The 225,997-nt window shown below is 44.2% G+C and overlaps 1 protein-coding gene and 3 pseudogenes across 22 annotated transcripts, besides 15 other annotated features; 2 read left to right on the top strand and 2 right to left on the bottom strand.

Annotated features, from left to right (window-relative positions):
* RPS13P7 (ribosomal protein S13 pseudogene 7) lies at nt 13,990–14,493 on the top strand (annotated as a pseudogene).
* Nucleotides 15,710–16,285: an enhancer, noted in NCBI's record as "H3K27ac-H3K4me1 hESC enhancer chr15:57846311-57846886 (GRCh37/hg19 assembly coordinates)". NCBI's record gives its function as "activates a minimal SCP1, AML or CMV promoter by ChIP-STARR-seq in primed H9 embryonic stem cells {active_cell/tissue: H9 hESC(primed)}" and the evidence as "EXISTENCE:reporter gene assay evidence [ECO:0000049][PMID:30033119]".
* Nucleotides 18,393–18,687: an enhancer, noted in NCBI's record as "tiled region #1731; K562 Activating non-DNase unmatched - State 21:Repr". NCBI's record gives its function as "activates a minimal TATA promoter and a strong SV40 promoter by Sharpr-MPRA in K562 cells {active_cell/tissue: K562}" and the evidence as "EXISTENCE:reporter gene assay evidence [ECO:0000049][PMID:27701403]".
* Nucleotides 19,681–193,893, bottom strand: CGNL1 (cingulin like 1). 22 transcript variants are annotated; one of them, XM_047433191.1, is made up of 25 exons: nt 174,572–175,197; nt 173,292–173,474; nt 171,968–172,057; nt 168,360–168,384; nt 167,684–167,737; nt 164,334–164,432; nt 163,296–163,425; nt 130,797–132,413; nt 129,927–130,021; nt 127,920–128,025; nt 118,797–118,898; nt 118,109–118,257; nt 116,580–116,715; nt 108,506–108,718; nt 53,412–53,618; nt 51,901–52,005; nt 46,757–46,909; nt 45,647–45,817; nt 41,583–41,744; nt 38,619–38,708; nt 26,619–26,702; nt 25,801–25,925; nt 24,698–24,806; nt 24,159–24,322; nt 19,681–23,043 (listed from the first exon to the last, which is right to left on the bottom strand). In XM_047433191.1, the coding sequence occupies exons 8-25, from the start codon at nt 132,396–132,398 to the stop codon at nt 22,908–22,910; spliced, it is 3,909 nt and encodes a 1,302-aa protein (XP_047289147.1). In that variant the 5' UTR covers nt 132,399–132,413; nt 163,296–163,425; nt 164,334–164,432; nt 167,684–167,737; nt 168,360–168,384; nt 171,968–172,057; nt 173,292–173,474; nt 174,572–175,197; the 3' UTR covers nt 19,681–22,907. The 22 variants fall into 22 exon arrangements, with proteins under 22 accessions (XP_047289147.1, XP_047289141.1, XP_047289140.1 ...); XM_047433185.1 differs by lacking the exons at nt 168,360–168,384; nt 171,968–172,057; nt 173,292–173,474; nt 174,572–175,197 and adding exons at nt 149,148–149,262; nt 193,233–193,478; nt 193,831–193,893 and having other exon boundaries at nt 19,681–23,046; nt 163,296–164,432; XM_047433184.1 differs by lacking the exons at nt 168,360–168,384; nt 171,968–172,057; nt 173,292–173,474; nt 174,572–175,197 and adding exons at nt 149,148–149,262; nt 193,233–193,893 and having other exon boundaries at nt 19,681–23,046; nt 163,296–164,432.
* Nucleotides 23,830–24,458: an enhancer, noted in NCBI's record as "H3K4me1 hESC enhancer chr15:57838138-57838766 (GRCh37/hg19 assembly coordinates)". NCBI's record gives its function as "activates a minimal SCP1, AML or CMV promoter by ChIP-STARR-seq in naive H9 embryonic stem cells {active_cell/tissue: H9 hESC(naive)}" and the evidence as "EXISTENCE:reporter gene assay evidence [ECO:0000049][PMID:30033119]".
* Nucleotides 29,143–29,462: an enhancer, noted in NCBI's record as "active region_9463". NCBI's record gives its function as "activates an Ori minimal core promoter by ATAC-STARR-seq in GM12878 lymphoblastoid cells {active_cell/tissue: GM12878}" and the evidence as "EXISTENCE:reporter gene assay evidence [ECO:0000049][PMID:35858748]".
* Nucleotides 29,603–29,942: an enhancer, noted in NCBI's record as "active region_9462". NCBI's record gives its function as "activates an Ori minimal core promoter by ATAC-STARR-seq in GM12878 lymphoblastoid cells {active_cell/tissue: GM12878}" and the evidence as "EXISTENCE:reporter gene assay evidence [ECO:0000049][PMID:35858748]".
* Nucleotides 42,525–43,108: an enhancer, noted in NCBI's record as "OCT4-NANOG hESC enhancer chr15:57819488-57820071 (GRCh37/hg19 assembly coordinates)". NCBI's record gives its function as "activates a minimal SCP1, AML or CMV promoter by ChIP-STARR-seq in naive H9 embryonic stem cells {active_cell/tissue: H9 hESC(naive)}" and the evidence as "EXISTENCE:reporter gene assay evidence [ECO:0000049][PMID:30033119]".
* Nucleotides 72,972–73,814: an enhancer, noted in NCBI's record as "H3K4me1 hESC enhancer chr15:57788782-57789624 (GRCh37/hg19 assembly coordinates)". NCBI's record gives its function as "activates a minimal SCP1, AML or CMV promoter by ChIP-STARR-seq in naive H9 embryonic stem cells {active_cell/tissue: H9 hESC(naive)}" and the evidence as "EXISTENCE:reporter gene assay evidence [ECO:0000049][PMID:30033119]".
* RIDAP3 (RIDA pseudogene 3) lies at nt 74,846–82,086 on the bottom strand (annotated as a pseudogene).
* Nucleotides 83,747–84,946: an enhancer, noted in NCBI's record as "P300/CBP strongly-dependent group 1 enhancer chr15:57777650-57778849 (GRCh37/hg19 assembly coordinates)". NCBI's record gives its function as "activates an origin of replication core promoter dependent on BRD2, BRD4, P300/CBP, MED14 and CDK7 cofactors, with strong dependence on P300/CBP, by STARR-seq in HCT116 cells {active_cell/tissue: HCT116}" and the evidence as "EXISTENCE:reporter gene assay evidence [ECO:0000049][PMID:35650434]".
* Nucleotides 94,736–95,235: an enhancer, noted in NCBI's record as "H3K4me1 hESC enhancer chr15:57767361-57767860 (GRCh37/hg19 assembly coordinates)". NCBI's record gives its function as "activates a minimal SCP1, AML or CMV promoter by ChIP-STARR-seq in naive H9 embryonic stem cells {active_cell/tissue: H9 hESC(naive)}" and the evidence as "EXISTENCE:reporter gene assay evidence [ECO:0000049][PMID:30033119]".
* Nucleotides 136,708–137,208: an enhancer, noted in NCBI's record as "H3K27ac hESC enhancer chr15:57725388-57725888 (GRCh37/hg19 assembly coordinates)". NCBI's record gives its function as "activates a minimal SCP1, AML or CMV promoter by ChIP-STARR-seq in naive H9 embryonic stem cells {active_cell/tissue: H9 hESC(naive)}" and the evidence as "EXISTENCE:reporter gene assay evidence [ECO:0000049][PMID:30033119]".
* Nucleotides 141,788–142,288: an enhancer, noted in NCBI's record as "H3K27ac hESC enhancer chr15:57720308-57720808 (GRCh37/hg19 assembly coordinates)". NCBI's record gives its function as "activates a minimal SCP1, AML or CMV promoter by ChIP-STARR-seq in naive H9 embryonic stem cells {active_cell/tissue: H9 hESC(naive)}" and the evidence as "EXISTENCE:reporter gene assay evidence [ECO:0000049][PMID:30033119]".
* Nucleotides 142,380–142,956: an enhancer, noted in NCBI's record as "NANOG-H3K27ac hESC enhancer chr15:57719640-57720216 (GRCh37/hg19 assembly coordinates)". NCBI's record gives its function as "activates a minimal SCP1, AML or CMV promoter by ChIP-STARR-seq in naive H9 embryonic stem cells {active_cell/tissue: H9 hESC(naive)}" and the evidence as "EXISTENCE:reporter gene assay evidence [ECO:0000049][PMID:30033119]".
* On the top strand, nt 165,223–165,324 carry RNU6-844P (RNA, U6 small nuclear 844, pseudogene; annotated as a pseudogene).
* Nucleotides 182,240–182,824: an enhancer, noted in NCBI's record as "H3K27ac hESC enhancer chr15:57679772-57680356 (GRCh37/hg19 assembly coordinates)". NCBI's record gives its function as "activates a minimal SCP1, AML or CMV promoter by ChIP-STARR-seq in primed H9 embryonic stem cells {active_cell/tissue: H9 hESC(primed)}" and the evidence as "EXISTENCE:reporter gene assay evidence [ECO:0000049][PMID:30033119]".
* Nucleotides 198,462–198,962: an enhancer, noted in NCBI's record as "H3K4me1 hESC enhancer chr15:57663634-57664134 (GRCh37/hg19 assembly coordinates)". NCBI's record gives its function as "activates a minimal SCP1, AML or CMV promoter by ChIP-STARR-seq in naive H9 embryonic stem cells {active_cell/tissue: H9 hESC(naive)}" and the evidence as "EXISTENCE:reporter gene assay evidence [ECO:0000049][PMID:30033119]".
* Nucleotides 214,186–214,907: an enhancer, noted in NCBI's record as "H3K27ac-H3K4me1 hESC enhancer chr15:57647689-57648410 (GRCh37/hg19 assembly coordinates)". NCBI's record gives its function as "activates a minimal SCP1, AML or CMV promoter by ChIP-STARR-seq in primed H9 embryonic stem cells {active_cell/tissue: H9 hESC(primed)}" and the evidence as "EXISTENCE:reporter gene assay evidence [ECO:0000049][PMID:30033119]".

The raw sequence follows: 225,997 nt of genomic DNA, 5'->3' as shown, positions 1-225,997 counted from the left end.
TGTGGACCTTTTACATATCTATAGATTCACGTCTTTCAGAAATGGAGAAATTTCTTGAATTGCGTCCTTCTCCCTTCCATATTCTCTGTTCCTAGTCTATGGAACTCCTTGGACTGATCCTCTAATTTTATTATGTTTTCTCTCCTGTTTTTCACCTCATTTATGTTATTACTCAACTTTCTGGATAATTACTTCAATTAACCTCATTTTCTAACCATTAAATTTAGTTTTTCTTTCTGCTCTCAACTTTGAAGTTCCAAGGATCATTTTGGTTCTCTGCTATGCTAACCTCTTGTGCTTGTCTATGTAATCTCTGAAGATGAATCAATCACAGGACTTTGTTGTTGTTGCTATGGTACAGGTTTCTTGCTGCTGCCCAGATTGCTTGTTTCATCCCTAGTTCCTTGTTTTGTTTTGTTTGTTTTTGTTTTTGTTTTTGTCTATGTCTTTGATATTAAGGACTTCTCTCAAATGCCTGATGACCCTTGACTGTTCGCTCATATTTCAGAGTGAGGCACCCAATAGTTGATGGGGTGACATTCATCAACTATAGAATTCACCAGAGGGTAAACCACTGAGCAGTTTCACCAAGGTACTCCCAACCCTCAACATCTTTTAAATTCTATGCCTGAGCTGCCAGACATCTTCCCTAGAAAGGAATCCTCGAGGCTCCTGCTTGGAAGAGATCAACCTGGCTGCCAGTGCTCTTGGAGCTGGGCCTGGGGAGGAGGCCAGTGGTGTCACCACTCAGCACATATACTCACTCAATCCCCCATGTGGCATGGTACCCTGTCCTCAGCTATGCTGCTGCCCAAAGCTGGCAGCTCCAGAGAAGAAATATCTAGTCTTCTAGCAGCAGGAGGGAGAGGATCTAGGGACATTGAAATATTTAATATACAAACTTTCAACAAATCCTATTTTTAGCTCCACCTGTGCCCATTTTCAGAGGACTCTGCCTACTTCAAACTTCACCCCCAACCACATAGGCTGTGCCATTTTCTGGTCTGTTAAATTGACACTTTGCCCTCTCCTTCCGGCTTCCCAGATGCCATTGCTCTTGCTTACTCTCCTATTCTCTTTTATCATTCTTGTATTATCAAGTTAAAAAATCCCTTCAGTGTCATTTTCATGGGGTTTCAGGAAGGAACAGTACTACCCAAGCATGTCAACCTGCCCTGTTTAACCAAAAGTCTAACTATGCCATCTCGCTGAGCTAGTTCATGTCTCAAGGCCTTTTCTTCCTCATCTGGAAAAGGCTGAAAAAAAAATACATACGTTATAGGGCTGTTTTGAGAATAAAATAAAGTAATGCTTGTAAAGCACTATGTATGGTTTCTGGCACATAATATGTGCTCAATACATAATGGCTATTATTCTCAGTTACCAGATCCACTCTAGCATGCAGAGTGGAATTTTTTTTTTCTGCATTGCATGCAAAATGACAGACAATGCAGCAAAAAAAATTCAGATTATACTGAAGTAGAACTTCCAAAATTCATAAAAAATAGACAGTGGAAGTAATTCTTAGTCAAAGATGTCATCTTTCTATAGCCATAAAATTTTAAGACTCTAATGAACAGTCACAGTTTGGGTTAGTTTAGACATAGTCCTCCCTGGGACTAGATGAGATGACCTCTGAAATCACAAAGAAGCAATTCATCTCTGATGAATAAATATCACAGGGAAATGGAGCAATGGTAATAAGCCCATCATTCCCAGGTATTTGAATTGCTTTATTTTCCAGGCTGGTTGCTCATTGGAATATTAGAATTTCCTATGAGTGATATAACACAGCACAGGAAACAGGCAGGTGGACTGTACCAGAAAGTGGTGTCGTATAGTATTGCAAGGATATATTTGCACTGGAGCTGGGAAATTAATTTGAATTTAAACAAGAAATAACCAGCCCTTAGACCACAAGCCTTCATGAACCAGGATTCTGAGCTGCTCAGGCTTAGAAAACACACAGCTCTCCTGGGAGTTGAGTTTTGAAGGGGGTTCACGCACAGAATCTAGTTATCTTTTTTTTTTTTTCAGGGTGAGGTGACACACAATAAAATGTTAACACAGAGAATGCTTGGGAATTTATAAACTTTGGTGAGGAAGAGAGGTAGAAACATGGTTTCTCTAAGGAGCAGTCATGCTTGACATTTTCAGAGGAAACTGGCATACACATTGATGCTAATGTTGGGGGAAACAGTTGTGTGTGATTTATAGATGATGAAAAACATTTGACAAGAATCTTTTGCAAAGGCTATCCTTTTTAAGGAGTCATGGCTGTAAGGAATGTTCTCTCAGGCATAGAGAACGGGTTTACAGATAAGAAAGAACACTCATAAACAGCAACTGCCCTGTGGAAGAACTGTAACCCCAGGGCCTTCTAACTGCTGGGCCTACCATCAATTTTTCGCTTCTTTTAAAAACTTAGCGATTGCATGTTCACTATTTAGGAACACAAACTAGCAAAAAAAAAAAAAAAAAAGGAAAATTTCCTGAAAACCTGCCACCAATCTTAGCTTTTTCACAAACGATCTTTGTATAAGAAGAAAGATGTAGAAAAATCTTCTGGTTTGGACCGGGGGTGGTGGCTCACGCCTGTAATCGCAGCACTTCGGGAGGCTGAGGTGGGCGGATCACGAGGTCAGGAAATCAAGAACATCCTGGCTAACGCGGTGAAACCCTGTCTCTACTAAAAATACAAAAAAAAAACTAGCTGGGCGTGGTGGCAGACGCCTGTAGTCTCAGCTACTCGTGGGGCTGAGGCAGGAGAATGGCGTGAACCCGGGAGGCGGAGCTTGCAGTGAGCTGAGATCGCGCCACTGCACTCCAGCCTGGGCGACAGTGCGAGACTCCGTCTCAAAAAGAAAAGTCTTCTGGCTTGGACACCGTACTAAGTTCCTACAACGATGCCAAGCTTATGGCCTGCACACAGAGGGGGAGTCTTCTAAGACTAGCTTTGAGGGAGCCTCAAAAGCCATTTTGCTCTATCATAGCACCTGACATCTTCATCATTACTGATACATTTATACTAGGGAAATATTAGGACTCAGTGAGTCTCTTTAGGAAAAGCCAGCATCTTATTGGCCATTACACACCTTAGCAGCGGTTACATTGCTATACTAAGGCCAACACCTTGGAAAGCAGAGCATAAGGCTCTGGAGAAAAGGGAAGTAACACGGTGCTTTGCAAATTGCAAAGACCTGTACAAAGGGAATGTTGTTATTATTGGTCCAAAGCAATGGGATTCTGGGTAAAACTGTGATAGAGGCTCTGCACCAAAGACATCAGACTCATAGGTCAGCAATGCCAATAAAACTCGGATATCAGTACGAAAACTGTGGGTCACCAAACAGAGACAATTGTCTAAACAACATGTGCAGTCACGAGACATGCAGGCCTGGTATCCCTGCCAAGAGGGTGAGAGTTGTATGGAAAACTTCCTCTGCACTCTGGAATTGTGCCCTGTGGCTGTGACTGCCTGGCTTTTACAGACTTCATGGTAACTGCAATTAAAAATGCAACAAACCCTCATACATGACAGGTGGGATTGTAAAGTTATATAGTCACTTTGAAAGACAATTTGACAGTTCCTCAAAAGGTTAAACATCAAGGTACGTTATCACCCAGCAATTCCATGCCTGCAATGTACCTAAGAGTATTGAAAACATATGTTCAAACAAAAACTTGTACACAAATGATCACAGCGGCATTCTTCATAATAGCTAAGATGTGGAAACAACACAAATATCCATCAATTGATGGATGAAGAAACAAAATTTATATTTTGTTTGTGTTCTATTTATACAATGGAATACTATTCAGCCTTAAAAAATAATGAAGAGCTGATCCATGCTACAATATAGATGAACCTTGAAAACATTATGCTAAGTGAAAGAAGTCAGACATAAAATGCCACATATGATTCCATTTATATGAAATGTCCATAATAGGCAAATTCATAGAGATAGAAAGTAGATTAGTGGTGGCCAGGAGCTGGGGGATTTGGGTGGGGAGAATGAGAAGCTACAGTGGGTATGGGATTTCTCTTTGGGGTAATGAAAATGTTCTGAAATTAAACAGTGGTGATTGTTACACAACTCTGTGAACGTATTCAAAGCCCATGTATTCTACACTTTAAAAGAGTGAATAATATGGTATGTAAATTATGTTAATAAAGGTTTTTTATTGTTGTTGAGATGGAGTCTTGCTGTCACCAGCCTGGAGTGCAGTGGCATGATCTCAGCTCACTGCAACCTCTGCCTCCCGGGTTCAAACAATTCTCCTGCCTCAGCCTCCTGAGTAGCTGGGATTACAGGTGCGTGCCACCATGCCTGGCTAATTTTTGTATTTTTAGAAGAAACAGGGTTTTGCCATGTTGGTCAGGCTGGTCTCAAACTCTGCCCTCAAGTGATCCACATGCCTAGACCTCCTAAAGTGCTCGGATTACAGGCGTGAGCCACTGTGCCTTGCTGGAAGCTACTACTAAAAGAAAATACCTGAAAACTCAAAGACTTTTTATTCTTTCCTACCCACTGGCCAGAGATCTCTTAGCCTTCCCTCAGTATACTAAAAGTACATGAGTAAATAGTCTGCCAGAAAGGGTGGAATAACCTGGGGACTATTACACCGTACAGTAGCCAATTCCATTTTTCTTTAATAACTGGCAATGAACACTCCCAGGCGTTTTCATTGTTCGTGAAAACTCTGCTTAGAACACAGAACAGAATCAGAGGTACAGGACCAGCCACCGAAGTTACACCTCTGGTTTGGTTGTCTGATTCAGGAAGGAAGAAGGTCAACTCCACAAGCCCCACCCTGGCAGGTGTGCGGAGCACGAGGGGGCCTTCCTGAGAGAGCAAGGAAGTGGGGCGGGAGATATCCCTGCTGACGAAAGAGACAAAACCACATCCAGCCAGGGGCTGCTGTTGCAGTATGGAGTTCCCCTCCGCGATGTGAGCAAACAGAAGAGAGAAAACGCCATCTCATGCCAGGATCCTTTCAAATAGGTCTCTTTCCCAGCCAAGCCTACTTTCTGCAACAGTTTTTCCCTTACATACGAAGCTTCTAGCAAAACACCCAGCATAGAGTGGGAGCTCAGTGAATATTTGTTTCATGAATTAATAGCAACATTTCTTATGATGGCAAACAAAAAATAAATAACTAAAATGTTCTACAATGACCTACTGGGTCATGCACATTTATGGTATGCCCATAACTAGGCAAGTCATTTAATATTTCTATGCATAATTTTTTTTGCTAAAATAGAGTAATAGTACCTATCTCACAGGGTTATTGTGATGATTAAATGAGCTTAGGTATATAAAACAAATAGAATATTGCATAGCATATAAAAATTACAAAACAAATGTTAACTATTAGTATTATTATTCCATGGAATACAGTGCAATTATTAAAACTGTGTTGAAAAAATATATTCTTTTGAAAAAAATTTTTGAGAAAATATCTTTTTATAGCTGAAAAAATTCACAATAATTTAAAAAAATAAGCTATGTAATAGCATAAACAGTAAGATTCCACATTTTGTGAAATAAACATCCATGTAAAGAAAAAAGTGTACACAAATATACATAAAAATATTTATAGTAGTTATTTCTAAATAGTGAAAGCAAGGGGGACTTTCTTTATTATTAATTGCTTATCTATTTTTCAACAGTCAGTATAAATTATTTGAGTAAGTATAAAAATTAAAAATCCAATTGAATCAGAAAAGCATTCATATTATTTGACACACTAATTCCAATTTGAGGATACTATTCTTTAAAAAAAGTCCCAAGTACCAAAGAAAATATTGCCTATAAGAATTAGGTAAAGTGCCAGGCGCGGTGGCTCACGCCTGTAATCCCAGCACTTTGGGAGGCCGAGGCAGGCGGATCAGGAGGTCAAGAGATCGAGACCATCCTGGCTAACACGGTGAAACCCCGTCTCTACGAAAAATACAAAAAAATTAGCTGGGCGTGGTGGCGGGCACCTGTATTCCCAGATACTCGGGAGGCTGAGGCAGGAGAATGGCATGAACCCCGGAGGCGGAGCTTGCAGTGATCCGAGATCGCGCCATTGCACTCCAGCCTGGGTGACAGAGCGAGACTCTGTCTCAAAACAAACAAACAAACAAACAAGAATTAGGTAAAGTGTGATGATTTTTCTATAAATTATAGAATAATATATAATGAGTTTAAAAGATTGATGTTCAAAATAGGCGTCAAAAAGCATTAGAGTAACGCTTGAAAATATTAGAAAATGCTATCTATATTAAGTTAACTGGGATACAAATGACTAGTATCTGATCTCAAGCATATAACAAAAGTAATCATTGGCAGAAACAATAGCTGACTCTCTGCCCTTTGTTGAAGTTAACTATATTTGTCACCTTTTGACCAGAACAAGGTGGATTCTTTCTCAACAATTTACAAATTAGCCAGAAACCCCTAAACTTAATAGAACTTCAGTTCTTCCAGGTGGAGGGTTGTCCTGTGACATAAAACTAAAATCATTAAATCTATCCAGTCTAGGAAGAGAAAAGCCCAAGAGGAAATATGCTGTCCATGTATGAAATCATAAACGTTCAGGTAAATATAGCCCTGTTCATTTATCAAAATGTGAGACAAACAAAAGTTATTTTAATTCTATCAGTATTTGTCAGGCACCTGCTACAAACAAAGATGAATAATGAGACAGACTTTGTCCCGGAGAAGCTCACCACCTAATGATGTAGGAAAAAATAACTATAATCAGCTAACCACAGTCCGGAAGCGCTGCAAGAGAACAAAAGACCACAGGAGCCCAGGGAAGGGGGAAGTTTGGATTTGAAGCATCACCTGGGACGTAACCTTGATGCTAAACCTTTACACTAAAGCATGAACATGGTTTTGGTAACCGGCAGACTGAATGGTCAAATTCTAAGCAGGGATGCCGTCCTTCACTGAACCACTGATGGGCACTGGGGGTAGCTGATCACTCTTAGGGCTGTGTCCCTGTGCACTTGCAGAATGTGTCAGCATCTCAAGTTGACAACTTCTTGAGAAGTTGAGGGAATGATGTGGAAGAAGGAAAAGAGCTCAACAGCCCAAATCCAAGAAGCAGATCTTTAAGCGCAATGCAGTGTTTTAAAGCCTGCTATAGGAGTACATGAGAGGGGGACCACACTTAAGCACAGCCCATTTAAAATGCTTTAATTGCCTATCTGTGCAATAAGACTGAACCAAATGAATATTGACAAATCCGCTAACATAATCTAGTCTTGCCTTGCATTTATAAAGGTTAGGACCCAGAATTATAATGTTCTGTTTAATTTCAAATGCCTGCTGTCTGACAGGGGCTTTCTCCCGAGAGAGAAAGGCGTGGTTCTTTCCCTCAAGGGGCTCCCACCCTGGTGTGAAGAGACACACACATCACAATGTCAAAGCCTCGAGGGAGGCACGGGCCTGCCTGGGGATAGCCAGAAGGTCCTGCTCCCACCAGCACCTTCACTTTTAGAGCAAGGAGGGAGTGACCAGCATGGACTAGACAGAGGGGGAGAGGTCAGGAGTTAACTCACAACCAATGTTAAAAATGGACTTAAAGAAGAAAAGGATGTTAGCCTGGAGAAGAAAGAACTTAGAAGGGGCCTAAGAGCCTTTTTGACTATAGAGCCACAATGAGGAAAATGGGGAGAGTGGGTCAGTGCCACACATCCCCAGCAGCAGGCAGAGCAGAGATGATCACATCTAATATCACAATCACTTCTGAAATTCTACAAAAATCCACAAAAGAGAGTACAGGAAGAAACCACACACAGGGCCAACAAAGGATGGGATGAATTCAGGAAGATAGGAGAGTGGGGGATGAACTTCCACCGCTGGGTAATAAGGGAAGCAGGGACGTGAGGACAGACGTTCATGCCTTCCCACAGGAGGCCTTGGAGCTGCCGACAAGGCATCTCCCAGATGACGGAGCAGGCGTGGCAGGACGCCATCTCGCTCAGGGCAGCACCTGGTTAATGTCAGCACCGGGTCTGGTGAGGGCTGGTCTCTGCTGCGACATGGCAGGAAGTGTGCTGTGAGATCTGGTTAGAGGATGTCAAGAGGACCCCCTTGCCACAGCCTAACCAGTGTGTTCTGGACCCCACGTTTCCCTTTCCAAACTCTAATCCATCCTATCATTGCTCAGGGCTTTTTGATTCTGCTCCTTCCTCCCCTCCCCACACACATAGAACCTTTTATTCCAAAATCTAGCAGTACATCATTGGTTAGTAGAAAATAACTCTCAGAGCCGGGCGCGGTGGCTCACGCCTGTAATCCCAGCACTTTGGGAGGCCTAGGTGGGTGGATCACTTGAGATCAGGAGTTCGAGACCAGCCTGACCAACATGGAGAAACCCCGTCTCTACCAAAAAATATAAAATTAGCCAGGCATGGTGTCGCATGCCTCTAATCCCAGCTACTCAGGAGGCTGAGGCAGGAGTATCACTTGAACCTGGCAGGTGGAAGTTGTGGTGAGCCGACATCGCACCATTGCACTCCAGCCTGGGCAACAAGAGTGAAACTCCTTCTAAAAAAAAAAAAAAGGAAGAAAAAGAAAATAACTCTCATAACTTAAAAACAAAAATCAACAAACAAACCCCCCCCTCAAAAAAAAATCCTATAACATAAACTTCCCAACCATCTAAAAACCCAAACTCAAAACGTGTTTCTTTTGTCTTCCCTTCTTGAAGGAAGTAGGTCTGCACGGGCCTCCCCATCTCCTAGAGCTCGTACACAGCTATGAACCTGCTCTCAACAATGACTGGACACTTCCTCTTGGTTCATGGAAAAATTTGCTCGTAATTTTCCAGTCTGACTCAAGCTATCAGCTGGCGATACAGTTTTTTGCCAGCTTTACAGTCATTACATTACTCAAACAGAAACCCTTTTGCAGGTGACCTTGAAAGTTATTAAAAACTATTCTCTTTTTGAAGGAAGGACTTGTTGGGGGCGCCTGGTAGAGAGAGGATGTCTCGACTGGGTCTGGTGGTGACGACATCCTGGAAAAGGAACAAGATCCAAGTCACCAATCATTCTCTTATACAACGCATCCTTGAATTTTGAAGAGCCTGATATTGTGGATGGTTTGTATTGTCATTTGGCAGCAAAAATAACCTACATTGAATACACAGAAATAGTCCTCCACAGCCTCTGCCCGGGCTTTCCAGGTTTGACCACTGTGCAGTGCCTGTGATGCTCTCTGCTGCCACCCAGTGGATATACTGAGAAAGGTCAGGTAGGATGTTTAAACCCAGAGGTTCTCAGTGTGGTCCCCAGACCAGCAGCATTGGCATCAAATTCTTGGCTGCCCTAGAAACTCTGGGAGTGGGGCCAGCAGTCTATGTTTTCACAAGCCCTCAAGGTTATTCTGATGCACACTGAAGTTTGAGAAACACTAGTGTAGACTAGGTAGTAATTTGCACCCAGGGATGTGTGAAATGGATCATCAGATTTCTCCATTGGGAGAAGTCGATTGTCCTTATTGATGATCAAGGATCACATCTTTTATAGGAACTAATTTCACTGGCTATTTTAAAAAAATTACTCGTCTTCTCAGAAATGACAAGAAGGCATAAACCCCAACTCCTCTGTTTTTTATCCAGAATCTCCTGATTATAAGCAGCTACTGCTGCCTTGTTACTAAGAGTGGTATTCAAGGTTCTCCAAAAATATGGATCCAAACGTGTTTTCCAGTCTCACCTCCAGTAATTCTCCACTTCATTTACTCAAGATTTTAATGCAACTGGCTGATCCTCTGAGCCCAGCTTTCATCCCCGTGTTCCCTCTGTTTTTTCCACCAAAGATGCACCCTTCTAGGAGATTAAAATTTCATAATAAACAGTTCTAAATTTTCAAGCCCATTTTAAAGCCCTTTCGAATGCCATTTCCTCTATGAATTCTGCCCTGATTGCTCCATCCAATGACAGCCGTTCCCATCATGAACCTCCGCCACACTTCATCTATACCTCTTTTATAGTGCTTTAAATTCCATCCCTTGTTTTTTTAGTGCTCGGTGGACATTTCTGATCCCGTTGGGTCCAGAACTGAGCCTTACTCATCTCAGCATAAGCCAGTGCAGACTAGGTGCATAGTGACTGCCCTTTGAAAGGTATGCATGAATAACATAGGTCTCTCACAAAATAGCAGTTCACAATAAATGTTGGAATTCAATTTGTTGCAATGCGAATATTGCAACAGTTCACCTAAGAGTAACATAGGAACACCAGATCACCTGGGCAACACTGGGAAGGCAAAGCTTCGTTTTGTCCAAAGTCCTCTTTGGGACTTCACCACTGATGGGTGGGGCCCTGGATTACAGGAGCCACTAATCTACTCCTGTGCCACATTTGGGCCAGAAGCGTCCAACAGCTCCCCCTGCTGTCCACCTCGGCTATTACATCAGGACTGTGAAGGCTTCCATCATCACCCATCAGTCTCTTCTTTAAAGAGCCCACCTGAGATCCCAGAAAACCGCATTTCTGCAGCCACTACTAACACCTGGTTGAAAATGCTGTTCCCCCCATCCCCCCAACAGACCCAGAGCCTTTGGTCCAAATCTCCTGTTGCCATCTCAGGAAGATGAGATCTGGCAATATTTCCCTCCCAGGCCACATCCCCCACTGGCTCCCATCCTCACTACCTTCCCCAATAAGTGTTCATATGTTTAGAGTTTTGACCACTGTGGACCTGTTAGGGAAGAGAGATGCACTGAGCCTGACAATGCAGCTGGGGGTAGGGTGCCCTTTAAAGAGAACCAGAAAAGCAGTGGGAAGCCAGAGGGCGAGGGATCCAGGAGTCCCCGAGAAAAATGTACAAGAAGCAGAAGAAACAAAATAAACTAGAAACAGTGACTGCCTCTGAGTAGAGCCTGGAGAAATGAGCGCCAAGGATGGAAGACTCACTTTTCATTGTTTTACCCTCCTGTACTATCTGCATTTATTTTATGTGCTACTCAAAAACCACACTAGACAATAAATAAAAAATTAAAAAGACTCACAAAACGACAATTTCTAAAAGAAACTTCACTAACAATATAAAAAGACTGCCCTGATGAAAGAAAGATTAGTCTATTATTCGGGAAGAAATGTTAATAATCAAAGCTGAGGGGAGAGAGAAAGGGAGAAACTGCCACATTTGTAATTTCTTGGGTCTGTACAAACTAGTAAACCCTTCTGAAAAGCAACTTGGGAACTGTATTAGTCCGTTCTCACACTGCTACAAAGAACTACCTGAGACTGTGTAATTTATGAAGAAGGAGGTTTAACTGACTCACAGTTCTGCAGGCTGTACAGGAAGCATGACTGGGAAGCCTCAGAAAACTTGCAGTCATGGTGGAAGGCAAAGGTGAAGCAAGCACATCTTCACATGGCAACAGGAGAGAGAAAGAGGGGAGAAGTGCCACACACTTTTAAACCATCAGATCTCGTGAGAATGATCTATCACGAGAACAGCATGGAGGGAATCTGCCCTCATAATCCAGTCGCCTCCCACCAGGTGCCTCCCCCAACATTGAGAATTACAATTCAACATAAAGTTTGGATCACAGAGCCAAACCACATTAGGAACTTTTATAGAGACTTAAAGATGTTGTCTTTCCTCTTCTCTTTCTGGTCATCTAGCCAAAGCAAATTATTTGAAAGATGAAAAAGCTACAGATATAACAGTATTTGATGTAGGAAGGCAGAATTCCAAATCCTACACATTTGTTAATATACAAATAGTATTATAGTTAACTGATGACAGAATTCACTCAATGTGATGTGATTTTTAAGTGTATTTTTAAAAAGCATTTTTAAAAAGTGATCAAGATTATCTAATATCTATAATGTTAAGTGACAAAAAAAGCATATACAAATCATATAAACACTGCAGTTGTACCTATGCTTTAAAAACTGTGTAGGAAAAAAAGACTGGAAAGAAATGAGCCAAAATGCTAATAATGGTTGCATCAGTATGGTGGGGTTATTTTCCAAATTTGTAGTAATACAGTTACCTTATTCTATATAGAAAAATAAATATGTAAAGGAAGTAATGAATCTTTTCAATCTCACCCCCTGCCAAGCAGGAACACACGGGAGGCCTCTTGGCAAGTTGAGGTGTCATACCATTTCAGGACCATCCATCTAGGAAACGCGTACCTAAGAACACCCACCACCATGCATGCCTCTAGTTCCAAAGTGTTCGAAGAGCTACTCCCAGGATGTAAGGATTCCAGCTCCTGGGTTGAACTTAAAAGTTTGCTAAATGTAGTTCATACTCCAATCATAAAGGGTCCAAATGGGATATAGCAAAATGAACAAGGCAACTACCCCAGTTAGCCCAGGGATGTGCGAGCACCCCTCTCACCCATCCAACCATCCAAAGAGGACTGCGAGCACCATGACCCATAGCGACAGCAGCCAGGGAAGAACAATGGTCAATTCCACAACAGAGTTGGGCGTTTCAAGGGATGAATGAGTGTATTAATCAAGGATCCTCAAAGGATAGAACCAGTGGGTGTGTGTGTGTGGAGAGAGAGAGATTTATTATAGGAATCGGCTCATGCAGTTAGAGGCAGAGAAGTCTCATGATTTTCCACCTGCAAGCTGTAATTGAGTCCAAGCCCAAAGGCCTAAGAATGGGGGTGTGGGGGGGCGGGTAGCAGTGATTGCCTAAGTCCCATTCAGAGTCTGAAGGCTGGAGAGCAAGGAGCGCTGATGTCAGAGTGGGAGAAGACGGATGTCTCAGCTTAAGTAGAGAATGAATCCTCTATTCCCCCACCTTTTTGTTCAGTGAGGGCCCTCAGCAGATTGGACAGAGCCTGCTCACAGTGGGGAGGGCCATCTGCTTTACTCGTTCTGCCGATTCAGAGGCTAATCCCTTCTGGAAACACCCTCACAGACATACCCAGAATTCATGTTTTACCAGCTATCTGGGCATCCCTTAGCCCAGTCAAGTTGACATCTAAAATTCACCATCACACAGAAGATGCCACCACCATTCCACAGGGGACAGAGCTGGTGAGACCTTGGTCTTTGTGAGCCTGAAACTAGACATGTGGCCACCCAAGGAAAGCTGAAAATGCCACCCCCAAAACAGGCCAAGAATTCAGTGTTCTTTCCAATCAATATTCTTTAGTATTTATTCTCCATACTGGAAGGACAAGGGGAAACAGTGTTCTGGGGTGAAAATGGAGAACGAAGTCCTCCGGGGCAGTTTTTGGTGTTCCTCTTTTACTGTTTAGGCCTGGTCAGCTCTGGTCCCAAACTTGGACATCCCAGCTCAACCAAACCTCACCCTGACACTACCTGCCTGGGTCCTCTCCTTACAGTGCAGTTCAGTCACTGTGCCATTGATCAGGTCAGCCCTTGGGGTCTTACCACTCCCCGGTGTGGCTACTAAGGTACTGACTTCCTTTAGACTATTTTTTAAACAATGCACCCCTAATTACACTTGAGATATTTTAGAATCTTGGTAGAATTTGAGCACCCTACAATATAGCTCCCAGCCTGGCCTGCCCTGGCTCTGCTCCACAGTGTCCCCCTGCCAGCCTTCCCCGTACCCAAAGACTCTGCTGTCTGGATTCCACTACAGCGACCTTCAGTTTCTAACTGAAGGGGGTGATCTTTTGTTTTAAAAAACTGCAGGGCATTTGTGTGAGCAACCCTCTCACCCATCCGACCATCCAAGGAGGGCTGCGAGCACCATGACCCATAGCAACAGCAGCCAGGGAAGAACAATGGCCAATTCCACATCAGAGTGTCTTGGTTGTTCTTCCAGGTCTTCAAACAACTGCTTTTAAGAAATTTTTGCCCACCTTTTCTAGTTGTTCCCAGAGGAAGAGTTCAGTTTGATACCAGCTACCATGTCATGCCTGAAGCAGAACTCAACTCCTTTTGAAGCGGATGGCATATAAAGCAATCAGTATTTTAAAAACTCAACATTCAACACTTAATTTGCCAAAAAAAATGACCATAAAAAAATAAAAACAGCCTTTCACTGCCTGACTGCCGCCGTCACGGGTCACATTCATGTGCCCGGGAAGGGCCTGTCCCAGTCGGCTTTGCTCTATCACCACAGCGTCCCCACTTGGCTGAAGTTGACATCTGACAATGTGAAGGAGCAGATTTACAAACTGACCAAGAAGGGCCTGACTCCTCCACAAATCGGTGTGATCCTGAGAGACTGACATGGTGCTGCAAAAGTGCGTTTTGTGACAGGCATAAGAATTCTTAAGTCTAAGGGACTTGCTCCTGATCTCCCTGAAGATCTCTACCACTTAATTAAGAAAGCAGTCGCTGTTCAAAAGCATCTTGAGAGGAGCAGAAAAGACAAGGATGCTAAATTCCTTCTGATTCTGATAGAGAGCCGGATTCACCGTCTGGCTCGATATTATAAAACCAAGCGAGTCCTCCCTCCCAGCTGGAAATATGAACCATCTACAGCTTCGCCCTGGTTGCATAAATTTGTCTATGTACTCAAGCAATAAAGTGATTAAAAAGAAAAACAAATGACTAAATAATCTACATCAACATAGGCCTCAAAAAAATGTAATTTTGAATGTAAAAGTCAGAGTACTATATACAAGACGCTGAGATGTATATGACATTTTAAAACACACAAAACATACTACATGGTGTTCATGGATGCATACACGTAAAAATAAAATTGAATAGAATACCCAGCAGATTTGAGAATAGTGGTTGCCTTTGGCAGGGAGTGAGGGACAAAAAGAGAACTTCAATTTTATCTGTAATGTTTATTTAAAAATGTAAAGCAGACAGATATGAACAGCTGTTAACCACTGTTAATTCTTGGTGGTGGAAACATAAACAAACCAAATCCCTCCATTGGAAATGCCCAGAGATCAGATGTCAAGCCTTGTTATCTTGCCTATTTCTTCCTTCCTCTCATTTGCTCCTCCCTAAATGTCCATGTTGCTGTTGTTGGTAGCAGAGTCACTGTGACTAAGTCCACAGCTGGCTTAACATCTGCCCAGCAGGCTCTGGACACAGGCTGGCACTTCTTAGAAAGCACACGCTCCACATGATGACCAGCGCAGGGGTGGAGGAGCGCTATGCTTCCAGCCTGCACCCCTCTGACTCTCTCACAGGGAATAACCAACCCTGGTTATCTGGGGTGCATCTAACCTTTCCACAGGGCCTGGGAAGGCCACGGGACTTTAGTAAGCCCCAAAGCAACTTGCACCTTGATTTTAGAATCCAGCAGCCGTGAAAATACAGACAAAAGAAAAAATTTTGCCATGAAGGGGAGGAGGTAGTAGAGTGAGTTATTCATTCTCTGCTTCAGAAAATGAACTTAGTTTAGAAAACCATCCATGTGTAAGTCAGGAACAAGCACTGCTTAGGAAGGCCAGAGCTTTGGATCCTACCCAGGCTGGAGGAAGCGGCAGGTTGAAAGGAGGCCAGGTCTGTTTTCTAGTTCTTCATTATCTAAATACAAGCAGCAGCTTCCCCAGGAAGAACAGACAGAGACATGAGGGAGCCGGAGCCCCAGAGGGAGCTTGGGCACCCATTTTACAAATCCCTCGCTCTGCAGGGAGTCCTATGCCTGTCTCCAAAGAGCCTCATTATTCATGCCCAACGATAGGCAGGGACGGATGAAAGGCGAGGCAGCCCCAGCCACGGAGAGAAGCGAGCAAACCAAGGAGCTGGAATGGCAGCCTTCCCGGCCCTTTCCAAGGCAGCAGGGCCTTTCACTGGAGGCAGCTGGCTTATCTTAATCTCCAAACCCTTTCCTGGAAAACAAGCCCATCCTAGAAGGGCCAGAGGCCCAGAGGTAGCTGGAGTCAGTGAGTCAGGCTGGCAGCACGCAGCAGGTGGCAGGGGGTTTTGCAGAAAGGAGAGGCAGGCCATCTGCCTTCCCTTAGAGTGGGCCTCAGGCTGCAAGCACAGACTTGCAATCCAGAAGCCCAGCCTTTGTGCCCAGTGTCCTCAGCTAGGGAAGCCAGCAGTGACTATTTCAGAGGGGCAGCAGGGTGAGAATGTACAGGGTAAGGGTGAGAATGTACAGGGTGAGAATGTACAGGGTAAGGCCACTCTGGGTGGTTAGAGTGACAGACCTGGGACTTTAGCCACTTTAGCTACTAGTTGGGTGACCCTGGGCAAGTTACTGATCTTTACACACATTTCCTAACACATGAAAGCGGGTAATGCCACCTACCTCACAGGGTGCAGATTAAATCAGATAAAGTGCAAAAGATTCTTGGCCCGTAAGGTCTGCCCAATTATGGCTTCTGCCCTGTTAAGTGATCTTAGGCATTAGTAAAGAACCATTCCCGCTGCCCCAAAATACTACTGAGTCTGTTCCCATAGTAAAGTTTTACAGTCCCTGGGAGGGGTCCAGAGGAGATGCCCTGGATCTGTACGTGTGGCAGGGGCACTACCCACCACCTGCACACACAACCCTTCCCACCTCCAGCCCACCACACACTGCGCCAAAAGGCTGGTCCTACTTCCACAGCTGTAGCCCTGCTACTCATGGGAAAGGCTGGGGGCCCAGGCATCTGCCTCCTTCCAGATGAGCTCTGCACATGCCCGTAAGTCCCAAAGCTTGCTGTAACCCACAAGGTTTCTCCCTGTCTGGACACAGGTCAGCCTCCTGCCCACTCACAGGGAGGCAGAGCCCATTCCCACTGGGACCACTCCCCTGGCTTGGCAGAGACTATGCTGCCACCTCCAGGAAGACAGCTCACTGCTGCGAAGCCCAGGTTTCCAGCCTCCAGCCCAACACCCAGTACTCGGGCTAGAGGTCTGATTAGGACTTCAGTCGACAGTGTTCTGTTGGGGACAGTCTGCTGATTTCAGGTTGCAAGTGCAGTTTTGCATGTGAGACTAACACGTAATGTGCACCACACGACGATTATTATTATTATGGTACAGCGACAGGAGACTTTCGTCACAAAGCAGTCTGGGGGTTGGGAAGATAAATGTTCCCTGAAAACCACCCAAACTCGAAGACTTGCTGATGTTGCCCCAAAACCACTTTCCATACAGTGAGAGAGTGGGGAGGCCCAATGACCAAGCAGAGCAGCCACCCCACGCAGCTCAGACTCAGAGAAATCAGGGTGGCCTGGCAGCAAGGGAGCACTCAGGATAAAATGAGAGATCCAAAGATCACAGCAGTAAGTGGCACCAAAGCAGCCAGGCTAGAGGAACAGCTAAGATTTCCTGGCCAGCCACGTCCATGAGACCCGTGGCTTCCATGGCTCACTTCATCTCCACCTGCCTCTGACTGCTGTGCTCAGGATGGAGGCAGGCAGCAGGCTGTCGAGTTGCATGGAAACCGGCCATTGAAGGGGAGATCTGGATGACTGGGAGTCCGTAGGAGCCCCTAATACAGGGACCAAATTAAAGACCTATGTCCTCTAGGACGTGTAAGGCTGGGTGAGAGGCAGCAGAGTGTGAACTCCAGAGCCAGACCCAGAATCCAATTCCAGTTCCCCCACATCCTACCACATGCCCTTGGTTAGGTTAGTAACCTCTGCCTGGGTTGCCTCACTTGTCACAACAGGACCTACTCAGGGGATGATCGTGAGGATCAAGTGAGCCAATAGGCATAAAGGGCTTAGGCAATGCCTGGTACCTAGCAAGTGAGTGCAACACATTAGCTGTGGAATTATATATGGTCTCAGGGAAAACAGTGGGTATGGACTGCAGATAGAGAGCTAGCAAAGCACAAGGAAAAACAGACACGTTTGGCATCACATAAATATATGAAGGACTTAATATTGACAGGTCATTTCCACTTAGTTTCATAACGATTTTGTAGCCCTACTGTAAGCACCTAAAGGTCCTAGACCGTGGCCTAAACCTTGTTCACCGGCGGTTCCTGTCCCACACTGGCAGGTGCTAATTGTGGGCTGGCTACTTACTCTATGTGCGGCTGATGGCAAAATGCCCAACTTCCCTGAGACTTAGCTTCCTTACCTCCCAAAAAACCAGTTTCCACCTTTCTTCAAAAATTGTTTAATTGCATTTACCCTGCAAACCTCTGGAATCACATTTCCCATCCCCTGGGAGTTGTTGACAACTGTTGTGAGACCAAGTAAGATCCTGCGCAGTGGGAACCTTGCAACCTTCCCCCCACACTACCTTCAACTTACTGTTGAATGTCTCTCCGACTTGCACTTCTCTTAGCTTTCATAACCAGTGAGGGGCACACACTCCAGCCTTTCTTTATTGACGGAGATGGGCTGGGCCTTGGTCATGCCTGTGAAAGTCAGTGACAATCTTTAGCCCTGTGTATTCGGCAGGTCTGAGGGCAGGACCAAGGCATGTGGATCCCTCTGCAAAGCCTAGAACGTCTGAATTTGGGGCTGTTACACCCCTGAGAGGAACCTGTCAAGTCATTTCTCCCCAATCATTTGAAGATTTAGAACAGAAACATTTCCGGCTAATGACAGTCTTCCAACAAAGACAGGCTCCCCGTAACTATCCACAAGCTCAGAGGAGGAATGCTGAGAATGTGAAGGAAATGAACTGCCGGCCTGGGGGACGTTTTTCCTTTGGCTCTGGGCCTCCTGAGTCACATTCTTCCTGAGGGCGTGAGGGAAAGGTATCCGCTCAGAATCTCATTTCCACCAAGAGGACTTCAGCTGAGGGGCCAAATAAAGAGGCCTAAATACAAAAGCAAATAATGCTAAAAAGGGTGACTTTTACTACAAATTAGAAAATTATGTACCTCATCATACATGACTTTAAAAAAAAAAAAAAAGGAAACAATCTATACAAAGGCTTTGCATTTACTAAAATTAAAAAATCTCATTTACATTAGGTTACCCCTTCCAATTAGAACCAGGAGAATCAGTGCTGCTAGAGAGCTGGAGGGACAGGTCATCCACATTGACCTGGAGGCAGAGGCGGTTGTGGACAGAGCTCTGGACAGGACACAGCAGTGAACTGCGGCAGCTCAATGAAGGGCTGCTCTGGTGGGTGGGCAGTGTGGCAGGAACCCACCAAGGTAGGGACCCAGAGAGGAACAGCAAGAGAAAGCCATGACCCGCCCTTAGAACTGGAGGCTGAAGGAGAGATCACCCAAGTCCCAGGGGAGCCCACTTGAAAGTGCCACACAGAGCAGGGAGTGATGCAGACACATCCAGAATTCCACCTGCTCCCACTGGCTGAACCCAACCAGAGTGGCCATCAGGGAACCCATGGCCTGTATGGGTCAGCCTCCAGGGGACAGGGCAAAGAATAGACAGATCTGAGGACAATGATCATCATTGGTCCCCTTCCATGAGGAAGCTGCTTTGGTTTCTGTAAAATAGAGACTGTGGTGCCTGCTATGGGCCTGGTGTGAGATCAAGAGAGATTATGGGCCAACTAGGATTGCAGAAGACCTCGAATTTAGGAAAAGGGGTAAACAGGGGGCTCCTGCTTATTCTGTAATTAACATTGAACATGCTTCCTCTTTTGCCATGTTCTGGAACGGGCAGTTTGGATTTCTCAGAACATCACAAGAATCCAGAGCCATTAATTCCCTCAGCATTCACCACTGACCAGTCCCCACCCTTCTGTTTCAGAAACCGGTCCCAGGGCTGGAAGGCCTCCAAGTTCCACTTCCCTCAGTAGCTCCCAGCCACTCACCTTGGCAGTTTCTTAAAGGACACAGAGCCAAGCTCTGGAGAAAACAAAGAAGTCACAATCACAGGAGAGTCAAAATTCCCATTGGGTGACAGCGTTTATTGAAAGGAAATCTTGCTTTATCCAGGAATTCACTCACATGGAGGTAGCTGCAAGGAGAATGTCTCTTTCTCATGACAACCAAAGCGACCAAACCATACCCTAAAGCAGAGACGCAATGGAATAAGTCAACGGGCATTGTAGAACGACACTCAGAAGCAGGAAAAACCATAAAAGATACAGGATGATTGTCTCTTCAGTATTGCATTTGGCCATGTATGTGTTTTTACATAAAATATATGTTTTCTTTTTAAGCTAGCTAAAGAAAATACTCTTGATCGGGGTTAGTTCTTAAAGCAAAAAACAGAAGAAAAGTATGTATATATAATAAAATTAAAGAACGATAGCATGTTATACCTGGAAAGGACCGTGGGCACTAATCTGCACTTTGTTCCAGGTAATCCATGGCTCTGAGAGTGAGCACACTGTCAAAGTCACTGGGGTGAGATGAGCCGGGACTTGAAAACCCTTCTCTTAACTTTCAGTCTCAACTCTTCCCACTCCACTATACCGCATGCGTTGCCAACTCCCTCAGAGTGTAGGATAGCGCAATTGTCAAAACGCATAACAGCCTATTTTTAGGGTAATGATGCAAGTGTTTTGAAAAGTGACCTGTGTTCTCTTTGCATGGGCAGTTTTGCTTCTTGTAGCCAGCCCCATGGCTACTGGAAAGAACTGGCCAGAATGAGGGGCAGCTACTTTCTCACAAACCAAAACAGACACACACTCCCAAAGTTCTTGGGTGTGCTGACCTTCCCCAGCAGCGTCTCTAGGTATGAGTGGGCTGAGGCTTCTCTCAGCAGGCTTACTGGCAGATGTCTAACGATGGGAGAAGCAGCAGGGAAATTATGAACATATTGAGGGTCAAAGTGAGCTCTAGGGAACCAGGCTTGTTGCGTCCTCAGAAGGACAGACAGAGGGCTGAGTACAGAGGTGCTCAACCTCCATGTCGATTTGATTGTCATTTATCACCCCCTTTCCTGACACTGAGCTCCAGGAGGGGAGGAATTTTTGCCTGTTTAATTCACTGCTGTATTCTGTGTGCCAAGGACTGTGCCTGACACATCACCGATGCCCAATAAATATGTGCTAAATGAATGAATGACTAAAGGGAGGAATCGGCCACACCCCACATAAGCAGGCAGAGGTGAGAATCACCCCTGGCTGTGGTGAGGATGACAGTGACCCTGTAGATGTGGAAGGGGCTTGGCTGTCTGGCTCCAGACTCCCACCCTTAAACTGGGCTGACCACTCTGAAACCTGCCGGGTGGGCTCTGACCTGGCACAGGTGGGACTCCATGGCTACTGTCATGGAGTCCTCTGGCCCACAGGCCCCCACCCTATTGGGATGGTTGGGGACACTGCTGAAGCAGCTGAACACTACCATCTCTGCCACATATATGTCACCAACTCACAGGGTCCTCTCCCTGACCATGTCCTGTCCCATATTCTGACCTGTGGAAGCCCAGCTGTGACTGGGCCTGGCCTGTGGGCATGCCTGGGGACTGTCACATTGTGAAGTGACACAGGAAGGCCAGGAGGGAGTCCCTGGATATGTAGCATCCTCCCGATGCTATGCTCCCTGAAATTCCTCTCCAGCCATGTGGCCTGGCCCCCAGACCTCAACCACTCCCTGCCAGCCTGCTGCTGGCGATGTCGCTTTGTTCCAGGAAGTTGGAAGGAGTCCTCCAGTTTGCACAGACACGCCTCTGCCTGACTTCTGTTTCTTTCTTCCCTTCCTCGACATAACCCTGAGATCCTGCTCAATCCACCTCTTGCCCACACATCCCCCAGCTTTCAAGAACTTCTCTGTCTTCCTTCTCACACTGGGCCCCATACCCACATCTGCCTATCTCCTCTCTCATCTCCCTTCCCCCATGACCTTACCAGACACCTCCCACCTCATTCTCACACCTAAGTCTATGAACCTTTCCCCCATACCCTCTTATTCCCCCGATCCCAAAAGCTTGCTGTGGGACATGACCACACAGCCCTATCCTTCCAGAAACGGCCTCATTTGTTTAAGGCCTTACCTACAACTCTCCCTACCCAACCTGTGTAAAAGAAATTGCAATCAGTGACTGGGAACAGGTCTCAGAACAGTTCAGAAATTATAACAGAATTCCAGATAAACTAAGCAAACAAGGCCATAGCTGCAGTCACAGACACAAGCAACCTTCTGGCTTTCCCCTGTGCCAGTGACTTGTTTACCCAGACCATGTGAACTGCTATGCTCAGTCTTAGCTGTCCATGACCACTACAATTCTTCTTTTCCAACTTTGGTTTCCAAACTGGTCTTTGACTTTATTTGACTTTCTCTCTCTCTCTCTCTTCTCACCTCTGCTCCTCAACACTTAAAATCTAATAGCTTCATATTTTAAAAAAGAATACTCAATGGCTGGGCGTGGTGGCTCATGCCTGTAATCTCAGCACTTTGGGAGGCTGAGGCAGGTGGATCACCTGAGGTCAGGAGTTCAAGACCAGCCTGACCAACATGGTGAAACCCCGTCTCTACTAAATACAAAAAATTAGCCAGGAGTGGTGGTGGTCATCTGTAATCTCAGCTTCTTGGGAGGATGAGGCAGGAGAATCACTTGAACCAGGGAGGCAGAGGTTGCAGTGAGCCAAGGTTGCGCCATTGCACTCCAGCCTCGGCAACAAGAATGAAACTCCATCTCAAAAAAAAAAAAAAAGAATACTCAATATAGATGCATGAACTTTACAAACCAGCCACCCTACCAAGCCTCCATCACATTCCAAACCCAACAGCAGCAGTTCGTGAGAAGGTCTGGTTTAAAATATGTACAAGCTATACATGGTTTCCTCCCTGCACAGTGCTATTAAGTAAGTCCTAGCCTTCTGGACCCTTTGTCTTGGCAGGGGGAGTGATGAGGGGGCAGGGACAGCAATGCAAATAGTGGCTGTGGAACAGGGGCCTCAGCCTACCAAAGTGTATCTCTCACAACACCCCAGTGGGTGGTGGCTCCTGGTCCTCAGGCATCCCAACATTTTAAACTGCAAAAGCTCTCTGTCGAAGACCCACTGAGAGACCCTGGCGAGGAATGTAACACTGAGGAGCTGGCATGCTGTGCAAAGAGGCTGTGATTGGTCTCAGTGGCAGACAGATGCTCCCCTCCCTGCCTCCCACTTTGGGTGGCTGCAGCTCCTGCAGGAATGACAGGTACTTCCACAGCCCGGGAGAGCACTCAGATCTGGCTGGCGACGGTGCTGTCCTTGGAGAATGTGTAGCTCACAGGCGCCTCATAGAGGCTTCCCCCATCCGTGCTGAGGTCATCGTCGTCATCCATGTCATCCAGCACTTTACTCGGCAGCTTCTTCAGTCTGCTGAAATGACAAGGGGCATGTTTCCTGGCCCTGGGCCGGGGCCCATAGCTAATTTGGACTTAAAGGGAGGGTTTTGGGTTGCTGTCCCTGCACCCCACTGAGTGGCACAGAAAAGAAACACATGAATGTAACAGGTCTCCACCTGATGGCCCCTTCAGCCACAGGGAGTCCACCGCCCCCATTTCGGCACGGAAAGCCTGTGCTGGTGGGGTGGGCCAGGCTGGGATAGGATCAGTATTGTTGATTTCCCCAGGCTGTTATTATTGATCTTGTCTTAATTTAAAATTTTGGTATCTTGTTCACCATGGATTGCATGCATTATCTTTTAAATATTGCATTAAAATGTTATCTATCTTAATTATTGAGATTTTTGGTGCCCTCTTAAATGCTGCACCCTAATGCCAACCTTGGGGCCAGTGACCTGATAGGCCCTGTTTTACAGGACTCTCAATGGGCTGGAGCCTTCTGTCCATTGATGAGAACTACCCGGGCAGCCAGCAAAGAGCCCCACGTCACAGCCAGCCTCCAAGAAAGGCTCAGCTCTATGGATTACCATGAACCTAATCTCATGAACCTTACCTCATACCCCGGGGAGAGACCCTAGAGCAGAAAAAGCAACCCACAAAGTCCCCAACCCTGCATTCCACGTCCCCATCCTTAGGACCACGGCAGACAGCTTCAGAGAGCTGCTCTCTCCTGGAAACCAGGCTTGGGGAATCCTAGTCCTCTTGAGGATACAAACCAGAACTTCACCTTATTTCTCCCTAAGTCAGAAAAAAGCCCAGGATGGCCCAGGAACTGCCCCTCCATGATGGTGTGAGCTAGTCTTATCTGCCCTAAGCCTCTGTTTCCCCTTATGATCAACAGGGATGATATCTACCCAGCTCAGCTGGCATTGGGGCATTGGTATAAGAATGACATGCATGAGACCCTACTGCCCATGTAAGGTGACTAAAGTGGACACAGCCACCTTCATCTCTAAGATACGATAACCCCAAAAGCAACAATGAGGAGCTGGCTTGAGACAACAGGAGTGTGAATGCTCTGAAAGCAGAGCCTGTCTCAACTGTGGGGAGATTACCCGGCCCTCTGTGGCCTCCACACCTGCCCACCTTAAGTCCTTCTTCATGGAGTTGAGCTGCCCCTGCAGATGCTCATTCATGTCCATCTGCTCCTCCAGCTCCCTCTGCAGCTTCTTTTTAGAACTTTCCAGTCTGTCGATTTCCTCCTCAGCCTCCTCCACCTGCCGCTTCATGGCTTTCAAACGCAAGCTCAGCTGCACCGGGAGAGAATGTGGGCTGAGTGCCGGCTGATGGCCCAGCCCCAGCGCTCAGCTTACCCCAGGTCCAGCCACCATCTCCCCAGGCAACCAAGACATGGGCAATGGGGCAGCCAGTCTCTTGGGAAACATGGAGAGCAGGCACTAAGACAGGGTGACTCTTTAAAGCCAAACTCAGGGTGTAGAATTTGCTGATATCCCCTAATTACGTAGGCAAGAAGCCCCCATTTGATGATGTGACTGGGTGCGTGGAAAGGGAGGAATCAGCCCACTCACACTCCACTCCTGCTCAGGGAGGCCTTGCCTCCCTTGCTCCCTCAGCCTGAGACACGCAATCTCATCTAAGAGCAAATGCACGCAGAGGCTCCCCACCTGGTCCTTCTGATCAGTCAATGACAGGTGCTCATCATCCACCTGCATCACCAGCTCCTTCACTTTCCGCTCCAGCCGCCGGTTGCTGAGCTGAAGATTGGCCCGATCCCTGGAAGAGGGGAGACAGAACCAAGAACCCTCTCACTCCCATCCCTGCAGGGGGCCCAGCCTAGGCTGTGGAGGAGGGGAAGCTCCAGCCAGGGGTGCCTGGTCAGCTCAAGGCTTAGGGTCAGGGAAACACAACTTCACAGCAGAAAAAGCTGCTTGTGAGAGACGTGAGGAAATGGGGCTCTGAGAAGGGGAGTGACTGGCCCAAGGCTTCAGAGCCAGCAAGGGGCTGAGCCATGGCTCGACCTGCCCGGAGTTTCTGAGCTTTACTTTGTAAGGCAAGAAGTCACAAACTGCAGATGTCTTGGGTCTACTCCAGGCTGTTCTGGCCTGACTCCCCAAAAGTCCAACTAACACAATAGATAATGTAAAGTGTCAAATGCCGGCACACCACGCTCCTTCTAGGAAGGTGAGGGGCTGTGAGTCAGAACGACTGCTGGAAGGCTGCTCAAGTTGAACCTGGTGCTGGCCCTCGGGCTGCCATTAGAGAGTTAGCTGCAGAGAACTGAGTTGCTGGAAAGGAGTGTGCTCACTTGATCCCATGTCCCTCCCACACACTGCGGGAGGACCTGCCCCATCTCTGACTGGTGGCTAGTCAGCCTCTGCTTAAATACACCTGGCCGCCAGGGCAGAGTCAGCCTTCTGGCCTCTAACGTGGCTCAAACTCTGTAGCTTCCAAGGCAGCCTGTCCTATTTAGAGAACGGGAAAAGGGACAGCAAGTACAGTGGCACCACCATAGACTGAGAAGTGGGGGTCCTAAACTTTTACCCAGCTACACCAGTATCCAGCCAGGCTACCTTACTCAAGTCACTTATTTTGATGGGTCTCTGTTTTCCCACCTATAAAATGGAAATAATAAAAGTAAGGGTGTAGTTGCTCTGCCTTCCTCACAGGCTACGAGGATCAGGACAGATCCCAAATGTGACAACACATTGCGATGGGACTGTCACTGCCCACTGGGGCCTCCGCACTGCAGTGGGTGGGCCCGGCTCACCTCTCCTCACTCTCCAGGCGGTCCTCCAGCTCCGCGATCCTGGCCTCCATCTGCACAACCAGCCCCTCTTTGCTGGACCTGTAGGAACCTTCCAGGTGGATAATCCGGCTCTTTAAGTCCTTGTTCTGGAACAACACAGGGAGACTGTGAGGGGCTATGTGTCTGCCACGCTCTGTGCAGAGCAGCGAAGAATATGGGGCAGAACCTGGTGTTTGGTCGCTGCATGCGATGAGGCTGCTTTCCACACCAGGGCCTGTGGCCTGGAGACCTGGGGAACACAGAGATGTTTCCAAGGAAAACCCCTGAACTCAGCTGCAGGCCAGAAGAAGAAGTTCTATCACACTCCCTCATAAGCCTGAATGAAACCTTTGCCATGTCCTAAGACTCCCGGATGTCAAACGGGCTTTGCCTTGCCCTATAAACCTACAGGGGGACAGGAGAAATAGGCTCCTTTGCCAGTCCTGTGCAGTGAAGAACATGAACAGAAATCATGAAAAAGAAATAATGACCCGATGAAGTTTTCTGAGCCACTCATGTGTTTGATGACGTGGATTCTTTTTCATTCTCTTTACATTAGAATTTAGCCCTCTTCAGGATCTAGAAAATAACACATGCAATTCCTCCTCCCTCAGCTGCCAAGCTTCCATGCAGATTTCATATGACCGGGAAAAACAACTCTGGAAAAGGACTGTTACCCCCCAGAGTTCTTGGGATGCCAAGTAAAGGAGGGACCTCCAAGGGCTTCTAGTTCAAAGCAGTGAAGTGGGGGAGGGTTAGCGGATGGACGGGGGGGCAGCTCACAGGCTGGCTGCCCTCACCTGCCTCTCCAGGGAAATCTTGTCGCACTCCAAGTCTTGTCTCGCAGCTCTCTCCTGAAGTAGCTCATTCCTCAACTGCTCCATCTACAGCAAGCAGAACAAAAGCCCAGAGGTTAGAAGGACTGTTCCTGTATCTTTTGTACTGAAATGGTGGCAAGGAACTGAATGTCAACCTCCACTTTATGAAGGGGGTTGCCCTACCCAGCCCCTCGTGCCATCTGCTCTGGGGTACGGGATCTGTTTCTTAGTTCTTTCTTGGTTTCTTGATGATTGCAATACTGGTAATACAAATAACAGTAAGAGTCAAAGCTAGCCCTGCTGTTAGGGGTTGAACTGTGTCCCCTCAAAAAGATATGTTGACGCCCTAATCCCCAGTACCTCTGCCGTGACCTTATTTGGAGATGGGGACTTTAGAGAGGTAATCAAGTTAAAAATGAGATTATTAAGGTGGGCCCTAATCCAGTATGGCTGGTGTCCTTTAAAAGGGGGAAATTTGGATGCAGAGACAAACACGTACACAGGGAAGACGGCCACGTGAAGATGGACACAGGGAAGTGGAGATGGAGGATTGGGGTGATGGGTATACAAGCCAGTGATTACCAAAGATTGCCAGAAACCACCAGAAGCTAGGAGGAGGCAAGGAATCATTTCCCTACTGGTCTCAGAGGCAGCATGGCCCTGGTAACACTCTGATTTCAGATTTCTGGCCTCCAGAACCATGAGACAATAGATTTCTGTTGTTTTAAGGCACCCAGGTTGTGTTACTTTGTTACAGCAGCCCTAGAAAATTGGCACACCTGCTTAGACTCCACAGGTAGGATCCTATGACACTCACAAACAACCCTCAGAAGGAGCTAACAGTATCTCTCTGAGGATACTAAGGCTTCCAAAAGTCAATCAACTTGCAGGGTGACCCACTGTCTAAGTTTGCCTGGACTGAGGATGTTCTCAGGCTGTTTCCATGCTGAACTGGGACAGTCCCAGGTGAACCAGGATGAGTCAGTCACTCAACTTCCCCAAGAGGTACATAACGAGGAATGGGGGAGCTAGCATTCACCTGTGCTCCTGACTGCTGCATTATAAGCTCAAACTCCAGAAGCGGCTTCCCAGAGCCATGAGCATATCTCAGACACTGCTAGATTTCTCCTTTTTTATGCCAGAAACAAAAGTCAGTAAGAATGCTGAGCAACATCAGACGACCTGACAAAGGCTGAACACTCCTGAGGGTTTCCTCTATGCTCAGGAAAGGAGCCTCGCTGTGTAGCACCAGGGAAGAAATCCCATCGCCTGACCATCAGCATCTCTTCTCCCAATTCCCAGTGGCTTGTGCAAGAGTAAAATGAGTTATGAGGCGGAGGCTCCAGACCCTGTTGCCAGAACTGTCCAGCAGAGGGCAGCCTGAAGAAGCCAGAAGAATCAAGCTAAGCCAGTAAAATAAAACCACCTTTTCCTTCTTAAGGATGAAAACGAATTCCAGGATCCAACGTGGCTAAGAGGTACACACACAGCCCCAGACACCAGGGCCTGGAGAGCATCTGACACAGGCTTACTTGGCCTGGCCTCAAGTTGAATTTCGCCACCTGTACAAGCACCCCAGTGAGTAAAAGATAAGCTCACCCCTTCCTCACTGTCCCCCATGGAGAGCAAGAACTGGGGTCCCAGGAATGGCCAGAGGAGACATCCCACATTGGGCCAGGCTTGCATTTGCTCCCTGGCTCCCCTTGTCCTGACCGAGGTGTGTCACACAGCATGATGTCACTGGCCCAGAGTGGGCAACGGGGAAGGGGGCTAAATGATGCTGGTGGGACAGGCAGGGTTGGGACACAAAGGCCTCCAACACCACAGGGGGAAGCTGGGCCTCTGCCCCTAGGTGAGGGGGTACCAGGTGGTCCAAAGAAAATGCTCACATTTTAAAATTCCTAACTGGCAGGCATCTAAATCATGGAGGTTCAGAATGTTCAGCAGAGGAAACTGAGGCCTACGGCAGCGGTTATGCAAGTAACCTCAGGAGCAGGGCTAGAGACAGGCTGAGCCCCTGCACTGCCCATTACTTCATGGCTCTGTCTCTGGACCATCTAAGTGAAAAGGATTCCAATAGGCCTAGAGTTCAAATGCAGCTGTAGCATAAACATCCGGGCACAGAAGGGCAGTCCAGCCTCCTTAGGGCATCTTGCATAGAGAAGGGAAAAATGCCAGCAGTGGCCAGGACCAGCAGGCAGGGCACGTCCACCCAACTCAGGCCCGCTCCCACTCTGCTGGGCCCCAGGGCCCTCACGAATCACACACTGCAAAGAGGGCACCAGAACAATTGCTGTTACTGTTACCCCAGCACAAAGTGCAAGGGGAATGAATGCAGGCTCACGGCCCTGCTCCCAAGGTGGTTTCTGAACCAGCCACTGACACCTCACACATGGAGGTCAGCAGAACAGCTGGGCCACGGGACTGAGGACAGACGTGCCTCCCAGGGGCAGCCGTTCTGTTCATGTGCCCAGGGCAGGGCCCAGCACTTCACTGAGGACATGGTTAAATTTCCACTGCAATGGGAAACAATTACAGAGAAAAACAGCAGTGGCCTAACTTGTCCTGCTGGCTCTGTCTGTCCCTCACCTGTGACCTTGTTGATCTAACTTCTGGGATACAGGCTCCTAAGCAAGGAACTTGATTGAATGAGACACGCTGTAAGGGCCCCCGAGCTGGCCAATGATACAATAAAAGCACAACCTGGTGCCTCCTCTACCCTTCAGGGTACTGTGTGGCACCCTTCTGAGGAAGCCAGAGGCGCCTGCCTCCATCCTTAGGCAGAGCAGCCACCCCGTCTCTCAACCATTAGGAGTTTCCCCTGGGGAAAACCCACATTGTCATAATGAGAGCAAGCATGTGTCTGCGAGTGCACACGCTTGTGTGCTGGGCAAGGGTAGTCTCAGAACGATAGGATGGGTTTGTTCGCTGTTCAAACGACATGATGTGTCTTATGCAGGACATTGTGACAAAGAGACCCAGAAAGTGCCCGCTCTCCATATAGCCTAGTGGGGGACAAATGAACGAGCCCTGCATAAGAGGTCAGTGTCACTATGACAGGAAAGGACAGTGTGCTGGGGTGGGTGCACTGGGTGACTGCCCAGATTCAGAGGGCCAGCAAAAGCTTCCAGGACACAGACAGTAAGCTGAAACCTAAATGAGATCAGGGATAGACAGGGTAGAAAAAAGGGTAATATGGTTTGCCTGAGTCCCCACCCAAATCTCATCTTAAATTGTAGTTCCCACAATCCCCAGTGTCATGGGAGGGACCCAGTGGGAGGTAACTGAATCACGGGGGCGGGTCTTTCCCATGCTGTTCTTGTGACAGTGAATAATTCTCATGAGATCTGATGGCTTTATAAAGGGAAATTCCCCTGCACATGGTCTCTTTTGCCTGCCGCCATGTAAGACATGACTGTGCTTCTCATTCACCTTCAGCCATGATCATAAGGCCTCCCCAGCTATGCTGAACTGTGAGTCAACTAAACATTTATAAATTGCCCAGTCTCAGGTATGTCTTTATTAGCAGCATGAGAACAGGCTAATACAATGGGCAGGGTAGGGAATGCAGCTTTCAAAACCGGAAGGGGGCAGACCACCAGTAACACAGAGTAGGAGGTAAGAAAGAGAAGGGCAGTGTTGGAAGGAATTAGCCATATGAGGGAGGTGAGGGGGCAGGTTAAGCAATCGATGGATTGGGTGGAGAGGAAGACAGAGAGTAGTCACACAGGACCCAAAATCATACTGTGACAGCTGCTCACAGATTTATTGTGCTTAGGAAAGCAAGTCCTGCGGATTTGAATAGTATTATCTCATTTACTCCTGGCCACCACCAATGAGGTAGGCAGTGTTAACATCCCCATCTGTGCTTAGATTCCTCCTGGTGATGCATGTGGGGCCAACTGGGCGATGCCGGTGGAAGCCACAGAACAGGTGAGCCCACCAAGGAGCAATATATAAAGAATAAGGAGGATCTGCAGCTGTGCCCTGGGGATCCCCTCCAACCCCCCATGTCAGGGGAGGCAGGGAGAATCCAGGATCTATCCCAAAAGGCAAGAAGGGCAAGGACTGCCGGTAAAGCACACAGGCTGGACAAGAACCAAGTTTGCTTCTGGAAGGGTCTGCAGAGAGGTGAGCCTGACTGCAAAGCTCAGAGGAGGCGCTGGAGGTGAAGAGGTGGGAATAGACACCACACTTCTCCTCTGGAATCCAGCAGCGACTAAGACAGCAGCTATGACCCAGGGCTGGAGGGGGCACGAGGGTGTGCAAGAAATGCCCACACCTATTGTTAGGTGTCAATGAGAAGCCACAGAGGAGAGAAAAGTCACAACCAGTGGACATCGAGAAGGGAGTGTCACAGGAGAGCAGCCACCCAGCAAGTGGAGGGACAGGATCCAGCCCTGTCTTGGGGTCAGAATGTGGGTGGGGAGAGGAAGAGGATCCTCCAGGGCTTGGTGGAAGGCAGGAGCCTGTAGCTCAAAGGGAAGGTAGAGGCAAGAAAGGGACGGAAGGTAGATTATTTTCCGAAAAGTGAAGGGATAAAGAAAAACTGAAGGCTTGTAGAGAGACAAAGAAATCTAGTTGCTGTGGAGTGTGCGCCTGAAAAATACCAGAAGACAATAAACGGCCAGCAGAGCAGAGGCAGGCATCGCTCTGCAGCTGTGCTCCCGGCCAGGAGACCCAGAGGGGAAACACCAAGAATCAAGAGCCCCTCAAGCTGGGCGCTGGGCGGGAACTCTCCGAGGCAGATGTTATCACCCTGAGTTTCCAGGTGGGAGGTCCAGAAACAGCTTCTGAGTCAGAGTTAGGTGGAAGCAGCTTTGGGATTCCAACCTAGGTTTTCTGACAAAAACTCATACACTCTTTTTTCCCCTCCCCGTTGTGTCTTCGCAAACCTGTAGGACCTAGGACTCTCAATAAAGGAAGAAGACCCACAAGGAGAGTTTAGACCGGGACTGTGGAGCCCAGAAGGAGAACGTGTCTATGGTGGAGTGAGGCAGAGTGCAGAGAGCGCATGGAGGGATTCCAGGATGGCCAAGTGGTCACGCAGCCCTGGGCCCAGCCTGGGGGTTCAGGACAAATCCTGCCACATAAAGCAGCAGCCACTGGCCACAGTCTTGCACCCTCAGTGCCAATGTCTGAAAAATCTGGATCCCACCAGGAAACAGACTTCCCTGTGCAGAGCAGCACTTAGCATGGCAGCATCCCCAAGGGTCCCCACAGGTTCAAGACCTCCCTGGAGGGCCCCTGGAGAGCCCCAGGATAATGGTGACTCTCCAAAGGGGGGCAAAAAAAGGAATTATTTATCCCCCACCATAGCCCCTTAAAAGATGGCTATTAAAATGGAAATGTAAAATAAATCAGAGTGAAGAACAGGAAGGAATAAATGTGTAGCCATAAAACTTAACAGTTACTGTGACCTGAGCAGGCAGTCCATTTCCTTCAGTCTTTGCAAACCCAGGCTTTTGGCAAACATAATAGGCTTCCTTTTGTTCTTCAAAGGACAGCCTGACATGAAATTCTAAAGTAAATCCACCATGTGGAGCCTTATACAAGAAATACTATGTGGTATTATGGACAATGCCCCAAGAAGGATGGGTTTCAACATAAACCCAGAAGTATCCTATGTGTCCCTGCTGTTAGCTGTCCTCAGTGCAGTGATCCCAGGACTAGGCCCCTTGACTTGGGAATATCGTAAATCAAATTCTTACCCTGAGCCCACACTGGCACCTGCCCTGGGGCGGGGGGTGGCGGGGAGGAGGGAAAAACCTATGGCTTGGCTGAGCCAGCCTCCTGGACCAGAGAAGAGTAAACTCAAGGCTGGGAAAGTATTTCTTTATATAAGCTTAGTGCTTTCTATGTTGTTTACCCTTCAACTACATTAAATAGCACAAACAAAAACTTTCCAGTCAAATTAAAAACAGAACAGGAGCTGAAGGCAAAAGTATATCACAGCTGGATTGAAAGAATGCTAAGCCCTGAGCATTTTGATCAGAAATCACAGTATCAGATTCCAGTGGGTTTTATGTCAGAGATACCCATGACCTGAGCCAGCTCTCAGAATTGTAAGTAGCTGCCTTTTGGGTTAATGGAAAGCCAGAGCTATTTGTGATGGCCAATAACAATACTGAACCCCATCACCTGTGTTTATCATTGGGCTGTAAAGAGGTCGGCAAGCCCACACTCCTGGCTGGCATTAAAAATAATAACCACAAAAAAGGAAAATTGTTATTAATCAACTGTACACACTGGGTTTTTGAGCAGCTGATACAATAAAAGGCAGTTCTGAGATTAGGAGCATTTCAATTAAAAAAAAAAAGAAGAAGAAAACCCCCCTCTGATCTTTCACTCACAACTGCAAAGACGACGGTCCCATTTAGCAGGGGTGGCACCCCTGATGCTGACTGAGGAGCAGTTCCCGAAAGTGACTGTAGGAGCCCACAACTCTATCACTGGCATTTAATCCTGCAGTTGCCGAGGCAACAAGGCAGCCTTGCTCAGTCCCTGGAGAGACCATGAAGCCACCCAAAGCTCGAGTTGGTATTTTTCCTGCCTGCCAGCTGCCTGGGCTTGATGAGTCATCTCTCCACTGGGCTGGGTCATCATGGTCTCCATAGCCAAGAGAACGCCTTCCCATGTAGGCCCAGCTCTGCTGTGAAGCATTTGCAGCAGTGCTTATCGAGCCAGCACAACAGCCTATTGGCCTTTAATTTAAAGCATATGAAGCCGGACCTCTCTTTGGCTATTTGAATCCTGCACTCATAAAGAATCAGGAGAGGATCAGCTGAACTTAACTCCTCACCCATTTTAAGAAACACCACTTTTAACTTGGGAATGGAGACCCAAATGCATTTGAAGGAGTGGTCTTTAAGACCATGACATAGTCTCATTCAGGGACGATGGGAATAGGCAAGAGGCTTTGGAGTCAAACTGTGACTCCACCTCCTACAAACTGTGTGACCCTATGTAGTCACTTCACCTTGAAAGCCCTGAAAACAACAAGAAAGTGAGTGAGGCACCCAGCACAGTGCCTAGCACTTAGGGAATCATTGGTAAGGATGGCAATTGTCATAAATGGAAACATGGTTTTTGGAGGACGGAAAGGAAAAAGGATTACTCTGGATTTAAACAGACCAAACGCCAGCAACTTCAACTTCTTTCAACTTATAAGCCAATCAGAAACCTTTCTGTATATGATGGGACTATACTTGGGTGAGAAAACAGATACTCCTTACTTCTATTTCATAAAGAAGATATCATTTTATCAACTCCAAATCCATCCCTTCTCCTTCATAGCAGTCAGACTTGAAAACAAAGTCCAAACATCCAAGAGGTTTGAAAAACGTTTCTCTCTCAATTAGGATTTCCTGAATCCATCACTCTGAATAATATTGTCCTGAGCATGTAAAGGAAGCCCTTAGAAAGGCTGTGATATGGTTTGGCTGTGTCCTCACCCAAATCTCATCTTGAATTATAGCTCCCATAATCCCCACGTGTTGTGGGAGGGACCCAGTGGGAGGTAACTGAATCACGGGGGTAGGTTTTTCCTGTGCTGTTCTCATAATAGTGAATAAGTCTCATGAGATCTAATGGTTTTATAAAGGGCAGTTCCCCTACACACACTCTTTTGCCTGCCGCCATGTAAGACATGCCTTTGCTCCTCCTTTGCCTTCTGCCATGATTGTGAGGCCTCCCCAGCCATGCTGAACTGTGAGTCCATTAAACCTCTTTCCTCTATAAATTATCCAGTCTCAGGTATGTCCTTATAGCAGTGTGAGAACGAACTAATACAGGCTGGGAACTTATAAACAACATGGCCAGCATTTAGTGAGTGCCAAATGTATGCATAAGAGAAAGAAAGAATGGAGGCATGGAAAGGGTCAAATACACCATCTTACACAGCCTTCCTTGTCCTCTGCCCTGGTAACAGCACAGTTGAGGCCTCCTCTCAGTCGCCCCTTCTCCAGTCCTCACCCCCACCCCTGGCGCATGAGTCTTCTAGAACACAGTGTATGCTTCACTATTGTGCTCAATCGCCTTCGATGGCTGCCCACTGCCTTCACAATAGAGCCATTCAACACCCTCAGTCTGCCTCTTCAAACTTATCTCCTTTCATTTCCTATGGAAACTGGAAATCTGATTGACCCACACTCATCCATTCATCCATTCATTGCTCCTCAAAATGCTGTATAGGTCCCTACCTCCCAGTCTTTGTTCACACCATTCCTTCTATCTAGAATCCCATTCCCAATCCCCTTGGTTTATTCACGTCTTACCCTTTCTTTAGAGCTGACCCCAGGTCCCCACCCTCTTTCCAGTAATTCTTCCACACTCACTCTTGCAACAATGGTCTTTCCCTCATTAGCTGCTTGAATCTTTTACTTGGCATTTAGTATCCACTGTTTTCTATTGTTAGTTATCAATTTTTTAGGTCTGACCCATCTCCTCAAACAAACTGTAGCAACTCAAGGTCAGGGACCATTTCTGGTCCTCTTGGAGCTTTACTGCAATGCCATGCACACAGCAGGTATTCATCATATTTTGCAGGCACGGGTAGATAGAGCACTGCCTTGGAAATTGAGACCTAAGCCCAGCTCTGCAGTCAATTGCCTGCATGACTGTGGTCAAATCACCAGGTGACTCTGGGCCTCAAATCTCTCATCCATTACAGTGAAGTGGGGAGAGTTGGACTCTGAGGTCCTTGCCAGATCTAACAGTCTATGAGAGGGGTTGGCCATTCACTAATATTGCTGGAAAACCTTTTTTGTGGCTTATTCACTTAAGTCCCATCACTAAGACTAGTGGGAGATGTTTGGGGGAAGCAAAGATTCCGCAAAGGAGCTTGTGAGAATTCAGAGTTTAAGGAGAAAGCTGTTAAGTTTGAACCTTTTAATTTAAAGAGAACAAGATCACCAAACTAAAATATCCCATGCATTCTCTTTTCAGTGCCTAGTAGCAGTTTGCTAGGAAGGCAGGGCCGATGTTATTACTTGGGTTCAAGATAACAAGCACCCTTTCCTGTTTTTAGGAGATGTCCTTGTTAAGGAGATGTCATAAGGTCAGCATTTGATGGGGGAGAGGAAAAGCGGCCTTACGTTTTGAAGTTTCCCTTTTCTGGCTTTGATTTCAGCAGGAAAGCACAGGCACACGGCCCTAGAAGTTAATCTAAGTGGACCAGAAGAGCTCAGAATCAGGGCCCATCTGTCTATACCCAAGGCCCTCCCCAGAGAGCCTTCATTTCAAGAGGCAGGAAATAAGCCTTGGCTCAACCTCAACTTTGAATGAGAATGAGATGCTTTCCAGGGAGGCGGGTATTTGGCCCACCCATTTCTCTGCCCTCCCTCACAAGTCAGGAGGCAGCAAAGGCCAGAAGAGAAGCTCTCAGAACACAATCAGGAGACATCAGCGTTTCTGTTTCATTGGCTTACCAATTCCTACGTCCATGTGAATGTGCTCAATTTCTCCACTTATAACAAACACCAGGCTATACCCTCCCTATCTCAGATGATGCAGTGAGAAGAAAGAAAACAGAAGAGGGAAAGAGAGCTGGTAGGGAAAGAGGTTATAGACATTGGTGGAACTCATCTTTTTAGGCATGTAACTCAGATACAGGGAGAGAATTGGGGGAAAGTAAAGGGTGAGTCAGACGCTTCTGGATGTATGAAACCTTCTTGCAGCATTGCAATGTTAGAATTCAGAAGAGCCTTCAGAGATCACCTGGATCAATGACTTCCTTTTGATAGATTTTAGAGACTGAGCTCAGAGAGGCTGGGACTCTCCCAGAGGTAAATGAGGCTAATGCAGGAGCCAGGACTGGGACTGCCAGCCCACTGCTCTCCCCAGCAGACCAAGTGAGTTCCCTTAACTTCCTCCCTGGACTTACTTCAAGTCCTTGGTTCCCTTAACTTCCCCCCTAAACTGACATCAAGTTCTTGGCTTAGTGGAAATATTTTTAGCCTTGACCACATCATGGACAGCAGTTCTATTCCCCATGATCCAAGTGCTCAGTTGAAAGGAAAAAGAAGTGTCCAGAGCAATTCTGGGACCAGATCTCTGCATGATCAGTTCTGTCAGTGTTGGGCTGTCAGCTGAGCTAAGGGAAGCAGACACGTTCTGGTTCAATGTCTGTGTTTTGTTTCTGATATAAACATGGAACTGAAGGTCTGTTGTAACGGCCTCATTACTGATAGGATGACAGGCTTTCCCACTATTCCTCTTAGCATAAGCCACAAGAAGCGCTGGCAAAACAAATCCATGGTCACATCCTTTGTCATTGTGAATGTTTAGCGGATCCTGACATGTCTGGGGGGAACGTCGCTACTTAGCCAGGCTGGCAGGGGCTCATCACAAAACAGCTTTTATTCCAGTGAGAGAACTTAGAAAACAAAGTCTTCAGTAACAACCCTGGCGGGCAGTAGAGGAGATGTCAAGGTTGAGCTCTCTATCTGGGCCTCTGATTTTCAGGAAGGTCCCTCTCTAAACCTGTGCAGCTCTGGCCTGATAAGCTGTTGCAGCTCCAGATAAATCATAGCCTGGGAACACGCAGACAGAACCCACTCTCCATGAGGAGGGTGGAGGGAACACAGCTGGGTTGCAACTTTCTTCACTCTCAGGAGCAAAGGAGCATGAGTATCCCACTTGTTTGCAAAGAAATCTATCAACAGGGACCTAAAAGAATACGGAAAAGCAGCCAGGGATTCACGTTCTACTTTGAGCAGGGCTGCCTGCTCATAAGGTGCTATCCCCAAGCTCTGGAACTTCCAATTCTTGGTCACCCTGAACCGAGGAAAGGGAAGTCCATGTGAATAAGCAGAAGAGACCAGAGGAAAGTGCCCTTTGGAATAGGGAAGATTTGAAAAAGAAGACAAAAACATAAGGCAGAAAGTGGAAGTTTCCCAAGTGGTTATGAATAACAATCTATTGGCCATAGAGGGAAAAGTGCCTTTTAGGGCTGAGGCTCTAAGGGTCATTAGTTCAACAAGCAAGTGTGTGGAATGTGGTAGCCAGCACCATGTTAGGTGCAACAGAAAGTAGGCTCTACGATGCAGCCTTTTCCTTGACAAGTTAATTAGCAGTACACACACCTATGAAGCATTCACGTTCAATAACAGTACTTTCCAAGTGAATGCTTTTTGCAGTTTTGGAAGGAGTTTCACTTACATTTGATCCTTATGACAACACTGTGAGACAATCGGGGAGAGTTATGCTCGTGTTATAGATGACGGAACTAATTTCTCAAGCGAAGTGCAGATAATACATGCAGTATTATCCAAAGGCTTTTGACCTCTGTTTCCATTTTTTAATTAAGTGAAGGTTCAGAGGGGCTTTGAGATAGACTGGGAGTGGCAAGTGAGATCTGGGGAGAGCAGTGAGATCACGAGGAAACAGAGGTACTGTTAACTAGTTTCTGTGTCCCCAGTGCATGCCCAAACCACTTGACAGATAAAATATGGAAGCATTTTGGGAAGAGGATTCAGAACACTCAGCAGCAGTTTCAAAGATAATTAATTTGTATTCACTAGTCTCAGCCCTTCATTTACAAGACACCTGTGGATACATGTAGAAACTTCTAATGATAGAATGTGCTTTTAATGACAACTTACCCAGTTGTACGCCTAGAGCCTGGAAATGGTGCTAGACGAACTGTATATCAACATTTAGAAAGCCCTTCACTCTTTCTTGACTAGCATTGGCACTTTCTTAATGAAAAAGATGAAATCAAAACCTAAAAACCTTGAAATGATGCTAGGTATAGATCAGGAAATAATCTGACCAAGGAGTAAAATTTAAAATCTAAAATACAAGTAATCTGGTCAAAGTCTCTCCTAGAAGCTCACTATGGTGATGACTATTCAATCTTCCATCAATTTCTAGATGGCATGAATTTTTCTCTCCTGGACTTAACTGAAGCCCCAGGATTAACCCCTCATGTTCCTTTTTCACACAGGACAATCCACGCATCATTCACCTATAGAATAGTACCTGTTCCCTGCTCCTACTGATCCTCTCAGACAGCAAATCTGAGTTGTTTCTCTCTTCTTCCAGTTCCATCTCCAGTTGAGACACCTTGTCCTAAGAAGGAAATCACAAACACAGTTGACTTAACTTGCACTGACCGGGATTAACAGCAAAGGCTCCCCCACAGAGAAACAATCCTAAGGGCAAATGAGAGCTAACTACCATTAGAGTTTGGAAAAACAATATATCTATTTCTTACATTGCCCAAAGCAGATATTTCTTAAACTATGTGTTTCATGACTTGTAATGTAAAATGTGTAACATAAAATGTTTATGTAGAAAACACATAAAAGAAGAAAAAACATTATCCCAAACCCTAATGCAAACACTAAGGATATTTGAGCATGTTTCTGTCAAGTCTCTGTTTCTCCCTGTGAATCAATAACTTTAAACAGATCTACCCAAGCCAGTGCCTGTTAAAAGACAATGTGGAAAAAACACTTGACGCTCCGGACAATCTTTTGTCTGCAAGAGCCTTGCAGGAGTCAATCTACAGCAGCCTTCTAAGCCTTCTAAGGAACAGCATGCATTTGCACGATGCACTCCCAAACCTGCATTGGATTAACCAAAAGACAGTGCTAACCAATTCTGTTAAACTCATCATCACTTCAGAATAATAATTGGTGGTTTCTTTGTTGGCTCCTAATCTAACCTAATTGAGTGTTCAGAGAAAAACATTTCAAAGCAGCTTTGTGTATGAAGAAAAGAGGCTTCTAACACAAACCACCCCACTTACAACTGGGGGTTGTCAGCCTTGAGCACGTGTTTCTCCTGTCACCAGCCAATCTGTCATAGGTCTAAGTAAACTCAGAGCCACAAATGCTAAAAAGCAATTGGCATTCCAAGTTTTAAATGTGAACCTGCAGCATTTGTATATAAATATTGTCTCTGCAATTGCCAAAGTGGATTGACAAGCAATGGGCACCTCTATCCCTAAATATTATTCTATTTATCACAATAAAACACCCAGGATTCTTGTGAGTGAGTGACTGTCTGTGAACGGCCCCCAGGTAGTGATCAAAACCTATAGGGAAGTTAGAAAACCCTCACCCAGGAGCCAAGCATCTCTAAGGCCAACTTGGATTGGAGCTGGGCCCTGCACCGAAGCCTCCTGTTTATTCAGTGGTTCCTGATGCCTCCAAGACCAGTCTCACTATAGTCAGACATCACTCAGGATCCACAAGAGCTGCATTTACATACAACAGCCACCTGAGTTTACAGAAAATGTCCGTCGTTAGGAGAGCTCTTGAGTCTTGAAAATTAATTTAAGTGCTAGTGAAGGAGCAGGCAAGACGTAGTCACAGCAAGACGGTCCTGCTTGCCGCCTCTTAGGGGACGAAACACCCCTCAAGCGCATCTCATGGTAGCAGGGTCTTCAGAGCCATTCATTTTGTAATTAATGAGAAAATAGCTAAATATTGCAAAGGGGCAAATGAAGCTTAGCTATGCCACTCCTTCTAGACCTAAGTCGGCCAAAGGAAACGATCTCTTTAGTCAGGATATAGCAGTGGAAATGACCTAACAACCCAATCACCAGCTAAAAGCACCTCTTTATAAGACTGTCTTCTTGCCTAAAAGCCATACTGCACAGAACCCAGCAGGAGTGTTAAGGGTGCCGGCCAGGGCCATTACTCCAAAGGTTCTTCCTCCACTGCCTGAAGGGGCTTTAGCTTGTTTTGAGCCAGGTTGTTTAAGGCCCTAGAATAATCAGTTTCTAGTTAAGTGGGTTGACCTTAGCTTGCCTTAGAATTACCTCCCCTAAAGAGATCAGAGCCAGGACATTAGCAAAATGTACAGCAGTCCAACAAAAGAGCAATAAAACTGTAATCAGGTTATTCTAGTCTCTAAAAGAGGCCCATCTAATAAAATCTTCAATGACTTAAACAACACTCCCTAGATATAAACAGCTACTAAGTCCCCTGGACGTTTTGAAAATTATTTCTGTTTATTTGCAAAGTTGAATCAGGAATTCCATTGATTTTGAATTTAAGCCATCTCTCCATGGCCTTGAGCACTGTCTTTTATCAAAACTTTGACAATTTTAACTTCTCTGAAAAGACTGAGACTATTTTTTAGTGTCTCTCTCAATTCCATTTTTTCAGTGTCTCTCCCTCTCTCTAAATTCTACTGGGGCGTGTGTGTGTGTGTGTGTGTGTGTGTGTGTGTGTGTGTGTGTGTGTGTGTTTCTGGGGGTTAGTTTTGCTCCTAAGAATTATTCTTTTTTAAAAGTTCAGATGGAGTGATTCTAAGGTTCTTCTTGTCAACCTCAGTGAACTGTTCACACTTAGATTCTGTTACTTCATTTACATTTTTCTAATATGTGGTGTTTTCAGCTTGTGACTAGATCACCCCCATCTGGTGAGTGCATTCAGCACTTTCTGATATGCTGTCTTGGACTATGTACATACTATGTATACCACAGTAAATTGAGCCACAGTGTGCTGCGAGCTCTGGCAAAGCCCAATAACCTCTAAGGGAAAATGGGCCAGAAACAGGAAGCAAGAATGGAGAATGTGGTGTGGCAAATGAAGAATGATGATTCCTAGGAGGCTCCTCTCTGGACATGCAGCAGTCTGGTTCCTTCTAGTTAGCTGGAAGCACTGCCCCAAAGAACAAACAGAAAAGGAACTATCTGTGCCCTTAGGCAAAATCACCTAATGTCCCTGAGAATCTGTTCCATTTCCTCTCAAGACAATGAGAATGTTAGACTAATTTATATCCATCATTCCTTCTAGCTCTGATGTCCTGAGTCTATAAATGACTGGCCCCTTCCTTCAATCAAGAAATAACCTCACTACACCCAGCTGTGGGAGAGAATAAAAATCCAAGACTTCCCAAAGGCTGAGCTGAGAGCAAAGAGGCTGCTTCTCTCGTGGCCCAGCCTCGCTCTCTGCAGGTCCCCCAGCTCACACTGTACGGCCCACAGACCTCCATCTGCTTGACCAGCCTGCTGCGGTCATCTTTGAGGTGACTCTTGGCTTCCAGCTCATACTCCAGGTCCTTCAGCGTCTGCTCCAGAAGCTGCCTTTTTGTGAGTGCTTCATCCTGAGCTCTCTGGTAGTCCCGTAACTCTTCCTCCATCAGACGCATCTAGGAGGAGAGACAGCTGGGATGGTTTTCTGGGGTGCATCAAGAGCATAGAGACCTCCACAGACAGTGCACAGGCTGACCCCACCAAAAGGAAGATCAGCTGGACTCCCACAATATGGGAGATCAGAAGACCTTGAGCAAGTCCTACCTCCCTCTGGGCCTTACTTTCCTTTTTGTAAAAAGAGGAGGTTTTCCAGCTACAGGCAGCAACCTATTAGGTTACAAATTCTATTTGGTAGATATTGACCAGCATTTTTTAATTAAATAGAACAGAAAAAAATAGCAGAGTATTAGCAAATATTGATTTGCAAATCTTTTGTGCTAGACATTCATATATTTGTGCAGATGCGTGTATTCCTGGGTTGCAAGATATAGTTTTTTTTTGTCTTTTTTTTTTGAGATGGAGTCTTGCTTTGTTGCCCAGGCTGGTGTGCAGTGGTGCGATCTTGGCTAACTGCAGCCTCCATCTCCTGAGTTCAAACAATTCTCCTGCCTCAGCCTCCCAAGTAGCTGGGATTACAGGTGCATGCCACCACACTGAGCTAATTTTTGTATTTTTAGTACAGATGGAGCTTCACCATGGTGGCCAGGCTGGTCTCGAACTTCTCAACTCAGGTGATGCCCGCCTCAGTCTCCCAAAGTATTGGGATTGCAGGCATGAGCCACCGTGCTCAGCTGAATGCAAAATGTCGTTTTTACTAGGTCATGTTAAAACCTCTCGAGAGCCCCTTAACTAAATACATGTTTCCCAGGGGGTAATTTATTGTCTACCTGTATCACTGTCACCTCAAAAGAGGTTTCAACTCAGTGAAAAAGAACACACAACTGAATTAATGACCGCAAAGCAACCTACTGGCAAAAAACCTAACAACATACACAGGCACATTAGGGAAAGCCACTGCTTTGTAGAAGAACATGATTAGCTAGCTTAATTTATAATGTTGTTGTTTTTTCCATCCACAAGGTGGCACTCAACTAACAGCTTTGAAGAAAGCGCAACAGACAAAACAGCTTGATTCACAAGGGCCAGTCAGTGTCTTGAACTTCTCTAGAAGCTCCCTGGGGAGACCAGCCAGCTCAGGGCACAGTAGGTCTTCCTTAAACATCTGTGTGGGCTGATCTGGTGAAGCCGCAGGCTGTCTGCTTTGTTCTAAGTGTCCTACCCTCTTGGAGTTGGTACTAGTATTGAGTAGAGCTAGTCTCATGAATAGAATAATACACCAGGGGGTCTGTTTCCTTCAGAGTATATGAAAGTGAATGGCCATCTCCGCTACAGAATGCCACCCTTCTGCAGTGTCTGGCACAGAAGAGTTGGAAAGCCCCAGTAGTTGAGGACAGCTTTGGAGAACCCGTGGAAAAGCTTGAGGAAATGTGTTCTTCTCTGGGAGGCTGACAGGAGCACTGGGCATTTCTAAGAGAACAGCCTAGCCTTGAAGATGACATCTCCAGATGAAGACCCACATCTGGTTTTAGTGGTTACCATGACAGAAAGTACATGAAAGCACAGAATGAAAATCACCCCATGGAAAACAGTGATGGGACATTTTCTGGATACAGAGGATGTGCTATATTCCAGAGCGTTAAAAAAACAAAAAACAAAAACGCTCTATGACTCAGTTTCCTCATTCACAAAATTGGGATAATTATAAAATCAGCCTTCTAAAGCTATTATGAGAATCAAATGAGATGATACCCAGAAAGAACATGAGTGTGAGGGTCAGAAAGAATGACAGGCAAATGTGCAGCCTGCGTTTCCTTCCTGTCCCCCTTCCCAATGCCCAGCGTGCCCTCCTCCACTGCTCAGCACAGCCCCACCTTCCACACCCAGCAGGTCCCTCCTAACACCCGGTAAGGGCCCCATCATACTCAGAGTCCTTGACGAGGGCCGGCAGAAGAGATTAACTAGCATGGTGTCTGTGAACAATGTATCCTGAATCATAAGCAAGCAAACAACTTTTGAACTTCCTAGTGCTACCTTTAAGTAGTTAAAATCACCCTTTGCTAAAAGAGATGTAGAAAATAAACTGAACAATGGTAATCACTAAGTCTCGATTCTCTAAAGATCATGCTTATCAGAGGTAGAATGGGTGAAAAATGCCTATTTCTCTCAAAGCAAAGGCAGCCACTATTACAGCACTTAGAACGGACTCCTGTAGCTTTTGGGGTTTTTTTTTAACCAAGATCTTCAACCAGCTCAATCAAAACACAAGCAGAGGGGCAGTGAACAGAGTTGAGCCTGAGTTTTTTAAGGATCCAGAGAGACCTTGGCTTGTTAATTCACTTTTGTTTTAAACAACTCCATCACTCTACCAACTTAGTCAAGGGTGGTATCTCACTGCAGTTTCCCTGCAGAATGATGAGGTGTCCATGTCTGTTGCTCACATGGAAACAGTGTCTCACAGGGCTGCATCAGTGAGAAAAATCCAGGAAGGGCCATCTTTATTTTCCTTGCAAGGAATCCTTTTTTTTTTTTGTTTTGGAAGGACTGCTCTTTTATAAACAATACTGGTCTCCATCTGGCCTTAACTAGTCTCTCTGGACCTCAGTTTCCTTATCTAACTAGAGGATCTCTATGTTTCTTTCCAACCCAAGGATTCTATCATAAAAATCATTATATAAAACGCAACGGGAAGTACTTTTCAGGGGTCATTGTGACACTGTGATCTTCTGAAGTCAAATCAGACCAGGTGCTTGTTGGTGTTCTGGCAGATACCTGAATCCTTCTGCCTCTGTGCTGTAGTAATGAATGTGATTTTTTTTTTTTTAATACCAAAGAGAACTGTGATGTCAGTGCGCTAATTTCACTGCTTACTTGGAGTCCTGTATCACATAACCCTGAGCCAAAGGGGATCCATTATCAGGGGCCTTTCAAGAGTGTTCTAGAAGCCTGCAATAAATATCTATTGTTCTTTTACACAGTTTCAGCACTGACTCATGGGTGACTTTTCTTTGATCATCAAAGAAATTAAAGTTTGTTTTTTAAAGAAAAAAATGTTTTCCTGTGGAATCTTGGTGCTCTCGGCACTGTTCATGAAAAATAAGCCCCTAAAATTAAAGAAAAGGAAATTAATATTTATGAAGTGTCCGGGATGTACAGACTCGCTGCTACACAGTCTCACATATTAACTCATTTAATTAAGTCACTAATATTTGGTATATTTTTAAAGAGGTAGAAACATATGCTCAGAAAACTGGGGTTAAGTTGCTCAAGGTGACCCAGTTGGCAAGAGGTATAGCTAGAAATCAGCATAGGCTGTGCTTACATTTTGAAGCCTCCGGCTTTCCATTAAAACAATCAAAAACATCCCCTTTCTTTTTCTCAGTTCTTGAGAGGCCAAGCCTGAAGGGAGCTAGCATTTGGGTTTCTTTGCTCAATTATTCTTAAATATAAAACGAATGTTTTAATCATTTCAATACTCATAAATTCCTGAGGATTTCTTTTACTCGCCATTATTGTTGTTGTGAAACTCTTGTCCGCCACCCTCATGCCAATAAAAGTCTGTATTTTCAAAAATCAATGGCCAAAAAACAGTCAGTTACTGTAATCCCTATTCTAGGATTAAATTAAAACATGAAAGCATATAAATAAATCATCTGGACACAGCTGGGCACATCATGGCTGCTCCATAAATGGCAGCTAAACATTTTAGGCAAAAAATTATAGATTCATCAAGAAAATGGTCAGGTTAAAGCTGTGTCCATTTAGCCTCACAGTCCGCCGGTGGGTCCTTTGTGCTCCAGAATGCCATTTGCCCACGGAACCCATCCAGAAGGTGAAGAATGAAGAGTCAAGCACCAAAGCTGTCTCACGAATCTACCCCCAAGTCCCTCACAGAAGACTTTCAGGGCAAAGGATACTTTGAATAAGGGATAAAGGAAGAACTTATCTGGCCAGGCATTACCTCATCCTGCATTTTCATGGCTGTCAGTCGGGACTTTTCTGCCTCCAGCGTTTTCTCCTTCAACTGTCTTTGCATTTCTGCGAGCTCCCTGCGGTTTTTCTCCTTATACTCATCCAGCTGGTTCTGGAGCTCCAGGGTTGAGGTACGGGAGGCCTCAACAATGTCTGCCATCTAGAAGAAGTGACACGGGTGTGAGCCCACCCTGGGATGCTCTGAGACCAGGGTCTGGGTCCCATTTCAACACACAGCACATCTCCTCTTCTCCCTTTCTTCTATGGCCCCCTCAAAGATGGCCCAGCACCTGATCCTGAGTCAGCCAGGTGTGGGCACCTGTGACTTGGAAGCAGCATGGAGGAGTGAGCAGGCACGTCCTTTGGAGCCAGGCACACAGCCTCAGGGTCCTAGGGCTGCTGTGCCACTTACCAGTACATGACTGGGGCACGTCGTTAACCTCTCTGGGCCCTGGCCATGTCCACACTGGAAACACCGAAATCATATCTACCTTACAGGGTTGTTGTCAGAATTAGTATCCACAGATACAGATAAAATTTTATCAGCAGATACAGATAAAATTCTAGTTAGAAACAAAATAGTTAGTAAAGTGCCTGGTACATAATACATGTCAGAAAACAGCAGACACTCGTGTCAACTCCCAGAATACAGAAAGCCTGCCAGCTTTGTGCCTTTACCCCTTCTGGGTATGGTGGGGCAGACATAAAGAGAAAGAGCAGCAGCTACTGAGCTCTGAAGCTGCCTTTCACACTCCTGGACAAGCAATAGAGATGCAAAGGTAGAGACTCTGCACAGAGATGTCGATTCTGATTCACTCAACATTGGTTCCATCTGCACTGACACACAGCCTTCTTCTACTAACTGTTAAGAGGTGATTCTGGTGCCCAGAATCCAGAGGGTACTGGCATTAATGTTTTCTAGACCAGTGTCTATCTTTTCAACAAATCCAAAGAGCTGCCTCTTGGGATCTGCAAATCCCTGACACTTTTGTGCTTAGACCTACTGCAGGTTTCCCAGGCTTTCACCAGACCCTCAGAGGGGACTGGGTCCAACAAAGACATCTGGCCCTACTTCCTCTTTCCTCCTCCAGCCCCTCACCTCCTTCTGCAGTTTCTCAATGGTTTTGCCCAGGTGCCACCGCTCATTCTCCATCTCGTTCTTCAACCTTCTTAGCTGCTCCTTCTGCTCACTCTCCTCTTTGAGCTTCTCAGACAACTGCTTCTGCTCCTGGGTAGTCTGACTCAGATTTCCCTGCAAATGGCAGGGAAAGGACAGTGCTGTCACCTACTAACCAGGTAGCCACAGGAACGGGTGGCACAGGGAACTTCATAGTCACACTGCAAAGCAATCAGATCTGTTAAATCCGTGATGAGGAAGAAGATCAAAATAAAGCTGTCAGAGATAGAAGGGCATTGTTGGTTCTGAAATTCAAGGACCAAATAGGAAAGTTGACTTACCCAAAAACATCCACAGGAATGAAGGGGCAGACAAACAACGTGCTACAGAAATACATGGCCAAGGCTGCTGGTGGTGGGAATTCAGGATGGTGTCTGAAAACCTGAATGTTCATGCTTGAAATTCGAGGTCAAGTTATACATTACAACAATCTAAACCTACTTGGCAATTTATATCCTGTGACACACAGCATCACACCTAATGTTCCAGTATTTACTATGCTATGCAGATGGTTCTTACAGTTAGAATAACTAAAAATGAATCGCTAAGAGAACACTACCCCACAGAACAAAGGTCCATTTGGGTAAAGGCAGTTGTCATCAACAAAATCCATGAATTGGACTCAGACACAGGCAAAAAGGAATTTGGAAACACACAGGTTGGTGAACTTGATGAACAGAAGGTGTTAAATGGAAGAGACACTACTCAGATAAAATACTAGCCAGGTAGGTGGTTGTTGATTGAATCAGCACCAAATACTAGTGCCTACCATAAAATACAACTATCTTGAGTGCAATACTCCCCTTAGTTCCCCTGAGGCTCTCATCTCACAAAGTCACACAGACTTATGTTCTTTATGTAAACAACATGCAACTCCAGAATAAAATCCTAAAATATTATAGGAAAGTTATGGTGGCTTCTTTAAATGGCTAAGCATTAGGGCCATAGGTACAAGGATAATAAGAAGACGCACAACTCGGAACAGAGCAACCTGACTCAAACACAGACTGGATCATCTCGAAAACGTTGTCAGGCACCGAGGGCTGACTGGGCCACTACAGAAACAGCTCAGGGCCTACCCAGTCTTGTGTCCCTGCAGTGACTGCACAAGAACAATGGTTTATATTTGTACAGTGCTTAACAGTTTACAAGCTGCTGCCACAGGCAGTAACTCAGGATCTTGAAAACATTCCAAATCACTTCGGACTCTCCTGGTTTGCAGAGCATAGGAACAGATCTGCTCTGCCAACCATGTGATGTGGGGCTAAAACACGACCCATAGCGGCCTTCCGGTCCCTGGGCTCTGTTGGGCTGGCTGCACTTTGAGAAGCAGCCAACGTGGCCGACCTGCTGAAGTTAATTGCTGCAGAGAACCAAGGTTAACAAAAGCTGCTGGGGAAAAGATGGTGGCAAAAAGAAAGGTAATCAGAAGTTCAGTGTGGGGGGGAATTAGCAGTAGTGTGCTCCAGCACAGCTGCTGCTGGGCACCCACCAGAAGCAGGGTCAAACCTGGGGTTTCTGTTGATCGATGATTTAGCAGTGTTGGGGCAAAGGGTGAGGAGGAGTTATAGAACCAGTGAGGTATGGTATGGGACAAAACCCTCAAAACACATGTCCCAAAAAACGTCAATCTGTGAAAACAACAAATACAGAGGGCCCCCAATGGCTTCCTGTAGAACCTTCAGGATCCAACTCAACCCCCTCCCCAAAGGAATCCCCCAGCCTTTCTCCTCCTCTTAGACCCCAATCCCAAGGGCTCCAGGCAGCAGACAAGCCAACCCAGCTCTACTCAGCCTCCATGTGGTTCGTGCATGCATTTCTGCTCCACTCTTGGCTCAGGCAGGGCTGCCTGGCTCTTTCTCCTGAACCACAAAAGACACCACAGACTCACCACTCTGGGCCTAGGGCCTGCCAACACCTGCCACCCCAGCACACACACATTGCCTAGAAGAATAGATTTGCTACATTATTTTTAAATTATTTCTTATATGCTTGCCTCTTTTGCAAGGTAGTAAGCTCCGTAAAGGCAAGGGAGAGACTTTCTGTCTATCTGGGTATGTTCACTATTAGGCATATGATAAACACTTAGCTATTAAAAATGAATGCCTATCCCCAAAAGTGATCCCAAGGCTTCTTATGTTAGAATCACCAAGCAAGGATGGGGTGTCTGTACTTAAAATATAGATTCTAGCTTTTTCTGATGGAATCACAATTTTTCTTAGCATGGGGCCCATAATCATTTGCATTTGAAAGCTCCCCAGATAATTCTAACATGTACTAAGGTTTAGAAACACTGTTTAGAACAACGGTCTTCCTCCTCCATAATTCAAGACATATGTTCCAATAGGTCACTGCTGAGAAAACGTCCCAAATTCACATGAAAAAAAGCAAACATGGCAACTTTGCATTTTTCCGACCCTTCATGTGGACAGTATCAGGAGTGAAACGCTCTGTAGCTACAGAGACTCTATTTCCGAGGCCAGGAATACAAGCTCATCAATGAATAATGAGATGAAAATTTAGGGAAAATATATCAGGTTGGAGAATCTGAGGCGCAACACGGGTAGATGTAGGGTGAGTGTCCTTGAGCTCAGGGACCATTATCTGTCAACAGACGCAGATTTTACCCTATGATTGAGGTCCCAATTGGCTCATATTAATGACAAACAAGTTGCAGGTGAGCCTATGGGTGTCAAGGAATGGGCAGCTTAACCAGAAGGAAGTTGGTCTTCTTGGAGTCCCTGCCACTCAGTGTCTGTGGGCTGCAACAGTGCAAGCCTTGGGCCCTTTTTCCTTGGTTGTCTCAATACTCAAAAGTCCAATGGGGTGGGAGGGAAAGCCCTAGGAATAATGTATGCACTGTTATCCCCTCCTGAAGGAAAGAACTGTGGTTTCTCCAGCAAAGGCTTCTTTACTTCCCCATCTGCAGAAGGCACTTTAAAATAGAAACATAGATGCCTTGCCTTAAGTGCAGTTCCAGTAGCCCTAGACAGCAACACAGTCCTGAAGCAAGCGGTAGGGCATTGAGCTAACCAAGAACAGCATCTTTATGCCCCTCTGCTACTTTTTAACTGAGTCATGGTAAATCAGACATAAATTTACCAGCGTCTTCAGCTACTATGTAAAGAAATCTATTTATCATACGTGAAGATGCAATAGACCAATAGCACAAAGACTGAGAAAAACACCAGTTACTTTTTTCTTTCCTCAAGGACTAAGGTCCCTTTGAGTTGTCAGCTTCAAGGACGAGAGGTGCATAGAAAGAGTAACCAAACAAAAGGAGCTGACTATCTGGTTTCCAATTTTAAAGAAAACAAAGTATTTCAGAGCGATGGTGCTTTTTTCATGGCATTATTTTTAAGACCAGATAATTCAGGTAAAGAGAGTGAAACTGTCAGGCCCATTTTTAATTCTTGCCAGCTGCACTGCCAGTGGCTAACACGGCCACACACTGCATGAAGCACTCTCACCATCCCCACACCACTGGGAAAACAGGCCTCAACAAAAGTAACATGTCAGGGATAATTTCCAAGACAAGGCTAGAGATCCACAGATGGGGGTGGGTGGGGATTACATTAAGATCTTCAGGCCCCAAGGCCATCACCTGTTCTGTGCACTGAATTCACTATGAGCGCAGATACCCAGCAGGGGAACCACTTCCGTATGTGTGAAAAGTTCCTGTTTGACCAAAGGAAAGGTTCTGAGAGACCCATAGCTGCACCGGGGACTTGGTGTGGACATACCATGAAGGTAGAGATGTTTATCCCTATAGAGTACAAATATGTTTCCTTTCTTTCTGCCCCCCAACCAGCTCACAAATTTAAACCCCACACTCTGGCAGCCAGGTTGGGTAACAGTAACCAACCTAAGCTTTAAACAGCAGCACAGCAAAAGTGCCATCCACACAAAATCAACCCCACAAGATTTTGTAATGAAGATCTAGATTTAAAGAAATAAAAAAAATCCAAAGTGAAGGCAGTCAGACATTGAACTCAGGAAAAATTGGGACTTTACTATACGCAAACACGAGTTTTGTCCCAAGAGTAGGAGAAGGCACAGGCTTCTGATTTTGGGGGAGAGTCCCCAAGCTAGGCTGACCTGTGGGAATCCTTCCTCTCCTCTATACTCTAGGAGATGAAGCTGAACACCCTCCAGGAAAGCTGCAACAAGGCATTTACAAATCTGAACCTGACTCGGCTCTTAACACTTTTAATGCCCCCACTTCACCTATCCCTGACTACAAGTGGGTCCGGAATGGAAAACTTTAACAACCTTCCTCTTAGACAACTCTCAAAAACACTGGCTTCTACCTCCTCAGAAACTCACCTGAGATACTTAAGCAGCATCCCGAGAGCCAATAGGAGAAGGACACACCTGCATCACCCGGAGGTCACTGTGCAAAGTCAATCAGAACGGCAGTACAGGCCTTTCTTGAGAATGTACTTCAAATGGGAAAATCTAATTTTCTAAGAACCTACTGATTTTGAATAGCGATAGCTATCCAGTTTCAAGGAAATGACTTCCTCCTGCCTCTCTGAATAGCCATCCTGAAGGAATGTACTCTATAGAGTGCATTTGCCCACAGGAGAAAGGAAATTGGCTTCTGCCAGAAAGCAGACTCCACACCGCCTCGGAGGCCAGTCCTGCCGGCCTTCTCACACCACTCATATTTTATCTTTGGAAAGCTGTCAAGCTCTTTAACGTCTAAACGGAGGGCTCTCCGCCTTCGCATTACTGACATTTGGGGCCTGATCATTCTTTGCAGTGGGGGCTGTCCTGTGCTTCATAGGATGTTTAACAGCATCCCTATCCCTGTTTTCCACCCACGAGGCGCCAGTAGCATCTCTCCAGTTGTGACAACCAAAATTGTCTTCAGGCATTACCAAATCCCCCCCAGTTGAGAATCGCTGGTCTAGACGGATAGTTCAAATAACTGAGTGGTTATTATGGGTGAAAGGGAGCTACATGGAAAGAGAGGGCCAAGGACAATCTCCACACATCCCTCTGGTGTTGCGTCTCTATGCATTCTTCTTGAGGGAGTAATGACAACAGCCCTTGGTGTTTACCTGAGCAGCCTCCAGTTCATTCTCCAGGGCCCTTCTGGCTGACACAGCTTCTTTTTCTTCCTTTCTGGCGTGCACAAGGGCCTCCTCTAACTGTCGTATTTCTCCCTACAATGAAACACTGGGTCAGTGTGCACTTAGATGTGTGCTGTACCTATGAAACTGACTCAATGGAATTAAATGAACACCGAAGACACCCATAGATATGGCAGTGGCTATGGTCACAATGCACCTGTCACAGACCCAAGGTGGCACACAACAGCCGTGTTCTTGGATGCGTGTGTTTATCTGCAGTTCCAGTTCTCAGGCAGGTGTGAACATCCACATTATCTCGGGTGATTTTTTATTTTTTATTTTTTTAGAGACAGGGTCTCACTATATTGCTCTGGCTGGTCATGAACTCCTGGGCTCAAGTGATCCTCCCTCCCACCTCTCAGCCTCCCAAGTAGCTGGAATTACAGGCATGAGCCACCATGCCCAGCTGGGGTATTTTTTTTTTTTTTTAATAGAAATATCTGGCCTTATTCCTGGAGATCTGAAAACAGTAGGTATTGAATGGACCCCCACACACACAGTTTTATAAAAGGTATCCAGGTGGTCCTGATGGATGACTGCTATGCTTTGAATGTGTCCCCCAAAAAGCATGTGTTGAAAGTTTAATTGCCATTGTAATGATATGAAAAGGTGGGACCTTTAGGGGGTGATGAGGCCATGAGGGCTCTGCCCTTATGAATGGGCTCAAACTGTCATCACAGGAGTAGGTTCCTGGTCAATGGACAAGTGTGGCCCCCTCTGGCCAGTCAGTTCCCCACTCCACCTCTGCCCTTCTGCCATGTGATGCCATTCACACTTCAACACAGAAGGACGGCCCTCGCTAGAGGCTGGCACCTTAATATTAGACTTCTCAGCCTCCAGAACTGTGAGAAATACATTTCTATTTTTCCTTAATTACCCCAGGGTGGTATTCCATGATAGCAGCACAGGACAGACTAAGGCAGTGACCACGTGTGTCTCCTCTTTCATTGTCAGCTGCCCTTTCCTACTGCTGAGAGTGTGCCATCTCTCAGTCACAGCTTCCCACTGCTAGAGGTCTGGCCAACCAGATAATTGGCTTGTTAAAATCAGTGTCACTTCAAAAACATCAACAATGAGTTAAAAAAGAATAAATAGTCTTGAGTGAGAATCGGTCTAATGGTGGTGTTAAGACAGCCCTTTCAGGTGGATGCCTGTGTGAAGCCATGGAAGGCTGGGTATGTCTGGTATCTGGGTGTGTGGGGATTCCTGTGCCTAGACCTGTGTTCCCGCCTGACCTCACCGTCCCTGTTCCCTGGCCTCCCTGTCATGCCACTCCCAGGGGAACAAAGAAATGGCTTGCAGAGAGGATGTATTCACTATTGCCTTGACCTTTCCTACTACATCATGACAATAAATCCCTTCCCCACTTTTGAAATCACTTACACAGGAAAGAAGGAGCAGCAGCTGCCAAAGCTGGGCCTGGGCCCAGCGAGCCTCACCTCGTACTTCTTCAGCGTTTCCTTCGCCTTGGCTTCATCGCCTTTCAGGTCCTCGATCTGCCTTTGAAGCTGAGCAACTCTCCGCTCCAGCTCTTCGCTTCTTCCCTGCAGCTTCTCATTCTCCTCCTGCAGAAGCTTCACGCGCATTTCAGTCCCCGCCTGGTCTTGCTCTGAAGTGTTGCTCCTGCTCGCCAAGACCTCGACATTCTGTTAAAAACACAAAGCAAATGAACAAGGAGACTGATGTCAAGGAGCTGTCCCCAGGCTGGAAGAATGGCTGGCATTTATGAAAAACCCATTGTGCCCACTTAGCCAGGCCCTGTGCTGAGCCAGGGGTCGGCAAACGACAGCCTGCAGGCCAAACCCAGCCCCTCACCTGTTTTGAAAAGCGCAGTGTTATTGGAACATAGCCACGCCCTTCCATTTGCAGACTGTCTGTGGCTGCTTTCAAGCTACAACAGCAGGGCCGAGTGGTTGCAACAGAAACCCCAAAGCCTATGGTGTCACAAAGCCTAAAATGTTGACTCTCTGGCTCTTCATAGAAAAAGTTTGCCAACCCTTGCCTGTGTTAAGATCTTTACACGGGATTTCGACCTTTTAACAATTCCAGAAGGCGGGTGCTATTCTTATCGCCATCTTAAATATGAGGAAACTGACACTTGGATAGTTTAAGTAACTTGTCCAAGATCACTTAGGAGGAACTGCATTCGGGCAGGCTGAATCCAGAACCTGTCCTCATAACCCTCGCTTTCTGACATGTCCACTTCCCTGCCCCATTTGCATGGGCAGGGTCTCTTTTTCTTTCTTTTTTTTTTTTTTTTTTTTTTTGAGACAGAGTCTCGCTCTGTCCCCCAGGCTGGAGTGCAGTGGCGCGATGTCGGCTCACTGCAAGCTCCGCCTCCTGGGTTCACACCATTCTCCTGCTTCAGCCTCCCGAGTAGCTGGGACTACAGGCGCCCGCCACCACGCCTGGCTAATTTTTTTATATTTTTAGTAGAGACGGGGTTTCACCATGTTAGCCAGGATGGTCTCGATCTCCTGAGCTCATCATCTGTCTGCCTCGGCCTCCCAAAGTGCTGGGATTACAGGTGTGAGCCACCACACCCGGCCCAGGGTCTTTAATAGAAGCTCTTGAGGAAGGGCAGCTTCGGAGTACAGATTTTTTTCATGTCCAATATAAAACAGAAATTTAAATTAGCTTAAATTAGGATACAGTTCACAGTGTAAGCTCTAGGTATGCTGCACACAATCCACAACAGAAAGGAATGACAATCTCAGGGTGGTTATTGTTGATTCCAGAGGTCACAGGGGCTTTGTATTCTTCGGTTTAGCAATTTGAAGTGATGGGAAATGGTCCTGCCCCACATTCCACCTCTCCAGGCAGATCTCTTACCTGTCCTCCATTTCTCCACTACTACAAAGATGCCAATATCAGCAAATCTCATGCCTACAACACAATGCTACAGACGCCTGCGATAAAAGAAAGGCCCAGGGAGGACAAGGTTAGGCTTTTAAAGGCTGTATCACCGACCATGTGGGAGAAGTATCTGCTAGAACTGCTCACTTATATAGCCTGTTGGAAAGATCTTTACTTCTCTTAACAGTACAGTAAGCTTATTATCCTGAACCTAACCAGTTAGAGAATTTCAGGAACCAGAGCATCCTTTCATGGCCCAAAGGTTTAATTCTATACAACAGAGAAAGCCCATCGGAGCCAAGCAACTGAGTTAGAATGAAGTTAGCTGGCGTTGCTAGGAGAAAACTAAGGTGTCAGACAGCTGAGACTTCTCAGGTCTATCAGGATATCGTCTCCTAATGAAACCAGCAAGAGGACATGTCACAAAAATATACAGAGGAGAAATAAAGTGTGGTTGAAAACTTGAGGAAGGATCTAAAGAATCTAGTAACTGGTCAGACCAGGGAAAGAAAAAGTCTAGATTGCCCACTTCTGCCCTAACTCTCCTATTAACATGTGAGACAAAGTTACAGTTATCAAGACAGGGCAGTACTGGCATGAGGGAAGGCATATAAATCAATGAAACAGAATTGGGAGTTCAGACATAAACCCCTACATGTATAGCCAACTGCTTTTCAACAAGGGTGCCAAGACAATTCAATGGGGGAAAGAATAGCCTTCAACAAATGGTGCCACTACAACTGGATATCCACATGAAAAAGAAATGAAGTTAGACATCTTCCTCATACCATACACAAAAGTTAACTCAAAATGGATCATAGGCCCAAATGTAGGATCTAAAACTATAAAACTCTTAAAACACAGAAACAAGTATTTGTGACCTTGGGTTAGGCAAAGGCTACTTAGCTACAACACCAAAAGTACAAGTGACAAAAGAACGAACAGATAAATTAAGCTTCTTCAAAATTTAAAACTTTTGTGCTGCAAATGATGCCACCAAGAAAGTCAAAAGACAACGACCAGAATGAAAGGAAATAAAAGTCATATATCTAATGAAGGACTCATATCCAGAATATATAAATGATTCTTTAACTCAGTAACAAAAAGACTTAAAAATGGGGCCAGGTGCGGTGGGTTACGTCATAGTCTCTGCACTTTAAGAGGCCCAGGCAGGCGGATCACTTGTGGTCAGAAGTTCAAGACCAGCCTGGCCAACATGATAAAACCCCATCTCTACTAAAAATACAAAAATCAGCCAGGTGTGGTGGTGCACACCTGTAATCCCAGCTAATTGGGATGCTGAGGCGAGAGAATTGTTTGAACTCGGGAGGCAGAGATTGCAGTGAGCCGAGATGGGACCACTGCACTCCAACTTGGGTGACAGAGCAAGACTCCATCTCAAAAAATAAATAAATAAACAATGGGGAAAGGATCCGAACAGTATATAAAATCCAACATGCATATGAAAACATATTCAACATCATTAGTCATTAGGGAAATGCAAATTAAAACCATAATGAGATACCACTCCACATCCACTAGGATAGCTATAATAAAAAAGAAAGATAATAACAAGTATTGGGGAGAGTTTAGAGGAATTAGACCACTTATACATTGCTGGTAGGAATGTAAAATGGTGCAGCTACTTTGGAAAACAGTTTGCCAGTTCCTCAAAATGTTACACAGAGTTACGGTAGGACCTAGCAATTTCACTCCTTGCTATATAGCTAAGAGAAATAAAAACAAGGGACCGGGCACAGTGACTCAAGCCTGTAATCCCAGCACTTTGGGAGGCCGAGGCGGGCAGATCACCTGAGGTCAGGAGTTTGAGACCAGCCTGGCCAACATGGTGAAACCGCATCTTTACTAAAAATACAAAAAATTAGCCAGGCATGGTAGCAGGTGCCTGTAATCCCAGCTACTCAGGAGGCTGAGGCAGGAGAATCGCTTGAACCCAGGAGGCAGAGGTTGCAGTGAGCCAAGATCACACCATTGCACTCCAGGCTGGGCGACAAGAGTGAGACTCCATCTCAAAAAAAAGAAAAAACATATATTCACAGAAAAACTTGTACATGAATGTTTATAGCAGCATTATTCACAGTATCCAATAAGTGCAAGCAATCTACATGTCCATCAAACAGTGAATGGGTAAACAAAATGTGGCATATCCATAGAATGGAATATTATTTGGCCATTCAAAGGAATGAAATACTGACACACACCACAACATGGATGAACTTTGAACATATTATCCTAAAGAAGCCAATCACACAAACACACACACACACACACACACACACACACACACACACACACCCATATTGACATTTATATGAAAGTCTGGAATAGCAAATCTACGGAGACAGAAAATAGATTAGTGATTGCCCTGGGCTGCTACAGGGAGGTACAGGGAGGGATATGGGGAAGGGGCCAGGAGTGACTGCTAATGGCGATGGAATTTCTTTTTAGGGGTTAGGAAAATGTTCTAACATTGACTGTGGTGATGGTTGTACAACTGTGTGAATACTAAAACCACTGAACTGTACAATTTCAATAGTTGAATTATATGAATTATATGCTATATGAATTATATCTTAATACAGCTGTTTAAAAAAAAAAAGGGTAAACAAAAGTTACAGGAAACCTGGGGCTGGAGTAGGGATGGTGGAGAGAGATGATGCATTTACCCCCGTGGTCTGGAGGTTTGCTGAGGTGTTAGAGAGGGGAAGAAGAGGCTCAAGACCATCTGCCCAAAGCTTTCAGTAAAGCAAAGAACACTTAGATGTGTGGTCAGCACCCTTTCATTCACCCGGAAATCTCAGGAAGAATGAGGATACTGAAAACCAGACCTGATTTAACCTGGATTGGGGCCTAACTAGCACCCTAGCGTGTTAGATAAGGGAACCTGGACTGAATTGTGATGTTTAGAACTTGGCATGCAAGTTCTTCACTCAGCTTATGGCTGGCAGGGATTTATTCCAATCTTAACTTTCAGTGGCATGGGCTGAGTATGACTCTAGGAGACCTTGTGTGTATTGAGACACTTAGTCCTTTTTTGATTATTTGTAAAGCGATACTATGTTTTTCTCTATGTCTTCACATTATGCTTACAAATAATTTAACATGAGCCTATGTTAGCAAATCTTCCCAAAAGTCCTCTCCCATTTTCATGCCCCCACACCCCCACATGGCCAGCTCACCTTTTATATAAAGCCCATAGAACAAACTTTCCTTTCCTGAAACCATACCTAATTCACTTGCAGTAGTAATGGAATCAAAAATAAAAATAAAAATCCTAACCTTTTGTTCAAGGCAAGTACTACATGTAAGTTCTTCTCCATGACCTCCCAGTGAAGAAAAGAAACATGGCAGAGAGGACCTTCAAAGTTCTCCCAACTCTGAAGTGATCTGATGCTTGGATCTATGTATCATCTTTCCAGATGAGACTTTGTGTCTCATGGATGTGGCAAAGGCAGCAGAACTGCACCAAGACAGAGCTGGTAAAGAGCAACTCAAGTGGAAGTTCCCTGGGGACAAGTACTGCTAAAGTCATTGAAGTTGCTGGCATTATGTTTCTACGATTCTCTGATCCCAAGTCCTATATGTTATAACAATATTAGAGAGGAAGCACCATCATAAATAAAACCAAAAAGCACACAGTTTTTAATAATTCATTTGTCCGTATCTTACCACCTACGTGATGTCTTGTTTTAAAAGAATTACATGGATTTGCATTTCAATATTTTAGCTATTACTCACTTGTACAGGTAGTCGATTCCTCTGCCACTCCAAAAAGTTGAAAACACCGCACCAGATTCATCACCACAAAGGCAAAAGTAACAACTGTGCCATTTTCTATCATTTTTCAAGATTGGATCATCACTAAAAATTACACCAAGGTTATTTTTTCAGCTATGAGGCAGCCACATCAAAAGGTTTGATAACACAGTATGTGTAATGTGAGGAAACGTATTCTCATCGATTGCTGGTGGGGCTAGAAACTGGTACGAGGCTCCTGGATGGCAATTTGGTAGTATCCATCAAAATTACAATGTACATTTCTTTTGACCCAGAAACTTATCGTCTATCATTTTATCCCATATGTGTGCAAAATGACATATAAATGAGATTATTCACTGCAGTACCTTAATAGCAAAAGATTGCACACTACTAAAGGCCAATTAGGTACTAGTTAAATAAATTACATCAGGTCAATAGTATCTTGTGCATCTGGGAGAAAAAAAGAACAAGAAAGTGAGGAAGAAGCATGGGACAGATTAGTAGATATAGCATGCTTCTGTGTGTATAAAAAGAAGGTAAGAGGGATAAAGATGTTTTTAGTTGGCTACATGAGAAACTGGTAACAATGACTGACTATGAGGCAGGAAACTGGGGCTATGTGGAAAACAGCAGAAGGAAGTTTTCAATTGCAAACCCTCTGGCAATTTTTAAATTTTGAACCATGGAAATTCAACATGTATTACCATTTTTAAAAATAAATATACATTTTCTTTTAAAAGACTGACCATCAATGGTCACAGGAACTCAGAAAACAACCCACGTCCTCGGCCAAGTTCTCACCTCCTCCAGCCTCTGGAAACCCTTCCTTTGTCTTTTCATGGGTACCTCTGGGCCGTGAAAGATAGCGGAGCCGGAGCCCCAGGAGCAGCTGTACAAACAGAGCATAGCGCCAACTCTCCCACGCCAGTTTACATAGTTAAGCAATTCCTTTTCACCACATATAGCTGGGAGAGTGGAAAAGGCCCAGATGGCCCAGGACTTGCAACTACACGAGTGCTTCCCCAACTTTTCCACTCCAGAAACCCTAAGGCAGAGAAGTCCAGTGTGGGGTGATGAGAGACATCCAAGGGACTGCGAAGAACTGCTTTCAAGGCTTGGGTTTTTCCATTATAAATGAATGTAAATTTTTCATTCAACACCATAGCATGTTTCATTCTACTATGTCTCTTTTTATATTAAGGATACTGTGTTCTTGGTATTCCAGGAAGTGGTGTCACTTTTCCCCTGTGACTTTGCCAAGCACTCTCCTCCTTGCCCACCCGGCACACAGACACATGTCCCATCCTAACACAGACATAAATCACCTCCAGAATGGAATTCTCATTTATACTTCTAAAAATGCTTCTCTGTCTGTTTAGAGGAAACAGCAAAGGCTCTGAAGTCAGCCAGATCAGATCCAAACCCAGGCTGTGCCTCTTGCTGGGCCTTCCACTGGACCTGGCCTCACAGAGCCTTAGTTTCCTATCTGAAGAAGGGGGATGAAGTTGCCCACCTAGTACATTATTGTAAATATCTAGTTAAATGGGATTACAGCTCTCGTCATAGCCCTTGTTATTACTGTTAGGTCCACTAAACTCACATCTGCTTCCCAAAAGGGAAGGACTTCACACAGCTTACCGGCTGTGGTTCCAAATCGTCACACTTGGCTTCAGGCCACTACCTGCACATTTTTTACCAGCTAAAAAAATCAAGCCTAGACTTCTCAAAACAGAGAATTGAGATCTTCTAATAGTCCTTCCAGGGCGACTACACTGCACAAAGAAGATGACACCCATCTTATTTCAAGGGTAAGTCAGGTTTCTTGGTTGGCTAATTTATTAAAATCTTAGCCCCATTTCCCAGTCAAGGGTGGTGTGGTAAACCGATGGCATCTAAGAAAAACATTCTTCTAAAACAGCCAAACAGCATGCTTCAACATGCTGAACTGCAAAATTTCCATTACTTTAAAAATAGTTGACTTTTAGCCATATGCTCCAATTACCAATTTTAAAAGAAGGAAAAAAGAAATATAACAATTGTATCACACATATGCAAGAAAGTGAAATCCCACTCTTTGCCATCAAGCCATTCATTGCAAATAATCACCTGCCTGCAGGCTGGCACATTTTCCACATGTTCATGGGTTAACACCCACATTTAGAAGTGTTCACACTGGCCCCTGGAGAAACAAGAGATGAGTACCAAACCCCCCATGGCACCATAAATGGCCCCATTTGCATGTTCTGCCTGACTCAGGAAGCTGAGGAGCGCTCCTTGTAGGAACACGGACCCGACACCTTGGACAGGCTCGCTCCTGATGGACAACAAGTAACCACATAGGCCAAGAGCCTCCTGCTTGTCCTAGTGCCGACCCAGTACACAGACATATCAGGTTTTACTAATTAACACGGCCTCTGCCACAGCCGGCTTTTGTTTCCTTTCTGTCTCTCTTTTTTGCTGAATGAGTGAAAACAGCTGAGGCGTGGAGGCCGGGACATCCAGAGAATGGAATGTTGGTGTCAGTTCCATCTCGCTGGCCACCCCCACGCTCCAGTGTGTTGGGGCTGCAGGATCCCAGCTGAGAGGTACTAGAAGCATCCCCTAGGTCAGCTCATCTGCTGGGAAATTACTGTCTTCTCACCATCATGTCTGTGGACGTCTGCTTTCACTTGCACAATAGGGCCCGGGTCACAATAATGCGTCCCTTCCTCACTCTGAAGTGTTAGGAAAGCAAGTCCCCCATATTGTGTCTTCAGCTTCCCCCTCACCTGAGCAAAGGTCAACTATTCAGGTACAGAAACAGCATATATTTTAGTCTTAACTAGCACACTTCATCCCTTCTCCCAATCATTTGTTAATTTCCCTGGCATAAGGTCTCTAATCTTGGGCTTCTCAAATTTTAATGAATTACCTAGAGATCTCATTAAAACGCTCATTCTGACTCAGGAAGTCTGGAGTGGGACCCAGGACTCTGCATTTCTAACAAGCTCCCAGGTGATGCCAATGATGCAGGTCTGTGGATACCCCTTCGAGTAGTGAGGTCTAGGCTGATTGGACCCTTCTCAGCTCTCAGGGCCTTTCTGCAGAGATTTGAGCTGAGCTCCTAACTGGTCAAATCCTTTATGCTTCTTGGTAGGATTCTCAGTGCCTGGGATTTGGCGTTAGGCCGCTTGTGCGCTACTGCAGGCTTTGCAGCCAGCTCACATTGCAACCTTCCTTCTGCAAGCTCTTGCCCCCTCTGAGTTCAATTCACATCCTTAAAGAAGGTATAATCAGTAATACCTAAACAGATCAGAAAATCAAAAAAGAGATACAAATCTTTAAAAAGTTGAAATTATTTTAGTAATGTAAAGTGATGGGTTCCTTCCTTCCTCCTTTTTGATTTGCCTACTTACCATTTCTTGGGCAAGATGGGGTTGAGCCATTGCAAAATATTTTTAAATCCCATGCTCCAAGAAGAACATCAGAATTTCCAAATTTTCTCTCACTGTATTTACCAAAATTGCCAACACCAATCTCTCCCAACACATCTACAGTTCAGAACTCAGTTGGTTATACAGTGATAAGCTCTTTTTGTTTGTGTGTGTGTGGGGCGGGGGGAGGGTGGAGGGGCACAAATAAATAGTGCATGGGAGAGATGGAAATAAATGTGGCAAAGGAAGTGGCAAAGAAGTAGAGGGTATTCATCACCCAGGTACCAAATATTTCCAAGGAAGAGTTGATTCCAATGCCAAAAATCATACAGATCAATATTCAATTTCTTTTTGTTAAAAGATGTGAATTCTAGACCAGATCCCGCTAACAATTCATGTATGATGACGACAGACAAATCATTTAACTTCTATCTGCCTTCACTTTCTCCCCTCTGCAACACAAAAGGGTCAGTCTATCTTGTTTCAATGTCCTGGCCAGCTCTAACAGTCTGGGATTCTAGAATGAACTTGAAGAAGTCAGGCAGCATTAGGTAGTCCTGGAATTCAGTGAGCTAAGATGACTAGAGGTTCTACTCCTACTGCCTCATGTTTACATTTTATTTTCAAATGCTGCCATTTAAACCAGATCATCTGTAACAATGTCCCTGCCACAGCATCCAGAGGTGAGGGCCATTCTCTCCTTATGGTCATTAACCTGCCGTACTTGTAGAGTTTACATATACCTTGCTTAATGAAGATTTTATTTACATCCTGTATTTCTGTTGCCCTGGTGGCAATTTTCTTGCTTATAGAACCACCTAAAAGATACTCCCTTTTAATCATATTCAATTACCCAGTTTTTCCTATGGCAACTCAGTGATTACATAGGTTAAAAATGTCTCTGGTTTTCTTCATAATGTCCTTAGGAAATAAGTCAACATGCTTCCCTTTAAAAAAACTAGTTAAGATTCACTCTCAGAGTGGCCTGTAATTAAAATATAGGTCCAAGACAAAAGTTACGACAATAAAATCCTCATATTTGCTCACAGAATGCATTTGACACACAATAAACCTACAGAGATACTCAACAAGGAAATAAAAATCCTTCTGACCACAACACACTGCAACTAAATAGATGTAGAGCAGTTAAGTGATTTGATTTTTCCGAAACACAACATGCTCCATAGTTCAGGTCTTGACATATGGTATGATTCTGTTTATACAAAATGTCCAGAATAGGCAAATCCATACAGACAGAAAGTAGACTAGTGGTTGACAAAGGATGAGGGAAAGGGGGAATTCAGATGAAAGGGGCTTCATTTAGGGTGATGAAAATGTTCTAGAATTAGATAGCGATGGTGGCTACCCAAATTGTGAATATATAAAAAACCACTGAACTGCACACTGTAAAATGCTTAAAATGAATTTTGTGTTATATGAATGTTATCTTAATAAAAACAAAAGAAAACAAAAAGAGTGCAGGCCTTGGAGTCAGCAGACCTGAATTGGTCCTGCTTGTTCTTCTCGAAACTTCAGTTTTCTCATTATTCTAAAAATGAATTGAGACATTATGCAAAGCACCTAGCAATGTTTCAGACACATAGTAAGACCTCAGTCAATGACCACAATACATTAAGGTTGGGTAGACAACAGTCACACACCCAGGACTTGAACCCGGTTCTCTGACTCCTTGCTTGTGACCTCTGCTAGTTGCTACCAGTTTCTTCCAAGTGGGGGCAGCAGCTTGAGGGAAAATTCCCCAGAGCCAGCCAGGGAAGGGAAAAGGAGGCCCCGAACCTGCCAGCTGGGGGCTTCAGCTACATCCACACACTCACCAAGACTGCATTTCAGGGGCTTCTATGAAACACAGCCTTAGGCCTTCCATTGTGCCTTTGCTTTGTTTTTTTAACACCATTCCTTAGAAAAATTCTTACAAAATGTTCCCCAGTTTCCAGGAGATAAAAGGAGCCTCACATCATATTTATAAGACACCACTTCCCTCACCATGAGAGCCACAGTCTAAGCTAACCTTGTGACCAGCATGTAAAAGTTCTGTTTATAGAACCCAACATGCCCCTGCAGTGCCGTTCGCCTTCAAGGAGCTGCTGGCTGGCGGAAGGGACTCCACCCAGACAATGCCCTGCTTCCAGCGCTCTGCGTCACTAGGAAAATATTGGGGGGTGGGAACCGGGTAAATGCAAGCGTTAGACTCCCAGTTAGAGTCGCTGTCACAGACAGACCACATGGCTTTACAAATGATTACAAATCAGCTTGCTGTCAGCACACACATGTCCAACAGGTTCAACAGGATTTTTGAAGAAAGAAGATAAACAAGCAGCCAAAGGCTCAATCTGGAAGCTCACAGGCCTACTCCAGTCCACAGTTCTGCCCTGCACCCCTGCCCGGAAGTCTTGTTATTTGTGAAAACGGATCCTTCAACTTTCCCATTTTGCTACCATATATCCATAAATGCTGAAAGGGTCTCTCCTGAATTATAAAAATCATGCCATTTTCAGAACTTAAATACAAATGCTGAGGCCAAGAACTTTCAATCCAATGGATGCTTCTCATTAGTGCTTCCTTGCAGCCCCAAACAAGACCAAATTTCCGTATAGAAAGCTGTCAACTTTTCCGTTTGCCCCACACTTCCATGGCCACAGGAGCGATGCTAAGCAGGGACTGGAGAAAGAAAAGGACATGGTCTCGGTAGGCAAGAGCCTGGGCCAAGACTGCTACAAGCGTTTAGGCTGACTCTGGTACCCACAGGGTTAAGACACCTGACAAGAGTGACCTTTATTATTTCCTCCTTTAAAGTAGTAGGCTGTTCCCTGAGACAGAGCTGAGCAGACCAGGCTCCTACAAAGCCCAGAGTGCCCTGGTTCCTCCTTGCAAGGCCAGGCTACCTGGGTCAATAGCCAGCTCTAACTGACTGGCAAGGGGAATGGGGCCAGAATAGAAACGTCCTGATCCTGGTATAGTCACCTGACCACTGTGAGGTTTTGTGCAAGTAACAACTTCTCTAAATCACAGCTCAGCTTTCTTAAAAACAGGGTGGCGTTACGGATCCATTCACTGCACGGATCAAGAAAAATGAAAGATAATGGTGTGAAATGTCAAAGGATGAGTCGCTATATACACAGCAAACAGTGTCCAGGAAGGAATTACTGTGTACCACCCAGAAGTTACAGAGCATAAATCACAGATTTCCTTCTATACAGAGGCCTTGAAGGAGGTGTGGTGACTTTTTGGCCCCCGTCCTCTTAGAGCAATTGTTTCCCAGCCATGCTGTTGGCAAGACTCTCACTCGGTCCCTCCTTTTCTGATGGAGAATAAAATGCCACCCCCTCCCTCAAAAGAGCTGGGACAGACAGAGTGGGAGGGATGGAGTAACCAAGTCTAATCCAAGACCTTCCCCAGGACTGCTCTAGGGCCAGCCCTCATCTGTTTTAAAAAGGAACCATCTTGGGGTGCTGACCAAACAGGCCCCATGAATCACTGTGAGGGTCATTAGTGCTGTTCACCTAATATTTCCAGTTCTTCTCTCCTCCAGGCACATGCAATGTGCTTCCCTGCCCCCTTGAAGTCAGGAGTGGCCATGTGATTAGCTTTGGCCAAGGAAATGCAAGAAGTGGCAGGTGACATGTCCAGGTACAAGCTCCAAGAGCCCATTAATGATCTACCATATCCTCCTCCTACCCCACTGCAGAGATCACCAACACCTGGGTCCCCCGGGGACTCAGGAACAAAGCAACCAACTCCAACCCTGCCATGACTGGATGTGAAGCATGAGCAAGAAATAAGCTTTTCTTCGTTAAGCTACAGAGCTTTGGAGGCTGTTTATTACTGCAACATCATCTAGCCTATCACATCACGTAAAGACCTACTATTATACTTGCAGATCCAGCCCACCTGGCTCACATCCATTAAAAACAAAATCTGGAGTTCATCACAAGCTTCATTCCCAAGGACAAGTGGGGCTGTAACAAGGAAAGAGCCTGGGCTCCCAGAGTCAGATAGACTTGAGTTTAAATCCTGGCTCAGCCGCCCATCAACCATGCAACTCTGAGCCCGTCAACTACCTTTTACTGAGCTGTAATCTCCTCCACTTTGAAAGGGCAATGATAGTACCTGACATACAGGGTGGTGGTGAGGATGAAATGTAATGTGTGTAAAGTACATAGCATGTGGCCAGGCGTGCACTGTGCACTGAGTAGACAGGAGTGATTCTGCTAACCCTCATCATCATTATCATCATCATCACCCTGCTTTCATCAATGATCAGCAGTGAACCCGGAGGCTCTGTTTCCTGCTCTGTAAACTGGAAGAGCAATGCCATGCCACTCCCAGCGTACTCAGCACAATGCCACGCAGGGCACAGGGGGCAGCTGCTCAATAACCGTGAATACCCATACCACCCTGATATGATTTGGCTGTGTCCCCACCAAATCTCAATTTGAATTGTATCTCCCAGAATCCCCACGTGTTGTGGGAGGGACCCAGGGGAAGGTAATTGAATCATGGGGGCCAGTCTTTCCCATCCTAGTCTCATGATAGTGAACAAGTCTCACGAGATCTGATGGGTTTATTAGAGGTTTCCGCTTCTGTATCTTCCTCATTTTCTCTTGCTGCCGCCCCATGTAAAATGTGCCTTTTGCCTCCTGCCATAATTCTGAGGCCTCCCCAGCCATGTGGAACTCTAAGTCCAACTAAACCTCTTTTTCTTCCCAGCTTCAGGTATGTCTTAATCAGCAGCATGAAAATGGATTAATAACACACCCCTTCCACTCCAAGCCTTTAGCCAGCCTGCCCTGAGCGAGCCCTGGAACACCGCAGGCTGATGAAGCTGCAACACCTGCCCCACACACAAGGGGGCCCAGTCCTCAACTGGTCCACTCTGAGCTTCAGGTTGCCCTCCAGGACCTATCTGATGAGAGTCCCACTCCCTCCACCCCTAGCCAGGTCACCTGCTGTCATTTACTGGACCACAAGCACTGCATCTGGCAGGGTACTCTGACCTTGGGGACCCCAGCCTGACCCCTAAGATACCCACATCAACCCAGGTGACTCGTGATTTTGAGAAGCCCTCTTGGGTATGAGTCACAGAGACTTGGCCCATCCCTGGGGCCACCTCATCAGGAGTAGGAGGAAGGCCCCTGCCAAGGCTCCTACTGACCTAACTATTGAGGATCTGGAGAGCCTGGCAGCCCCCGCCTGGCCCTGGCTTTGACAATTAATGGTGTTACAGCGAGGCTCTGCAGAGTAATAGACTTCACATCTAGGAAAATCTGCCATGTGCCACAAAATCCCTAGTCACACGCTAAAAGCATCCCACATGGTGCGTCCTTAGGCGGTAGCTTAATGAAATGCTATGCCTGGTACTGACATATTCCAACTGCACTGGGACCTCTGAAAGTGGACTAAATAGAAGGAACACTGGAGGCTGAGCAGGAGTGGGTGTCTTGGTCCCAGGGCAGCCCCTGGGTCGGTCTGTGACCTGAGGCAGTCACAACTTCTCCGAGCCTCATTTCCATGACTATAAAATGTCAGAGAAGAGAATCCAATTAAGGATTGAAGTATCCACCATTGATTATCTACAGTCACTGAATATACAACTTGAACAAGGTACAGTGCCATTTTTAAAGAGTTTAAAGTCCCAGAGAAAGTTCAACATGTTCATAAGTGAAATCTAAATAATCACTGCCTGAAGACAGGCTCATGAGCACACTGGTCTGAGGTCTCTAAGGTCATAGCCATCTCTGCAATTATCTGCATGGCAGATAAAGGTTATTTCCTCTCTCTGACCTACCAAAGTTTCCATTTCTCCAGATAAATTAAAACAGGCCTGTATTTCATTCATCTTACCCATTCATAAAGTCACAGAACATCAGCATTATTTAAGACACCAACTTTCTCAGGTTGAAACCCTAATTTGAATTTCTAACACTTCCTTCCACCTTCCCCCATATCTGTGGAAGATAAGCAGCCATTCAGCCTCTGCCCCGGGAGCTGGAAACACACTGCCTCTCAAAACAAGCCTTTCCATTTTCCCACAGCTCTCAGGCATGGAAACTCCTCCTTCACACTGAGCTGATGTCTGCATTCCTACAATATCACTGAGACCAACTGAGGATGGTTTAGTGTGTCCTTCCTCCAAACGAGAGCCTTCCAAAAACTTAAAACCCACCCTCATACCATCCTGTCTTTCTTTTCCTCTTAGGCTAAACTGTCCAAGGTCCTTCCTCACTCACTGGCAGGTTGTACTAAGTCTTCTCTCAAAGCATGGGGGCCAAAATCAAAACAACGCTCCCTGCAAGTTGGGCCTATCAGCATCCTGATTACCAACTGCTCTAGGCTCCTGAACATTCTCCCAGAGAACAGAATAGTCAGACCCCACACAGAGGCTAGAGATAAAACCTGGGGCTTGAACTAAAGACTACCAACCAAAGGAAGTCCCCACCACCTCTAGACACACAGACACCCATGGGACCCTTCCCAGAACTTCCCCCCTGTGAGTGCCGCTGCAGGATCCACGGTGGCAGTCAGGGCACTGCTGCTGGGGTCCCACTGCTGCTTCCATCTCTTCCTTAGCTGCCAGTCCCTTTCCTCTTTCCTCCCCATCTAGGGGCCTCCAATAACCCTCTGGCTCCTGTGCAGCTCTCGGATGGCTCCTAGAGGTCACCTCTTGCCCCAACCCCATCCCTTTTGCTGGCAAATTGTACCTTGACTTCTGGGGGAAAATCAGACAACACCCTTTTCCCTTACCCTCCTCCTGCTCCCCACTTCTTCTCTCCCTCTATGGCCAACACCCCGTCTCCACCTCTCAGCCCATCCCATGCCAGGCTATGCCTGGGGAACTGGACAATAAGCCTAACTCCCCACATTGCCGCAGGTAAGTTGCTGGTTGCACCCCCTGAGGACAGGGCTCTCTGCCTAGGCAGGCATCACTAGATTTTCTGAGTGCTCAGTCTATGCCAGACACCAGCTATGTGCTTTCCATGAGTCATCTCACTGAATTCTCTTCGGCTTCCCGCTGAGGGAGGCACTGCTATTAACTGTTATAATCCTTTGCTTCTAAGTGAGGAAACTGAGGTACTGAGAGGTAAGTCACTTGCTTAGGGGCTCATAGGTATAAGCAGCAGAGCCAGGAGCCAACCCAGGCAGCCAGAGTTGAGAGCCCACAGGCTGAAAACCACACCAGGAGCCCTTCTGGGCAGGGCCTCCATCCCACTCTGTGCCCAGCCCAGCACCTGGTACATAGCACAATCACGATCCAAGGTTACTGAATTAATCAGCTTGATAGAGGTTTTTATGTGTCTAGGTATTTAATACCCTGTGATACTCCCCAAGCATACACACGCATTCTCCCACCACACATGTATTCTATACTTTATAGTTAATACACACTATTTTAGCAGTGTCATGGGCTAAATCAACTATTGTTAGCTGGCCTGAGAACCTAGCCTCAATTCATAACAATGTCTCTGTGAGAAAATTCCTTCAACTTCCAAACACCTCACATAAAAATAAAATGTTAGCGCCCTCTGTTCCTAAAATAAGCATTCAGTTAGCCGATTCATTCATTCATAGGATGCTGTCTACCTTTGCATTGCTAAAAAGTCTGTCCTGGCTAAAGTCGGCCTCACTTTGTTACATCTTTGCCTCAGAAAAGATGCCTGAATTTCAGAGGAATGGGTGAACTGAACGCTCCACGCTTTTTTTTCCCAAAGTCTTCATTCTCAATCCACATTTTTCACAAAACTGATAGTTCTCTGGGAGCACAGGCTCTTGCTGACCCTGATAAATGATTGCCCTAATTAACAATGTTCAGTTCCCCGAGATGGCTGGAATTCCAGCTCAGGAGGGGCCTGACGTTCGTTCTAGCCTCTCATTTTCCAGATGAGCAAACTGGGGCCTGGAGAGGTTAAGTGGCCTGTTCAAAGTCACACAGGGACATCTCAGCCGTGGCGGGAAGTTGATGGCCTTGATGCCAACTTAACCTCCTCCTCGGGCTTCATCTATTAACGTAAGTAATTCCTCTCCCACTCCCTGACAATGGCAGCACCATTCCCAACACACGGCCTCTCTGCCAGTGCTGCACAGGAACCCACGGGCCGCAAGGGTCTCCTTATGCTTATCTGGCCTCAGAAAAACACAGAAGAGCCTCTCTTGTTTTCAGCTGTTGACAGTGGCCACCCACCAAAGGAAAAGGGTATGAAGGAAAACATCTCACACTTCCTTCTCAACCCCAAAGATTCACTCCCCATTCCCACTCCCCACACCCAGGTTCTCATCCAGTCACTGCTAGAAAGCAAGGCTGCCCAACTCCAATACACACCTCACCACCCAACCCATTTACCAGGTATCTTCCAGAATGACCTAGCCAAGATGGTACTTCCACCATGACACAGCTCAGAGCCCAGAACGACTCCCAACACACAACAAAATGCATCCAAACTCCCCTCAGCCTGGCCTCCAAAACCTTCCTAAATTGAATTCAGTCTACCTATTCCATCTGATCTGCCCAAGGCTTCAATTCAAACCCTGTGTCAAACACATTCCTCTTTGTACTGGGTCAGGCCCATTCCCAATTACAGACCTTGGTATAATATCTACAACTATCTGTGGAAAGTACCCAAAAAAGAATCAATTATGTAATGCAGTATTTCCCCAGAAGTATGCTATGGAATGAAATATTGTGGAAGATTCTTTGAAAAAAGATTTGCGGCCCGGTCACACTGTGGAAAATTCTTGTGGTCGAGTCCTTTCTCAGAGAATCACAATTTACATTAACCCACATATTAAAGACTCTGAGAAGTTACATAATAAGAAAAGCCATGTAGGCCAGGTACGGTGGCTCACGCCTGTAATCCCAGCACTTTGGGAGGCCAAGACAGGCAGATCACTTGAGGTCAGGAGTTTCAGACCAGCTTGGCCAATATGGTGAAACCCCGCCTCTACTAAAAATACAAAAATTAGCCAGGTGTGGTGGCACAAGCATGTAATCCCAGCTACTCAAGGCAGGAGAATCACTTGAACCTGGAAGCCAGAGGTTGCAGTGAGCCAAGATCACACCACTGCATTACAGCCTGGGTGACACAGTGAGACTCCGTCTCCAAAAAAAAAAAAAAAAAAAAAAAAGCCATTAACTTTATTTCATGAGTTCCCAAGTTTATCTCAGTTCTTTCTTCCTTTCTCCACCTCTACCACTGCCATGCGACTCCAAGCTGCCAACGTTTCCTTCCTGGGCAACAGCAAGACCCTCCAAGCTGGTCTACCCACATCCCCTCTTCTGCCCTTTCCAATCCATCCCCACACACTGGGGCAGGAGAAATTATTTTGAATCCCAAATCAGATCATGTCACCCTCCACCAAATGCTTCAGTGGCCTTCTTGCGCTCTTAAGGATAAACGCAAAAATAAAAAACAAATCTCCTTAATTCAGTCCCCAATGTCTGTATCATCTACGTACCCTTCCAGCCCCATCTCACACCACACTCCTCCTCCTCACCCACCCCATCCTTCTACTGGCTTTTAAAAAAAAGTTCCTCCTGGACCATACTTCCTCCCACCCCAGGGCCTCTGCGTGTCTGCCTGAAGACTCTGCCTCCTCTCTACCAATCCTCACCTCCTCAAGGAAATGGTCCCTGACCACACAAATGAGGTCAAATCCTAGCCCCTCTCCTCCATAAGCCTTGTCATGGGTGCGATTTTTATTTACTTGTATGATTTTTTTCTTATGTTTTCTGTAAACGTTTTAGGATAGACAGCATGCATCCATTTTTGCTCATAGGCTTAATACAGTGTCTGGCCACAAGTAAATACTCAAAAAAAGAAAAAACAAACAAACAAAAAACAAATAAACAAACAAAAACAGGTTGGGCACAGGGGCTCATACCTGTAATCCCAGCACTTTGGGAGGCCAAGGTGGATGGATCACTTAAGCCCAGGGGTTTGAGACCAGCCTGGGCAACATGGCAAAACCTTGTCATTACAAAAGCTCCTTGAGAGGCTGAGGTGGGAGAATCGCTTGAGCCCGGGAGATTGAGGCTGCAGTGAGCCATGATCAAGCTACTGCACTCCAGCCTGGGCAACAGGGTGAGACCCTGGTCTCCAAAAAAAAAAAAAAAAAAAACTGTTTCCCCAATCAACCTAAGTATGAGCAACTGATGTGAAAAAACAAAGCACAACACAAGACTATATATTCTATAGTGGAGACAAGAACCCAATGCTATGAAGAGGAGGTGAGGGAGCCTTAACTCTATTTGGGTGAGACGGGTAAAGCTGCAGAGTGCTTGGTGCCACACACAGAGGGAAGGGAAAGGCAGTGCAGATGGAAAAAAAACAGCACATGCCACAGTGTGGTACCTGTGGACGGGCTGCTTTCTGCTCAATTCTGTTTTCCATCTAGACCATCCCCACCTCTGATCCTCAAGTGTACAGAGAATGTCTTTCACACTCTTCTCAGCGTGACACTGAGGGCACCAGGAAAATGGAAGTGCCCACTAATGTGAGAAAGAAATGCCTCCCTATACAACAGCTGGGCTTCTTCCCTGCAGGACTCCTACAGGCCGCCGCCCGTGTGTGCATGGGTGCAAGCCCGCATCTCTGCTGCACAGCATACATGCTCAGCTCCTGTGGCCTGAGCTGAAGCCACCATTTCCAGATTCCGCAGGGCCTGCCCCTCTGCCTGGCCCACCCACACCCTCCATTCCTGTGGAACTGCTGCATTTCTGGAAACTGTAGCCCTCTCTTTCACCTCATTCTGTGGTAAGCAGCTAGCTCCAATAATTTTCCTATTTATGTTAAATAAGAAGCAGAGAGTGAAGAGGTTCAGGCCACTCAAGACCCTTGTCTGCAGACTTTTACTTTGCAGGATCAAAGTTGAAGCATGAGAATGTGTCTTTATTCTTTTTCCCCTGCTGAGGCCAAGAGACACATGCCAGACGCTTCTCCTGGAGTGTGCTGTCACAACAGGAACCCTGCCACCACCCGCCCCACCCTGCTCCCCCTACCTGCCCCCAGTTCCCACTCCAATCTAACGAGGCCTGTTCTTTGTTCCACAAAACAAACAGTGAGTTCCGCCTGTCAGGGCAGACAAGGTGCACACACACAGGAGCAAACAAAGAGGCCCTCTTGCCAAAGGCCTTCTTTCCTGTTGGACCAACGCTGTCACTGGTGCCCTTTGTTTGAAGTCACCAGATGCACCAGGCACTTACAGAGACCTGCCAGAAGATCCCTGGGCCTGCACCAGCTGGGATATCAGTCCCCAGCCATCCCCATACCGCCAAACACAGCAGGATGTGGGGCCTCGGGGGCGTCAGACTCCCATTCCTGGGGTCTGCTGCTCTGTTTGGATTGCTGAAGTGCTGCTTCCACACAACGTGGATGCAACTGCCATCCTTCTCAGCATTGCCGGACTCAGCAACCACAGAGCTGTTGCTGTGCCTGGCCCCTGGCTCTTCTCCCCTCTCTGAGTCTATCAGCACCCATCTGTTGGTGGCCAGACACTGTGCTACCAAGTCTTGAATGTATGGGCTCATTTCACCCTCACTGTGCTCTGTGTGCTGGGCTCTGTAATTATCCTGATTTTATTGATTAGGAAACAGGGGCTCCAACCAGTGAGGTGTCCTGACTCAAGGCACACAGCCAGGATTCCATGTGAGTCTGACTCCAGGGCTCATGCTTTCATCCTCTACAATATACCACCTACCACCCCAACTACTAGCGAAAGGCCACCAACCTCTTTCTTGATCATTCCTTTACAAGACAGACTTGGAATGGAGTAAAGCAGCAGTCCCCAACCTTTTTGGCACCAGGGACCAGTTTCGGGGAAGACAATTTTTCCATGGATCGGCGGAGGTTGAGGGGAGGGATGGTTTCAGGACTAAACCATTCCATCTGAGATCATCAGGCATTAGTTACTACAGATTCTCATAACGAGAATGCAACCTAGATCCCTCGCATGCACAGTTAACAATAGGGTTTGTGTTCCTGGTCCCTAACAGGTCACAGACCTATACCAGTCCATGGCCTGAGGGCTGGGGACCCCTAGAGTAGAAGGCAGGGCTCAACCCAAATATCAGGTCAAGCACAACTCTTGATCTTCTCAATAGGTAATTCTGTTAAAAATTACCATGATTTTCTGAGAAACAGTCACGTTTTGGTTTTAAGGCCCTACAAGTAAGGAACTAAGGCTGTTTGGAGGGTTTTGTTTTGTTTTTAATGTATTTGTCGCCTTGGTAAGCCTGTCTAAGTGAGCTTTAGAATAACCCTGAGAACATTTTCCCAGGAAACACACACTTCCCTCCTCCTGTCTTTCACTCATTTATCTTATCTTGGAGTTCATGAGGCTCCATTCCACAGTCATTCCTGGTTATCAGTTTTGCTTTTACAAACAGCATTTATCTGGATTGCCAAGACATTCTTGGCCTTCTGGAAATATGCTTTCATTTTTTTTTGTCAATTAGTTGCTTTATGTGCTTCCAAAGTTATGTTTTCACATGAAAATAGATGTCTTCCCAATTCCCTTGGCCTTCACTTGGTATTAACAAAATTTACAATGGCACTGGGACCTAATGCTTTATTAAAGTCTATCTACATCAGGGAAAATAGGGCTGGTCACACTCCAAGTCATGTGAAACACCTCCCAAGACAATGTGGATTCATTTAACACCCTTACTTGGTGCTTATAAGTGCCTCCCCAAAATCATTCATCAGTGCTCTCATATGTAGAGCTTGAAAACAGTAGAGTGGCTATACCTTTGTATTTTCCTAGACGGAGAGTCCCTAGGGCTGATTATTTACTGTCATCCTTTCTTTCTCTCCTTAATGGTGTTCCTAGGTCAAAGGGGCAAACAAAGGCTGTTTTTGAATCATTGCAGGTATAAAACCAGAAATTCACATTTTACGAGACATTTGATTTTAAAGAAACAAGCTGGTAATAACCATGAGGAATACTTGACACAGAAGGGAGGCCTTCCCACAAGACAGCTCAATGCCACCTCGAGGTCTCAGAGCTGGCAGAGGTTCCAGAGTCACTGCATCTTACAATCCACCAAGATGCTGGTAATGAGACCAACACCAACTGGAAGGCATGGTGGTAAATGAGCTGACTGAGAAAGCAAAAAGGATACTGATGATACCATGCAAATGAGTTGCTGACAGCTGGTTTCTAAGTTACACGTGAAAACTATTTCAGAGATTTCACAGGAAATGCTTCCTGTAAAAGCTACAGGAAGCATCATGGTTTAAGGACCCACAGGGTATAGCCAAGTTATATGAACTGATCCTCTACCCTATAAAGCCCCCAGAAGGATGTAAAGAAAGATTTTTAAAAGACCTTCATTCAAGCCATTTCCAGTAGAGGTGATGAAAACAATCTTCACGGTTCCTGTCATACAAGGAATGAGTGATAAATCCCTAAGACAGGAGCAATGAGAAAGCTACTGCATGCAGAGAAGAGGAGCTACCTTCTGGCTTTACAGTTAGAATTATACATGAAGCACATGGAGACATTTAGAGGGATGGCAAACACGCCAGTGTCTGAGCTCATGCCTAGACACTCGAGTTTCCAGGGAACACCCTTGGCCAAAATCTGCTGGATGAGATGCCAGCTGAACACTGTGCACCATTGCAAGTGGCTAGAGTTCAGGAATGAACAGAAAGCCATAATCCAGTTGTTCTGGGATGGAAAATGTAATGCACACCAGTTTGCAATTAGTCTGAAATGAAGAATCGGGACCATTTAGCCCCAAACAGAAAGAACAGAAAGTTCATGGGATTGGGCCGATTCCCAAAACAAAATCCATCCCTCCTCCTGCTTTTACATTTTCTACTTCTATTTTTAATGGCTTAATCACATATGAGTAGTTTATTATAAGTTGCTCATAAATGAAGGGTGTTAAATGCTGAATCCAGGTGCAGAGGAGAAAAAAGGAACAAAGAAAAAGGGTGGTGGCAGAGGTGGACTCTTTCACAGCCTGGATTTCAACAGAACCACAGGAGGGTCCTAGAGACATGTAGAAGAGAACGAGAACTCCACCTCTGTACTTCCATCATAAACAAAGCTTCTTGGCCTCCATTTCAGAATACAGATCCTTCTCAACCCCTCCCCACTCACACACTATCCAGTTAGAAATATTCATTTGATGGCTATACCTTGAGAATAGTAAGTCACTAGTTGAACCTATAAATGTAAAACTTTTTAAATGGCAAGAACACAGGCATATAAAAATGACGGTCTTTGGAGCCTACATCCCTTGCTTTGCAGATTTATTTTTTAAGTGATTTTCAGGTTCATACCCCAATCAGTGTTTTCAAATCTCTCTCTTAGCACTTATTGTCCATCTCATTCTTCTAGGTACTGGGGGTTACACATGTGGTACATGAATCCATCCCTCATCTACACATATTTAGGAGAGATGCCTGGTTCTCTTGGGGATCTGGACTATGTCTTGCTTATCTTCTTAGCTCCAGTACCTGGACCAATGTCATATATACAATTGGAGCTCCATAACTACTTTTTATTTGTTGAAAACCTCTGATTGTGGAAAGTAACTATGCACCTATTATAACCATAGCAGATGGAAAGAACAGCATCGAATCTGAGAATATGCAATCTCACTAAATCCACTAAATGGTACTTCAAAGGTTTCTAAAACTTGATAGCATGTTTCCTTATACACATGAGTGTATCTGTGCTGCTGCCAGGGAGTGGAGCTTACGATCATCCAGAAGTCCTACTAACTCATGCGTCTTCATTCTATAGTTAATCCCCAAAACGGAAAGAAAAAGAAACAGCAGATATCATGTATCTCTTTTCAGTTTAATCAAGTTGATTTTTAATCCCTTGTTTCTGACCATTGAGATCATTGTGAATCTTGGTTCTGCCATATTGTACTTGGGCTGTCTCTGCCTGCTTTGGGTCACGTACAGTCTTGATAAGCATGCTTTCTGTGTCTTTATGTCATGAAAAACAAGTTAACATGACAGGACCAAGAGTCCTGTCATCCATCACTAGAAAGCTCCTTCCAAAATCTGTCTGTGGCCCAAATCTCCTTGCCTAGTAACCCTGTCAAAAGAAGAGAGCACAAGTGGAGTAATTCTGAATGACTGCAGACTTGTAAGGATCATCTTCTTCAGCTCTTACTTAAATTTTAATATCTTCAAAAGAAAGGCAAGAGGATCAATATGATTCAACTTTACCAGCATTAACTTCACTGCAAATTTGAAATCATAAACTCACTATCTAAAGTACTAATATTGGTCTAATGTATTTATTATGTTCTTTATCTTATTAACTCCTGGTATCAAACCAGACCTCAGAATCATACTCATACACTCACATTTAGCAGCTAGACTCGTCCCCTTATCCCACGTGCAGAAGGACAGATGTTATCTCATACTTCACAGTAAGGAAGTAAAATCTGGAAATAAAATGCCCATACCTGATGACGTATTCAAGACTCTGGGACAATTATTGTTTCTTCTTCAGTGATGTGTGGGCCTGAGGCATGTAGAGATGACAGTGTGCATGCCTGGATCTCAGCATCTACCTCCTCTCTCTGCTCATGGGTCCCCAGGTCCCCAGGCTAGCAAGGAAACTTGGGTATAACTTCCAGCATTATATGTCAAGAGAAGCTTTAATTCCCCTGAGGAAATGTTTTGGGTTTTTTTTTTCCTTATGGACAACAAAAGTCATGAAGTTGATCGTGTTTCCTTTTTCACTTTGCCAGAAGTCTCAGGACTACATCTCTAATTCACCTTCAAGATTATTGGACTACACAGCTGGGTTCTATTTGTCCTCACTATCCCCAGAATTGATTCTATTTACATTTATATTTCCTATGATCTTTTAGAAATATCTTTTTTATTTTACTCTATGTGCTTTTGTAAGTATTCTCAGATTCAACCTATGAAAAATGTCAATGTATAAACAAAGTTGCAAATCTATTGCTCACAAAGTTTCCTTGCAAATGAGAACCTAGCACTCCTTAATCTGTACACTGTTATTAGGTAGGATTGGAGTGTAATCCTGAAATGTGTGTGATGCCTCTGAGGAAATGAATCAAGTTAGGCCCACCTCATCTTTTGAATGTCAATTTCTAGGATCAATGAACTGATCAGATCCTCTAACCTCCCTTAAGATGTGCCTCCTATTGCCAGGTCTCCAGGTTCTGCCTTCACCAGAGTGAGAAACCTAAGGCTTTAGTTGATAAATCAAGTGTATGCCTCCAGATAAGTCATCATACCTGAGGATTTCAAAGACTAAAAGCCTTAAATGAAGTAATAAAGTCTCTGACTGGAAATATCTGGAAGTGAGCTTTCCTTAGTTTTTACCTAACGTCCTTTTCCAGCTCTTGATCCCATTCAGGATACCACATTACATTCAGTCATCATTGCTCCTCAGGCTCCTCTTGGCTGTGACAGCTCCTCAGACTTTCCCTGGTTTTGATGACCGTAACAGTTTCAGGAGTTACATATACTGGGCCAGGTATGTTTGCAGGAAGGAGGAGGAGGAGGGGAGTTGGTCCCAGTACTATTTGCATCTTTCTTGGGATGAACATATTTTTAAAGCACTTTTCTGACACATTCTCATTGCAAAACTTATGCTGTTCTCTAAAGTAGAGAGAGTAGGCATTTCTTTCTCTTCCTAAATTATTTGGAACTCTTCTATAACGGAGATTCATCTGTTCTTCCTACATCATGGGCATCATTATCCCGTTACTATTCTGCCTCTTAGCTACAATGTGAGCATCTTCGAGTACAGGGACTCAAAGCAAAAAGTGGTACATGTAGTGGATTCAGGAAACATATGTTCTAGGGCTCATTCTTTCATTGTATCAGCTAACAAACATGTGAGTGCGTCTTGTGTGCCAGAAGCTGTGCATAAAGATGAATGAAGAGCTCACAGCCTTGCAGGGCAGACAAGAGAGGAAGTTAACTGCAGTGCCAGTGGCAGAACAGAGATGCAACTGGTGCCACGGAGAAAGCAGTGGCACTGTGGGAAGGAGGCTGCTTGAGGATGACTTCACAGAAGAGGCACCAAACTGGGTGTTAGAATATTCCCCCAGGTAGGTTTTTCTAAACGAAAAATTATCTATAGAAAAGCTTTAGATTATAGAAAAACTGCTAAAATAATACAAAATTCCCTTTCATCCCACACTCGGCTTCCCCTGTTACTGCATCTTACACGAACATGGTACATGTGTCATAATGAATGAACTAATCCTGATCTATTATTATTAACCAAAGTCCATACTTTATTCAGCTTTCCTTAGTTTTTACCTAACATCCTTTTCTGACTCTTGATCCCACTCAGGATACTCCATCACATTCGGTCATCATAGCTCCTCAGGCTCCTCTTGGCTGTGACGGCTCCTCAGACTCCCTGGTTTTGATGACTGTAACAGTTTGAGGAGTACTGCGCAAGGTATATTTGCAGGATGTTCCTCAATTGGAATTTGTCTGATGTTTGGGGTAGAAAGACCATGAAGGTAAAGTGTCATTTTCAGCATATCATATCAAGGGTAGATACTATCAATGTGATTGATGCTGAAATTGATCACGTGGCTGACGTAATGTTTATCAGGTTTCTCTACTGACTCCCCAGTCCACCAGAAAAAGTGACTCTTTTCTCCCCCACTTCATCCTGTACACTCTGGAAGGAATTCACTATGTGCAGCCCAACTTCAAGAATGGGGTGTGAGCCCCTACCTACTTGAAGGCAATATATCTAAATAAATTATTTGGAACTCTTCCAGAAGGTAGAGTCCTCTATTATTCCCCATTTATGTATTCATTTACTTGTTACATCAGTGTGAACACCATGAGCATTTATTTTATTTTGGGGTCATAATCCAATACTACCTTATTTTGTGACTTTGGCCACCGGCAGCTTCTGTATTTCGTTCCTGTGTCCCTGTGCCATACCTCATCAATGTGAGTGCACACGCACGCGTGCGTGCGTGTGTGTGTGTGTTTGGAGCACTTCCTTACTTTCTGGCACTGCTAGGTAGGTTTTTATAATGTGGTTTCTAAACATCAAAGCCTGCCCACGTTAACATCATCTTCAAATGCATCAACGTCATAGAACTTTAATGCCAGAGAGAGCCAGAGGTCATAAATCCAGTATCCCCATTTAATATAAGATAAAGCAAGGTTGGAGCAGTTGCCTGAGGTTACACAGCTTTTTAATAGCAGAGTAACACAGCCACTATGAGAATTCCTGATTTTTATTGCTTATTTTCATTTTTTTTCACTATTTCAAGTAACTACTGTTGTCCATGTGTAAAAGTCCAGTCTACAGTAGAGAAATTGTGTCTGTCACGAAATCTCTCCAGGTGACCAAGTTACCATCAGTAAGGCTGCACACAAAGCAGGGTTGAAAATATGCTTCCCCAACCTCCAGACATCCAGAGAAAACGCTACTGTTTTTATTTTTCTAGTAACAGCTTAATTTTCCTCACAATCTCTCTAATTTCTCTCACAACCTCTCATCTACCTACAATGGCAGTAATCCTAACTTGAACTTAATAGTTAGTAGTATCTCAGTCACTTCTGGTCTAAACAGTCTCTTTTGAGCAGATGCTTTAATATCCAAGCTTCAGCACCAAAACTAATGTCTGGGAAACCACTTGAATGGTAGGGAGCCTGGAAAATAAAACTTAAGAGGAACAGAATAGTGCTAAGACAATTCAATGAGGCAAGAATCGTCTCTTCAACCAACAGTGATGGGACAACTAATATCTACATGCAAAAGAATAAAATAGACTCCTACCTCATACTATGTTCAAAATTTAATTCAAAATGAGTCATAGACTTAAATGTAAGAGCTAAAACTATTAAATTCTTAGAAAAAGAGTAAAGCTTAAATCTGCATGTCTATTTTCTATCCATTAGAAAAATATTATCTATATAAAGTTTTGGTCCATTTTCTATTTCTTTACCCCTACCATTCAAATTTAAATATTTTAATTTTAAACTAGTAAAAGCAGAATTACCAGAATCACATACCTGACATGATAACTAAATATATGACATCACTCAATTTATTGGAATTAGGTATGCTCTTGATTATTTCTCAGGAACAACAACTCATCTTTCCTACATGTTATTTCCCTGTTATTTGAGTAACTATGTAATGAGTATCTCTTTCCTACATTCAGTGATATGGGTGTGCATAAGTGTAATTTGTAACATCAGTAACTGGATTCACCATCTAACCTTCAATTCATGTTTAATTCTATTATATAGTATTTCCATAACTTTGGATACTTTAGTCAAACTTACACTTTTCATCAATTATAAAAATCAAGATGTTAATTAAGATGTTATATCAACTGTGACAATGAAGACGTTAAAAATTCCGGACTAGACAGCACTGGGCCCACTTATAGACAGGCTGTTGTGAGAGGTCCTTGAACAGCTACTGCTTCAATTTCAACCTGGCCTCCTTTGGGTAAAGCAGCAACATGGTAAGCAGCTCTAGTAGAAAAACCACTCTTAAAATACTGTTTGTAGATTACATTGACAGCCCGGAAGTCATTTGTGTCAGCTAGCCAAACAGTTGTTTTTGCCACATTAGTGAAGTCACAGCCTGCAGCTTTCAAAATATCACCCATGTTCTTAAGGGCCTGTTTAGCTTCTTCTGTTACCCACTCTTGGCACAAGCTGTGCACTCGAAAGGTTCATGCCTAGCTCTCCTGAAATGTAAAGGATCCCGTCAACTAATGCAGCTTGACTGAAGGGACCAGTGTACCCTTGGGCTTTCTCAGTGTTGATCACCTTTATGATCAAGGATGACATGGCTAAGTCTTCTCTCTTGCACCCCCTTCAGTAGAAGCAGTCCCTACACCAGTTCTGCTCACTTCTCACTCGACTGCAGAAGAAGAGAAGGTCTTCATGACCTTGGATGAGGAAATGGTTTCTTAGATACAACACAAGTACCAACAGAAAAAAGAGTAAACTGGACATCATGAAAATTAAAAATCTTTGCGCTTCAAAGGATAGCATTTAAAAAGTGAAAAGACAATCTGAAGAAGGGGAGAAAATTTTGCAAATTAAATATGTACTAAGAGACTGATATCCAGAATATATAAAGAACCATTACAACTCAGTAATAAAAAGACAACCCAATTTTAAAATAGGCAGAGAATCTGAACAGATAGCTCTCCAAAGAAGACATACAAACGGCCAATAAGCACATGAAAAGATACTTGATATCATTAGTTATCAGAGAAATGCAAATCAAAGCCACGATGAAATACCATTTCACACCCACGAAGATGGCTATCATAAAAAAGGCAGATAATAACAAGTGTGGGAGAGGATGTGGAGAAATGAAGACCCTCAGGCATTACTAGGGGAATGAGAAATGGTTCTGTCACTTTGGAAAACATTTTGGGAATTCCTCAGTTATTTTATGACCCAGCAACTCTACTCCCAGGTATACACGCCAAAGAAATGAAAACGTCCGTCCATGCAAAACCTTGTACCCTCTGTATACTCGAAAACTATATCCAGAGACTGTAGAATATTGGTGACTCTCTTTGAGAGAGGTAATCTAAAGGTTTTTTTCTCCCCACTTAGCCTATCTGGCAGCATTTGAACTTTTACAGCAACTCTGTTTCTCAGATCTGTACATTAAGAGAAGTAAAAAACCAGTAAAGGCAAAGTTCTCAATAACAGCACAATCTACAAAGCTAGCAACTCATCACAATTCTAATCACTTGGTTCTGTATAAATATCTGCCTCAACATGGATCTTTTTAAAATATAAAATAACCTGAACAAAAGGAAAATCTGAGTATATAGATTCATTTGGTAACAACCAATGACACTTATATTATTACCAATATCAGAGAATGCCAACCCTTAAGAATTCCTCAAAATGCTTTTGAGAAAAATATGTATCCTAACCCAGTATGTCAGTACTGGCCAAATGGTCCCACTAAGTATCACTTTTGCCCAGAAAAACAGCAATAAACCAATCCTCCTCTTTTACCTTTTTTTGACTCTGTATACCTGAAAATAAGTAATGTTGGCTGAAGTCAAAATAAGCTTTAAAAAAAAAGTTGAATAAGCTCAAGAAAAGAAAGAAAAAGTTGTTCTTTGCAACTCATTTACCATCTTGGAAAAACCCATCTCCCAAGGAGAAGTACTCTTGTTCTTCATAATATGAATTTGCAAATATTCATCTCTTCCCTCCATCAAAATGCACACATACAATAAACTGTCTACTCCTAGTCTTTCTAGTTGCTGGGCAATTAGAGTTTAGTGTGGTTGCACTGGTAATAAAGGTATTTTAAGTTTGTACACTTAGAAGCTTCATTTGCATCAGGAAATAGTTGAACTGGGCTGGGAAAACTAGCAGCAAAGAAGTAGATAATCTACATAATACCTCAAGCATGGCTGGTAGGGCCAGGTCTACAATTATTGTGACATCTGTAAGAAGTTCTAAAACACCACTCCCAATGGAAATGTAAAACAAGGACAGAATGCAAACAGCCTCCCCCTCAGGAGCATGCAACTATTGCAAGCAGCTGTTGGGCCCAACCAAAATCAGTAGCTTCAGCCTAGCCTTTCTCTTGTGCCAGATACCCCTCTTTGGGTGTCCCACAGATGCCTCAAACTCAACACGGTCAGATTCAACATGCACAAAATGGAAGTCCTCATCCCACTTACCACTCCAAGACATGGACCTCCTCTGTTCCTTCTCAATGCCTCCAATATTCACCAGTCACCTAACGTAAAAGCTGAAGGTCACCCTTGACAAGCTGTTCTCACTCATTCTCTCCAATCAATCCACAGCTGTGAGGAGGGACTTCAGTTAAAAGGCTAAAATTTTGGGAATAAGAGAGAGGAAGACTGGACGGACTCATGTGAGTGACAGAATGGACCAGATTTGGTGATAAGAACAGTTTATAACTCTTGCAGAAGCGCCCAGTATCTGTCTGGCTTTCCAACTGTTTCTCTCTTTCTCGCTGATTTATTTGACCCCCTCTTCCTTTCCCCCCACGACCTCTTCCCTGACTCTTTGCAGTGATATCATTCCCATTTCCACAAAGAGAAACAAAGTCATGTGGCCCTAAAGTTTGGTTAACATTTTCTGACAGATGACCTAACACAGAAGAAGCAGGGAAGGTTGACTGGGACCAAATTCCTTGACCACATCTATTAGCTGATCCCTGAAAGAAGTGAAGTTTCAGGCCTCAGCATGGTGAGCCTGCCCCTGCCCTGGAGCACCAGTAAGGCAGCTGATTCCACAGGTCACCACCTCAGCCTGCCTGAGTCAGCCCGGGCCCTGCTCCTGACTCACCCTCACTTCTGATTCCAGACCCCTGACTCAGCTACTCACACATTCCTGACTTCCTGGCCCTTGACTGGTTTGCTGACTTACCTTGGCAGACCTTTGAATTTCTCTAGGGGCCAATGCTAGACTATTAGGAGAGGTTAGTGAGACTGGGCACCAGAAGAAAGAAATGGCACGTGGCTAAACTCCTTTTAAATCAGCATCTGGAGAGCTGTGCTGCTGCCATCAAAGAATGGCATACAGGACATTCTATGTACGTCTATCTGAAAAGATCCTCCAAATGTATTGTGAGAGAGGAAAAAGGTGGTGTCAAAAGTATGATCCAAAATATATTTTCTTCTACTCTATACTCTTATGCATTGTTCAATTTAATTTAAAGCAAGCTTTTTCTATCATTTGTTTTTACTAAAGCAACTACAAAATAAAAAATTCCACACAATTACAATTTGAATGGGAAAAAGCCTCTGTGGCAAATACTATGACACTTCACATATCCTCCACCACTTACTTTTAACATGAAAATATAATTAGATTTGTAAACCACCAAAAAGGATGTATTCCTATTTTTTGTATAACTCAGGCTGTGAATAAAGATAACTTGTCCAACTAGTAACAATATTTCTATTGCCAAAGGAAAGAAAAATCATTTATTTTTATCCTTCAGGTTGATTCATATTTACTATTTTTGAAATCTCTTTCTAGCAAAATATACAATCTTTTCAAGAATATATACCAAGATAAACCATATCCTGAGCCATAAAACAAACCTCAACAAATGTAAAAGGACTGAAATCATACAGACTGGTTTTCTAACCAAAATGGACTCGAACTAGACAACAGGCAAACACCCAAGCACTTAGAAATTAAACAACACACTTCTAAGTAATCCATGGGTCAAAGAGCAAGCCTCAAGAAAATTTTGTTTTAAACACACACTGACCTGAATGGAAATTAAAATAAAATATATGGCATTAAATGTTGATACTAGAAAAAAGGAAGTCTGAATTCAATAATCGAAGCTCCTACCTCAAGAATCTGGAAAAGGAAGAGCAATATAAACCCAAAGCAAGCAGAAGGAAAGAAATAATAAAGAACAGAAATCAATGAAACTGAAAACATAAAAAAAATAGAAAAAAAAAAACCCAATGAAACGAGAAACTGATTCTTTTAAAAGAATGAGTTCATATCCTTTGCAGGGACATGGATGAAGCTGGAAACTATCATCCTCAGCAAACTAACACAGGAACAGAAAACCAAACACTGCATGTTCTCACTCATAAGTGGGAGTTGAACAATGAGAACACAGGGAGGGGAACATCACACACCGGGGCCTGTCAGTGGATTGGGGGGTAAGGGGAGGAAGCTCATTAGAAGAAATACCTAATGCATGCGGGGCTTAAAACCTAGATGATGGTTTGATAGGTGCAGCAAACCACCATGGCACATGTATACCTATGTAACAAACCTGCACATTCAGCACATGTATCCCAGAACTTAAAGTAAAATAAAAAATAAAAAATCTAAAAACCACTAATCAAATGTTAACAAAAAAAATCAGTAAGATTGACAAACTTCTGGTAAGACTGACAAAGAAAAAAAGGATAAAATACAAATTACCAATATCAGAAATTAAACAAGATATATTACCACAGACCCTGCAGACATCTATAAACAACTCAACACACATCTGACAACTTAGATGAAATAGACCAATTCCTTAAAAAGTACAAACTACCACAACTTATGCGATATTAAATATAATAATTTGAATAGCCTCATAACTATTAAGGAAACTGAATTCATATTTTAAAACTCCCCCAAAAGAAATGTCCAGGTCTAACTGGTTTCAGTGGAGAATTCTACCTAGTGTTCAAAAAAGAATAAACATCAATTCTACACAATCTCTTCCAGAAAATAGAAGAGGAAGAAATCCTTCTCAGCTCATTTAATGATGTCAGTATTATTCAATATCAAAATCCAAATAGTATCCTAAAAGAAAGGAAAACATGAAAAAAGGACTATAAGCCAATATATTTCATTAATATAGACACAAGAATCCTTAACAAAATACAAGCAAATAAAAGTCAGCAATTTTTAAAAGAATTATACAGTAGGATCAAGTGAAGTTTATTCCAGGAATGCTAGGCTGGTTTGATAGTTTAAAATCAGGAGGGAAAAATCACATGATCATATCAATAAATGCAGAGAAAGCATTTAACAAAACTCAAAATCCATTCATGATTTAAACTTTCTTTAAGCTCCAAACAAATTATGAATAGAGAGGAACATTCTCAACTAAAGAGCATCCAATTCACAAAAGATCTATAATTAACATTATATTTAATAGTAAGAAACTGAATACCTCCCCCTAAGACTGAGACTAAGGCTGGGATACCTGCTCCCACCACTCTGATTCAACATAGTATTGGAGCTTCTAGCCTGCGTAATAAGGCAGGAAATAAGTAGCAAAAGGTATATAGATCAGAAAGCATCAGAAAGCAAGAAATAAAACTGTCCCTGTTTGCAGATGACATGATTGTCTATATAAAAAATCCCAAGGAATCTACCACCTCCCTGTCACAAAAAAAAAAAAAAAAAGAAAACTTTGTAGAATATGTGATTTCAGCAAGGTAAAGAAATAAAGGTCCTGATATAAAATAAACATAAATAAAAACATACAACTGCATTTCTGTATACTAGCAATGAACAGAAGGATACTAAAATGTAAAAATATACCATTTATAATCACTCAAAAACATTAAACCCTTAGGTATAAGTTTAGCACAACACATACAGGACTTGTATGCTTGAAAATACAAAATCAAATGATGAAAGCAGTGAACATCTAAATAAATGGAGATTTACTTAGACCATGTTCATGGACTGGAATACTCAACATAGTCATACTCAACCTATCAAAACTTCAGCAAAATTTGTATAGATACAGACAAGGTAATTCTAACATTTATATGAAAAGGTAGGCCAGGCGCAGTGGCTCACTCCTATAATCCCAGCACTTTAGGAGGCCGCGGTGGGCGGACCACCTGAGGTCAGGAGTTCAAGATCAGCCTGGGCAATGTGGTGAAGCCCTGTCTCTATTAAAAATACAAAAAAATTAGCCAGGCGAGGTGGCGGCTGCCTGTAATCCCAGCTACTTGGGAGGTTGAGGCAGAAGAATTGCTTGAATCCGGAAGGCAGAGGTTGCAGTGAGCAGAGATCATGCCATTGCACTCCAGTCTGGGCAACAAGAGTGAAACTCCATCTCAAAAAAAAAAAAGAGAGAAAAGAAAAGAAAAGGTAAAGTAACTAGAATAGCTAAAACAATTTTAAAAAAGAATAAAGTGGAAGATTCAGTCTACCAGATTTTAAGACATAATATAGCCACAGTCATCAAAACTATGTGATACTGGTAGAGGGATAGACACACAGGTCAATGAAACAGAATAGAGAGCCCAGAAATTAACACAAAAATGCCCAACCCACTTTTACAGAGGTTCAAAAGCAATTATTGCAGGAAGAATAACCCTCTCAACAAATGGCGCTGGAGCAACTGGATATTCACAGGCAAAATAAATAAACCTCAAACTAAACTTCCACCTTACACAAAATTTAACTCAAAATGGACTGTGAGCTTAAATGTAAAATGCAAAACTAAGAAACCTTTAGAAAACAAAAACACAGAAGAAAATCTCTGGGATCTAAGGTAGGAAAATAATTCTTAGACTTGACACCAAAAGCACAATCCATAGAAGGAAAAACTAAATTGGACTTCATCAAAACTAAAGACTTGTACCTTTCAAAGACCTTGTTAAAAAGGTTTTTTGTTTTGTTTTGTTTTGTTTTGTTTTACTAGAGATTGGAAGAATGTCTTTACAAACCACATATTTGACAAAGTGCTCATATCTAGAATACATAAAAAATTTTGAAAACTCAACAGTTTAAAAAAAAAACAAACCCCAAACAATCCAATTAGGAAATGGGCAAAAGACATGAATAGATATTTCACCAAAGAGGATATACGTGGCAAAAGAGCACATGAAATGACATTCAACATGATTGGCCATTAGAAAACTGCGTAAAACCACAATATAATATCACATATACCTATCAGAATGGCTAAAATACAACATATTGACAATGCCAAATGCTGGGAACAATTCAGAGAAACTGGGTCACTCATACATTGCTGTTGGGAATGCAAAATGGTGCAGCCATTCTGGAGAGTAGTTTTGCAGGTTCTTTAAAAGCTAAACATGTAATTACCATTCATCCTAGCAATTGCACTCCTAGATATTTATCTCAGAAAAAAATTAAATCACATTCACACTCCTAGATATTTATCCAAGAAAAAAATTAAAACATATTCACACTCCTATTTATCCCAGAAAAAAATTAAAACATATTCACACAAAAAGCTGTGTTCATAGAAGCTTTATTATAATAGTACAAAACAAGAAACATCCCATAAGTCCTTCAATGAGTGAATGGTTGAACAAACTGTGGTGCATCTATACTATAGAATACCACTGAGCAATAAAAAGGAAAGAACCTGTTGATACATGCAGCAGCTTGGAGGAATCTCCAGAGAACAATGCTGAGAGAAAAAAGCCAATTCCAAAAGGTTACATTCTGTATGATTCCATCTATATACCATCCTGGAAATGATAAAATTTAAAAACCAGAGAGAAGTACACTAGTTGGGTCAAGGAGGGATGGGAGGGAAAGCGAGATGGCATGGCTATAAAAGGACAACATGAAGAATGCGGGGAGTGATGTAAATGTTCTATATCTCAGCTGTATCAATGTCAGTATCCTGGTCATGCTATTGTACTATAGTTTGCAATACATTACATTTGGGGGAAACAGGATAAAGGGTATATGGCATCTAGCTGTATTTTTTTTTACAATTGCATATAAATTTATAACTATCTCAAAACGTTTGATTTTTTAAAAATTCTTTTTTAAACTTTGCCCATCTTTAAAAAAAAAAAAAAAAAAAAAACCCCAGGTCTTTCCTGGATCACTGGCTTGACTAACAAACATACTATTTATTGGTTGAGCTGATAATTTCTGGATACAAAGAGAAGGCATTTAAGGTGTACTGTTCATTAAGGAATGATTTGGGGGAAATAATAGAAAATCTACAATGACATATCAAACAAAGTTGGTTTCAAGAGGAAGGGGGATGGCCTAAACCAACTGGTGAGAGTAAGAAGGTTCCAGATCCACTGAGTAATGCCCCAAGTTCACAGACTGATCACTGGAAACCAAAAGCATACCTGTCTCCTCTTTAGAAGGCTGTATAAATTCTCAGCCAGAGCATACAATTTTTTTTAATGAATATTAGTTTCATTCTGAAAGACGGGATATGGGTCATTTAAATTCTTCTGATGTCTTTCCAATGATCTCTTCAAACTCCTGCCCAAAGACCACTAGAGACAGGTACAACTAACTGGACTATGGTATTTTCCCCCACAGACAAATGATGGTTGTAACTTTTTAAAGTATTACATTCAATGCATATTTTCTTTCTTTTTTTCTTTTTTTGAGACAGAGTCTCACTCTGTTGTCCAGGCTGGAGTGCAATGGCAGGATCTCAGCTCACTGCAACCTCCGCCTCCTGAGTTCAAGCAATTCTCCTGCCTCACCATCCCAAGTAGCTGGGATTACAAATGTACACCACCACACCCAACAAATTTCTTTGTATTTTAAGTAGAGACAGGGTTTTACTATGTTGGCCAGGCGGGTCTCAAACTCCTGACCTCAGGTGATCCACCCACCTCGACCTCCCAAAGTGCTAAGATTACAGGCGTGAGCTCCTGGCCTCAATGCATATTTTCATACCCATGCTCAATGCTGTGGATAGAGAGACCCTAGAAATAAGAGGTATAAAAATTACCCATCTCAGGTGATAAAAGTTTCATTTATCCTCTTCTAGAGTCTCACAGTTCACACTTTATTTCAAAAGTCACTTATTTAGTAACCACATACTGCTAATACTGCAATAAAACCAACACTTGCTGCCACAGCTCTTTGGGATAACCGTGAGCCAAAATTCCTGGAGCAGAAATCTCACCTGGCATAATATGTAGCTCACGGCTTCTCCTCTGTCCTTTGCTGTCACCCTCTCATACCTTTCAGACTCATCTTTTCCCCCTTTATCCTCTAGATATTTAGCTCAAACTCCTCTTTCACTTCTTGGTGCTACCAGCTTCCCTGCTTCCTCTCCACACCACCTCCCATCTTCTCACTATCCCTTTGCACTTTTCTCCTTCCTGCCTCCCCTGTACCTCATTCCCATCATACTTCAAACTGCTCTGCCTGTTTTGTTTTGTTTTTTGTTTCTTGAGAAGTTTCTTCAAACTGCTCTGCCTGTTTCATTTTGTTTTGTTTTTTGTTTCTTGAGAAGGAGTCTCATTCCATCACCCAGGCTGAAGTGCAGTGGCACAATCTCGGCTCACTGCAACCTCCACCTACTGCGTTTAAGCGATTCTCCTGCCTCAGCCTCCCAACTAGCTAGGATTACAAGCATGCACCACCATGCCCAGCTAATTTTTGTATTTTTAGTAGAGACAGGGTTTCACAGTGTTGGCCAGGCTGGTCTTGAGCCCCTGACCTCAGGAGATCTGCCCGCCTTGGCCTCCCAAAGTGCTAGGATTATAGGCATGAGCCACCATGCCCAGCCCCTTTGCCCATTTCTAATGCTGATTGTTTCTATTGCTGGGCACTAGTCAGTCCCCAGGCCTCTTCCCTCTAGCTCCTGCCCTTCCTTTCCCATGACCCCTTTTTCTGGCTTACTCTGTTTTTCACTCCCATCCTCCACACCCTCACCTTGGTCCAACTGCCTTCTCCAAAAGTACATGCATGTTTACAGAGCGTGTATTTGTTGGCTGGATAAAGGTGCCAGCCAATGTACTGGAAAAGGCAATAAACCAGGGACCCAAAAGCTGGATGTCAGAACCATCTCAAACAACTCCTTGCACCTTCCTGGAGAGCTGGGGGAAGGAGAGTGGCAAGTGGGCTTCTGCAGTGCTTTGCAGCTAGCTATTGATGGACAATTAATCAGATTCTACTTAAGAGATCAATAAACAGATTAATTTAGATACTCCCTAATAAGGTAAGAATCTGGGCCAGGAGCTGTAGCTCACACCTGCTATCCCAGCACTTTGGGAGGCAGAGGTGGGAGAACCACTTGAGCCCAGGAGTTCGATACCAACATGAGCAACACGGCAAAACCCCATCTCTAAAAAAAATACAAAAAGTAGCCAGAGGTAGTGACACTCACTTGTAGTCCCAGCTACTCTGTAGGCTGAGCTGGAAGGATGACTTGAGCCTGGGAGGTCGAGGCAGCAGCGAGCCATGATTATGCCACTGCACTACAGCCTGGGTGACAGTGCGAGACTCTCAAAAAAAGAATCTACCCTTGGGTCACCATGTATCCTTTCACAGTCTAGGCCTATCTAGCAGCTAATGAGACCTTTTAAGCTATTAACAGCTTTCCACAACACACCACAAGACAATCACTGCTCTGGAGCAGGCTTTATTTCAGGAAAGGGAGGTAGCAATGTCTACAGTGAGAGGATCCCATCCAGTTAAAGTGCCTTCCAGAAGGAGCTGTGCTGTTGACTTGAGGATGTTTAACCAGGTGAACCTTCTCGCAGCACCAGATGCAAAAGATTCGGAACTTCTCAAGAAACAAAAGCTGTGAATTTAAAATGAAAGAAGCTTGGGGGATGGGGAGGCTCTTCACCTGCAATATCTACCAGGCCCACATGTTGTTCTGCCGCCTCTCCTACAGAGCATCTTGATCACTGTGGCCTTTGTCCTCCTACCACAATGAGCGGCTCCCATGGAGAGACAGGCCCCTGACCTTGTGTGCCCTCTTTGTGAGCCCCATGAACACCATGAGCCCACGGTCCTGGCTGCTGGATGCAAACAGGGCCGGATGTACAGGAATGTCAGCCGTAAACTCAGAGACAGGATTAACCTCAAAACAAGAAGTTATTTTGGGGCCTTACTATCCTGTTAGTTAAATGACAGGCCAGACTCTAATTAATTTCTACTAGTGTTTTGACAAGGTCAACACCAGTGGCTACACAGGGGCAAAGTAAATTATTAACCCTCCTTCTCCACTGGGCCTGAATCAGCCAGAGAGTTCACCACCTGCCAGCCACGTTTTCTCTCCAGTTCAGCAGCAGGAGGGGCATGGTACACAGCACAGGCATCTGCTTCTGGCCTGAAGGGTCACTAAGACAGCTACAGGAAGTGGCAATGAGTTGAACCTGCAAGGGAAACAGTTCACAATGGGACGGGGAGAAGGAAGCACTGCACACAGGGTAGGAGCCTGGCATCCTGGTGCCTCCAAAACCCCAAAACCAAGCAGCAAAGGAGCCATGGAAGGCTTCTTCTCACAAAAAGTCATAGGCTTAGAGTCATGAAATGCCTTGACCAGGCAGAAAGAGGTCCCTGTAAATCAGAGAGCATGAGGGGTCCAAAGAACATACCTTTCCTTTGGACTTGGCATATGCTGGACTCAAGTTTAGGGTCATAGTTATAAACCCAACTGGCTCAAAATACTTCCCCAGATGGACTCTATCGGACAACCTCACTGCCTATTTTCCAAAGTTTACTAATGCCTTGGTTCTTGCTCCAAATACATGAAGAACCCAGTGTTTTCCAACGAAGTTTGCTAGCATCTAAGTCTTCGTTGCACTGTCATCCAGCAAACACTTTGCAGAGTAGATGTCTTTGGGCTCTTGGACAATTCAGGGATGGAAAAAACAAGATTTTCCCATCCTCCTGCACCACGTCTCCCTGAATGCTTTCAGATCTATCTCTAATGCCACCTTCTCTGGACTCTATCATTTATTTGCTTGACTTCTTTGTCCCCAGCCTTATTTCAAAAAGTCTTTGAAGCACGTCCAGCCTTTTATTTCTAACTGTAAGGGGACTCAATGTTTCCCTAAACCCAGAGACTGCCAGTATTCCTTCCCACTAGACCACACACTTGAGAAACATGTGCAGAAATTTAACAAATAAAACAAAAAGAAAGAAAAAGAAGGGAAGTGTTAAAAGGAGAAATATGTGTGCTTGGCCATATTCTCTCCTTCATCTGTAAGTTCCCCAAGGATAAGGCCCGTGCATGACTTTGGAATTTCCTGAGGAATGGAACAAGCTTCTCCCAGTCCCCAACTCCTACTCACTGCTGACAAAACAGCATTACTTTATTCATTACTGTGAAAACTGCTGCAGTCACCCTGTGGAGCAAACACCTTGCCCTTTATTTTGTCTTTCATGAAACTAAACTAATAATGCTGGTTCAAACAAGTTCTGTTCCCTAGAGATGACTCGGACAGAGGGATTTTTCCATTGCATCTAACTTGGACTTGTTCTGGCCCACATTTCCAGAATTCTAACGTGTGGTCACCGTGAACACATGACTTACTCTGTAGCTAAAACTCACTAAACCACATCTAATCACTTCAGAGGCCGCCTACTACTCTGATGGTTTCTACTGAATTCTTCTGTCACCAACTATTTGCCTAAATCCATTTACATCTATCCAGTACCTCAAGTAAATAAGCACTCAAGAATATTTGTTGAATGAATAAATACATGAATGCAAACAAAACTATTAGCTGTCTAAGGTAAAACTATAAAAGGCATAAAAATGAATAAGGAAAATGGTTACCCCTAAAGAGGTGTTCAAGTCTCAGAGGAGAACAAGACATACTTTGGTTCAAGAAGTTCCCTGCGTCTAGAATGTCCTTGCCCACCCATAAGTCACCTTGCTAATTCCCACTGCCCCCAAGACTCACCCAAGCCTCACTCCCTCTTAGGAACCCGCCCTGGCCTGCCTACACGGAGCAAAGTCACCCTTTTCCGAACTTCTGCTTTCCGTGCCATATGCCAGCTTCTCATGCCCCACACCGAACTGGCTGTCAGCTTTCTTGTCTGTCTCTACTAGGCTGGGGAAGAGTTGAGAGCAGAGGCCACCTTGTCCATCTCTGCACCCCAGATTTCGCATGATGCTTGATGTGTTGAGTAAACAAACAAAAACTACAGGCAAAGCAAAACACAATAAATGCCACCCGAGGGACAAAAGACCCTGGGGATTTCAAAGAGAAAGAACAGCAGCTGCTGGGTGGACCCAAGAAGGAGATGTCATCTGACCTGAGCCATGAAGGATGGCACGATTTTAAATGGCGGAGACCATAGCTCGGGGGCTGGTGAAGGATGTTGGGGACAGACAGGCTAATATGAGCCGGGGGAAAGAAGAAAGCAAGCAGGGAGACCACTAGGGCACACGCAGAGAATCCAGTGAGAGAGCACAGGACAGCAGGTCAGAAAAGACAGTCTGAGGCTGGAATACGTACAGCCCTGGGAGGATTATTTTCCCCACTGCAAGAAGAAGATTCTTTGGGATCAGAGATGTGGTGTGTCAAAAGTATTCAGTCACTCCATCTATTGCTCATTAACTAGGCTTGGGGTTGCACAGCAGGCATTTATGTAAAAAGAGAAGAAAAGAAAACACACACACACACACACACACACACACACACACACACACACACCACACTTGTATATACATAGATCCCAGTTTCTCAGAGTGACATGATTGACATTTTGGGTCAGATATGTCTCTGTTGTGGGGACTGTCCTTTCTTGCAGGTCAGGATTGCAAAGCAAAGTCCCAGAGGTGGCTAATACGGAGTAACAGGGCACACTCTTCTGTGGAGGTGACAGGGAATCCTTTAGTGTGGCTGGCACCAAGCTCACCAGGGACAACAGTGAGGGCCAGGGTTGCAAAGGCAGGTGGGAGCCAGGTGGTGGAGTGCAGGCCTTGGAGACCAGGCAGGACTCTGTAACTGAAGGGAAGCCACCAGGGACTTGTGAGGGTGGCCAACCTGCGGCAGGTGGTGTGGTCAGAAGGGGGCAACACAGTTGGGGAAATAGGGAGATGGCTGCTGAGGCCTGAACCAGGGCAGCAACTGTGAGAAAGGAGGTCAGAGGATGGAACTGAGCTGCTGTGGATGTGGAAGCCACAGACCTGGGTAGCAGACAGAAGGTGAAGGTCAAGGTCAAGGCAGAGGCAGGGGCCCCCAGTGACAAAAAATTAAAAATACTTCACTAAACTTAGGACTTCTTCTTGACCTGCCTTAGGAGAGGTGCAGATCAATACTCTTATTTCACTGTACATGGAATAAATTCAAAAGATATGAAAGGTTTACACACTGTTTTTTGAAAGTTTTCCTCTTACTCCATCCCCCTACATATCCCCAGAAGTAACCACTATTGACTAGTTATCTCCCTCTTGAAATAATCCATATGTGCACAAGCACATATGCATGTATAGCAATATATTATGTATGTTTTTTATAACACAAATAGTATCCCTTTACAAGAGAGGAAATAAAAACAGAGAAAGACTAGGAGAATTCTATGAAGTCAATGACAAAGCTGGGTTTAAAACCCTGACCTGTCCTTAAACTATGCGGGTGTCCTTTATTTACCTCTACACATTCTGATTCACTCATACAGCAAATACAGGGCATTCTGCAAAGTACTGACGATATGAAGGACAAGACACCCCTCCTTCAAGATGAGGAGCATGACATATCACCTAAGAGATATAGTCCAGCATAACAAGGACTAAACCAAGGGCATGGCAGGATGCTGTGGGTTCTGCTAGAGCCAGTGGCTATCAGAAAATGCAGCTTCAAAGAGATGGTTTGTCAAAATGTTCTATCAGTTGTTTATTCCCGCATAACAAATTGTCCCAAAACTTAGCAGCCTAAAGTGACAAACATTACCTCACAAAGTTTCTGAGGGTAAGGAATCAAGCAGTGACTCAAAGGCTGGGCACGGTGGCTTACACCTGTAATCCCAGAACTTTGGGAGACCAAGGTGGGTGAATCACCTGAGGTTAAGAGTTCGAGACCAGCCTGGCCAATATGGTGAAACCCCGTCTCTACCAAAAATACAAAAATTAGCCAGGCGTGGTGGCACACACCTGTAGTCCCAGCTACGCAGGAGGCTGAGGCAGGAGAATCGCTTGAACCCGGGAGGGAGAGGTTGCAACTGAGCCAAGATCACACCACTGCACTCCAGCCTGGGCAACAGAGTGAGACTCTGTCTCAGAAAAAAAAAAAAAAAAAAAAAAAAAAGAAGAAGAAGAAGAAGAAGAAGAAGTGACTCAATCAGGCAGTTCTGGCTCAGGGTTTCTGATGAGGCTGCAGTCAAGATGTTAGTCAAGGTTATAGTCATCTGAAGGCTTGACTGGGGCCAGAGGATCTACTTCCAAGATGGCACACTCACATGGCTGTTGACAGGTGGCTTCAGTCCTTTGCCACATGGGGTTTTTCGCAGGCTGCTTAAGTGCACTTACAACATGGCAGCTGGCTTCCTCCACAGCAAGAGATCCATGAGAAAGCAAGGAGGAAGCCACATGTCCTTTATGATCAAGCAACGGAAGTCACACTCCATCATTTCCATAATATCCTATTAGTTACACAAATCAGACCTTTTCGACATGGGAAGGGACTATAATGGAGCAAGAGGCCCAGAAGGCTCAGGTCACTGGGGGCCAACGGGCTACTGTAAATGCCTTATGCACTCTGATTAACTTTGCCACTGTAGGTATTCCTGTTTCCATACTGGTTCTTGTCTAATGAATTTAGAGTTTATGACATATTCCATTTTCTGCTTAAAGTGATCAAATCATAACGCCAAATTTTTCCACCAAGTAAAAATCTACTTAATGATCTTGGCAAGTCTTTAGAAAAATATCCATCAGGCAGAATTTAGAGGGTCAGAGAGAGTATAACATAGATTGAATAGGATTTCCAATAATAAAGCTTTTTTCCTTTAGATGTTAAGGATTCAACTGTTTGCAATATTATGGTGGCTGTGACTGTCCCAGGCTATTTATAATAGCCCCACTCACTGCACCACCCAATTCTTGTGGCTTGACCATATCCACATCTGGAAATGCATCTGGTGTAGGGCCATCAGTGAGTAGCCATAGCTCCTTTGTTACTCACACTTCCAGACTCTGGGCAGTGTCCATGGATGGCTCAGAGATTTCAGAACATCCACTCCACATGGGGAGATAGGCAAGCACCCCACTACGTTACTTTCTCTGCTTCTGTAAGTGTTTAAATGTATTCCCACCGCTGACCCATTATAAAAGCCTTATTAGGCAAGAAACAAATAAAAACTTTCCTCCTACAAACCTTCTCCGTCAGCATACCAAACTTCTGCCTTCAGCTATAAGCCCTATCATCTCTCATCCACCTGCCCAAAGACACATGTTATAAATTCAGCAGACTGGCACTTAGCAAGGAGCAAAAACTCATAAGGAAAATGGGGCCCTACATAATCCTATTCCCATCCCTTTCTCCACAGGAGTCAGGAGAGACAGGGACAGGTAATAATCCCTTTAAAAATAGAATGAAATTGTGGAAGAGACCTCAAAGATCCCGTGCCTCCATCCTAAGTGTCAGCATGAACGAATCATCCCAGGGCCTCCCACCTCACTGGTCAAGCCCAGAGCAGGCACTTTTCCATGGAAGTAATCTGTCTGTGTCAAACATTCACACTCCCCCACAAAAACACTACACACACACCTGCTTGTCTGTCTGTCTCTCTCTCTAAAAATCTGTCCTTCGGATGCTCCATACAGGCTGCATGAGCTGTTCCCTATCTGCTTCTACTTCCTCTCATACCAGACTTTCAACCACCCTTCACAGCCCAGCCTCACTTGCCATGGTTTAACAGCTTGAACAAACCACACTCCTTTCTGCTGCAAGCCCCCTTGCACATGCTATTTCCTCTGCTTGGACCAGTCTCTGGATTTTTAAAAATCTAGTTAATTCCCATTCATCCTTCAGATTTCCATCATCGTTTTCCTCAAGGAAACTTTTTCTCCCTCCCTGAACTTCAAAGCATTTATCACATCTGAATTACACATGTATATATTTTTTTCTTTTTTCTGAGATGGGGGTCTTGCTCTCTTACCCAACTGGACTCAAACTCCTGGGCGCAAGTGATCTTCCTGCCTCACACACCCTGGTAGCTAGGACTACAGGGTGCACAACCACACCCAGAAAATCACACATTTATCCATGTGATTATCTGAATAACGTCCTTCTCACCCCTTTTCTCCATGTTATTCCTACAACCCAGCGCAGTGCCTGACATAAATAAAATGCTCCTTAGATATTTGCTTAATTAATGACCATAAATGAACTATTTATTGGATGGATATTCCAAAAACTGTATCAACAATCCATTCCCAACAGTTAGACATTGACACTGACTATTGAACACGAAATCTGAGTGGTTTGAGCCTATTTTCCTCATCACTGTTCATCGCAGGTGGGAAACAGGCAAGGGCCCTCCTCACTCCATCGGTGAGCAGGAGGCCCCCCCAGAAGGCTAGGCATAGGCAGCCTGACCACGCGACCAAGCTCCTCAGCTGTGCTTCCAGCGCATTACCTCCTTCTCTACCCAACTAAGTCTTGTCACTTTCTCCGCACGCTGCCTGTGAATTTGCTGTGATTTTGAGTCATCGAGGTGCCCTGGGTATCAGCCCTACCTTCTGCTCCTTATTGGAACTGCTAGAAAATGCCAGCCTGCTTAAACATGTTCATGAAGCACCAAGGTAGGGTCATTAAAAATTACCCAGTGTCCTACCTCTCCATGTGAGGGATCCTCCTAATGGAATTCTCCATCAGTTCTTCCTGCACTGTGAGGCTAAAGCCAAAATCCTCTCTACAGAATAGCAGCTGCTAAATCTACTCGCCAAAAGCCCTAATGGTAGACCTGGAAAGAGAAGCCCTTTATTCTGTCATCCTAGCCAGGAAAGGTAGAGGCTCTCCTCAGAAATAGTTTATGAGCTCCTACGCTCTGGAAATCTGAACTGTAACTGGAAGCTGATTTACTGAATAAGTGAAATGTATTTTAACTCACCAGCCAAATCAATATTTTTTCTTTGTCTTCCTAGCAATTCTAATTGTTAACTCTTGAGTTTCACTAAAAGAAGTTGGGTACAAAGTCAGCAAGTTCGAGGTACACCAACGTCCCAAAGCTCCTAGAGAGGTTCTTCGAAGAGGAACGTTTCTTTCTTTCTAATTCTTAAGTATTTGGTACATAAAAAGCACTTAGGGTGTCAACTCACAGAACTGACATGCTATTTCTCACCTGAATTTTGCCACCTAAAGCAATAAACCTCTCCTAATCTCCTACTCTGCACATACCTCAACCACAGCAACCATAACTTTGTCATTTTACTTGCACATCTTTCTGCCCACAAGACCACATAAGATCCTCAAAGCTAGAGACCACAGCTTGCTTGCCTTTATATTCTTGGTGACTAGCACCGCGCTGGCACAGAAAACACACTCAGGCATTTGATGGCAAATGAATCCGCATATCTAAAGATAAACCAGCATATCTTTGTCTTCTACAGCCTAACCCACAGCAAGTGACTCTAGGCAGCTCAGGTAAAACACCAGGAGTGACTTGCAGAGATGCTCTGTTTATCCCTCATGGAGGCCCGCTAAGAGATCTGTCCATTACCCAGCCCCCCAGAGTTTTTTCATGACAGCCACTGACTCTCAGGACATGGGAGGCACCTGGGATCACAGCCACAGAATGGGGCACTGGGCCTGTGATGGGTTCAAAAGGAACATCCCAGGACACCACTCTAGACCTCTTATTTATATACTTTTTAATCAATACAAGATGCAGAAGAGTTATACAACTATTAAAAGAGCCATTTCTGGGGCAGGCAAAAAAAAAAAAAAAGAGAGACAAAAAAAAAGAGATCTTTTTTTAGCCTTGAATCTTCCCATTTCACTTTTGCCTATGGAAAGTTCCATGTCACTCTAGGCAGGCTTGAGTCTGTGGAAAAGAGATATTTTCCTTTTCCTGGGCACCTGATTGCAAACCCCACCACTTCTCCAGCTCTCAGTAGCCGTCATTCAGGGTAAGTTGATTATTTGAAGTTAAAATGCAGAGGAAATGAGGAATTTTTGCTGTTTCCCTAGCTAACCTGGCTCCCTTGGAGAAGACAGAAATGAGATTTTACACTGAATTAGCCATGTCTTAAGGGAAGCGATTCCACTGATCCTGAGATTAGCACTGGTTTTACCATTTGACCCTCTGCTGACCTTATGCTTTGGAAGAACCTCTTCAGACATTGGCAGGAAAGAGGGAAGGGACAAAACTAGAAATGACGTGGGAACACGGTACCAAAACATATATTCATTTCTGTAAGACTCAGTGACATTTCCAAATTGCTGGGTAAAATACACACACACAGCCAAAATTGGAGGGTGGTGGTGAAGGGGGAGAAAAGTTTCAACATTATTGAATTTGAATAAAATTCTTATAAGGGTTAGACAATATAAAATATGGGCAGAAAGAATTTACAGTATGAGGAACAGACAAGACAAAAGTACAGAAACTCAGTATGGACATGTCTAATGCAAAAATAGCCTTCTTTTAGAAACTCCCCCAATAGACTGTTAACTAAGTCAAATGAACTGCCCTTCCCCTGGCTTTCCTGTCACTGGATGTGGCTGCTTCTCTTCAGGTCTCTGTGTCTGTGTCTTCTCTTCCTCCTCAGGCCCTCGGCCCCCTTCGCTTCTTTCTCTCTCTGTCACTCGCTCACACTCCGTCCAACGACTCCCAGATGGATAGGGCAGCCCTGCTCCTCACTCATTGTTCACACAGAGGGCTCCCAGGACCTCAAGATGAACTCATTAGCCTTTCCATTCCCAGTACAGCCCCCTTCCAGGCACCCAGAGACGATGCCTGCTCAGGTCAGCTGTCTCTCTTCTTCCTCCTCACCCCAATTCATGCTCCCTGCGGGGTCTCCTCAGTCAGCCCCTACTACCTGCTCATTCCTCCCCACTCTCTACTTCTAACCATTCCAGCTGCAGCCTCAGGTCACACCACCACCAAGTAATGTCCCCACATTAGGTCTCTGTATTAGTCCATTTTCACACTGCTGATAAAGACATACCCAAGACTGGGCAATTTACAAAAGAAAGGGGTTTAATTGGACTTACAGTTCCACGTGGCTAGGGAAGCCTCACAATCATGGTGGAAGGCGAGGAGGAAAAGTCCCGTCTTGGATGGCAGCAGGCAAAGAGAGAATGAGGAAGGCGCAAAAGCGGAAATCCCTGATAAAACCATCAGATTTCGTGGGACTTATTCACTACCATGAGAACAGTATGGGGGAAACCACCCCCATGATTCAGTTATCTCCCACCAGTCCCTCCCACAACATGTGGGAATTATGAGAGTACAATTCAAGACGAGATTTAGGTGGGGACATAGCCAAATCATATCAGTCCCTAATAAAAGAAACATCATTGCTCCCTCACTGACTACCAACTAAAAATAGTCTCCATAATCTCACCCCACCCCACCTTTCCTATTTTAACTCTTTTTGTTTATTCTTTAACACACACACACACACACACACACACACACACGCAAACTTTTTACCAAAGAAAACTTCAATGCTGGGTGCAGTGGGTCACACCTATAACCCCAACATTTTGGGAGGCTGACGTGAGCAGATGGCCTGAGCTCAGGAGTTCAAGACCAGCCTGAGCAACGTGGTAAAACCCTGTCTTTACAAAAACTAGCCAGGTGTGGTGGCGTGCAGCTGTAGTCCTAGTTCCTTGGGAGGCTGAGGTGGGAGGATGGCTTGAACCCAGGAGGCGGAGGTTGAAGTGAGCTGAGATCGTGCCACTGCACTCCAGCCTAGGTGACAGAGCCAGACTCTGTCTCAAAAAAAAAAAAAAAAAAAAAAAAGAAAAAGAAAAGAAAAGAAAAAGAAAGAAAAAAAGGAAGAAAAAACTTCACACATTTGCAACAAGTAGAGAGGATAGGTAATTAACTCTCACCTACCCATTACCCAGCTTTAACACACACCAATGCATGGCTGATCTTGTTTCATCCATACCCCACTGACTTCCCCCAACAAAGTGGATTATTTTGAAGCAAATTTCAGACAGCCTATAAAAACCTCAGTATGTTTCTTTAAAACTCAGAGACTTAGCCGGCCATGGTGGCTCATGCCTGTAATCCCAGTACTTCGCCAGGCCAAGGCGGGTGAATTATCTGAGGTCAGGAGTTCTAGACTAGCCTGGCCAACATGGTGAAACCCCATCTCTACTAAAAACGTAAAAATCAGCGGGGTGTGGTGGCAGGCGCCTGTAATCCCAGCTACTCAGGAGGATGAGGCACAAGAATCATTTGAACCCAGGAGGCAGAGGTTGCAGTGAGTCAAGATCACACCATTGCACTCCAGCCTGGGCAACAAGAGTCAGACTCCATCTCAAAAAAAAAAAAAAAAAAAAGACAGAGACTCTTAAAAACAATAGCACTATTATCACCCCTTAAAAATTGTTTAGTTTCTTAATATCATTAATATAGAGTGTTAAAACGTTCCCAATGATTTTAGCTATTTTTGTTTTTTACAGTCAGTTTGTTTCAGTTGGGATCCGAGCACGGTCCACTCATTGGATCTCTGCACCCGCCCCTTAAGTCTCTGAATCTGTAGCCACCTTAACTTCATTTTCTCCACAAAGCCCAGCCCAGACATCTCACTTTCCCACCTACAAGGTATTGCTCATGCTGTACTCAGTACCCAAAATGTCCTCAGCCCGCATGCCCAAACATCACTCAAAATCCAACTCAAATACTGTCCCCTCCCTAAAATCTTTCGTGATTGCCAGCAGTCCTCCTCCTAAGCACAGCCATGGGGTCTCCTATAGGGATTCCTATATGATTTTATCTCCACTTCACCTGGGTCATTTACTCTTGTCTATAATCAGCTTGAGAGTTACATATCTCCCCTTCAATCTCCTGGAAGGGTAAATTCCACCTGATTTATATGTATAGTCCTCACGAACTTAGCACGATGCCCTGTACTTGGCAGTTGCTCAGTAAATCAGTTTGTAAGGTGCTGTATTTAAAAATAATGCAAACGGAGAAATGAAGGATGGCAAGAGTATCTCACATGTCTTCAACCTCCCTCCTCTTCTCCCTCATCCATTCCCTTGGGAGATATTTGTTGCATAACTGCTGTATGTTGGACACTCTGAAAGTGCCTAATGGCCCAAAAGTCATATTATCTGGCACAAAAATAAAAGTGGCTGTTTTATCAGCATCAAAATACTTGCAACTCTTAGATGCAAAATTACTCCTTCGAAGATTAACATTAACATCATGATACTGCTCCTAACAAACAAGATTTGTTCATTTTCATGAGAAGTAATTTGAATTTATAAATTAAAAGCCAAAACAGTCTAATGGTTGGTCTTCAGATTGTTGAGGACTCTAAAGACATCTCCCTTTTTGTCTATTCATTCATCTAACCCACAAACATTTACTAAACATCTATTAAGTACCAAGCACAATGGTGTTACCAAGTAGAAGATGATGACAGTACCTAGTACGGCAGGGAAGATAAAACCCGGAGCAAAATTGCCAACAATACCAGGTCTCTAGAAACTGTAAGGTCCAAAAGGCAGCGAGGGAAGTTCCTGGAAGAGCTGGAATTTGAGCTGAACCTACTTTCTGAGAAACTTCAAGAAACTATACTGTCTGTACTTCTATTTTGCACAAGAGTTGCAGATAGGAAGGGTTAGGTTTGGAAAAAATAAGCCAACGGCTGTGAACAAGGTTAATTTTACTCCCAGATGGCAGTCATTCACATCCCTATTGAGCGCCCATTTCCTCTAAAGGGTTCCAGCCATGGCCACGAACCCAAGGAAGAAGAAGACATTTCCTTTTTAAAACTAAAAAAAGTGTAAAATGACCAGAAACAGAGAAAAAAGCATGTTATGAAATAAGTTGCTTAAGGGCTTAGTCCTTTAAAAGAATGTTTGGTAGATATACTCTCCTAACAGACTACGAAGATCCATTTCTCTATAAGAAGAGAACTTAAATAGTGCACATTATAACCCAAACCTCCACCGCTCTGCCAGTGAGATGCAATTCATTCTGCTGGGTGAGGAAACCCCACATAACATAGGCATTCATGAATTCCATCCACTGAGCAATCAAACTGTTCTTTAAAAGATATGGCTGATGGGTTTACAAAATACACTATTACAGAGTTATCTGTTTGGAATACCTGTACAACATTCGAAATATAATTTGACATTTTTCACCAAATGTTCTAGTAACGTAAAACCTTTAGTGCTCAAGCTAGGATAAAGTGCTGGTTATTTTACAACGATAAAATAGCACTTTAGGGGGTTTTGACACTGGGGCAGTGGTAAGAATAAGAAAAACTGATGACAGAAGGTTGGGCTGCTTCATAAGACCTATTGAAGTAATAAACTTTTTAATGCAATAAAATTTCTTAAAGAAATGTCCTTTTTTTTTGGGGAGGTTGAAGCTGACGGATCCCCTGAGGTCAGGGGTTTGAGACCAGCTTGGCCAACATGGTGAAACCCGGTCTCTACTAAAAATACAAAAATTAGTCAGGTGTGGTGGCGCATGCCTGTAATCCCAGCTACTCAGGAAGCTGGGGCAGGAGAATCACTTGAACCCAGGAGGTGGAGGTTGCAATGAGACGAGATCATTTTACTTCACTCCAGCCTGGGCAACAGAGTGAGACTCCATCTTAAAAAAAAAAAAAAAAAAAAAAAAAGTCAGTTTTTAGCCATAGTGGTTGGTGGGTGGGTTCTCCCCCTGGGGCAGGAAAAATCTAAGTGTAAGAGCACATATTTAAGAAACATTATTTACCAGATTTAAAAATTATATTTAATTCACTCTCCTCCAAATATTTAATAATCTTAATGTTCTATTCTATAATACCAAGACATAAATAATATAACCAAAAACAGCATCCATCTACTAAATTGACACATTTGTCCCCCATAAAATATGACTCTATCACATTTGTTAAGCAGCCACCTTCAGAAGCAAAAGCTAATATGGTGAAAAAACACAATCAGGATCCTCTTTAAGAAACTGCAAGGAAGCCGCGCACAGTGGCTCACATCTGTAATCCCAGCACTTTGGGAGGCCGAGGTGGGCAGATCACTTGAGGCCAGGTGTTCGAGACCAGCCTGGTCAACACGACGAAAGCCCATCTCTACTAAAAATACAAAAAAACTAGCCAGGCGTGGTGGCACATGCCTGTAATCCCAGCTACTTGGGAGGCTGAGGCAGGAGAACTGCTTGAACCTGGGAGGTGTAGGCTGCAGTGAGCCAAGACTGTGCCATTGTACTCCAACCAGGGTGACAGAGCAAGACTCCATCTCAAAAAAAAAAAAGAAGGAAAGAGAAAGAAAGAAAGAAGGAAAGGAAAGGAAAGGAAAGGAAAGGAAAGGAAAGGAAAGGAAAGGAAAGGAAAGGAAAAGAAACCGCAGAGAAATTCAAAAGCAAGGCACAGAAATTCAAAGAATAATACTAGAGTTCCCAAAAAGACCTCCCACATCACCACTGAAAAAATTCAACAGGAACTACATGGCAGGGACTGAAAACCCAGTCAGAAAGGAAATTTGTCCTAAACTAACTTTCACTTGCCAGACACCGCACGGATGTGACTATGTCCCAGGCACCATGCTGAGCTCAAGAGGCTAAGAGCACAGGCTCTTGACTTGCATATGGGGTGTATTGGTCTATGTTATTTTATTTATTTCTTTATTTATTTTGTAATTTGAAGATATGCTTAAAAGTTGGGAGATCTCACAGAAACATCCAGATATCTGGCTTCTTGAAAAAAATGAAAGATCTAGCAACATGGGCCCAGCATTCTCTCACTGGCAACTCTAAGCTGGAGCAGAGAAGCCACTGACCGCTCCAGCAAAGGACATGCCCTCCAGCCAGCTTGTCACAGTCCCCACCATACCCTCCTATCATCCCAATAACAGACTCAGTGCTTTACTCATTTATGCTCCCTGTCTGGCCCCAGAGGTACTAGAGTTTGTCACTCCCTCTCAGGAAAAAAAAAAAGGACAAAAGTGCCCCCTATGCCTAAGAAGTGCAGAGTCTAATGGAGGAAGCAGACAAGATGAGAAATTATAATAGGGTATGATACAAACTACAGTAGAAGAATGGCCAGGGTTCCGCAGAAACCCTAAGGAAGGTGAAGGAAGGTGCAACTAACTCCACCAAAGGGAGTATAGGTATCTAGGGCATGTTCATAAAAGAGAGGACATTTGGGGGAATTCTTGCAGGAGGACAACAGCCTGTTCAGATGGCAAAGCAGGAGCAAGTCACTCTACACGTATGAAGAGGTGAGAGGTCTGAAAGACACAGAGTTTTCTGGAGATGGGTTAGGCAGAGAAGGGACTTCTTCCCTACCATGCTAACAATTTTCAGCTTAAATCTGGGGCAATGGGGAGTCAAGCAAGTTACTTAAGCAAAGGCTGACACGATCAGATTTGGTTTTGTAAGGAAAGTTGCTGGCAGCAGTATAGAAAACAACCTGGAACAAACAGCCCTTGCTGGCCCACACCCCAGTGGGTACTAAGGCGAACCCCTTTGTGTTAGCTTCCCGGTGCCTGGAAACTGTCCATTCTCTGCCAGTGATACACGTCTTGACTACTTCGCCTGTTTCGTTTTTACAGACTGATATGGGTCAATGTAGTTGTCGCTCTTGAAATGGCATAATGAAAATACTATGAGTTAATATATAATGCAGACATTTGAACAGGACAAAATGCAGTAACATAAGTCTCTACTGATGATCTCAATTCCATACAACAAAGATATCCTTTCACCTACCATGTATCCTTTCCTCACTTACATATCTCTGACAGTAGAGAACCTGGAAGCTTCCAATAAATAGCCCCCACCCCATGTGAGGCACAAGTTTGATTTTCCTTATACTTAAATCACTACAAACATATCCCCCAACACTATTCTCAACTGCCCTTAAAGGAGCCACCCAGAATACACCACATTAAGTCAAGTTTTGAGGCAAGATTTAAGGGTGATAAAGATATGGGTCCAAAGGAGAAAAATTTTAACTCAGTAGCCTATTGGCATGTACCTGATGAAGCAATAGCACATAAAGATAGATCACAAGGATACCAGGCTGGTGCACAGAAATGAAATGAGATGCAAATAACAGGCATGTCCCCTCAAAGCAATAAAAATTAAATCGGTTTCGCTTTTCTCCCTCAAATTCAGTCAAATCTAAAAAAAAATAAGACAGGGAAATCAACAAGAGGCTTTTAAAAACGGTCTCCAAGTTGTAATAACCCCAAACAGTCTATTTCCCAGACTTTTTATTGTTATAACAAACAAACCCATCTTTCATTTCTTGTCATTTGCAATTACTGTGCCATAATTGAAAATCAGTGAATCACCATAGGGCTTAGGGGAGAGAGGGCCTACTAACTCTGAGCTGTCACTGTAATCATCACAGAATAAACAATATCAAGAATTCTTTCTTCATCATTTTTAACCTATATATTGCAGAGTCTCTGAAAATTTTATAATCTGTAATTCCCCTCTTTCCCTAAAGATGGCATGACATTTCAAACCATTTTCCCCTTCAAAATACTGTTTTTCTCTTCTTCAACAGCCAGTATGACGTCTGCCCCAAAAGACTTCAGCATAATTTTGAATCTATTTGTAGGAGCCAAGAATTCAATTAAGAGAAAAATTATCTTGGAAGGGTTTCGGCAATTCAGCCAATTAACCCTCTTGTAACTGTGCTGAGAAAAGAACCTGAATTGTCCAACAAAAGGCTACACAAAATCAAAAGGAACAGACTAGGGTGGGGGATGAAGGATTCCAGGAATCTGGGTCCCGTCTGCACTTCTGCCCATTAACTTGGTCACACAATGCCCTCGGCCTCTGACCGTTAGGAACGCCTGGGAGAGTACATCCCTCCACTCTGCAAGGGGCTGCAGAACCTCAAGTGTTCATATGCAGCTTCTTCATCTCCCCCTCTGCAACAGGATTTAACCAATGTCCCTACCAACGTTTCAGTTTATAGACTTTAAAAGGTCAATAGCAGGACCATTGAGCTTATTCTTTGTTAATAAGCTCTGTGTCCATGATCTGATGAATTGAGATTCACTCTCTAATTAAAAGGAATGAAGGGGATTTGCAGTGGTGTGGGAGAGAGGGTCTTACCCTTTCATCTGTTCACAAGCCAGATTCTCCTGCCCCATCCCTCACCTTGGTTGCTTCTTCCACACTCTCCCTCAGGGCCTGCAACTCAGCATCATATTGCTCCTTCAGCTTGTCCATCTCCTGATCATGGCTGGAAACCTCTTCTTTCAGGGCTCCCTTCAGGGCGGTGAGTTCACGCTCTCGCTTTCTCAAGAGGTCTTCTTGCTCCTCTTTGGCAATCAGCAGATCTTGAAGATCCTGTTTTGCCTGTAAGAGCTCCTAGAGAGAGGAAACACGAAGGGAGAAGGTGACAATGAAACATCTTGTTGAGAGGCCCTGTATCTCCCCTCCAGTTCAGTCCCCATGTGCACAGCCATCTCACCTGGCCTTGCCACTCTCTCCTTCCACATCCCGCACACCTGTTTAGACCATTTCTTCCTCTCCCCCTGCATTTCTCAGAGGCCATCATTCCCTTGGATTCCTCTGCCTCTGCTTCTTGGAGATTTGATTGAATTTGAGGGAGAAAGGGGAAACTAATGTAAATTTCACTGCTTTGGGGAACACGTCTGTATCTTCCATCTCATTTCACTTCTGTGCAGTGATCTGTTGCCCTTGCTCTTGCCCTGTGTGTGCTGTTGCTTCACGGGGGCACGCCAGCTTGCCTACCTTGCTTCATATCCCCTGGGACCCTGAGTGTGGTCAAACCCTTCATCCACATTCCTCGTACTCAGGACAACTTTGCCTGTTTTTCTTCTATCTCATTTGCCCATCTGAGCAGAGCACAATATTCATATTTTCCCCTTCTTAACTGCCAGGTATTAATGAGGAAGGTCACAAAGCTGGGGCAACAGGCTCCACTATAAATCACATTACCTGAGCCCAGTGTGTCCTGCCAAAGGCTCGGCATTCCTTTCCCTCCAGCATTTTTGTCCCAGACCTTCTCAGTTTTCCAGCTCAGGACTCGCCCTCACAGACACCTTTGCTCTTCCCTCAGCCAGAGAGATGTGGGCATCTTGGCTCCCTCTCCACCTCAACCCCTCTCTGCACTCCAGGCCTTCTTCCACCCAGAGTCCCTCCACAGAGAACGCACTGTCCCCTGCCAGCCTGCTCCCAGTCTTCACTCCATCAGTTATTGACATGGTTTGGCTCTATGTCCTCACCCAAATCTCATCTTGAGTTATAATTCCCATAATTCCCACTTGTCAAGGGGGGGACACTGTGGGAGATGATTGGATCACGTGGATAGTTTTCCCCATGTTGCTCTTGTGATAGTGAGTTCTCATGAGATATGATGGTTTTATAAGGGGCTTTCCCCACTTTGCTCACTCTCTCTCCTGTTGCCTTGTGAAGAAGGTGCCTGCTTCCCCTTCTGCCATGAAGTTTCCTGAGGCCTCCCCAGCCATGCGGAACTGTGAGTCAATTAAACCTCCTTTGTTTATAAATTACCCAGTCTCAGGTAGTATCTTTACATCAGTGTGAGAATGGACTAATACAGTTGTCTTTTCTTTCTGCCATTTTGTTCCTACCCATACTCTTGAATCTTGGCTACCTGCCAAACTTCACCACCAAAATGTCTGAAAGCATAATTTCTGTTCACTGCCTCTACTTCACAACTGCCCATTCACTCCTTAATCTCTTGCTATATGATTTTTGTCCCTGCTCTACCAAGACAGTCCCCTGCAAGGTCATTGTGACCTTTACTCATATCCGATGGCCTTTTCCCAGTTGTCAATTTTCTTTACCCCTCTTTCATCCTCCCTTCCTGTCTCTCTAAGATGCCCTTCTTTCTTGTAGTGCCAAGATAACACAGACTCCTGTTTTCTTCCCTCAGGCTGTTTCTTCTTTGATAATCTTTTCTGGCTTTTCACTCCCTCTTCCCAAAATCTATGATGATCTCCAAGATTGCAACTTTGCATTCTTTATTCTCTTTTAGCAAGCTCATTTTTGTTTTTCCAACTATTAATTCTATGTAAATGACTCCTAAACCTTTACCTCTTACCCTTCTCTGAGTTCAAACCTGCACTAACACATTCAAAGACCTGCTAGATGAACCCATCTGGATGTCCTGTGGCACCTCAGATTCAGTAAGATTACAATTTCAAGAGAATTCATCATGCTCCTTCCTTCCTTCTTCCTTTGTTCTTTGCTCTTGTGAAAAGCACCACCTGCCCCCTCAGCACTCAAGCTCAGAAACTTGGCAGGACTTTGACTTTCTCTCGTCCTAGTCTCTCATAACCAAAAAGTTAGTTCTGCAACATCTTCAATCCTTTCTGTCACCTCCCTGGGTAAAGCCCTCCTCACCTCCTGTGCAGGTGGTTTACGATAACCACTCAGCTGCTCCCCGCATCCAGGCTCTCACCTACAGCCTCTATGGCAATCCACGCAGCATCTTCAGTCCGGAGTGCCCTTCTCCCTTCTCAGGCCCATCTCTCCCTGCCTTTCAGAAAATCTTTGAAGACCCAGATACGGTAAGACCTCCTCCAAGAGGTCTTCCTTGAATATCCCTCTTGAATACCCATCTCACTCTAGCTGTTCTTCTCACAGTACTTAACACTTTTTATTTTACATTCTATATATTTTAATCATTTTTCTCATCTGCATTTGACTCGCCTACTTATCCTTGTTGAAAGAAGGATACAGATCTGATTTATTATATTTTTGATGCATAGATTAATATTGGGAGCACTTATCTGTTCAGATATAAATAAACAAGTGCAGTACAGCAGGTGTCTGGAGATGTCAGAATTCTGAACTCATCAGTTATTTCACTTGTGGCTTCTGCATAAGAACACGACCTGTTTTCTTGGAACCCCTGGGTAATCAGAGGCATGGTTGCCACCGGGGGACCCAAGGCTTCAGAGATGATAAGCTACTTTCCATTCCAGAATTGTGTCTCTGATGAGGGAAGAAACATTTTATTGATTTAAGTATAACCGACAACGAGATCTCTTTCATTTTCTCTAGGACATGCACCTCCATTGAACCAGGGGAACCGCTACAATCCCAGGGTGGGGCTGCATTGCACAGACTAAGATTTTGCCCATCAAGAATCTAACTAGCAGGCATTGACAAGCTCAGAAGAAATGTCAAGAGACCCATGCAGGTAACGAGGCCGGCTCTGGCTCTTTCAAAGCACCAAACACAGAGATCTTATGAAATTATACCCTGTCCTCGTATTTATCAAAGAGGACGCCCTGCTGCCGCTGCCCAGCCCCTTCTTAAGGAAGATCAGAGTCTCTCCTGAATTACTGTTGCTTCCGGCTACCCCCCAGGGCTTCCTGGAACCTCCTGCCAGCATCTTTAGTGCAGGCCCTGTGATTCTGACCCCTGTTTCCTGCTTTTACTCTCACACGTTTCTCAATTGTTTGGATGATAAGACAGTTCCTCTCCCCACACTTATGTTTTCCAGCATATCTCTATGTTTTGTGTTGCCTTTTGTGTGCTGCCGCCAATGCATGTCAAGACTGAGGTTTTTATGGTCCATTCTGCAACGACATGCTGTTATCTGTTGCTTAAGTGGACTGTGCAGCACAAATCCAATCAGATTACACCTCGCCATATCACTTAGTAGCACTTGAAGTTTTCCAGAGTAGAGACTAAAAGGTACACGATGTTTCATAAACTTCACTCCATCACCTCGGGGCTTAATTATTTCAATCAAAGAAGGGAGAGAAAAATACATAAACTTCAAAATGTAAGTATACATCCATTAGAGGTCAACTTGCCTCTCTATGGAATCCAGTTAAAGAAAACAAGAGAAAACTGGCTGTCTGGGAGTGGCGAGAGCTAGAAAAGTTGACTGTGTCTGGTCCTTATACATCATAAGAACTGTGCTGAGCATTTCTAACAATCCAGAGAGATGGATACTCAAGGAGATGAAGATTACTATTCTTCATAAACGAACGAAGCTCTGAGATTCTAACATGCCTAAGACCACACAGCCTTATAAGCAGTAGAGTCAAGAATGGGACCCAGATGGGTCCTAATGCCCTTTCCCTTCACTATGGTCAGTACAGACCTGACCACAAAACCACATACTCAAGAAGGCTGAGAAGCAAGCAGTCACACTGGAGTTCATCCACTAGATGCTATTATGGTTTGGCTGCGTCCCCACCCAAATCTCATCTTGAATTGTATGTAGCTCCCATAATTCCCTCATGTTGAGGGAGGAGCCCAGTGGGAGATAATGGAACCATGGGGGTGGCTTCCCCCATACTGTTCTTGTGGTAGTGAGTAAGTCTCAGGAGATCTGATGATTTTATAAGCGGAAACCCCTGTCACTTGGCTCTCACGCCTCTTGTTTGCCACCATGTGAGAGGTGCCTTTCACCCTCTGCCACGATTATGAGGCCTCCCTGGCCACATGGAACTGTGAGTACATTAAATCCCTTTCTTGTGTAAGTTGCCCAGTCTCAGGTATGTCTTTATCAGCAGCATGAAAACAGCCTAGTACAGATGCCAACAAAACAGAGCACTGTGTTTGGCTGGAAGGCCCTTTAAGGAGGTCCACCTTCTTAAACTAAAGCAAAGAAAAGCAACCAGAGCCTGAAGAGACAGGTAGAAGGAGATCTGAGAGAAAAAGGAACACACTATGAGACCAGCTGTTCTGCAGCAGCAGCAAGTGGCCACCCCACGACCATGCGCACTGAGAAACAGGCACCAGGATGTCGAGAACGGCAATGTATTTGCTCACAAAAAGCTCTACTTCACACACCACCTGTGCATGAGCGTGCCACATCAAAATGAGGAAGACACCAGTCTAGACCCTCTTTTGCATAAGTGCTTCCCAGAAGTTCCACAGGGTCCCTATCTCTGGCCCATGCTCACTGAAAGCATAAATAAAAGGTTTTATAGCAACGGTAGCTGACAAAGAATTCTGTCATTTTTTTGTTCCAGGATGGCCAAGGAAGCATCACACGGCTGGTGAGAATCATGGTATTTTTGGCTGCCTTTTTTATAAAAATTTGTAGAATGTTCAATAATATCATTACAAAAGAAGTTTTAGAGACATAATTTCTGAACACAATCTCTCCTCAAACCACTACAATTTTATAACCAGACTATTTTAATGAGACTGAAGTACCTGTATCTTGGCAAATGCCAGGGATAAAACACCACAAGACTCTGCTGGAGTGAGGCCCATCTCTCAGCACCGCAGGCTCCCATCAAAGCAGACATTTGATAATTAGAAAACCCCACCATCGTGGCACTTAGCGAGCTGTCTCACGTTGACCTGTCACCCTTGGAATGGAAGGTAATGCATTCCTGACAGAGAAGTGGTGGAAACCTGTTCTATAATCATTTTTGTAACTTGAGCTGAAAAAAAAAAAATTTCAGAATCATCTATTTAACTAAGAATAACAAAGTCAACCCTTTGTTGGTCAATTTTATGGTTTACTCTAAGAAAGTGTTTTCTACTATTTCTCCCTTCTTTTTTTTTTTAAACTGTTTTATTTATTTTTTTTTTTAAGTGAAAGCCAGTTTATTAGAGAAGAAACAAAAGAATGGCTGCTCCATAGACAGAGCAGCCTATTCCTTCTTAATGTTACTTTACTGACTGCATACAGGGGTCTGATGTTATTTAACAAAAAGTGACATATTAAAAGATATTTCATGCAAAATCTGGTCCATTATGCAGGACTTGCAAAACTTGGGCCTTCAACCTTTTTCAAACATTCAAAAGCATAAGTGTTTAATGCTCATTGTGTTAAGAGTTTGTTCCAAGCTAACTGCCATGGGAAACTTGGCCACAACTATACTCTGTTATCAAATTCCCCCAGGCCACTTTTTATTAAGATATGAAGAATAAATTGAAAGTGACAAGGAGACAGGGTCTATTTTACTAGTGACGTAGAAACCGTAGATCATAGTTTAAGTGTTGCTGACAAGTCAAAGGAAACTGATAAAAACAGAGGGTGATTTTCTGGAGCAAGAGAAACCCACTTTGGCCTAGGGAGACTAATTACACTCTAACTCATCTTGCAGAAAGGCAGCAGTAAATGATACAGTTCCTGTTGTGGGAAAGAGACAAACTACCTGTAAGCCAGCAACATCACGAACAGGTTTAAGAAAATATGTGCTATTGCCCACTCCTGTATCTCGCATTATCAGCCTCTGCCTGAACACATCACCAAAACAGTCTCATATCGTTATCCCATCATCAGTATAAATAAATCAATAAACTAATGATGTTCAGTTAATAGATATGCAGTATGGCATGTTTAAAGAGGAAAAGAAGTATGCAGTTCATTTCAGAATTATTCCCTTTTTTAAAAAATGGTGACATTTTAAAAGTAATTTAAATACGAAAAATTATTTATTCATTTGCTCTGTTGCTTGGCACTGTGCTAGATGTGAAATGCGGAAAGAAGCAAAAGTGATTGCTCTTGAATTAGCTGGCTAGCAGAAGAAAGATACAAAATATGTGCAACGTCAAGTGAGTTAAAATAGAGAAACTAAAAGGACAGGGGATATCAGGGGGCAACTCACAGTGACAGCTGTCAGTTACTGCGGAAAATCAGCAACTTCAGAGACTTCCCAAGAGCTAAGATAACATCTTTCCCTTTTAGAACCAATAAAATGTTCACACAAGGAATCAAGAATATGACAATGTTTTATCTTCTATTTAAATTTGTTCATGAAGCTACACTTTTATTGAAAGCCATAAATTGTTCATTGACATCATTTCTGGAAACTTATTCTTAGAAACAATTTTTAAAGTAGTAAAAGTATAAATGTAAAAAATGTTCCCCACAATCTTTGTTTCAAAATTACAAAAAAGGGAAAAAAAATGTAGGAGAATGGTTAAATATATTGTGGTTTATCTTCTTAAAAATTAAATACAAAGAGCATAAAGTATAATAAGAAAGAACATTTTTGATATCTTAACTTTTAAAAGCAGGTATCAAAACTGTAGGGACATTATGATTGTCCTTATATTATATATACATGGGTAGATGAAAGCTATCAATAGATAGGGAGGCAAACAGAGATTATAGAAATAAAAATGGCTGCTCAGGTATTAGGAAAGTATGTGTACGTCCCCCCCTCCCCCTTTTTTCAATTTTCGTTTTATGTTGTTTTAATATTATTTCAGTGATAAATACATATATCTTCTTGTCTTTGTAACTCTGAGCCCTGAGAGAAAACAGCACCATGAGAAGCAGTATTATACCAAGAATGTGGTGGTTTTTAAGGAATCATTTGATAAAAAGAGGAATCCCAGTTGGTAAGGAACAATGCTGAGGGCTTCTCAGGAGAAAAGGTCTGAATAGGGAAAGAGAGATGGTCATATATGGAGAAGAGGCAATCACCCTCCTCTGCCAATGTGAAAAATGGATTCATGAGAACTCCTGGGCTGGGTGACCAGAGTCACTCATCTCTGAGCTCCTGCCAGGTCATCGGGTGAAGAAAGGCTAAGTTCTAAAAAGTAGGACCTAAAATCTCTCCTGAGGAATTATTTCAAAACTGGAGGAGGAAAGGAGTGACAGAACAGTAGACAACTGAGACTTAAAGAGTGTTCCAGGGACTTCAGAGCCAGAAGCTTCTAGCCCCAAGTAAGGGAGAGAGAAAACACCTAAGCCCAAAGAGGGAGGAAGTAGAAAATTAAATATTAACACAGTACCTTTATGTTTTGACTTTTAATTTTTTTGGCTTTGTTCTAAATTGTTTATCATCTCTTTGTTGGGCTATTCCTACAAACCACACTTATAAAGAAGTAGGTTCCAAAACTATGCTAGAATACAGGTGATGATAATGTTACAGCAAACATCAAACACCTAAATGGGTGCAGAGATAAAAGTCCTGTCTTTTTCTGACCCTCAATTATACTTATTCCCTCTCCCAAAAATGTACATATTGAAAACCAACATTCTTGCTAATAATTTCATACATGTGAATCTAATACCTCAACAAGATAATAATCTAGAGAAGAGAGAATACATAATAAAAACCCATAATAATTAGCAAATGCCAAGCTGAGAGGAGAGAATCAAGCGCATCCACTGACTCACAGATCATAAGAGCACAGGTGGAGCAGGTGTGCACATCAGAAAGTGGCTTGCAGTCCACAAACCCTAGCCACTCCATCTTTCCAGGCAGGTGGGGCCTGTCTTATCACCTGACCCCACAGCCCTGCTTACCTCAATCAGAGCTCCCTTCTCCCTGTCCTCCGATCGCTTTGCACTGTCCAGTTCATCGTGCATTTCTGAGAGCTGGTCCTGGAGATCCCTGATCTCAGTCTGATGCTGCTCCCGTTCCATCTTCACCTGGAATAGCCTGGCAGGGAAGGAAGCCCATTAGACAGGCTCTTCTGGGCTCTGCTTATTTCCATCCAGTCTGATTTCTGATCTTCAGAGGGTTACACAAGTCTCTAAAGCCCCAAGGAGCCTCCCCATTCTCTGTTCTGCACTGAGCAAGGGATCACCAACCTGAAAAGGTGGCTGAGAAGAACTTAGGCTATGGTCTAATTGCTTACAAGAGGATAAATGAGAACTCAAACCAACAAAGTGGGTATGGTTATACGGAGACATTTTCTCCCCAAAAGGAGATGGTAGGGTACTAGAATTTGGATGCAGAAGATAAAGAAATGAAACAGAAAAATTTCCCACTAAAGCCACCCCATCCTTCCACTGTCTACTATCCCAGTGTTCTAGACCAGGAGAGTTGGCAAATTATGGTCTGTGGGCCAGTTCAGCCCACTGCCTGTTAGTGTAAAGTTTTACTGGAACATGGTCATGCTCATTCATTTATGAGCAGCCATTTCATTTCACGACACAATGGCAGAGCTGAGTATGTGCAACAGACTATATGACCCACAAACCCTAAAATAATCACCACCTGATGAAAAAAAAGTTTACAAAACTCTGTCCTGAACCAAACTCACAACTACTATACCTTTTTATTTTGTAAAACTTTTACTATACCCTATATTTTCTGATTTTTTTCTTACTAAACTCTTTTCTGCAATTAGCATCTATGATTGTTTTAAACGCAAAACACCACCATCAAAACTGCAAGGACAATCAAATGCTTTTATTATATAATGTCCTCTTTTTCTTGAACTTCCCCCTAGATTTCATTCCCACTTGACTTTCCACTTAAGGCTTCTGTCGTGTCCACAGAACGTCATAGCACTGTTTATTCTTAGACCTTGGTTTTCGATTCCTTTGCCACAGCTTTTAATACAACACAATGGCAGGGGCATCTTGGACCTAACTTTCCTTCTCTGTAGACTCAGAGGAGGTATAAGCACCCATCACAAACACCAGCACCATCGAGGATAAAATGCACAGGCTGAGAGCTCACGGGGGCCACGTAACACATGCTTTTTAGAAGCTGGGCCCAGGCTCCTTGAACTCTGTCTTTCAGTATCAGCGCTCAGTGCTCCCTGCTTCCCACTTACCTGCTAGGAGGTCCACTTTAAGGACTGAAACTTTGTAACGTATACTTCAAGGTGCACAAAGAATGTTAAGAATTACTAACCTTTTTGTTTATCAGTCTACATGTGTCGCCAGCTTCATAATTTTACAAAGATAAGAGGAAGAAAAGGAAAAGCCAGCTGCCTTTATAAATATTTGGAAGGCTGGGTAGTATTAAATGGACAGAAAGTTTCTAGCTACATGTCATAGAGAACCTGGGAAGGGCAACAGGCTCTCAGCCCAGAACTTACTCCTCCAGATTCTTCCGGAGCTCCCCTTCACTTTCTTCCAGTCGTTGCTGCAATGTGGAGTTCTCCTCCACCTTTTCGTTGTGTTGGCTTCGGAGCTCTTCTAGGTTTGCTCTCATCCTCTCTCTCTCTTCTTTAATGTTCTGTTGATTCTAACAGGAATCAGTGTGATTTTAAAGAGCCTCCACTGTACATTAACGTAACCCCACAGAAGCCTACTTCTCAACAAGCAGACTCCATATCTTTGCACTTACATTATTAAACAACTTAATCAAACTATATAATTAAGGCACAGGAGTTCTTAACTAGAAAGAACATCAAACATTTATATTTAATGAACTGTAATACTTGTAAAAGAAAACACAAACACAGCCAAACCTCATTCTGCTATTTCTATGATTTAGTTCAGATGTTTTATATACATTTAGTTTCCCATTGGCCTGCCTAAATCCAACAGGGTTTCTTTTACTCTGTCTAAGCAAACAGTCTCTATAGGCTTTGGTTACATTAAAAAAAAAAATTCTTTGGACAGCAGCAGCCAAATACACAGGAATTTATTCAGTGATTAGAGGAATGTTTCTTTTGGGGGAAAAAAAATTGGCTTTCACTCTGGTTATCCCAATGCATGTAAAATATTCTTTATCAACCAAGACAGAAATGGAAAAAATAACATAAAGGAAAAACCAGATACCTTGACTTCCAGTTGAAGCTGTCTCTGAAGTTCAGCCACTTCTATGGTCAACTTGCTTTTCTGTTCCAATAGATCTTTGACTTCAGATGTGGAATTACAAGCCTATAATTAATTGCAAAGATATACTAATTTAAATGTTCAGGGTGCTTTATTTTAATTATCTTCCCCCTCCAAATATAATCAGTGCAGTAACAGATGAGGCATAACACTAAACATTTTAAGACCCAATTCAAACATCAACCCCTTCAGGGAACCTTCCCTGACTTGGTGGGCAGAGTTAATGTTACTGCCTGCCTTGGGACTCCAGTGAACTTTATTCTACAGCATTTACCAATCACAGGTATTGTTTCATCAGGTATATCAACACTAGTCCAATATGACTAAAACTTGCATACATGGCATATTTGTTAGAAGTCCGTAATGTATTCTGTAGAATATTATAAAATAGCAATGCATTAAATTTAGGATAATAAAACTTAAAAAGCCTCTCCATAATAAATTCTATATTCCAGAGCATGGAAATCAATGGTTAGCAAAAAATCAGCAACAAAATCTTTTTGTAAGTAAAGACAGTCATTTTTTCTATTTTAATGGCAGAATACAGTTTAGCTTTAGTGTTTCTTAAGAGTGGTTTGAGAATTACTACATCAGGAGATTATGAACTTTTATGGGGCAGGGACCAGGTTTTATGCACCTCTGTATCTACAGAACCCAATGTATCTCATAAATTTAATCAAATCTCAGTAAATGATTGTTAGAATTCTGGTTTTGCCATGATAGAGTAGCAAATATCAGATTTACCCTCCCAGCAAAAACTATGAAAGCTAGACAAAAATATATAAAACAATTGTTGACAGGCACTGAAAAGCAAGCAACACAGAGTTATGATCCTTACAAAGGAAAAGACAGGAGGTAGCCCCACATTCACCCTGGGTTCTCCATGACTCCATTTCCAAACCACAGCACAATAAAATTTTATAAGCACAGACAATGTCATTAGGAAATTGCAAATTAAAACAACAATGAGGCTGGGTGGGGCGGCTCATGCAGTAATCCCAGTACTTTGGGAGGCCGAGGCAGAACGATCACCTGAGGTCAGGAGTCTGAGACCAGCCTGGCCAACGTGGTGAAACCCCATCTCTGCTAAAAATACAAAAATTAGCCGGGCGTAGTGGCACACGTCTGTAGTCCCAGCTACTCAGGAGGCTGAGGCAGAAGAATCGCTTGAACCCACGAAGTGGAGGTTGCAGTGAGCCAAGATCATGCTACTGCACTCCAGACTGGGTGACAGGGCAAGACTCCATCTCAAAAAACAAACAGACAAACCAACGAGATACCAATATATACGAATTAGGATGGCCAAAATTCAAAACACTGGCAACACCAAATGGTGGCAAGGATGTGGAGTAACAGAAACTCATTCTTTGCTTGTGGGAATGCAACATGATACAGATAATTTAGAAAATGGTATGGTTGTTTCCTACAAAACTAAACATGCTCTTACCATACAACCCAGAAGCTGCCCTCTGGGTGTTTACCCAAATTAGTTGAAGTCTCATGTCCACACAAAAACCTGTACGTGAACGTTTAAAGCAGCCTTATTCATAACTAACAAAACTTGGAAGCAATCAAGATGCCCTTAAAAGGTGAATGTATAAATTGTGGTATATCAGACAATGGAATATTAATACTCAATACTAAAATGAAATGAACTACCAATCCATCAAAACGCATGGGAAAAAATGCACACTACTAAGGGAAATGAGCCAAACTGAAAAGGTGATATACTGTGTGATTCCAACTACAGAACACTCCAGAAAAAATAAAACCTTGGAAACCATAAAAAGATTACGGGTTGCCAGAGGTTAGGGGAGAGAAAGGAACAAACAGGCAGAACACACAGGATTTTTAGGGCAGTGAAACTATTCTTTATGATACTAAATGATAGATACATGTCATTGTTCATTTGTCAGAAGCCTGTAGAATGTGCAACACCAAGAGTGAACACTAACGTAAACTATGGACGTCTTTGAGTGATAATGATGTGCCAGTGTAGGTCCCCTGATTGTGAGAGGTGCGCTCCATGCTATAGGATGCTAACAGTGGTGGAGGGCGTATGTGGGGACAGGACAGTAAACGGGAACTGTCTGCACTTTCCACTCAATTTCACTGAGAACCTAAAACTATTCTGAAAAATAAGGTTTGTTAATTTAAGTGAGAAAAGTGTCCAGAGTGGCAACTCACTGATGAAAGAAATAGAGATTAGAGTTTAGAGATAGTAAGCAACAGGGATTTCAAGGTCAGGGTATGAGAGAGGAGAGAGGTCCACAGAAGAAGTTCCAAGAACCTACAATAAATACTCCCTGGATTCTTGGATGATATCCTAAGCTGTATATGAGCAGAGCAAGAGTTCAAGAGGACTGCAGAGAAGACCTATTAGGAGGCAAAGAACCCAACAGAAACTTCACAGGTTGCCCAATGCTAGGGAGACACTAGGGTTCCAACTCAACCAAAATAGAGAAACCTTGGTGGACATTCTGGCATTCATTTGAAATCCAAGAAAGGAACATGGGTCATGTCTTAAGAGTAAGGGCAAAAACTTAAATAGACACTCCCTAATAATGCCTAGAACAACCAACCATATAGAATCAAGGTAATCTGTAAGTAATTTAACTGTCTGTCAAAACAAAACTTAACATTCTTCAGGGGGAGATAACACATTCCAGAACATCTATAACTCATCACCCACTCGGTCTAGCATACAATTAAAAAAAAAAATCCTTAGACATGCAAAGAAGTAGGAAGAACTAACCAGTAACTAAATAAAATAAACAACAGACATAGAGATGACCCAGATGTTAAAGTTAACAGATAAGGACTACAAATTAACTATAACTAATATTTTTAAAATAGAAACAATTATGGACAAAGGGTTTTTGTTTTTTTTTTCTTTTGAGACAGAGTCTTGCTCTGTCATCCAGGCTGGAGTGCATTGGCCAGATCTTGGCTCACTGCAACCTCTATCTTCTGGGTTCAAACAATTCTCCTGCCTCAGCCTCCCAAATAGCTGGGGTTACAGGTGCGCACCATCACACCTGGTTAATTTTGTATTTTTAGTAGAGACAGGGTTTCACCATGTTGACCAGGATGATCTGGAACTCCCGATCTCAGGTGATCCACCCACCTTGGCCTCCCAAAGTTCTGGGATTACAGGCATGAACCACCATGCCTGGCCCTTTTTTTTTAATCAAGTTCCAGAGATAGATTCTATAAAAATATAACCAAGTAGACACTCTAAAACAGCAGTACACAATATCTGAAAGTTAAGAACTCACTGGATCACAGCTCACTGTAATCTCAAACTTCTAAGCTCAAGTGATCCTCCTACCTCAGCCTCCTGAGCAGTTATGACTACAAGCATGAGCCACCATGCCTGGCAATTTTTAAATATGGTTTTTGTAGAGATGGGATCTCACTATGTTGCTCAGGCTGGTCTCAAACTCCTGGCCTCAAACAATCCTCCCACCTCGGCCTCCCAAACTCCCAGGATTACAGGCATGAACCACTGCACCTGGCCAAAGAAAAGTTCTTAAAAGAACCATCCTTTAAATGAAGGATGAAGAAAAACATTCTTTTAAAGACATCTTAAAAGAGAAAGTCTTAAAGTAAGATTGACGTAGCCAGAAAACAAGACTAATGAATTTGAAAGGTCAATAGAAAATATCCAGAATATCTGATGCCCCAAACATACAACATACACACACACACACACACACACACACACACACACACACACGAAAAGAGAGAGAATAGAGCACAAGAGATATGAGGAACACCATCAAAATTTCTAAGATACATGTAATTGGAGTCTGAGAAGAGCTGGGAGAGACCGAATGTGAAAGAAGCAATATTCAAATAAATAATAGCCAAGAATTTTTCAAATCTGATGAACCTATCAAGTCGAGAGCTCATTGAACCCCAAGAAAAATAAATAAAAGAAAAACCACTCTTAGGCACGTCATAGTCAAAATCTAACAATTGACAATAAAGATAAATTATTAAAAGCACCCAGAGGGAAAAGACACATCACTTTCAAGAGAATAACACTAAGAATGATGGCTGGCTTTCCAATGGAGCCAACTGAGGTCAAAAGACGAATAACGTCTTTAAATTCATGAAGCAAAACAATACTTGCCACACTAGAGTTCCTGAAAACTGAGAGTGAATGACAGCTATTCTCAAACAATGCCCACGAAAAGTACTAGAGGATATTCAAAAAATAGTTCTCCAGGCTGAAGGAAACCAGTCCGAGATGGAAACACAGAAGTACAGAAAGGAATGAACAGCACTGGAAAGGGACTACATCTAAATGAAAGATGTGCGAGACCTCTCTAACAAAAATGACGGAACGCTGCTGAGAGATGCTAAGACATAAATAAGTGGGGACAAAGTTCATGTTCACAAATAAGAACACCAATAATATTAAGACGTCAGTTCCACCAAATTTATCTATGCATTTGGTATAATCCCAATCAAAATTCCTAGAGGCTTTTCTTGGTGGAAGCTGACAAGCTGATAAAAGTTTATATGGAAAGGCAAAAGACCTAGAATAGCTAAGATAATCTCGGAGAAGAATAAAGCTACCAGATCTGAAGGCTTACTAAAGTGGCAGTATTTAAACCGTACGATAGTAGTGTAAGGAGAGACAAGTAGACCAAAGTAATGGAAAAGAGTCTAAGTATTACAGAGGATATATAGCCACTGGAACTGGCATGCTGCACTACCAGGAGTGTAAATTGTTTCAATCACTGTGTAAAATCATTTGGGAACATTTAACAGTTAAAAGTACACCTAATTTACAACCCACAAATTATACTCTCAGATATATTCTCAAGAGAAATGAGTGAGTGTGTTTACAAAAAAAAAAAAAAAAAAAGTAATGTTCAGTTTGGCATTACACCTAGCAGCTAAATACCAGAAATGACCACTAAGAGTATACACTATGTTGACTGATTACAACAGAAAACTACATTTCAATACAAAATAGCTACCAGTATATGCAACATTAATGAATCCTGCTGATATAATGTTGAGGAAATGAAGCCGGACACACGAGAATACTTATTATAATACATATTGTAAAATTTTATGTATGTAAAATTCAAGAAAGGCAAAACTACTCTAGGTGATAGAAGTCACGATATGATCACCCCCAGAAGGAAGGGGGACAATTTATGGGGAAGGAACACAGGAAACCCAGGAAACCTGGGTGATGGGAGTGTTCTATATCTTGATCTAGATGGTATTTGCATGGAAGCAAACCTATGTTAAAAATTCAATGAACTGTATAGATGGAATTTGTGTAATTTACTTTATATAAGTTATACCCCAATAAAACAATATAAAAACAGATATTTGTTGAAGACTTATCTGTTTGCTAAGTTATACCCAAAGCCCCTGCCTCTGTGTTCCCAAGACCCTTTATACATATATTTGTTACAGTGTAATCTACATTACACTAGAGATTATTGCTGAGTCACCGCCAGTGAGATTCCATCCCTCTCTGCATAGCCTGTATGCAAGTAGTAAATAAGTGTATGTTAGCTAAATTGGCTTTCTCCTTTTAGATGTTACATTTCCATAATGAAGAGGGATCTGATTGAAGAGAGTCTATTACAAAATATTATCTCTCTGATCTGAGTATGAATATTAATGGATCTTTTTTTCTTCTTCTTCTTCCATGAAAATAACATGATGATTCTCTCAAAAGGATTTGGCTAAAATCCTACAGTAAAGTGGTTAGAAAACTACAAATAGCTGAGGGGAAGAAATAAAAGTAGGAATCAAAGCTAGAAACGGCGGCATCTTGGCTCACACATCCCTGAATCCAGGTGCAAGTTGTGTGTGATAAACTTGGAATGAGGTACTTCCCTACCTACTCCTGTGAAGATGATTAGAAACACAAACACACAACTTCCAATTTTCTTAGGCAAAATAACAATCCATTTTAGAAACAGAAATCCAACCCAGTGAGGGAAATTATACATTGTTCTTTCCCATACAAAATCTCTACCTGCTTTGCTGTTTTCCAGTATGGTCTCCGTCCCTAAGGGAGAGGGTTCTTACATTCTCTCCTAATCACTTAAGTGACACCGCAAAGATAAAACTCTAAAACCTTTGCCAGCAAGTAATCAGATTCCAAACCTAAGAGGGAGGGAAGAGGAGTAGGAAAACGTGGCAATTAAACAGTCATGGAGCTGTAATAGGAACCTGAAGTCTAAAAGTCTTGGTTCATTTTCTCATCATCTCTTGATTTGGCAGCTTCTTTTGTTGTTGTTTTTAAGAGACAATGACTCATTCTGTCACCCAGGCTGGAGTACAGTGGCACAATCATAGCTCACTGCAGCCTCCACCTCCTGGTCTCAAGTGACTTCTGCCTCAGCTTCCTGAGTAGCTGGGGCTACAGGCATGTGCCACCTCGCCTGGCTAATTTTTTAATTTTTCTAGAGACAGGGTCTCACTACATTGCCCAGGCTGGTCTCAAACTCTTGGCCTCAAGAAACCCTCCCTCCACAGCCTCCCAAAGTGCCGGGGTTACAGGTGTGAGGGACCACACCTAGACAGGCATTAGCTTTTCATTGGTCTCTCTTCCTCTAATCTTACCTCTTTCCAAAAGCCACAAAAGGAATAAACTTTCACAAACACAATGGTATTCACATCTGTTTAAAATCCAACAATGGTAACCCATCCCCTTCCCAGCCCGAAATGGAAACTTCTTACATAACTTCCAACTTCCAATGTCCTTGCTACCAGGCTCTTCCTCAGCCCATCCTGGCTCTGTGTTCCCACTACACTAAATTCCCTCTAACATGGCAACCCATGCCTCTTTATATTTGTCTGTGCTAGTCACTTAACTTAGAACACCCCAGCTTCCCTTCTTCTCACAAATAATTCTATGATCTCTTGGGGCACCATTAGTGTCACTGTCCCTAGAAGGGCTACCCTGACTTACCCAGTTCAGGCTGTTCACCCCTAGTCTGTGACCCACAAGGACAATCTCAACATCAAGGCCAAAGACTGCGCTCACTCTAAGAACAAACAGGTATAATTTACGAGTTAAACACATGCCTAACTCACAACTCAGCAATTTTACTTCTAGGTATATTCTCAAGAGAAATGAGTGAATGTGTTTACTCCCCTCCCCAAACAAGTACAATAATGTTCACAGTAGCTTTATTCCTAATAGCCCCAAACCAGAAATGTACACCAAGAATACACACTATGTTATACAGATACAATGGAAAATTACATTTCGATACCAAAAAAAACTACGAGTACATGCAACACTAATGAATCTTGATGATATAATGTTGAGGAAATGCAGCTACACACACAAGAATACATATTGTGAAAATTTATATAAAAGTCAAGAAAGGCAAAACGACTCTAGGTGATAGAAGTCAGGATATGATTACCTCCAGAAGAATGGGGTGTAACTGATGGGGGAAGAAACCCAGGAAACCTGGGTGATGGGAGTGTTCTGCATCTTGATCTGGTTGAGATTTGCATGGATGCAAAACTATGTTAAAAATTCAATGAACTGTACAGATACAATTTGTGTAATTTACTTTATATAAGTTATACCCCAATAAAACAATATAAAAAGGATATTTGTTGAAGACTCATCTGTTAGCTAAGTTATACCCAAAGCCCCTGTGTTCAAGACCCTTTATATTGCTCTGTAACAGCCGGTGAGATTCCAACCCGCACTCCCTGCATAGCCTGTATGCAGGTATACAAAAAAACAAGAATCGTGTTGATAATTTGGACTTCAGAGTTTTAGCAAACAAATACTGGACTGACTTTAAGAACTATGTAGAGCTCCTCAAGGCTATGTATATGCAAGGACTATGGTGTAATACGCAAGGACTATGGTGTAAAGATTCCCCAGTGGGAATTGCGTATGTGTGTGTACGGCATTGTTCTATTTGAGGCCACAGCAGCAGTCATGGGTTAGCTGAGTGCTGGGGGAATAACAAGTAGTAAAGATGGTAGGTTGACGCCTAAAATTATCCCCTGTATGTACGCTTCCCAAGTTAGAAAGAAGCTACAGACAAGTTTCCTGTTACCTGCCTCCAGGTGTCTTCCTCTTTCCTTCCCATGCAGAACTCCCCTGGGAGGGGAAAGGAAGATGGACAAGCAAGAAATGAGTTCCACACAAGGCGGTGGAAGATTGAGGAACGAGTGTTTAGCCGTACTCTCTTACGAGTGGCTTCCTTCCAGGGCACCAGGTGTGTCTGACATAGAGTAGTTGTTTATCAAATGTGAGAGGGCTCCTTCCTTAACCAAAAAAATCTCTATGTCCCCACTCAAATTCAGCACAATCAATCAGACAGGCAGTTATTTAAAAACTAACTTGGCACCACTGGGCTCTTTCCTGTCCCCTGCACCACAGCTGATCAGTGTCACCAGTCTCTAGTCCCATTCTCTTTCACACCTGAAGCTCCAGAGCTTGGGTCCAAGCCTGTTCACACTTACCTTCCATGTTTGCCTATGACAATGCTAGTCTTCCTATTCTTATTTTCCTCTTCTAAATCTCGCCATCTGTTTGTATCATCCTGTTATAGTCTATGTATTTTTAAATAAAATATCTTTAAACTTTTCTGGAAAAAAGGCTGGGAAAGGCCAAGCATGGTGGCTTACGCCTGTAATCCTAGCACTTTGGGAGGCCAACGTGAGTGGATTGCTTGAGCCCAGACGTTCGAGACCAGCCTGAGCAACATGGTGAAACCCTCACCCTACTAAAAACACAAAAATTAGCCGGGTGTGGTGGCACATGCCTGTAGTTCCAGCTGCTTGGGAGGCTGAGGTAGGAGGATGGCTTGAGCTCAGGAGGCAGAGGTTGCAGTGAGCCAAGATCATACCACTACACTCCAGCCAGGGTGACAGAGACTCTGTCTCAATAAAATGTTGCTGCAACATGTAAAACATGAAGAGTACTCCTCACTACTCAGGCAACTTCCCACTTACTGCTATAAACAAACATACAGACTGAAGAAACAGCAAGTTGTTTACCACATTCCATGCTAAATGCACTCTACAAAATACAAAACTTCCATTTACTTGGTTATTTCCTTGGGCGCTCCCAGCTGCTCGAGACTTTAAGGTCTGGATTTTCTCAAAGACCAAGTTGACTTTCCTTTTAGTAGCATCGTCATTATCAGTGCTTCTGAAAAAGGGACAGCAGAGAAAACAATGAGGGACACAACCACTGGTCTCAGAACAATTTATATGTCATGACACACACCCAACAGGTCCTTTAAGGAGATAATTTGCAGGAGCTGTGAATTAATTAAAGCCTCAGACAAAATCAGTGTGAGAGTAGGATGGATGGTGTCTTTTTTTTTTTTTTTTTTTTTCAAATAAATGATGTGTTACCACTCAATTTGGGACAGGGTTCCCACTTGCAAATATGTGAGAGGCACATAAACACATCCTCAGTAAGCTTGGAGAAGACACCCAGTGAACATTTAGTAATTTGTTGTTTGATTCAAATGCTCATGTCCATTCCAAAAAGAATTCTCCTTTTCTTTGAAGTGCGTATGTGTATATCTCTCTCACACACACAAACATGCTGTACATCTGAATCTTACACTAAGAATGATCTACAATGATCTTAATTTGTTTAACCTATGTTTAAAAAAATAAAACCCCTAAGCCAAGATTATCAGCATGGCAGCCCTTTGTCTGGGCTTTCACAGGTAACACGGAGATACTAAGTTTTATTAACTTCTACCACACCGTCAGCAATTAGAAGAAAAAGATTTAAAATAAACTTCCTTCAACAGGCACCTCCCACTAAAGTCTGTCTTACCAATGTCTCAATAAATCATGTGCCAAAAAATACATACATAAAAGAATTTAATGAATTTTGGCCAGGTGCGGTGGCTCACGTCTGTCATCTCAGCACTTTGGGAGGCAGATGCTGGTGGATCACTTGAGGTCAGGAGTTTGAGATTATCCTTGCCAATATGATGAAACTGTGTCTCTACTAAAAATACAAAAATTAGCCAGACATGGTGGCGCACACCTATAATCCCAGCTACTCAGGTGGCTGAGGCAGGAGAATCTCTTGAACCTGGGAGGTGGGGGTTGCAGTGAGCCAAGATCATGCCACCGCATTCCAGCCTGGATGACAGAGTGAGACTCTGTCCCAAAAAATAAAAAAAAAATAATGAATTTTAAAAGTCAAGATTTCTTCTACCTTAATCTTAACATGGTAAAGTCTTCCACAGGGAGATACTAATAACCAGTTCTTAGCTAGATTAATCTTTCAGGTTACTTTTTTTTTCCCCCTTTCAAAAGATCCCCTGTTTTATATTTTGAGCCTTACTATGTTGTTAGCTCTAAAACTGACAAATAATTGTAAGGCACAATACAAAAATATACAGTATTTTGATACCAATGAGGATTTGCCAAGTGGCTGGTTTTCAGTCATGTAGGCTGTAAAGCTTTTTTTTTTTTTTTTGTCCTTCCTCTTAATCACATCTGTTGAGAGAACTGAAACAGAAACCTCAAATTCCTTGCTCAAGTTCCAGCACAGTTAGTATCTAAGTAAGGGCTGAAACCCTGATTATTCCACCTCAACCACCAAGATAAGCATGGAAAGCACTGCTTTTAAATGACTCACACATGCTTTAAAAATAATGGAAGCAGGGGCTCTTGGCCAATGTTAACTCTGGGGAGGGGAGGTGTTTTTATTTGTAACTTCTAAAGGACTACCACATTGCACGGAAGAACTCAAGGTGATGGCGGACTCCATTCAAACCTGAAGAGTAGAAACTCCTCCTATCTTTGAATTTGCTTTTGAAATAGTAAAGGGTCACTTTAAAAATGTATTCATTTTAATTTTTAAAGTATGGTGTCCTTTCCTACACACCCCTCCCAAAGCCCCCACCCCATACCACACAAGACAAATGCCGTCACGAAAACCCCAGCCATTGAGTTTTAACCCTCCAACGGCTGGCACAGGGCAAGAAAGGAAGGTAACCATTAAAGCCTCGGAAAAGGAAATTAAGAGTCCCACCAGAAACAACAATACTTTGCTCTTTCAGAGGGAAAATCACTAACCCTTCTTTGAGGTAATTGTAGAGAATCTGCTTAGCTGTCTCCTCATTGGTTTGCTGAGTGAGCTCTTGCTGGCCCTTTAAGAGATCCGGTGTGGCCTGGAACATAAGGCCTGTTGTTAGACCATGAGGATGAAGTTCCCAGAGGCTTCCAAACACCAAACAATTCCTCCAGTGAGCATCCTTCTTAGAGCCAGTTACAACATTTACCAGCTTCATAATCTTGGGGAAGTTACTTAACTTCTCCTCGCCTCAATTTTCTCACCTGTAAATTGAGGTTAATAGGTACTACCTGCACAGGGTTGGTGCAATCCTGTAATATATAACAAACAGTGCCTAGCACTTAGCTACTTTTTTTTTTTTTTTACCATTTTATCAATATCATTATTTTTTATTGTTACTATCAAAACACTAAATGTGCCACTTAGATTCTCACTTGACAATTAACCTAAATGAAAATTAACCTAATTTTTCAGGCTAGAAATTAACCCAGTCACTCAATTTTATGAGGAAAATTAATATACCTACACAAACCTAACTATTCAGCCTCTGTGTAGAAACAAATTCTGCATACTTTCAGATTTCATGCATACACAAACAGAACAATTGAGCCTCTCTGTAGCGTCTGCCAAGTTACTTTACAGAGAGATCACAATGGGAATCCAGCTGAACTTCAAAGAACCCAGAAAACTATACAATTGGCAGTAGGACATCGTCAGTAGGACACAACTGGATCCTGAAACAGATCAGCTGTGTGATTCCTGATACAAGATTGAGGATGTGTAATTCCTATGGCCTCCTGCAGCATAAGTACATCATTACATTATTTAGAAGGAAGAGAAAAAAAACCAAACAGGAATCGCACTAGTGTTACCTGAGTATTTGAGGCCGAAGGAAATGTCTTCACGGAAATTTTCTTGGCACCAGAATCAGGCGAAGTTGCTGTTGCCCGGTTCTGTAACATCAGCGTAGCGGTGGCTGTTTTCACCTCCTCCTCCTTTTTACTCTGTGCACCAAGGGAGGGCGCACGGATCACTGTACTTTCCTGACTACCTTCGGTTTCCAGAACTTTCCCATCTATGTTCGGCTGGGGAGGCCTGGAGTGGGCACATGAAGCCCCGTGCGCTGCTCCCTGCAGCTTTGCAAAGGTGCGGCCCACGCTCTGTTTCCCACGGCGCTCCTGAGACAGTGGCCGCTGCGGGCACACCTGGGAAGGCCGGAGGAGGTGTTCGCTTGACTTGCCCAAGTTCCTACTGAATTCAATCAGGTACTCCGAGTTCCCTTGGAGGCCAAAAGGAAAGGCGCTATCCACGCTTCTGGATCTTTTCCTGTCATCTGTATTAATTCTGTTTCGCTTCCCAGACCTTCCTCTTCTCTGAAGCCCAGGTTTTTGATCAAATTTTTCAATTAACTGATCCACACCAGGAATTGATCCTGTATCAATATCCCGTCCAGTTCCTGGCAGGAAGGGAATATACCTTCTGTTTTCATGACGATTGACGTTGTCGGCATGGATGGCACATTCCTGATCATCCAGTAAAAACCTGTACAAAGAGTTGGCTGACGTGGGAGTTGTGGATGACGAGGAGGACCTCCGGGACCGAGCTCCATCCAGGACGGGTCCCGCTGAATCCTGTCGCCGGAAGGGAAGAACATCTGGCCTGGTTTTCTTGGTTTCAGGGTGGGCATGTGGGCTGTGGGCAGTCAGGGGCCTCCCGCTAGTGAAAAGGGCCTCCTCTCCCACCCTCTCCTTGGTGCAGCTCTGAACGTTTACACACACTGAGGTCTGCTTTTTGGGGTCCTCTATGACCACGGAGCTGCATAAACGAATAGCTGTCACACCAGATTTGGCCGGGTCTTCCAAGGAGGGACTGGTAGGCTGGGAATTGCTAGGTTTGGGAAAGCAAGTCCAAGGCTTCTTATTGTTGATGCCTTCTTCTGTCAACGTTTTTAGCCAATTACTCTCAGAAGGCTGGTGATTTTGTAAATTCAACTCATTCTTTTCAGGGTCATAGGGTTGCAAAAGCTCTGGATGCCTCTGAAAGTTCAGCAGGTGAGATGGCTTCACAGACCCGTCTTTGCGATCTAGAACTCCATTCTTGCCCTCATGGAGCAGGGGCTGTTTCAGGTTTCTTATTGGGCTAGGCTGGGCGTATGGGTTTTCTGGAAGCTGAAGTTCTTCACTGTTCTCCTTTGGCACAGAACCATTGCTGGAATGTAGAGGCAGGTTATTTATCACTGGAGGTGGAAAGGGTGGCCCATTTTCAGAAAACGATGTGCCTGCTAGGCACCGTTCTGTGTTATTCAGGACAATATAGGGGTGACCATCAATTCCCTGGACCCGAATACTGACACCGTAGGAGCCTGCCTTGGAGTTCTGGGAACTCCTTGATTTTTGGGTATCATCACTTGCGAGTCTCAGATGGACCCCATATTCCTGCTGCACATGTTGATATTCACCGAAATACAGCTCCATGGTTCACTGTTCCAGCTACCAGGGAGAGATGGGGTAAAAAGAGGACATTAGGTTAGAATTACATCTGTTTAAATGAAGACTGAAATAATTAGGAAGGGGAAACTTCAAAGTTCAAAGAAAACAAGACATTTTAAACAGCAAAGACACCTCAGAACCAAGTGCTGAAGGGCAGCCCTCTGGTGACCCAGCAGGACTTTCTGGATGCCCTTCAGCCCACGTGGCCACTGAGTTTGTCACCACTGGGTTTGAACCCTGGCCTGAGGGCAGACAACCCGTGTAATGACCTGACACTTTTGGCGTAGCTTCATTATTCTGACTTTGTTATTCTGTTTTGGGCTGTTCTGGTTGCCTTTTTTTTTTTTTTTTTTTTTTTTTTTTTTGCTGTTTAGTTGGTTTCCTGAAACTTTATGCTGTTTATTTTTAACCAATAGGATGTTCCAGTTACCAGCATTTGAGAACTAGGTACTTTTCCATGAAAATAATTAAGAGCTAAGGAATTCTGACGCTCACCATTTTTCTTTGTTACTCTGCAGTTCATTTTCCTCTCAAAACACTTTCAGCCTTTTTTACCCACAATCTTGCTGCAAAATCTTTAACACTACTATTTGAATATAATGTTTCCAACACTTTTACCATAAGGAATCAGTTGTTTGTGAGACTGACAGTGAAATTAAATGATTATAAATCATTTTCAATCTTTTCTTCTTAGCAAAAAAGTTCAATAGCATATTGATCTGGAAAATATTATTTAAAAAATGAAGAACACTCAGGGCTCTGTGTTTTGTGATGGGTCCTGATGCCAAGAATAGTTGCCGTTGCCTTTCTGGTGTGTGGCCAACCTTGCCAGATGACTGCAGAGAGCTCACCAAGCAGGATGCTCACCCTGCCTCACACTCCGAGGTTCCTCACCAGAAATTCACTTCTAACACTTTGCAAAACAGCAATGGCAAAGGGACTCCAGGAAGAACAGTAGCAACTGGTCACAAATAACAGTTGTCTTTTTTTTTTTCCACTTTTGAGAGACTTTTTGAGTTTTCTTTCTATTCTAGAGTCAATCTACTAGCACATTTTCCAAGAAAATCATCTATTCCATCCAATTTTCAAATTTATTTGCAGAATTTGGGTAGGATAAATCATTTATTATCTAATGTTGTGTTTTCTTCTATTTCTTGATTACACTGGTAGAATATATATGTGTATGTATTTTTTTAAATTGTTTCCCTAAAGAACTAGCTCCTGGATTTATCAAGCATTTTTTTCTTTAATTTTCAACTTTACTGAGTTCTAGTTTGATTTTTATTATTTCCTTCCACTTTCCTTTGTTTTATTTTGTTGTTCTATTTCTGACTCCTTGACTTGGACGCTTTACTTGTTTATTTTCATTCTTTAATCACATAAATTGTGGTTTGTAACTATGTCACTTAAAAATTATGTCAGTTCCTACTAATAGACTCCCCACATAGCAGCTTAAGACAGGAACTTTTCCCCAGAGATAGGAAGTCTAGGACTGAAAGAGACCCTGGGATAAGGAGCACCCCTTCTATCTTTCCACTCATCTGTCTTTAACATGTGATTAAAGATAGCTTATGATTATGATTACAAGATAGCTGATCCAGCATCACATAGCCCAAAAGCTTAGGCCAAGTGACTCAACCTTCTTTTTAAATAGCTTTCCTGGAATCCCCACCTAACAATAATCCCTTATATCTTATTAGTGAGAACTTAATCATATGGCCACCCCCAGCCGCAAGGGAGACTGGAAAATAGGGTACTTAAGCTGGTCATCAACATGCAACAAAATCAATGTTCTGTTAGTAAAAAGAGAGAGGAGAATGGACTTTAGAAAGGCAGTAAACAGTTTCCACCACAGTAATGTTTCTATTACTATTTTCTAGATAGTTTCTCTTTGGGGTTTTGATTTCTGCTTTGACCCAAGATTTGATTCTGAGAAAGTTGTTGCATATGTAGTATTTTGTTGCTGTGCTGTTTTTGTTTGGAGGGTCTTTATTTGTAAATGTTGCTAATCTCTACCTGTATTGTGGTCAGAAAATGAAGTCTCTACCATTTCTTCCTTTTTAAATATATTGAGCTTCCCTCTGTGAGCAAATATACGGATAATGTTTGTCAATGCTTCACAGGTACTAGGTGTAGTCTCCATTTTAAGGGATAACATTCAAAATCTATCCATCTGTACAACCTTAATAATTATGTTGTTTGGCTCTAGCACATCTTTACTTGTTTTGTCTCTCTGTTCTGTCTTGGGGCTTTCTGAATATATTCAGTTTCCTACCAGTAGCATAGTGTTGTCAGTTTTGCTTGGTGATAATTCTTTTAAATCTCAAACATTTTAGCTACTATCATTTACCACTTTAAAGATAGGAACAACTCAGAGAGGTACATTCATCTGTAATATTTATCATTATCTCACCAATTCCAAATATTTCATTGTCAACTTTCATTTTCAGTTATACTAGTATTTTTAAATAATTTATTTTTTAATCAAAGTAAAATAAGTGAAAACCTACATTCTTCAGCTTCCCTTCCCTGATCCTGAACACACTGCCCAGGAGGAAAAAAAAAAAAACAAAAAAACCTGCAAATTTCAGCTATTTCTTCTAATACTTACCTCCCTTTTGCTAAACAATATTCCTGACTGTGATTCCTTAACTTATTGGTTCTACATAGGGTGGATACCACACCATACATACAAGTCTCTCACTTGGCTAACCTACCAATAATAAAATCAAGAGTCAACTATTTACATTATTATGACAATATAAATATTCACTAAAAAATTATATACTATGGTCTTACAGAACTTTTCTTATAAAATTTTTACTTTTCTAGCGTTAATGATCGATTACTGTTTTACTTGTCTTTTCTATACACCTATCCTTAAATCTTTCCCTCAACTACATTACATCTGTGAGATGCTTATCGGTATTAATTTCCAAATGATCAAAATATCAGGTAATTTGGTGACCTCTTTTTTACAGTCTTCCCTCCTCCTACCCTATATTAGGGTCTCATTGCTCTCTTCCTTTTGTGTTATATTATTTTCTGGGTTTCATGTCTTCCTCTTTGTTAGTTTACCCAATTGGTCTGATAGAAGACACTTCCAGTAGTTTTCTAAGAAAAAGTCCTATGGAAAAAAAATTTGACTCCTTGTATTTTGAAAAATGTCTTTATTCTATGCTTACTTTTGATTGGTGGTCTAGCTGGACATAGAAGCCAGGTTAGAAATAATTTCCATCGTATTTTTTAAAGCTTTGCAAACTTCATTATCTTCTAGCTTCCAAGGATGTTTTTAAGAATTCTGAAGCTCATTGTACCCTTTCCTTTGTGTGTGACCTGTTTACGTTCCCCTTAAAGCTTTTAGGACCTTTTATCACTGGTATTCTGAAATTTCATAATGGCATACCCAGGGGTGGGTTTTATAAAATTGGGGAAAGTGGACTCTTTTATAAAACATGAGCACATAATATATATATTCTTTCAATTTGGAAATTCATGTCTTTAGTTCTATAAAATATTTTTGCATTCTTTCTGTGATAATGTTCAGATTACTATTTTATTTTGTTCTTGGTTTCTGCATCTACTATAATAGCAATGTTGAATTTTTTAGATCACATTTTAATTTTTCATATTTCTTTTCTCTCCTGCTTTTTAACTCCATCTTTTTTACTCTACTTTTCAGAGATACAACTTCAACATTTTTTAAATTCCAGTATTTAATTTGTAATACTCAATAGCTCTTTCTTGTTCTCTAATTGCTCCTCTTTCATAAATGTTATTATTATTTTGGATATGAAATAACTTCTCTCTGCAAGGAAAACTGTAACTTTCTTCTAAAAACACGTTTTCTCTGCTTTCTGCAACAACACCATCTTCTGCAAGGTTGTTCTTTTCCTGTTTTGGCCCCTACTTTTCATATTGAAGGCTTTGGTAATACACCTGATGAACCCTGACTGCCTGATCCTATTTAAGAATGAAGGACCAAAGCAGATTGGTGGCTCTGCAAGTGTGGAGAAGACTATTAGTTGGTGAGTGTCAATTAATGTGAAAGAAAAAAGTATTCCACTGAAGAACCCATACATTTCAGTTATCTGGGGGCATTTTTTTCTGGAGTTGTTCAATTTCTCAAGGAAAGTCTTCCACTTCATTGCTGGGGCTGCACACGCCTGGCTGCTGCCATCATGGACAGAGCAGAAGAGTGACCAAGCTCCCAGCTGTCATCAGTCTCTCTTTTTAGTCACCCCCACCAACACCCCAACACCATTCCAGTTCCATTTCTCCAGAGAACAGACCTCCAGGCTGCTGCTGGGGTGGGGAAGGGAGACAGGGACAGGGTGTAGGGTCTAATTATGCTGGTTTTAATAACTCCCTATATTTGGCCAATCTCTCTGGCCTACTATGGTAACAATGCCTTCCCACTTCTGAGCCTCTCTGTGGTTCTGCAGGCAAAGCACCTCATTTCAGCAATGTGGGCACTTTGGGTGGAGGGGTCTAACCCTCAGCCAGCCCGGGGATCACCCCTGCATCATTGCAGGAGTTGCCACCAAAGCCTCCACTGCCATTTTTTGCCTCTTGCAGGTTTAAACATTTTTTCTCCCCTTACTACCATTTGAGTGGAATTTTGAAAAGGAGAAGAACTTCTAAACTTATCTGGTTTGACAAGGCTACTAATATCATAAAACAACTCAATACTAAGGACAAGTACAGCGAGCTTGCCTTAGACTAATGAAGTGATGCGTGAGGGCTGACACCAAAATAACCAGGTGTGTCTTAACCCCTTTTTTCTGAGCAGCATTGGCATATTTTATTCTGCATCTCTAGAAGTCTTCATATTTGTTAAAGTTTCTAATAATCTTTTTAAACAGAAGAAATTTTTTGTGTGTGGTATTTACTAAATGGGGTTATTCTACTCACCAATAAGTGTTGTAAGAAAAATCAGTTCTTATGCTGACACTGACTTTTCAATGAAAATATTTCCTCTTTTATTAGTAAAATTCTTGTGCAGGATTTATGGTCCATTCAAATAGCTATTCCTACTACAGTCAACACTAATTACATTTCAATCTTTGAATAAAGCCACCTTGGCTTATTACAATCTTAGCTCCCTGTTGGTCAATTAATCCACATATTTAAATTTCATGAAACATCCACAATTTACATTTCCTTGACAACAAACCTCAATCCAATAATTTCATGGAACAACATTTCTCAGCTGGGCACTGGTGTCTTAAGCAAATGTGGATTTCCTTCCCAATCAAAGTGTAAACACTGAATTAATTAATGAATTTAGGGACAGCTGTTCTCCACTTCCAGGCACTGGGCCACGTTTACAATCCTAATGCACACCACAGACACGCTTGCGCCGTCGGGGACTAAGCCTAACCAAAGGCTTACATAATTTGGCAGTAAACGCTGATCAATCGCCAGGATGCAACATTGTGGCACTTGGCAAATAAAAGTGGTGTTTTGGAGTGGAAATAATACTTTATGAAAAGACTGCTAAATGATGATAATTGCTTTAGTTAGCGAGATCAGCGAGTGTGTTTGTAAGAACAAAGGGCTTAGCTCTTGGAAGAACTATGAACATATGCCAGATAGAAACATTTCCTCTCTCTGGGCCATCACATGTTATCAGCTGAGCATGGAGATTAGTCACGTAATGCTGGTCCACACATCCCCGCCCCACAACTCTAATTCTCAGTGGCACCTCCAGGACCTGCATGCATATTCACCAGCCATTCCAGGGGCCCTGTGGCTACGGAGGAAATGCAACCAGGCAATCTGAAACCTTCACCTTTATGCTGTGGCTGGCCCTTGCCTCCAAGGACAAGAGTCCCCATCAGTCAAGCCAGGCTGGCCCAAGCAATCGGCATAGTACCTAGCATGGGGCAGAGACTCTAGGTATGTTTGCTTTGAACAAGTAATTCTATTTTACCATACAAATCACTTAAAAGAGCATCTAATACAGTGGGTAGAGAGGTGATGAGTCTCAGTGCAGTCTTGAGCTTAATTCTAGGAAATAAGAATTGACCCACCAACCAAAAAGTAATTTCCCCTGAGTGGGATCCTGTGACTGCCTCATTTAAAGAGAAGATACTACCAGGCTGATGATAAACATGAGCTAAAACCTCTAAATCCGGGGTGGCCAATCTTTTGGCTTCCCTGGGCCACATTGGAAGAAGACCAATTGTCTTGGGCCACACATAAAATGCACTAACACTAATGATAGCTGATGAGGTTTAAAAAAAAAATTACAAAAAAAACTCAAAATGTTTTAAGAATGTTTACGAATTTGCTTTGGGCGCATTCAAAGCCATCCTGGGCCACAGGCAGCCCACGGGCCGCAGGTTGGACAAGCTTGCTAAACAGTGGTTAACACATTTACTCCTAAAGGATGTGTCTGTGGAACTAGTGGGAAGACAGAATTTTGTATGGGGATATTCACACTAGAACCTCAACCAGATGAAATTGAAAGATCAGGGTGTGGAAAGCCAAGATTAGCAAAACACATATTAGTTTCAATGTATTCCCTAACATGACAGAAAGAGGCAGCCTTACCTAAACTGAGCTTTATGTTTTCTCTCTACGTGTTTTGTAGTGCAAATGTAGGAAACTGACCAAACTCTTCAGATTTTAAAGGAAGTGTCTTTGTATACAGTCAACCCTTCAGAACTCCCTGGGAAAACAATTTCAAAAATAAACTTGAGGTTTGGAAATGAAAGCAGAGTTGCTCTCTGTTTCACACAGTTCAGGATGGTTCGAATGTCTTCAAATGAACCTGACAACTAAAACTTTTCTATTTGGGGGGAAAAAATAAACTTATAACATTGAGTGCTACAGCTTCCCCCTAAACCCACCTTGTACAAAAAGGAAGATGGCAAAAAAGAAAAGCCTGTAAAAAGGCTCCTTTTACTAGGGTTGGAGACCTAGGAGAATCAACCAGGAGTCTGAAAATCTGGAGTTGGCCAGGCGCACTGGCTCACGCCTGTAATCCCAGCACTTTGGGAGGCTGAGGCAGGTTGATCACCTGCGGCCAGGAATTCGATACCAGCCTGGCCAACATAGCAAAATCCCATCTTTACTAAAAATATAAAACATGAGCCGGCCATGGTGGCGGTCACCTATAATCCCAGCTACTTGGGAGGCTGAGGCAGGGAGAATCACTTGAACCCTGGGGGTGGAGGTTGCAGTGAGCCAAGATTGCACCACTGCACTCCAGCCTGGGCAACAGAGTGAGACTCCATCTCAAAAAAGAAAATGTGGAGTCACTGGGACTCAACTCATCTGATCCACATGGCCTGGCCCTGAGAGCATGGGCACCAAGTGGCTCTCCCCCAAGAAGCCCCCACTTCCCCCTGGAAGTCTACCCGCCTCGTTTCCCTGTGGATGGGTCCCACTTCCCTTGCCCACTTCTCTTAACTGATTAGCACATATATCACCACTTAATTTACGGTGTCCATATGTTATCAATTTAACTTTTACTTTTTAATTTGTATTACTTTAATAAATTCAGTGGTTCGTATTTTATATTCTTCATGGTTACTGAAAAAAATACAGAATTCATGTCCCAAAAAAAGTGTTAGATAAGTCATTCATCCTTTTCACCTCTTGAGGCTTAAAATGATTTCTGAAAGTTTCTCCTACCAGGGCAGAGCTAAGCTACGAAAGTTTAAGGTTCTGAAGACAAGTAATGGCACCTGACTCCGAGATGCAGAAGCAGGAAATATTTCTGACATGCGGCTCAAGTCCAATATTGGCTCTGGAGAAGTTCTTTAATTTCTCTGTTTTCCTGTCTCTAAAGTCAGACTGTCAGTGATGACTTCATAAAGTAATTAGGAAAATCACATATTGTATGCTAAATGAAATGACGAAGATCAGCCGGGCAGTGGCTCACGCCAGTCACCCCAGCACTTTGGGAGGCTGAGGCAGGTGGGTCACTTGAGCCCAAGAGTCTCAGACCAGCCTGGGCAACACAGGGAGACCCCATCTCTATGAAAAATACAAAAATTAGCTGAGTGTGGTGGTGCGCACCTGTAGTCCCAGCTACTCAGGCGGCTGAGATAGGAGGATCAGCTGAGCCCAGAGAGGTCAAGGCTGCAGGGAGCTATGATCATGCCACCCCATGCCAGCCTGGGTGATAGACTGAGAGACCCTGTCTCAAAAAATAAGAGGGATCTGAGAAAGATTTCAATGTAGCATTTATGGGCACAAGAAAGCTGGCTTTGTTCATAAAATGTTTTGAAACACTTATGAGAAAAAGACTAAAAACCCCCACTAATTAACCAAGCAGCATTAACCACCAATATCCTGAAATAATTTATTAACTAATGAAGAAGCCAGAGGGCTAAGAATCTAAAGTACAATGCTATGTCCATAGCGGAGATTTAATAAATATTTGTTGGGTGAATAAATGAACATCTTCATACTGTCATGTACATAGAAAACCTCCCAACCAGAGATAACAGATCCACACCGTTTGTGCTACAGTTTCCTCTACGAAGCCTAAGTCCAAATTATATCAATAAAGGGTTATTATCGTTTTCTCTCTAAGCGCAAATCTGGCTTCAGAATCCTCCTCATCACTGCACCCCTGCAGTCACTACCAATTGGTTGGTTAGTGCAGACACAAAATAAAATGCACTTGCCATCCCTGACATATGATACTTACCTAAACCTACACTGAAGCCAAAATGTCCAAGAAATAAATTACCCACCCCCCAAGTCAAGTGGAGTCTTCTTAGATTTCTCAGTGTTGTCACTGGTAATTGTGTAGTCAACTCAGCACTGAAAAGCTACTCAAACTCAGGGCATACCTTATGCTCAGGTTCACACTGTTGGCATTAATACCATTAGACCACGCTACCAAGAGGAAGGGAATATTTTTGCAAGTACCCAACAAAAGAAGCTTCTGTTCTTAAACTGTGCAGCTGCACTTTTTTTTTTTTTATTGCTGTTGTTGTTTTGAGATGGAGCCTAGTTCTGTCGCCAGGCTGGAGTGCAGTGGCGCAATCTCGGCTCACTGCAACCTCTGCCTCCTGGGTTCAAGCAATTCTCCTGCCTCAGCCTCCGGAGTAGCTGGGATTACAGGCACATGTCGCCACACCCAGCTAATTTTTGTATTTTTAGTACAGACAGGGTTTCACCATGTTGGCCAGGATGGTCTCGATCTCCTGACCTCATGATCCACCCACCTCGGCCTCCAAAAGTGCTGGGAATACAGGCATGAGCCACTACGCCCGGCCCACAGTCTGTTTTTATGACCTTTACTTTAGACATTTTTTTTTCCTCCAGTAAAAATCTGTCTCCCTTCACCTATGAAAATCCTGTTCTTTCTTCGAGGCTCACCTACTGGAGGCAGCTCCTGCCTCTTCCTTGGCATTCCAGCACAGACCAGCACCACACAGCTCAACACAGGCTCTCCAGCCACGGCTTCTCTGGTAGATTAGTTTTGTCCCAGCAACCACATTTTAAGCTTTTTCTACTGATTCTGAGTCAGACACACACATCATCCCTCCACGAGGCCAGCCCCGGTGATTTCTTTGTACCATCTTGTCTGATGAGATCCTCACAGCACCTCTTCTCTCCACTTTAGAGATGTGTAAACTCTGGCAGGTAATTTCCTCTGAGGCCTTACACCTGGGCCAGGGGCAGCACCAAGATTTAGACCCAGACTTTGTCTCTAAGACCTGCACTCTTTCTTGAGCAGAGACCACATTTTCACTTTTCTGCCTCCCACAGTTTGTATTTAATTATGCTCACATGGTCACTGGAGGGCTGTGGACCACAGCATGTCACCATGTCCCGCGGCACTGGTGTGCCACCAAGACAAGCTCTCATCTGTCAGAGCTCAGTGGAAGTGTCACTCCTCGGCCAGGCCTTCCTCCTTGCCACATTTCTGGCATCCAGAACAGTGTTTCACACATAAATGAATGAACTAATAAAGCATGCTCAATGTACACAGCTCTCTGAACTTTGTTTTAAAATGTGAACAATGTAAAAGAAAAAAAAAAAAGTCAAGGTTTTCCATAACAAATACCCATCCTTCAGGCATCTCCAGCCCCAATATTTAAAACTGTTTAAAACATGAGAACCAGATCCACAGCCTCAAGGGGGCTTTCCTTCCCACCTCCAGCCTCCACTTCACAAGGTATGTATGTTCCAAAAGTAGAAATTAGGCCCTGGGGTTATCAAGTATCTCTTAAGGGAGGCATGGGGGGGTGTGGAATTCCAGCAATGCCAGCTATAACAAGCCTGGCTCCCGGAACATCCTCGCAGATGTCTGCAAAGTGAATTCCAAAGCTCAGTATTCTCCCTCGGAATATGTTGTGCTTTCAGCAAAGTATCTCTTTCTTCTCGGTCACTCAAAACAACAGATCCAATCAGGGAAAATTAGCCATCTTTGTCCTCATCAGGGAAAGGGGTGAGGGAATGTGCATCATGAGCAAATTTAGCCAAATGATTGCAAAATCCAGAGCCACTGGGGAAGCGTCCATGCCATGCAGCCTTCCCAGCTCCCTGGGCGTCATCGATTCACAAACCAACCCAGTCTCATAAACGCATGAGTCAGTTGTTTGCACGGGTCCCAGAGAGACTGTGCTATAAATGATAGGCACCTGTATTTGTCCACAGAAACCTACTCTGTATTGTATAGTGTGGCTATTAAAAACATGGAAGATAACACTGTGTAGGCACCCAAAATGTTTAAAAATAAAATCAAAATAAACCTTCTGAAATATTTTTAGAAACCTAGCAGCTTGCTACATGTATAAATTCAGGTTCTCTGTTGTTGTTCAAGACAGCTGTTACCTGCAAAGTTGATGACACCAGGGACCTCATGCCCCAGTAAGACCTTCCTCCCCAGAATTCTCTCAGATGGGCAGCAGGGGAAGGGGGACTACCCAAACCCAAATCCTAAAGTCACCCCAAACACGCTGTGCCTTGCTCTCACCAGCCCCTCAGGTACTTGCAGAACGGCCATTCATTTAGACACTGCAAGCAGTGCTGTGGCCCTTAGCTCCCTCTCTCCTTCCTAAAGCACCCTCACCCCATTCCAGCCTTCATCTTCTGCCCCAGGCTCCCTGGCATCACAGATCTATATAGATGGCTCTGTTAGCCTCAAATTATATGTGGAAATGAACTGGGTAGAAACAAACACATACACTCAAAGGAAATGTGTGAGGGAGAAGGACCATTCATGTCTCCTTTCAAAGCATGAATGTGTCTCCTGGCCAGTAGCTGTATCTCATCCCTGTAATCCCAACACTTTGGGAGGCTGAGGCAGGCGGATCACTTTACCCCAGGAGTTCAAGACCAGCCTGGGCAACATGGCAAAACCTTGTCTCTACAAAAAATACAAAAAAAAAAAAAAAAAATAGCCAAGCATGGAGACACATGCCTGTAGTCTCAGCTATTCAGGAAGCTGAGGTGGGAGGATCACCTGAGCCTGGGAGGTTGAGGCTGCAGTGAGCCATGATTGCACTACTATAATCCAGCCTGGGCAACAGAGAGAGAACCTGTCTTTAAAAAAAAAAAAAAAATGTGGCCTGGTGTGGTGGCTCATGCCTGTAATCCCAGCGCTTTGGGAGGCCTAGGCAGGTGGATCACTTGAGGTCAGGAGTTCAAGACCAGCCTGTTCAACATGGTGAAACCCTGTCTCTACTAAAAATACAAAAATTAGCCAGGCATAGCAGTGTGCACCTGTAATCCCAGCTACTCAGGAGGCTGAGGCAGGAGAATCCCTTGAACCTGGGAGGCAGAGGTTGCAGTGAGCCGAGATCATGCCCCTGTACTCCAGTCTGGGTGACAGAGCAAGACCCTGTCTCAAAAAAAAAAAGAATGTGTCTTCTTCTTCTTAGCGCCATTTCTTAAGTGCAGAATCCCTTCCTCTCTGATCTCCAGGAGCCAGAAGAAAGGAGGAGGGCCTGGGGCACAAGTTAGAATTGTGGCGGGGGAGGGGGGTCCCTGCCTACATACCTTCCTAAGCCAGGCCCTAGAATTGGTGAGTAAAGGCCATCTACTCCATTACTCCATTATTTTTATATTTAAATATTTTATAATATATAGATGTCTCCAGCAAGAAAAGTTTCACAATTTACATTTTTCAATAACCAGAAATTAGACTGGTAATCCAAAATTGAAGTTTTAATTATATAAACAAAAAAAGGATAATATATTTTAACCTTTTAGGGTTTGTCAGTACAACTTGTGTATTCATATGAATGCGGATTTTTTTTTTTTTTTTTTTGAGACAGGCTCTTGCTCTGTCACCCAGGCTAGAGTGCAGTGGCACAGCCTCAGCTCATTGCAATCTCTATCTCCCAGGTTCAAGCGATTCTCCCACCTCAGCCTCCCAAGTAGCTGGGACTACAGGCACATGCCACCATGCCTGGCTAATTTTTGTATTTTTAGTAGAGATGGTTTCACCATGTTGGCCAGGCTGATCTCAAACTCCTGACCTCAAGTGATCCGCCCACCTTGGCCTCCCAAAGTGCTGAGATTACAAGGCGTGAGCCAGTGCACCTGGCCTGAATGTAGATATTTTAAAATTTCACTCTCTTGAAAGCATGCTAAAATTTGATAGCCCACTCAGCGTCTTTTTATTTTTTTCTTATTTTTATTTTTGAGACAGGGTATTGCTCCATCACCCAGGTGGGAATGCACTGGTGAGATCATAGCTCACTGCAACCTCCAACTCCTGGGCTCAAGGGATCCTCCTGCCTCAGGCTCCCAAGTAGGTGGGACTATAAGCACGAGCCACCACGCCCAGCCTATTATTCTTATTTTGTTAAAAATAGCTTCCTACAAGCAGTTTTGGAATTTAAAACTTTTTCCTTTCCCTGTCCTCAGCCACACCTTCAATCTTGCTTAGTTCCTATTTTAGTCTTTCACAAGCCTGTATAATGTAAAGATGCCTCTAAAGAAAAAAAAATCTCAACGATTCTTAGTGTTCACTTAATGTTTCTCATAAAATGTACAAATATAAAACGATTATAGTTCTTATATTACCATCAATACCAAAACATCTGCACATTAAATACAAATGCAATTACAAAGCCAATATAATTCCAATTCACAACATTAATATGTAGGATGATCATTTTGCTGAAACTGTATCACCTTATATGGTGTGAACAGGGACTTCAATAGTGCAAGTCATGATTTCATTGCACAGATGTTACCTACCTTGTACAATGAGATGCCTCAATTTTCTACCACCTTTTTTTATTCAAACAACTATGAAACCTTCATTTCTCTAGTTTGCCATAAAACTGTTGGGTCTTCATGGGGTGTAAGGGCATCGTTTATGTGTTCTGTCCATCTTGGTTCTTTCCACTAGTTCATGATACTTACAATAATATAACCCGATACCCAAACCATTAAAAACACAGACACTGGAATGGCGTGGTAGTATCTGTGCTCATCAGCTCATCTGGGACATGCTGATACTAATGCTTTATGTAATTACTAACAAGTTCTTACCAAGATCCTATTACTATGCTAGTCACTCTTCTACAGCAGTTAGATGGGGAGACAAGGTCCTTTTTCCCACAGAACCCACACTCTGGTAGGGAGAGTGAGGATGAATAAGAAACTCACATAGCATGGTAAGAAAATGAACTGGGGTAGGTGACAGCGAGGTGATGGTGGTGGTAGTGAAGGTCCATTCTAGATAGACAGTTAAGGAAGCCCTCGCTGGGAAGGGAATATTTGCTTTGAAAGAGAAGATGAGATCTAAGCCGTGTGAGTGCCAGGTAGAGAGAACAACAAGTTTAGAGCTCAGGAAGGAGAAACGTGCTAGACAAATCGAAGAATCAGTGGGAAGGCAGACTTGGCCAGAGCCCAGTGGGAGACGCGGAGGGCAGAGCAGCTAAGGGCAGAGGAGTGGGCAGGAGCCAAACCCACAGGGTGTCGTGGGCCTGAATATAACTCTGGGTTTTGACCCAAGTGGGGCGAGAAGTCACCAATAAGATTCGAGGTGTGACTTAAAGCCGGGGACTGGAGGAGCTCAGCTAGGAAGTCACATAGATGGAGAAGCGAGGATGGAGCTCCAGCACCGAGCTGCGGTGGCTCTGCAGCCCCGCAGCAACAGCATCGCCTGGCAGCACATGAGAGATGCAGAATCGTGGATTCCACCCGAGATCCAATGAATCATCATCTGCTTTTCCCACATTCAGAATGAGGATCTATGCTCTAGCAGGCCAACACTAAGAAGACAGGGAAAAGAGGAGAAGCAGACACAGACAACTGAGAAGGAGCGACCAGGGGGATGCGAGGAAATCTGGAGAGCCTGGCATCCCAGAAGCCCAGAGAAGCTGGGGATGCAAGAAGGAAGGAGGGGTCAGGTAAGCCAAAGGCTACCATTAAGCAGGCAAAGACTGGAGCATCATTGCACAAGACGGGATGCAGATGGAACATGACCTTAGCAAGAACTTTGATGTCAGAGTGGAAGGCATGGAAGCTGGACCAGAATGGGCTAACAAAAGAATGGAGGAAAAATAACTCTTTCAAGGGATGTTAATCATGCAGAAATTAACGTTAAAAAAAAGGCTGTCTCATAAAACAGATACCCATCCCACACTCTTCCCCTTCAGCCCAGTATGAAATCTGCTACATTTATTTCCTCTCTCCAGGGATGTGTTTACAGCCATGGGGGTTGGGGGTACAAATAAAAAGATATAACCTGGTATTTATGCTCAAATATTTCTGAGCAGGACCATTACCTAATTTTATGGACTATTACTTTTTTCCTTCCTCTGGCTGTTGCCTGTTGTCTGAGTTCAGCTGAGCCCCTAAGGGTGTGACACGATCAGCTGAAGAGGTATGGTCTGTGTTTAACAAAAACCAGTTGCAGAAGCATATGGAAATACCTCCTTATCCTGGGAATGCCGGCAAAAACATTGATAAGAGAATCCAAACCAGACAAAAAGAGTCACTTCTTCTCCCTCTCCTCTACAGAACCCCCATAGCCATTCATGCCTACCTTCTACCCCCAAACTACTCCAGGTGGAGGGGAACTTACATAAAATCACATTCTCAAGGCAAAAAGGCTTTTGGGGACCATCTAACACACCCCTGCCTTCCCTTAGATGAGTCACTTTCAAACTTCCTAGTTCCAAATTTTCAGGCCCAAACCTCTGCTCTGGGATCTATTTCCATGTCCATCACCACTTTTCTTACACCAGTAATGCAACAATAGCAATTCCAGTTTATTTTCTTCCACCTAAAGCCAATACTGACACTAGGTGCCTCACCTTCGCCTTACTATCTCACAACATGCAACCTGGGAGCAATTTTTAGTTTGCAATAATAATAATAATGTAATTAACTCTTAAACACTCTTACTATGTACCAAGTACTCATCTAAGTACTTTTACATTAAACATTAACCTGCTCCGAACTATGCTGTCCAAAACCATCCTCCAGACATTAACCCACTGTTGAACATTAACACATGCACTTCCATTTGGGTGGTTAACTGATGACCACAGAGCAAACTGCAAAAAGAGAAGAGTATTTAAATGTCTTCATTTTCTCCTAGGAGCTCAGTTTATGAAGGTTCTTGTATTAAAAACCAACACACAATTTATTTTCCTGGGTAGATCTCTCCCATGGGAGCCTTGAGTCACACCATTAGAAATCATGGGGTGAAGCCCTGGACAAATTTACCCTGTTCTCTGACTTCCTGAGGGTGGCAGGAAGCAGACATTTCTACCAGAATAGTGCCAGGTTGTGAAATGAAACAGGCAATAAAAGAAAAAAAAAAAATAACTGCAAGGAAAGGAGAAAAAAACTGAAGAGAAAAAAGGAAGAAACATAAAAGGCAGACCATGAAAAATTACCCTCTGGCAGGGTTTAAGGGTTTTTTGTTTTTGTTTTAATCACCCATATAAATGACAGGGCCCCACATGGACTTCATTTGGTCAGCTAGGCTGGTTACAGCTCCAGTCACTTCTCTGCTTGTAAAATATGAGCAGATATTTGTAGGCAGAAGACATGATGATCAATCTAAAGAAGCCAAGAACACTGAATAACGAAAGGGGAGACATTAAAAACTCACAATCAGCATCCCAGAGAAAAATCTGCCTCAAGAAAGCCTTTCACTTAGGCCTGGGAACAATCACTCACATCCATATTCATGATCTCAGGCAGGACCCTGCTGCTGTCCCTGTCCACACAGGAGCACACGACCCCTGACACTCTACACAGGAGCACACGACGCCTGACAGCTCTGCATACTGAAGAGCAGGGACGGGACCCAGATCCAGGGCCACTGACGTCACCATTCTCTACTTCCTTCTCAGGGTGTTTCCTGCTGTAAAAGTGGGCTCTCCTGCTCTAAAGCAGGCTCAGAATATTTGGGGAAAGGGGCCATTTTTTCCTTCAGTTAGGTGATTATACTGTTTCCACTGAGAAACATTCTCCCAATCCTAACGCTTGTTTTAGCCAAAAGTGTCTTGTCAGACCCTTAACCTGGAGCTCTTACATCTAAATGCACCACCAAGAACATTACCTGAACAGATCTCCTAAGCCCAGGATCTCCTAAGCCAGGAGGAAAGAGGGTTCCTTTCGGTGTTTAAGGGTAGAAAACGAATTAGGAAATTTGGTTTAAGAGCCTCTCCACAGCACAGGGATGTCTATACTTTTTCTATATATAATGGTGTATCAGTCAGCTTGGGCTGCTATGACAAAATACCACAGACTGAGTGGCTTAAACAACAGAAATATATTTCTCACAGTTCTTGAGGTAAGAAGTCCAAGACCAAGGTGCCAGTCAATTCAGTTCCTGGTGAGGGCTCTCTTCCTGGCTTGCAGGTAGCTGTCTTCTTGCTATGTTCTCACACGGCCTTTCCTTGGTAAGAGCACACAGATAATCTCTCTCACTCTTCCTCTTCTTATAAAGCCAATAATCTCATTTTAAGGGCCCCATCCTCATGACCTAATCTAACCCTAATTACCTCCCAAAGATCCCATCTTCAAATACCGTAACCTTGGGAGTTAGGATTTTAACCTCTAATATGAATTTTGTGAGGACACATTCAGCCCATAGCAAATGGATGGGAATAAAAGCAAGGGGATGGGAAAATAGTACAATATCATCATCCAGCAGCATGGAGCCACCAAACATTCAGCAGATAGAAAACGAATTGTTCACAAGCTTTTTCTAACTTAGTTCCCTAATGGCTGAGTCTTTATCTTCCTGCTCATTTATCTCTTTTCAAGAGTCATCAGACTAAAAAGAATCTAACTGCATTAAAAATTATATGAAACAACTTCACAGAAGGAGGTGATAGAAAAACATGCTGAACTAAATAACTCCAGAAATGAGTGGAATCTGTAAGACCAAAGGCAAAGGTACTGTACATAAGTATTTTACTATAGTTGATAAAGTTGTTTCCCATAGAGGAATGCATTAACGATTCCGAAACCACTATATGTGTATAGTGGAATTGAACAATTAAGTAAATAGATGCCAGGTGGTGGGAGTCTGCTTACTGCTGGAGTGAGAAGTTATAGACATGCAAGGGGAGGAGGTTAGAATGACCCATGTGGTTAATTGATGAAAGTGGAGACATCAGTATGAACTCATGTTTCACCTGATTTGTAGATGGTTACATATAGGAATATTTATAAACATGTCTATATACACAGGCTAGTGTACACATCTATGTTTTCTTGCTCTTTTGGCTGAGAGCACCTAGAAACAACAGTACTCCAGTATCAATGAGTACCTAGCACCCAGATCTTGGTCTCTAATACCAACAAGTTCTCCAATAAAAGGAAGCAGGGTTCTTTGAATAAATGGCTTATTCTTCTAAGACTAGGGCAGGAAATATACAAGATGAGCCTGGAGTATCCTACAGTGCCAGAAATTAAACAAGTACTTAAAAAAGGAACCAAAATTACCCACAATGATTAAGGTATATCAAAGGGACACAGGAGCCAACTAAAAGATCTCCCAATGGCCCAAAAAATAGTGTTGGATAACTCAAAGTATAAAATAAATATCCATGAATCCACACTTATAACTAAATAAATACATAAATGGGGAAGAGCAGACAACTCACCCATGCAGAATTCCAAATAATTTATTTAGATAACCTGCCCCAGAGGACAGGGAACATAACTCCTCACTTCTTATGTGTGGGCTGCACATAGTGACTTCCTCACAGAAGCTAGAGTATAGAAAGAGGGGGAAAAGAATAACTTCACAGTGGAGAAACCTGGCAGACACTGATTGAGCCAAGCACATGCTTTATCAAGATCAATATCAGTAGTGATAAATCATGTTGATATGTCCTTTGATGAGAAGGGTGCTTTATCTCTGTGGTCTTCCTCCCACATAGAAGCCCCATAATGGGACTTCCTAATCGCAGTCTAATCATGAGAAAAATATCAGACAAATTCCAATCCTAGCAAATACCCAACCAATACCCTTCAAAACTGTCAAGGTCATCAAAAACAAGGAATATCTCAAAGCATCACAGCCAAGACATGACAACTAAATGTAGTATCCTGGATGGGATCAGGCAACAGAAAAAGGACATTAAATAAAACTAAGAAAATCGGGATAAAGTGTGGACTCTAGCTAATAATAATTTATCAAAAATGTTTCATTAATTATGGCAAACCAATTGCATGATATTGATAATAGGGGAAATTGGGTGTAGTTTCTGTATGATCTTTGCAATTTCCTTATCAGTCTAAAGCTATTCTAAAATTAAAGGGTTTTTTTTAAAGCAATGTCAAGAAAAGGGAGGCCAGGCGCGGTGGCTCACGCCTTACTGTCAGCACTTTGGGAGGCCGAGGCAGGTGGATCACAAGGTCAGGAATTTGAGACCAGCCTGACCAACATGGTGAAACCCCGTCTCTACTAAAAATACAAAAATTAGCCGGGCGTGGTGGCGCATGCCTGTAATCCCAGTTACTCAGGAGGCTGAGGCAGGAAGGAGAATTGCTTGAATCCGGGAGGCGGAGGTTGCAGTGAGCCGAGATTGCGCCACTGCACACCAGCCTGAGCGACAGAGCAAGACTCTGTCTCAAAAAAAAAAAAGGCACCAGGCAGTGAAACCCACTGACGCAGTCAGTGTGGTCACTCCAGGGCTGCATGTCCAACTCCCGACTCACCCGCCAGCTCTGGCATGTCGGACGGCCAGCGCAGAGAAACTCACATCATTCAATAGGTCACCGGGCACACATGCTGGTCAGGTCTCAGAACACTGCTCTTCTTCTGCCAGGAAGAACAGGGCAAACATCTCCCTGGGCCCGTGAACACACAGCATCACATCACAGGTACATAAAGAGAAGCCCAGTAAGTCTCCAAGCTCAGGGGACTAGACAAGGTAGGGTGTGATTATGAGCAATGTGGTGATAATTTATGAGCTGTGGACAGTTTCCCACAAGCCAAAGAGTAGAACTAGAGGGCTAAAAATACAGCAAACTGCCATCTTACAGAAGGAAGAAGGAGCAGGCAGAGAGCTGGGCAACCATGGTAGACCAACCTTCCCCAGGAAACATGCTTCTCCAAGACAGACATGATAATTGGATGAAAAACCGAACTGATTAATCACAGAGCAGAACGGGAGAAACCGAATAGGAGAGAAAAAAAGAGAAACAGAAAGGAATTGAGAGCAAGAAATGAGTACCAAAAAATGAGGCATGAGATGGAGGCAATTATATGGAACAAGATATTCATTACGCTTGTTTAGCCATAGGAAGCCACAGTGGCAGGAAATATGGACTGGGGTGTTATTTTGGCTGAAAACAAGGGGTAGCCAAGTTAAAACACTCCTTAATAAGCACCACCTGAGAACCCAGCATCCCTGATCCACAGACAAGAAGCCTCCTCTCCTCCCCAGCAATGCCTCTTCCCAGCTACTCCTCTCTTGTAAATGCTTCCCCCTTAACCCGCCACTTAGGTGTCCCTGATGGTGTCCCCAACATCTCAGACAACTTGGACTGCTGCTTCTACTACCAACCCCCAAAGGCTCAAGCCACCTCCACCCCTGTTCGTATGCAAAGTCAATGCTGTCAAAGCTCTGAGCCACTTAGCTGAAGACAGTGTCTGCCACCCAATGACAAAGAACCAATCCAGAGATCCATCAAATACCCAGGAAACACCTCCCTAGACCCTTTCCCATCACCTCTCCTTCACAGCAGCTGTATTTTCACATTTAGATGATTTTTGTTTTAATTAATATTTGTCTCCATCATCCATCTGTAACATCCATGAGAACAGGGGCTATATTGGCTTTTGCTCACCTTTTCCCCCCAGTATATCTGGCATAATGCAATTGCTTATGAATTGAATGAATAAATGAACGAGAGAGACTCCTTTTCCCCAGCAATCTGAAATCCCCAGAAGGAAAAAAAAAAAAAAGCACTATTTCAATTCTGAGTGACTAATGTAGCATTTGACCTTGGAGTCAGTTTACCCACAGAAATGGCACAATAGGCTGGGTGCAGTGGCTCATGCCTAAAATCCCAGCATTTTAGGAGGCCAAGGCAGGTGGATCACCTGAGGCCAGGAGTTCAAGACCAGCCTGGCCAACATGGCAAAACCCCATCTCTACTAAAAATACAAAAATTAGCTGGGTGTGGTGGCACACGCCTGTAATCCCAGCTACTCGGGAGGCTGAGGCATGAGAATTGCTTGAACCCAGGAGATGGAGGCTGCAGTGAGCTAAGATCCCACCACTGCACTCCAGCCTGGGTAAGACTCTGTAAGAAAGAAAGAAAGAAAAGAAAGGAAAGGAAAGGAAGAAAGGGCAGTATAAACAATTAGGTATTTAGTGCTATTAAACAAACTAGATACGTAATAGTGCAGTAATAAATAATACTGAGCATTTACCAAGTGCTAAGTACTATGTTAAACACCTTATATTCACTGTTCAGCAACCCCGCCAGGTAAGTATTAATTAACACCATTTTGCAGGTGAAGCAACTGAGGCTCAGTGGTTAAATCACTTGCCCAGGGTCACCCAGATAGAGCAGAATCAGAAGTCATCAAGGCCTGTCTGAGTCCAAAGACCATTCTCTTCATGACTCCAGAGTTCAGCTATACAACAGCTACTATTGTAGCTGAACTCTGGAATAGATGTTGGTTGGGGGCCTAGAACCTAACCACCATTCATGACACTGAATCCTCAGGAAGATGCAGCCTAACTCCAAACAATCAACTAACTGCAAAATAAGCTGTTAGAACTCATCTGGTTTGTAGGTTGGGGACCACCTGTAGAGGATTATGAAGAGAAAGAAGGCTGAGGATGCAGTTTCCAGGTAACCAACACTCCAGCACTGACTAAAGCATCTGTGTGTGCACCCCAGCAGTAGAGACAAGTTCCTAGGACACTGTGATACCAAGTGCCTTCTGAGAGCAGCATGCCAATCTGGAGGCCTTCCTGGAGCAACACAAATTCAAAACAGAAGCAAGATGGCTGCAGGCAGCTGTAGGCCCTGACACCAAGAAGGCTATCTTAACAGCAGGGATAGAGGGGTCAGGAGAGGATGCTGGCTTAAGTAGAAGGAAGAGCAGGATGCAAAGGTCTAGCCAGGGATCTTAGAGGAAAATGAGAATGTTCCTGACGACTTTGAAGAGGTGGTGAGCTGAGGTTCCAACAGCACTGGGAACAGAAACCTCTTCTGCCTAAACAAGCAGTGAGACTTTGGGCAAGTTACCAACCTGCAACTCTGAACAAAAAATAAAGGAATGGTCGGTTTCCAACCCTACATGTAAAGAGGCTAGAAGTTGTTACACTCATCCTTACAATTTAAAAAAAAAAAAAAAAAACACTGAGCAAATCGAAAAGAGGGTGGCTGCTTCAAGGGGCTACCACAGGGACTAAAAGGGATCAGCAATGTGGAAGTACCTTTTCAATTGTAGTACACTCAAGAACTAGAAGGCCTCAAAACTGTATTTCTGTGGGTTTTTTCAACCCAACCTCTGATATTTGAGGACTACAGAGACAGCGGTTCAGTCTCAGAGAGGAGGTGCATTCACAACACGGAGGCCCCAGAGCAGGGATCCCACGGCCGGCAAAGGGAAACTCAGGGAAGCAGCCGCCATCTCTAATCCCACTGGAGGTTCGCTGGGAAAAAATCAGGAGAAACTAACCTTGTTCCCTTTTCTGGCAGAGCTACTACAGAAGGAGCCCAAAGAACTGTAATCATGCAGCTGGATTTCTGAAAGGCATCATCAGCTTTCCCTTGGGGGCTTTGGTTCCACAGACATTTACCAAGAACATGCTCTACGTTGGGCCCGTGCCAGGCACTGAGGGAGACAAGAGTGATGGAGGACATGTGAAAGCAGGAACAACCCTGCCTCCAAATGGGGCTCAGAGATAGGTGGGGAGCTCATTACTGCAAGAGGGTGGGTAGAATCTGGAAGACTTTTAAGGGAAGGAATCTTTTGGCAATTTAGTGGCTTAAAATGATTCAAATAATCAAGGGGCAACAGGGCTGCATTCCTCATTTTAGGGAGACTCTGTCTCCTTGCCTCTTCCTGCTTCTAGAGGCCACCTGCATTTCTCAGCTCTTGGTCCCTTCCTCCATCTTCAACGCCAGCAGCGTAGCATCTTCTCTGGCTTTGCTTCCATTGTCACATCTCCTTCTTGGATTCCAACTTTCCTGCCTCCCTGTCTCCCATATAAGGACTCTTGTGATTATCCTAAATAATGCAGGATAATCTCCCCAGCTCAAGGTCCTTAAATTAAGCATATCCTTTTTGCTGTGCAAGATGGCATAGTCACAGATTCCAGGATTAGGAATTGGGCATCTTTGGAGAGACACTGTTATGCCTATCATGCAGATGGAAGAGTCAGCCTCCAGGAAGAAAAGAAAAAGGACTTAAATGTTCAGACCGAAGCTGAGATGAGATAAGGAGATGTATTTGATCTCAGTTGTCCGAGTTCTACCTTCCCAAGGCTGCTGCCTCCTGCCATGGGTTCCATAAGACACCATTCATCTGCTCCGTGAAATGCCCCAGAAGATTCTTCATTGTGCCTTTACCCAAAACCACACAACCCACTAAGTGGTGGAATGGGATTTATGCCCATTCTCTCTCACCCCCAAAGCCTGTGTCCTTAACCACTACAACTTCGGAAACATAGACAATGCAATATATGAGAGTTCAGGAGCCAAACAGATCAGCAGGCTGGAATCATGGATCAAGTCTAACAAAAATGAGGTTTAATAAGGAGAATTTGAAGCCCCTAACCCTAACCTCGGCCTAAGAAACCAATCATTTGATTGTAGGGTGGATGAGACGTGAAAGCAAATCTTGGTTTTGGTGGATTGTTTTTGTTGGTTTGTTGTTGTTGTTGTTGTTTTGGTTTTAAAAAAGTGTGAGGAACACAGGTGACAAATTCACTGTGAGATAATTGGCAAACACCACGGTGACCTCTGGAAATGATATATCTAGTTTCAACAGGGCAGGGCAGTTAACCACACTGCAGACTCCCCTTGAACCCAGAACAACTCCACACAGCTATCTCAAAAGTCTGTCTCTTCACACAAGTACTGTTCCTCACTGCACTCACCTCTATGCTTATCTTTGGTGCGATTATCTTGATTTTCTGTGTATACATAAAGGGATGACTGTTACTGAGTAAATACAAGATGGGATCCTCGACTCTCAGATTTGGAAGAAACCTGCTCTTATTGTGGGGCTGACATTAGATTCCCTGTTCAAATCTGCCTGTGATGGACGGCCAGCCCCGTCTGCCTTCTTCGGAGCCTCTGAGGAACATGCAGGGAGCCCAAAGGATGAAGGGGCCACCAGCCCAGCAGCCCCCTTAGCAAAGGGAACCTGCTGATGCTGCTATCAGCTCCATGCCCAGCTGATGTAGGCAGCCCCCTCTGCTTGAGGCTGATCACCAAGAGTCTGGTTTACAAAAAACAGCAGCCAGATTATATTACATCCAGATCACTTTAGTAAACCTTCTCTTCACATAGTGCCTTCAAGTCACTTGAGGCTTTAAGACTTTTCATTTCTGTTAGAATATTACAAATAACTTCATGAGATCCATAGCCCCGGGTACTACAACACAACTTATATGACTGCAAATGGGGCTCTGGAGGCATCTCCTTGAAAGAGCCACAGAATGTTCCCTGTAAAACTGATGCCGACACTGGGGGATGAAAAGGCCAAGCAGTTGCCCTGTGGCAGCCAAGCGTGCCCGATGGTAGAGAACTCCCACAAAAATCTACCCAGCAACATTGTTGTCAAAAAGGTCAAAAGGGATCCAAAAAGCATTTGATCTACTTTTTATCACTGAATGTGGGTATGGGAAGAAATCTAGTTAGCTATGCTTATCTTCTAAATAAAATGTCTGTTGATTAATTTTTTAAAAGAAAAGAGAAAAAAGAGCGGCCAGGAAGGAGTGGTTTCCCTACTGAGATGCTGGCCGGGCATGGTGGCTCATGCCTATAATCCCAACACTTTGGGAGGCTGAGGGGGATGGATGGCCTGAGCCCAGAAGTTCCAGACTAGCCTGGGCAACCCCTAGGGACAACCCCTGGGCAAAACCCCCATCTTCACAAAAATTTGCCAGGCATGGCGGTGCGCACCTTGTAGTCTCAGCTACTCAGGAGGCTGAGCTCGGAGGATGGCTTGAGCCCAGGAGGTTGTGGCTGCAGTGAGCCATGATTGACCATGCCACTGCACTCCAGCATAGGCCACAGAGCAAGACCCTGTCTCAAAAGGAAGGAAGGAAGGAGGGAAGGAGGAATGGAGGGAGGGAAGAAGGGAGGGAGGGAGGGAGGGAGGAAGAGAGGAAGAGAGAAAGAGAGAAAGAGAAAGAGAGAAAGAAAGAAAGAAAGAAGGAGAAGAAGGCCGGGTGTGGTGGCTCACGCCCTAATCCCAGCACTTTGGGAGGCCAAGGTGAGTGGATCACGGGGTCAGGAGTTCAAGACCAGCCTGGCCAACATGGTGAAACCCCATCTCTACTAAAACTACAAAAATTAGTCGGGCATGGTGGCACGCACCTGTCATCCCAGCTACTCAGGAGGCTGAGGCAGGAGAAATCCCTTGAACCCAGGAGGCAGAAGTTGCAGTGAGCCGAGATCGCGCCACTGTACTCCAGCCTGGGTGACAGTGAGATTCCGTCTCAAAAAGAAAAAAAAAGAAACTGAGATACTAAGAGATGGCACTGGGTACAGAAGGAGGGGAGTAGAGCTGGAAGCATGATCAACTCTCATCACATATGAATACCAGAATGGTTGTCATGTGAAAAGAAGATTAAACTTGGTCTGTGTGGCTCCAAAGGTTAGAACAACCAATAAAGAGTAGATGTGCCAGGGACACAAACTCCACTTCAATCGAAAGGGGGAAATGAGCTTTCTCACAGAGATGCGTCAAGATAAACTAGGCTGTTTCAGGAGACAATGAGTTCCCCATGAGGTGGAGGAAGGCAAACAGGGCCTGGCTATCCATTCACAAGCAGGTTTGAGAAAGGAGTCCCGCATCAGCCAGGTTCCTGGGAAATGTGATAATCAAAGATGCCATCTCATATTTACTCAGACAACAATCATCCCTTAACAGATACAGAGAACATCAAGATAATCACACCAAAGAGGCCAGAGGAGAGCAGAGTAAGGAACAGCATTTAAGAGAAAAGAGGATGCAGAGCCACCAAAGAACAAAGGGTTTTCTCCAGATCTTATCTGAGCGTTTTATCTGTACAGAAAAGGTCTTGAGGATAAAAGGCTCCCTGCTGAGTGAAGCTGCCTCTGTCTACAGCTAGGATGAGGGTGGTTCGGGCCACCCACTAACATCCACTGCCTGTGAAACTCCAGCCTGGGACAGAAATAAACGAGAATCTCAGGAGTGACTTTCAGGCACATCACCAGCACCCGTCTGATGCCAACACAAACTCTCCAAACTGTCATCAGCTGGTTGCCCTCTTGGCAGAGGAAGGAAGTCAATCCAAACCTGTCCCAAAAGGAAACCTGCGAATGTCACACAACAAGAAGCTCTGAACGTTAGCGGGGCTTTGAATGCTAGATAATCGACAGCAAACACAGAAAATATGAGCGCTGATGGAATTTTCCAAGAAGCATTTGATGCTCTTGTTTAAAATAAGTAAACTTCCAGGACTAGGAAAGGGGTGGAAGACAGCACCAAGGCTCTCAGTGAGGTTTTTTAAGATATTAAGAAGCTCTATACAGCAGCTGAGCCAAAGGCCAGTGGAATTATCCACATCAAAAGAGAATTGGGGAAGAAAAAAAAAAAACTAGTGAGATCTGGGCCAGGTGCGGTGGCTCATGCTGTAATCCCAGCACTTTGGGAGGCTGAGGTGGGTGGATCACCTGAAGTCAAGAGTTGGAGACCAGCCTGGCCAAAATGGTGAAACCTCATCTCTACCAAAAATACAAAAAATTAGCCTGGCATGGTGGCGGACACCTGTAATCCCAGATACTTGGGAGGGTGAAGCATGAGAATTGCTTGAACCTGGTAGGTGGAGGTTGCAGTGAGCTGAGATTGCGCCATTGCACTCCAGCCTGGGTGACAGAGCAAGGCTCTGTCTCAAAAAAAAAAAAAAGAAAAAGAAAAAAAGAAAACTAGTGGCATCTGGACAGTGCATGGCACAAATATCAGAACAGCTAAACTGCAAGTTCCCTGAGGACAAGGAAAACCAGATCTGGTTTTGACTCCCCAGAGAGATCACAGTTGGTATACAAGAGAACGTCCAAGTGAACAAATATGAAGCCAGCAGTGACTCCAAGAAAGGAGGAACAGGAAGGCTCTAGACAGCTGTGATGATTCTGGAGAAAATAAGCTCGTATTCTAAAAAGGAAGACTCAGAGACCGGCTCATGTCAGAAAAGTCTCTGTGTCTGTGGATGGAGTCCAACATATGACACTCTTTAGTCATATTTTGATATTAAGAAAACATGGCCAATATCACCATCCAACATGGTATAAATGTGATAAATTTTAGTAAGACCTTCAAAAGTTATTTTTTAAAAAACTTGGTCTTTGTGGTACAGTAACAATTATGTTCTCTAAGCTGTTACAGCTTATCTTTAGATTCTTGTATGAAAACACCAACACCACATATTTATCATCTTGTTTTCAAGCAAATCTGATTTTTCCCCACTGAATCTGACAAGACACAAACGTTACGAACTTCAGTCTCTTATTAAGGATTGCATTTTATTTTTTTAGCAAGAGAGAAAAGAAGCTAAAGCGATACAATTACATCCTGACTAATACAAGATTTGAAGGGCACTCCTCATAAGCATGAGAAAATTAAGAGGCAAAAGTTTAGCATTTTGAAAAACTAGTTTAGCAGATAATATAGCCTCCGATATTGTGGAAAGAATTTATTTTATCTTTCTCAATTGTTGTTATTGGACCTCTTCATACTCACTCCTCCCTCCCTGCTACACACACGTACACATGTTGGGACCACACAGACACAGCCAAAATGCCTGCCTAGAAAGAGAGAGGTGGTGATGGGAAAGCTTCCAGAACACTCTCCCATCTGCTGACATAGCCAGCGACATGGAATAGAAGAGAGGAGAGATGATGGCAGTCAGCCCCAGGGATCAAGCCTCATTTAGGTCAAAAGGCCAAGGGTAGGAAATACAGCCCAATGGTGGTATAAACCATCCTCCATATCAACTAAGGAACTAGGGTTTACTGAGGAACTATCATGAGTCAGGTACTGTTTTGTGCACTTTGCCTAGGTTCACATTTAATCTACTTAACGACATGTAAAATGAGAAAACTGAAGGACAATGACTTCAAGTAATTTGATTGTGAAGCTGACAACTGACAGACCTAGGATCCTGACGGAGTCTGTCTCACTCCACAGTCCTCTCTTGCCTCCTTTCCTAGGCCAGGCTACCTCGGGCCTGACCCTCACACTGCAAATGATCCCCTGAACTAAGACAGGATTCCACTTCCTTGAAGTGGTGAGTCCTCACTGGTCAGAACCCCAAACCATCTCAGCTGAAGTACCTTCTGGGCTAACGGCTTGTGCCTTTAATCTTCCAGAACAGAAGGATCGTTGCCATCTCTCAGGCTCAGAAAGGGCGAGATCCTCACACGAGGCATCAGATGAAGATGCTCTGCAGAGAAATTCCTGTTCTTCATTCCCTTCCCACTTGATTTTTCAAACCAAGCAGTGGTTTTATTGGACTTATTTCTCTATTTTTTTCTGGTAAGAACAACTCCCTGGTTAGACTCAACTTAGAACTTCTATTCTTGTTTTAGCAGCTTCTAAATGTCTAAAAGTCCTATCAGTCCCAGCCCGACTTGACTCTTCCTAACAGCTCCTGACTTACATGGAACATGGCATCAGTCAACTCCACGCCCTCTCGGGACCTGCAAGCATCCTACCTTCTCCCTCCCCCTTTCACACAACATCAGTTAGTGATTTCTTCCTGTTGACCCTGCCTCCTGAAACCTCTCAGCCATACTTCTCCATCCCGACACCATGGCCCTAATTAGAGCTATATGCATATCTCTATTGGATTACAGCTGTGGCCTTCTAAGTTGATCCTCAGTCTTCAGGCTTGTTTTCCTCCAACCTGTTCTCCCCATGGCCACCGTCATCTTTTCAAATTTGTACTTCAGCCTAAAAATTACTCAGTGATTTGTTTCTTCTTTTGCTTTCAGCATAAAAACACAATCTCCTCAGCATGGAATTCAAGACCAGGCCCCAGACATCTCCAGCCCATGTGCCTCCCCTGCGCAGGCTCTGCACCTACTCACACGTCTCCAAATGCATGGCGCCCCTCTGCTTCCTGAGCTTGCCAGCCTGCTTTCCCCAGGCCTTACCTTGCCAACTCTCCCCTGGACCAGATTTCAGACCTTTTGTTCCCTCAGCACACACGCGTGTGCACGTGGTTAGTTCCTAATGTCCTCAATTAATGCACACATGCCTGAGGGTAGGAAGTCAAAAGGCAATGTGTGTGTGTGTGTGTGTGTGTGTGTGTGTGTGTGACAGAGTCTCACTGTCTCACCCAGGCTGGAGTGCAGTGGTGCCATTTCGGCTCACTGCAACCTCCACCTCCCGAGTTCAAGCGATTCTCCTGCCTCAGCCTTCTGAGTAGCTGGATTACAGGCGCACACCACCATGCCTGGCTAATTTTTTTGTATTTTTAGTAGAGATGAGGTTTCGCCATGTTGGCCAGGCTGGTCTCAAACTCCTGACCTCAAGTGATCCATCCCGCTGCCTCGGCCTCCCAAAGTGCTGGGATTACAGGCATGAGCCACTGTGTCTGGCCTAAAGGCAATTTCAAGAACGTATCTCTTTATAAAAAGGGCGTCTACGAACCCCTATGCTCATTGACAGAAAAGGACACTAATGAGCTGGGTGCGGTCTGTGTGCCTGTAGTCCCAGCTGCTCAGGAGGCCAAGGTGGAAGGACTGCTTGAGGCCAGGAGTTTAAGACCAGCCTGGGCAACAAAGGGAGACCTCATCTCTAAAAAACTAAACTAAAATTAAATTATATTATCCCGGAAAAGTGGACTAATATCCAGAGGTTTGGCTCTGGGAAAACTGTCCAAACTTTGCTTTGGGGCTTAAAAGTCACATTCTTGAATAATTGATTCTCCGATTCCAAAAGGCTCACCTGGGCAGTGCACATTTGTGGAAAGATTTGTCTCTGAGTGAGGCATTCAAGATAAGGATGTCTATCAACGCAAGTCACTTCTGTGTATGAATGTGTGTGTTCATCATCCTTGAGGTTTGGGGCCCCTGAGAAACTTAACTCTGTTTTCCCTTTACCAAAATAAACATAACGGTGTGCCCTGCCTTCAGCTGCTTGTGGGAAATGGCTTCGTGGGATAGACTATTTTCTTCCTGAGCATCCCACTTTCTGCAAGATTTCAGCAGAACACAGATATTTAGTCAGGTCACTTAACTCCTAACTTACTGCACCCTCTCACTGCCACATATTTTGAAAATACCAAAGAGAATAATTTTTTTTCTGCTGGTAACGGTGGCTCACACCTCTAATGCCAGCACTTTGGGAGGCTGAGACAGGTGGATCACCTTAGGTCAGGAGTTCAAGACCACCCTGTCCAACATGGTGAAACCCCATCTCTAATAAAAATGTAAAAATTAGCCAGGCGTGGTGGTGGGCATCTGTAATCCCAGCTACTCAGGAGGCGGGGGCAGGAGAATCACTTGAACCCAGGAGACGGAGGTTGCAGTGAGCCGAGATCATGCCACTGTACTCCAGCCTAGGCAAAAAGAGTGAAACTCTGCCTCAAAAAAAAAAAAAAAAAATTGAGAATAATTTTTTCTAATACTTTCAGATATTAAACAAATTGTCAAGCCCCACCACCCTGCCTTTTTTCTGAGACAGGGTCTCACTCTGTCGCCCAGGCCAAAGTAGTGTGGTGGCACAATCACAGTTCACGGTAGCCTCAATTTCCCAAGGTCAAGTGACCCTCCTGCCTCAGCCTCTCAAGTAGCTGGGACCACAAGCATGCACACCACGCCCGGTTATTTTTAAATTTTTTTTGTTGAGACAGGTTGTCACTATGTTGCCCAGGCTGGTCTCAAACTCCTGGTCTCAAGCAGTCCTTCCCTCTAAAAATTGAGGGAATCCTTCCAAAGTGCTGGAATTACAGGCATGAGCCACTGTGCCTGGCAAAACCCCCTATTTTTTCGCAATTACTTATTTAAACATTTTTTTGAGTGGTAAGAATAGAAGTAATTCACAAAATAAAACAAAACAGATGAGGAGTCTTTTTTCTCATCATATTTACTAAAAACAAAAAAAGGAAAAGGTGTCCAAACATCAGGTTGCTGTAAGTTATAGCAAGTCAGCCAAGAGACCTCTTGTAAACGCTGAAACTTAGCTCTGACCACCTTAACGGAAGGTCTTGAAATTCTTCATGTATACAGAAAGCCATTCAGGAAGCCCACCTCCTAACAGCAGGGGCAAGTGACAGGACTTCTGTCTCCAATAATCAGATGATCCAACAGTTACCAGCTCTACCCCCATTACAGGGAAAATTCATGTCAAAAGGACAGATGGCCCAACATTCCAAGCGGCCTGTGAATAGATCAGGAATAAGTCAAAAGTCATAAATTTAAGTTAGCTTACTTAAACTGATTGTACGGGTCAACTAGTACAGTAAGCACCAGTATTTGGTAAGCACTCAGTATTTTGATAAATACATTCAGGAAAACAATTTTTATTTCAGATTGCATTCAGAGCCCAGCACTATTGATCATTGGCAAATAATTCAGTACACTCACTACAAATTTTCTGGATTTGCACAGTACTTATGTAAGTTTGATTACCATGATCTCATGTGTTTGCCATTTTAAACACAGTTTTGAAATAAGGACCCTCTGGGCCAGACGGGTGTCGGGTTTCCTGAGACATTCACTCCAGGCTTTCAGTTCCCATCTCAGGATCTAGTCACTACCACTTACCCATGTTACCATGCCACTGCCACTTCGCATGATTGCAGAACAAATTCCACAGAAAGTTCTAGGCTACTTCACTAGGCTCCTAGCTGAGCCACTCGCCTCCACCCTTCTCAGAACCCTTAACTGGCTTCTAACTCCCATCAGATGAAAACCCTTATGCCAGCCTGTAAAGTTCAGAATGCTCTGCCCTCCTTCTCTTAGAACCCCCACCCTCACTCCCTCCCTCTAGCTACTGTGGCCTCCTTGCTGTTCCCAGAACACACCCAGCAGCCTCCTGCTCTTATGCTTCATGCCTTAGGGCCTTCAGCGTCCCTGTCCCCTCTTCACAGTGCCCTTCCCCCAGGCAGCCCTGATCTGGAGGCTCCTTCAGGTCTCACCCTCCTGTTGCTTATCAGATAAATCTTCCTGGACCATCTGGTAGAAAAGGCTTTGCCAACAGGTAGGATTCTCTCCGCCCCATCCTCACCCTCTACCTCATCTGGCCATACTTCCTCTTAGCGCTCATCACCCACTGATGTGCCTTGCCTGTGTGTTTAGTGGGATCTTCTCCACCTCTGCTTTGCTTCCTGCTGTATCCTTAGGGTGAGAGTAGGGCCTGACCCACAGGGGGTACTTGGTAAATATCTGTATTAAATGAATAAAAGGCATTTATTTGTATTAAGCATAAGTTGTAGCCCCACTAGGAAAAAAAGAAACAGAGAGAGACAGACAGACGGACAGACAGAAAGAAAAAGAAAAGAAAGAAAAAGAAAAGAAAGAAAAAGAAAGAAAGAAAGAAGGAAAGAAAGAAAGAAAGAAAGAAAGAAAGAAAGAAAGAGAAAGAAAGAAAGAAAAAGAAAAAGGAAAAGAAAGAAAAGGTCCACACCTTCTGCGAGTTTTTCTATCTTCTTAGAGCCCTGGGGAAAGGCTCAGAGTCTGGGCTGAGGGAGGAGGACATAAGAAGGCACAGAAAGAGCCCTATGAATGAACTGCCTTCTCAGGATCCCCAGCTCCACTCTGCTCCCCACTCACCAAGCTTACCACACACCCTTGAAAGGTAGGAAAGAGCTGGAGATTGCAAATGACAGATCAAAGGATGTCACAGAAATTCAGGAACCTAGACAGTATCACAGCACAAAGGTTTGGAAAGAGAAAATCTTACCTGAAGGCAGGAAAAGCAAAGGTCACACACAGCTCCCAAATCGGGAGCAGCACCTAAGGGTAGCCCAGAGTCAATGCCAGAGTGATGGGAGAAATCAGACACCCGAGTCAGAGTGTGAGATAGAAAGCAGCCCCGCTCAAGAGTAGGGAAACAATGATATGTTAACGTCATCATTGACAATGGAGGCAATGGGGTGGGTGAAGTGAAAAAGGCAGCCATCATCTTAATGCCTAATGTGGACGCAGCACCTTACACTTTAGAAAGTGCCAATATGGGCTCACTTCAGCAGCACATATACTAAAATTAAAACAATAGAGATTAGCATGTCCCTTGCACAAAGATGATATGCAAATTCATGAAGCATCTCATATTTCAAAAAAAAGAAAGGAAAGAAAGCACCAATACAAATGTGGCTTTGTTGATTCACATAAAAAGACAGTATGGTGGGCAGTACAATGATTAGCATTCCCATTTTACAGGTAAGGAAATCAAGGCTCAGAAAGGTCAAGTGATTTCTTATCCAAGATTACACAGAAAGCAAGTAGCATAGTTGGAACTTCAGGGGTCTTACGGCTCCAAGGACTCCTAACCCTTTTAATCTCCCAATTCCACATGAACTTGATTCCCAAGTACCCTCTTGACATGATTAATAGGAATCTACCCATGTTTGGCTAATGACTGTTCAAAAGCAGGCGCCCCTCTTGAGTTCCTCCAGATTTATTCCATGACCTCTTTACTGGGAAGAAATTTGGGGTTCTCTGAGCCTTCTTAGGGTGCTCTAAAGCTGAAGTGACCAAAGAGAAGTCAAACCTAGGCCTTTTATAAAGGTTGCCTCAGGGCTCTCTGGGAACCCACAGCCAAGTAGCTGCAGAATAACTAAACGAAGCCACTACTAAAAGCATTTTTATGTGAAAATGCACCCTTTGCAAAAATGTTCGCTACAAGGATCCATATTTTTCAATAAGCACCTTCAACATGTCATCACCATAGTTTTTCATAGACACTTGGTTTCAGAAAATCTGTGACAGGTTCATTGGATTTATTAGAACTGCATTCTTCACTTGAAAATATCTTACAAGCTATAAAACATTTTAAAAACTCTGAGCGTTCATAAATCCATGAAGATGCTGTTCTGCTTTTTTCACCAGCAGGTAGATGCAAATTGAAAGAGGGGGAAAAATTTGCCCTGATGTTTCAAGAGGTCCAAAGCTGGGCCGTTCTAAGCTCAGCAGGGAGAAGCAAGTGAGAGAAATAAGCTACTTTCCTGGAAATACTGCCAGGCTTCCAGATCCCTGGCTTCTGGGCTTGGTTAATAAGAACAAGCACACAGGCAGCCTTGAGAAAGGGCTGAGAAGGAAGAGACAGTTCCAGCAGTCAAAATCAACACCTTGAATTGCACTGGAAGTAGTTGGAAAGTCAAGTCTGACACCCAGCACTAGCTCAAGGTACTCCCTGGGCAGCAAACTCTTGGCTCTGAGCATCAGCCAGTGCTATGGGAGGCCCCTTTCCTCTATGGAAGGCTTGGAGGGGGTCAGGGGAGGCAACTAGGCTCTGGGGCTGTGCATCTGTCTTCTAAAAGGCAGGGGCAACCCCTAGATCCAGGGAAGAAGCCAGCCCTTGTACAGAGCAGGAGTGCCTCTCTAGACACGGCCATTAAAACCCACTGGACACTCCCTCGGGATGTTTCTTTCCTTCTGCACAACGTCACCTCCATCTATTTAGATTGAGTATTTTCCAGCCTGCCTCTAGCCAGCCAGATGTTGCCTTTCAAAGAGTAAGTATTTTTCTAATTATTTCCAGGAGAAGCAAATAATCTTCAGCCACTGAGGTCTGCCATGGAATTTACTTTTCCCCACAAAGGGCTGCGGGTCAGCCTCTGCCCATTGCTCTCAGTGGGCACACAGGAGGGCAGACTGCAAATCCCTGTAGTCGATGAATCCTGTTTTGAAATAAACTCCTTGGCATCAGTAAAGAGTTAATTCACCTCCCAGGTTTTGCATTCTGTTTTCTGGGTTTGGGAGATGGTTTTTAACCTCGTGTTTCTTTGCATGGAGGTTTAATGTTGTTGGGGGGAAAGGGGAAGCATTTTAAACACACTCCCATGCTTGCAAAAACAATATCATTTTCTTAGCAGCAGAGTCTTGGCCCAGATGCTTCCGGGAAACCAGCATGTTGTCCTGGGCCCCAAAGAGGGGCGTTTCAACCTGGCTGACAAAGCTCAGCATGAGTCAGGGGCAGGCTGGTCTGGCCAAGACCACCATGGAGGTTGCCACTGAGCAGACAGACCCCTTCGTCAATAGCTGGCAATCAAGGCTCCTTGAAAGTCTTCCCTGACATCAAGTCCTGGCAAGCATTGTGGAAAGTACAGCCTCCAAATGATAGCAAAGGATTCAATGGTGGCCTTTTCTGACATCATTTGAACCACCACCTCCAGTTTCTCTAGGAGATTCAGAAAAGTGCCCACCCCTTATATTTTCATTTGGAATTACGCATATGTGCAGTTAGAATCTCCAATGTCTTCTGCCTGCTGTCTTGTCAAAATGATTCAAGCCTGTAGCCCTAAAGCCCTGCACTGAGGGCTGGGAAATACCTTCCTGGGGGGTGAGATGGCAAAAAACAAAAGGTCCCCATGAATAACTTAATCTAAAGCAGAAAAGGGGACAGGTCAGAGCAGCTGAAGCCTTTGAACTCTTTACCTCAATGCCATTGGGTACTTAACTTGTCAAACACTTACCAAGCACCTACTATATGCAAGTCACTGCACCTTCAAGATGGTGTTGGAGACACACTGTGAAACCAACAGAGAGCAGGGGTATTCATTAGGTTAGGTTCTGCAGCATGTAACGGAAAACCCAAAATAATTTTGGCTTAACCAATAAGACAGAAGTGTGGAGGCAAGCAGTCCAGGGCTGGGATCATGGCTCTGCAGTCATTAGGGATCCAGGCTCCTTTCTTTATGCCCTACTTAGAGCATGGTGTGCTAGTCCATTTGGCATTGGTGTAAAGGAATACCTGAGGCTGTGTAATTTATAAAGAAAAGAGGTTTACTTGGCTCACGGTTCTGCAGGCTGTGCAAGCATGGCACCAGCATCTGCTCAGCTTCTAGTGAGGCCTCAGGAAGCTTTTACTCATGGCAGAAGGTAAAGATGGAGTAGGCATGCCACATGGCAAGAGCAGGAGCAACAGAGGTGCCAGACCCTTTTAAGCAACCAGCTCTCACATGAAATAGAACAAGAACTCACTCACTCACTATGGGGAGAGCACCAAGCCATTCATGAGGGATCTACTCCCATGACCCAAACACCTCCCACCAGGCCCCACCTCTAACATGGGGGATTACAATTCAACATGAGATTTACAGGGGACAAAACATCCAAGCCATATCACATGGCTTCCATCTTCATCGTTACCTCACAATCCAAGATGGCTGCTGGACTTCAGCCATTGTGTCCATGTTCCAAGCAGTATGTAGAAGGACAGAGAAAAAGAAAAAGGGTACATTGTCCATAGAAGTCAGTCCCTAGAACCTTTCCACAAGCCTTCACATTTCACTTACTAGAGCTTAACTCACTAGCCCATCAACAGGAGAAGGGGAGGCTGGGAAATACTGTCTTTTGGCATGGCACACTGTACACCCTCCAAAAAAATCAAGTTTTTGGTTACTGAAGAAGAGGAGAATATAAAGACTGCTGGATATAAAATTAGCAGTCTTTACCACAGAATGCGTCATAAGGAAATTTGAGAATGAGCCAATTTGGAGTGCTACTAAGTTCAGAAGAATTGGTAGTAGAAAAAAGGATAGGTATTAAAGCATGAAGGCTCAAATGAAATGATTCTTCAAGGACAACTAAACACTTCATCAGGTTGAAGCTGTTTTGAATAATTTTCCACAACCATCCACCTTTGAATTGAACATATTTTATGAAACACTCGAGCTGGTAAGGAAATGTCTTAGGCATGCTAGAACTCGGGCACCAGCAGAATCACTTGGGAACTTTTTAAAAATTCAAATCCCTGAGACCCATTCTTGGAAATTCTGACGGACGGTTTGGAGTTGAGGCTTAAAATTCTGCATTTAAAAAAGAAAAAAGCAGCTGGGCGCACTGGCTCAATGTATACACCGTCCAACCCTATTTCCAGTAATTAACTCTGAACAGAAGAATTATACAAACACTTCAGAGAGTACAAATACTTATATATGAGGTATTTATAATAGTCCAAATATCCATTAATAGAAGATTGGCTAAATTACGATATATCTATACCAAGGAACACCAGGAAGCTATTAAAAACAACCAACAAAAATTTATATACACAGCCATAGAAAGTATACAAATATATTTTTAAAAATACAAAAATCAGTACCAAAATAACATAGAGTAACCCCATCTCTGTAAAAAATATAAAGTTACAGAAAAATCTAAAAAAAAATTATCAAATCCTTAAAGCGTAGTTATGACTAGAGATGATAAAACAGGGTACCTTTCATTTAAATAACACATTTTTGTAATGCTTCAATTTTCATTGCAAACATGCCTTTTTTTTTTTTTTTTTTTTTTTTAATTTGAGACAGGGTCTCATTCTGTCGCCTAGGCTGGAGTGCAACGGTGCAATCCTGGCTCACTGCAAACTCTACCTCCTAGGTTCAGGCGATTCTCCTGCCTCAGCCTCCCAAGTAACTGGGATTACAGGCAGGCGCCACCAAGCCTAGCTAAATTTTGTATTTTTAGTAGAGACAGGGTTTCACCAGGTTAGCCAGGCTGGTCTCCAACTCCCGACCTCAGATGATCCGCCCGCCTTGGCCTCCCAAAATGCTGAGATTACAGGCATGAGCCACCATGCCCGCACAAACATGTATTGTTTTTACAATAAGAAAGAAAATAAGTGAATGGAAGCTCAAATGGGCTTTGAGCATCCAAAGCTGTGTGTGCTGTGAAGCCCACCATTTTCTTTTTAGGCAACAAGCTGCCTCAAGCACAGCACCCAGCATAAAACACAATTCAAACTCAGCCTCCTTCACACACAACTTGACACAGATGGAAGTTACAATCCTTAGCCCAAAGCCAAGTAGAAGCAACAAAAGCATAAGCTGCTAACAGTATCAGTTACAGAAAGTGACAGAAGAACCACAAAAGGCAGACCTAAGAATGAGAAGAGGCTGGGTGCAATGGCTCACGCCTATAATCCCAGCACTTTGGGAGGCCGAGGCGGGCCTGAGGTCAGGAGTTCAAGACCAGCCTGGCCAACATAGCAAGACCCCCATCTCTACAAACAAAAAAATTTAAAACTTGGCTAGGCATGATGGTGCACATCTCTACTCCCAACTACTCGAGAGGCTTAGGTAGGAAGATCACTTGAGCCCAGGAGTTTGAAGCTGCAGTGAGCTTTGATTATGCCACTGCACCACCACTTTGGTGACACAGTGAGACCCCATTAAAAAAAAAAAAAAAGGTATTAGAAATACAGCAATTTCTATAGCTATTTAGGGTAGGAACAAGGAGACTTACACACCTAGAGCCTCTAAGGATATCTCCAAGTAATAAATAAGATTAATAAGAATGAAAATAGTGAGTTTTATTTAGTGTCTAAGTTTTCATGGAGATGGGGTCTCACCATGTTGCCCAGGCTGGTCTCAAACTCCTGGGCTGAAGCAATCCTCCAGCCTCAGTGCTGGAGGCTCCCCGCCCAGAGTGCTAGGATTACAGGCATGAGCCCCTGCACTCGACCTGCAATCCTCAATGGACAGATTCCATACTCCGCTCCGAAGACAAAACTCAGAGATCTTTACTCATTGTCATGAAGATGTAAAATCAGAAATGTAGCACTGTCCATTTCTTGTGTCTTTCTTGTATTATTTTTCCTATTTTCCGCATACAGAATTTTGTTAGGAAAAAAAAAAAAAACAACTATAGATGTCCTGGGTCTTCAGGTGATTAAGCCTGGCTTCAAAAAACAAGATTCTACTTTTCAAAAAATAATCAACCAAAATTGTGACCAATAATACAAAGCCCAAAATTGTGACCAATAATATGAAGTATTCAAATATGGACTACAATTAGAATTTGGGGATTAAATTAAATATTGAAGAAGTAGAGAGTGGAATCATGGTTATTAGAGGCTAGGAAAGGTAGAGAAGAGGGTAGGATAGAAAGAAGTTGGTGAACAGGTCAAAGTTACAGCTAGATAGGAGAAATAAGTTAATTTATTGTACATTTTCAGATAGCTAGAAGATAGGATTTCAAATGTTCACAATGCAAAGGACTGACAAATGTTTGAGGTGATGAATATACTAATTACTCTAAAGGACTTCCCTAAAAAGTCCACCTTCTATCTTATTACCTCCTCCACCTCTCTGAGCACTTTATATATATCATAATTTAGCCAATCCTCTATTAATGTTCATCACACATTGTATACATGTATCAAAATATCACTTTGTTTTCTCATAAGTATGTACAATTATGTGCCAACTCAAAAGGAAAGAAGGATTTGTGAGAGCAAAAATAAAATTTAAAGGGCCTGGATTTTCAAAATAATAAATTTTTTCAAAATATTCATGGTTAAACAACAAAAACATGGATTTAATGCATTTGGAGGAAACTTTGGGGCAATTTTTGTTAAAAATACAAGGCCTCTGCACCAAATGATAAAGTACGGTGTTCTCTATTCAAAATGCTCTTCCCACATTTTAATCTTCAAGTGGGTTAAAACAATAGAGGTATGTGTACCTTCCCAACAACCTGCCGGTTTGAGTAAACTCAATTTACACCATGACGCCAGCCTGGTTTTCCAACATGCTCAGTTATTATGTTTGAAAGACTGGTTTTTCAAACAACACGCTGCCATGAGGGTCCCACTTTCCCACAGTGCCAGCGTCTACTTTTCTGGGAGTCAGAGCTCACAGTGCTTCCCAGCACTGCAGGACCAGGTGCGTGGCAGGCACACAATAAGGGCTGGCTTCCTTTCCCCTTTCCCTCTTCCTCCAAATAGAACAGGAAAATGGTGATATGATACAAACCTATAATAACACCAAGTCTTTCCTCCTGGGCTTCCATTAATCGTTTTCCTATTTCATTATATGGCCATCCAAAATCCCCATTAACAGTATCTTGCTTGCAGGAAAAAAAACCCCAATTTGTATTCAAAAAAACAAAAAAGGAAAGAAAAGCATACATATATGTAAATAAAAGCAGAGGGGAAAAAAGAAATATACCCAAATATTAACATGTGTTTATCTTCATGGTAGAACTGAAAAGTTTTTAATTTTCATCTTATACTTTTCTGTATTTTCCAAATGCTTTACAATAAGCATCTATTGGTTTTTTCTCATTACAATTAAAAGTGAAAGAAAGATTGAAATTTAAATGGTGCTGGGTATGGTGGCTCACGCCTGTAATCCCAGCACTTTGGGAAGCTGAGGCAGGCGCATCTCGAGGTCAGGAGTTCAAGACCAGCCTGACCAACATGAAGAAACCCCATCTCTACTGAAAATACAAAAATTAGCATGGTGTGGTGGCACGCACCTATAATCCCAGCTACTCGGGAGGCTGAGACAGGAGAATGGCTTGAACCCAGGAGGTGGAGATTGCAGTGAGCTGAGATCACACCACTGCACTCCAGCATGGGCGACAGAGAGAGACTCCATCTCCAAAAAAAAAAAAAGAGGAAATTTAAGTGGTACAAGGTGTTCCACTTCATATTCTACAATAATAAAATAGTAATGAAGACTACATAATCAAGAAAAAAGGCTCGTCACATGTCAAAGGACACGGGGATAACATAAAATAATCTATACCCTACAATTAAAACGATGGGAAAAACTATATAATAAAATGATAGTGGGGGTTTTTTCTCCATTTTCTGGCTTCTGTAATGTGATTCTATTACTTTTATAATTTAAAAATTAGCTTTTGAAGCATTATAAAAATTAATTTACAAAATGTACATCAAAAAATAAATAAGACATCTTAAAGACCCTGTCTTAGTAATTCGCAAGATGAGATACTAAGAGAGTTAGGATCAGGAGCTTCCTAGTTCAGGAGTCAGTAAGGCCATTTTCTCCAACACCACCACTCCGCCAAATGGAGGCAGCCTCCACAAAGGCCTGCGGGTCCCCTGTGGGTCACAGGCTGATGAAGGAGAACCGTTTTGACTGCTTCATAGCAACATTGGCTCTCTACTTCAAGGCCAGCAATGGTTTACAAATGCCATGGACTCCAGGGCTCTTTGACCTCAGCCTACCATCACCTGTTCACTTCCTCCCTGTGGCTACACAGGCTTCTGATCCATTCCTCTTCACATGACTCTATTTTCATCCCCCCCAGCCTCAGGTTAAATGTCACCTTCCCGAAGAAGCCATATCCCAGAAGACTGACTTCTTTCTGCAAGACTTTAGCGACCCCGTCCTGAACCCACAGATTGAAGTAGACTCTCCCAGTGCTCCAACAGTGCCCTATGCATGGATTCTGTGTTGGACTATGATTATGTGATTTCTGAGTCTTTCTCTTCCACTGGACTATAAACTCCTAGAGGGCAGAAATCAAGTTATATTCATTATTACATATCAGCACAACACCTTCCGTATAGCAAGAGCGCTATAATTGTTAAAATTGTTCTTACCAGGTAAGTCCATAGGCTATGGAGTCAAAATCCATATCAAGTTTGATATGGATTCTACTACACACCCACCAGAATGATGATAGTCATTACAGTGTTAGGACAGAACCACTGAACCCTCTGCTAGGTGGGAGTGTAGAAAACAGTTTCACAGTATAGAATACAGCTCCACACCTATTAAGACCCAGCAGTGCTGACCTAGAAATGTACTCAAAGAGCCGTATACGTATACAAATCATGTACAAGAATGAACACAATTAGGCCAGGCATGGTGGCTCACACCTATAATCCCAGCACTTTGGGAGGCCAAGGCAGGAAGATCACTTGAGGTTAGGAGCTCAAGACCAGCCTGGCCAACATGGCGAAACCCTGTCTCTTTTAAAAATTAAAAATTAGCCAGGCATGGTGGCATGCACCTGTAGCCCCAGCTACTTGGGAGGCTGAGGCAGAAGAATCACCTGAACCCAGAGGTGGAGGTTGCAGTGAGCTGAGATCACATCACTGTACTCCAGCCTGGGCAACAGAGGAGACTGTTTCCAAAAAAAAAAAAAAAAACAAAGAAAGAAAGTAAGTAGCACAATAAATAACAACCAAGAACTAAAAACAACCAAAGTCCATCAACAGTAGAAGAGATCAACAGTGAGGCATATTTGTACATTAAACTATACAATAAGAAATGTAGCAATATATTTAGCAATGAGGAAAAACAAATTATCGCTACATGCAAATCCATGTATTTCACATCAATGGATGAATTTCACAAACATAATACTAAGTAAAAAAAGCCAAATACAAAGAGTACATACTGTATGAATATGATTCTGTTTTTATGAAGTTCAAGAACAGTCAAAGCTTTTCTGTGGTGATAGAATAGTAGGCAACTTTGTTGAAAAATAACAATCAGGAGGAGGCACAAGAAAGCTTCTAGAAGATTCTGTACATTATAATTTATGAATTAAAAAAAATGTTTTTTAACTTGGTTCGTACCATGGCGCTAACCACTTACCAGCTGCATGGTCTTGGGCAAATGTCATAACCTTAAGCTTCAGTTTCTACATTTGAAAATGAAGATAAAAACAAAACCATCAACTACTTCATGGGAATGTGATGAGAATTCAATTAGGCAATGCACATAGCGTGCTTAACGTAGTGCCCAGCACAAGGTAGAGCCCAATATACAACAGCAAAAATAGCAGCAGCAAAGTTCTACTCATGTCTTACTTGGGGCCAGGCACTGCTCTTAGCTTTAAGCCCTTAATCACTGTGCAATACACCATGCCCAGTTCCTGTTCTTATTAACGAGTCAAGGCCAGACGCAAAGGCTGTGACCTGGGCATTCAGTAGCCATCTGTGCATAACGCGAATCACAGCATTCATTTCAAGAAGGGTGAATCACTAGTTATGCTGCTGCTGAGGTTTCAAAGAAAAGAAACTGGCAGGAGTCACACATTGGGATTATTTAGCTTCCGAAAGCATTAGCTGCTTTTTGCAGAAGTAAGAAGATTTTATTCTGGTGAAATCACTCATGTTGAATTGAGGACTCATTTGGGAACTGAAGGAACTCATCTTTCTTCCCTAAGGAAACAGAAGAGACAACTAACTCTCTGTTAAAAGTTATTCAAGTTGACTAGCTAAATTTACTATCTTTTAATGCAGTTCAGATTTATAATTAAAATAATTGGGTTTTTTGGTTTGGTGGGGTTTTTGTTTGTTTGTTTATTTGAGACGGAGTCTCACTCTGTCATCCAGGCTGGAGTGCAGTGGCATGATCTCAGCTCACCGCAACCTCCGCCTCCCAGGTTCAAGCAGTTTTCCTGCTTCAACCCCCAGGTAGCTGGGACTACAGGCGTATGCCACCATGCACAGCTAATTTTTGTATTTTTAGTAGAGACAGGGTTTCACCATGTTGGCCAGGCTGGTCTCGAACTCCTAACCTCAAGTGAGCCTCCCATCTCAGCCTCCCAAAGTACTGGGATTACAGGCATGAGCCACTGCGCCCAGCCAAATAATTGTTTAAGTACGTGCTTACTGTGTAAAGTAACTGAAAATATTGTTCATGAAGCAAGGGGCTCAGATCATATAAGATCATCTCCAGCCACACCACCCTGAATGCACCTGACTATTGACACTAAGCAGGGTCAGAAATGGTTAGTTCTTGGATGGGAGATTACAATAGGTCATTTGTAACACTGATACAATAGTCTCCAATTTACAAGAATAACCTGTACATTTGAGAATGGCTCAATTCTCATGAATTGTGGCTTTAAATAAGAAATAGCAAACTGCCTGATTTTGAACCTACCCCCACCATTTACTAGTTATGTCACCTTGGGCAAGTTACTAAATCTCTCTGTATCTCAGTTCCTTGGTAAAAATGGAATCAATAGCGTTACTATAAAAACCAAATAAGCCGGGCATGGTGGTTCACGCCTGTAATCCCAGCACTTTGGGAGGCTGAGGCAGGTGGATCACCTGAAGTCGGGAGTTCGAGAGCAGCCTGACCAACATGGAGAAACCCCATCTCTACTAAAAATACAAAAAATTAGCTGGGCTTGATGGCACATGCCTATAATCCCAGCTACTCAGGCAGGAGAATCGCTTGAACCCGGGAGGTGGAGGTTGCCGTGAGCCAAGATCACGCCATTGTACTCCAGCCTGGGCAACATGAGCTTGTACTCCAGCCTGGACAAGAAGAGCGAAACTCCATCTCAAAAAAAAAAAAAAAAACAAACAGAAATTACCCTGGTTTGGTGGTGCGTGCCTGTGGTCCTAGCTACTCGGGAGGTTGAGATGGGAGGATGGCTTGAGCCTAGGAGGCTGAGGCTGCAGTGAACCATGATCGTGCCATGGCACTCCAGCCTGGGTGACAAAAGGCTTTGGCTTTAAAAAAAAAAAAAAAAAAAGTTAATACATGTTAAGTACTTAGAACAGTATCAAGCACTGTTTAGTGACATAGAAGTGTTAGTATCATTAATTGTTATCATACTTTCTGATGCAGATGCAGAATTCATGTAAAATTACACCACTTAGTCACAAAATCTGCAGATATAATATAGACTGAGAAGCAGATAAGGATATATACTAAGATCATGTCAAGTAAGCATGACATTTGGTCTTTAGAGTAATACTTATGCACACACACAAACACATGCACTTTCTCTCTCTCTCAAGAAATTTAACTCGGGGCTACTCTGGAACATAACGTACCAATGATCTCAGATTCTTTGGATCCCAAAATGATCCCAAAAAAAGATGTTAAATATTACTTTTCTTCCAAGTATTTCCAAGAACCCATTAAACACACACATGCATAAATACACACACACACTGAAAAGGTACACTTGTTTTCTGTATTTCAAAAGCACACTGGAATCATTCCACTGCACATTTGAGGAGCAAAGTGGATGGTGTTCAAACACAAACTCTTCACCCTGCAGCAGAGGAGGCCTACTAAGCTTTTACATTTTCCTCCAATTGTGAACACTGAAAGCTTTTCATTTTGTTCCAAAGGAAATGATCTTACCATAGCTCAACGATATTATCATTGTCTGAATAAAGTGGGTATCCGGTGGCCATTGCAGAAGGCCTCAATGCTAAAACCCAAGGGTACAAAAGTTAAAAGTAACTCAATAGAAATGTCAGTTACAACATTCTTTCTTTTGATTTATGAGCATCAAACTTAGAACCCTGGAGCAAGGGAATTAAGACTATGGCACAATGTAAGGGTAGTACTCTACCTCCCCTCCTTCCACCCTTGCCATTAAAAAGGCCTTCAATACCCATTTTATTTTTGTATATGGAAGAGAATTAGACTTGAAAATACCACTACATATAATTCTTTCATCTCACCAACAGGCATATTCACACTCTTCTACTAATACTGGCCAATCAGGTTGAAAATCCCTATCTCACAACTGTTATCTGTGTCACATCATTAAGATAACAATTTTTTATGTATTAGTCCAGGGTATCAAAGAACTTTATTTTTCCTTTAAAAAAAAATGACTGTTCATTCTACACTTAGTAGACTTTAAACATCTAGACTCCATTCAAGCCACAGACTATTAACACAGTTAACATGAGATGGTGGTTTCTTGCCTTTGCTCTACCCTCAGTTGTAAAAACCTTATACAGCTTTATTATCCAGATCCTGGGACAATAGCCTTCAGTAGGAGACAGATGATGAACAGAAGGTCTCATACTTACACTGTTTCCTTAGCAATGAATTAGATTCTGGGAGCTCAAGGAAAAGGTAGGAAATGACAGTCATACTTCTTTGCAAGATAAATTTCCAGCAGAATGTACTTTCTTGCTGACTTGAGCTGCTTGGTTGGGTTTCAGCCCCTCATAAAGTTGTGTTAGGTCTTGACCTAAACATTCATTCATACTTCAAATGAGTTTTTGTCTCTACTAGGTAGAAGACACTGTGCCAGGTACCAAAAGAGATTTAAAATGACCTTATTTCACTCCTGGACTTTTCCCCTTCCCCAACCTCCCTCTAGGCTGATCACACACAGCTAAATGCACTCCTATCCTATCACATCATGTCTCAGATAATGCCCCTGTTAGGGCCTTGGTTTCCTCTCTTTAATATCTCCCACCCCTACTAAGAAAACACCTATCACTTTCTTTTGTATTATAAAGGTAATACATGCAGTGATATTTATAAAATTCAAACAGCCAAGAAGGGCATGAAATGGAAAACAAAACCACAGCACCATCCCATGGCCCAGAAATAACCAAAATTCTTGGTTCCAGAAATTGATATTCACAATCAAAAATTAAGACTTTTTTTTCACCATCTTATGGTGCTGAAAAAATTAAGACTTTTATTGTGATGGTGTCAGGTGAGGGGGGGGAAAGAAAAATGTGAAGGTGTTTATTTTTGCGAACAAAAAAATGGGATCTCAGAATACATGCTGATTTGCATCTTTTCTGTTCTTTCCTCTTTTCCTGCCTGTGGACATCACTCTGAATAAGGATATGGAATAAGGATACGATGGGTGGAGCAGCAACAGCCACACTGAGATCATGAGGAAACAAGCTTGAAGGCAAACATCAAACACTGAGGCGAGGAAAGAGGAAATAAGCCTGGGTCTTCAAACTAACTCCCCCAACAGCCCAGACTTTGGACTTCTTGTTTACATGAGGTAACAAATGTCATTTTGAAATGTCTTATTTAAACCACTTTTTAACCACTTTTTGCTGTTTTTATTCTTATGTAAACCACCTTCAACTGAGTTTTGTTTACTTGCAAGTAAAAGCAGCCCCATTGCCAAACTGCTCTCTAGATAGAAGCCCAGTGAATTTATAATCCCACACTCAGCACATGTGAGAGTGTCTGTCTCCTCACACCCTTGGCTTTACAAGGTTTTGGTCCCCATCTATTCCTGGTTCATTTTCACAAGTGGCTAGAGCCTTTTCTTCCTCAAAGTCTAGCAGCTCTTCACTAAAGAAATGGCCCATTGCAAAGCAGTAACAGCAAGGCTGCTTATCATTGGCCAGTATTTCACTCATTCTGCTTCGCCTATGTCATCCCTTATGGGCACGAGGCTCACATGGCTTCTTCCAAAGCAGACTCTGTCATCACAGGGCCAGAATATACTATAACACACAACACCAGTCCGGACTCTGCTAGACTATGACAACCACAGGGTGTGGAAAGACAGACCCTAGACTGGGAACAGGGTGGCCTGGCTCTCATCTGCCATTTTTGAGCTGGTTGGCTGAAGACAAGTCACCTCACCTCCTGAAGCCTGTTTCTTTGGATGTAAAAGGCAGGGTCTGGAAGCTACAGCCTAGGATCCTTATGAAGATTGGGACATGGTACACACAGGCACTGATGCTAACCTGTCACTGACTATTACAGGTGGGACTTAGGCTGAGGCAAGCCCCTGGCCTCCTTCAACACTGTGGTCCTTCTTTGTCCTCTTTGCCCTCTCAGCTTGTCACACTCCTGCCACCACAGCTGGCAGCCTGTCAGGTCATGATGGCTAACCCGAAGAAAATCAGGCCCATCCTTCTGCTCCTCCCACAGATAGGCAGCACTCCCACGAGCCCCATCGCAGTGAAAGGATATGATCAATGTCCAGCCAGCCGAGAGGCAGCGCATGCCAGCGAATGTACAGGAAATGCCAAGGCCTGGGCTGGTACCTGCACCAAATGCATATGATTTTTCACCCAGTCAGCCTAGGTCTCGCAAGCTCCCAAAAGGCTAGTTTGGCCCAAACTGCTCTCTTCCGTCTTATTCATTCTCTACCATTGTGAATGAAATTATTGTTCTCAGTGCTTTGCTCCTCCATATACATCTACCTTCTTTGCCATATGACTTCGAGTTACCTCCTACTAGAACTGGCCAGGTATACTTCCTCACCCTGCTGATGTGGGGCTTGACAATGCAATTTGTGTTGGCCAAGGGAATCTTGGCAGAACTGACAGTGGGCTGCTTATAGACCAAAGCTTTAAGAGGCTTCCAGCATTTCTGCTTGCCTTCTTATGCCTCTGTAATCTGCCCAAGGCAAGCTGGCCCTGCATATTTGTTGCCCCTGCAGCCTGGGCTGCTGAATAAAACACATGTGGAATAGACCTCAACCCAGATGGAAGCCTGGAGTCTGGCTTGGCCAAGTGAAGCACAGCCTGGCTCAACCAAACCACACCCAACCAACAGCTGAGCGAGGGGAAAATGAACCTTTGTGGTCATAAAGAACTGGGATCTGGGGCCAGGTGCGGTGGCTCACACCTGTAATCCCAGCACTTTGGAAGGCCAAGGCAGGTGGATCACCCAAGGTCAGGAGTTCGAGACCAGCCCGGCCAACATGGCAAAACCCTGTCTCTACTAAAAATATAACAATTAGCTGGGTGTGGTGGCACGTGCCTGTAATCCCAGCTCCTTGGGAGGCTGAGATAGAAGAATCGCTTGGACCCAGGAGGTGGGAGGTTGCAGTGAGCCAAGGTGGCACCACTGTACTCCAGCCTGGGCAACAGAGTGAGACTCCATCTCAAAAAAAAACAAAAACAAAAAACTGAGATCTGGGATTGCTTGTTACACGGCAATATTAAGCAGCAATATCCAATACAACCATTGTAAGAGCAAATATAACTAAGTTTGCCTGGCACATAATGACACACGATGATAAAATATTTACGCTTATGTTAAGGAAATCTGAGTCCATTTATCATTCAAACACATACAGAGCACTCCTATACATAAGGCACCAGGCAAGGCCCACAGGACACTGAGTAAAAAGAAAAACACAAAGGTAACTAACTCCTGCACGTGTCTTTTTGGTCAAGCGTAACTCCAAGCTTCCTAAATCCTATTGGGCGAGAGGGAAGGGTCTGTGTTGAAAAAGTGTCTGCTCATTTCATTCATTCATTTACTATCCTGGGTTAAAACACAAAAGGCATGAAATTCAACATCTGTGCATTTAAGTGAACTCTTACATTTGTTGATAGCAGAATCTACTTTTTCTACAAATGTACTATTCACTTAAAAGACAGTTGGAAACTACAGGTTTTTTTGGTTTGTTTTTTGTTTTTTGAGATGGAGTTTTGTTCTTTTTGCCCAGGCTGGAGTGGAACTTGAATCATTTTTAATGAACTCCTTGGTTCCACTAATCTTCATTTATTTCCTGAGCACTCTGATGCCCCAGGCACATGATTTTTAACTTTGCTAGAAAGCAGCACACACATCATTCCTAGTTCCAAAGCCCAGCTGCCCAGGTGCAGCCACTGATCACGAATTATTTTAAAGGGTAGTTGACATCCCCTCGTGCCCAAAATTTAAATTTAAAAAGAAAAAAAAAACACCTCTCTATAGTTTGACTCCGAAGTCTTCATTTTTACCTTTAGAATTTTATTTCATCTGCAAATGTGAAGATTCCTCCTCTAAAGGACAATGGAAAAAGACAAATTTCAGCCAGACTCCTTCTTCCATTCACCTCCACTCAGAAAGTCATGGGAGACTCCCACATCTAATAGCCTTTGCCATGAAGTCTTTCCAACAATCTTTTGGAAGTCTAAATAAAATCTAGATCCACTGGTTTGTCCTTCTTCCCACATTTATTCTCTCCCTCGGAGAACTTTAATAGATTTGCCAAGCATAATTTCTCCATCTGCGAGTCATGTTTTCTTCAGAGTCCAGTAACATCACCCTGTCCCATGGACTGCACAAGGCTGCCAGGTATGCAGGCAAATTAGCTCTGATAACAAGAAGCATTTCTATGATTCTAACCAGAAACTCACCAAAGTGAAGTGTCAGTACAGTCGTGCGAGCACACATATCTACAGCTACCTCTGCAGACACTGCTCTGAGCACTGGACACACAAGAATTCATAGAACAGAACCCCGGAGGGAGGATTCAGATCCGGGCAGTCCAGGCCCAGAATCCAGACTGCTAACTGCCCACCTTGGCAACCTCTACAAATCACCAGTGCGTGTCAGCAGCTCCGGGCTCCCCTCACCCTCCTGTCTTCGTCCAGCACAAAGGAAAGACCACCCTAGAATTTTCTTTATTTTAGCTTTTCCCAGGACTCCTCTAATGACAACTCCGGAGTTTTCCCTGAAGCTAAAGCAGCCTGCTTCCTCTTCTCGGGGCCTACTCACCTCTCCAGAATCAGAGAAAAAAGTAGAGCCTCCTCCAGCTCTCAGACCCTAAGGCCCCAGAATCTCAGGAGCCTGGCACTGCTCTCCTAAATGCTTTAATCTCTGCCCACTGAAGCCCCCCGACACTGCAGATAAGGTCAGAAGTGGGGCAGGGTAACTGCCCTTCCCAGGTAGGGAAATGCTTCACCTCCTTCCAGTCCAGTCTCTCTCCAAGGAGCTGGTTTTACATATCTATGTGGCTTTCAGCCTTTCTGAATCTTCTACTAGTGGCAGCTGAGGGGGGCAGGATAGCCAAGAATGTCCTCCACCCCCTGCCCAGCCCCCATCTCTGAACCCAGTCTGGGTCAATGACAAGCTACAAATCTGGCCCAGGCCTCCACCTGGAAATCTAAAGCAAAGGATATTATTAAAGTCACAGGTTAAGGATCACTCACTCCACAGCTCCTCATTTAGAAGCCTGCAGTGGCGTCAAATGTAAACACTTCCCAAGAATGCTTTAAAACAGGGGGAGGTTTTTATTAAACGACTTAATTGAGGGCCACTTCTCATTGTGGGAAGCTTTTAAACTGATGAATAAAAGGGGCCTGGTGGTGTTTTCCAGACACTTGTTTTTAAAACCTGTCACGCAGAGTCATGGGGAAATGAAGCACCACTCAGGGCCCCTATGTGTGCTCCTGCTGCTAATTCTTTCACAGAAGTAAGATACCTAATAAGACCTATTCCCCAGCACCAAGAACCTGGCATGAGGGCTTCATTCCACATTCATTTCAAGGGTCATTAGAAGTACTGGATGGGAAAAGTGGAAAAAATAAGGCTGGCCAAGAAGGATCAAAATCAATGAAGAAAGACAGTTTAAAACTTGAAAACAGGGCATGACTTCAGAGAACCACAGGCCTGATGACACTGAGGCTTGGGGTGCTCTGCAAAAAAGACACCAGGTAAAAAGTGGTGAAGTGCTGGTGCATGTTACAATACACAGATGGCACCTTGAAAACATTATGCTAAGTGAAAGAAGCCAGATGCAAAAGGCCATCTATTGCATGAAATACATTTATATGAAATATCTAGACTAGGCAGTTCCACAGAAACAGAAAATAGATGAGCGGGCTCGCAGGGAGGGAGTGGCTGGGGGAAGGGAGGAACGTGGAGTGACTGCTCTACGGGTCCAGGGTTTCCTTTCAGGGGGATGAAAAAGTTTTGGAATTAGATAGTGGTGATGGTTGCACAACATTGTGAGTGTACTTAATGCCACTGCACTGTACACTTTAAATTGGTTAAAATGGAGATTTTATGCTGTATTTTGCCACCAAAAAAAATACCAAGAACCAGAAAGATCCTTTTTCAGCTCCTAAATCAGGAGCAAGCTCTTCATCTGAGTAAAAATACACAAGCTACAAGCCAACATCAAATAGTATTTTACTAACAGCAACTCATTTATTGAGCTAAGCTCCCATCTTCACCGCACACCTCACAAGGACCAGTCGCTGAAGCCTCGCACCCATCTTCAGCTGGGTGTTATCGTCGTCACTGTCGTTATCCTCATTTTACAGGTGAGGAAACTGAGGTGCAACGAGGTGAAGTAGCTAACCCAGGGTCACACAACAAGCACGGGAAAAGCCAAAGGTTGTACACAGAGCAGCCTGTGAGTGGCTGACCTCATGCTGTCAACCACTGGGCCACACTGCTTCCCGAATCACACACCCTGCTGCAGGAACTATTTGGGGGGCCTCCTACTATGCCCGTAACACAGATATTCTTTGTTGAGCCCCAACCATTTTAGTGTCCTTGACTGAAACGGATCCCGTGAAAAATGCCTTCAAAAGGCATACCTTAGGAATCACACAGCACATTCACATACGTAGAGCTAGTTTCACACGTGCAGAGTCAGAGCAACATGACGAGATGGGAGGGTGACACAATTACCTATCTGCCCTTTAACAGGGGAGAAAAGCGAGGCTCACAAGCCTGTAGCAGCACAGGCCCCACTCCACCAATGTCCTCTGCAGGGAATGGGTTTAACCACCCCACAGGCTAAGTGGTTTCACTGGTTTTAGCATGGCTATTTATATGTAAACGATGCAAGCAAGTTTCAAATGAAGTTAAGTCATGTTTAATGGAGAGAAAAGGAGGTGTTCCCACCTCAGGGGCACCTGTGGGGAAACCCAGAGGCATCAATAAAACGTTAAATTCCATTCTTTCCACCCTACTTAAGAAAGGAGGGATCTTTGTCCCTGGCCAATAGCTCCCTTGGATCAGAGATGTTAAAAAGAGCTACCGTTGTTTGAGGTTCCACTTTGTCAGGGTTTCTTAGCCTTGGCTCTACTGACATTTTAAGCCAGATAATTCCCGTGGGGGACTGTCCTTTGAATCAAAGGATATTTAGCAGCATCCTTGGCCTTGGCCCATTAGATGCCAGGAGCCATCACCACCCCAGTCATAACTACCAAGAATGCCCCCAGATATTGTCAAATGTACCCCCGGGTGGGGAGGTTGGGGGGACCCTGTTTGAGAACCACTGTACTATGTCAAAGAGATATGGCTTGACTGTATGGGGTAGGCATTACATCTATTTTACAGAGGAGGAAACAAACCTGAAATGGAAGAGGAACCAAAGAGCCATCACTCCTAGTGATCGTCAAATAGAGCTTCCAATCCAAGTGAATGAGACCTTTCTTTGCCCCACAGTGTGAAGAAGGAATGAAAATACAGGAGATGAAACTACTTTATTTTTCTCTGTCACCCAGGCTGGAGTGCAGTGGCACAATCTCAGCTCACTGCAATCTCCGCCTCCTGGGTTCAAGCCAAGCTGGGAATGCAGGCATGCGCCCCCACGCCCAGCTAATTTTTTGTATTTTTAGCAGGGACAGGGTTTCACCATGTTGGCTAGGCTGGTCTTGAACTCCTGATCCCAACTGATCGGCCTGCCTCAGACTCCAAAACTGCTAGCATTATAGGCGTGAGCCACTTCACCCAGCCCAAGGTGAAACTACTTTCTACTAGCTCATGCATTTAAATGTTAAACAGGAAAATGGATGGTGGACTTGAACCTTACCAGGTATTTGGTCCTCAACTGCAAAGAAAATATATTCTGCAGACCCTGATGACAAGAGCAGCCCCGAACAATGCATGGAAGTCTGAAGGGCCTCCCTGATTCACTCAGTAGTCTGCAAGCTGGGTGTCGGGATGCCCTTCAGATAAGAAATGCTTTAAGCAAACAAGCAAAAAATGATTCACCATGAGAACTTGAAATGCATACAAGACAGCATGCTTTTATCAAAAATTCTCTCCTGTTATTTTTGCAAAACACTCCCCACACACTCTCACTTTACTTAAGGCTTGTCTGTTTTTCTGTTTAGATATCACTGTGGCTGCTAGAGACAGAGGAAATACAAGGATGTCAAGTTTCAAAACACTGTCTTTCTTCCTTCTTCCACAAAGCTTTATTGAGCACCTATTTTCTACCAGACACCAGGTATACAAGGTCAGTAAAGAGGTCTCGTCTCTTTAAAGGTTTGTTTGAAAGTTTATGGCAATTTTTTTAAAAAAGAAAGAAAATAAAGTTTATGGGAATTCAGACACATAAACAAAGAGCACTTATGTTGTTCTCATTGCCAAGATAAAGGCATATACAGGCTATCAATAATTTGTTGAAGAAATACGTGGGTGAGTTCAAGGAATGAATGAAGAGCAGGTGCAGCATCCAGGCCTCTATGCCTAATGAGGTGGTAGTTGTTAGCATAGCTCAGAGCCGGACAGCAAGGGTTTCAACCCTGGATTTCAGCACTTTGACAAGTTACCCAATTTCCCGTGGCCTTGTTTCTATCGCCTGTAAAATGGGTTTATGATAGCACCTATCCCATAGAATTGCTATAGTAAAAGCTCTAGGATGGGGCTGGAGGCAAATGCTATGGGAGCATTTGCTATTATGAGAATTACTGATCTTGGGCAGGTCTCCTGGAAAGTGTCTGGCAACTCTCTCCCTCTTTTGTACCCCATCCAGCTGCCTCACACCCAGAAAGTTGGACTCAGGCCTGCAGGGAGAAGCAGTCATGCCATGAGCAAGCCAGGCCTGGAGAATCAGCTAACTGGTGGGTCTTATCTCCTACCCACTATTTCCCCTCTCCCTTCACCCTACCTTCTCCTCCCAACCCACCCACCCCACTCCCCAAAGCTTATAGGTGGCCCAAGGCAGCACAGACTGTTAGGGCTGAGCTAGTCTGGCCACAACCAGACCAAATGCATTTAAGCCCCAAACCTGAAACTCACAAGTAAAAGAAATCTTAAGTTTGGGCTGGGCACGGTGGCTCACGCCTGTAATCTCAGCACTTCGGGAGGCCTAGGTGGGTGGATGGCTTGAGCTCAGGAATTAGAGACCTGCCTGGGCAACATGGCAAAACCCCATTTCTACAAAACACACACACACACATAAAAATTAGCCAGGCATAGTAGCCTGCATCTGTGGTCCCAGCTCCTCGGGAGGCTGAGGTGGGAGAATCACTTGAGCCTGAGTCTGGGAGGTTGAGGCTGCAGTGAACTGTGATCACACCACTGCACTCCAGCCTGGCCAACAGAGTGAGATTATCTCAAAAAAAAAAAGAAAAGAAAAGAAAAGAAAAGAAAAGAAAAGAAAAGGCAGATGTGGTGGCTCACGCCTGTAATCCCAGCACTTTGGGAGGCTGAGGCAGGCGGATCACGAGGTCAGGAGATAGAGACCATCCTGGCTAACATGGTGAAACCCCATCTCTACTAAAAATACAAAAAATTAGCCGGGCGTCGTGGCACGTGCCTGTAGTCCCAGCTACTCAGTAGGCTGAGGCAGGAGAATGGCTTGAATGCAGGAGGCGGAGGTTGTGGTGAGCTGAGATTGTGCCATTGCACTCCAGCCTGGGCAACAAGGCTGGGCAACTCTGTATCAAAAAAACAAAAAAAAAAAAAGGAAGAAAGAAATCTTAAGTTTGTTAAACTCCACCCTGCAATCCCTTTGCAAGCTATTTTCTCTCTCTCTCTTATCTCTCACTCCATTCTTTATCAGGTCCTCTCCAGCACCTAAAGCTTTCACAGTAATCACCACTCTAAGTGAACATTCCAGGTTTTTGATACTTGATTAGGGCAAGGACGGAGGCTAATCAACTTTTCAGCTGCTGCTGTATAATTCTGAGTAAGTCATTGTTTATAGAAAGGAAGATAAAAACCACACAGGCAAAAAAGGTGGGGAATCAAACCTTTTTTAATACTGTCAGCTACAAAAGAGTTCAAGGATATATATTAGTTCATAAGATATACTAGAACCTCTTCATGACTTTGAAAACTGGGCCATTTCCTTTTCTTTTGTAATCAAGTCAAAAGAGCCCCATTGTTGAAAGTTTAACAGTCCTAGTTGGAATACCCAAACTCCCAGCCTTAGAGAGGAAGGGGTCCTCACTTGGAAAATGGGACTAACAACACTCCCATCACAGGATTCCTGGATAGTCCTGGTCACAGTCGTTCCTCTTCCCTATGTGGACTATAAATTTGCAAGGGAAAACAGAGGGCCTGTTTTGAATGCAATGAAACACAAAGATAGAAAACTAAGGGAAAAGGTCAAAAACAAGAGAATTCTTGAGGCCAAAACTAGAGGTCATCTTACCTCAATCTTCCAGCAAAGAGATAAGTAACAGGAAAAGATTATTAACAGTCGAGGAGCTTTACAGACCTAACACACTACAAAGCAATCACCTGAACGATTACGTACTCTACCAAAGCAAAGCAGAAATCCCTGTGATTGGGCAGCAGGGAAGAAACCCTGCCCTGTAAACAAAGAGGCTTCTGGCCAGGCTGGCAGAAATATTGCACGTTCATAACAAATGCTCTGTGCACTAATCCCAAACACTCTAACTCCATGACGACCCTCCGCTAACTCCCTGGAAATGTTCCTTGGAGCTGATCCTTCTCGGGTTGAAATATTCAGCTAGTGCTCATTGTAGTAATGAACATTCATTCACTAGCCCTTTTTTAAACTCATCTCTAATTATAACTCCATATGGCCTCTAAGCCCTTACTACCTGTAATTTTAAGAGCTTGAGGTAATTACTATGCAGCAAAGTTTTGTTTTTGTCGCGAGTACCACATAAACAGGAATTGGATGTGCACAGCTTCGTTTTATTCTAGAATGCCCAACGCTGAATTTTGTTTTTAATCTCTTACCCAACAACCAATTATCTACAGAAACTCAGAGGTTTGCAGAACTTGAAGAAGGGTGGAAATCACGTCTCTCTAACCTAGGATGTGGGACCCGTTCAGAGACTTTCTGCACAGCCTAATCTACCCTCTTCTTTAAGACACCTAGAAAAGCAGCAGTCCATAAATTTCCCTTGGGATCACAAGGTCGCAGTGGCCTTTAGCGGAATACTTTCTCTTTAGGTCTGAACTGATTTACTATTTTCCTCTACCTCACGTAGAGGAAAATAGTAAAATTCCTATTTACACGAGGTAGAGGAAAATAGTAAATCAGTTCAGACCTAAGGAGACTGTGATGTTAAAAAATAAACAAGGCACTGAGAACACAATTTCTTAATCAGCTCAGCTTAAGAGGAGCGAGAAACAGTAGAGAGAACTTAGCTTTGTATTCAGACAGACCAGAGTACTCTCGAACTTCAACTCTGCCATTTTATTTTTGTTGTTTGTTTTTAAGACAGGGTCTCACTCTGTGACTCAGGCTGGAGTGCAGTGGCATGATCATGGTTCACCGCAGCCTCAACCTCCTAGGCTCAAGCCATCCTCCCATCTCGACCTCCAGAGTAGCTGGGACCACAGGCACGCACCACCACACCAGGCTAATTTCTGTATTTTTTTGTAGAGGCGGTATTTCAGCATGTTGTCCAGGCTGGTATTGACCTCCTGGGCTCAAGGGATCCACCTGCCTCGGCCTCCCAAAGTGCTGGGATTACAGGCATGAGAACTTTGCCACTGTCAACTACTATGCACCTTTGCAGGATTCAGCACCTCCTTGGGCCTCAGTTTCCTCATATGTAAAATGAGGTCACTGCCACCTGCCTCTCAGGAATGTAAAGGGTTTACAGTAATGAACGAAAAGTGCTGAGCATGCTACCTGGCACTTGAAAGGCAGTCAATAAACAAATAGTAACTATTATAACCATGAGGTTATTAGCCCTATGGGTCAGCTATTTGGAAACCACCTACCCAAGGGAAAAACAGTGTGAAGTCCAGTTTTCAGCCTGCCCAAGGAAGCCTGAGCTACAGCAACCATGGTATGATGAGGAACCAATGTCTGCCCATTGGCAGGAGCCATAGATACAAACCCAACCACTTGCTCCAAAAAGTGCTGCAGCTGCGGCTTTCACACTGCACTTTGCATTCTCCTTTCAGCTCTGTTGCGGAGGTAGCCGCTACTAAGCTTACTTTACCAGTTACTAATGTGCCAAAAATGGATCCAGCCACATTCTCCATGAGCTTCCCACTCCCAGGAAGTACCCCTGTTCAGTAGACTCCAGAAGCAAAAGACACCTGCCAGAATCTGTTCTCTTCCTCCACCTCCCACCTCCCCTTTGCATGATGGATACCTGCACCCTTCTCGCTCCTGGAGTCGGACATTTCCAAAATCAGTCATTTGGGGTACGGGCCTAATAGAATAAGCTTTAATGTAAACCCAAGTAAAGCATGTCTTATGCCTCCTGTGCCAATGAATTGAGGAGGCATCTACCCAGGCGAGGCTAGCCAGGTGCCCCACAGTACCCCACGGGCCACTGTGTTCCTCTTGATTAGAAAAGTTCCTAACTTATTGCAACCCAGGGTTTACATCCCCACCTGACTCAGGCCCCTTAAGGCAGGAACCTTATCCTGTTTACCAACAACTCTGGGTAATACATAGCTTTTGCTAGTAACAGGGGCTACTAACAGCTGGGCACAGTGGCTCATGCCTGTAATCGGAGCACTTTGGGAGGCCGAGGCAGGTGGATCACCTGAGGTCAGGAGTTCGAGACCAGCCTGGCCAACATGGTGAAACCCCATCTCTACTAAAAATACAAAAATAAGCGGGGTATGGTGGCGCATGCCTGTAATTCCAGCTACTCAGGAGGCTGAGGCAGGGAGGATTGCTTTAACCCGGGAGGCGGAGGTTGCAGTGAGCTGAGATCACATCACTGCACTCCAGCCTGGGTGACAGAGCAGAGTCTCAAATAACAAAAACAAAAAGACACCTTAGTGTGAATTTAAGATGAAGCACTATCTCCCCCAAGGATATTGGCTTGAGGGATGCAGGAGGGTGCATGAGGAGAGAAGTACAGGGGGCTGCAATCGGGACACGGGGGACACCAGGCTGAAAACACTAAGCCTTCCCTCCTCGGTAAAGGTCAGTCAACCCTGGTGCTATTTCCATCCCCCACCCCATTCCCTTTTTTTTTCTTTTTTCCTTTTCCATTTTCAGGATTTTCATGTCATAACTGGTTTCTTGATAACAGCAATGTCACATGCCTGAAAAAAGTAAGCACTTGGTCATTCAGAGAAAATTACCCAATTTTTGGTTTCCCCTTGAACTTTGTTTTCCTGCTCTGATGCCAACCTCTCAGCCATGCCACCGCCCTTTAGTGCCGAGATCAGAAGATGAAAAGAAAGGAAAAGCATAAAATCAGTTGGATATTTTTAAAAGGCCAATGGCATCTCTTAGATAAATGGGTTTCACGGGGAAAGAGAGTTAGGAGGCCATTAAATTTCTTTAACTCTCCCTCACCCATCAGCACAAGCAAATTAAACAAAGAAAAAAAGGAAGCCACCAGGGCAATAAATTCTTAACACAAACCCAAGGCCTTTTCTAGTTGCTGTATCCCCTTTCCCTAAATGAAAAAGTATCTCACTAACCCTTTCTTCATATTTTTCTTCACTTACTTTCTTCTAATCACTTTAGGATATTAGAGCTGCTACTCCAAAGTGAGAAATTGCAATAAATGTGCTTAGGCCCACATTTACATAAACTTTTCTTTTTGGGGGGGTAGAGTGTATTATTATATTCACAGTGTAACTATTGCTGTTCAGGGGTGACTTTTCAGACACCATGAATTCAACAGCATCCTCGAATAAGCATTTTTCTTTTCCCAATTGAGACAAGATTTGGAAGTTAACAAACCATTTAATAATATGGCTTCATTTTGTTGGCATGGTCTCACTCACTCACACACACACACACAAAAAAAACAGTAGGAAAACACTTTCCATATAGTCTTGCTCCCCAAAGGGTGATGATTCGGGTCAGGGGACACCCTGTAAGACAATGCGCTGCATGTAACCTCCATTTCAAGCCAAAGCCAAGACAATGAAGACGGCTCCCACAGGGTGCACACCTCCAGCAAGTGAATACAGTAGTAGCAGCAGAGCATGGTCGTGGAAGTTGGGGAAAAGCGAGAAAACCAAGTGGGCAAAATTATGTCATTTTTGTATTTTTCAAAATGAATGTTCTTTGGACTTACATTAGCAGCTAGAAATGAATGTAAATGTTCTTTCACTTCAGCAAGGCATTCTTGGAAGGATGTCATCCCACTGTTAATAAAAATACAGGCGGGGCACGGTGGCTCATGCCTGTAATCCCAGCACTTTGAGAGGCCGAGGTGGGCAGATCACCTGAGGTCAGGAGTTTGAGAACAGCCTGGACAACATGGCGAAACCCTGTCTCTACTAAAAATACAAAAAAGTAGCCGAGCATGGTAGCGGGTGCCTGTAATCCCAGCTACTTGGGAGGCTGAGGCAGGAGAATCATTTGAACCAGGGAGGCCGAGGCTGCCGTAAGCTGAGATTGCACCATTGCACTCCAGCCTGGGCGACAAGAGCAAAACTCTGTCTCAAAAAAAAAAAAAAAAAAAAAAAAAAAAAAAAAAACACATAGAGGGCCACCCCCTAAGAAAAACTTAAAACCACTGATTTGTGGTCAGGTAGCAACATCAGGGTGGAAATTTTAATGCAAACATCATATTTGGGGTACAAAAGTAAATTAACCAAGATCCCCGGAGACTATCACATTACTAAAAAGGGCAGTGAAAACACATTTTCTTGATAAAATATATGACCTAATTTAGCCAATATAAGCATGGTTACATTTTCCTTAGTCCTACTTCTCTATCATTTTTAAGACCATGTGACAGGTGTCTCAGGTGTCATCTCAGATGTGCCATGTTATACACTGTGTTCTGTCTGCAGGGCTTCATCATACTTCCAGAATAAGTTTAATCTACAAAAATGGACTTATGTTAACACAAATATCAACCACAAAACCTTAAGGATGTTGTTAGCTTTGGCTTTTTGAAGGAAAATTCTCCACATTTATGCAACTCCATTATCTACGTGGGGGAGTCTCCGGAGGGTCTCCAAAAGCTGACCAAACCCTAAAGTATTTTTTCTCCTTTTAATCTGAAATCATTCCCGAATATGACAAGTCAAATTATCACTTGGTTTTCCCTGAATAGGACAACCCTGTATTATAACCTTGACCCTGACAAGGACTGCTCGGTTCTAATGCCTACACTCCCACCTCCTTGGCAGAAAGTGCCCTGGCAGTATTGACTGTAAACAGAGAGGTAGAAACAAAGGGATCTTCAGTAAAGGCACCATCTACTGTCTAAAGTTGGAAAGCACCAATCAACAGGTTCTTCAGGTGGAGAGGTGGATTAGGGAAGAGCTATGAGGACCTGAGATGAGTTCTAGATCAGGACTGATCTTGAGCCGTCCGAAGAGTGGCTGGTGGGAGCAACTCTCAAAGCAGAGGTTTTCAAACTTGCCTGCACATTAGAATCACCTGCGGCGTCTTAAAAATTCCATTGTCCAGGCTGCAACCCAGGCAAGCCGAATCCAGATCTCTGGGAGTGGGACACAGGCACCAGTATTTTTTAAAACTCTCCAGATGTGGGGCCAAGTTTGAGAACCAATGCCCGCAAAAGCATTCCCAGCGAGCTTTGAGCAACGTTTTGAGCGGCATAAGCAGAGTCGGGAGGGCAGCGGCCTTAGGGTGAAGAACACACAAAGCAAATATACAAAGTTTCAAAAATCCTGTGTAACTAACTCCAACATGACAGCCAAGTACCTGTCTAGAGGCCAAACAGTGATGCAACTTGGAAAAGTCCCGGGGAGAGCTAGAATGTGTGCTCCGAGTGAGGCGGGGGCTCTCTCGGGGATGACCTCCCTGGGCGGCGCAGTGGTCTGGAGGATCGGGGAGAGAAAGGTCACACGCCCCTTTCTTTCCAGGGGATGGTCCGGCCGAGCACGCCGAGGACTTGTGTACGACAGGATAGGTCAGAAACTGCTTCGTGTGAGTCTCTCCCAGCTGTCACTAGAGCCGGAGGGTCCAGGCAGGGGTGCGAAGGCAGAAAGTCCCTCTTCACTAAAGGGAGGTTCTGCAGGGCCTCCTCCCTCCCACCCCGCCCCGAAGCGGGTTCCCCAGGGATCGCCCGCATCTGTTCTGCGCCTGCCCTCGGCGGGGCGCGGCGCGGGAGTCCGGGTCGCATCTTCGAGCCCCAGGACACGCGCGGCGCGGGTCACCGAGAGTGGACGCGCGGACTGAGCACAGTGCACCTGGCTGAGCCCGAACCCCTGGGGGTCCCGCCGCCCTGGGCGGCCCCTAGCACCCCGAAACCCGGCTGCCGGCGCACACCCCGCCCCGCTCCAGCCCGGAGCTCACTCACCGCCGCCGCCGCCTCCTCCCGCGTCCAGCTCCCGCCGCAGCCAGCAGAGCCCGGCCGGAGTGCAAGGGCCGCGGCGCCGCCGGGAGGCCGAGCGAGCCCGCGCCCCGCCCCGCAGTCGCCGCCCGCCCTCCTGGGAGGAGGGGCAGGGGCTGGCCGGGGGCCTGGACCCGCCGGGGCTGCCGGCGGGCCCAACCCTCCCTTCAATCCGCCCGCGGCCCGTCGGGACGAACCTACCCAGGAACCCCCGCACCACCCGCCCTCGGCTCCGCTGGGCCCGGGGCTGCGCTTAGACCTCACCCCTTCCCGGAGCCGTTCGTCCTTCCACCTCCCCTCCGCCGTCACCGGGCATTTTTCTTCTCCCAGCCTCGGCCTCTCCAAATTCCTGGCCTGCAGGAAGCCCTCCCTATTTCGCGCTCTCGACTGCGCCGAGCTCAGTTTACCCCTTTCCCTTCCTTTCCCTGCTTAGCCTTTTTCCCCCTCACTGTCAGAAACTTAAGGGATAGCGCTCTTCTGCCACCGCAAACCCACACCTATTTATTGAGCACCTACTGTGTCTAGACACTGGTGGGGAGGTTATCCCACTTGCGCGGTAACAAGAAATGTCTGTCTCTGTTGGAGAAACAGTAAAGTGAGGCGCCTCGTAAGGTCACACAGCTGGCGGTAGTAGGGCTGGGATTCGAATACAGTTTTTAGGTCCTTGTTTAGACCCACCCCACGATAAACTGCGGCACGCCTCTCGCTAGCTGTGAGAACTTGGGCAAAATGTTATCAGTTCTAAACCCCAGTTCACTCATCCGTAAAATGAAAAGCTGGATACTTCACCAGCTATGAGGATTCCCTGAGAAAACAACAACCTGTACTTTTTTTTTTTTTTTTTTTTTTTGGAGATGGAGTCTTGCTGTTTTGCCCAGGCTGGAGTGCAGTAGCGCGATCTCGGCTCATTGCCTCTGCCTCCCGGGTTCAAGCGATTCTCGTGCCTCAGCCTCCCGAGTAGCTGGGACTACAGGTGGCCACCACTACGCGCGGCTAATTTTTGTGTTTTTAGTAGAGACGGGGTTTCACCACGTTGGTCAGGCTGGTCTCGAACTCCTGACCTTAAGTAATCTACCCGCCTCGGCCTCCCAAAGTGCTGGGATTACAGATGTGAGCCACTGCGCCCTGCCCAACCTGTACTTAATACATGTTTGCTGACATATTGAATGAAATAGACCCTTGAAAACTTAACAATTCAAAACAATATAAAAGGACTTGAAAAAGTAATAGGTTGGTGCAAAAGTAATTGCAGTTTTGCTATTACTTTCAATGGGAAAAGCCACAGTTACTTTTGCTCCGACCTAATAATAGTGATTCATTGCCAGGAAAGAAAGAAAAAAAAAAAAAGATGCTACTTATCCCAAGTGGGCAGCATGGTCAAGGGAGTCTTTTTGGAGGAAGCGGTATTGCACTATTCCAGAGTTAGCAGGTCTAGGTTGGGGAAGACAGCCAAGGTGATGGGGTGTGTGAACAGTGCCCAGAGGGTGGACCAGCTTTCCTGAGCAGAGGCTGCCTGGGGCAGGACACACATGCTAGAAAATGGGATGAGGCATACTAGAAAGGTGGATGGGGTCAGAGGGTGGAAAAGGCATCAAATGCCAAAGTGAGGGGGCTCAAGGCAACCAAACAGTACTTGGACACCTCAAAATGACTAGAATGGAACCTGCATGCAATAGAGGGCACCTAAATGGCCCTGGGAACCAGATGGGGGAGACCCATGGCCTAGGAACCAGCAGAGTCATGGGGTAGATGGGGAGTTGCAGCAGGGAGGGACAGGAAAGAATTTTCCAACTGGGTGCAGTGGCTTATGCCTGTAATCCCAACACTTTGGGAGGCCAAGGCAGTGGATCACCTGAGCACAGGAATTCAAGACCAGCCTGGGCAACATGGCGAAAACTGTCTCTACCAAAAAAAAAAGAAAAAGAAAAAGAAAAAAAGCGCATACACACACACACACACACACACACACACACACACACACACACACACACACACAAATTAGCCAGGCATGGTAGCATGTGCCTGTAGTTCCAGCTACTCAGGAGGCTGAGGTGGGAGGATCAACTGATCCTGGGAGGTTGAGGTTGCAGTGAGCTGTGACTGCCCCAGTGGACTCCAGCCTGGGCAACAGAATGAAATTGTCTCAAAAAAAGAAAGAAAAGAAAAGAAAGAGAGAAAGGAGAGAGGGAGGGAGGGAGGGAGAGAAGGAAGGAAGGGAGGGAGGGAAGGAAGGAAGGAAGGAACTAATGAAGGAAGGAAGGAGAGAGAGAAGGGGAAGGGAAGGAAAAGCAGAAGGTAAGGAAAAGGGGAAGGGAAGAAAAAGGGGAAGGGAAGGAAAAAGGGAAGGGAAGGGAAGGAAACGGGGAAGGGAGGGAAAAGGAAGGGAAGGAAAAAGGGAAGGGAAGAAAAAGAGAAAGGAGGGAGGGAGGGAAGGCAGGAGAAGGGGAAGGGAAGGAGAAGGGGAAGGGAAGCACAGGGAAGGAAAAGGGGAAGGGAAGGGAAAAGGGAAGGGAAGGGAAGGGAAAAGGGAAGGGAAGGGCTCTTGTTTGGAAGACCAGATGTCTTGGTGACCAGATGTGTGCAATGAGGGAGTGGAACTGGCAAAGGCAAAGCTGAGGCTTCCAGGCTGGGTGCCTTGGAGCATCAGAAATAGGAACAATATGGAAAGAGGCTGCTTTTCAGGAGAGCTCCTGAAGGTTCCATGGAGCATGAAGTAATGGTGGAACTTTTCAGTGGAAATGCCCCAGCAGGCAGCTGGGAAGTGGAGGAGTGTCTCTGGGCAGCATCCATGTGGAGGGTGAGGGGAGAGTGAGGACCAGGAGCCAGGAAAGGAGAGTGCAGTGCCTTCACTGAGGGTGGAGGAAGCAGAGGGCATCACCCAAGGGAGAAAGAGGAGGGTAACTGAGAGCTGTTGGGAAGAACCCAGGAGTCTTTGACGGAAGCCCAAGGGTGAGGGACTCCTGAAGGAGAGGGCAGTGCCGAATGTCACGAATCCACTTCTCACATGGGCCCTTCCAAGGATCTGTAGAGAGTGTGCACTCAGGAAATATTTGTTAACTGTCAAAAAAGCATTTCATCAGCAATTTCCCCTCCCATACAGATATTTTGCTGATGACAAAAATAAGAGGAGTCATTGGAGGTAAAGACAGAGGTGAGAGAGATCAGCTACCAGAGATACTGCTTTCGTTGCTCTTATTGTCAAGATGAATGCTCAAGCCCCACCAACCTCAACTTAAAGCAAACATTTCCAGGGAATGCTTCTGAAAAACATTTTTGTCTTTTTTTTTATTTAATGTAAGTCTGGCTCCCTTAATTATGGTTTTTGAGCCAGTAGAACGATTAAGGGGAGGAAGAGCGGGGTCAGTGGCAGCAACTTGCCAAAGAGAAGTTTCCAGGAGGATGAGTAGAGAAAAATCACCTCTTTTCTCCTCCAAATTTTCTGTACATAAAATACATGATACAAAAATATTCACATAAGTGCTACAGTATAAATGACATTTGAGTAGTGACACAGAATATAGGAAGAGTGACAGAAGGGAGGCTGCAGCATGGAATAGGTCTTATGGCGTGCACTTGGAAGACGTAATGCAAGGCCAGGCGTGGTGGATCACACATGTAATCCCAGCACTTTGGAAGGCCAAGATGGGTGGATCACTTGAGGTCAGGAGTTTGAGATTACCCTGGCCAACATGGTAAAACCCTATCTGTACTAAAAATACAAAAAAATTAGCCGGGCGTGGTGGTGCACGCCTGTAATCCCAGCTACTCGGGAGGCAGAGACAGGAGAATCACTTGAACCCAGGAGGCGGAGGTTGCAGTGAGCCAAGATCACGTGATCGCACTCCAGCCTGAGTGACAGAGTGAGACTTCATCTCAAAAAAAAAAAAAAAAAGAAAAGAAAAAAGAAAAAGAAGAAGATGTAATGCACATGGATAACAGAAAGAGTGCGGAGGGCATTTCTGGAAGGTGTGGTCATACACCCGAGACAGGGAAACAGGAGGAAGTGAACAAAACAAAAAATAATACACGGTTTATTTGATTGAAGTGGAAAAGCTATTCCGCTTGTGAAGCAAGATGGGATTGGGAAGGGCACCTGGGAAGAGGGCTTTTGCTTGGAGTCATTGGGAAACAGGCTGCCTTAATACGGGTTGCCCTGAAGGAGGAGCCTGTGACAAGACTTGCCTGCTGGTGGTGTATTTAGGGTGATCCCTAGAAGCCGGAGAGAGGAAGCAGGAAGAGTGCGACAGGCAAGGAGGAAAGGCCAGTATTAGGGTGTGTTAATGAGACTGGTGCTATATGCAGGGGGCCTGATTCCCCTGGGACCTCCTGGGAAGATGCTGAATGCCCCCCAGAATTGACAACCTGAAGCTCAGGTAGCTGGAGTATTTTTCCAAGTCTCCAGCAAAGACCGCTCCTACATGCCTTACCCCTACTTCTAGGCTACCCACCTCCCATGCTGAGAGGGCTCCTTGGAACAAAAGTGCTCACTTGTGATGGAAAGCTGTCAGCACAAAGTTGATCTGAGCTTCCAGGGAGCTCTCCCAGCACCTATAGCTTCTGCACCTCCCGGCTGCTGCAGTGCACATGGTTTCAAGCTCTGCCCCTGCTGTGCCAGGACTCCTTCAGGACCTGGTGCCTACATCATTCCACAGCCAGCAGCCTCTCCTGGCACTATCCCTCTACTCCAAGCTGTTGTGTGGTGGAGCAACTCTACCAAAACTCTGCTTCCCCATAAACAGCTTTCCCCAGAACCCCAGAGGTCAGATTACCAGTAGGTTCCATGGGCATGACGCCATAGAAACTTCTTTCCCCTCCAGTGAGACCCAGCTGTGTCCTCTCCAACAAGGTCTGGCTCTGAGCAGGAGCAGAGGGGAGACTAATTCCTTGGGTGCTCAATCTCATTTTTGGACTTTGCACACTTCCCACATGAAGTGAAGAATCTCAGTCTTAAACTGTTCACTTTTCAAAGTGTTCACTCCTACAAGTGTTGAGGGAAGAGACTTAATACATCAAACAATCATATTAAGTTTCCGTTTGAACTTCTAGAGCCCCTTGGGCAGGCAAACTTGCTAGGCCTACGGAAAAAGAATCAAACCCCTTGGCAAGGTGTGGCAAGCCCTCAAAATCTGGCCCTGACTGGCAGATAAGTCAATGAGAGGGCTATGCCCCTAGCCAGCCATCCACACTCTGGGCCTGCTGTCAAGGTTCCTTCATCTAAAACACCCTTCCGTCTTGCTCTTTCAAGGTTTAGCTTAAGTCCCTCCTCCTCTAAGAAATCCTCCTCCTTCATCCTCCCTTTCTGCCTTGTGGGGTGTTTTATCATAGCACCTACTTACTTATAATTCAGCCCTCCCACACACTGAGTTTCTTAACTGAAGGGAATGGGTCAGATTCCTCCCTGAGTCTCTAGCCACTAGCACATAGCAGGTGTTCAGTAAATGTTTGATGAATGAATGAGCACATGCTAGTCAGTGCACACACACATAGCCAGTCAGGAAATGCCATTGTGGAACAGGTTTTGAGGTGAGGCTCACTTCTTGTGGCCAGGCCAGACTGACCCAGCCCATCTGATCTCCAATAAAGACTTGCCCCATGGCCTTTGACTAGTAACGTGTAGCCTGGATCCCTGGACCTGCAAAGACAGGTGATATTTATTGACCTCATAGCAGAAGAGGTGAGACCTAATTAACAATAAATGACAGGGCGCAGTGGCTCACGCCTGTAATCCCAGCACTTTGGGAGGCCGAGGCGGGCAGACCACCTGAGGTCAGGAGTTTGAGATCAGCCTGGGCAACATGGTGAAACCCCGTCTCTACTAAAAATACAAAATTAGCCGGGCGTGGTGACACATGATTTAATCCCAGCTACTCGGGAGGCTGAGGCAGCAGAATCGCTTGAACCTGGGAGGCGGAGCATGCGGTGAGCCGAGATCGCGCCATTGCACTCCAGCCTGGGCAACAAGAGTAAATCTCCATCTCACCAAACAAAACAAAACAAAACAAAAAACAGTAAATGGTTCGGCAGGGCACGGTGGCTCCTGCCTGTAATCCCAGCACTTTGGGAGGCCGAGGCGGGCAGATCACCTGAGGTCAGGAGTTTGAGACCAGTCTGGCCAACATGGTGAAACCCCATCTCTACTACAAATACAAAATTAGCCGGGCATGGTGGCATGTGCCTGAATCCCAGCTACTCAGGAGGCTGAGGCAGGAGAATCACTTGAACCCGGGAGACAGAGGTTGCAGTGAGCTGAGATCGCACCATTGCACTCCAGCCTGGGTGACAGAGTGAAACTCCATCTAAAAAAAACAAAACAAAACAAAATAAAAAAAACAAAACAAAACAAAATAAATGGTCCTAAGTAGCCTTTGGAAAAGTCACTGTGTATGTGTATAGTATGGAGGAAGGCAATGAAACCCAGTATGCTATTGCACATCCTTATTCCATGGGAGAGACAAGAAGATAAACTATTACTTTTTTTAATTCGCTCTAAAGGTAGTATACCCCATTATATGGTGGAAATGTTGATAGAGGAGTGAAGTTTCTCAGTAAGAGAAAAACATCTAATAGCTTGAGTTTGACTCCATGCTAATCCTCCAGTATTTCCCCTAAGGGGAACACAGATTTCTTCCCACAGTTACTTCAACGTGCAAGGTAAATGAAAAATCAAGAGAGAACCAATAGCAACATTAGAGGGATCCAGCATAGTCAAAAGTATTTTAGATACATTTTGTGGTCGGTTGGACCCTGGTTGGATCCAAGCATGGCTTGAGTTTCTAGAAGCTTGGACTGCCTGTCTTGGAGACTGAAGAACTTAGTGTAGGAATGTCAAAGCTCTGCTGACCAGTGGAAGGAGGAATTTTCCAGAAACAAGGCAAGTTTACACTCACCATCCCCTCAGCCATCCCCAAAACACCAACTAATACTAATTCAATAAACATGCATGTACTAAATGTTATTGGGAATGTGTCCTTGATTATGTTGAAACAACTCCAAATCGAAAAGTCCCTTTCGAACCATGCTTTGGGCAAAGTCAGGATAGCTCCAATTCCAAGATTAAAAACAAAACCTTAGCCAGGCACAGTGGTTCACGCCTATAATCTCAGCACTTTGGGAGGCCGAGGAGGGCAGATCACTTGAGCTCAGGAGTTTAGGACCAGCTTGGGCAAGATAGTGAAACCTCATCTCTACAGAAAATACAAAAAAATTTGTCAGGCATGATGGCTCGCGCCTGTAGTCCCAGCTACTCAGGAGGCTGAGGTGGGAAGATGACCTGAGCCCATAAGGTCGGGGCTACAATAAACTATGATTGTGTCACTGCATTCCAGCCTGGACGACAGAGCGAGACCCTGTCTCAGAAAAAAAGAAATTTAAAAAAAAAAAAAAACCTTGAAACATTTAAAAAGTTTTGACTCTGTGGACCACATTTTATTTGTAGCAAATTAATCAACCATTCTTTGGCTTGAATTATTTGGTTATAGTTGATCTTGAGTGACATATTGTCAGATTATATTCAGACCAATTGGGCAACAAATGAGACCAAAAAACACCAGTACAAATGTTTTAAAATTCTGCATTTTTAGGCCGGGCACGGTGGCTCATGCCTGTAATCCCAGCACTCTGGGAGGCCGAGGTGGGCAGATCACCTGAAGTCAGGAGTTCAAGACCAGCCTGGCCAACATGGCGAAACCCCATCTTTACTAAAAATACAAAAATTAGCTGGGTGTGGTGGCACGCGCCTGTAATCCCAGCTACTCAGGAGGCTGAGGGAGGAGGATTGCTTGAACCTGGGAAACAGAGATTGTGGTGAGCCGAGATCACACCACTGCACTCCAGCCTGGGTGACAGAACAATACTCCGTCTCAAAAAAAAAAAAAAAAAAAAATTCTGCATTTTTGCTCATTTCTGACTGCCAAAGCCTTCTAGCAAGGGATTTCACCTTTCAGAACACATTTTTCTTGGATATGTCTAAAGCAAAAGTAGCAAGCTGGGACTATTTGGTGGCAGGGCTGAAATAATGAAAACTCAAATTTAGTCTTGCAGAAGTAGTACAATTTATTTTCATAAAACTTTCATGTAAGGGTTTTTGAGCTGGTCTGCCCAAGAGCAGGCTGAAGTCAACAAACTGGCGATTCCTTCCGCTTTTAGCCCTACAGTCAAGGTGACAGTGATTACAAGAGGGAACTTGGATTTCTTGGGCAATTTGAAGAATTCCACACTCAACATTTAAATTTCAGAACAAGCCTGAGCAACACGGTGAAACCCCATCTCTACAAAAAATACAAAAATTAGCCAGGCTTGTGGTACACACCTGTGGTCCCAGCTACCCAGGAGGCTGAAGTGGGAGGCTTGCTTGAGCCCAGGAGGTGGAGGTTGCAGTGGGCTATGATCACACTGCTGCACTCCGGCCTAGGAGACAGAACTGAGACCCCATCTCAAAAATAAATTAATTTAAAAAATAAAAATAAATTTCAGAACAACCCATGAGGTACATGTTCTTATCTCCAATTTACGGATAAATAAAATGTATAAATTTATTTATTCTTGATAAATAAATAGAGAAGCAGAGATTGAGACCTGGGTCTGTCAGAACCAGAGCTTTGCTGAAGAGTCATAAGACCTCAAACCAGAAGGCATCTAAGGGATCATTATCCCAAGCCTTGCTTCCCTCATTTCAGACCACAGTTGGCTTTCTCCTTGACAGCTCCTACCCGGAGCCAAGGGACATCAGAGCCTCTGGCAGCCACAGAGAGTTTTCAGATGAGTGATTTTCCTGTGAGTCTCCATCTGTGTGCTTTAGTCTTGCAACCAGCAAGTGCAGGTGACTGGCTTTTCCAAGCCCCACCCGGTGCCGGTGGAATGAGTATTGACCTGTTCTTTCCTGCCTGATACCTCAGTCTCCCTCAACATGAGTTCCCTTCCATGAAATTCAAGGACATGGAGATTGGCGTCCACATGCCTTTCCCTTGCCAGGAGAACTCTGGAGTTTGTGCCAATATGAAGAAGATGACTTTTCAAATATGGGTATCTGTTTGGAAAAGGGGAAAAGTGAGAGTGACCACGGTGGTTTTTGTAACTCAACCTTAGGAAGCTCTGCCTGCCAGAGGAGCCAGGAGGGAACTGAGCTGGGGCGACAGAGGCCAGCAAAGCCCAGGGGAAAAGGCTCACATTGAGGAGGCTCTGGATTCGCTCCATACCTCTTAGGGCCAATGCTTCCTTTTCTCTGAGGCCTCCAATCCACTGTGTCTCTGAAATCTCAGGAACTGAGGTGAGCATCTCGGAATCAAACATTAGAAAGCCACCAGAGGCTAGGCATGGCGGCTCACGCCTGTAATCCCAGCACTTTGGGAGGCTGAGGCAGGAGGTTCACTTGAGCCCAGGAGTTCAAGATCAGCCTGGGGAACAAAGCGAGACCCTGTCTCTACAAAAAAAAAAAAAAAAAAAAAAAAACTTTTAAAATTAACTGAGCATGCTGGTGCGTGCCTTTCATCCCAGCTACTCAGGAGGCTGAAGTGGGAGGATCCCTTGAGCCAGGAATTCAAGGCTGCAGTGAGCCAAAATGGTACCACCGCATTCCTGCCTGGGTGACAAAGCAAGACCCTCCCATCTCTAAAAAACAAAAACAAAACAAAAATGAAAAGAAAGGCACTGTGTGTTTGGATGAAAGACTAGACGCTCAAAAACGTCTGAGTTGGCAACACAGCAAAATTTATAAGTAGCTTATTGAAGCAGGATGGAGCCTACCTTGAACCACTTGCAGTGGATAGGGGAATGATAAGGGAAAAATTAGGAATCATTGCCAGCGCAAGGTGTACACATCATTGGTGTATTTCAATGCTGTGTTAATGTGAACTGAATAATTATTTTTAGTAATATTCAAAGATGTACCCTTACATGTGTTTTTTGTTTTTGTTTTTTTCTTTTGAGACCGAGTCTCGCTCTGTTGCCCAGGCTGGAGTGCAATGGCACGATCCCAGGCTCACTGCAACCTCCACCTCCCGGGTTCGAGCAATTCTCCTGCCTCAGCCTCCCAAGTAGCTGGGACTACAGGCGCCTGCCACCGTGCCCAGCTAATTTTTGTATTTTAGTAGAAACGGGGTTTCACCATATTGGTCAGGCGGGTCTTGAACTCCTGACCTCAGGTGATCCGCCCACCTCAGCCTCCCAAAGTGCTGGGATTACAGGCATGAGCCACCGCGACCGGGCTTTTTTCTTTCTTTCTTTATTTTTTTTTTTGAGATGGAGTCTCACTCTATTGCCCAAGCTGGAGTGCAGTGACACTATCTCGGCTCACTACAAACTCTGCCTTCTGGGTTCAAGCAATTCTCCTGCCTTAGCCTCCCACATAGCTAGGATTAAAGGCACACGCCACCATGCCCGACTAATTTTTGTATTTTTAGTAGAGACAGGGTTTCACCATGTTGGCCAGGCTGGTCTCCAACTCCTGACCTCAAGTGTCTGCTCACCTTGGCTTCCCAAAGTGCTGGGATTACAGGCATGAGCCACATGCACCTGGCCTCCACGTGTCTCTTTTATATAGGGCTGCATTATGGCTTTTGTAGGCCGTATGCACTTCTGACTTGTGGATCTCTTTCCCCATTTAAAAAAAATTGTAATTTTATTTTATTTTTAAATTTATTTTTTAGAGACGGGGTGTCGCTATGTTACCCAGGTGGGTCTCAAACTTCTGGCCTCAAGCAATCCTCCTTCCTTGGCCTCCTAAAATCCTGGGATTACAGGGATGAGCCACCAAACCTAGCCCCCAAAATTGTATTTTATGAATTCATTGATATAAAGAAATACATGTTAATATTATATATGAAGTCATTTTCTTCCACCTAAAAGTTTATTCTTTTTCTTCTGATTCTAAAAGAAATTGAACTTTTCTGTGGGTCCTGGAAGTATGGTGGGCCCAAGTGCTGTGCCTGCTATGCCTATAGGATGAGTGGGCCCTGCTAACATAACGTGGGTTTCTGCCCTACACTCAGTACCTGGGGAACGTTTAAAAATAGCTTTGCTGGGCTGGGCGCGGTGGCTTACGCCTGTAATCCCAGCACTTTTGGAGGCCGAGGCGGGCGGATCACAAGGTCAGGAGATCAGACCATCCTGGCTAACACAGTGAAACCCCGTCTCTACTAAAAATACAAAAAATTAGCCGGGCGTGGTGGTGGGAGCCTGTAGTCCCAGCTACTCGGGAGGCTGAGGCAGGAGAATGGCGTGAACCCGGAAGGCGGAGCTTGCAGTGAGCCGAGATCGCGCCAACGCACTCCAGCCTGGGCGACAGAGTGAGACTCCGTCTCAAAAAAAAAAAAAAAAAAAAAGCTTTGCTTGGGGGCCCACTCAAGACCAATTAAATCAAAGTCTCCAGGGGCGAGGCCCAGGCATTCTATTTTTGGCATTTTTTTAAAGTTCTCCCAGGTGACTCTAATTGCAGCCAGAATTGTGCTCCTGGCTCTAATAGTATTTTCCTCATAGGACCTTAAGCTTCGCAGCAGCAAACTCTCCTATTGCTTTTTTTTTCTCCTTTTTCTTTTAAGACTAGCCTTTGAGGCTGGAGATGGGCCACTGTTCTACAGATCAATATTCCAAGCATAGGACTTGACTGTGTTTTCTTTCTATCAGAGAAAATCCACTTCTTTATATCAGAGAAGGGCAATGTTTTTGAAATGCTAACCGCAGAATCCTGCACTTTCTGCGCTTCCTGCCCCACTTCTCCTTTCCAAGCCTCTGCTCTTTGCAAGCTGCCTGCAGGGGGACACAGGGTGGAAAGCAGAGAGAAAGCAGTTGAAGATTGTTTCCAAAGCCTCTGGGCTTGGAGGTCTGCAGTCCTAGGTAAAAGTTGGGGAAATGTGAGGCTTACATGTGGGATTTGATTTGAGGGACTAGAACATCTTATTCCAGACTAGGGGGAGAGAAGACTGTGGAGGTGGTGGGGCAAAGCTGTGCTGAAGAAGCCCTTAAAACATGAAGAAGGAAAAAAATCCGGTTTCCCAGCACGAAGGCGCAAGTAGGAGCCCGTGGCCTCTACTAGACTGCCGCAGGCTGCACCAGCTGTCCCTTCCTGGACGAGGCCTTCCCTTCCCTGCAGTCAGCCCATCACCTGGTTACCAGCTGGGAGGGGAACACCCACTTGTGCCCAGAGATTTTGCACATTCCCTCTCTCCTGCTCCTGAGTACTCCATTCCCCCCTTACAATATTCTAGAACATTCTTAAGCTCAGAAGAGAGTGGAGCTCTGGATACCTCGCACTGATAAGGTGGCCTGGCCTATTTTCAGAGGATTAAAAAATTTGCAGAAAACAAAGAAAAAGTGAAAGATAACTCCCACAAACATAGTACAATTTATGTTTCAGCACCTTAATGAATTCACACCAGAAAAAGATTTAACCATTCAGCAATAAAATTCAGATATCTCAGAATTATAACGCCCTCAGTAGATATAAAAATGGTAGAAAACATTTTAGGAAGGAAAGTGACCTATATTGGATATGATGTGGACAGCTAAGAAGTATAATACTAAGGGACATATAAAGGAACAGTATAATGTAACACACTGAATTTGGCCAGAACATGCTCCGGTAAGGGAGTTCTTAGGATCACACACCATCTATCTTAATTACATACCTGCCCAAAAGATAGAACACAACAGGAAGAATGTACTTTTATTGAGCTTGGAGGGCTATAAAATAGTTACCTTGTTACAAACTTTGGTTTTTATATAGCAGCAGGGGACAAACTATTTGTTCTCTGTTTTACATTTTGTTTGCATAAAACAACATTGCTATGGAGTTGTAAAGAAAGATAAAATGGGAAGAGATTTTCAAAAGGGGGTTCTTTGTTACTTCTGAGTGTGGCAGCTGAGAAGTCAGATGTTGCATGGTACCTGCATTTTTTTCTTCAGCTGTTACTATTTGAATGAGAGGCACTTTATAAAATCGAGAAGTTTGAAACATGGTGTGTTGATGAAATCTTTCTGGAGATGGATGGTGATGGTGGTTACACAACGCTGTAAATGTACTCAATGCACTGAACTGTATGCTTAATAATAGATTAGCTGGTACATTTTATGTTATGCAGATTTTACCACAATTAAAAAAAAAAAAAAAGATGAAGGAGCTCCTGGGCCCAGGTTGTAGAGAAAAACAAAAAATGAAAAGAAAAACATTGTGGTTATGATTTTGATTTTATGTGTGTACACATACATATGACAAAAGGAAGAAAGGAGATTATTTATTTTTATTAAAAAAAGTTTTCTAGGCCGGGCGCAGTAGCTCACGCCTGTAATCCCAACACTTTGGGAGGCCGAGGCAGGCAGATCACGAGGTCAGGAGTTCAAGTCCAGCCTGGCCAAGATGGTGAAATCTCGTCTCTACTAAAAATACAAAAATTAGCCAGGCGTGGTGGCACGTGCCTATAATTCCAGCTACTTGGGAGGCTGAGGCAGAAGAATCGCTTGAACCCAGGAGGTGGAGGTTGCAGTAAGCTGAGATCACGCCACTATACTCCAGCCTGGGCCACAGAGCAAGACTCTGTCCAAAAATAAAAAAATAAAAAACAGGTTTCTGGCTGATGGAAATGTAAAATCTGAGCATTAGTGCACGTTTGAGACCTTATGAGCATCTAATAAAACCATCTAGTTATAAAATATTACAAATTAGCTTATTTTAAAAAAAGAAATTCAGAAAATCACTTATAACATGTAGTATCTTGTTCAAGCCCCACCTCACCACACTTCCCTTCCCTTCAGTCTTCTACCATTCAAAGCATCCACAGCCAGAAAAAAAAAAAAAAAATCCACACAAACTAATGACAAACTCCCCTTATGAAATCTATAAAAATTACCAAAATATTTTGACATTTTTCTCTTATTCAAATGAACTAATGGAGAGGCACCAACAAAGAAGTATTAAGATACATGTAGGTTAAAAAAAACTTCTTATGCAGACCTGGATATTATAACACAATTTGTTGAAAATGCTTTTATGTTGACGCAGGCATCATTTTTTTTGAAATATTCCTATTGTTCTCCAATAACTCCACCAATAATAAAATTGCCAGTTTCATTTCCATCTGCTTGACTTTGATACCTGCTTTCATCAGTGAAGACCTGGGAGGGAGGGGGAGTGACAGGCATCTTGCTGACTCCACATGCATCATCTCATCCAATCCGCACAGTAGCCCAGGCAATGTGGTTAAACCCATGGTGCAAGGAGGAGAGTGGCACATCGAGATTATAGAATTTGCCCACGGCTAATAAGTGACAGGGCTACTATTCAAATCTAGGTTTGTCCAATTCCAGAGCCTGTATGCTTATGCATTGCGATATATCACACATGCCTATAGGGCTAACTCTCTTTTTCATAGTTGGTTTTCTGTTTGTTTGTTTTTGTTTTTGAGACAGAGTCTTGGTCTGTCACACACGCTGGAGTGCAGTGGCGTGATCTCAGCTCACTGCAACCTCTGCCTCCCAGGTTCAAGCACGATTCTTGTGCATATAATGCATTTATTTTTTTATTATAAAAGTAATCTAAGGCCGGGTGCAGTGGCTCATGCCTGTAATCCCAACACTTTGGGAGGCCAAGGCAGGTGGATTACTTGAGGCCAGGAGTTCAAGACCAGCCTGGGCAACATGGCAAAACCCCATCTCTATTAAAAATATAAAAATTAGCCGGGCATGGTGGCATGCTCCTGTAATCCCAGCTACTTGGGGAATTGAGACAGGAGAATCACTTGAACCCAGGAGGCAGAGGTTGCAGTGAGTCGAGATCGTGCCCTCTGTCTCAAAAAAAAAAAAGATCGCGCCACTGCACTCCAGCCTGGGTGACAGAGTGAGCCTCTGTCTCAAAAAATATATATATATAAATAAAATAAAACACAAATGAACTATGGTATGGCATGTCCATACAATGTAATATTATTCAGCATTAAAAATAAATGAGCCATCAAACTATGGAAAAGACATAAAGGAACCTTAGATGCATGTCGCTAAGTGAAAGAAGCCAGCCTGAAAAGACTACAAATCGTATGGCTTCAATAATGTGTCATTCTAGAAAAGACAAAACTATAGAGAAAGATAAAAGATTCATGGTTTGGCCTGGCATGAGGGATCACACCTGTAATCCCAGCACTTTGGGAGGCCGAGGCGGGCCAATCACCTGAGGTCAGGAATTTGAGACCAGCCTGACCAACATGGCGAAACCCTGTCTCTACTAAAAATACAAAAAATTAGCCAGGCATGGTGGTGCGTGCCTGTAGTCCCAGCTACTCAGGAGGCTGAGGTGGGAAAATTGCTTGAACCTAGGAGGCAGAGGTTGCAGTGAGGTGAGATAGTGCCACTGCCTTCAGCCTGGATAACAGAAATGAAACAAAAACAAAAAACCCATAGCACTTTACAGCACAAAGTACATACTTAACACAGATTTTTAAAAGTTTGTGTGTTGGGGGGTGGGAAGTGTTATGGACTGAATGTGTCCTCCAAAAATTCATCTGTTGAAGGCCTAACCTTCAATGAGATAGGATTAAGAGGCAGGGCCTTTGGGAGGTCCTTAGGTTTCGATGAGGTCATGAGGGTAGGGCCCTCATGATGGGATTAGTGTCCTTATAAGAAGAGGAAACCAGTGTCTGAGTCACATGAGGATACAGCAAGAACGCAGCTGACTAAAAGCCAAAAAGTGGGACCTTATCAAGGATTGAGTCTTCCAGCACCCTGGTCTTGGACTTCCCAGGTTCCAGAAGCATGAGAAATAAATGTCTGTTGTTTAAGCCACAAAGTCTTAAGCTGACTAAGACAGTGGGAAGTTTTCTTTCTTCTGGAACTCCCTTTCAAGTCTCTGGCCATAGGACCATGCCTTTCTTTTCCATACCATTTTCTGAATTTTTTTTTTTTTTTTTTTTTTTTTTGGAGACAGAGTCTCGCTCTGCCTCCCAGGCTGGAGTGCAATGATGCAATCTTGGCTCACTGCAACCTCCACCTCCCAAGTTCAAGCAATTATCCTGCTTCAGCTTCCCGAGTAGCTGGGATTGCATGCCAGTGCCACCACACCCGGCTAATTTTTGTATTTTAGTAGAGATGGGGTTTCACCATGTTGCCCAGGCTGGTCTCTAACTCCTGACCTCAAGTGATCTGCCCACTTTGGCCTCCCAAAAGTTCTGTCACCCAGGCTAGAGTGCAGTGGCGCCATCTCAGCCCACTGCAACCTCTGCCTCCCAGGTTCAAGCGATGCTCCTGCCTCAGCCTCCCAAGTAGCTGGGACTACAGGCACACACACCACCACACCCAGCTAATTTTTGTATTTTTAGTAGAGATGAGGTTTCACCATGTTGGCCAGGCTGCATTTTCTGAAATCTGCTTTCCCTGTTGGTAATCTCCCTGTGCAGGTTCTGGGGTCTCATTAGCTAATGACTGTTTTTTTGTTTTTGTTTTCTGAGAGGAAGTTTTGCTCTGCTGCCCAGGTTAGAGTGCAATGCACAATCTCGGCTCAGTGCAACCTCCATCTTCCATCTCCCAGGTTCAAGCGATTCTCCTGCCTCAGCCTTCCAAGTAGCTGGGATTACAGGCACCTGCCATCATGCCCAGCTAATTTTGTATTTTTAGTAGAGACTAGGTTTCATCATATTGCCCAGGCTGGTCTCAAACTTCTGTCCTCAAGTGATCTGCCCACCTCGGCCTCCCAAAGTGCTAGGATTACAGGCCTGAGCCACTGTGCCCGGCCTCATTAGCTAATGACTTTGAATAAGTTATTTATACATATATGCCCTCATTTACTCATGTCTAAAATGGTAATGATATAATAATAGTAACTACCTCATAGGATAATTACTATTTATTTCATTGTGAGAAACTATGAAATAAAATATCTTTGCCTTTATGAACTATAAGGTGATTTAGTTTTTTGGGGTTTTGGTTTTTGAGACAGAGGATAGATAGTACATTTACATAATTTAAAAAGGTGTACACAGAGAAGCCTCACTCTCACTCTGCCCCATCCACCCATTCCTCATCTGGTCGCCCATAAGTAACAGTTTTTATTAATTTCTCATTTATCTTTCCAGTGCTTTTGTAAGCAAATACAAGCAAATTAAAATAAAATATAAATACTTATTTCTCTAATATTCTTATGGAAAAGAAGCATACTATGTACTTTCTGACCCTCGATTTTTTTCAACTTTTCATCTTGAAATGATTTCAGACTTGAAAAAAATTTGGAAAAGTAGTATAAAGAATTCCCATAATCCTTCACCCAAATCTCCCAAGTGTTGACATCTTACATCACCCAAAGTACAAAGATCAAAATCAGGAAACTGGTCGGGCGCAGTGGCTCACGCCTGTAATCCCAGCACTTTGGGAGGCCAAGACAGCCAGATCACTTGAGATCAGGAGTTTGAGACCAGCCTGGCCAACAGGGTGAAACCCCATCTCTACTAAAAATACAGAAATTAGCTGGGCATGGTGGCACGCACCTGTAATCCCAGCTACTCGGGAGGCTGAGGCAGGAGAATCGCTTGAATTCAGGAGGTGGAGGTTGCAGTAAGCCAAGATGGTGCCACCACATCCAGCTTGGGTAACAGCCAGACTCCGTCTCAAAAAAAAAAAAAAATCAGGAAATTAACATAAAGGCAATACTACTATATAACTGACAGAGCTTATTAAATTGTCACTAATTGTCTATCTAGTTATCTAACTTCTGCTTTCTTCTTCAGGAGCCACTCAGGATCCCACACTGCACTTAGTGGTCAGGTCTGTGGTCTTCTCCCATCTGTGATAGTTCCTCTATCTTTCCTTGTCTTTCATGATCTTGACATTTTTGAGGAGTACTGGTCAGTTACTTTGTAGAATCTCCCTCATTTGGAGTTTATCTGATGTTTTCTCAAGATTAAATGTAGGTTATCCATCCTTCGAAGAATATCACCAAGGTAATAAACCCTCAATGCATATTGTTAGTGGGATAGGATGCTGCTATGTCCTGCCACTGGTGATGTTAACCTTGGTCGCCTGGTTAAAGTTGTGTCTGCTGGGTTTCTTCACTGTAAAGTTACTATTTTTACCTTTGTAATTAATAAATATCTTGGGAGAGATAGTTTAAGGCTATGCAAATATCCTGATTCACCTCAAATTTTTGCCCAGTCATCTTAACATCTATTAGTAGATTGTGCCTGTAATAATTATTACTGTAGTGTTTGCCTAATGGTGATTTTTTATTTCCCTCATTAATTATCATGATTTCCTCATTTATTATTATAAGTAATTGAAATTCTATCTGGAGAATTACTGTCCTTTCTCATCTATTTGTTTGCTTGTTTATATGAGTATGGACTCATGGATATTTATTTTATGGATTATAATACCATCATTATTTTATTGCTCAAATTGTCCCAGCTTGGCCACGGGGAGCTCTTTCAGGTTGGCTCCTGCACACTTGTGACCTGCCCCATCCTTTCATGAGCACTTCCTTACTTTCTTGCATTTCAAGATGTTCCAGGCTCTTCTTGTGTTTTCCCTGCCTAGGAGCCTGGAATCAATCACTGCTCCAGGGAGGCCTGGTTCCTTTTATTTAGAAACAAAAATCTGGGCACTGAGTGTGTTTATTGTCACTGGATGTCATTGCTTCTAGGGCCTCATAGAGAACAGAGCTTGAAATAATACATATGTATACTAAGCCATGCACATCTATATTTCTGTAACTGTATATACATAAAATGTTAAAAAACAAATTCATACTGTGATAGCTCAGATTCCAATCCAACATGACAGGGTTCATTGTAGCCCCCCTTCCTCTTATTTGTAACTTCTTTGGCGGTGAGAAACCTGGCTCTCAACATCTTTAATGCATTTACAGATGACCCTTGAATAATGTGAGGGTTGGGATGCCACTCCTATGTGGAATCAAAAAACCACAGATAATTTAAAAAAAAATTTTTAATAGAGTCTTGCACTGTTGTCCAGGCTGGAGTGCAGTGGCACAATCATAGCTCATGGCAGCCTCAAACTCCTCAGCTTAAGCAATCCTCCTGCTTCAGCCTCCCAGTAGATAGGACTATAGGCACGCACCACCACACCTGGCTAAAAATCTACATATAACTTTTGACTCCCCATAAACTTAACTATTAATACTAATAGCATACTGTTGACTAGAAGCCTTACTGATAAGTTGATTTGCATGTATTTATTACATATTCTTAAAATACAGTTAGAGAAAATGAAATGTTCTTAAGAAAATCATAAAAAAGAGAAAATATATTTACTGTTCATTAAGTAGAAGGTGGTCATCCTAAAGGTCTTCATCCTCATCGTCTTTACACTGAGTAGGCTGAGGAGGAGAAAGAAGAGGGGTTGGTCTTGCTACCTCGAGGGTGGCAGAAGTGAAAGACAATCCTTGGATAAGTGCACCCTTGAAGTTTAAGCTTGTGTTGTTGAAGGGTCAGCTGTACCTATTTTTTCAGCTTTAGTATACACAGAAAGTAGTTGCAGAATTCCTAACCTCCACCCCCCGCCCATGAGAAGTGTATTAACCATACAGTATTTGTGTATCAAGTCAAAACCCTATTTTCCCTGGGTACTCAGGTTGGTTCTTTTCTTCCCTACCCCCTTCAGTGTGGTTATGTTATTCATCTGTATTATGGTTGGGTTCTTTTGTTTTTTTTTATTTCTAAGAGACAGGGACTCACTCTGTCATTGAGGCTGGAATGTATGGAATGTAGTGGCATGATCTCAGCTCATTGCAGCCTCAATCTCCTAGGCTTAAGTGATCCTCTCGCCTCAGTCCCTGAGTAGCTAGGACTGCAGGCATGCGCCACCATGCCTGGCTAATTTTGTATTTTTTGTAGAGACGGGATTTTGCTATGTTCCCCAGGCTGGTCTCAAACTCCTGGGCTCAGGCAATCTGCCCACCTCGGCCTCCCAAAGTGCTAGGATTACCTGTGTGAGCCACCATGCCCAGCCTGGTTGGGTTTATTTGTAATTGGGTTCCATTTGGGGCTCCCAAACATCTTAATTTTTTAAAATTTACATTCAGTAAAATTCACTCTCTGTAGTTTGCAGTTCTATGAGTTTTGACAATGTAGAGTCATGTATCTACACCACAGTCATGCAACAGAACAGCTGCATCAGCCCCCAAAATCCCTCATACAGCTTAATCAACCCCCCCACACCTCCTATTTTTGGCAACCACTGATCTGGTTTTTGTCCTTATAGTTTTGCCTTTTCCAGAATGTCATATAAGTGGATTTGAGTATGTAGACTTTGGGGTCTGGCTTCTCTCACTTAGCAGAATACATCCATTGTACTCTACAGGTCACAATCCACTGTTATTATTTCTCTTATTGCTCAGATTCCCTAGGTTTGGCTGTTTTGAGCCCTTTCAAGCTGGCTCCTGTGATCTTCTGACATGTTCTCACCATTTTTCTAGCATTTCCTTACTTCCAGGCACCATAAGCTGGTTCAGGATCATCTTACACTTTCCCTTTCCCAGCCCTGGAGTCCTCACCCCATTTTTCCAAGGAGTGGTGGAGACCTTGAGAATCCCCCTCCAGTGGGCGAAACAGCCCACTCCAGAGAAGGCATGGAGAGAAACTCACTTATCCACTGGAGAGTACAAGAGAGGAGAGAGAGGAAATAGCTCGTCTCATCAGAAGATGGCCAGGTATAGGGATTAAATGCAGATGGGTGGTTAATATGTAATTCAAGCTGATGGTGGCGCATATCAGTGCTGACACCATTAAGCATCTATAGCTTCTGTGATTCCCAGCAAGATTTCCAAACAGCATTGGGCATAAAAGGCTAGTCAAGGTTTCCAAATACCATGCCAAGCCTAGGATGCCCCCTTCCATCTTGATATGTAGTCTCATTGCCTTTATACCAACTGTCCCCCCACCTCCCTGCCATTAATAGCCACAAGAGTGAAGCTACATTCATGGACTGAACCCCCACCAAGTCGGTCAATTACCTCAGTTGAGAACCCTCTTGATTTCTCCCTAAAAATTGTGTTTAAAACTTGTTTTTAAAATATTTTTTGACACCCCTTTGCTAAAGCAGTTTGTGTCAGGGGCAGCTGTGACAGTCACCTGGGGTTGCTACGGGAACGGTGTCCATGGATTGCAAGCGACACCTGGCTAGCGGTGGGCAGCTGGCGAGCTACATGGAAGGAGGGCTGTTTTTCCTTTGAAAGTAGAACATTTCTTCCTTCAGGTTGTGAACAGTTAGCCACGGGGCGTGGGATTTTACTTAGGAAAGAGAGGCTGCTGTGGGACTGGGCACCCACTTGCCATGGCAGCTGGGAAGGGAGAGGAGTCAGCAAAAACTGGCTGGGACTAACGCTCCGAGGACGCACTGGCTCAAGCTGCCCTTTACCAGCTGAGGCCAATGACTGTGGGTGAGGCAGGGAAACCAAGGGGAGCCCGGGGGTGAAGGATTGCAGTGGGGGTCAGGGAAACTGCAGGTACCACACTGGGTGCCTCGGTTCCTGTTAGAGCTCCCTCCCTGCCCAGGGCCAACACCAGAGACCAGATCCCTGACCTGAACTACAGTCCCACTGCTGTACCCAGATGCCCTTGCAGTCATTCATAGTCACTTTGGGTGAGTTGCATTTGTCAGTCGGACTGATCCCCATGTATTCCTGCATTCCAGGCATAATGCAGAAGCCACTGCTCCCAAGAGCCTGCCCCACTGGTTTGCATGAGACTCACGTGCCTGGGTCATTATAATAAGCCCCACTAAGATGGGACTCAGGTCAATGAGGACAGAGCATCTTCTAGTATAACAAGTAAGGGTTTATTGATGTTGGCCTTTAGATACTAAAAAATAATTGTTTTTGTAAATAGCAAAGGCAAAGGCAAGAGTAGCCAGTGTTAGCTAAGGCAGTGGAGTGGTTCTCAACCCGCGCTGCACATCAGCGTCACCTGGGGAACTGTTTCAGCCCAGTGATTCTGTGGCTCTAGAGTGCAGCCTGGCTTGGATTTTTAAATACTCCCCTCGAGTGATTCTTAGTGGGTGGCCAAAATAGAGAACTCCTGCTCTAAAGTAGAATAACCTCTAAGCTAAAGAAAATTTGGACCCCATGAGTATAACAGATACTATCATACCTTGGAGATAGCATGCCATAATGTGGTTCAGTTCATTATTAGACGAAAGTTTCCTCGAAGCTGAATCTGCATTTACACACATTATATCACCCTCTGGAAACAGAAGTAAGAGTCAGGAAAGCAGATTTCCCCATAAGTACTTCTTATACTTCCAGTGTAGCTCACCCGTTAGATAGAAACACAAGGCTTCATTTTCTCTTTGCATTGATTTGATGATTGTCCCTGGTCATTGAATAGGGGACCTTAGGGGCCACACACTGCTATGAGGAAAAGCAGCATTCACAGTCAAAGCTCTGGTGAGACCAGCATTACAGGCCCTGGGGATGTCCCAGCGTCTGACCCTGAGCAAAACTGTGTAGCAGTTTTGCTCCCACACTTCATGGCTGAGAATAAGGAGGAGAGGTTTCCTACGGTTGGAGGTTCTGGGCAGCAACGTCTACCATGACCTCCGCAGTGAACCTGTAGGCAGGGAGCCCCAGAGACAGGGTGAGAGCAGAGTCAGTGAGGGCCTGGGGTGCTAATTAATGACCTTAGCATTGGAGAATGATGGTATTAGACTAAGAATGAGACCAGTCAGAGAGAGGAGAGTCAGGAGATCTGGCGGTGGCTCCAGTGGTAACACATCTGAGAGTCACTTCAAAAGTCACCCACCCTTGAGGTCATCAACTGCCTTAAGAGACATGGGAACATAGTCACTGAAAGTGAAGGGACCCACCTATGGTCACACAGCCAGATAGGGGCCTGGAGAGAGCAGATGTCTGCGGCTTCATCTCAGTCAGTCCTGTTCATTCTGAAAATGCTTCCGAGCACCGGGCATAGAGCCAGCTTGTGCTCCACACTGGGGACGTAGTGGAGAACCCCGTCTTCAAGGGTTCAGCTCACACACCCTGCACTGCTTTCCCATGCCTGCTGTAACCAATTACCACAAAGCTACTGGCTTAAAACAGCACACATTTATTATCTTACAGCTCCGTAGTCCAGGAGTCCAACACGAGGCTCACTGGGGCCAAAATCAAAGTGTCAGCAGGGGTGCATTCCTTTCTGGAAGCTCCTGGGAGAGCCAATTTCCTTCCCTCCTGAGGCCCCCACACTCCTACCACACGGCCCCCTTCCTCCATCTTAAAGGCCAGCAACGCTGGGCGGGTCCTTCTCACAAAGCAACACTCTGCGCTCCTCTGCTGCCTCCTCTTCCACTATTAAGGACCTTGATGATGATATTGGCCCCACCTGGATAATCCAGGCTCATTTCCCTGTATTAAAGTCAGCTGATTAGCAACCTTCATTCCATCTGTTAATTCAATCCCCTTGGCCGTGTAACAACACACTTACAGGTTGCAGGGATGGGGGCCTAGACATCCTTGGGGACCATTATTGTGCCTACCACACTTCCTGTGAGACTTCATGACCACCGGGTTGTGGTGGGAGAAAGGCTGGGAATCCAAAAGCTCAGCAGAGCTGAACTAGGTGTCGCAAGAAGAAAACTCCCCCCAGGCGATCATCCCAGGATGGAACCTTTCTGCAGTAAACACAGCAGCTGGAGAAAGGCGGTCTAGACATCAAGGATTTGTGTGCGCCAGCCTCACCTGATCACGCACAGACTGTGTTTGCCGGAAAGTGGAAATGTTATGCGCGGTCTGGGAGACCAAGTTCTCTCCCAGGGCCAGAGGCATAGTGTCTGGAATGAGCCAGAAGTTTAAAAGCTAACCTGTTATGAAATCAGCCAAGAGCAGAAAGCGCAAAGCTTCCTGGTCCTGCCCCGACCCCACGCCCGCTTGCATAACTCTAGGCAAGCAACTGAGAGCGTTTAGAGACCCCAGAGGACCTCCCAGTTCCAGCCAGCAGGAGGACGGTCACAGAAACTCAAACCCAAGAGGATGTATTTGGACTGGAAATAGTCTCCCAACTGGTCACCCTATCTTTAGCTTCCTCTTCACCTCCCTGCTGCCCCAGCAATCTTTCCAACAGGCCAAGCAGAGCACACTCATCCAGCTGAAGCCCTGCGGTGACTTCGTGGACCCTTCACAATAAAATCCTCTCTCCACAGAGAGTCGGGCAAGGCCCCTTGCAACCTTGGCCTTGCCCTTTGTGTCCACAGCTCGGTTTCATGAAAACACAACCATCTTTACATCCTCCAGGCCTCTAGAATGAACTCCCCTTCCTTCTCTTTCTGGAAAACTCTAAGTCACTATTCAAGACCACATACCACTTCCCCAGGATTCCCACTAGAGCTATGTGGTCGCTTTGCTCTCTGTTCCCAGCCGGGATTCTCCTGCTGTGCTGAGCACCTGGAGGGCAGGAGAACTGTTGTTTCATATATGTCCCAGGGACCTACTGAGCCTGGCTCAGTGGACGCTGTAGAAACATTTGTCACATTAAGAAGGATTATAAGAGGTTGGCACGCTCTGCTTTTCCAGTTCTCTTGGAATTAGGAATTTGGAAATGGAATCCGAATCAGTTTTACTAATGTCTGAAATCGGACTAAGTCCGCCCCTAAAAGAAAAACTACGTTGGCAGGTCTGATAGATGGATGGCATTCATGGCCACAACTAGTGACCTTCTGTATCCACACCCTTGGCAATGTGAGTTTGCAATGCCTCATTAAAAGGTAGAGCATATTTTCTCCCCCCGCTTGTATCTTGGCTGGCCTGCTTTGGCCAACAGAATATAGCGGAACTGGCAATGTGTCCTTTAAGTCCAGGCCTCATGAGGCCTTTACTGCTTCTGCTCTTCTCGTAGGACCCCTGTCTCCACTGAGAGAACAAGCCTGGACTAACCTGCCAGAGGAAGAGAACAGGCACGGGTCAGTCTGTGGAGCAGAGCCAACTCTTCCTACCTGAGGCCATGCTAGACAGGCCAGCCCCCAACCCAACTGCCAGGGACCACTGAACAAGCCCACCTGGATTCAGCCAGCCTGGGCCCAAATCACCAAAACCACCCAGCCACCATGTAGACATGTGCCATAATAAATGGTTGTTGCTTTCAGCTACTAGATTGGGACGAGTTTCGTTACACAGCGTAATAGATAACAGATTAGGACAGCTGATGGCTGAGAAGCAAATGAGAAATGAGTGCTTGACTATTCTACGAGTGGAAAGGAGGGAGTTTATTGTTTTCGTTATTAAAGTTTTATTCTAAGGAAAATGTCCCTTCCTCCTTTGATCTATATACACTATCGATGCTTTTATTTTCTTTCTTTTCTTTCTTTTTTTTTTATTGAGACAGAGTTTCACTCTTGTCTCCCAGGCTGGAGTGCAGTGGCACGATCTCAGCTCACTATAACATCCGCCTCCCGGGTTCAAGTGATTCTCTCGCCTCAGTCTCCCAAGTAGCTGGAATTACAGGCACTTGCCACCATACCCGGCTAATTTTTGTATTTTTAGTAGAGATGGGATTTCTCCATGTTGGCCAGGCTGGTCTTGAACTCCTGACATCAGGTGATCCATCTGCCTTGGCCTCCCAAAGTGCTGTGATTACAGGTACGAGCCACCGCACCCGGCCTATGATTGCTTTTCATTTGCTTCTTCCTGGAGTTCACTTGGGATCGAGAAGCAGCAATGGACTCCAACATAGTCTTTTCCTGAGTGGAAATAATTAATTCAGTGCTTCCTGAAATAAGGAAGCCATTGGAGACCTGTTTTTTGAACCTACCTAATGAGTCTTGTATCTGTGTTCTGGATGCTGGCTTAGAAAGAGGCTGGGCACGGTGGCTCACGCCTGTAATCCCAGCACTTTGGGAGGCCAAGGTGGGTGGATCATGAGGTCAAGATATTGAGACCATCCTGGCCAACATGGTGAAACCCTGTATCTACTAAAATACAAAAAATTGGCTGGGTGTGGTGGCTGGTTCCTGTAGTCCCAGCTACTCAGGAGGCTGAGGCAGGAGAATTGCTTGAACCCGGAAGGTGGAGGTTGCAGTGAGCCAAGATCGTGCCACTGCACTCCATCCTGGTGATAGAGCGAGACTCCGTCTAAAAAAAAAAAAAAAAAAACAAAGAAAGAAGTTATGGGCCTGGTGGAAAAGATCAGTTGAAGAAGGGTTTATATGGGACATCAAAAATAAGAACAAAGATAAGACCCAACCTGATTCTGAAATTTTGACAGAGGTGGAGGTGAGATGTCAGGCTAGGGAGGCAAGGCCCTGGAATCTGAAGTGTGGTGTGGTGATGGTCATCTTACAGGATCCTGAAGACCTGAGGACCTTATGATCAAGTCAGCACATCCAGAACACATTTACGTCTGTCCCAGCTGGTTTGGGCTTGCTCTAACATTTCCGCATAACTCACTGGGCCTGATTCAAGGATAATTTGTAAAGTTCAGAATTTTTCTTAGCAAAGTTGAGTAAGAAGGACAGAGGGGTTGTTACTGTCACTGAAATGTATCCACCACTCCAAGCCCAGCTCAAATCCCACTGCTTCCCTAGCCACCTAACTGGAAGATGCTCCCTTCCTCCTCTGAATTCCACAAGCAACTCCTGAGGATTGCAGGGCACATATCTTGACTGGCTTGACATGTAACTTAATGTTATCCAACTGCTAGCCTTTGCAAGGGCCCTACCTACTTCAGGTGCAAATGCGCAGCCTTTAAACTGGGCAAATAAACTTTTGATGGGGATCTTGGGAACCCAACCACCACTTATAATGTTGCTTCCGTGAGAAATGTGTTCTCTGTTCTCAGAGAAAGGCTGGGAAATGACCTTTGGTTGGGGCACCAGGCATCTCCAAGATTTGTCAGCTTTGAGCATGGGAGAAGCACATCCCCCTGGAGGACTTTTTAATTTTACTTAAGAAACACATTCACATATATTTCGCATGATTTATGTGTCACTCCAGTTCAGTTTAAACTCCTTTAATTATATTCTTCTCCAACCTCTGATCCAGAGGTAACCTCTCCCTTCCCTAACCCGCAGCATGCTCTCAGTCAAGAAGGCTTTTTCGGCCAGGCGCAGTGGCTCACCCTTGTAATCCCAGCACTTTGGGAGGCCGAGGCGGGCAGATCACAAGGTCAGGAGATCGAGACCATCCTGGCCAACATGGTGAAACCCTATCTCTACTAAAAATACAAAAATTAGCTGGGCGTGGTGGTGTGCACCTGTAGTCCCAGCTACTAGGGAGGCTGAGGCAGAAGAATTGCTTGAATCCAGCAGGCAGAGGTTATAGTGAGCCAAGATCGCGCCACTGCACTCCAGCCTGCCAATAGAGCGAGACTCTGTCTCAAAAAAAAAAAAAAAAAAAAAAAAAAGAAGGCTTTTTTTCCCTGACCTTTCTCAAACACCTCAGCTGTTTGCTTCTTGTGTTGCTCTGCTGTCGGAAGGACCATAGTTTGGAATCACTGTTCCACAAAGTTTGGTGACCATATGTGATCATCCATTCTTCGTGTCTTGAGCCACAGGAGACAAATTTGTGCCTCCAGAAACAGTTGTGAGGTCAGGCCCAAGAGGGCACAGCCATGGAGAGCACTCCCTCATGGGAGGGGCCAACAGGATGGCTGGGGAGGGTGCCGTGAGGCAGATGGCAGATTAGCAATGCAGGCCTGTGGGGCAATAGCTGATGGACATTAGGCCTGACACCCCATCTCAGACTACTACTTTGCCCATGATTTCTCTCTTCCAATTCTTCTCTTCTTGTTTATTTTCCAATAAGAAGTAAATATGGAGCTATGGAAAATTTCAAACATATACAAAAGTAGATAGAACATACAAAAAATCCATATACCTGTGACCCAGCTTCAATTGTCTACTTACAGCAAATGTCATTTTTTTCTATTTCTCCACCCATTTCCCTTCATCATGATTATTTGGAAATCAATTCCAAGCATCAGATCATTTTTTTCTTTATTTCAGTAATTCTAAAAGATAAGGACTGTGGTTTTTTTAAAGAAAACACAATAAAAATAAATTAACAATAATGTTTCAGTATTATCAAATATCCAGCTAGTGTTCAAATCTCCAAATTTGTCAAAAGCCAAAATTATTTTTTTAACGGATTATTGGACTCCAGATCAAAGAAGGTCCACATACAGCAATTGGTTGGTGTATCTCTGAAGTCTCTTTGAATCCATAGGTTTTCCCCTTGGTTTTTTTGGTTTTCTTTTACTTTGGAATCTGTTAAAGTAACTGGGTGGTTTGTAGAATGGAATTCCCTGCAGTTTGGACTGCATCCCCATGGTGTCATTTAGCCCATTGCTGTGCCTCTGTCCTTCCTGTACATTTGTACTGGAGCTAGGGGCCTGACTACAGTCAGGTTCACTTTTTAGGCCAGTCTCCCTAGGTGGGTCTGTTCCTCAACAAGAGTCACAGCATGTTCCCGTGTCTCTGTTTACCATGTTAGTGGTGGTTGCTGCTTACTGCCTAGATCCTTAACTCATAGGAGCTGCCCTTGGTTTTTTGTGTTTAAAGGTAAAATGTAATGCATACACTATAAAATTCACCATTGTAAAGTATACAGTTCAGTGGTTTTCAAAGTATATTCACAAGGTTGTACAACCATCATTACCATCTAACTCCAGAACATTTTCATCACCCTCAAAAGAAACTCTGTTGGCATCATGCCTTAACCTCCCCTCTTCCCAGGCCCTGGCAACCACTAATCTACTTTCTGTCTCTATAGATTTTCCTATTCTGAAATTTTCATATAAAAGGAATCATTTGTGGTCTTTCGTGGCTGGCTCCTTTCATTTAGTATAGTGTCTTCAAGATTCACTGATGTGGTAGCATGAATCAGTACCTCATCTGTTTTTATTGCCAAATAATAGTCAATTGTGTGGATTGACCACAGTTGGTTTATCCATCCATCAGCAATGGTCATTTGGGTTGTTTCTGCTTCTGGCTACTGTGAATAACACTGCTATGAACTTTTGTGTACAAGTGCTTGTGTGGATGTGTGTCATCATTTCTCTCGGGCACAGCCCCTGGCGTGGAACTTCTGGTTCATATGGCAGCTCTATGCTTAATGTTTTGAGGAAGTGTCAGGCTGCATTCCACAGCGGCTGCCCCATTTTCTATTCCTACCAGCACTGTAAGTGGGTCCCGATTTCTCCACATCTGTGCCAACACTTGTTATTGTTGTCATTTTGATTACAGTCCTCCTGGTGGTACCCATGGTTTTTGAATCATTGCCTACCCAAGCTCAAGCTGCGCACGCACAAGAGTATAGCTCAAATACACAGTATTTTCAAGGCAGGTAGCTCTGGCCTCCACCTGCTACTAGAGAGGGAAAACTTACACACACACTGTCACCTCTCACACACACTTTCACACTCACACACACACACACACAAACACACTCATACAAGCACGGTCCCTACCCTGTTGGTGCTGCAGGGAATCAAAGCTGAGTAAGGCACAATCCCTGCCCTTGAGGAGCTCGAGGTCAGTCCAGGAGACATGGCCTGGAGTTTCCGCTGGCAGGAACAGAGGCCTCTCCAGCAGCTCAGGTACAAGGGAAGGTTTGCTGTGAAGTCGCCCAGGGGGTCTCACAAGTGAGGACCTGATGGAAACCAGGCCGTCCTCAGGAGCAGGGTCTCTCTCTACCTTGTTTGTCCCCCTCACTCTCTTTCCTCTGCTGCCTAGCTTCCTCAGTTTTCCCCCAGCCCCTGCCCCCCACCCCAGATTCTGACTGACAAGTGACTGTGACTTGGCCTGGCCCTTGCCCCCCAGCACCAGCCGCCCTCAGCCAATGGTGCAGCCTCCATGTCTCAATTCCAGATTCTGCAGTAAGCACGGGTTTCCGCACCAGGCCCCAAAAGACCTTTGAGGGGTTCTGCTTGATCGGGGTCCCTTGGTTCGGTTAGCTGTGGCCAGGGAGAAGAGTAGGAGCCTGTAGAAGGAGGGAGAACCAGCCGGACGTGGTGGCTCACGCCTGTAATCCTAGCACTTTGGAAGGCTGAGGCGGGCGGATTGCCTGAGCTCAGGAGTTCAAAACGAGCCTGGGCAACACAGAGAAACCCCAACTCTACCAAAAAATACAAAAAAATTAGCCGGATGTGGCGGCAGGCGCCTGTAGTCCCAGCTACTCAGGAGGCTGAGGCAGGAGAATTGCTTGAACCCGAGAGGCAGAGGTTGCAGTGAGCTGAGATCTCGCTACTGCACTCCAGCCTGGGTGACAGAGCGAGACTCCATCTCCAAAAGAAAAAAAAAAGGAAGGAGAACCTTCCAGCATGAACAGTCAGGGTGAACACAGCCACATCAGAGGTGGTGGGGTCTGAGCCAGGCCTTCAACCACAGGGAATCAGAAAGAGAAGAGCGCTTTCTACTCCAAGCACAAGGGTGGGACATGACAAGGTGTTTCAGGGCCCCACAGGTGAGAGGGTTTGGAGTGAAGGAGAAGCAGAGGAAGGCAGAGGTGGCCTTTGTCTTGTTGATCCGGGTCTTGATTGTTAAGCTGGATAGCACTGGCCCTATAGAAGTTCTGTCGTTTTCTAAGGTATTTTTAGCTACAGAGACCTTTTGTTTCCACATCAAATATTACCCAGAAGCTTCCTGGATGAATCCGAGAAAAGCAGGACAGTGCTGGTCACAGCAGAGGTGAGGACAAAGTCACTGGCCCAGGAACCCTCATCTCCTCTTCGTCACCCCACAGCTTCCTGCAATGGCTTTCCCCAGCTCCTAGCCCTGTGGAACAGTGACAACTGCTGGTGGGCGATGGGGAGCTAGGGAAGGGTTTTCTGCAGGAGAGTAATGGGGCAGGGAGACAGACACAAGCGTGAGAGCCTGGACCACAGATATGGAGCCACCTTGAGAAGGAAGAGGAAGCAGCATTTGGGCAGTTTGAGGAGAAAAGGAGAAGCCAAGATAACAGAGCAGTTCTGAGCCTGGGGGTCTGGAGTCTGGATGTCAGGCAGGGGACGCAGTAGGGGAGGAGAGTGACAGCTGCTTTTTAGACAGGGTGAGTTGATGGTAATGGCAAGCAAAAAACCAAAAAAACGAAAAGGTTACCAGCTGGCCGCAGTGGCTCACACCTGCAATCTCAGCATTTTGGGAGGCCGGGGAGGGAGGATCACTTGAACCCAGGAGGTTGAGGCTACAGTGAGCCGGGATCATGCTGCCGCAATCCAGTCTGGGTGACAGAGCGAGACCTTTTCTCAAAAAATAAAAATAAACTGGTCTCGGTGGTAATCTCAGCACTTTTGAAGCCCGAGGCAGGAGGATTGCTTGAGTTTGGGAGTTCAAGACTGGTCTGGGCAACATAGTGAGACTTTGTCTCTACTAAATTTTTTTTTTTTTAATTAACTGGGCATGGTGGCACAAGCCTGTAGTCGCAGCTACTTGGGAGGCTGAGACAGGAGGATCACTTGTACCCAGGAGTTCAAGGCTGTAGTGAGCTATGATCGGGCCACTGTACTCCAGCCTGGGCAACAGAGTGAGACCCTGTCTCAAAAAATAAATAAAAATAAAAATAATGTTTTCTAAAAAAGGCTACCCCATACACTGCTGAGCTCTGAGCAAAAGTGAGGTCACCACAGCTGCCCAAAGAAGCAAAACAAGGTGGGTTTTCAGAAAGGCCCCACTGTCTCAGGAAGCAAGCAGGCAGCCTAGGATTTCTTGATTGGGGTGAAGAGGTTTAAGGCCCAACACAAAGTTGGAGTTAATTAAATCATAGCAAATTACACTAGAACCTCATTATTTCAATGTTGGTTAATTTAAAGTAAAGTAGCAACTATTTCTTTTTTTTCTTTTTGAGACGGAGTTTTGCTCTTGTCGCCCAGGCTGGAGTGCAATGGTGCAATCTCGGCTCACTGCAACCTCCACCTCCCGGGTTCAAGCGATTCTCCTGCCTCAGCCTCCAGAATAGCTGAGATTACAGGTGCCTGCCACCATGCCTGGCTAATTTTTGGATTTTCAGTAGAGACAGGGTTTCTCCATGTTGGCCAAGCTGGTCTCAAACTCCTGAACTCAGGTGATCTGCGCGCCTTGGCCTCCCAGAGTGCTGGGATTACAGGCGTAAGCCACTGTGCCTGGCCAAAAATAGCAACTATTTCAAAGCTACCGCTAGTCCCCAACCAACGAGGCACCTTATTACTGTTTAATGAAAGTGCCGAGATAAGCCGGACCTGGTAAATGCAAA

This window comes from Homo sapiens, chromosome 15 (genome assembly GCF_000001405.40).
Source record: "Homo sapiens chromosome 15, GRCh38.p14 Primary Assembly".
NCBI classification, from domain to species: Eukaryota; Metazoa; Chordata; class Mammalia; order Primates; family Hominidae; genus Homo; species Homo sapiens.
This window is presented reverse-complemented; position numbering and strand designations above follow the sequence as displayed.

Excerpts from the sequence above, each read along its gene's own strand:
- CGNL1 (XM_047433184.1), bottom strand. The coding sequence starts at position 132,398 with ATGGAGCTGTATTTCGGTGAATATCAACATGTGCAGCAGGAATATGGG. Across the intron at positions 116,716-118,108 it reads CTCCGGAAGAATCTGGAGGA|GCTATTCCAGGTGAAGATGG; the intron begins GTAAGTTCTGGG and ends CTTCCCTGCCAG. Across the intron at positions 24,323-24,697 it reads TGACTGATCAGAAGGACCAG|CTGAGCTTGCGTTTGAAAGC; the intron begins GTGGGGAGCCTC and ends CTCCCGGTGCAG.